At 44.6% G+C, this 288,358-nt stretch overlaps 1 protein-coding gene across 3 annotated transcripts; it reads right to left on the reverse strand.

Annotated features, from left to right (window-relative positions):
- Nucleotides 1-27,717: 27,717 nt before the first annotated feature.
- NCK2 (NCK adaptor protein 2) lies at nt 27,718-182,040 on the reverse strand. Of its 3 annotated transcripts, XM_045445547.1 has the most exons (6): nt 181,813-182,040; nt 101,542-101,727; nt 78,593-78,688; nt 70,088-70,329; nt 49,237-49,958; nt 27,718-29,207 (listed from the first exon to the last, which is right to left on the reverse strand). In XM_045445547.1, the coding sequence occupies exons 4-6, from the start codon at nt 70,311-70,313 to the stop codon at nt 29,013-29,015; spliced, it is 1,143 nt and encodes a 380-aa protein (XP_045301503.1). In that variant the 5' UTR covers nt 70,314-70,329; nt 78,593-78,688; nt 101,542-101,727; nt 181,813-182,040; the 3' UTR covers nt 27,718-29,012. The 3 variants fall into 3 exon arrangements, with proteins under 3 accessions (XP_045301503.1, XP_045301504.1, XP_045301502.1); XM_045445548.1 differs by lacking the exon at nt 78,593-78,688 and having other exon boundaries at nt 70,088-70,326; XM_045445546.1 differs by lacking the exon at nt 78,593-78,688 and having other exon boundaries at nt 181,813-182,035.
- Between the last annotated feature and the right edge of the window lie 106,318 nt (nt 182,041-288,358).

A 288,358-nucleotide genomic window follows, 5' to 3' on the forward strand; every position in this document is an offset into this window, starting at 1 on the left:
CCCCAGATTCTGGTAACACCACCTCTGCTTTATTCCCAGACAATGTGACTGTGTAGAAAATCTGATGCAATCTAAAAATCAGCTATGAGAATAAATGAGTTTACCAAGGTTGGCAGCTTACAATATCAAGATACAGAAATCGGTTATTTATCTATATACTAGTAGCGATCAGAAATGAAAGTAAAATCAGTATCACTCAGTATCACATAAAAATATTAAAAACTTAGGGATAAACCTGACAAAAGGTGCAAAAGACCCCGCACTGCAAACCTTTGTGGATAAAAATTAAAGAGACTTAAATTAATAGAAATATATACCTTATTCATAGGCTGGAAGACTCATTTCTCCCCAAGTTGATATATAGATTAAAAACACATAGGGAGAGGCACCTGGCTGGCTCAGTGGGAGGAACATGTGACTCTTGATCTCAAGGTCGTGGGTTCAAGCCACTCATTGGGGGTAGAGATTACTAAAATAATGATAATAATAAAACTTTAAAATTTTATTTATTTATTTATAAAAACATACAGGGAATAGTCACTAATATTGTAATAACATTGTATGTGGCAGATGGTAACCACATTTATGGTAGTGAGAATTGCATCATGTACAGAATTGTTGATTCACCATGTTGTGCACCTGAAACTCACATAACTTTGTATGTCACCTATACATCAATAAAAAACAAGAACAGTCCCAGTCAAAATCCAAGCAGACCATTTTTTTGTAGAAATTAACAAGCTGATTCTCAAATCTATACAGAAATGCAAAAGACCTATAATAGGTAAGATAACTTTGAACAAATAGGATTAACGCTATTTGATTTCTATAATTATTAGAAAGCCGTAGTAATCCAGACAGTATGCTACTGGCATAAACACTGACAAACAGAATAGAGTCTAGAAATAGACCCACATGTACACAGACAACTGAGTTTTGACAAAGATGCAAAGAGAATTCAGTGAGGAAGGGATAGTCACTTAAACCAATGGTACTGGAACTATTAGATATTCATACACCAAAAATATTTTTGATTCATAACTTGTATCATATATGAAAGTCAACCCAAAGAGGATCAGAATCTTAAATGTACAACCATGAAACTTCTGGAAGAAAGCACAAAAGAAAATCTTTGTGACTTTGGGTGAGGCCAAGACCAAATAATGACCCATAAAAGGAAAAGTTAACGTTTGTTCTTTGAATGACATTGTTAATAGAATGAAAAGACAAGCTTCTGGCTGGGTAAAGATAATTGTCAATCATTAACAGAATAAGGACTTTATCAGACTAAATAAAGCTCAATAATAAGACTAATAGCTCAATAATAAGAAAACAAACAGCTCAGTTTTAAAAATGCGCAAAAGTTTTGAACAGGTACTTTACCAAAGAAGACATTTCACATGACAAATGAGCACACAAAAACATGTTCAATATCATTAGTCATCAGAGAATGCATATTAAAACCACCATAAGGGATGCCTGGGTGGCTCAGTTGATTTGGTGTCTGACTCTTAATTTCAGCTCAGGTCATGATCCCAGGGTTGTGGGATCACGCCCACATTGGGCTCTGTGCTGGGCATGGAACCTGCTTGGGATTCTCTCCCTCTCCCTCTGCCCCTCTCCAGCTTGTGCACACATGCTCTCTCTCTCAAAATAAATAAATATTGAAAAAAACCCACTGTGAGCTAATACTACATACCTATCAGAATGTCTAAAATTTAAGAGACTGGCCTTATCAGCTGTGACAATGTGGAGCAACTGGAACGCCTGGCTCTGGTGCTGGGACCGCAGCATGGTACAACCATTTTGGAAAACAGTATGGTTGATTCTTAAAAAGGTAAACGTCTACTTATCGTAGGATCCAGCCTTGCCACACTGGGCACGTATCCATACAAAGGCTTATACACAAACATTGACGGCAGCTTTACTTGTAATAGTCAAAGACCAGAAGTAATTCAAATGCCCACCAACAGGTTAGAGGATAAGTCTTGGTACGTCCATACAATGGAACGCTCCTCTGAAATAAAGGAGAACAAACTGTGGACGCATGCAACAAGATGGATGAATCACTAAATAAGTATCGACTGAAAAAAGCCAAAGGAGAGCCCGTGGGGTGTGATGCCACAACCTGCAAGTTCATCTGCAGGGACAGACAGCAGTTGAGTGTTTACTTGGAGGAAGGGGTGGGAGGCAAAATGTACAAAGCGGCACCGTGGATCTGTTCATGACCTTGATTTGGTGATGGTTTCACAGGTGCATTCACATGTCAACACATTAAATTATACACTTACAAATACATGCAGTTTCTGGTATATCAATGATTCTTCCATAAAAGTTGTATAAAAACAACTAAGTCAGACCATGCTTGTCCTCTACCCCAAGCCCTGCATCTCACGTGAGCTGAAAGCCAAGATCCTTACCCTGGCCTCACGGACTCTGGCTTTCCCCATCCTTGTCTCGCTGGTCCAGACACACTGAGTACCTGTGCTTTACACAGCTGTTCAAAGATAGCAGGCATGTTTCCACTTTAGAGACATTTTTGTTCACTTTTCATCTGTTACCCAAATTTCTATGTGGCTAGGTCCCTCCTTTAAGCCTTGCTAAAATGTCACCTCGTCAATGACGCCCACCCTGACCACATTATTTAACTCTCGGCAATCCTGAGTGTTGTTCCCTTGCTCTGTATTTTTAATAGCACTTACCACCTTCTAATAAAATAGGTATTTTATTTACTTATTATATTTCTGATTTAGTGTGTCTCCATCCCTCGCTGGAACATAAGCTCCAGGAATGCAGAGGAGTTTTGCCGTTCCCACTTCACCCTGATATATTCGAAGACCTAAAATAGAGTGAACACATAGTGGGATCTTATAACTATTTGTTCAATGAATAAATGAATGAAAGAATAGATGAATGAATCAATCAATGACTAATGCATGGATAATACCTTCTAAGGACAAAAGTAGCCTACATAATTACAGTTATAATCTTGAGCTCAGAATACGTTGCTAACCTTTTGACTTTTATGTCCAGAAAGTGCTTCATGATTTTACATGGTTGTGTTCTGAGCAGTAGTATTTTCAATCAGTAATAATGGCCAAAAACATTCAAATGCTCATTTAATGTGGATGATTGCAAATATAACTTGCAATAACATCTCCCAAGTCAAATCTATAAATAAGGACCCCCCATTAATAGCTTTTCCCATAATACACTGAGTTAGCAAAACAGCAATTACGGATATCCCAAGAATGAATAAACTCATTTTTTGCATGTGTTACCCTTTGAGACAATGGAGTCAGCTTGAGAAATTGAGTGCAATAGGCCACCTAGTTGCTTCAGTCAAATTTGGTTTAGCGCTACCGACATTTCATTTTCACACAGACAAGGGCACTGTTCTGATGCCCAAAGCTTTTAGGTAAAAAGTCTTTAAAGTAATTTCGTGACACAAAAATGTGCATGTTGTTCTTTTCGATTTGATGTTTCAAGTTCAGAATGCCTACCAGCCTCTGCACAAGAATTGTTGACAGCAACAGTTGTCAGTTTGTTCGCTGTTAGAAATACAGTTTTCCAGACCCCAGCCAGCCCTACAAACCAGACACTTTGTGGGAGGGGTCCAGAATTCTACAAGCCAATTAGGGGATTCTGGTGGCTGGCCAAAGCAGAACCAGGACCACTGGTTGCATACAATAGTGAGGTTTGGAAACAAATTCACTATGGTGTCACTTTTACTGCCTGAATGGAAATTAGCGCCCTCAAATAAATCAGTGAAATATTCTTTATTCTTAACAGCTTTGTTCCTTCTTCCATTTTCTTTTTTTTTATTTAAAAAAAAATTTTTTTTTTTAACGTTTATTTTTGAGACAGAGAGACAGAGCATGAACGGGGGAGGAGCAGAGAGAGAGGGAGACACAGAATCGGAAGCAGGCTCCAGGCTCTGAGCCATCAGCCCAGAGCCCGTCGCGGGGCTCGAACTCACGGACTGCGAGATCGCGAAATCGTGACCTGAGCTGAAGTCGGACGCCCAACCGACTGAGCCACCCAGGCGCCCCCCTTCTTCCATTTTCTTTATCGTATTTTTTAAACTGGACAACTTTTTGTGGAGGCACATTAAATTTTAGATAATGAAAAACACTATTCATTTCCAGTAATCAGCAGAGACTCATCAAGAACAGAGTGAATAAATGCATTTTTATATGTTAACGTAATAGATTTACTATGCAGTAGCAAAAATTAAATACACACATGCGTGCACACACACAGCATTTTTATTGATATGGAGGAAAAGAAGTTAGCTGCAAAATAATACAATATGATTTCATTAATATAATGTTGAAAAACGGGTAAAACTGAACTCTAATGTTCAAGGATGCATACTCAGGTGGTAAAAACTAAAGAGAGTCCAGAGTGGTATTCAAGACAGAATAGCGGTTGCCTCTGGAGGGAAGGAGGGTATTTTGATGGGGATGAGAGTTACAGGCGGGGCTTCTGGTATAAAAGCAATGCCCTGTTGACCAGGATGGCAATTATGTGGGAATTTGCTTTATAAATACATTAGACTGTACATGGAAGGTTTCACGCAGTTTGTATGAGCATATTATATTTCACAATTCAAAACTGTGCCAAAAAGAAATAAAATGTAAGAGTTGATACTCTTGTACCTGCCTTGGCTTCAGGAATGAATGTTACCAATACAGGTGGAGGGCCTGTGGGTTTCTCCGTGATTCAGTCCTGTTTTCTCCCTTTGACCCAAGGGAATTGTTCTAAATTTGTTTTTAATCATTCTGATTCATCTTATCTATTTCTGTTATATACATGTGTATGTACATATATAACCTTAACTAATGTATATCATTGTGCTGCCTGTTTTTCAACTCCACATAAATAATCTTACACTGAATATATTCTACTGCAACGTTTTTACTCATATTACAAATTCGTGTGAATTCTTTTGACTATGGTCATTCATTATTATTTGTTTAGCTAGTGCATTGTCTGTGGATACTTGGTTGTGTATAGTTTTTGTTATTTATTATAAATGGTGTCACTATGAAACATTCTTGTGCAGATGTTATAAAATTCTATCTATATGTATGGAAGATGATACTTTATGGAATTATATAAATTATGGAATATGTATCTAGGTATGTATGATTACATATATGTAGAATACATACATGGAATTTCTTGGTGTGTGACTAACGGTGGAATTTCTCAGCCATACAGTATACGGTCACATTGAACTTGACTAGATATTGCTGATTGGTTCCCCAAGGAGGCTGTACCAGTTGACTGGCAGACTTGTAAGACCGGGACTGTCTTACAAGTATGAAACGGAATCAAACTTTGGTTCTAACATGCATTCCCCTGTTCCCTGGCCAGATGACCAACATTTCATATGGCCATTTATGTTTCCTCTTCTGTGTATTGCCTGTTCATACTTGCACCCTTTTTTTTTATATTGAGTGTTTCTTGTTTCCTTCTTTAAGTTCTTATCGTCAAGAATGTGTGGAGAAACACGATTTGTGTTTATTTATCTCTCTGGATTGTGTCTTCTGAGAAATGGAAGTCCTTGTTTTAAATGGAGTTGTACTCATTTACTATTTTCTTCAGGATTTACAATTTTTGAGTCTCATTTGTAATTTTTCTCCATCTCAAGTTCATAAAAATATTGTTTTATGAAAAGCTTTGCTTTTCATATTGATGTTTGCCCTGTCATTTGAAGGGGCTAAGGGTCCACAGCCGTGGGCTGGCTTGCAGTGCTACCAATGATCTCTTTCTCTAGAGACCATCACTTAGTATTTACTTCTGGACCAAATATCTAAATAATGTGGTTATATTGCTCTTTCTCAGTTTTCCAGTTGTAGACATTTTCTGTCAACTTCCTAGTACGATGGATGAAAATGTAGCTTTAAAAAAAAAAAAAAAAAGCCTTTTTGAGAGAGAGAGAGAGAGAGAGAGCAAGCAGAGGACGGGCAGAGGATCCAAAGCAGGATCTGTGCTGACAGCTGCAAGCCCGATGCAGGGCTCAAACTCACAAAGTACGAGATCATGACCTGGACTGAAGTCGGACACTCAGCTGACTGAGCCACCCGGGCACTCCTTGAAAATGTAGCTTTTTGACCTGACCTTGTATCTCTTGTCCGCCACATCCCAGATCTTTCGATGATGTTCTTTCCACCACGTTCTCCCCTTTTCTTAGGATGGGAATTCCTAATAGTGGATTGTTAGCTTTTGCATATCTTATAATTTTCTCTTATCTCTTCTCTCCATTTCTAGAATATTTTCTCAACATTATTGCCCAGCCCTTCTAATAAATCTATTTTTTAAAAATTTTTTTACATTTATTTTTGAGAGACAGAGCATGAGCAGGGGAGGGGCAGAGAGAGAGAGAGAGACAGAATCTGAAGCAGGCTCCAGGCTCCGAACTGTCAGCACAGAGCCCGACGCACAGCTCGAACCCAAAAACTGTGAGATCATGACCTGAGCTGAGGTCGGACGCTTAACCGACTGAGCCACCCAGGCGCCCCTCTAATAAATCTATCAACTAGGGCCATCTTGTTTGTCATCTCCAAGAGTTTGCTCTGTTCTGTCACTGCTCCTGTTTCCTTAGCATCCTGTTTTTGCCAGGATACATTGTATTCTAAGGGCAGGATTGTGTAGCATTTTGCAGTGCAGGAGGGAAAGCCTGAAGGGAACTGGCCTGGGGGAACCTAGAAATACAGGTGAGTAAACAGGTTGGATAAACATTGTCCAGTAAAGACATGCTGCCACCCAATTATGTCATTTGAAAAGTTCTAATAGACATATTTTTTTAAGTTTTTTTTTTTTTTTTAATGTTTATTTATTTCCGAGATGGAGAGAAACAGAGCATGAATGGGGGAAGGTCAGAGAGGGAGACACAGAATCTGAAACAGACTCCAGGCTCTAAGCAGTCAGCACAGAGCCCGACGCGGGGCTCGAACTTGCGACCACAAGATCATGACCTGAGCCGAAGCCGGACGCCTAACCGACTGAGCCACCCAGGCACCCCTCTAATAGATGTATTTTTAAAAGTGCAAAGAAAGAAGGTGGAGTTCATTTTGATAATGTATTTTACTTAACCAAATATATTATTGTTTCAACATACTGTAGATATAAAAACTTATTAATGAGATATTTCACATTATTTTTTGGCGTGTCTTCACAATTTGGTATGTATTTCACACTTAAGTATATCGTCATTCGATCTTGCCATGTTTCAAGTTCTCAATCACTGCATGTGGCTGGTGGCAACTGTTGGGGGAGGATCAAGTCCACAGGGAGCTGGACCATGCCAGTAGGCTCGTTTCAAAGCTGCCCTGACTCTCAAGAACTTCCTCTCCAGCCCGCCTCCTATCTTTCCGGAACTTGCCCCCAGTACTCTGGCCCCCATGGGTGGTGGGGCCTAGAACACTCCTCCATCCCCTATCCCTGTTTTAGCCCAGCCTCACTGCACCTGCCCTCCTCTGCATTGTTGCCTCTCTTGGACATCATTTGTGTTACTTCATTTGCTCCCAGTTTCAACTCTTTGAAAGCACTGGTGAACCCAGGGCTCACTCTCTGTTCTTCTTCTACCAAGGGCTATCATCGTTGAGCTCCGCTTAAGACCTCCACCTTTGCAATATCAGCCTTGATTCCCCAGGCAGTTGCCCAGCTGACTGACCCTTAATCTGGCTAGAAATGCTGCAGCCTAAAAGTGTCATGACAGGCTGGAGGGAACCCATCCTGAAACGGGGAGTACTGGATCCAACTGGCAACTAGCTTTGGGTGGGGTGTGAACTCCCAGATAGGTGGCTAGCTCTGGTCATGACTGGCTCAAGAACTGGAGAAGGCTTGGAGCTGCAGTGTCTAGGGCCTGGGCTCTGGCCTTTGCCCTGGTAGAGAGAAGGCAAGGCTAGGAAAAATGCAGTAGGGGCCACTAGGAGGCAGAAGAGATGCCCCCAGTGTTTGGGCACCAGAGGCGCGGAATGAAACCCAGGGTATGCAGGAAACTCGGCCTGCCCTGGACCCCTGAGGAATGGACTAAGCAGGTGTGCCTGGTGAGTCAGCCCTGGGCCCCTGCTGCCCTCCCGATGACTTACAGCTCATACAATAGCCCAATTGTGTCACTGCATTTAGCCATGGCTTGGGTTGCAACCCAGGGACTCAGCCCAGGGACCTCCAGGGACAGAGAGAAACAGCTATGAGAGAGGTCTTTGTGCAAATCTGTCCTGCAGGAAGGAGCCCAGGGGTCACAGAGAGCATGGCTGTGGCTGAGGAAGGACAATGCTGGACAAGAGGAGAAGGTCTCAGCAATTCATTTGGACTGATGGCCTGTGGGTGTCGGAAAGTGGCAAGAGGGAAGCTTATCAAATTGGGGTGGAATTGCTGTGCATTTTAAGTGGGTTTTCAGACAAAAGACTTTGAAAGTCTGAAGCCTAAGTGAGCTTAGCGAGAGCACAAGATTCTTCAATGATTTCTAACCAAGTGAATAATTAGAATACATTTGCCTTTTTTTTTTCTGTTGTCATCACATGCAAGGAACTATTTGAGACTGTTTACTGTTTGTAAACAAAAATGAAGGGTAGCTTGGCTCTCTTGGGGCTGACAGTTCAGTCTCCCCTGGAAAAAAAAGTTTAGCTCATTTTTTGCAGAAGGTGAACTTTCTGAAGGGTCATTCTAGACCATGTTTAGACATGAGACAGATGGAGGTATTAGCTTATTTCTGTGAAACAAGAAGTTAAAATGCTCAGAGATGTGGGCCCAAGACCAATGGAGCCACGTCCTTTGTCCAAGGCACCAAACAGTGGTGCCTTCTCAAGGGCACCTGCTTGCAAGGAGTGCTTTCTAGGTGTTAGCCTCTTGTCTTCTATTGAAAAATAGGCTGGGGAAGGATTTTTAAGCTCAACACTGTGTCCAAACACTAAAAGTCACATGTAGCCTCTGTTGTCCCAGTATGCACCAGCCCACAGACTTTATGTTGTGATAGTCCCAAGGATGTAAGTCTGGTTTCTGTAGCTCCAATGCATTCATTAATGCTGGGCCTCCAGTGTTGGATTCCCATCCAATTCTTTATGGAAACATTGGGTGAATCTTACCCGGACCCTGAGGGACTTCTTTGCTCCTGTGGGACCCCCTCACATTCTTCCATTGTGGCCTTTCTTATTGGTGTCCACTCGCCTTGGCCTCACTGCAACTATAGGGACACCTTTCCCTCAACTTGTGTGTTCTCCAGTGGGCCCAGTGGAAACCACTGTGAGAGTGAAGACCATTCTCAGGGAGACAGGATGTTCTCCTCTTCCTTGTCTTCCCCTTCCCCCACGCACACTCCATCATTCTGTCAGGAATCCCCATGCAAATTCAGTCCTACCTCACCTCCTGACACACATTCGCAGAAAAGTCTGGATCTAAATGGTAACATAAATATGGGACCTCCTCTAGTAACAAGAACTTACACCCTGAAGGAAACTCTATAAATTGTGACAAGATGCCAAACTCTGACTCTTTTTATCTTGCCGTTTTGGCCCGTGTCCCAATGGCTGAGAACAATATGGCAGGTGCCGCCTCCTAAGACGATATCATGGGCGCCATATCCTAAAATTAAGTGTGTGGAGTTTGTGGAGCCAGTTCTGCCAGCATCACCCATCAACACCTGTGAGTGGGTTTTGGTGGAAGAGGCTGAGGGTGAGGGATGTTTGGGGGAGTGTTGTGGCTTACCCCATGGGAGAGTAAGTGCTTCCCCCTTCACCTCAAGCAATGTGATTTGGAGTTGATGAGGACCACTTGGAAAGCTGGATTTGATGTCCCCTGGAGCTTGGGAAGAAGAGGGAGGTTTTTTTTTTTAAGTTTATTCATTTATTTATTTTGAGAGAGAGCAAATGCACAAGTGGGCAGAGAGTGAGAAGGCAGGCTCTATGCTGTCAGCACAGAGCTCAATGTGGGGCTCGATCTTATGAACCATGAGATCATGACCTGAGCCAAAATCAAGAGCCGGCCGCTTAGCCAATTGAGCCACCCAAGTGCCCAAGAAGAGGGAGTTTTGATTCCCCTGTTAAACCTAAAGGCTACAGCTGCTCTTTCCTGGGAGTGGAGGAGAGAGAATGGACTGCATTGGGAGCAATATGCACATGTGTGGAGGACAAAGCAGATAGGTTCTGGAGAAAGGTTAGTGACCCTGAAGAAAGGAACCAGCCTGGAGTCACCTTTAAAGAGGATCCCACCTCAGAGGACTGCCTGGGAGGTGAGGAAGCATGCACAGAGGAAGCTCAGAGACTTCAGGTAGAGTCAGAGAGAGCCGGCAGAGGACAGACACGGCCCATACACTTTGGTAGGGAGATCCCAAGAACTCGACAATGCACCCTGCAGGAATCAGAGCCAGTGGTTGTGCATCCATCCACACCGTGATCAGAATAGGACTTGTTGCCCTGACCACTCTTTTCTGTCCCACTCCAGCCCCTCAGTCAGGAGGAGGTGGGGAGGTGCAGTGAGGAACAGGGAAGAATCTACCATTCTGTCTTCTACCCCAAGCTGGGATAGCTTTCAATTGAACAACACTTCAGAATCCCATTGGAAGGGGATTTTCAATTACTGAAACAAGACCGCTTTTGTGACCTAAAGGACCAAAAATACTGTAAGGCCTGCTCCAGATTTCATGCACAGCCAGGAAAGAAGGAAAGAGTAAAGTTGAAGGAGTAATGGGAGAATGAATAGAGTAGTTTTCTGCTTGCCCCTAATGGATCCAGCTACAGATAGCACAGTTGAACACAGTGACTAAAAGTTAATATAGAGAGAGCAATTAAAAATAATATTTAGGCACAAGTCTACAATGCTCTTGCTGTTAGAGGTCTGTTCAAGTCATTGAGATCTCCACTCACTGGCTTACTGGCTCATATGCGTATTGAGGGCAGTGATACGGTTTAATGTTTAGAACATCACGTTTTACTAAAACTTTTATCTCTAAGCATCAGGGTCCAACGCAGCACAGTAGCCCATGCAGGATCTAGGACCATGTGCAAGAAGGACACGCTTCCGCTCTCCATCTCATGCTTGCTTCCGGCAGATTCCGTGCTCACCCCACAGTGGGGTCACCTACACTGCATGGCTTCCTTCCCTACCTTTCTCTGCCTGCATACCACATACCTCAATTTATGTGGTTGGTAAATGTGTATATAATGCAACTTCATCTTTATTTCATATATTTTTATTTTTTCCTTATCACACAGGTAAGCCATCTTTTATTGTGAGAAGCATTGGAACATGTAAGTAAACATATAGGAAGAAAGCTCCCATAATTCTGCCTCCTGTACTCCACCCTTAACTAGTAGATACTCACATGTCTTTTGTTAATTGGCTTATACCACAATTTCTAGATTTCTCAGTTTTAGGCATTATGGGATTTCTGCTAAGATGGATGAGAGTCCAGTTTGCTAACACCACATTCCACCCCCTCTTCCCATCCCTTCAGTACCTCACATCTTTTTTTTTTTTCTCTTATAGGTTGACTTCGTGACTTTAAGCCACTTACACTTTTAGCTATTGTCTATCAACTACTGACAGACCTTCCTGTGTTTTCCTTTATGCTCCCTTCCCCTTCTCCTCTATCAGCTTTGTTGTCTAGAATTGTACCTGTACATTGTCAAGGTGGACAACATCCCCCCATGTCAATAGCCACATCATTTCCATGCTTGTTCCTTTTCATGACCACAACATTCTCTCAAATCTGAAAATATTACTTTTGATCACTTTAGAGTACTTGTTGAATTATCTCTGTTTCTTCGGTTGTTAGTTCTCGTTTTGGACTTTAGTGTTTCTCCTCACATTTCCTTTAGTATTGATAATTATTGGTTTTTGCTCACCTGCCTGTCGAATGCCAGTTTTGTTCACCAGAGCCTACCCCTGGTGACAGGCAGGATATTTAGGTATACCATTAGTTAGCCTTAGTTATCAAAGATAATGTTAGTCGTCGCCATGTAACTTACCATTCCAGAGCTGGGATGCATCCACCAGCTATCCCCATGTACACTCATACGTAATTCCATACCACTTACATTCTGCACACTGTGCTTTGGGCACCAACAGATAACCTACACACAGTAGTGGGCACCTTTGGTGTGGACCCTCTAGAATCAGGAATATGTTGAGAATATTTTGGCCTGGGCTAATCTTGAGTGCAGCCAAGAAAGGCAATTGGGAACATCCAGGAAAGAACTTAGCTATGTAAAAGTAGGCACAGATCACCAGAGAACATGGGGCCTGGAAGGCTCATTGGGACCTATCTCAGAAAATAGCATATACTCTCTCAGCTGGAAGCCATAAGTCTGCATGTCTGGAATGAGTGCTTCATGAAATATTTATTGAACATGTAGTGTAGGACAGGCACTGTCTAGTCTGCTCAGATTGCTATTACAAAATACCATAGACTGGATGGCTTATAAACAACAAATTTTTTTTTTTCTCACAGTTACGGAGGCTGGGAAGTCCCATGATATAGGTGCCAACAGATTCAGTGTCTGGTGAGGGCTTTCTTCCTAGTTCACGCATGGCTGTTCTCTCATCACAACAAGAAGGTGGAAGGGCAAGGGAGCTTTCTGGGGTCTCTTTACAGGGGCACCAATCCCATTTGTGGGGACCCTACTTTCCAAATGCTCTACCTTTAATACCGTCACATTGGTGGCTAGGATTTCAACACGTGAGTTTGGGGGGACACAGACCTTTGGTCTATAGCAGATTGTGCGCATCTCTGGGGTCACAAAGACAAATAGGACACACTCCTCACACAAGAAGCCCGCTATCTCAGAAGAAAGCAAGAACAGACCCACCACAGCGTGGTAAGCGCTACAGCATGTGAGACCACACATGCGGGGTGCAGCTAGTCCAAACTGAGGAGGGGACAAGGCTTTGAGTGTGTGATTTCTGAACGGAGTCTTGAAGACATCCTAGGTAGGAGAGGGCGGCCACTGGGGATGGAACCATGAGCGGTCCAGGCAGAGGGAAGAGCAGGGGCAAAGGCTCGGAGGTGTAAGAGAGCACAGCAAGCCCAGGTCTGGAGATAGCATGTAAGGCTGGATGGAGGACTGGCTGCTGGGGAAAGGGGAGCAGAGCGCAAAGGGACGAGAATCTGAGAAGTGGAGCCAGGAGGCATGTGTTCCCAGTGCTCTGGTTATCCACCACTGTAAAACAAACCACCTGAAACAGTGGCTTCGAACAGTAACAGTCATTTACTTCACTCATGAATCTTCAGTTTGAGCAGAGCTCATCATGGAGGGCTCATCTCTGCTCTACATAGGACCGTCTAGTTGGCTCAACTAAGGCTGGAACGATCTGCATTCAAGATCACAGAACTCCTTTTACAGCTGCCAGCCAGCGAGCCAGCGCTGGTGGTCGACTGGGAGTCTGGCCAGTGCTGAGGGCCAGGAACCTTGGCTCCTTTCCATCAAGGCCTCTTCATGAACCTGGCCTTCCTCGTGGCACAGTGGCTGCATGCCCAGGGTGAGCATCTCAAGACAAAGAGCCAGGTGGAAGCTGTATTGGCTTGGGGGACCTTGCCTCCGAAATCATGTAGCATCATTTCTGCTCACTCTATTGGTTGAGGCAGGTATGAAAGGCACCCAGCTTCAAAGGGAGGAGACCTAGCCTCCATCTCTTGATGGTTAAGTGGCAAGCTTCCAAAAAAGTATGTGGGACTAGCTATTTTTAGAAGTGCAGTCTCCCACATGCAGCAGCTGTATGCAAGGCCAAGTGTCGGGGTTGATACTAGAGGCAGGGAGATCCATTAGGAGACGTTTCACAGGAGCAAAGAGCAGAGTGGGGAGATGAAAAGGTATTCCAGAGTCTCCTAGGATCCAGAAGTCAGGAAGGGAGCCTCAGTAATTAGGGAGCAGCATTGGCTATGATCTACCTTGCTAGCAGGCCGGACACTGAGCCCTTTGGTCGTTCAGTCTGTGTGCACTGGCTCTCAGTTCCTTAGCCTCCGTGCTAAGCCAGGCTGTGCAGCGCTGTCCGGACTGCAGCTCGGAGTTGGTGTGTGCTGTCCCCACATCAGTCAAGGCCGTGGTTTCTGTGGTCCCGAGAGAGAGCCTGGGGTGCCACTCACAAAGGCCTACTGTTGTCACCGATTCATAATAACACCAGGACCTTACTGCCCACAGAGACAAGTCTTCCCCAGACACCGCTGCTGAGACGGAGATTTTTGTCTAGGAGGCAATGAGAAGGTCTGACCTGCTTTCAAAACATGGGAAGTCCTGATAGTGGCCTGCCGAGGAGGTAGAGGACCTTGACCTCCAAATGCCTGGCTACCCATCAGTGGAGGAACAAGAACATTCAAGATAACGTTTAAGAATGTTCAAGAACATTCAAGACACTTCTGAGAAAGTGCCTCTTTTCAAGTCCACAGATCCTCAATGGTCAGAAACTGAAGGATGGAAAATAACACTGTCCAGCTAGTTTGTGAAGGATAAGAATGGCTTTTGGGATGTCTACGGTTTCCTTCTTCCCACCGACGGTCACCTATCTGTCTCTTATTCTTTGAGCAGCATGTGCCTTTCTACCAACCTCAGAATACACCTGTGCGCTCCCACTTGCAAGATGACACCTTCACCTCTCACTCCCACCAGCAATGAGTGGGAAGCCCTTTCCAGGCTCAGACACATGACCATGGCTGTGACCCCATTATCCTGGTGCTGAAACCCAAGTTGTCTGGCCCACGGAATCTCACCATGTCTGAGACCTTTGAAAGTGCAGGAGGATCACTGAGATAGGCTCACAAAAGGAAGTTCTATCTGGCACCAGCACTGAAGTTGGTAGGCAAGGCTGCCACACGCTTTTTCCTAATGCCAGCAAGACTGAGTCTTCAAAAACCCAAGAGCCCCTTGCCATGGCACACCCCATGTGAAAGATGGCCCATCCCAGTGATCTATTAGAAGAAGCCTATGGCTATAGACATTGTTGATCAAATGCTCTTCCCATGTTGCCCCTATAATTTTCCTGAGCCTCAGTGTCATTGTTTGTAAACGCAGTGGGCTTGATGAATCCATGTCAAGTACAAACCTTGGAAATACATTTTTTAAGAGCAAGAATTGGCCAAGGTCATCCAGATGAATCCAGTTTCCTGACTTTCTTCTCTTCAGTGATGTTTCCTCCTCTCCCTTTTGACCATTCACTCTAATTCACAAGTCCTATTTGGTGGCCACAATTGATTATCCTTCCAACTCGGTTACTTAAACTTTTTAAAAAAAAAAAATTTTTTTTTAATGTTTATTCATTTTTGAGACAGAGAGAGACAGAGCATGAATGGGGGAGGGGCAGAGAGAGAGGGAGACACAGAATCCGAAGCAGGCTCCAGGCTCTGAGCCATCAGCCCAGAGCCTGACGCGGGGCTCGAACTCACGCACCGCGAGATCGTGACCTGAGGTGAAGTCGGACGCTCAGCCGACTGAGCCACCCAGGCGCCCCTGGTTACTTAACCTTTTACTATCACCTAGACCTCTGAGTCCATGGATCCCTGGGGGTCTCTCTTCCTTCATCAGTTCCTCTTCACTCTCACAGTTTAGATCCTGTGGTTTATCTTATAACTAAAGTAGAAGGTATTTATTTAAAAAGTAAAAATATTAAGTTAAGATTGGGAACGCCAGAAATGACACATACACCTTTGAACATGTTATTGTGACTTACAACATATAGATGGGCATTCATTCACCAGGCTTTGGAGTCAGGCCTAAGCCTTTCCTTTGATAATTGGTCTGATGACCACTATAAATTTTGTTTGGTTTTCTTCAAAATGGAGTGAACACCGATTGATGCCTAAGAAGTCTCCAAGTGTGACCTGTGTTCTTACAACAGCATGTAAGCCTGGAATAAACAGGTGCTAAAACACCTAGGAGCTCCCAAATAAAACCACCTCTCATTACATAGATGAGAACGGTGGAGAGAATGGGTACTTAAGAGCAGCACCTGCCCATCTCTAGTGCTCACCATCTGGTGGGTGTCCAAACCCATAAAGTCAATAAAACCCTGTGCTCTTCGAAAGCTCCTCCCGGGCACCTGTTCTCTCCTCAACCCTCATCCCTTGGCCTACTCAGGAATCCCTGTCAGCTGATGGCCTTGCCTCTGTCTTTAGAGGGATCTTAGAACCAGACAAGGCCATGGGAGATTCAACCTGGGACTAGATGTCTATTTAAGAGCTGTGGCCAGGAACGCCTGGGTGGCTCAGTTGGTTAGGATTCCACCTTTGGCTCAGGTCATGATCTCACAGCTCACAAGTTCGGGATCCATGTCAGGCTTTGTGCTGACAGTTCAGAGCCTGGAGCCTGCCTTGGATTCTGTGTCTCCCTCTCTCTCTGCCCCTCCCTTGCTTGCACTCTCTCTCTCTCAAAAATAAATAAAACCTAAAAAAAAAAGAAAAGACTTGTGGCCATAGGGGTGCCTGGCTGATTCAGTTGGTGGAGTATGTGACTCAATCTCGGGGTTGTAAGTGCAAGCCCGGCGATGGGTACAGAGATTACTCAAAAATAAAAAATCTTAAAAAGAAAAAAAAAAAGTTGTGGACCTAGAAGAAGGATAGATGCTAAAAGATTCCCTGATAGAATGGGTCACTACAGAGATTCGGTGCATCTAATAGAGTGGAAGTGATTGCAGGCCTCCCTGAGTAGTGAAACAGTTAGCAGAGTGTTAGGCTGGGGACCATCTATGGGAAAGGGATGACACAAGGCAAAGCCCACACCTGCCTCCCCTGGGGGTCACAGTAGGAACCCTGTCACTGTCTGGGCTAGGACCTTTCTGCTCATAAAAAATCTCTGCAGCTGAGAAGGTAATCCCAGAAACCTCTTTGGAAATTTCTGCCAACATTGTTGGGGATGGCTATGATTGCTTTTGTAGATAAATATTTCTTTTTTTTTTAAGTTTTCTATTTATTTTGAGAGAGAGAGAGAGAGAGGGAGAGAGACTCTTAAGCAGGATCCACGGTCAGTGCAGAGCTTGATGTGGGGCTTGATCCCACAACCGTTGAGATCATGACCTGAGCCAAAATCAAGAGTTGGACGCTTAACTGACTGAGTGCCCCAACAGTAACATTTTTGAGATAAGAAAATCTATGTGTATTTGGGTGCTTATATAATTATAAAATTTAAGAGAATTTGGCCTGTTAATTTAAAACGTACAACTGAATTTAGACTTTTGAATGTAGGTCAGAATCTTAGTAAATGTACAAAGAGCAATGGAACGTTTAAGAGAGCTTAAGACTCACTGTATTTATAAGTTTAATTTATTAGATTTCCAAGGATTACTGAAGTACTTGGAAAGGTTTGTTTGGTAATTCAATCACTGAAGTACTTAAGAAAGGAAATTGAATTAATAGACATAAATGCAATTTAGAATGCTTAGAGGAAAAAAATGCTAAAAGGAGTTTAATTCCATGTTAATATGAACAGAGACATTAATCAAACTAATTAAAAGGGATTGCTTCATGCTGGGTTTATAAATAAAATAAAATTTGTAAACTGAATTAAGAAACTTAAGGAAGGACCAGGTGCTGTATTTTATTTTTTAAACTCAAATAACTTCCTTTGGGATAATCTTTCCTATAGATTCAAAAGCCATTTTTGGAGGACACAAAAAGCTCCCACTAATAGCCTCATACTTCTTGGGGAGACAGAAGCCATCGGATAGGCACCCCATCACTGTCTGATTACCAAATCCACAAGCCAACTGTATCCACCTTTCGTTCTTTCTTCCAAGTCGCAACAGAGAATCTTGTTCCTTCTGTCATTGACCAGCTCTCTTTTGCTCCCCCTGTCCCTCCCTCCTCTGGATGTCCCCTTTCCCACACGAGCAGCTTTGCACGAGCATGTAAACAAGTTAGCACAGGGCCCAACGTGCAAACATTGGTTGGACCAAGAGCTACATATATGCACGAGAGAGCGTGGGTGTCTAAGCGGTGCAGAGACAGAGCTGTTCTGAATCCAACTCTCCCGTGGGTTAGGTTGCGTGTCTCCATCCTAAGGGATTAAATCCATTCATTAAAGTCACAGGCAGAAGAGGAGTGGTGTTGTTGGGACAAGATTGCATTCTTTATTGCTTAACTTGGCTGATTTTAATGTTCCTTATTTTCTAAGAATCAATTTCCTTTTAAGACTAATCTCCAGTCTCACAATCACTTGCTTTTAGATTTCATTTTTTTTTTCTACCTTAGGGTAAACTGTACTCTTTGCAGGACACTTATAGATTAAGATACATAAAAATTAACCTTTCAAGATAGTATAATGCAAGTTGAATGTACTTGTTAATGTCAAGAGGTGTGTAGGCTTGAGGACATGCAGACAGTGAAGTTTAAGCCCTACGTGCAGTTACGAATGTGAAACTGATCTATAATGATGTGACATTTTCCTCTAAGTTTTATAAAAATGTCACAGTAATCATATCCATTAGGATGACCAATACCGATAAAGCAGAAAATAACAAGTGTTCACAAGGTTGTGGACAAATAGGAAGCTTGTACACCGTTGGTGGGAATATACAATGGGTGCAGCCATTGTGGTAAACATTATGATGCTTCTCCTAAAAATTAAAAATAGAATTACTGGTGCCTGGGTGGCTCAGTTGGTTGAGTGTCTGACTCTTGATTTCGGCTCAGGTCGTGATTGTAGGGTTGTGAAATGGAACCCTGTGCTGGGCGCGGAGCCTGCTTAAGATGATCTCTCTCCCTCTCTCACTGCCCGCCTCCCCCGCTTGCTCTCTAATAAAAAAGAAATAAAAAAAAAAGAATCACCATATGATCCAGCAGTTCTACTTCTGCGCATGTGTACAAAAGAATTAAAAGCAGGGACTCCAAGAGGTATGTGTATACCCATGTTCCTAGCAGTATTGTCCACAGTGGCCAAAACGTGGAAGCAACTCAAACATCCATTGTCTGCCAAACGGATAAAATATAGTATATACGTACAATGGAATATTATTCAACCTTAAAAAGGAAGGAAATTCTGATACACGCTACAACATGAATGAACTTCAAGGTTGTTGTGCTAAGTGATATAAGCTATTTGCAAAAAAGACAAAGACTGTACGACTCTACTTCTGTGAGCTACCCAGACTAGTCAAATTCATAGAGACAGGAAGTCGAACGACGGTTGCCAGGGGCTGGTGGCTGGGCGTGGGGAGTTGGTGTTTAATGGGGACAGAGTTTCAATTTCAGAGGATGAGAGAGCTCTGGAGCTAGACTGTGGTGATGGCTTGACAACAGCGTGAATGTGCTTAATGCCACTGAACTGTACACTTAAAAGTGATGAAGACAGTAAATTTTGTTAGGTGCATTTTACCACAAGTTTTTTAAAAAGTCACAGTAGCGCTGCTATAAACTCTGGGGTGCATGTGCCCCTATGTTTATAGCAGCACTATCAACAATCGCCAAAGTATGGAAAGAGCCCAAACGTCCATCAACTGATGAATGGATAAAGAAGATATGGTATGTGTGTGTGTGTGTGTGTATATATATATATATATATATACACACACACACACACACACATACCATATCTATATGGTATATCTATATCTATATCTATATATTTATTATTTATATTTATTATATATTATATATTATATATTATATAATTATATTATATATAATATATTATATTATAATTAATATTAATTAATATTATTATAATAATTTATTATTATATTATTAACAATTATATTATATATTATATTATATATATTATAATATATATTATAATATATATAATATATTATATATAATTATATTATATAATTATATAATTATTAATATATATTCTATATATTATATATATTATGTATAAATATAATATATATTTATATGTATTATATTTATTATTTATATTATATATATATTTATATATATACACACACATATATACATACACATATATACATATATATACATATATATATATATATATATATATATACACACATACACACATATACATACAATGGAATATTACTCAGCGATCCAAAAGAATGAAATCTTGCCATTTGCAACAATGTGGATGGAACTAGAGTGTATTATGTTAAGCAAAATAAGTCAGTCAGAGAAAGACAAATGCCATATGATTTCACTCGTGTGTGGAATTTAAGAAACAAAACAGGGGCACCTGGGTGGCTCAGTCAGTTGAGCGTCCGACTTCAGCTCAGGTCATGATCTCACAGCTCCTGAGTTCGAGCCCCGCGTCAGGCTCTGTGCTGACAGCTCAGAGCCTGGAGCCTGTTTCAGATTCGTCTCCCTGTCTCTCTGTCCCAACCCACTCGCATTCTGTCTCTGTCTCTCTCAAAAATAAATAAACATTAAAAAAAAAATTTTTTTTAAATAAAAAAAAAAGAAACAAAACAGATGAACAGGGGAAGAGAAGGGAAGGAAAAATCAGATAAAAACAGAGAGGGAGGTAAACCATAAGAGACTCTTAAATACAGAGAACAAAGAGGGTTGCTGGAGGGAAGATGGGTGGGGGGGGGTGGGCTAAAGGGATGATGGGCATTAAGGAGGGCACTTGATGGGACGAGCACTGGGTGTTATACGTAAGTGGTGAGTCACTGGGTTCTACTCCTGAAACCAATACTACAAAGCATGTTAACTAACTTGAATTTAAATAAATTTTGTACTCTAAAAAAAAAAAAAATAGTCACAATAGCTAACAGGCCACATTTGGCGTCCAGTATAAGGGATTTGCCAGAAATTCTGTGGTAGATTAGAGAAGAAATAATAGCTCTACTGAATGAGACCCTGACTCAAGTTCAGATACCATATGACCTTCATCAGAGACAGAGAGACACAAGAGCCTAATGGTCTGTACCTTCTTAGGCTTGTGTGTGTGAACCCAGGGTAAATCAAGTGTAGAATTTCTTTAGAGCTTATTTATTTATTTGCTTATTTATTTGAGAGAGAGAGAGTATGAGTGCATAAGTTGGAGAGAGGAGCAGAGGGAGGGAGAGGGAGAATCTTAAGGGGGCTTGATCCCAAGACCCTGGGATCATGACCTGAGCTGAAATCAAGAGTCAGACACTCAACCCACTGAGCTATTCAGGTGCACCTAGAACGTAGTCTTTATAGCTAACATTTGATAATGTCAGGGCTTCCTTTCTAGTGTTTTCAAGTGGTTTGTTTTCAACTTTTATTAAACTAGAGACAGGGATGTTATCTCATTTTATAGATTCTCTTTTTCTGTTGTTAATCAACCAACAAATATTTGTTAGGCACCTACCATGTACAGGGAGCAGAGTATTAAGTAAGAACTTTGAGAAAAAATTTTTAGGTTGAACCATATGAAATTGCCAATACTCGACCATTTTTGACCTGAAAAAAGAGGCAGTTTCGCATGGTTCAACCTAAACTCAGTTGTTGATAGCCTGAGGGGAGAGAAAGGATACAGAGAGACGCCAGAGAGGCTGGCCAGCAACGACAGGTACAACAACCAGCACCCCCACCTCCCCCCGCAGCCAGATAAATGCAGTAGGTCTTCTGGAGAAGAGGGAGCAGGATGAAGGAAATGGCGATGGGGCTGGGACAGTGGGGCTTGAAGGACGGAGAAAGTCACTCATTTACCAAAATGGGTGCTTGAAGGGTGAGCAGACGCAGGGAGAGGTGCATGCCCGGGGCCGTGTGTGGAGTCGCGAGGCATGATGAGGAGGGACTGAGGAACTGAGGCTCGAAGGGTGGTGGGAAGGTCAGCAGTCTAACTGGATTTCATCATCTCCGTTGGACAGGATGGAGCTCCTGAGCACTTAGGGGTTAAGAAGGAAGAAGAGGTTCAGGAACAATAAATGGTTGAGTGAAGGAATTATGGGAAGATAGTGTGGTCGAAAGTTGCGATGAGAAAATTGACCGAATTCTTGGTAGCTGAGAATAGCCAGTGGTGTATTAGGGACAGATGAGGACCTTAGGAAGGAAGAGGTGGTGTGGAATTGAGTGAGGTGGGGCTACATGAGAAAGGCAGGAGCAAGTGATACCGGTGAGGAGGGCATGTTGGTATCACGGATGAAGTGGAATTGGCTTAACTAAATGTCAAAAAATGGCAGAGTTTTGTCTAGAATTTTGAAAGAAAAAAAAAAAAAATGTGATGCGTGAACCACATCCAGGCAAGCAAGCGTTCTTTTCCAAGGGCAACAGAAAGGCATTTGGGGACACGAAAGGACTCAAATGACATTTTTCTTTTCTCTCAGGTTGATTCATCCAACACCATTAAACAAATACTTACTGAGTACCTACTATGTGCCAAGCACTGTTCTATTTCAGCTACACCACTTAGCCAGACATATACCCCTGCTCTTGTGGAACTGAATTCTAGCTCTGAGGGGTGTGTGTGTGTGTGTGTGTGTGTGTGTGTGTGTACAGATAATAAATAATAACCATAGCAAATAAGTGAATTATCCACTATGTTTGAAATTAATAAGTACTAATTGAAAAAAAAAGAGATCAGAATAAGGATGGTCAGGGTGGGCTTCATTGAGAAGCTTCTAGATGACCTAGATCACAAATTCTGTATTTTGCAATATCCATCATGCTGTTAATTGACCTCATTACATTTTCAATTTGGCAATTATGATTTTTAGTCATTTTTGATGAGGATGTTGGCTAAAGATAAAATTATTTTCTAATACCACCAGGAAACCAAGCAAAGTCCATAGCAGAACTCTTTCTGCTAAATATTTTTCTACAACCAGTACGACCAATTGAGCATTGATCTTTATTCACCCAATTTTGGTCCGTGCAATTTTAAATACAAGAGAATTTTTTAAATGCATATGTCCTGCAGATAATTCATATCCATTGTAGAAAATTTGGGAAACATTAAAAAGTGTAAAGAAAATATAACAGTTCCAATTGCTCGAAATGATTTCTAGATAATTTTGTAACCAACATCACCATCCCCACCAAAGAAATTTAAAAAGCAGCCCTAGCGATCTACCACTGAGAAGTCAAAGGCTACACCTGAAGCATGAGTGGACCTTTCTCCAAGAAGAGTTCCAAAAGCTTGTTAGCAAAGGTCATGTCCCATAGCCTCTAACACCAAATACGACCACTGTGATAAATTGTTGTGATTTAAATGCTATTTGGATATCTACATTCTGCTTAGGCAAATGTTTTAATTGGTTTCATTACTTCGAGGTCATTCCTTCCTTATTATTCTTCACTATTCACACACTGGAAGGGACCTGCTTATCTTTGTAGAAATGGATCCTGTTAGCATCTGAGTCCCATCTGTGTGTGAATGAGAGTTCAAGGTTGACATCATTTGAATACAGTGCCTCTGTGGTTCTACAAGCAGATGGGGTCTGGAAACTTGGGTTACTACTGGCTTCATTTAGATAACAACTTAGCATATTATTTTTCCCTTTTCATTAAGATCATTTAACAAGCTGTACAAAGGTTCTAAGCATTTTACATTATTATGCAAAGCAGTTCACCTTATCTACATGTATAATAATGTCTGACAACTATAATATCATCCTTAAATGGTTGTGCAGAAAGTGCGGCTCTGTGCCAGTGTTTCTGAGGCCATCAGGGCACAGAGGTCTCCAAACTTGGTGGGGCTTACACTGCTGGAGAGGGTCAGCGCCCAGGCTTACTCCCAGGGCGGATGCCAAAAGGGTTTAATGACCATGGAAATAGGACCACTGACTCTTTGGACTTGGGGTTTCCCCAGGCCATGACCTATTCTTGGAAGGCCACATGCCCTCACCCATCAGGAGGAGCTGGCGTACAAAACCCTGGCCCTCCGGTTCCTGACTCTGGCTGCAGAACCTGGTCCCCAAGCTGAGGAGTTGGCCAACTGCCTGCCCCCTGGGGAGGAGGCCATGCATTTTAAAAAACTGTCAAAATGAGCTTTAATACCAGCTGTCGGCCTCATCCATCTTCAGTAATAACTTACTGTCAAGTAACAGGATCCTCCAAAGTTGGAACGTAATGAGTCTTTCCGGTTAGCTCTACGGCTAGGAGCGGTGATAGGAGAAATGCACATGGAGGTGAAGGCAACTAAAGCTTATTCTTTAAAAAAAAAAAAAAGACCAATCTAGTCATTCAGAGTCTGACATTTCTCTCTTCATGATCCAAAGAAAGGGCATGCTATCGAAGGTGTGTGTTGTCAGTAACGTGGAGCACAGAGGGGTGGGCGTAGGTGACTTTCCAAAGGTTTCAAGCAGACTAGAACAGCATCTGAAATGTAGGCCCCAAACCACCTTCATCTGAATCTCCAGGGAGCATGGTGAAAATGCAGATGCCTCGGGGCGCCTGGGTGGCGCAGTTGGTTAAGCGTCCGACTTCAGCCAGGTCACGATCTCGCGGTCCTTGAGTTCGAGCCCCGCGTCGGGCTCTGGGCTGATGGCTCAGAGCCTGGAGCCTGTTTCCGATTCTGTGTCTCCCTCTCTCTCTGCCCCTCCCCCGTTCATGCTCTGTCTCTCTCTGTCCCAAAAATAAATAAACGTTGAAAAAAAAAAAAAAAAAGAAAATGCAGATGCCTGCCCCTTGCATCCTCTAAATGAAAATCTGAGTGGTTGAAAAACTGCATGGAACAGCATTGTTGAATGGTCGGAACTCTAAATCTTCCAGGGCTGTCTTTGGAACAGCAATGGCCAGTTTCCTCAAAGCAGGGGGAATACCATTTGTGGAAGAGGGCATTATGGACTGAATGCTTGCATCATCCCCAAATTCACAGGGGAACACCCAACCCCCAATAGGATGGCATTTGGAGGTGGGGCCTTTGGGTGGCAATTAGGTGATGAGGATGGTACCCTCACAAACGGAACTATCGTCCTTGTAAGAAGCCAGAGAGCTAGCTGGCTCTCTTTCTGCCATTTGAGGAGACAACACAGTGTGGAGGAGGTCTGCAACCAGGAAGAGGGCTCTCTGCAGAACCTGACCGCAATGGCACCCCACTCTACCTCCGGCCTCCAGAACTGTGAGAAATCAATCTCTGTCGTTTATGAGCCACTTGGTTTATGGTAGAAAGTTATAGTAGCCCGAGCTGATAGGGGCAGAGGTTTTCTGAACACTGGTTGGCCTATTCAATTTTGGCCCCATACTTAAGGACTCTTGTATTGCCAGCTCAGGCTAAGAAACATAAAGGCTTCTTCACATGAGACATGGAGGGTGTCCTCTACCGCCCTCCACTCCTGCCAAGGAGAAAACAAAGTTTTCCCCTAAGTTTTTTAGGGATGTGCATTTGTCAACTACTGAGGCAAGAATGTAAGGGGAGTCTGGTGCTCAGTATGGCCAAGTATGGCCTTGGGAGTTGGGCTTCTAATGAAGGATGGGTCACATGTTCAGGATGAGGAGTTTCTTGGAACAGCATGTCCTCGAATACCTGAAGAGTCTAAAAAGTGGGAGTGGGTTGGCACTGACACTGCCCAGTAGGGACCACACTGAGGGTCTCACGGAGCCAGAGCTCTGCAGTGGGGCCCTCTGAGGAAGCCCATGGCTGGTGGATACACCAGAGAGTTCCAACAAATGAGGAAAAATGTCAAGGAGATTATGTGACACCCAGCCGGTCTGGCACTGATTGGTGTTGTGTAGCACGTCCTACGAAGTTGGTCAAGGGTCGTACCCCAGCTAGTCCTCACACGGCCCTGTGAATCACAAAGATGGCGGGCAGTCCCATTCGCCAGTAAGCGAACACGTTCGGAGAAGCATACTCGCTTGAAGCCACAGGGTTAATAAAGATAACGCGGCTCTCCTCCCACACTCGGCTTTGGCGGCAGCTCCCGAGTCTGTAAGTGGGACACCTGCTTCATGGGAGAGCAGACAGCACGCCCGCAAGGTGTTAACACCTGAAATGATTGTATTCGTTACACGAATCACACACTAGCAAGTGAGTGTGGCTGAGTTCTCGTGAGAAACGGCCCAAACCAGCCCTGTGTTTACCCAACAGTTTTATTTTAAGAGAATACTTCCAAGCTTTTCTACCCTCTCTCACGGTTCTAAACTTTGGTCTTAAATTAATCGGGCATTCTAGTATGGGGTGGTAGAAAGGGTACCAAAGTAGTTAATAAAGCAGTTGACACATACGAACCAAAGACAAAATTGTACTGGCACCAAAAATACTGTTTGGAAATGTCAGTTTCAGTAGACCTAAAGATTCTAATTATAATTTAAGACTATAATTTGTGATGCACTTTGGGAGAAAACACAGCCAGTTTTAGCTCCCTAGAAACATGATTTAATGGCATCTGGCCTAAGTCACGTGCGAGGGCTTGGTAGTTCAGTACCGTAATTGAGCGGGGCTGTTGATGAAAAATGAAGGCACATTTAATGCAAACAAATGAGCAGAGTCACACAACTGTAAGATGACTGACCTTTATTGTCCTTTGCTGTCTGTGCAGAGGCAAAGGAACGGCAAAGCAGGGTGCGCTTGGGAAATCTCGGTCTTGCAGGAAGGTGATGGCAGAAGTCCCACCTGGACCGAGGATCGGTGGTCCACATTCCAAACCGCGTGGGGACTCTGCCCTGGCTGCCTTCCGCCACCGTCAACAGGCTCACACTGGGGCTATCAATCCACCCTCCACCGGGCCACCTGCCCAGCACAGGGATGCTGGAACCTTTGTAAATATGAACCCTCATCTACCCCAGGCAGCTGGAGGACTTCCCATGGTGGTTTGGGACAAGACTGACGACGACTGTCAGTTTTAACTATAAGCCTTAAAGCAGTTGCTGAAGCCAAAATGTGTATCTGTCTTGTGTCCTTTAATTGCTGGTTTCTTCCTTAATTGCTACGTGTAAATCCAACTCTTCCAGCTATCCAGACACTCATTATACACAGGGATTTTAAGCATCAAGTCAAAATGGAACACACAACAGCGAGACCTGAAAAGTCAGAAGGACTTGTTATTTCCAGGGATAAGCTACAGAATACACGTGCTTCGTCTAGACTAGCGATCCACACCACTCACCTGGATATATATTCTGATGTAACGGGGTACCCCAACTCCAGGTACCAGACCCCAAACTTCTAATTTATATCAAAGGCAACAAAGAGATACAAATCAACTCACAGAAAACAGGAATGGCAGATGAAGAGCAAACTCTCATGGGTGAGAGTATCTTATTTCTCTTGGAAGCCTTCCTTCCTGGGCTGGTGTTGGAAGGTTGTACCCCTGAAGCCTGATCTCTGGGTGTGCAACCCTGCCCTACCACGTACCAGCCACGTGACCTTGTGCACGTACCTCATGCCTCACTTTCTCCATCTCTGTAAGGGGGATGAGAACAGGGCCGTCTCATGGGATTGTAATGAGGAATAATAAGTGAGGATGCATAGGTGGAGCGTTGAACACGCACTCGTAATTAGCTCGCGAAGGCACAAATCCTGTTTTCCAGTGCCTGGCACATCGCGACCGTTCGAGATTCGTTTACCGATTGAGCAAATGAAAGTTAAGACCCGGGTGAAGAGAGAAAAGCTGCAGCTGAGAAGCGGGGCTGATGAACATTTAGGAAAACATTGTGTGACGGATAATTTCCAAAGAGTAAAGTTAAGACCAGGCTTGAGATTCTGCTTTCTCTTGGAGAGTTTCACTAATTCAAATTTATTATTTCAACATACAAGGATGTGGTGGTAGAAGAAGAAAACACACAAATAATAAATTTATTAGCCTCCTCTCTAAAAATGTTTCCCTGTAGGCACTGAGTGTTCAGTAAATGCTAGAGCGACTACTCCCCTGTATTGAGTCTGAGTTTTCCCAAAGATCAATACACACATAGTCTTCTCATAATACGTTTTTTATTACAATATCCAAAAAACTGAGTATGCAAGTTTAGGAGGTCTCGAGACCCCTTCTTCAGTTGTAGGAATGTGCCATCTCAAGACTGTATATTTCAACTATAAAGAAGTTCAAATGTAAAGAAAAAAATGCAATTTCTTCATAAACATTCTGTGTGTCTTTTACCTACCAATCACATATTCTCTTGTAAACCCTGAAAAATTCCCTGTAAAGCAAATAGTTCTTACACACACACACACACACATATATATATATACACACACACATCCATGGATGTGTGTGTGTATATATATATATGTGTGTGTGTGTGTGTATATATATATATATATATATATATATATATATATATATGGTGTGTGTGTGTGCGTGCGTGTGTGTGTGTGTGTAAGTGTATGGTAGCTCCCCTTCCCCAAAGATCAGCTGTTTTCCTTAATCATCTGTATTAGTGTCAACAAATGGCTACAGATACATATTACTTTGAGAATTAAATACATAATTGTGAAATTTAAACAAGCCGAAGGGCAAGAGGAAAAAGCACTATGCGGATGGCACATCTGGGGGGAAATGACCACAACCTCTGTCTTTCGGAGTCACCGGTCCGGCTTCTGCGGACGGACTTTCAAGGAAATTTCTTTTATTGCAAGCATAGCCCCGAAGGCACTGGAGTTTCCTCGCGACTGTCTCATCTGGTGGTTCTGGTGCTGCTACCCGCAAGCGCGTCCACTCTCCCTGGACAGTCTGGGAGCCATGCAGGGGCGAGGGGCACGGAGCCAGGGCTGCCAGGACCGGGGACCTCGCAGGTGCCGCCTGGCTGGAGAGGGAGCCCAGGGCCCACGGACCCCGCGTTCGGAGCGTACTGTAGTTCACATAATTAACGGCAGCTTTGGTGCATTCAAACCGTGCCCGATGTCTTTTTCATGAGGGGTTCTGTCAGCGTGAACAACCCGAAGGCTGTTTTCAGTTGCACAGGAATAAAGTGAAGGAACATTCCTCCTCGCCTCCCGACCCCTGAACCTGGCCGGGAGGAGGGCGGCTGGAGAGTGGGTGGCAGGGCGCGGCGCGGCAGAGGAGAGAGGCGAGTGGCAAACAAACCGACCTGCACGCGAAGATGAATGAGGCAAAGGAAGCCAAGAGACGATGATGAACCACCGGACGGAGCGGAGCCCGCTGCGGGAGGGCCCGTGAGCGCGGCTGCTTCTGGGGGCCGTCCGCTCGGCTCTGGGGAGGTGAGTGCGGCCCCGAGGGCCCAGAGGTGGCTGTGGCTGTGGCAGGGGCCGTCACTGCAGCGCTCTCACGAGGTAGAGCTTCTCCCCGTGCTCGCTGGTGAAGATGGGTGCCTTTTTGTAGTGTTCCACCAACTCGTCCATGGTGTGAAACCGCCGCTGCCCGATGCAGTAGACATTGTCCACAAGCTGCACCTTGAAATGTTTGTTCTTCCCTGATGCTTTCAGAGACACGGAGAAGTCACTGGGCTGGGGAGGAAATAGAACACGAGTCAGGGTGGGCCACGCGCAGGAGACGGGGGATCGCCACCACCCGCGAGCACAGGAGCCCGGTCTCCTGCGGTGTCTTCTACGACACCTGACACTGAGGATGACCCGGAGGCCATCCAGGGTTCACATGTCCGGACCCCGAGCAAAACTGCATTTTGCTTAGTACAGCTTCGGTGCCAAATAGATTTTAGCGTGAAAACCGGAGACTCAAGAGACTTGCATCTTTTCACATTTCCCAACCTATTTGGGATAAACTGGGAATCTGTAAAAAGTGGATTTGCATATAGGCAGCAGCTAGAGATTTCCTTTCTGCTGACTATCAGAAATTAAGCCATCAAAAATGTTCAAATTCTAAGCTATTTAAAAATAAATACTTTAAGAGCAGTTGAAAACTCTGGCTTGCATTTTAAACATGGTTGGTAATATCCTGGGGGGGGGGGGTGGGGGGGTGGCTGTACTATGGTTTAAGCACAAATTTTCCTGAGAAATGTTTAAATTTGTGATTATGTCAGTGCCTTGCTTACCTTTGAATACATTTTTAGAAAGATACCATTATTTTTATTAAAACTGGTCCCGCCTCTTCTGAGGCACTAAATAGCTGGCGAGGCTGAGGAGAGGAGTGGAAGGAGGCTGGCCTCCCACAACGGCCTCAGAATAAAACCCTACTGCCCACCACAGCCCATCGGGGCTGTGTCTCCTGGCCCCTGCCTACAGATCAAAATGAAGGAGATGAAAGTATGTCCCACCTCTAGTGCCATTTTCACATCTGTTCACGTTGTTCTTTGAGCCATCCTGTCCCCCCACCTTGGACAACTATTCCTGTAAGGCTCAGCTATAAGGTTTTCCACCTGGGGAAGCCTCCCCATTCTCAAACAAGAGAAGTTCTTTCTCCTCGTCTGGCCACATAGCATAAAGCAATAGCTTCCAGTGGCAGAAGCAGAGTGCATTCTAGTAACTTCTCTGTAATAAATAATTTACACGCATGTCTTATTCCTTCATTATGCATTAGGCCAGGTAGACCATGTCTTCTCCACCGCCATATTTCGCCATACAGATGGTGAGTGCCTACTACAGTTCTTTTTTTCTTTTTTTAAAGTTCATTTATTTATTTTGAGACAGAGAGACCATAAGCAGGTAAGTGGCAGAGAGGAGAGGAAGAATCCCAAGCAGCCTACACACCACCAGAGCAGAGCCCCAATGTGGGGCTCGAACCCATGAATTGCAAGATGACGACCTGAGCCAGGATCAAGACACTTAACCGAGTGAGCCACCCAGGCGCCCCAAGGCTACTACAGTTGGTGACTGAATTCCGAAAGCAGGATTCAGTGTTCCCCAATACCCAGCACCTTCTTGCTGCTGAGGACGCACCCAGCTTTGTGTCCTTCCCACAGGGACAAAATGAACAAGCATCTCAGCCATTGTCTCTTACACAGAGTTTACAAACATTTGATACAAAGTGTGCCAATCTTGCAAGACAAGTGGAAATCCCATGAAGTCAATGACAGCTCAGGGAAATGGATGTCTGGGGACATTCAACTCTGTAAAAGCACCTCGGGGCTCACCCACCAGTCACAGCTGCTATCATAAAAGAATCAAGAGACAATTGTATCCATAGTTTGTATTTATGTATCCCTCAGTCTCAAACAGACCAAGCAGAAACAAACCTTTGAGGGAAAAGCCCCATCTTATCTCCACGCTTCATCCCAGGGCTTGATGTCCCAGAGGAACATCAAGTGGTAACAGGGTGAACCTTCAGGAAGACACAGGAAGAGTTCTCTCCGATTCAGCCTCAGGCTTACATGTGATTTTCAGAATCATGGCCACTAAAGGGTCGGGGGTGGGGAGGAGGACACAGAACTTGAAGAGCATTTCCCACACCAGACCTCTTAGAAACAAATCATCACGAACCCTGATGTCACAGACGATCCGGTCAACCCACCCTATCAACGTAATATTCTAAACAGCAAACAGCACAAGACGGCGTTGGTTCTAAGCAATCACTTGACTGCATAATTCTCAAATCATGACTGTTTTCGCAGGACCGAACTAGATAGATGCAGCCTAGCGTCAGCGTCCTCAGAATCATCGCCCAAGCTGGTGGCTGTGTACTGTTCTAAAAAAAGAACGGAGTGAAGCAGGTGCGGCCTGACGGGTACTCCACGCGTGAGCGAGGCCTGCGGTGTTGGCATCATCGTGGCTGTCACAAGTTATTAGTCCTAGCGGATCAGGACACCACAACCGCGTGCGACAGTACATACAAGTTATGAACCACTCAACCCTCTCCTGAGGGCTTCACGTCTTCCTTAAGGCAAGGTTTAGTTTCAAGCTTCTAGTAAATTTCATTGAAATATATGTACTCTGGGACAGGAGTCTGTGTCTTTCGGCGAAGACAGAAGGCCACCTCACCTTTACAGTTTAGCACAAGCGGGGCCCTACGCTGGTTTTATAGATACTTCTCAATTCACAGAGCAGCATCGTCGTGGAGGCGGTACATGAGTCAGGGTCAGTACATGACAGACCCAATTTTCATTAAGCCAAATGACCAGATGACTTTCTGACCAGGGAGATTTGCTTCTAATTTAAGCTCCTTAATGTAACATCATGGCGCGTCACGTGTATGCGTGTGTTAACGCCAGTAAAACTGATGCAGCAGAGAAGGTAATTGTTAATTTCATGGGCTCTTGAGCAGAAACTAGGCTTAAAGTTCAGGACACAGAACGAACCAAGTTGATGTCAAGCAGGAATGCTGAACATTTGGGGCACTCTCAATGCATCCTGAGTGGAATTTCCAATCTACGAACTAAAACGCAGTTACATGTTCTCACAACCAGCACTAAATGAAGCCTGAAGAGGAGCTAGACCAGTGGCTCTCAAGGTGTGCTCCCGAGACCAGTAACGGTGGCAGTGTCACCTGGGAATCAGCCAGAAAAAGCAAATTCTCAGGCCTCGCCCCAGACCTGCTGCCTCAGAGACTCCAGGGTGGGGCCCAGCCATCTCTGTTTCATTGAGCCATCCAGGGGATGCTGAGACAGTTTGAGAACAGAAATGAGATCTGGGCCAACTACCAGCAGCGCTCTCAGATGTTCAGAGCCATGTGAAAAAGGTATGAACATGACTGATGGGCTAAGTAGCCCCTCGAAGGAGGGAGCTCCATGGCCAACCTCACCTCCAGGCTGTGGATGCCTTCCTGATCCTAAGGAGTCCGGCCTCGGGGCGCCTGGGTGGCTCAGTTGGCTGAACATCTGACTTCGGCTCAGGTCACTATCTCACCGTTTGTGAGTTCGAGTACCACAGCAGGCTCTGTGCTGACAGCTCAGAGCCTGGAGCCTGCTTTGGATTCTGTGTCTCCCTCTCTGTGCCCTTCCCCTGCTCATGCTCTGTCTTTCTCAAAAATAAATAAACATTAAAAAAAAAAAATTAAGGGGTCCGGCCCTGCTCCAGACTTTGCTGCGCAAAACTGCCTCGATGAAACACTGGGACACAGGTGGGGAGAATGCTCTAACATCTCTTTTCCTCAGTTTGGGCCAGTTCCCTGGGCCCGACAGAGATGGAGAGGCTCCAGAGTCAAAACAACTCTGCCTCCAGAGAAAGCTCATGAGGCAGGGGAGGACCCCTGGGAAGGCAGTGCCACCAGTCTTGTCCACATTTCCATGGTCCTTCCAGGCTGGTTTTCTGGAACGACTTGGCAGACTTGGGTGAAAAAAACCATGCCACACTCCCCTCGACCAGTAGTGCTGTGCTCTGGACCCTCACTTAAAGCTTGTCAAAGAACCTTAACAGGGTTTTGTGTGAATACCTACGCTGAGAAAAGAGGACCCAAACAGACTCCAGCCCCGCATTCTCTCTCCACACACGCTTTTGTTTTGGGGTGTTACTGATCGGAAGGCACAGGCCCCCATGAGGTAGTAAACAAGCTTTCCATGACGGGGCCCAAGAGCGGAAGCCTGTTGAGTGTCCCTCCTCGGGAGGCCAATGTGTCGCAGCGATTGTGAGGTGGAAAGTGTGCCAGACTTGGGAAGTCTTCGTGGTTGGTGGGGGTAGAAGCCAGCGCTACCGTTTTTGCATCATGGAGAAGTTGAGTGCAGGCATTCTTAAGAACGCCGCACTTCCACTGCGGGGAGGTGTTCTAGAGAAGTGCTCTAGAGAAGCGTGCACATGTGTACTAGGCTACAGGTTTAGGAACGTCCGAGCAGCATTACTCATAATGACGTCGAAGTACAAACACTCTTCATCTCCACCAACAGGAAAATGGACACATAGATGAGGTATATACTTCATCAAACAATGAAATCGATCTAGTAGGGAAAAATCTGTTATAAGATGGCCAACAGGACTGATGGAGAAATTTCCAGTCCCCCACCGAAGACTCCTAAGACTTCTGGGTTCTTCTTCCTGCGCTGCTTGCTTCACGTGCCAAATTACTACTAATGCAGAATGCAGAAGTAACAGGCTACAAATTGTTCCCTCTGCTTACGCTCGGGGCTCAGACCTCTGGAGAGTGATCTCCTCTGAGCCCGCTGGTGTAACATAAACCTCCTGCCTTCCGAGATCTCCGAGTGCCACTTGGTTCTTCCGCCAGGTGATCCAGACCAGGTCCCATAACGTATCAACGTGGACTAAATAAATCTCATACAGTATGGACCAAGAGAAGAAAATGAGAAAACAATAGCTGCAGTATGATACCATCCACAGGATTCAAAAGCAGGCAAAGCTAAAATGGACTGTTTAGGGATATACACATAGGTTTAACCAATGATGAAAATGATTATCATAAAATCAAAGGTAGCAGTTATCTCTAGTGGGAGGCGTGGTGCAATCAGGAAGCTACTATGGGGGTGGGCAGGAGCTTCTGGAGTACCAGTAGTGTCCTATTTCCTGACCTTGACCTGGGTTAAACACATACTTCTTAAACGACATTTTCTGGGTGCTATGTGTCATAATGAAAAATGTTTTGAAGACGATAAATCTGAAGCTAGACCTGGCCCGGCCATCCACTAGTCATGTGGCACTGGCATTTACTGCTTCAAATATTGCTTCCCCCTCTTGCCTACCTCTCCTCCTCACCATCCACTCTTCTGGGACACCAGTTACGTGTACGGTAAACCTTTCAGTTGGTCCTATAAATCTCAGTTCAGCCTTCTATAACAGAATACCATAAGCTGGGTGGTTTAAAGACAGAAATGGACTTCTCTTAGTTTTAGAGACAAGGAAGTCAAGATCAAGTAGCTGGCAGATTTGGTGTCTGGTAAGGGCCTGCTTCCTGCTTCATAGATAACCATTTTCTCATGGTGTCCTCAAACAGCAGAAGGGCCAAGAGAGTTCTCTAGGGTCTCTTTTCTCATGGCACTAATCCCATTCATGAGGGCTCCTCCCACGTATATCATCACATTGGGTACTGGGCTTCAGCATGTGAATTTTGCAGGAGATAAAGGGAGACACACACACACACATTCGGTCCATAGCAAAATCTCTTGTGCTTTTCTCTTTTTTTGTGTGTTTTAGAAACCTAAAATTTCTATTCCTTTGAGCTATCATCCCATTTACTAATCCCTTCTTTGGCTGTGTTTAATCTACTGTAAACCCACCAAGTTGTTAATTTCAATTACTGTATTTTTTGGTCTTATAATTCTCACTTTGCTCTTTTTGTTTATTACTTCTAATTCTCGACTCAAATTCATCTTACAGAATTTCCTGAAACTACGAATCCATTCACCTTAAAAACCACACTTACACATTCAAAATCTGGGTTTCTGTAGGTCTGTTTCTATTCTCTTTTTCTCCCCTCTTTGGTTTTGGTAATTCAGCCTTATCTTTTGGTACTTTAATTTGAATGCTGCATATTGATACGAGGTTTGCAAGGCTGATACTGTCTTCCAGAGATTTATTTGCTTTTGCTTCTCTACTCAGTGAAGGTAACACAGAACACCTTAATACAATGAGGAACAGAATTAATGACAGTGTGATTTATTTCAGGCTTGCTTTGGGTTTCTAGTACGTAGACTTTGGAGAGCCCATACTAAAGGCCTGGCTTTTTTTTTTTTTTTTTTTTTTTTTTTTTTTTTTTCTGGGGCCATGACTCCTTGGTGGCCCTGACCTCTAATTTTTGCCCCCAGCACCATAGGCTCCTGAAAGACTACTTCTTGGTTGCTTTTTGTTTGTTTCAAGGTTTTGCCCAGCTTTTCTAGCTGTTTTCAGCAGAAGTGTTAGTCTGTAAGAAATCGGTCCACTATGACACAGGCAGAAACTGGTCATGTGACATTGGGCAAGTCGTGATTTGTTCAGACTCCAGGTTTCTAGTACAGTTACACTAAGTGAGAAGGAGGACAGTTGGTTGTATTATAGGCTGTGGAACCAGGCTGCCTGGGTTCATATTCTGGCTCCTTTACCGACTAGCAACACAACCTTGGGCAAATTTCCCAATGGTTTGCTGCTTCAGTTTTCTCAACCGCAAAACAGATAGAATTCCTGAAACTGGGAAGAGACTGGAACAGTTTAATAAACTACAGTCATGTCAGGAGTACAACATCTTTGGGGAAATATTAAGCGAACACTGCCATTTAGGGGCTCTTCTTTAAGTTTGTTTTATGAAACTTTATAAACACAGCAATCAGCATCTTGCCAACTTTTAAAAGATTTCTTTCGATTAGAATCTCTAGAGAATACTTAACTTTCCAAACAAACTAGAAGGGGTCTATCTTCTGTTGCAGAAGCATCACATTAAAAAAAAATTAAAAAAAATTTTTTTCAATGTTTATTTTTGACAGAGAGAGAGAGAGAGAGAGAGAGAGAGAGAGAGAGAGAACGCGCATGAGCAGGGGAGGGGCAGAGAGAGAGGGAGACACAGAATCCGAAGCAGGCTCCAGGCTCTGAGCTGTCAGCACAGAGCCCGACGCAGGGCTCGATCTCATGAACCTCGCAATCGTGACCTGAGCCGAAGTCAGATGCTTAACCAACTGAGCCACCCAAGCACCACCCCCCCCGCAAAAAAAAATTTTTAATATTTATTTTTGAGAGAGAGATAGAGCGTGAGCTCTGAGGGGGAGGAGGAGGGAGAGAGGGAGAGACAGAATCCAAAGCAGGCTCCAGGCTCTGAGCTGTCAGCACAGAGCCCAACGTGGGGGTTGAGCTCACAAACCGTGAGATCATGACCTGAGCTGAAGTCAACACTTAACTGGCTGAGCCACCCAGGCAACCCAGAAGAATCACATTTTACTTCACTCGTGATCACGTGGTCATCCTTGTTTACATCTGTCTCTCTTACTACGCTCCAAGCACCTTGAACCAAAAGGCTCATTTCTAGTTCATTTTTACGGATGCTAGAGAAAAAACCAGATCCGACACGTAGGCACTCAATAGGTAGCCGCTGAACTACCTGCCACCAAGTATCTTTGAGGTCTCCTGATTTCCAGCAGAGGAAAAATAAACATTACCAACGTGACAGCTACTTGTTTGCTCCTTCTTTGAACAACAAATGGTAAAGCTATGTCTCTTGAATTTTGTCATTTTTGTACTGTCGCCTTTCTTATAGTCTTGTTTTCTACCTGGAGTACCATATTACTTGTCTATTGCTGTGTAACAAATCGCCCCCAAATTCAATGGCTTAAATACGGTGAACATTTATACTTGCAATTTCTGTGGCTCAGGAATTTGGAAGTGCCTTAAAACTTGAGCTGGAACCACTCAACTCCTATTGGGCTACAGTCAAGACATCATCTAAAGACTTAACTAGGGATTCAGGAGCTGCTTCCAAGAACCAGGTTTGCTCGCATGTACCAGTCAGGAACCCTTGAGTCTCTTCACAACCTGACAGCTGACTCCCTCAAGATCAAGAGATCTGAGAAAGAGAAAAGCCACACTGTCTTTTACAACCCAGTCTTGGAAATCACCTAACATCACTTCTACCACATTCTGCTCATTAGAAGTGAGTCATTAAGTGCAGTTCCTCCCGAAGGGCAGGCAATCAAGACTTTGTGGACATCTTTTTAAGCCATCACAGCTACCATGTTTGTTAAACTTTCTTTGGCTGCACTAAAATCTAACTAGATACAGTCTTATACTTTCTTTTCAATTCTGAAACATCTGCCCTCAATTCCCAACGTCCCCCCTACCCCCCTTTCAATTCCCATTTTTGAGATTCCTCCCATTATCCACATTTTCTTCCCTTTCCTTCTCCAAACACTATACTTACTTGGTTCCATTTCTCTTGGCTGAACGCCATGCTAACTTTTCAAATATTATAACATCAGACCATGTCTTCTTGTTCTCTCCTTCTGACTGTTCCTTGAAGGAATGATTTTTCTATTCTCAAAGCTTTTGAACCAGAGATTCTGAAGAATTATCATTTGGGATAAGCAATTCATTTTACCCCCCACTTTTTTTTTCAGGAAGTCATCTTCCAAGTGGAATATAAAGACAATTAATAGACTGGTAGAAAATCAACCTCTCTCTGGGCTTTTATTAATATGTTATCATTGTTTTTGTTTAGGTTTTAGGTCCCCTATTTGAATATAATCCCTCTAAGGACGAGAACTTGATTTAACTCCACATGTCCACACTGGGATCAGAGTAGACGTTCAATAACTGTACTGACTTTGGGGCCCCTGGATGGCTCAGTCGGTTGGGCGTCCAACTTTGGCTCAGGTCATGTTCTCCCAGTTCGTGGTTTGAGCCTCGCGTCAGGCTCTGTGCTGACAGCTGAGCTCAGAGCCTGGAGCCCACTTGGGATTCTGAGTCTCCTTTGCTCTCTGCCCCTCCCCTGCTCACACTCTGTCTCACTCTCTCTCTCAAGAATAAACATTAAAAAAATAAATAAATTGTACTGACTTACAAATTTCCAATTCTGACCATCTCTTCCATTATTCATTTCTTTAGGTAATTCTCACATCTCCCCTCTTTGCAATTTCTGCTCACAAGCGATCACTTTTAGAAAAGAAAACTAAAGAACACACCCTCTTTGATACTGTTTCTACAGGTTCATCAGCTTGATATCCACTGTTTGAAATACTTGCTGAAAAGCACTTTGCATTTTTATAAAACAGATGCCCTGGTCAAATATTCCTCTCCTTTCCTCAAGATTTAATCCTTATTTTCTCATTGATATAAATAAATAAATAAATAAATAAATAAATAAATAAATAAATAAATAAAGTCAAGAACAATCTGTAATATCCTTTATTTCTACCTCCATCCCTGATAGCTTAAGTACTAATATGATTTTCTTCTAAGCGTGTGGGTGGGAAGAAATAACGGGAGGGTAGGTAGGACCCTTGCTCCCAAGCACTCCTGATTCTTAAACTTCTACTTTTTTTTCACTTTGGGGAGTTGAAATTGTCCTTTGTGTGGTTCGCCAAGTCTCCCAGGTAGACTCTGGGCTGATTTCCAGTCATGCTGGCTTTTGATTATCAACCATTTATACGTATATTTAATACTCTCTCCACTTCCAAATAGAGGTCACCTTGTTGGTTTCTTGTCAATAGCTACATCATTCTTTCCTTTTGTTTGGCAAATGGATATTTCCCTTTTCTTACTTCTTTAAGGAAGGTACTCCTTGCCCAGAAAAGTAGTTCCTTTACCACAAAAATCTGAGAACCTATGGATTAGAGGCAAATTGTATTCCACTGATCAATACTCTCTCTGTTCTTATCTCAAAAAAGCTTCCTTTCAGTTTTATCATTCTGTTAAATCACCTGGCCTGGTTGTCCAATATAGCCTTTTTTTAATCAAAATTGACTCACTGTCTATACTTAGGCCACTAGCTGTCAATTGATACTACTCTCTTTGTTTCTGCATCAGATTATGTCGTCACTGGCATTTTCTGTTCTTCTTTAAATGTGTCTCTGAAATATTTACTCCACAGGCCTAAAGCCAATCCACCTGTGACAAGATCAAACATTATTGTTCTCATTACCTCCTGAAATAAACATTTCTACATAAATCATCAACCACAGAACCCAATCTTTAAATGACAGTGTTTACTCTCCATTTTTTTAAAAAAAATTTTAATGTTAATTTATTTTTGAGAGAGAGAGAGAGACAGAGCATGAGTAGGGGAGGGGCAGAGAGAGAGGGAGACACAGAATCCGAAGCAGGCTCCAGGCTCTGAGCTATCATCAGCACGAGCCTGATGCAGGGCTTGAACTCACGAACCACGAAATCATGACCTGAGCCGAAGTCTGATGCTTAACCGACTGAGCTACCCAGGTGCCCCATTTTCAAGTTAGTACCCGTATGTGTGTGTATATCCCTCGCTGCCTCCCCAAACATAGTTCCTAAAATTAAATGTAAATACCTCAGAGGTTAGACTTTTAGAATACTGTCCTGGTCACTCTTTGTCTTTCTGCCATGTCATGCCCAGTGTAAATGATCAATAATAAATGGCATCCAAAAATTCAATTCCGAATTTTGCCATAGAACACAATGCTGCTCAAAAGGGCTGGAACCAATTTTCTAGGCCGTAATTCAGTGGTTCCCAAACTTGAGCATCAGAATCACTGGGAGAGCTCATTCACACGGAGGGTGCAGGGCTCCATCCCACACACTCAGATTCAGCAGGTCTGCGGGAGGCCTGATATTCTGCATTTCTAGCAAGTTCTCTGGTGACACTGATGCAGCGAGCGACCACACTTTGAGAATTACTGCTACGAGGCTGAGGAAAATTTTACATGTGCCTTTTCCTGTTTGTCTGCGGAACTACTCAGGCTTGATTCTGTAGGATTTCCAGTGACTATAATCTGGTGGGAACTTTCAAAAAGGTGAAGAGAGTTAAGGAAGAAGGGAGTGAGCAGGCCAGTTTGCACACAATTCCACTCACGGACCTAACTGATAAAAATCAAGCAATTCCTAAGAACCGCTTTCTGTGTTAGAAGCTCTACGGGGGTGGCTCTATTTTGTTACTCAACCCCACATTGGCCATGCCACCAGAGGCCACGGTAAGGAGCTGTTTAGCGAGAGTGCCACAAGAAACATCCCCACACAAGCAACCAGTGCAGCTGAGATTAACAGGTTACGTGCTGATACAAATCAAAACCACAGTGAGCTGTCACTCACTTCACACCCATTAGGGTGGTTATGGTGAAAAACAAAACCTCCAAAAAACAGAAAGTAACGACTGCTGGTGTGGATGTGGAGAAACTCTGTGCACCGCTGGTGGGAATGTCTAGGTGCAGCCGCTGTGGAAGACAGATAGCAGCTCTTTCAAAAATTAACTACTGAATTGCCATTTGATCGAGCCATCCCTCTACTGGGTGTACACATCTACAAAAATGGAAGCCAGCGACTCGAAAAGATATTTGCACGCTCGTGTTCACAGCAGCATCATTAAAAATAGCCAAAAGGTGGAAGCTACCCATTACCCATCTACAGATGAATTGATAAACAATATGGGGTAGATGCATAAAATGCAATATCATTCAGCTTTAAAAAAGGAAGGAAATCCTGTCACAGGTGACAACATGGATGAACCGCTGAGGACATTGTGCTATGTGAAATAAGCCAGACACAAAAGGGCAGACAGACACTGTCTGATTCCATCCACATGAGGTACCTAGAGTAGTCGGATTCATGGAGACAGAAGGTAGACAGAAAGGAGAAAGTCACCAGGGGCTGGGGAAAGGGGGAAGTGGAAAGTTAGTATTTAATGGGTCCACAGTTCCAATCAGGGAGGTTGAAAAAGTTTGAATGGTGATGGTTGCGTAATAATGGGAACGTACGTAATGCCACTGCACTTAAAAATGGTTGAAAGGGTGAATTTTCTGTAATGTACATTTCGTCACATAAAAAAAACATTTCTTAAATAAAGTTTATATGCTAGTCTAAAAAGGTTTGTGAAGTTTTGGTGGGGACAGGAGGAATGTGATAGAGGAATCCGAGGCGTCAGGATGGGTGAGGACACGGGGGGGGGGGGGGGGGGTAGGTCACAAGAGGCCAGCGCATCGCCTCCTAGTGAGGAGGGCACAGCAGTGGTACAAAAGAACTCCACATTTTCTTCAGATCACCTGCAACACCTGGTGATCCTCGTTAAAGGTTTTTCCTGGTGGGGGGAGGCGGGTAGGGACACATGGCAGTTGGAGACGTGGCTCAGACACAACTCCTGAACCAAAAATGTTTGCTCTCCTTTGGCCTGGGGTCAGGCAACAATGATCCCTAAACTCGACTTTTTTCTATGAATCACTTTTTTCTCGACCTCCCCAGAATGCTACAAGGATCCTGATTGGCTCTGGCTGGGACACCCAATGGGCACTCTTAGAATATCTGAATACTGGCAGTATTAGTGAGATACCCGAGAAACCATCTGTGCCAGGCAAGCACTTTCCATGCACGCAGCTTAAGACCAAAACGTATACACCTCTCATGAAATTCCTTCCGTAAGTTGCAAAAGATCAGCTTTCAAAGGGCACGTGGTAAAGACCCCTGGCAGGCAGTACATGGGGCCCTCTGTTTAAGGGGAGAAGAGTTGTGAGCCCGCTGTCCAGGCACCTACCTACATATGAGAAAATCACGTTTATGTTTACCAAGTGTCGACCAGAGCCGGATTTAAACATTTCTCCATCTGTCCCGGTTCCTCAGCATCTCTCACTCCACAATCTTGAAAGTGGAGTGTGCGATCTTCCTTCGCCAGCCGAGAACCCACATCCACAGCAGGAAACAGCCCCATGGACCAGCCAGCGTGCACCTGCTGGGGCCTGCAGCCTCACCGGCCCCTCAGTATGCGTCTGCGCACGTGTGTTAAAAACAAAACAAAAATGCCCAGTTCAAAAAAAAAAAAAAAATCCTATCGACTTCTATGCTTCTCTTTCATTGCTAATTTCGTGGAGTGATTGTGAGATTACTGAGAGGTGAGCCTAACTTCTTGTAGAAACCAAGTGGAAATCTCAGTCTAAAAGACAACTTTAGCTATTTCTGTAGCCACAGCTAAAAAGAAATCGTTTCACAACAACAGAAAAAAAACACAGAAAAACAAAAAACAACCGACCCAGAGGCTTACACTGGTATAGCATGTATTTTCCACATAAGCCTTTCTGATATATTAAATGCTAAAAACTTCCTTGACCCAGTTTTCAAAATTTTCCATTATAGCATTAAATATTTTAAAACACTGGGGAAAAACATTTCTTACAGGTTCTGGTGATTTTCTATGAGAGCAATATAAATATTTAGATAAATGGTAGTTCATGATCTAAGAGATTTTTATGAAAATATTTCTGAACACCTTCACGGATAAATTATTTACTTTGACATATTTTTTGTGTTACTTTGAAAGGCTTGTTCTTCAGTTGCCAGTGGTTACTGGATGACCATTTCCCTCCCTACTATGTTTGCAGGCCTGAAGAAATGGTGTCTGGACCCCTCTCGTGGCAGCAAAAAGTAAGCCAGAGGCCACGGTTCTGATTCAAGCTCAACAGTGCATTTAGCACAACCCCAGGAGAACACAGGCACAGAGACACAACTCAGGAATCCTTAGCACTCTGTACTGGTTGGCTGCTGATTCCCATATTGAATTTATTATGCACATTCTGGATAATTAGTTCATCAGTTAATGCAAAGAATATTTCTCGGGAGTCCCACCAACGTAGTAGGATTCAACAGCCAACATGACACAACATGCATTCTCTGTGCTGACTTGGCCTTTGAAGGGGGCAACATTGTCATGTCCGGGGGCAATGACACCCTAGCATTAAGACTGCCCTGTGTCCCAGGAACATGTGGGAGCATGTGACCCAGGCCTGCAGGTCAGGAGAGGCTTCCCAAGAGCAAAGGTGGCCAGAATGAGACTCGAAAGACGTGTGGACATTACATTGATGGGGGTGCAGGGGAAGGGAGCTGTGTTCTAGAGTTTTCTAGATCTGTACGAAGGTCTGGAGGAAGAGACAGCCCAGTCCAAGAACCCAGGAACCCAGGTGTAAGAAGGAAAAGAGTGATGACACATTAGGACCCAGAGAGGAAGATACAGACAAGAGAGAAGCCACTCAGCAATTATCAGCAACACAAAGAGAAAAGTGGCCACCTGCAGCTTCCCAATGACCTGAGGGGGCCTGCTCAGCTGACCTGCACCTGCTTCATTTACATGTCACAAGTCAGGTGAGTCTGGGCCACAGACTACTCTCTGTTCTGCTTTCGACATTTATATCCCTCCAAAAACAAATCAATGGATTGAGTAACATTTACTTTCTTTTGTAACATAGCAGAAATGAAACTCCATTTAAAGCCCTTCACCATAAATAATGGCTTTGGGGCTGAAATTCTAAGATTCTCAGGTGCCTTCTATATTACCGAAAGGCTAGTAATTTTGTCCGTTGGTTACATGCAATTTTATCGGCACTCTGCGATGACACGGGAGCTCCCCGGCAGAGTGCTCACTTAACTCGACCAGCACACCCCCGCCTTCCAGGGAGAGAGAATGGGACGCCACGCCTTTAACCAAGGCCAAGGGCACAGTAGAGAAGCCTTGTCGGGTTCTGCAAAAAATTACAAGTGACACCTTGAGCAGATTTGTGACTGATTACCTTTTAAGAAATAGCTTCAAATAAGACTCTTATCTTTTTCACATATGCCAGTTAATAGCGTGGGTTTGCTTGTTTTAAGGTAAATATTGAAGTGCTAGCCAGGACTGCCAAGGCTCTGAGCCATCTAAGAGTCGGATGAATGAAACAGGTGAGGAGCAGTGAACTCTGAGAGAAGTGCCCATACTAAATGATGGTTCAGGTCCTTCTGGTTTGAAGAATCAGATATAGTTAAAGTGAGAAATATTCTAAAAATCTAGGCTTAAAGTGTCCATTAGGTACTGGGCAAAAAGCCTGACAATCAAAAAGCAGCTTGTAAGTTTTGCAATTGGAAAGATGCAGGTATGCACGGATCACAGTAAAACCTATACTCTTTCTTAACATCAACCCATTTATGAGAAACCATCTAGGAATCAGGGCGCCAGACTGTGGATTTAGAAAGCTCATGAGCAAGTAAGTCACTGCTGGAAGGAACTGACTCCATAGCTCCCCATCCCCCGAACTGCTACGAAAGCGCCTTCACTCTACTCTGAGGACTGAACTCTTTCCCATTCTCCATCAGGAACACAGAGCAAATGCAGCCACTTTGTTACCAAGTTCTCAACAGCTAAAAAAAATAAATAAACAGAAAAGCACTTGAGGAGGTGAATTCCACTCAACAGGAGTCAACAGTTCTACCTAAAAGAATCTTTCCGACAAGAGTGAAAATGTTCATCTTTAAGCATGTTTATAATTCTTGGAAATGTACTATTAAGCAGAAATGGAGTTTAAGCAATTGCTGTAAATACGTATAAAACCATTAAAATTGCCTACCAGTTTTCAAAGTGTGGTCTCTAGACCAGCAGCATCAACATCACCAAGGAATGTGCTAATAATGCAAATTCTCAGGCTCCAGACCTCCCAGGTCGGGAACTTTATGGGTGGGACCCAGCAGTCTGTTTTACCAGGCCCTCAAGGAGATGCTAGCACACGGTACAGTTTGAATATCACCGATCTAGAGAAACAAAGTGATGATATCATCCCAAAACAGAGTTCTGGTAAAAAAAAAAATTACGGTGTCTTTTTGTTTGTTTGTTTTTGGTGGGAGACAGAGAGCAAGCACAAACAAGGGGCAGAAAGAGAGTGAAAGAAAGAGAGGATCTTAAGCAGGCTCCATGCTTAGCAGAGTCCAATGCAGGGATGTATCTCATGAACCAGGAGATCTGGAACTGAGCAGAAATCAAGAGTCAGATGCTCAACTGACTGAGCCACCCAGGCATCCCGCTCTTAACGGATTTTTAAAAAACAGCAAGGACTGAAACACATGACTATCCATGTGGACAATATGTACGTCCAGTTATCTTCAGCAAGGTAGCTTTTCTCTATCAGAAGCAAATGTATTGTATGACCAAAAATCAGTCCCCAAATCCTACTGTGGAACATAATACATGTGAGGAAGAAAGGTGATCTTTCTGGGATTTTTAAAGTCTTACAGAGGAAAACGGCTCCGTAAACTACAGGCTGACACCATCCAGCTAGTCACCTTGGGTGACGGCATCCTCGCTATAAGCTGTCTCCTTCTGAATGAGAGCAAATGGAAAACTAACCTATTGACAACTAACAGTTCATCCAGAAACCTAACCGCTGGTTATTCTTAACTGTAAGTACCACTTTCCAACCGCATCCACAGAAGAAGGATGGACAAATACAGAAGAATGTATGATGAGCAGGTAGGAACTTTGAATTTTCTAGAGTTAATGAGCTAGGGATTAGCAGGTGCAGGAAGGATAATGGAATATGGAGACTAAGAAACGAGGCTGTTTCACCTTGAGCCGCTGGGGATAAATGACAGTTATAGATGAGAAAGGAAAGTGGGGAGGAAGGGGGAAAAGATGGTAGAGAACACAAAGAATGAGTATTAAGATTCAGGACAGGAAAGAGAGCCCGAACAGGATCATTTGGTTTGTTCATTCCTTCCTCGATAAAACATGGCTGACAGAAAACACCCAGGACTTCACGGACCCTGGATATCACAGGATGTGGCCATGTTTGTGTTTGTTTTTCCAAAATATGTACTTCTCCTTCCCCAAAAGCACACATGTCCTAGGGCTCAAACTTGGGTATATTTTGTATTTTTCAAAATGGAGAAACACTGAATAGTTTTAAATGCAAGATACCGTCAAGCAAGAGCCTAGCTTATTTATACTGGAATCACTCAGGAGATCTTAAAACATGATACATACCTTGAAGATGCACTCTAAAAAATGCTACTGTGCTTATTTAGAAGTCAGATGTCCTGTGGTAACCTCAGTCAGAGGAAAGTCCCCGGCCCAAAAACTGCCAGAGAGAAAAGGAAATGAAAAGAAGATGTCTCTGAGTCCAGCAGGTATGCCCAATGCATCAGAAACCTTTCTGACTCTGGCACGATACGATGTGATGTCAGGTTATGGCTGCTAGATTAAGGGCTCACACTGGTCTGGTGGTTGCTTTCAAAGCCAGGCTGTCATCTTAGAAATGCCAAAATTAATATGAAAAAAAGACAAAGAAGGAGAGGAAAGGACGTGAGAAACCCTGGCAAGAGGCAGAGGTAGTCAATGGACAGTGGAAGATTAATAAGGAATGGATCCGTCCATCTGTCCATCCAGAAAGTTCCTCAACAGCCTCTGGTGACCTGGATATGAGTGAGAAAAGCAGACCTAGGTCTGCTGTTAGGAGAAATGCAGCAACGTCCCTTGGAGCCCCTTGCAGCCTCCCTTTGGCACAAAGCAGGCATCCCAACGGCAGAAAACGCCACGTGTCATGGCACAAGCCACTGGGACAGGCATCCCTGGACACCGTCAGGTCATATGGCACTCTCGAGCTGGAGCCAGTGCTAGTGAGGGTGCAGGGCTGACGCAGGTCCCTTCCCCTCTCCATCCCCCTGACGTCATGCCATTACTATGTCATAGTTCGGTTTTCTAAGTTAAGATAGAATGCAGAAAATCTAAAAAGGCTCCCATAAAAATGGTTAAAATACAACATAAACAATGTTTCAGTTATTTAGAAAGTCAGCATATTCTCTAATAATCTGAGACAAACAAGACACTGGAGCTTATTCAAGTGCTGAGTTGGAACCCAAATAACATAAATACAGGCACACCTCAGAGATACTGCAGGTTCAGGTTCGGTTCCAGAACACCTCAGTAAAGTGAGTATCACAATAAAGCAAATCGAATGAATTCTCTGGCTTTCAGGTGCATAGAAATGTTATGTTCACACTACACTCTAGTCCATTAAGCGTGTAGTAGCATGACGTTAAAAAAAACTAACGTGCATGCTTTAATTAAAAAATACTTTATCGCTAAAAATTGCTAACCATCACCTGAGCTTTCGAGGAATCATAATCACTGAGTGCAGATTACCATAACAGATCCACAAAGTGAGCAAATGCTGGTAGAAAATGCTGCCAACTAAACTTGCCTGTCACAGGGTTGCCACAAAGCTTCAATTTATGAAAAACAAATTTATCTGTGAAACATGACAAAGAGAAGCACAAGGAAATGAAGTATGCCTGTATCCCTCCCTCCCTACTGAAAAGGAGTTGGTCTCTGAGTTCAGATAGTGACACCACCTGAGTGTGTTCTTCTCACAGAAAAGTAGTGGGTCCATCCCAAGGCCAGCAACCTAGAGGGCACTCTTCTCATCTACCCTGGCCCCAAGCCCTAGAACAGGAAGAACAATGAAGAGGGCTAACATCTCCACATTGGGGGTTGCTTTGGCCCCTCTATATTCTAGGAAGTATCTTCAAACTCAAAATTTCTTTTTTTTTTTTTTTTAATTTTTTTTAAGTAATCTCTACGCCCAACGCAGGCCTCGAATTCACAACCCCAAGATCAAGGGTCATGTGCTCCGCTGACTGAGCCAGCCAGGTGCCCCTTAAACTCAAAATTTCTAAATCAAGATTATATTTTCTGACTCTGGATTATACTTATCCCTTAAGTACTCTGGACCAATCACCTTATTCCATAATTGGTTTTCCAGTGCTTCCTCTAAGTTTTGCTCAAAAGAGGTAAAAGTGCGGCATACTTAGCTCTCCTAAGCCTCAAGCATGATCTAAAAGGAAGCTATGCACAGAGTTTACATCTCGTGAGAACAATTCAATCTGATGTCTTGCCAGAAATGATAAACTCTGGTGGGTGGATGAGAAAATCTCAGAGTTCAGTTTTCAGATGCAGTTAATATCCAGGCCCGGTGTGCCTGCCGCAGCACATCTAAGGCGACTGCCAACTTCGCGACCTGCTGACCCCATAAGGGGTCTGGTTTCCACCACCACGATGTTCCTCCTGCCTCGAAGAACAGATCACAGCTGTCTGTCTCTCAAAAGAGGAAAAACACTTCTGTGGCCTTGATTTCCTCCAAGATCACTCTACAGGAGTCTTGAGCATGCACTTACTCATTGTGCTACCAACCTTTCCAGAGGATCCAAAATTACATACAGATCACACACTTACTAGTCTTATAGTTTGCATTTAAAAAATTAAACTGAAACCTGCCAAGACCGATACAATGTAACCACAATGGATGCTGCCTACAGAAGTCTTGTTTTGGGGGCGTCTTATCATATCTTACCAAGGCATATCTTCAAACAGATCTACAACACAGGTTGAGTATTTCCACAATGTACACACGAAAGAAAAGGTTATCCTACGTGACACTGGCCCAGTTCTTCCAGACAGGCTCAGCCGCATACCTGAAACACAAACCCCAAATCTGTCTGCTGCTGGAAAGGGATCTGCTACAAGTCAAGTGGCCCCATACCTCTGATTCAGTGCACAAACACAAACTCATCTCTCTCAAGCACTGTCTTTTGCTTTTCAATTCTGTTCATAAGTGCTTTAAAAGCTTTTCAGAGATGAACTCCATGGTGCCGCCTGCAGCAGAGATGACCGTAGGACTGTATGGTTTAAAAAGAAAAACCAACCAACCAACAAAGGCTGTGTCAGAAATCAGGGGCCCCTCCTGCTGAGAACCGACATGCCCAGGACCCAGAAAGAAAACAAAGTCAACCACCAGGGCCTGGGAGGGGGGCAGGATGTCATTAACACAATGGGAAACCTGGAAAGAAAATGATGTCTTTGTCTGTAGAACAGAAAAGAGGTGATCTCAGTAGAGCCACCTTCGTGAGCTGAAAACCATTTTACTTACCATCCCATCCGTGAAACTACACCTGCAGGAGAATGACGGCAACAGCCCCCAGCTGAGTTACTTACACCCTCAACAGATTTAAGTCAATTACAGAGCAGCAACCTTACGCAGGAGTACAGGCACAGCGCATTCGGCTAGCTTGACCGGAGCCTCAAATATTTGGGGCTCTATGTTAACAAGAGCCCCAAACATTCTTTCGCTATTTTCAGCGAGCTCACGCAGCGTGGAAAGGGAATCGAGCAGACCAGCCGCGTTACGCAATATACATAACGCAGCCGCGCAGGCGCGCAGTTTTGTCCCGGCGCCTCCCTGCGCGGGGCAGACCTCGGCCACCCCGGGGCACTTACCGAAGACTCGCTGTCCCTAATGAGGAAGTCACCCTCGACGCCCCGCTCGTTGAGGGCACACTCGGCCTGGTGCCGCGTCACGTTCCCGTAGTACCACTCTCGGCCCGCGAAGCGCCCGCTGCACGCGGGGCCCGCGTAGCTTATCTGCGGCGCGTGCGAGGGGTGCAGGGCGGGCCCGTCGCTTAGGACCACCACGTAGTTTTTGGGGACCAGGCCGACCTGCCCCCGGGCGTTTTTGCACTTCCACCACTCGGGGTCGTTCTCGGGCTTCTCGATCACCTCCATGGTCTCCCCCTTCTCGAAGTTGAGCTCCTCCTCGGTGACCGAGCTGAAGGGGTACAGCGTCTGCACCACGTGCAGGACCCGGGCGCCCTGGCCATTGCTCATGGAGGCACCCTTCCGCAGGCTCAGGAAACTGGGGGACTCTGCGGCCGCTTCGTCCACCTCCTCCAGGACGTAGTTGGAGGGAAACCAGCCGATCTGCCCGTTGTAGCTGCCACGCCACCAACCGTCGCTGCACTTCTCCATGACAGTGACGCGCGACCCCTTTACCAGGGACAGCTCGTCCTCCCTCTCGGCCACGTAGGCGAACTTGACGAAGGCAGGGATGTTGAGGTCGTAGATGCGGTCGGCGCCGCCCCCGTTGGCTGGGTACTCGGCGTCTGTGCTGGGGGTCGGGGATGCGTCTCGCGCGCTGGTCTTCCTCTTGGTCTTGCCGAGGCCTGTGGAGACACAGCAAGGGCTCAGTGGGCACGGAGCACGGTGCCAGCCAGCACGCTCAGGGCATCACTGGTGCTCGGACACGCCTTCCCCGTCCCTACGACACATGGGGACAAAGCCACCGCAGGCACACCCCACAGCCACCACTGGAAAAGGTGCAGGACAGTGGCCTTGGGCAGTTGTGGGGGGGGGGGGCGCCTTTGTAAAAACTGGGAATTCCTACACCTGCTCTCTCATTCACTTCTAAGAGTACTAGCGGTGCAAAAGAGATCAAAACAGCAGAAAGCTAGTTTCCTTCCCAAAGGTGGTATTTTTAGATAATTCCTATGCTCCTCAGAGAGAAAAATAAGGCATAGACAAGATGTCTTTGGCCTTGTACTGGACGGGAAGTTGGACTAATGAACTAGGCAAGAAGCAGAGCTACCTGCCTGGCTCCCACCTGGCTCCCCGTGGCCAGCCTACGGCCTCTTCCACTCAGGGGACACTCAGGACCTGCCCTCCCCCCACCCCCTCAACCAGCCACAGAACCGCCTGGCAGCACCCTGATGGCAGAAACCAATACCCTCCTTTCTTTCTTCTTCCTGCAATTCTGTCCTTTCCAAACGAGAGACTCATTTCCCACATGTTGTGATGAGCCAATTAGAAACCCATCAGCTGATCTGTTAAGTGTAAGGCAGAATTTTTCAGGTTGATTCAAAACCCACTAGTGGATCAAAACAATCATTTAATGGGTTGTGACCAGCTTGTATGTGTGTGTTGAGTTGTTTGGTTTAAGGGAAGAAGAAAGAAAAATCTGCCTCAAGCACAGTAGTACGGCTTCAGTTACATAAGGGAGTAAGTGCTGAGTTGTAATGTGAACCTTCTTTCTTCCTGTGCATGGGGAAGACTGTGTGAAAAGCTCTAAGGGAACAATGTTGCAGCCTGGTTAACATGCACAAAGCTCTGGAGCCTTCTTGAGAAGTGAGCCTAGGGGAGGAGGGCACATCAGCACCCAAAGCCACCGTGTGCCACTAGACTGGTTGGTCAGGGCCACGTCCCCCAGCTTTTCCTAATGGATGGCTGCCTGCCCACCAGCCCTGCACAAGCCCCTAACTTAGTGTGGAGATTTTCATGGTATGGAAGCTGTGGCCACTTGCAGATTTTTCCCCCCAAAATGACACCAAAGCACTTTTATGGGTAGTTGGTACCTCTCTCTCATTTTGTGCCTTCAACTGGAGTGAAGACAGAATGATCCTTTGCTTCTATTCTTGAACAGGAGTTCAAGAGGAACACAACACTGGCTTGTGATCCTCCTCTGCTGTGGAGAGTTGTGCACTGCTTTCTATGGCCGACCCACCCCTGGGCTAAGACTCCACTGCCCTGGGACACGTGCCGGGCTCTGCACCACCAGCTGGGCCCTGAGCGGAAAGGCACTCGGACAGCACAGGTGGGGTGACACCTGTGAAGTGAAGTGGTCACTTACAGGCGATGTGAAGTGGTCACTTACAGGCATTTCAAGTGAATACACACATTGTTGAAACAAGTGGCTTTGGCAGTTTTTTGTTGTTGTTGTTTGTTTTTTATACCACAGCATTTTCAGTGTGTAGGAGACCCGAGAGTAAACCAGGATATCAGACTAAGTTAAAATTTTAGATTTCTACTTACAAGTTAACTTGCTTTACATGAACACATGAACCTCTAAATAATCAAATGAGTCCTTCCGTATGATTTCAAACCTAGGTTAGGTTAGCTATGCGTGAGAGCGCACTGGGGTGATTCACTAGCTTCAGAATCCAGAAAGCAGACAGTTCACGGAAGTACACTTCTGTCTCGAAGGCCGAGGCACCAGGGTATTCTAAGCCTCATCGCCTCATCAAAGAGTCAGCATGCTGGGGCAGCCATGACCAGGCAGAGGACAGTTTTTATTGGTAATGATCACTTCAAGAAATAACATTTACAAGTAACTTTCTAAGACACCTTTTCAAGTTTGTGAGTAACGACAACTACTTAAGAAAATACGTACAGAAGAGCAGGGTTTAGAATATTCATTGGCACACAAAGGTGTCAAAGTCAGCAGAAAAGACAACGCAAGACTTTGGACCTCGTAATACACTGTCAGAGACACTTCACAACCGACTTACGAATACGGCACTTTGCCAACTCTTTTCAAGCACAAAATAATCACTTTAGCCACCAAGTTTTTACCAGGCACCTTCCCAGACTTTGGGGAGACCAAGAAAAACAAGACAGGCATGCTTCCTGCCCGTATGGAGCTTAGATTTTTCTCTCAAGACCGGAACATCCCACACAGCAACCACACCATGGAAAACTAACCTGCTTTGCTCTACTGTGACCCAAATAGTCTTTGAGGCAACTCTGGAAAGGGGGGTGGGGTGGGCGGGGGATGGATGGCAGCACAGTGACTGACAGCACAGCCCAGAGGAAAATCCTGACTATGCCACTTACTAGCTGGAGCTCTTGGGCAAGTTACTTAATCTGTGTCTTTGTTCTGTTACCCATATAACATGGACAACAATGGCACTGTATCCTTGTACTCCGGCTGCCATAACAAAGTACCACAGACTGGGGGGGAGGGGGGGAGCGGGGGGGGGCAGTGCTTGAACAACAGAAATTCATATTCTCATAGTTGTGGGGCTAGAAGTGAAAAGATCAAGGTGTCCACAGGGTTGGTTCCTTCTGAGGCCTCCCTCCCTCCTTACCTTGCAGATGGCTGCCTTCTTACTATGGGCTTCCCTTTGTTGTATGCCGGTGTCCTAATTCCCTCTTCTTACAAGGACACCAGTCACACTGGATTAGGGCCCACCCTAAAGACCTCATTTTAATTCAACTGCCTCTCAAAAGACCCTGTACCAAATCCAGTCACACATGGATTTACTGGGGGTTAAGACTTCAACATATGAATTGAAGGACATAATTTAGCCCCTAACAGGTACCGAAATTCGGATTGTAATATAAAGCAAGGAAGTGCTCTATGAATAACAATTGGTACTCTCACTGAGTTGGGTCTTTGAATTTCTTTTTTCCCCAGAAAGGTGTTTTACCAGGAGAGGGCCAAAGTCCTCTCTGAACACAACCTTACCAGTGCCAGATGGCCACTAAAATAGAAAGCTTGCCTGTCAAGCTTTTGGCACCCGGGAAACATTATTCCACAGGAGCAATGTCACAGGTAGCTGCTGATGCAGTGAAATTCAAGAGACAGGTGTCTGGGAATAGGGAGGAACCTGACCCTACTGACATCTACCTTATTGGAACACTCACAACAGTCCTGTGACAAGGTGAGCATCCCCCCGTTTCTGCAGGTGGGGAAACTGAGGCGGAAAGGGATCGGGGAACTGACCCAACACATACAGCCAGTGGAGTGGCACTGACTCGCGCACCAGTAAAAGCCTGTTTAATCCATAATAGTCGAGAGGCACACTTCCATTAAGAGGCTGATGCATAGCAGGATTCCTGTGGCAAATGCATCATGATCTTCACGTGATTTCTATGGGAAATGCAGCAGGACTATGGGGGGGGGGGGGTTGTCAAAAATCCATCCTCGCTTTCAATACCAACCCTCCAAAGAAGTGATGGACCTTTCCTCTGATTCTAGGGAATGGAAATGGCCCGCGTCTCCAGGCTGAAGTGGGGCTGAGGTTTAGGGAATGAAGATTTGGGATAAGAAATGTATCATGAGTAGCCATGAGGCCATGTGACCACTGCCGTGTGATCTCAAAGGCGCAAAGGGAAATTTCTGAATGCAGAACAGGCACAGTGGTTCATGGACATCTCACAAAGGATGGCTCTGCTGCCGTGCCTGCCAGCCCCAAGCCCTGGGCCACCCCATGGTGTCCAGGCTCCATGCGATGTTTCTAATTCAAAGGCAAGTCTGCTACCTTTTAGGGAAGGAGACAGGGTGGGCATTCCTCAACTCCACTACTCTTCTTGTGGCTATTTTTTCCACATATCTTCTGCTTCATTTCTTTTTTTTTTTTTAATTTTTTTTTTAATGTTTATTTATTATTGAGAGACAGAGAAAGACAGAGCATGGGCATGGGAGGGGCAGAGAGAGGAGACACAGAATACGAAGCAGGCTCCAGGCTTTGCACTGTCAGCACAGAGCATGATGCGGGGCACAAACTCACAAACCGCGAGATCACGACCTGAGTCAAAGTCGGATGCTTAACCGACTGAGCCACCCCCTGGCCCCTCTTCTGCTTCATTTCTTCTTTCATTATAGTCATACCACCTACTTCTCTCTGTTGTAGCAAAAACACCTGGAACTCCAATGTGTGGTTTTGATTTTCCAACAAAGATAACGTGATCTTTTTTCCCCTCTTACAATTTTATTGATTTTCCCAACAGGACTGGCAGTCTCTGGCAATCCTTACCTACTGTAAGTAAACAGTAACTAACCAAATGTTAATCAGACTTCTCCTCACACTGTCTCTGTACCATATTTTGGAAGACCACACTTTCCCATGAGACATGCTCCCCTTGGCCTCTCATGAATTCCTGGGGTGGCCTGGGGATCGAGGAGCCCTGCTCCCAGCCCGGCCACACCCCACCACGCTGGACTTCTGAGGCATGGAGGAGCACTGGTTTGTTTCAGCAAGATTTGGCAGGACCTCTAATGATATGCCTTTCCTCCAGTTCTCCAGTTAATCATAAAATCCAACTGCACGGAATTTATTTGATGCTTGAGCGTTTTGGTTGGAGGTTTTGCCGCACTGTGCTCTGCGTGAATCGTATTACGGATGGGAGTTTCTAGAATGGGACCGTCAGAAAATCTCTGCAATTGCTGGCATGCCGTACCAGGCGACGTTAAGCAACATTTTTTTCACAAGCTAGTGACTTTCTCTACAGCTTGTTCAATAATGTATAAACTGCAACACCTTTGCGCTAAGAAAGAACAAAGAACGAATGGAAATCGTTGTTAAAAAAAAGACAAAAAGACAAAAAGACAAAAAGAAAAAGACGCTGTCTCACGTGGCATTGTGCTCAGGAGTGACCAGGGTTTTAACTTCTACGTTAAAGATCAGGCTCTCAGAACAACTGGAGTCCAGAGCGCCCCTAGTCCCCTAACTCACTCCGTGGCCCTCCGGCAGCTCCAATGCTCGCCTCGCTCCACCAGTGGCCCCGGGCAGGAGGGTGCCAGACAATGCACTCCACATACCAGGACGGGCGAAAGTCTTGGTGAGAGTGAACACTCACCCAGGACTACGGGCCAGTTAGTGGTCAGGCTGGACAGCACGGACCCCTGAGCGCAGGGCTGCCTGGGATGGATGGGTCTGCAGCCGAAGATATATGAACAAGCTCCTTGACCGAGCCACCTCTGTAGCACCAGCCACAATTTGTTCAATGGGCTTTATCTGCATCTCGTAAGAGTAATAAAGTACTATTTTAAGTGGCAAACAGGGGAGTTAGATTGCAAAGTAAACTATACTTTTCAGCTTTTATGAGGATTTTCTCGCCCCAAGCTCCGGATCTCTGATGCTGAGTTACATTTTCATTGACAATAATAAGCACATTTTAAGTTCCTTGAATAAAATTACTTACATTAAGGACAGAGTTCTAATAAAAGCTGGAATATGTCATACATTATTAATGTTGGTGATTTTAAAGTCAAAATCTTTTAAATACTCCTTTTGAGATAAAGGGATGTTATAACAGACGACTTCAAAATATGCTCTAACTGTCACCTGCCAGCTGGAGTTCTGGGGATTTAAGATAAAATGTCAAACAAATTTGATAGTTCAGAAATATATTCAAGCTGATCTATTTAGGCACTGTGCACCCAAGTTTTAGGAGATGTATGGCAAAGATTTTATTTTTGTTACTAATTAGAACTGTAACATAAACCAGATTTAACTAGAAAGCTTCCTTGGTCCTAAATAAATGGTCCTAAAACGCCATTTATAATAAGACTGGAGGTCATTAATTTGTGGGGATTTCCCCCATTAGGGTTAGGGCCTATTATTAGAATCAACTAAAACTGACAACTTTTATTATTAAATGCTAAGGAGATCTGACAAGGTTTGATTAAGGTATAAAATGTCTAAAGTAACTTCTCATATAAAGTTAGGATAGGTTTAATATTTGGCTTCTAATAGCTTTTTGCGTTATTATATGTGTAATTACCTTGTGTCTAGTTTTTTGGTACCTATGCTGGAAGATTAGCTTCCACTATTCAGAAAATATCCAGTGCCAAAATTTATGATCAAAATATTTGATATATAAAGGGGAAAAAACCCTCAAATTTACTAAATTTCCAATGTTTTGAAGGGTGACCAGGTGAAAGGCAATAAGGTGGTCCTCTGTTGTTTTAAACTGTTCAGTATCCTTTATCCTTCCTCTTATTGAACAAAACTCCTCTTCGTGTGGCTTCAGCAGGGCCACCCCTACCCCATCGGGCCATGGTTGGGGGGACCCATGACTCAGACCTGCTGCAGCTCAGACCCGGCTCCCCTCACCTGGAGTTGCCCACATTTGTCACAGTCTTCAAAGAATGGAGCGCTGAGCAGGGACGAGCCCCAGAAAGAGAGACAGAACTTGGATGATATGAGTTGAGGCCCTGGATCCAACCATACTTCCTAATGATGTGAACCAATGGATTCCCTTTTGAAATTTTCCTTTTTTTTTTTTTTTAACCTTGTCTACTTTTGAGTTGATTTTCTGTGTCTTCAATTAAAGAGTGTTGAAAAAATATAACTACCCATCCCCCACTCTCACTCCTCGTCACCCATCCCACTTCCTTCAATATGCCAAAGTGTTGATTCCCACTTAGCAAGGTGGCATACTTGGGTGACTAAGTCAAAAACAATACAGTCATAGTTTGGGAGCACCCAGGTTTGAGTATGGGGGTGAGGGTGGGATGGTGAGGATAGGGACTGACATTACCATGACGTCACAGTTAACTGCCAGGCTGGCGCCCCTGCTTTCTAAGCCCAGAGAATCTTGGGTTTAAAACGCTTACTGCAACAGCCATCATGAGAAATCTGTGACACTGTGTGGCCACAGACATCAGGCTTAACGGACCGGCACCATCGAACCGCATTCTAATGGGGGATAGCATATTTGACTTAGGATGGGCCCAAATGAATTCAGGCATGGGTTGTCAGAGAAGCCCCAAGGACAGCTCAAGAGAGGGGAGCAGCCTCTTCAGTGCAACTGATTTCAGACAAGGCCATTATCTAAGTCAAAATAGACTCTAGCATAAATGCCCTCACTCAGCTGTTTCACTCAGCATCTGTTCCTTTTGTCCCACAGAGGCTCAAGCTGCTGACCATGGTTGAGCTCAGAGGACAGGAAGTGCATGGGGCAGGGGAGACAGGCTTCACAGGGCTGTGAGGAGAACCTGAAGGAGGCCTTGGGGGCCACGCTATGGAGAAGAAGTGGGAGAGCGGGATGTGGAACGAGATCGGGGGCTAGGCCACACTGGAGCAGATACACGTACAGTTGAGGCCCAGAAGAACTGTGTTCAGCAAAGCAAACAACCCACCAACCTAATTCTCTTCTGAGTGTGCCACTGGGAGAAAAAAATTCTACCCAGCAGCGCGACTCGCCATTAGAAACTGGATACGCTGAACGAAGGGGAAATACTGCATTCCCAACCACTTCCAAGACAAAGGACTAAATGCATCCTTGGCAGCTTTTGTGTCTCTTTGGGCAACAACTTCATTTGCAAAAAATCCTGGCCTTACTGCCATTGTTGTTGGGTGCCACATTTCCATCCTCGCTCTGTAAGGTTTGACAACAAGCCGGGAGAATATATCCTTTTGACAGCCAGGCTGTGCTAGAAACAAAGGAGGCTGGAGTATAAAGTTGGCTCGGATACTTTCTTCCTCTAGTAGTCTGAATCTAGCTTTTAAAAATGACAACCAAAGTTTTTTTCCCAAAAGCTTAGTCAACCTGTATCTCCATGACCAGATCGTAGGCAATATGACCCACGGGAAACACCATGGGCTCGTGGGCAGGACTCAGGGGCGGTGAGTAACTAACTCCCTGTGGGTCTTCCCCCCCACAGCAGAGCGAGAGCTGATCCCAAAGACCCACTCAGCACTAAAATCCATAAACACTAAAATAACGTCCTATCATCCCCACACACACCCTTGTAGTACTCACCCACCTCGATTTCAGCGCCCGCCTTACTGCTTCATTTATCTCCCTGAGAAAGACTGTGTTTAGTCATTCTGTGGCCTCAGAGCCTGACATTCAGTAAGTGTTTGCTCAGGCAAACTTCACTTCCTATCTCACTGCCACTAATCCATATGTACTGATCAGTCCTTCCCAACTGATCTCTCCAATGATATGCACCTATATTGCCAGGAGTGTTTTTTTTTTTTTTTTTAAGTTTATTTTGGGGGAGGGAGGGAGGGAGGGAGAGAGAGAGAGAGAGAGAGAGAGAGAGAACGCATGGGCACGCACAAGCAGGGGAAGAGCAGAGAGAAGGAGAGACAGACTCCCAAGCCCGATGCAGGGCTCAAACTCACAAATGGTGAGATCATGACGTGAACTGAGATCAAGAGTCAGACACTTAACCGACGGAGCCACCCAGGCACCCGGCCAGGAGTGTTCACAGACTATCTGGAAGCAGACCGAGATTACAATCAGCAAACCTCCCCACCTCAGAGGGAGGAAGGATACCTGTAGATGGAAGGGGACTGCCATACCTGAGGCAAACCTGCACTGACCGGGGAGGGGTCGCCAGCTGAGGGAGGGACAGAGTTACTGTTCACCATCCCTATGCCCTGATGGTCCCTCTTCTGAGGGGCAGCCATCGCAGGAGCCAGCTCCAGAGAGGGGCCAGGGCAAAGGGCCTACCATCACACGGGTCCATGCGTCCAGGGCCCTGAACCGCAACTGCCATCCCCGGGCATAAGAAAGCCTGTTCGTGCACGAGCAGGCAGGCAAATAACATGATCGAATATGGACGCCTGCAAAAAAATCATTCAGAGTATAGGATTTTCTATCACATGTGAAAGTCAAACGGTTATCACACGTGCCAATGAAAAGAAGCTTTAAAGATTGTAATTATAATTTTTAATTAAAAATACATATTTAGTACCTCTCAACACATATTCCCGATCCATTAGCACAAGCAATTTTGAATATGCAAAGGGATGTACGAGACGTGGCAAGGCTCAGCTATGACATGCTGCCACGTTACTTAAAGTGTCAACCCACTGGCAGAAGCTCGGCACGCGTGCAACTTTTTAGGGCCGTACCTGCTAAGTGAAATATGATAAATACATGCAAATGTGCAAGGGTACGGCACATGGGCGGGGGAAAACACAGTTGGCAAGGAGCTGGCAAGGACAAGTGAACCGTACTTCGGACCACACTTCAAGCCAGGCTTCCACACCTACTAGCTTTGGACCTCGATGATTCTACGGCCTCTCCCTACCCCTCCGTTTCTTCATCTGTGATAGAAGGATATTGGTGGCCCCCGTGGGCTGTCAGGAGGGCCCAAGAGCTGAGGAGCACACTGAGCGTGGTGTCTAAGACATAATAAGAGACCAAGCAAAACCCGTCATTGTGTTTATTGCTATTATGACAGCATCTAATTGCTTCCCTTCCTGGTTGAGGACAGTGGCAGGAGCGAGTAGAGAAGGGCACAGGTGGTGCTTTCTCAACAGAGGTGTGCACGTGTCTGTTTTCTTCCTGAAGTGTGCCTGGATGGGGGGCAAGCCTCACCTCACTCCTGCTCTCCAGGAGCAGCTAAGTCACCAGGGACCCCACGATCAGTCACAGAGGAAATGCTCCATCAGTGCAAAATGGGCCTTCACATAGGGTGAAAAAGGAGCCCCGTCTTCCGAGTAAGGATGAGCAGAATTGCTCACCAGCTCACATGCCACTCTGGACAGGGCAGACACTGGTTACTAAGATGACAGGTCATACCTGCCTGTGCTCCAGGAATGTGGTCTTTGATGTACCTGGGCTCCTGGGCTCCAGGTCCTTGCTCATCTCTGGCTTCTGTGGACAGCGCCCCGCCTGCGCTTGGAGAGGCCTGGCTTTGCCGCAAACGAGTCCTGCAACCTTAGACAAGTCACTCAACTTGCCTGATTTTTGTAGAAAAAGCTCAGACCAGGTTATCTCAAACCTCATTCCAGTACTTGAGGGTTCTACAGACAGCCCAAAGTCTCAAATGAACTCTACTTTTTAAACTTAACTTTACATATTAGGAGGAAAAAAAAAACCCACGGAAGAAGAAAGGATTCAAATGGTCACCTTAGCATTTTTCTTAGCACCTTAGGTTAAACATTGTGGATTTAGCCAAGTTAAATTAGCAGCATGAGAACAATTATGGTTTTACCACTAATTCAGGCTCTATTTATAAACACCCACACGTCGATTTTCCAAGTCAGACAATCAACTGCATCGCTCCTTGAAAAACCAAAAATACAAAATCAGTGAAATCCGCTGCAAACGGCCGCCACAGAATGGCCTGCTCTGAGGAAGCACGTTGGCCCCAGGCTTAAAAATGTATGAAGAGGGGCACCTGGGTGGCTCAGTCAGTTAAGCATCTGACTTTAGCTCAGGTCATGATCTCATGGTTTGTGAGTTCAAGCCCCACGTAGGGTTCTGTGCTGACAGCTCAGAGCCCGGAGCCTGCTTCAGATTCTGTGTCGTGTCTCCTTCTTTCTCTGCCCCTCCCCTGCTTGTGCTCTGTCTTTCTCTGTCTCTCAAAAATAAATGTAAAAAAAAAAAAAAAAAAAAAAATGTATGAAGAGCTACCCTCCAGGCAGCTTCCCGGGCTGTGTGACACCACTGGGACAACAAGGGATGTTCGCAGACACTCTGAGTTCGCAGCAGGGTGGGGGAAGCACGAAGACCAGAGCTGTTCCTGGGGACAGACTTCGGGACAAGACTTGAGTAAATGCAGGCTGATGTGCAGGAAACACCCAGCCTGCCTGAAACTGACTGCAACCCATCAATTAGATCCCAGCATAGTGTGGGTCAATCAGGAGCCCCACAGGGGCCCACCTGCCCTCCAGTGGCATGCGCCCGGGCAGGGTCTCAGCAGGAGGCACCACAAGAAGGTGCAGCGATTTGAGGGGCTCAGCATCAAGCACTGTAGCATCTGTGAGTAAACAAATACCCCCTCTGCACCCCGTGCCTGCCCCCAGGGGACAGATCCAAAAATGTAATAGAGAGAAGGAACATTTGAGACATATGGATACGGTCTAAAAAAGAGAGGCTGCCATATGGGGAAATGCAGTTAGAAGCATGCTAAGAAGATTTTACTTTAATCCCTAGGCATTTTTAGTTCATGTTTCTCTGTTCTAAAACTTAAGGCTCCCACACGAATAACTCTTTAGTCAGGAAAGGGTGTTCTCTCTGTTCTTTAGAAAACTGAAGCAGAAAATGATGATTTTAATAAGAAGCCAACAGGATGCCGGTTTCTGGGAAGCAAACTGGGAAATGCTTTGCCTCAGTGGACAGAGCAGCGTGGCTCTCTCGCACCCACGTGTAACTGCATGCCTGCTTCTCCTGGTTTTCCCAGGGTACAGACCCCTCCTCATTTCCCATCGCCTCTCCTGGCTTTTCTCTTGCTAGCATTCTTTTTAACAATCTGTCTAGTCTCTAATTATCCTCCCACTAATCTGTTGTGAGTTGTTTTACATTTTTGGTTCTAAATACTTGGACGCTTCTGATCTATGAAAACAAATCCAAGTTTATTTTGGGTGGCTGGCACCACAATCGCCGTAAGTTTCCATATTATGTGGGCAATACGTTTGGCCGGTCAGTTCTATTGGGAATGAGCTCACAAGACAGAATCCTAAAGAATTCCAGATTTAGGAGGCGTTCACTTTATGTGATTCATGTTCGTAACAATGGTAGATTATACAACAGGGGCCAGAAAGGTAAACCTGACAGGTTAACTGGACTCCCTGAGTTTTTACTGTGCGGAGATAACTGGCTGGAGAAGTCGAATGCTCAAAATCAAAAGGAGTTAATAGGTGATGGGGATTAAGAAGAGAGAGAGTTTGTCATGATGAGCACATGTATGCAAGTGTTGAAATCACTATATTGTACACCTGAAAACTAAGCTAACACTCTATGTTAACTATATGGGATTTAAAAAAAAATCAAAAGGAGTTTTCCCTTAACATTTTCACGTGTTACATACAAACTTTTCACGGGGGATGGTTCGGCTTTGCACTTTTCTGAAACCAAGAACTGGTTCCTCAGAGAGTGACACAGCTTCAGAATCACATTTAAGTGGCTTCCAGGAAGATTAACAACAATTTTCTTATTCTCGAAGAACATCCAACCCAGGAACAAAAACTACTTCTAGGACAGAAGCACCATAAAGAGTCAGCTTCTCCTCTTACACAGTTGATAGAATATATAGAATTCAGTGAGCACCCCGACCACTGACGAGCCAAAGTTTGTTGCAAAACTCACTGGGTCAATCTTCTTTCCAGCATGTGCTGGGACCAGGCACCTTGGAGAAAGGGCTTGATCTTTTCTGGACCAACGGCAATGTGACAGCTAGTATTAATAACAGTGAAAAGTCATATATACGTGTATAAATACTGAAAAAAAAAACAGAGGTGATTATAGACACGGGGATGAGTTCTGGGTGGGGAGATCACAGGTGATTTGTATTTTCTCCTCTTTTCCAGACTTTTTAAAATAAGCATGCTGTGGTAAATGATAGTGTATATCTGAGGAATACCTGTTTGCAGAGACCTGTGTCGTACAAAGGAACGGTGAATGGCAGAGATGGCTGAAATATATGCGTGCAGTGGCGGCACATGCTTGCTGCTGGCCAAAGTGCTCCCGAAATAAAAATCAATTTACAGAAAAGGAGACATGTTCCCGTGACATTCTGCCTCTAAATCATTTTAATTAATGGCTCTTGCTCACCTCAACATGAAGGAACTGGGCAGAATTACTAAGAGACTCCCTTGGGGTCAGGGAGAAATTGATGCTCACTCAAGGAGCTGGTCCCCTAGCATTTCAGGGGCCAGTACAAGAGTGGGAGGAAATCAAAACAGCTGTGCGGGTGGGGGCCCACGAGGGGGTGGAGTTCACTGCGATCCACGACAGGCAGGCAGGTGTTGTGTGCGTCTTCCCCGACCCCTGCTGGATCTGAATCCCCAATTCTAGCAGCTGATCCACAATAACACAGGCTGAAGTCAGGGAGACGTGGTTTGAATTCCAACCACTGACTGCGTGTTCCCGGGCACATCACTTTAAGTTCCCGGTGTCCATGCTTTCACATGGGAAATGAGGGTATTAGCACGCCCCTCTTCCCCCCCTCTTTTCGTGAAGATAAAAACAGAAATGCGTGCAGGCAGCTAGCGCGGTACCTCACACAATGAGGCACTCAGAGAGAGACAGAAACTACTGTCTACTCCCTGGAACCATACGCACAAAATCTATTTCGGGGTCCTGGTTTCAATTTTTCTGCAGCATTAGCTTTTGGTTTGGCTGCGGAGTGTGGGGTGACACTTCTTTGCAGGCAGTGTCAGGAGCATGGGGAATGTTGGCTCAGGGAGCCTGCACACCCTTGGCGGTTACCACACAGCCTCCCGTGGGCTCTCTTGCCAGGGCAGGACTGCGGTGACAGCTCTCCAAAGGGGACCAGAGGCCTGGGGCCAGTCCTCAGGACAACATACACGCTGAAAGCCTGTCTGAGGTCCCTGACACGCTGCGGCAGCAATGTCAGGTCTAAACTGCAGATCCTAGGTAAAAATAAGTATTTGGAGGCCCAAAACTAAAATTCACTTAAAAATAGGAAGAACGTTATAACACACGTCTGAATCCTACTGAACGTTTCCATGAGTGTCCTGCCATTGCCTCAACTTCAAACAGGTCTCATCCTGATGGCCCTGTTTCTCTTCCTACTTCCCGAATTCTCTGCTGGAGACATTCATTCAGGCTCAGAACGCTGGAGTCATCTGTGACGAGTATTTCAGTCTTCCAGCTGTTCCACACCCAGTCAACACAGAGTCCTGGGGGTTTCCTGTGAAATCCCTCTCCGCTGCTGAGCTCAAGACTTCCAACATCACGTTTGGGTTGCTCTGAGGCCTCGATGCCAGCTACCTATGGACGGATAGGCCCTCTCCAGTCCCTTCCTGAGGATCAGGACCAGGATGCCCCCTGCACGCCGTGACGGTCATCTCTGTCCGCCATATGGAAACTCTCGGGGGTTCCCTTTTCAAATGGCACCAGGCCTGGTGTTCAGGGCCGGCAGTATGGGACACCATGATCCCTCAGGACACCCCCGCGCTCTCCCTCACCCCAGTCCAGCTAACTCCTTAATATCCTCCAACGCAACTTGGCTTCCAGCCTCCAAATCTTGACTTACGTTCTCCCTTCTTCAGCTGAAGCCCCACCTCCTCTCCCAAGTGTCCGCTCAGCCCGGGTACTCTTTGCTGAAGGACTTCATTCAATTCTCAACAACTGCAGGAGACAAGTAGTCACTTATCCCATTTTACAGATGATGGAGTCCAGGCTCCGCGAGTTCAACAGTTTGGCAAAGACTCGATCTGAACGTGGTGGGGAGTCTCTCTCCTAATCGCTCTGCACACTGCTTCCTGAAGGGTAGGGCAGAGCCCAGTTTCCAAGGGGACGGGCAGAGACAGTGCCACTGCTCAAATGAGGCCTGCTCATTTGTGCCAGTGTCATTTCCCAGGTATGACAAGCTTCCGAAAGTCGGGGACTCAACCTTATCCTCTCTTTATATCCCACCAGATGCAATGACGTCCGTCCAGGCTCCCACTTCTGATCCAGACATACTCTATTACACCATGCTGATCCCTACATAATGTTTGCATCCCTGTTTCAAAGCCCTTGGTTATTGTTCCCAAAGGTCACTCAGCAGGGAATGAAGTGGCTCAGAAGGGATTTCCCAGGGACAGAGCAAGGAAGGGACAGCCCAGACGCAGGCTCTGCTCCCACAAATAGGCTGTGCCATTCGTTACTCCCTGTTCGTTTTTAACCGACCACTTGCCCTGGATCAGGCCTGCTGAGAACATGTATAAGCAAAGGTCCACAGTCCTGTGGTGTCTAAACAAAAATTCTCTCACATGCCACACAATCACAGAGGCAGTGAGCTCAGAAGATCACTTCTGACCATCACTCTCCTGATCTCCATTTTCACAAAAAAGCATACATTGAACGGGCTCAAAACAGTCTGGGCTGATCCAGCAAGCAGCAGGGATTTTCCTCACTTGCAAGCTAGTGATAAGGAGAGAACTCTGGATAATTACAGAAGGTTCCGGATTAAGTACTGTGGGAAACCATTCCCATGAATAATCAGTAGGACACGTTTGCGTCTGGTGTTACTCTCATGTTTTTGGCCCAATGTCAGCAGGTGTTCAGCGATATGCCAAATTTAAGGCACTGTAGGTGCCCAGGCAAAGTGGGGGGACCCCAAGTTATATCTCCTCTGCTACAAGCCAACTTTAGAGCCTTGGGGTGGTCCCTCAACCACTCATGTCTGTCTGTTTGTTCTAACGTAAAGTTACAACAGTGCAAAAATATTGTTTTCCCTGAGCCATCTGAGAGCCACTTTCCTACCTACACGATGTTCTAACACTTAAACAAGGACATTTTCCTCTACAACCACAATATAACCACCAAATCAGGAAATTCACATCAATATATTATTACTGCCCAACTCCCTGACCCAGCTCAAGTTTTGCTAGTAATTTTTCATTTCTAAAATAAAGGACTTGGTATCAGCAAAATCTCCCCTAACATTCTAACTGCCTGTCTCTGCAACAGAATCTTATCAAATGCCCACCTGCTAAGTCCATATATTCAACTTGCTATAGTAAAAAAACCTCAAGTTTGAGGTGAAGTCCCATCTCTGTCCCACACTGGCACCAGTAGTGTGTTCCTGGGGAAGTCACTTAGCCACCCCAAAGTCAATCCCAGACTGGCTATGCCTCTAAGAGCCTTGTGAATTTCACCCATAGGAACCACCCCCTCCTCATCTGAAAGCATTAGCTCAAAAGGAAACAGGGGCTGTTGTATAGCCACTTAGCACTGGGAGTCTCTCTCTGCTCCCAAGGTCTAGCTTGGAATCAGAGGCGGGAGTCCTGGGGCTAATCACTGGCAGGTTGCTAAACGGCCTTAGGTATGGTCACATTGAGACAAATGCTATAAAGGAGCAACCCTGACAGGGGGTGGGTCACCTCTAGCTCCAGATACCTAGGGAGGTGGTCAGCAATGGACATGTGTGCCTTGGAACAAACCCTCCTGAGAAGGTTACTAATAGGTTATAAAGGGAACTGCATAGCTCTGCAGAACCCAAGTCAGCACGTAGACTTAAGGGAACAACTGAGAACAGCATTAACCTTTGGGGCTTTGCTGGATCCCAGCTGCTGTCACGAAGTGGTAACAAAAACCGTTCTTCAGTAGTCTGAAGGAAAATCTTTGAAAAATACCTCCCTGGAAGCAGCTTCCCCATCTCAAAAGATTTAGCACAGTGCTTTAAAACACCTAACCCGCGTAATTTAATAAGCTAGGCTGCAATGTCAAGGCCAGACTGTAGACCAGGAACGCTCCTCAACTGCTGAGCAAAGAGCTGCACAGTCTGAGCCCTTCAAAATATCAACTGGGCTCTGCCAGCAGAAAGGGTTCTTAACAATTGCCCCTTGTCATCTGTGGAAAAGTTCTCTGACTATTCATGATCATAAGTTAAATACAAGAGGAGATCCAGTATATAAATGTTTTGCTCATGTGCAAATAAGAGCTCATATTGTTTGATTTGATTATAAATTATGAAAGGAAAAGAAAGAATGTTAATCCTTTCCCAACAGAGATCTTTTTGTCAGAGGTACTGCTTTCTAGAAGTTCCTCCAACCAAGTCGTGCGTGTGATTAAATTGAATTCCCCACGGACCTCAACACAGCAAGTGAGTATAAGAAAGTAGAAGAGGACTCTTACAGAGTTACATTTCTCTGCAACCAGAGACGTGTACGCACATTTATAACCCTGGGACTTTGCTGGGGGAGTCCAGTGCTATTTTATTCCAAACCAGGCACCTGCCAGGAAAATCTTACTGTGGATTGAGGAATCAGGTAGACTTCTACAGCAGTAAAAATGACAAATGTGGATGACTCCAGGAGTAGCTACTGGAAGGTCAACACATGTTATTTTCACTCCTTCTAACAGGCAGTGCAGAGAAATTCTGCCGGCCGCATGATCAGCTAGAATCATACAGTAATTGTGAGAGCGCGCTGGAGACAAGAATTTAAACAGGGAGCCACGAACACTTGGCTCCAATTCTTTAGCTACAGGGGCCAGGGGGAGGCAGGACGGGCTGCGGGATGTTTTCTGACCTTCCTGGTTGACAACGATGCCGTGTCGAGCCCGGCTGCGGGGAACTGAGAAGTCACTCCATTGTGATCCTTCCCTTTGATGCTGCTCAAGTGGGCAATGGAAAACTCACACTGGAACACCAAGGTCTCTCTCCGGGCAGCAGGAGCAAGGCTTCGGGGGAATATGGTGAACACGAAACAGAAAGATACACAGAAACAAGGGGGGCATTTCTCCACAGATACGGATGTCAAAAACAGAATCTCACTTGTGTTTTTACAACGCGTGATATGCTTAGCCTAAACGTTTCCAGGCAGATGCATGCCTGCACTGTGACTGAGGCCTGGAGGCGGGGCGGTCATCTTCTAGGAGAGGAGCACACGTTACTCAGGCGGCTCTCGAGGGCACAACGGGAGCCAAGGGGAGAAAGTTAAAGAAAAGCAAACTTTGATTCTATTTAAGGAAGAGCTTTCGAGCAATCTGTGTTCTCCAAAAATGGAATTGGCTGACTGTCGAGGTAGAAGTGTTCTGGCAGAGCTGGGTGGCCATCTGGCAGGGGCGGGGCAGCGGCCCAGCACCCAGCACCCAGCACTGGGAGGGGCCGATTGCGCGAGGCTCCACTAACGCGGAGAGCCTGCGGTCCCCCCGGCACACAAGGCGGATCGCAGCTGGTGAAGGAGTAGACACTGAGTGAGACATCTGGCTGAGGGTTTCAACTTGGGCCTTTGGCTTTTCTCCTTCTGCCAAGTGAAGGAGAAAAAGAACGATGACAAGGTATGCAAGGGAACTTCTAGATGGTTCGGGGTGCTTGCTTTGTCCTATTTCTCTTCTGAGCAACTCGTTCAGTTTCTGCGTACATCATTCTTTACTACAATATCGAGACTGTATTTTTAAAAAATGGATAGGCAAGAAAACAAAACAAGGCAATGATGTTTAGCATCTCCCAAAAAAGGTACTTTGGTGAGGCAGAGGCTGAAATTGGAAAAATAAATAAATAAAATTAGGCCCTGGTATTTATCTACTCATGCTAATTGCATTTCTACCATAGTTCATTAAGAGTTATAAGTATAAGACCACAACGTTCCTTTCAAGCGACTTGCTTGGAGAAAAAAAAAAAAAATTAAAGGGGTATCAGGTTAGTGGAGAAAGAATGAAACTGCTTGTGCAAAAAGAAATTTCTGCATAAGGCTCTGAACCTAGGAGAGGTCGTGTGACTCATACTCAGGCCGGTGTCTCATTTCTCTTTCCAAATCATGGAAACAACCTAAGCCCTAACACAGAAACACTACCCAATAAACGAAGGCTTTAAATGGGTCTGAAGATGGGTGACTGGCCTGGGTGGCTCAGTCGGTTAAGTGTCCGACTTCGGCTCAGGTCATGATCTCATGATCTGTGAGTTTGAGCCACGCGTCAGGCTCTGTGCTGACAGCTCAGAGCCTGGAGCCTGCTTCAGAGTCTGTGTCTCCCTCTCTCTCTGCCCCAACCCCGCTCGTGCTCTGTCTCTGTCTCAAAAATAGATAAAAACATTAAAAAAAAAAAATTAAAAATAAATAAATAAATGGGTCTGAAGAGAGACTCAGGAGACTTTTCAAGATTGCATGAAACTCAAGATGAATATTTTGCCATGCCCACTACATTCAGTGTGTAATTTTCTTCCCAGTTCCCCCCCTGCTTCCCTCCGACCTTACCTGAAACAAACCCTCCTGTTAGAAATAAAAAGCAAATGCTCCAGTATATGCAACATGGCGAGAATACTGGCTTATTTCAGAGCAAACTCTTAAGTGATATCCAGTAGTCTCAGGTACGACCCACATTATACTCCTAGAAGGAGGCGACACTAGATTTAGTACGTGGGGGCTCAGCTCATGGTTCTTCAGCAAAGCCCTCAGAGTTACCACTGAAGGAGTAACTACTTCAAGTACATCAGATATGCACACAAGGGCAAAAGTGGACACCCTTAACTTCAGGTGATTCAAGGCGGCCTGTCCCACGTCGGGATACTGGGCACGTGGGAAGAAAACCAGGTTCCGAGCCAACCGGGCTGAGCTCCCCACGGTCCCCGCAGACGGCCTCGGACATCACCCGGGTGCTCACCCACGGCCACGTCAGTGAATGCTGCCAGGACTGTGGTTTCTATGAAACGTCATCAATAGAGCAGAGGGGGGAAAAAACCCCACCTGGTTCAGAGCACTTTCTGTTCCTTCCCACACTATGCATGAAGGCAGCACGGGCAGGATCATGGAAGAGAGAAGAGACCTGATGGGATGACACAGGCAGAGCTGCGGACATTTTGGAGGACGGAATTCCGTTTCAGGAACCTCTAGAATATTGATGCCAGGAGATGGAAACACGTGGGGGGGGGGGGGGTCCCCAACACCCAGACACGATTCTGGACTCCAAAGTCTCCAGGAAATGACAAACATGGTATTTCTCCATCTTGATCTCTTTATTTGCAGAGATTGAAAAAAAAAAGACAACTAGGGGCACCTGGGTGGCTCAGTCGAGCGTCCCACTTTGGCTCAGGTCATGATCCTGTGGTTCGCGAGTTCGATCGAGACCCACGTCCGGCTCTGTGCTGACAGCTCAGAGCCTGGAGCCTGCCTCCCTCTCTCTCTGCCCCTCCCCCTCTCGTGCTCTGTCTCTCTCAAAAATAAATAAAAACATTATTATTTAAAAAAAAACACAGCAAGAAAGAGGCCAACTTTAAAACAGACCCCCCCCTTTTTTTTTTTTAACAAAACACACGAACTAAAAAGATGGGACACGCTCCCCTCCAAAAGCACAAAGCTTCCTCGCCCCCCGCCCCCGCCCCCGCCATCACCGGAAGTAGTCAGCGATAATGTGGGACCTAACGCACAGACGCACTCACCTAGCGTGTCCTTCAGGTTCTTCACGAGGGAACCCTTCTTCAGGCTGTTCTTCCTCTCCACGTAGTTGGACGGCACGTAGCCCGTCCTGTTGGCCGCGTTCCTCACGCGCCACCACGTCTTGGAGTCGTCCAGCAGCCACAGACGCTCGTTTTTCTTGATGTCCAGCTCCTGGTCCTGTTGGGCAGTGTAGTCCCACTTTGCTATCACAATAACTTCCTCTGTCATCTTTCATGGAGTCCTTCTGCCAGCAAAACATTTGGAGATGCTCATTAGAGAACCAACCAAACACTTCGTCCTGCGCATCAACTTGAGAAATTATGCACTGACAGCTTTTATTACTACTTGGCAACCAGTTTCCTCCTGGGTCTTGGAATAACCTTAAAATGACCTTCTTTCAACAAGCTTTGGTATTTCGTTTAGAAACAGCAACCCTAATAAAACAAACCCTGATTTTGTACATTGGGAAATCTGCGTGCTCTGCCAGAAGCAAAAACAAACTTTCAAAAAATTCTAAATAACAATGCCATAATTAAATGCATTCACTTGATTAAGTAACAGCAGCTCCTTGTAGCTAATATGTTTACATCCACTTTCTCAAGATACGCTGAATTTTATGAACATATTTAATGAACACGCACACCCAAACTGTTCTTATAAATTAAAGCCGAAAGCAATGTGGCATCCTGGGCTGGCTCCTAAAACACAAAAAGGAAATTAGTAGGAACAATGGTGAAATCTGAATGAAGTCGAGTCAATAGTAACATACCAATGTTAATCTTAGTTTTGACAAACACACCCTGGTTGTGTGAGGTGCTACACTAGGGAAAATGGAGTAAAGGGTATATGGGAATGCTTTGTACTATCGTTGCAACTTTTCTACACAAATAAAACTATTCTTGAAACCCATACACGGGTGAGTGTTTCTAGCAGCTTCACTCATAATTGGCAAAATTTGGAAGTGATCAAGACGTCCTGAGGGAGGTGAATGGATAAACTGTGGTATATCCAGGTAATGGACTATTACTCAGTGATTAAAAGAAATGAGCTATCAAGCCATGAAAAGGCACGGAGGAACCTTAAATGAACGTTACTAAGTAAAGAAGCCATTCTATAAAGGCCCACCTACTCTCCGCACACCAGGGTGGTTCAGTCAGTTGAGCATCTGACTCTTATAATTTCGGCTGAGGTCACGATCTCATGGTTTGTGAGACTGAGCCCCGAGTAGGGCTCTGCACTGATGGTGCAGAGCCTGCTTGGGATTCTCTCTCTCCCTCTCTGGCCCTCCCCAACTCACTCTAAAAAATAAATAATAAATAAACTTAAAAAAAAAAAAAAAAAAAGAAAGAAAAGGCCATCTATTGTCTCGATCTCCCAACGACCCTCTCCTAGACCAAACTTCAGTCAGGCTCCTCTGAATCCTCTTTCCACACGAGGCCTCGTGCAAGATGTGCAAGATATTTGTACTTCCGTGTTTGTCTCAACACGTCCCAATTTTAACAAGAATCCTGCTAAGCTGGTTTAGCTAGGATCCTCCACGCTCACCCAGGTAATGCCCGACAGATGGACAGATTGCCTTGCCTGCCTTCAGGAAGAATCCTGTCAGGTCAGTTTAGTCAGAATCCCTCCTTTACCTCTGATGTTTCCTTCAGTAATTGTCCGCTCATCGACTGCCTACCTTACTCCTCAGCGATAAACTCCCACTTTTCCTTCTTATCTTTAGAATTGAGCCCAAATGGGTGAGGGAGGAGGGTGGGATGAATACGTGGAGCATTCGGTTTTTAAAGTAGTGACACTACTCTGTATGATACTTTAATAGTGGATACGTCACTATACATTTGTCAAGACCCATAAAATACGCAATGCCAAGAGTGAACCATATATGAAGTCATCCCCAAATAAAAAGCTTATTAAAACAAGAAATAATGGTATATTATACATCTAGTTACGTCAGTTCTGGAAGTAATATATAGCAAAGGCTATCACTAAAATGAATATAGTTAACTGCTTCAGCAGCTCCAGACTTTTTAGGCACAAGATGGCCCAGTATTTTTTCCAGGAGAACCATTCAATATTCAGTCCTTCACCTGACTAGGTTTCCTTAAAACTTGGAAGGAAGGAATAATGGAAAGACCCTTAACTAAAACCCTCTTCCTCTCTGACAGAGAGAACTTCTCATTACTTTAGAGGGATGACTTCAGGATTACAGAGGGAATCAACGCACTTGACTCCACAGAAGCATGAATACCATTTTAAATGACATGACACTTTTTACTAGATGTGAAAGAAACTTATAAATAAAACATGTTCTCCTGTTTCTTGAATTAACTTCCAAATTTAGAGACATCAAACCTTTCGGGAAGGAGGAAATATTTAATAAACCTTATGCATAATATATGCAACATCCAAGTGTACACAATGTTCATTTCCAAACTGTAGACCACTTGGTTATACACTTTTGGACAATCTCCCCTCCATACTATGTGTCTCTCTCTCCATCCTGACCTTTCTGTCAGGGTTAGAATTTTCAAAATCATAAAGGCAGTTTTTCTTTTTCTAATAATAATGAGAGCAGAAATAGGAATGTGGCTCAGAGACTATTCCATTTGAACACCAGCTTTGTTTCTTAATTACACAGTTTTCAAGAGAGTTTTTAACATGACGGCCCATCACGTAAGACCAATCAAAGCCATCTATTAATTTCCTGTGTGATTTCACTGTATGAAGAGTAGTTAAGTAAGGAGCTGGCTGGGCAGGGTATGATTCCATGCACACTGAACATCCTGTGGGAGCTCAAACAAACATGGTGCCTGGGCTCTACCACAGATCAATTATATCAGAATCTTGAGGAGTGAGGTCTGAGCATCAGGTTTTTACAGTTCATCTTTCTGACAGGCCTTAGGAGGGAAAAAAAACAACTAAGAGGGAACTGAGTCACAAAATGATCCCTCAGGATGCTTTCCTTGGGTCATTAGACCTGTGGGGTTGTAATGAGAACTCTAAGGGTGTGAAGAGTACCTGACACACGTCAACTTGTTTAATCTCCAGAACCCCCACCTTTCAGGGAGGTGTTATTCTTTAGGAGACTGAGGATCACAGGGATTAAGTGAGGTGCTGAATTACAGAATCAGGATTTGAGCCCAGGTCTGTCAACTCCCAAATCTGTGCTCATGCATCCACTTCTGGGGTGGGTGGCTGGGTGAGGGTCTAATGTGTAGTGTGTATTTTGACAGGCTTAATTCAACCCAGGAAATCTAGGATTCCAGGTCAGGTGACAATAAGAAGTTCCCTTGGCACCTAGGAAATGACTGGTTTGTTCCTTGGTCAGAGCAAGGAACCTATTCACTTGATTGGTTTCAAACCTATTCTAATTGATTCATGCCAGCTTGTATCAATATAAAAATTTCACAAGGCCAGTCAATCAACTGGAGTTGATTCACTCGAGTGAAGTCTGCCAATCAACAGGAGCTTTACCCTGGTGCTTCAGAGGGCTAGCCAATCACATCTCCTTCACCCCAGTGGACTCCACCAATCAACAACCACCTCACTCCAGGGTTTCTGAATGTCAGCCAATCAACAGCAGTCCCAGTGGAAAAAAGAGCACCCACCCAAAAAGGCAGTAAAGGCAGGGTCGATGGAAGGAGTTGATGCTGAACCAGTTACATGGCAGCAGCTGAGAGAAAGGACAGATAACTGGGAGGTGGGGAAAAGGAAAAGGAGACTGATTTCAGTCTTGGAAGATGGGTAGGATTTGGGGGGGGCAGTGGAGTCAGAGGGGGGCTCTCCAGGCCTGAAATGAGCAAACAAGAACTAGAGGGTAGGAATACATTACTAAGCAGAAGAATTAAGAATAAATGACTCCAAAAAGTCATTTACAATAAAAAGTAAACAATATATAATTCTGGATTTTTTTTTTTTTAAGTTTTTAATTCCAGTATAGCTAACACACAGGGTTATATTAGTTTCAGGTGTACAATATCACGATTCAACACTTCCATCACCCGGTGCTCATCACAAGTGCCCTCCTTCATCCCCATCACCTATTTCATCCATTCCCACCCACCTCCCCTCTGGCAACCATCTGTTTCTTCTCTACAGTTAAGAGTCTGTTTCTTAGTTTCTCTCTCTTTTCTGTTGCTTGTGTGTGAAATCATATGGTATTTGTCTTTCTCGGACTTAATTTCCCTTAGCATGATACTCTCTAGCGTCATCCATGTCATTGCAAATGGCAAGATTTCATTCGTTTTTTCTGGCTGAGAAATAGTCCACTGTATGTGTGTGTGTGTGTGTGTGTGTGTGTGTGTATATACACACACACATATGCATATATATGTATATATATATACATATACATATACATGTGTATATATATATATATATATACACCACCTCTTTATCTCTTCATCAATCGATGGGCACTTGGGCTGCTTCCACAGTTTGGCTATTGTAAGTAATGCTGCTATAAACATAGGAGTGCATGTATCCCTCTGAATTAGTATTTTTGTACTCTTTGGATAAATACCCAGCAGTGTGATTGCTGGATCATAGGGTAGTTCTAATTTTAACTTTTTGAGGAACCTCCATACTGCTTTCCACAGTGGCTACACCAGTTTGCATTCCCACCAATAGCACACAGTGTTCCTTTGGGTGTCTTCTGTTTTTTGTTTTTTGTTTTTTTTTTTTTTAAGCCATTTCAACGTGGACTTCAGTACCCTTCCCTCACCCTGCACATCACCCTGTATCCCAAGAGATGTTTGATCTCCTTTCTCTTTGCCAACACAGGTTGAAAAGGCCAGCTGGAGGCCCATTCTAGAGGAAACTGCATACTGGCCAGGAGTTCAGAATCCACCCCTTTTTATCAGGGGTCCAAGAGGAGCATGTTAGTTTCAGTTAAGGGTAAGTTGCTACAGCATGTAGGACATAGTAGAATAGGAAGAGACGCAGTTAAATCAAGATTATTCCATAATAAAACTGGATGTACACGCTGACTTAATTTTCTAATATGGAAAAGCCTGAACAGAAGGAAGTCTGAAAAAGTACACTCTGACTGCTGATTGTTCGGTCAGAGATAGTATTTAGATTTAGTCTATGAATCACAGAGGTGAGATCCAAAGACTAAAGCACGTTTATCACTCCAGCTTAGGCAGTTCAGAAAAATCTCATTTTTGCCTTTGTTAACTATAGCTAATTAAGTTATCATGCAGGTCCAGCCAACAGAAATGAGAGCCACATATTTGCTATTATACAGCCAGATCCTATCTTAAATGTCAGGTGGCCGCTCTAGAATAGAGCTTAGCAAGAATCTCCTGTCATACTGAATAAAAGAAACCCTCAGAGAATCTAACAAATGGGAAGCTGCTGTTTCAAGTTTTAGGTGGGAGAAGATTAAAAAAAAAAAAAAAGAAAAGAAAAAGCCTAGAATAGCTATAAAAACTTTCTTGGCTCAAAACTTTTCACTAATTCCTAAAATAACGCCGATCCTATTCCAGGACCCTATTTTCTTTTTAAAAATGATCCTGTTAACTGCATCTTGCTGGGTTACGGCTGGGTTATGTACTCCTCATAACAGCCCCTGTTCCTAAAACACCCCAAAATGACCATAGCTGTTTCCGAAGAGGTCTCTGGGACCAAGCTGAACCACTCAGTCATAATGGCAAATAGAAGACGCGAGTCAAGGGCCTAGGATTCTAAGCTTAGCTAAACCATTCGTAGGCCCACCTTAGACTAGCTTATTCTGTAAAATGGAAATAACAATATTTGCCTAGCCTCATAAGATGCTTTCGATGCTCAGGAGAAGCATGATAATGTAGCGTTTAAGAGAGTGAGGCTTGGTGTCGTATGGACATCGATTGGAGTCCTGCGATGCCATATTAGCCTAGCTGCCTCTCGTATAACATGGGATAATAACAGCACCTCACTTGGGAGCTCTTGAAGAAAGCCCTAAGCACACTGCCCAGCACAGGAAAGACTCATGGGGTGCCTGGGTGGCTCAGCCGGTTAAGTGTCCCACTTTGGCTCAGGTCACGATCTCACAGTCCGTGAGTTTGAGCCGCGTATCCAGCTCTGTGCTGTCAGCTTGGAGCCTGGAGCCTGCTTCGGATTCTGTGTCTCCCTCTCTCTCTCTCTCAAAAATAAATAAACATTAAAAAAAAAAAAAAAAAAAAAAAGACTCCAGAACAAGAGCTACAGGATAAAGAAGAGGTGAATTTATATACAACAGACTATCACTCAGCCATAAAAAAGGATGAGATCCTGCCATTTGTGACAACCTGGATGGACTTAGGGATTATTATGCTAAGTGAAATAAGTCAGACAGGGAAAGACAAATACCATATGATTTCACGTGTGTGTGGACTCTATAAAACAAAACAAGCAAACCAAAAAGCAGACTCATGAATATGGAGATCAAACTGGTGGTTGCCAGAGAGGAGGTCAGCGGGGGAATGGACAAAATAGATTAAGGGGATTAAGCAGTGCAAACTTTCAATGATAAAATAAACAAGTCATGGATAAGTACAGCATAGAAATATAGTCAATAATATTCTAAGACTGTTTTATGGTGACAGATGGTGACTACTCTTACTCGTGGTTGAGCACTGGGTAATTAATGTACAGAACTGTCGAATCAATACGTTGTATCCCTGAAACTAACATTGTATGTCAATTATACTTCAAAAAAAAAAAAAAAAAAAAAGAATGAGAATTACAGTCCTAATTAAATCCCTCTGTATACTGCAGCACACTGTACAAAGGTAAGGGGGGACTATGTTCTAGTGACCCTTTCCTTCATTCAGTCAGGATTTACTAAGCACTTACTATGCAGCAGACAGCCTTCCAAAGCACCAGGGTTCCTTGCTGAGCAAGACAGACCCCGGTGTCTGTTCTCTTGTGATTTAAGCCCTAGGCACATGGAGTTCCTTTTCAGAGACACCTCCCGTGGCCTCCCCATCTAAGGCAGTATCACTGTCCAGCCTCGCCTCTCCAGAGGTCACTGAGTGGACAACATTGCTTCTTCCGAATCGCACCACCTGAGGTTACCTGTTTTTGTATTTACTGTCTGGGAGACCTCATTGTGTGACAGTGGCTGCTTAGGCTTTAGCCGCCTGGTTTGATGGGAAGCTCAAGGATAAGGTAGACTGATGATTCAAGGTTACCAGACATGTGCTTCATTTACCCTTCTACCCACAAAGCAATTTAGCCCACTGCAGAAAACACCAGGGTCGCAGAGCTCTAAGAAACTGCCAATCCCACTTTGCAATATAAAACTGACATGGACGAATAGGATTTCTTGAACTTAAGTCAAAATATGCAGACAGCTAAATAGACTAAAAAGGTGTAACTTTTTACCCCCAGAATATTAACTTGGAGTTTCAGAAAAATACATACATGCACTTGTGGATATAGACATATCAAAATATATGTGTCTGTGAGCAAATAATTGGTTTAGAGAGTAATCTTGAAAGAAAAGAAGACTACAGGAAAAGAATTGTTGCCCTCCCTACCTTGATTTTTCAACATATAGTCTGAATTACTTGAATAAAATGATCTATTTCACTGTGGTTCTAAACGACTTTTTTTCCTTTGTAATATTTCATTCCTTCAATGCAGTCAAGAAATGAGTATGGAAACTCACTCAAATATAGGCTTTTGGCTGATGAGGGAAGAAGGATAATAGCCCCCACACCCCCCTCCCCCACCACCAAAGGTGTCTGCATCCAAATGCCTGCAAACCTGTGAATGTATTAGATTGCATGGCAGAGGGTAATTAAGGTTGCTCATCAGCTCATTTTGAGAGGGGGAGATTATCCTGGATTAGCCAGGTGGGTCCAACGCAATCTCGAAGGTCCTTGTATCAGCAGGAGAGGGAGGCAGAAGGGTCAGAAATGTGGTTCATTTGAAGACAGGAAGGTACGACTAGCCAAGGGATAAGGATACCTCTAGAAAGTAGGGGGAAAAACAAGGAACAGATTCTCCTCTAGAGCCCCCAGAAGGAATGCAGCCTTGTGGAAACCCTGATTTTAGCCTTGTGAGCCTGGGTTTTTGGACTTCTGACCTCCAGAACTGTTAAGAGGATAAAATTTGGGCTGTCTTAAGCCACCGAGTTTGTGGTGAGTTGCTTTAGCAGCCAACAGAAAAACCCATGCAGGGACGCTTGGGTGGCTCACTCAGTGAAAAGTCCAACTCCTGGTTTTGGCTCAGGTCATGATCTCACAGTGTGTGAGTTCAGGCCCCACGTTGACAGTTTGGAGACTGCTTGGGATTCTCTCTCTCCCTCTCTAAAAAGAAACAAACAAACAAACAAACAAACATCTTAAAAAAAAAAAAAAAGGAAAGCCCACATAGTGACCTTAGCAAGGTCAGTCCAAAAAGGCAATACCTTCTATGTATTCCCTCATTTATTACAATGTTTTCCTCCCTCGGTGTGTATCGGCAAATATTTTTAAACAGTACATTCATATTAAGGAGATCTTCCCAAAGAAGCAGTCCCAGAAACAAGTGAAAAATACCTTATAACTTCCTTACTAAAGTTTCAAATTGTGCTGTAAGTAAGACTTGCCAGATGCCCACTAATTTGACAGGAGTTGGCAGAAACCTGTGGTATCCTGTGGGGGAACAGAAAGACCAGTTGGTGGCTTTTTACAAGCAGGATCACTAATTACAGCTAATACACTTCAACTTTAAGTAGGACACAATATGGAATCCGGTGGCCGTTCCAACTCTCAGTAAGTTAATTAAGCCGTGACAAGAGTCAAGGTCTTACTACTTCCCTAAGGCACAAAAATACACTACATGTAAAAGAGAAAATAAACAATAGCGCTAGGCTCTCCACACTGTTTTTCCACAGAGGTGGAGGGGTGCCAGTACAGGATGCCAACGGAGTGGCTAAGGGGTGCACGGGTGTACCCGAGCAACGACATTCACCTTGTACACGCACGACACTGTTTCAGATGTGCTAGCTCATCAAATGTTTACGACAACCTTCGGAAACTGAAGTTATCTACAGATATAGGCAAGGAATGATAAACCTGAAGCATAATTAAATAGCTTGTCCAAATCCACAAAGCTATAAAGGGCCTGCATGGGGATTCCAAGTGCCTAGAACGGTCTCATCACAAAGCTCAGGCTTTATATCCATGATCCTCTACAACCCGGGAGTGTTCCCCGGTAGAATTTTGCAGCATGGCTGAAGAAAGAAATCCCTAGGGCAAGGCGGATATGAATAAACAAGACACGAATTTCAATTTCTTTTTGACGGACTGGTAAATGAGAATGAGATGAGAGAAAGAGACAGTAGCTCCCAGTCTTCCAGGTGTGATCTGGGAAGGCCTTGTTGGCTTTTTAATATCCTATTGGAGGAGGGGTACAGGAAGGCTAGACCAGCTGCAAGGGAAGTTTCCCGATTCCAAAACACAAAGTTGAAGAGTTCAGTTCCTCCCGTGGTGCAGGAGCAGGCCCATGGGTATATACTGTTGTCACCCCAAGCAGATGGCCACCTCCCTGCAGCTGCTCCTGCTAAGCGTGGCTGAACAGGACAGGGCACAGACTTCCAAGGCAGTAAGAGCCTGGTGGCTTTCACTCCCTGGCTTCTTTTGGAGAGGGTCTTTTTTAGGATTTGTTTCCTAATTGTATTGGATGACAGTCAAAGCCTGTAAAGTCTCTACATCTTTGTATGTGTGAAGGTTTCCTTTGTGATTGTTCCTCTCCAGTTGGGGAAGGCTGGGTTTAAAATCCAGTTTCAGCACCAACCCGGCAGGTGACCGTGGGGAAGTTGCCTAACTTCTCTGACCTCCATTGCTGTGTTTGAAGATGGGGTCGGAGCTTCTGTGAGGCTGAAATCAAATGATCCACAGGAAGTACCCACTACCTGGTCCATGCTGGATAATCGTTAGACATTCTGGTTCCCCCTGCATCATGAGATGCCAAATCACAAGACTCAGTAGACTCGAATGTAGCTTGTTTACAGGGATTCAAAAAACACGTTGCCCTAGATTATGACAGCGCCATTGAAAAAGAGTGGCATGAGGGAATTTAAAATAACCATAAGACCAGTGCTCTAAGGTAGTGTCATCAAATTGGGATGCCAGAGCACCATCAATCCTATGCTGGAAGTTTTACAAGGAGGTCCCAACAGATCTTGGGTGCACCCGGCTCCTGCTGTGGCTAATCTGAATGATATCTGCTTGTATTCAGCCAAGAGAGAATTGTCACATGTCCATGGCACTTAACCACAATACATTTTATAGGCAAGTAAGTGTAGCCAAGTTATTTCCAAAACATAAAGCATTTGTTGATGTTACTGAAGGGAACCAGTGAAAAGAGATTCCTAAACATCCAAGATGGAAGGTGGCTGGCTTTTTTTCCTCCTCCTCTGCTGCCTGCTGCTTCCTGGTGCTCCTGGCCCCTCCCCAACCCCTGGGGCTCTGCAAGCGAGCTCACTTTGCACTGATGGTTCCAGGGCTCTTGCTCCCTGGTGTCTATGTCTCCGCGGGCGGCTCTGCATCACACCGGCATTTCCACCTGCCCACTAGACCTAGCCTCATTGACCCAGAGCGGCATTTATCACCTTTTTAAAGACTGATTACAGTATTAGTAGAAGCTCAAGCGCACAATATGCCATACGATTTATTTTTTAAACTGTGGAAAAACACACATAACATAAAATTTAACCATTTCTACTAATTTTAAGTGTACAGGTCCAGTGGCATTAAGTACATTTACATCGTTTAGCCTCGATCTTCAGAGCTTTTTCATCTTCTCAGACTGCAACCAGGCTGCCATTATGCACTAATTTCCCATCCCCCTCCCCTGGCAACCACCACTCCACCTTCTAGCTCTATGATTGTGATGATTCTAGGGACCTCACGTAAGTGGGATCACACAGCGTCTGTCCTTTTGTGTCTGGCTTATTTCATTCAGTATAAAGTCCTCAAGGTTCCTCTACCTTATGGCAGGTGTCAGAATTTCCCTCCTTTGTAAGCCTAAAAAATATTTCACCATAGGTATTATACCACATTTTGTTTATCCATCCACCCATCCATCGATGGACACATGGCTTACTTCCACCTCTGGATTATTATGAGTAGCACTGCTATGAATGTGAACGTGCGACTATTTCTTTGAGACTCAGCTTTTAATTCTTTGGGGCATATATCCCAAAGTGGATGGGGTCATGTGATCATTCCATTTTTATTTTTTGAGGAACCTCCAAACTATCTTCTGTAATGACTGTACCATTTTACATTCCCACCAGCAGTGAACAAGAGTTCCAATTTCTCCACATCCTCACCAATGTTTGTTATTTTGTTGTTTTTTTTTGTTTTGTTTTGTTGCTGTTGTTTTTAATGTTTACTTATTTTTGAGAGAGACAGAGACAGAGTATGAGCCAGGGAGGGGCAGAGAGAGAGGAAGGCACAGAATCCGAAGCAGGCTCCAGGCTCTGGGCTGTCAGCACAGAGCCAGACACGGGGCTCAAACTCACCAACTTGCAAGATTGTGACCTGAGCCGAAGTCAGATGCTTAACCAACTGAGCTACCCAGGTGCCCCAATTTTGTTTTGTTTTTGATAGCAGCCATCATACTGGATGTGAGGCACAAATAATTTCTTAAGCGAACTTTCTTTTTACTGGATCCTGAACAGGATTTATTAGTGGGTGGCAATTCTCAAGAAAAAGAAAGTTTTATACTTTCTAATAAAGCTCAGATTTTCTGCTATACCCCATCCCCGTCTTTTTTTCTCTTTTTAAGTGAATACTGCTAATTTATCCTTACTCTCAGGATCAGATCATCTCCCAAACTGAGCCATATTAACAAAAATATCTTCAAATGTGAGTTTGCCCAAGTTTGTCACCAAGCAACTAATTTTACTATGTGAAATCCCTGACACAACCAGAATTCCAAACACTAGACTAATAAGTCAATATGAGTCTTTAGTGCCTAGGAAATTTGACAAAAGAAACAGAACTGGGAGTTCTGTTGCTGCAACAGAAACTGGGAAATGCTATTTTTTTTTTTTTTTTTTACTCTTTTTATACATAATTTACCACTCAGGCCCTGAGAGTATCCATTTTGCTAACCTTTGCTAACCTCTGTCAGTTTCTTCGTGAGCGTCTTAGACATTCAGCACACTGAGAAGAAGGTTATGAACGTTAATTTAGCCCAAGTACCACCATTTTGGAGACTCACTGTCAACGTCACAAGCCAGTTTCATTATACAGCATTAATTGTAAAACACATGGACTTGGAACCAACACGGTCTTCCATCGACCTGGGAGACATCACAGTAACGGGGTCAAGAGACAAAGGAGAGCAATGGAAAAGTACCCCCACCCCCAAAAGGTAAACTTGTAGCAGCAGAGCCAGAAAGTGGTTGCCAGTAGCTGGGGAGGTGGAAGAAACAGGGAGGATTAGGTTTAGGCAAAAAGGATATAAGCTTTTATAGCTCTAAGATGAATAAGGTCTGACATCTCCCGTAGAGCACAGTGCCTACAGTTGGTAACACTGTGTTGCATAAGTGAAATTGGCTAAGAGAGAACTTAAATGTTCTCACCAAAAAAAAGAACGAAATCTGTGAGGTGATGGATGTTTTAATTAACATCTAGGTGGGGAGAATCCTTTCACAACATATATGGAAAATGACAGCACCATGATGCACACTTTAAGTACCTTCCAATTTTATTAGCCAGTTATACCTCAATAAAGCTGAAATTAAAAAAAGAAGAAAAGAAAAATGCTCGTCTGTGAAAATGGACACTGATCTCTGGCAAAATTTGGCCCTCCTTTCCAATGCCACGAGAGTGTGAAGTGTTTTCACGATGCACACCCACTGCTCTCAAAGTAGACAAATAGCCATCGGTCACCATTTCTAAGAGTTTATTGGGCTTTGCTATTTTTTTCCCCACAAAAGTAATTGTAACTGTTATAACTTAAATATCTATTTCATAAATATATCATAACGTAAATGCCGGGAGCTTCCTTGGTTCTTACTAATGAATTCAGCTACACTAATCAATACCTGACCGTCTTCCTTACCACTTTATTATTCACAATCCTCTGCCTAATTCTAAAACCACACAAGAGTAAAACAAGAAGCACAGTGATTTTAAAAACAGTCCATATTATCAAGGTCTTACAGTGTCCAAATGTAATTGAGCTGCCCAAATCATTTTAGGTCTTCAGATATACATGGTTTATGCCTACATTCCTCAATATTCCAGGTTTTCAATTTTCCTGCTTACTGGCGAGAAAAAATTACAGAAAGCCCCTCTGTATCTAGCCCTGGGGATGGGGACCTTCACCCATCATGCTCAGCATGGAGCCTGGCCCAGGTCAGGGACCTAGTACATGAGGGGATACCTGGCTACTCTGGGTTTCCTCACTACACAGATACCCCTACAAATGCTTTTGTAAAGATAAATGCAGATATTTAACCCAAACATATCATTGTTTTACGGAAGTCTTTCCCGTCATTCAAGAAAACAGAAGGAGAAAATAAGAATTTCTATCATCTGTGCCTGATTTTTTGAAATAAAAAAAATTATTATTTTTTTTTTCCCAATAGTTTTAGCTCCCCCTCTTATTAACATCTTACATTAGAATGGTACACTTGGGCAATTAATAAACCAATACTGATGCGTTATTATCTAGAGTTCATATTTTATGCAGATGCCCTTGGGTTTTGCCTAAGTCCTTTTTTAAAATCCGCGATTCCACTGGGAAGACCACATCACAGTCAGTCCTCATGTCTCCTTAGGCTCCTCTTGGCTGTGACAATTTCTCAGACTTGGCTCGTCTTGATGACCTTTCCAGTTTTGAGGGATAGTTGCCAGGTCTTTGTAATTTGTAGAAGGTCCTCAGCTGGGATATGTCTGGTTTCTCCTCAGCAGAGTTGTGTTATGGCTTTGGGAGGAAGAGCACAGAGGGGAGATGCCATTTTCATCACATGGGTATCAAGGGTAGATGCTACCCACTGACTCATCACTGTCGATGTTGACGGCGACGGCCGGCTGAGGTGTGTCTGTCAGGGTTTCCCACTTCTGAGTCACTCTGCCTCTTCTCCATACAGAGCTTTCTGGAAGGACACCTCTAAGCACCGCCCACCCAAGGGTGGGGATCTGTGCTCCACCTTCCTGAGGAAGAGTGTCTCCACAAATTATTTGGTATTCCACACAGGAAATCTGTCTCTCTTCCCCGGTTTTAAAATTTATTCATTTATCTGTATCAGTGGAAACTTCTAGATATTTATTTTGTACCTTGGGCTACATTCCAATATTTCTTATGTTGTTGCTCCAACTGTTCTAACTTGGGCTGTCGGGCACTCTGATTTCAGTCGGCTCCTGTGTTCCTTTGACATTCCACCATCGTTGTGAGTTTACGTGTATGTATGAATGCGTGTGTTCTGAGCATTCAGAACACATCCTTACTTTCTAGCATCACAACATACGCCAGGCTCATCCTGTAGATCTCCTGCCCCAGTCTCAGAATCAACGTGGCTGATGTTATAGTAAAATCAGTCTCTACATCCCACCTCGTGTGCATTTTCCACATGAGCGTTCTCCTGTGCTGCCTCTAGCCCAGTTCCTGGGTCACAGTACCGTCGAAGAAAGCAAAGAAGCCATTCTGCGGGACTACTGCCGTCTGGCTTTGACTAGCCTTCCCTTCTGCTGAGCAGTGCTGTTAACGAATACCTCTCACTGGTTCCTAACATAGTTCTCACTTTGTCTGCCTTGCTGACTACCCCCACCCCCTCCACAGACGCAGTCACCTTCTCCCACCAGCCTCGGCTGTGTCCCATCCCCTCTCCTCGCCACACAGGCCTCCCTGATCCCACCTACAGCCAGCGGTGCCTACTTCATGCTACCGCAAGCATGATTATTTTTACTCCTGACCTAGGTGAGCCAAAAGTTGGTGACATATGCCAAGAGCCGCTCAAGAGATCTCAGGTGCCATAAATCAGGAGTCTGACATGGCCACCACAAGTACCAAGGAACCATCTAGAAGACTCTGGTAGCGCCTACTCCATACCTGCCCCAGGGCAGCCGAATATGGCCCCAGAGGCACTCACAACCCGCTGACCAGTCCCATTTTTATATTTCTGATCACCGGCCCGAGCAAGCCCTCAGTGCCACCTGGCAGCTTACTCTGTGTCCCAAGTGACTCCTCTGTCTGTGAGGGGTCTGTTTCAGATCCTCCTCCCTCCGCTCACATGCCCACCACCCCCTACCCCCAGTCTCGGTTGATGAATGACTTTGCTTGCCTCTTATTTTCCTCAGAGAAACAGAAGCAGTCAGAAGGCCACCCATGTACCTGTGCCTATGAACAGGCCACTGTCCCTTTTGTTCCTGGCACGACCATCTGGGTGCCCTTCTGAGCTGCCCTTCTCTGTGCACTGGATGCCACCCCTCTGCCCCTGGAGGAATCTGCTCTACTGTGTCATGAATACTCCTCTCATTTCTGGATTCCCTCACCGGCACGCTGACAGCTGACAGTGTCCATCAGCCCCTCTTGAGTGCGTCCCTCACTTGGCTTCAGGGCAATCACACAGCCCTGCTTCTCCCCTCCCTGATTCCCCCTTCTCAGTCTCCCCTCTGGCTCCTATGTTGTTTGTGACAGAGATGCGGGAGCAACCAGACTGTCTGGGAGCCCCTACTCCATCTGCCTGCGGCCTGGATGACTCCGCCCGTCCTCCTGCTTCTGAGTGCCATTGCGATGCGTGTCACTTCCAAAACTGTCGCCACCCCTGCTCTCACCCGAATCGCCAGACTACTCCGCCCAAGTGACCACTGGATGCGTCCACCTGGATGTCTAATGTGGCCCTCCCGCTGTACACGCCTTAAAACAACTCTTCATTCTCCCCACCAGAAACAAAAGAAAATGAATCAAGTCAACAACAACAAAACCCTCCTGTTGTCTCCCACCAGTGTTCCCTTCTGAGCAAATGACAAACCCTTCATCCAGTTGCTCGTCAAGCCAAAAACCTTGGAGCCATTCCAGCCTCGTCTCCGGCACCACCCACCCCATTTGACAGACCCTGTGGGCTCACCCCCAAACAACGTCTCGAATCCACTGACATTGACTCGCCCCCTCCACCGCCCTGCTCCAAGCCAGCAGCCCCCTCTTCTCCTGACTGTGTGACTTTCTCCTCATTGGTCTCTCTGGGTTCACCCTCCACCGCCTCCTGCCCCATCCCCAGCCTGTTTCCCTAACAGTGGCTTTGCAAGACAAGTATATGTACGAGGGCAGGGATCTGGGTCACGCCTTTGTGCAAATCTTACTACAGCTTCCTGTCACGTTACAACAGAATTCAAAGCCTTCAGGAAGGCCTCAAATAACTTGACCTTGGGCTCGTTTTCTCCATGCTCCTATCCTCCTGTCCCTCACGTTTCGCTGTTCCTCAGAACGACCAGGTGAACTCTTGCCTTGGGGCCTTTGCACTGTGCCCGCCGCCTGCAATGCTGTTCCCCCAATAGCTGCAGACTCTTTGTCCCCTTGCTTTGCTCAAACCTCTGTCCAAATGTCACCTTCCTTGCTCCAAGCCTTCTCTCCTTCGTATCCCATCCCCGATTAAATTCAACTCTCAGCCAAGTCCAGTCTGTCCACCTTTTTTTCTTTTTTTAAAGTTTATTTTTATTTATATGGAGAGAGAGAGATAGAGATCAAGTGAGAGAGGGGCAGAGAGAGAGGGAAACAGAATCCCAAGCCAGCTCCATGCTGTCCGCACAGAGCCTGATGCGGGGCTCGAACTCGCCAACTGCAAACCGTGAGATCATGACCTGAGCCGAAATCAGGAGTTGGAGGTTTAACCGACTGAGCCACCCAGGCGCCCCCAGTCTGCCCCACCTTATCTAAAACGGCTGCTGTATTCTCTCCATCCCCTCGCTCTGTTTTCTTGTTTCCATCCCACTTGCCAGAACTTCAGGCGTGTCTTTATTGATTGTCTATTTTCTCCCACAGAATGTAATTCCTTGAGGACAAGGACTTTGTGTCCTTGTAAACAGAGCACTTGAAGAGGGCCTGAGCCTATGCATGTACCCAGCAAGCATCTGAAGGCGTGAATTGATGGATGGCCCACGGATGCTCTTTTATCAGTGGCTGTTGACGGCCTCCAGCAGAAGAATCCACTCGTGGGTAGGAGACACTGAAAGGCTGTTGTGTCCTATCTGAAGGCCTGGTTTGCAGTTGCATTCAAACTTCAGGTGCTTCATCTAAAACGATCTCACTTTTTGAGACGGCCATTGTTCTTCTACATAATAAGGGCTCTTGACTCATGACGGAGGTCACAGAAGATTTCCAATGAAAAATTTAAATTTCATACTATTCAGCTACTTTGAGTAGAAGGATAAAAGTACATGGGATAGGCATACATATTCATGAAATGCCGATCAATAATGAGGAGTAAATCTTCCAGCTCTTTCTAGCAACTGATTCGTGCAGCAACAGAGAATGAAAAATTTGAGTCTCGGCAAGCCCACGAAGCGTCGGAGAACGCACAGCCCAAAACCAGATTACACACCTGGCCAAGGCAACTGAAGCACTGTTAATACAATTCCAGCATTGGAAACCTTTGTATGTCTCCTTCTCAACCCCCTATCTCAAAATAGGCAGTCGAACACTGAAAACACTGAAACGACACAAAATGGATGTGGCCCTCTCAGCAGAGCCAGAAGAATGCAAGATGCCCTTTTACGTGAAAGCATTAAAGTTTGTAACTAGTGGTTATCCATTGCTGGCACAATAAAAGAACGTCTGGATTCTCGATTGAGAAGGAATTCTCGACTTTCACAGATTGAAACATGATGAAATACACTTGTAAAGAAACCGCCGTAAGCACCACACATAATGACAAAGGACTGGTATTTAGAATACATAAAAAGTCCAAGAAAAAGATCAACAGCTTGACTGAAAGCAAAGGACACGGTCATTGCACAGATGGGCAGCGCACACGGGGAGCACATATACAAAAAGCTCCACTGCATTCATAATTTGTGATCGTAGTAAGTAAGATGCCATTTGACTCCAGATGGATTAAAAATGCACAAGGTTGAGGATACAGGTGTTCGGAAGGCTGTGGAGCAACAGGAACCCTCACATTCTGCTGGAGAAACCGAAATGGAATAACCACTTTGGAAGACAGTTTGGTATTTTCCTTTAAGCTGAACGTGGCACACCGTGCAAGGCGGTAATTCCACTCCGAGTCGTGGGTGGAAGAGAAAGGGGCTCATGTGTGTCGGGGCACCTGCCCAGCAGTGCTCACAGCAGCACTGCTTATGACATTAAAGAAGAGAAACAGAGCATCCAAACAAGGGGAGAAGGGAGAAAGGCGTGCACGGTCACACGGCTCGGTACCGTACAGCAGTGAAAGAGAAGCAAGCCGCCCCAAATCACTTTGATGACTCCCAGACACCATGATGAGTAGGGAAAAGAGGCAAAGGACCCTACACGGTTCCATCTTCAGAAAGCCCTGAAACCAGCCAACAGAACACCGTTGTTTAGGCTTACCTATGTATATAGTGAAATGAGCTTCAAAAAGTAAGGGAATGAGGGTGCCTGGTTGGCACAGTCAGGAGAGTGAGCAACTCAGTCTCAGGGTTGTGAGTTCAAGCCCCACATTCAGCATAGAAATTACAAAAAAAAAAAAAAAAAAGAAAAAGCAAGGGAATGGAAAGTTGAGTAAATAAATAAGTGGGAGAGAAAAGACAAACGTCACCAGAGGAATTCCAAATAAATCATGTAGCTCCTCCTTCTCAAGGATTGGGAGCTTAACCTGCTCACTTACGTGGGGGCTGCACTCAGACCTCCTCCCAAGGAGGACAGCCTGAGAAGGGCACAAGGAGGAACTCTAGAGTGGAGAACCCTAACAGGCAGCCTCTGCCGGCTGGTTAAGGCCAAGGGCACATTAATAAGGCAGATGGACAGCACATACCCTGGGTAGTATGTGATGAAAAATGCCACTTTACCCCTATGGTCATCCTCCAAAAAACCCACAACTCCAGCCTAACAATGAGAATAACTACCAGCTAAATCCCAACCGAGGAACACCTGACAAGTGTTGTCCAGGTCACCCAAACCAAGGAAGTCTCAGGGGTGGTCACAGCCTTAGGACACAGGACAACTAAATGTACTGTGCTCTCCTGGATAGGATCCTCCATACCTGGTGATTTTCCATACTCTGAAGTGTACTTTGATATTAATATAGCAATTCCTGCCTTTCATTTGATAAAGCTTAATGTTTACATGGTATAGATTTTTCCATCCTTTTATTGTCAACACATACGCATACACATATACATGTACATACATACATGCATATAAACTATCTCTAAAGTGTTCCAGGATATGACGGAAGAGAGAGAAGCTCCTGAGAACACAGGACATTTACTTGGCCGGTTTTGTGCTAAAATGGAGGGGTACTGTAGGGACGAGTTAGGAATGGCCCAAACCCAGGAGTCCTATAACTGTGCAAAGAGTTCAGAACCCTATACCAAGTAACCCATTTGAAATTGGGCTCTAATTTGAGAATAAGCAATTTCTGCTTTACTCAGTTCTATTTTTTGCAAGAAAAAAAAAAAGCCCAAATGGTCAGGTACTCTATACAGCAGCCTCTTTGAGTTTTCCATTACTGAGACCATCAAAATGACAAGCTTCCCCACAAACATCATCCATCCTGCAAGCAAAACATCTGAGGAGACAGCACTGGGCCTCATGCGGTCAGCCTCTAAGGGACATACATTTTCATGCCCAATTCTAGAGTCACAAAGGACCTAATGCAATCATCCAGTTCATCAGCCGATCCATTGGGATCTTGTGGTACGAGGAGCTCCAATCCCAGTCACTAGGACACTAAGACCTAAGGGACTTTGATCCTGAAGCTAGAGGGTGTGGGTCTGGAACCGAATGCATCCTACGGTCTTCAGTGTGTGACATCACTGAGAGCAAGAAGTGACTTTGGGTACATTACCTTTTATAAAGTTCTAACTGTTTCACACCTCTCCTGTGTTCTGTGTATCTGCAAACCCAGATATTGTCCCTCGTGGGCAAAAATAAGGGCTCTGTAAAAAGTCCCTAACAGAAAATAAATTATTTCCCTTTCATACAAAATAATGGAGGCTCTGCTGTGTGCTTTCTCCACTGACCCCGAGCCACATTCTGCTGGAACCACCATCCCTCATGCTGAAATCTCCAAAATTGAGAACATAAGATATGGAGAGAGAGGATTAGCACTCCTATTTCTGGGGTGTTCTAAAGCACCAAGGCACCCTGTGTGGCTTCCTGTTTCTTCATTATATTTTGTTAGATTTCTGTATATAAGACCAGTCTCCCTTGAGGGTTAGCTCACTGTAACCATAAAATTAGAATTGCCAAGAAACACTATAATCAGTCATGGAATGGATTTTTTTTTTTTTTTTTTTTTTTTTTTTTTTTTTAAGTTTCATGAATCACCTACGGTGTGAATACATGACAATTCTCAACTGGAGGCCTTCAAAGTAGAAGGTCCCTTGCAGGACGATCGAGGCAAACATCCAGCCTCCCAGGCCCCTTTAGCTCACTCCAGGTTGGTCTAGAGTCAAGCCTGAGCATCCTAGTGACTCTTCAAGAAAAATGCATGTTCCCAAGTGGCCCAGAGCACAGAGGAGGTGACCCTGGCACAAAAGCAACTGAGCCCCATCTAGGAAACAGGAACACTGCATTTTGATATGCACTTTGCCTCTCTTATCTTGCCTTTAACCTATGCTCTTAATCCCAAACTAGCCCTTCATCTCCCCAGTGTAAAAACAAAATCCAGGGTTCACGTTAGCAGTTTCCAAATTGGCTGATGAGAAGGACTTGAGAAGTTTTAAAATCAAGCAAAAAAACTCCAGGCTTCCCGGCATCGAATCCCCAGAGCTAGGGCCTGGACCCGGGGTCTGTGATTTCCAAAGTGGCTCCGTGAGGTCGAGGCAGGTTTGGGATGAAAACATCTGTACCAGTGATCCTCCCCTCCGTCAGCAAACCTGAATCTCTGGGGAGCTTCCCCCATGAGATGCCCCACCCCATCCACCCCTCCAGGTTGGTGGCTCCCTTGTGAAGCCAGCAGGCACTGACCCAGAGTTCCCTGAGGCCCGTGTGCAGATTCTGGAAGGAAAAGTGGTGAGGCAGAGGCCAAGGCACACCTGTCTCCACTCGTCCCCAAGCATCTATCACGTTACCAGCCCCTGGTCTATGCCTGGCCCACCCAGCCAACAAAAGCCAGCAGCATGGGCAGCTTGTAGCTGGGGGGAATCTGCTAGAGGTGAGGGGCACATGGGAGATGAGCGACTGTTTACTGCCAGTTGGAGCTGGAGGGGGGCCTGTGGTGTCTCACACACCTTGAATACTTCTTGTGCTGATGGTACCAAGGCGCATGCATATGTCCGAACTCATCCAATTGTACATATTAAATATGCGTGATTTTTTTTTATATGAAGTATATCTCAGTTAACTTGAAAACTAAATTGCTGTGTCAGTATGAGAATTCCTTTGACCTCCCACCAGCGTGTGCCGATCTAAAGGGGTGCGTGGGACGCTGCAAAGCTGTCTTCCGCAGGAAGCATGTCTGGTGGTCCTGAAACACTGTCGGGGGGTGGGGGGTGGTCTTAGGGACCTCTTGCTTCCACCTTCTCATGTCACTGATGTGCTTCAGTGTAGAGAACAAAAATGCAGCCTGAGTTTTAGATTTCTGCCTGTCGACTTTTACTGTAACATTGCAAAAGTTTTCTTTGGGAACAGTACTGGCTCTAGGAAGTTAAATAAAAACTTCATGACTAAATCAGACCATAGAACATCACCGTTTAAGGGGAGCGATTTGTGGCTGTGTTAATGAGCAAGATGGTAACAAAAGCAAGGTTTGAATGGAAACCTGGATGGCCCAGTGCTCACTGAGTGGGAGGTGGCTGTATCCACCTGCCAGGTCCAGGACTGCGGCGGCCCAACCCGCATCTTGCTGTGAAATGACACTTGTCTTCTCGGTCTCTCAGAGTTGAACTTGACCAGCAATAACAGTGACAAGTTGACGGGTTGGATTTGGCTTGACTGCCCTCTGGAAGTAAGGGAGATCCTAATTTTTGAATCCACTGTAGTGGTTCCCTGTCCGGAGCCCTTGGCTCTCTGCCCTTCCTGTGTGGAATACTATGCGGGCTATGGTGTGGGCAGGTGGTAGTCAGCAGCAGCCCAGGGCCACCGCGTGGACTCTAGGCCAGACCCGGACCCACTGGGGGACTCAGAATGTTTAGTGTACAGGTGGGATGTTTCCATAGAAGGCTGCATTCTGCTTGGGCCCTTCAAAGGCACTCATGGGAAAGGAGTGGGGAGTACAGCAGCTCTGAGACCCGCTTCTTCAGATTTGTTTAGAAGGTTTGGGGACTTACAGTTTATGATCCTACCCAGAGATTTTGTCGTAGATTTGGTAGTGCTTACAGAGACTATGAGAGACTTTTCATGCCAAGAGCAGAAGAGCTGGGTAGTCAGTTAAGCGTCCGACTCTTGATTTCAGCTCAGGTCATAATCTCATGGTTTGTGAGATCAGACCCCGCGTAGGGTTCTGCACTGACAGCATGGGGCCTGCTTGAGATTCTCTCTCTCCCCTTCTTTCTCTGCCCCTCCTCTCTTGTGCATGCACGCGCTCTCTCTCTCAAAATAAATAAACATTAAAGAAAAAACAAGGCTGAAAAGAGCTAGGGAGAACCACTGATCCCAGGAGCCTGAAACAAGAAGGTCTTTCCTATCCATTGCCTGGGTCTGGTGGTGGTCTCTTTTGTGGGAGAAGCTATGTACTGGCCATTTTCAAATGCCTGTCTTATAATCCCCAAACTCCATATTGAACACAGTTTTGTAAAACAATGATGATATTTTCTTGGAGGTTAGATTCCAAGCCTCTTTGACTCGTGCCTCGAACAGAGGATTCTGGAGAAAGTGTTGTGCATGCCGGTGTGTGATACAAAGACTGACATCTGTTCACTGGTGTTTTTCACAGCCATGTGTTAAGGTCTAAGCCTTGGTTTCTGGGATGGTGACATGGAGGGACCAGAGAAGTGCCGGGTCTATGATTTTGGAGTCCTAGGACAGTACCGTGTGGACAGTTCTATAACATAACCTGGACCGCCACACCTTCCACAGAGAAGGTGGAAGCAAGAGGTCCCTAGGACCACCCCCCACAGTGTTCCAGGACCACCAGACATGCTTCCTGTGGAAGACAGCTTTGCAGCATCCCATGCACCCCTTTAGATCGGCACACGCTGGTGGGAGGTCAAAGGAATTCTCATACTGACACAGCAATTTAGTTTTCAAGTTAACTGAGATATACTTCATATAAAAAAAAAGTCACGCATCTTTAATATATACAATTGGATGAGTTCGGACATATGCATACACCTTGGTACCATCACCACAAACAAGGTAATAAACACATCCACCACCTCCAACAGATCTCCCTGTTCAAGATCTACAGAGAGCCCCCAATTTCCGATGGCTCCACCTAGGAATTTTCGACTTGATGATGCCGTGAAAGCAATATGCATTCAGTAGAGACTGTACTTTGGATTTTGAATTTGGATCTTTTCCCGGGCTAGTGATACGTGGTACAATCTTCTCTCATGATGCAGGGCAGGGGCCACGGCCCCAGGCAGCCTTGCTATCACGAAGATCAATAACTGATATACTGACAACCATTCCGGTTTTTTTGTTTGTTTGTTTTCATTTTGTTTTTCACTTTCGGTACAGTATTCAAATGTATCATATGGGATATTCGACACTTTATTAGAAAACAGGCTTTGTGTTAGATGATTTTGCCCAGTTGGGGGCTAAAGTAAGTGTTCTAAGTGCTAGGCTAGGCTAAACGCTGATGTTCACAGGTGTATCAAATGCTTTTTTGACTTAACACCGTTTTCAACTTATGACAGGCTTGTTGGGATGCAACCCCGTCATCGGTGACAGATGCGTGGTAACTTGCTAAAAAAGCCTACATCCCCCTACCCTGCAACACGTGCACACGGCAGGAATGTGCTTTTTGTTTTTTTCGAGAAAGGTCAAGAAAAAACACTTCACCTAACTGGGGAACCACGACTGCAGCAATGCTCTCATTTCAAGCTCCGTGTGACCTGCCTCTTAGTATTGTTCTGTCACACCTACAGGCTCTTAAAAGAAGACAAAGAGTGCTACTAGGTCACCATGCAAACCAGCACGAAGGTCACCATCCAACACAGGGCCATATTTGGTTAAGTAATTATAACCCATGACCTTATGGCTCATTTCCTTCTTTTATACAACGGTGGTGGTGTGAAAAGAGAGGGGAACGGCCACATCACCTGGCTTTAAAGAGAATTTAGGAAAATTTATAGGAAAATTCCTTAGTAAACCAGAGTACGAGTCAGAGAACAGTGGAGAAAGGACAGGAATGCTATGAATTCAGCCTCTACAATCTGTCAGAGAGAAAAGAAAGGGTGTGGAAAGGGCAAGGACTTGCTTTCCTGTGTTTTTAATTGTTTTTTCCAGCTTTCTAAGAAGCCACCCTGTTAGGGCATGTTAGGTAAGACAGAGAAGAAAAATGCTTGTTTCAACTTTGATCATCACTGCAACCACTATAAAATGATGGTTTCATTGCCTACATTGAAAAATCATTAAACTGTGATTTTATGCAGCTTCACTCTGATGTACAAAGGTGCTGGAAGTATAATGGACTGCGGGACGACCCAGAACACAGAAAGTATACCAGGTCCTCTTGAGTCTACAAATGACTTCTCTTTCAAAGGTCTGTTCATAAGAGAGGAATCACGAGTACAAGGTGACTCTGAATGCCATCTGGGAACAGCACAAGTGGAAGTCTGAGGCCTGTGTCCTGACCTCAGCTTGGTCCCGAGCTGCTGAGCTGATGTGAGGACTTCAGCAGGTACAATGCCCTCCACGGGATTCAGCTTCCTGTCTCCCATCCCTCCGATCCTTCCCGAAGCTTTCCTTCATGCTCCCTTCTTTAAGTTTCCAAAAGAGACTTGCTTCCAAACCATACTTAGTTCCTGGAGACTTTTCTATGGAAAAAAATAAGTAAATGGATAAAATTCATGGTCTAGGAAGAATGAAAGGCTTTGGGTCAGGAAAATGTGGGTGTACAGCCTGCTCTTATGAGCTCTGGGCTTTGGCCACGCTGTTTAATCTGAGTGTCAAGTGGTCCCCGGTCCCAAGTTAGTGCTCAGACAACAGGGGATTACTGTGTCATTGCCAGGGTATGTCAGGGACATGGGGAAGAGACAGAACATGGACTTATAAACCAGGACCTTGGTCAAAATGCTATTGTGCAAGTTCGACTCTGTGAACACAGGCAATCCTCTTACCCTCTCCTGAGGGTTAGTGCCTCTGTTTATGAAATGGGGGTAATGAGATCTGTCTTTCAGATTAAGGACAGCAACAGAGGTGGCAAAAGCCCTGTGCCAGGTACCAGAAAAGCGTCTGGTAGGTTTTTTTTTTTTGTTTTTTTTTTTTTACAATTTATGCTCCATTTTAATTTCGATCCTTGGAAGAAGAAAAGAGCTCATTGGAATGTAAGTTTAAAGCATTTTTAAAAATCCATCTCAGTCCCTCCGTTTACTCTTCAAGAAGTTCAAAATAAAAGGATCGATGGGAAGACAAAAAGGACTGACATCTAAAATGTGTTTCTTTGGTACACAGAGAAATATCCACTTTCAGACCATAATTGGTTAGAATGTTGCAGCAAACCTAATATGCAATAATGTGAAATTTGCTAAGATGCACAAAGATATTACAGTCAAGTGAAATCCCTTTTCAGGTTCACTGGCTGCCCAGAACAGGGAGAGAGAGGCAGGGCCACCCTCTCCAGGGGTGGTGCCATCTGTATGGAATGCTGCCCTGCATTATAAGCATCACACTCCAAACATGGGGTACAAATGAGAGCACAGGTGCAGATGTTTGAGAGCCCCTGTACTTGGGCAAACCTGGACTGAAAAGTGTCCAGTAGGTTAAAGCAGGTTCCCATCAACTCCACCACCAGGTTAACTGTGGTAGAATCAATACTGCAGTATTTTTTAGCAATGTAAACTCAACATAATAAAGCTCACAGCTAATAACATACCTAGTAGTGGAAAAACTGATAGCTTTTCCCCAAAGATCAAGGAACGAGAGAAGTATGTCCACTCTTGCCACTTTTCAACATAGTACTAGAATTCCTCGCCAGAGCAATTGGACGAGAAAAAGAAACAAAAAGCACCCAAATCCGAAAGGAAGGAGAAAAACGGTCACTATTTGCAGATGACATGATAAACAAATTCAATGAAGTTGCAATATACAATATCAATATGCTGTACAAATATCAGTTCTGTTCCTCTACATTAACAATGGACTATCAGGAAGAGAAATTAAGAAAGCGATCTCATTTACAATTGCATCACGAAGTATAAAATACCTAAGCAATAAATATAACTGAGGAGGTACAATATCTATACACTGAAAACTGTAAGACACTGATGAAACAAAGTGAAGAAAACACAAACAGAAAGATATTCCATGCTCATGAATTGCAAGAATTAATATTGGTAAAATGTCCATATAACCCAAAGCCATTTTCAGACTCAGTGCAATCCCTATCAAAATTCCAATGGCATTTTTGTCAGAAATAGAACAATCTTAAAATTTTTATGGAACCACAAAAGATCCTGAATAGCCAAAGCAACCTTGAGGGAAACAAAAACAAAAACAAAAACAAAAACAAAAAACAAAAAAAGACCCACAAAGCTGGAGGCACGGATTTCTGATTTCAGGCTATATTACAAAGCTGTGGTAATCAAAAACAGTATGGTGTTGGCATAAAAAGAGACACATATAGATCAATGGAACAAAGAGCCCCAAAATAAACCCATACATGGATGATCAATTAATTTCCAACAAAGGAGCTAAGAATATACAGCAGGGAAAGAATATTCTCTTTAATAAATGGTGTTGGGAAAACTGGACAGCCACATGTAAAAGAATCAAACTAGACCACTATCTTACACCATAGACATAATTCACTCAAAGTAGATTGAAGGCTTGAATATACGACCTGAAACCATTAAACTCCCAGAAGAAAACATAGGCAGTAAGCTCCTTGACAGTGGTCTTGGCAATGTGTTTTTGGAAGCAAAAGTCAACAAAAGCAAAAATAAACAAGTGGGACTACATCAGTCTAAAAAGCTTCTGCATAGCAAAGGAAACCATAAACAGAGTGAAAAGTAACCTACGGAATGGGGAAAAATACAAATCACATTATCTGATGAAGGGCTAATATCCAAAATATATAAAGAACTCATACAACTCAGTAGCAAAAACACAAACAAAAAATAGGTAGAGGATCTGAACAGATATTTTTCCAAAGAGGATATCTAAATGCCCAACAGGTACATGAAAAGGCGCTCAACATCACTAATCACCAGGGAAATGTATCAAAACCACAATGAGATATCACCTCATCATACCTGTTAGCATGGCTATTAGCAAAAATACAAGAGACAACAGGTATTGACAAGTATGTAGAGAAAAGGAAGCACCTTCTCACTGTTGACAGGAAAGTAAGTTGGTGCAGCCACTGTGGAAAACACTATGGAGATTCCTCAAAAGATTACAAACAGAAGTACCATATGATCCAGCAATCCCACTTCTGGATATCTATCCAAAGGAAACGAAAACAGGATATCAAAGAGATGTGTGCACCCCCAAATTCACTGCTATTGTTATTCACAATAGCCAAGATACGGAAACAACCTACGTGTCTATCCAGCAATGAATGGATTAAGACGTGGTGTTTATGCATAACGGAATAACATTTAGCCGTGAAAAAAAAAAAAAAAAAGGAAATCCTGCCATTCTTGACAACACGGATGGACCCTGAGGCATTATGCTAAGTGAAATAAGCCAGCAGAGAAAGACAAATCTTGTGTAGTATCACTTACATGTGATATCTGGTGGGGGGGGAGGGGGGGGGAGAGGTCAAACTCCTAGAAACAGAGAGTAGAAAAGTGGTTGCCAGGGACTGAGGTTAGAGGAAACAGCCAGAGGTTGATAAAAGGGACACACTTCCAGCTAGAAGATAAATAAAGCTTAAGGATCTAATGTATAACAGAGTGACTACAGTTAATAACACTGCATTATTTAATCGAAATTTGCTAAGAGGGAACCTAAACGTTCTCACATACACACAGAAGAGAAATATGTGAGGTGATGGATGTGTTAATTAACTAGATGGTCAGGATTCTTTCACAGTGTATATGGTGTATCAAATCACCATGAAGTATGCTTTCAGTATCTTACAATTTTGTCAATCAGACCTCCAGAAAACGGAAAAAAAGAATAAAGGAAGTGATGTGGACAGGATCCCCGTTAACATCTGCTCTCCGACACTATCAGCAAATTGACGGTCTGAAATCTTCGTCTCCTTTCCTTCACTTGGCTCACGAGTCTTCTCACCTAAGCCAAGGTCTTTCCTGCCCCATAACACCATGATCCTTCTACCCCTTAAGCTTCTGTCCTGAAAATGGTTCTAAATCGTTTCTCAAAAGATGAGAGATTTTCAGCATAGTGTACCATGCCCTTCATGTCTTCCATCCCCAGTAAACCCCAGCCAGCCTCCAACGACCATGAACCCCAGTCGATTCTCAATCATACATGAGAAGAGTTAAGTACAGGCTACGCATTCTCTAACAGTTCTAATGTAAATGGGAAAGGGTCTGCCGCCAGGCTTCTCCCGTGGTCTCTACTTCGCAAAATAGGCAGGGTCAAGGTTAGGGAGTTCCCAAGATTCTGCTCTTCAACCTCAAAGTGGGGGAGGCTCCAGGGAAGACAATATGGGGCAGGGAAGTGCACAACTTGGTAAACAGGGGCTTGGGACTCCAGTTGGGCCCCTCTGAGATGCAGCATGGACATTCCACCATCTTCATTCATTCCACCCTCAGCCCGGCCCTAGGTGCAGGTCTGCGCTAGGACAGGACATACTTTGTGTCCCAATAACTGGGCAATTCATTCGAGGCTGACATCCCTTACCAGGCTAGCACAGCTAGCGTGACCACCTTACCAGGCTAGCACGGCTGTCACTTCTTTCCAAAATGTGCCCTTTTCCTGCTGGCAGTTGAAAGACCACTGACCAAAGAGCATGCTGGGTCCCCACCCATATTGCTTAAATGATCTGGAAATTCTAAGATCCATTACCCAGTGAATTCACCTAGCTTGTCCTTGCCAAGGGGACCCAGTATGCCTCGGTGCACACATGCCCTCATTCTTCAAAACTCACTCCAAACAGAGCATCCTCTGGCTTTTCCAGACTCCTCTCTGAGGGCCAGCCAGCTCGCCCTGCCATGTGCACCAGGGACTCACTGTAAGAACCTCAGCCACAGCTGTCAGGGTCCAGCCTCATCCCACAAGGGCATGAGAAAGGCTTTCTAGAGCTTATTTTATCTATTTTTGTAGCTGCTAAAACACAGTGCTAAAACGGTCAATGTAAGAAAAATGGTTTAGAATCTAGTTGGTGCTCACAATAAATATTTATTATACAAATGGATACATCTAATGATTTTCCCACTGGACATTATTCTAAACCACAAAAGTAATTCTTAATAAGTCAATCAGGGTTTTTTGGTCATGGATGTCATGAGCTTACAGAAATTAATTAGTTAAAATAATATGTGTATAGATATTTCTGTAAGTATCTTTTCATGGTTATGAATGGTTCTCTAACTGTACACAGGAATCAACCATTTGCCTAACAGTAATAGATACCTGCCGGGCACTCATGCGGAATATACTGCCAGGAGTGAGCACGTTACTTTCTCTGCCTTACCACTCTCCAAACGAGACACTTTCAGAATAACTGAAGTGATAACATGAAGTGTGTTAATGTCATTAAGTGTCACATTCTGATACTGATGAATTCCTGATGAATCCTGACGATCAGATTTGAGGATTTGCACTAATTTCTCGCTTATTACCATGAAATACGTGACTGCATTTATAAAAGACTAAGTCTTAAAAGGTTCCACTTCAATGACTATTATAAAAAATTGATTTGCAAAGGGTAAGAGCTTTTCTGTGTAATGGAAATCTCCTAGGATTGGACATGAAACATCCCAATGGTGTTTATCTTACATCAGGTCTCAAGGAGAAACCTGGGAGTGCCCCATCGACGCATGAGGCTATGTAAAGCTAGTAAGAGACCAGTCCAGGGGGCACAGGGTCAGGATAACTTTAAGCATAGTGGGAGAGAGGAAGGAGGGCATAGAATTCAGCTACACAATACGACCTTCAAGCTCTCAATTCCAAACCAAGCCCTAGACCTGGAAATCACAATGAACAACACTCTAAATAAATGGGACATGTCATTTCCTCCAAGTGAAATCATAAAGGATAATAATAAGCTGAAGACACCCAGACACTTAATCCTACTCTTATGAAATACTACCTATTATTTCTGTGCTGTTCAGGTTACTACACATCAAAAAGGAGCAGAAGTAAAATTAAGAAGCCTCCAAAAAAAAAAAAAAGTCGTTAAGGGGGAAAAAAACCCACTTACAAAAATTTTAGCAGCAGTTTTAGATGAAATGAAAGCTAATTCTCATCTATATCAAATTAATAAACTTACAGAAATCATACCAAGAGATTCTACAGCCCAAAGTTATAGATTCAAGAACAGTTTAAAACAATTTGTGAATAACACAAGCAAAATAAGGGTCTGAAGGAAAGCTAGTGAATTGGGTGCTCTCACCTCCAAACTGCACCTTCTTCATAAAGCCTGCCTACTGCCCAGCCAGAGACAGAACACCAGATTAACCACACTACCAAACCACTACCCTTACAATTTCAATCATATGTCCCAAATGATTTGTTAGGGCTGAAAAATATTTCTGTTATACAGACTACATGTTTCTGCCCAGGAACGGCTATTACAGGATCCCTGGATCTCAGAGCCCACATGCTGTATTACGGGTACAGTTTTAACACGTGCGAGCAGATTTCTCATACAAACAAGCAGAATTTTCCCCAGAATCCTTTATCCGTTTGCACATTTACACGTAGACTATTCTTCTAGGCGTCACAGTTGGAATGAACCTTTACCAGGCCAAAAGCATCCTGAAGGCAGTTCTTATTTATCTCATAGTCCCAGAGCAGCACAAGGAAGGCCTCGACTTGAACAGACTCAAGGCCACCTCGAGCTGGTGCCACAGGGCGTTTTATAAGTGGGGGGACACCCACCATTCTGCTTCCTGGTTACCCAAGTAATGCCATCATGTGCTGATGCAGGAAGAGTCAACTCATTTTTGAACCAGGGCCCTTGAAAACTTACAGTTTACGTAGCTCAATACGTGAGGGCCACACTTCTTGTCATTTTAGTAATGGAAAACCTACCATGCAAATCGAGCATTTGAGGCGAAAGCACCAACTTCTCCCAGCTGTTTTAAGCAGGGAATCGCAGGCTTACCTTTGGCACTCAGTTATAAGAGATGACTGGCAAAACGCAGCACTCCTCAAAAGGTGAATTTCTCAGCTGGTCACACCTCCTGAAGTTACAAAGCTGCAGGAATTCTCCAGATTCTTGAATCCAACCCAAATCTCAGCAGAGGATTATGATCTGGGGAATCACTTGTATAGAAGGAACATATGAATTCTGAAAGGAAACAGAAAAAAACACATTTATTGGGACCACGTGCTCGTTTGATTTTAAGTTAACTGCCTGAAAATTATTTGCCTGAAACCAGTAATTTTCTTTTTTAAATAGAATTTATTGTCAAGTTAGCTAACATACAGTGTATACAGTGTGCTCTTGGTTTCGGGAGTAGATTCCCATGAATCATTGCCTACATACAACACCCAGTGCTCATCCCAACAAGTGCCCTCTGCAACGCCCATCACCCATTTTCCCCTCTCCCCCACGCCCCCATCAACCCTCAGTTTGTTCTCTGTAGTTAAGGGTCTCTTATGGTTTGCCTCCCTCTGAAACTAATTTTTTGCCCCTTCCCTTCCGTTAAGTTCCTCAAATTCCACATATGAGTGAAAACATACGATCACTGTCCTCTGCCTGACTTATTTCACTTAGCATAATACCCTCCAGTTCCATCCACATTGTTGCAAATTGCAGGATTTCATTCTTTCTCATTGCTGAGTAGTATTCTATGGTATATATAAACCACATCTTCTTTATCCATTCATCAGTTGATGGACACTTGGGCTCTTTCCATACCCTGGCTATTGTTTTTTTTTTTTTTTTTTTAATTTTTTTTTTCAACGTTTATTTATTTTTGGAACAGAGAGAGACAGAGCATGAACGGGGGAGGGGCAGAGAGAGAGGGAGACACAGAATCGGAAACAGGCTCCAGGCTCTGAGCCATCAGCCCAGAGCCCGACGCGGGGCTCGAACTCACGGACCGCGAGATCGTGACCTGGCTGAAGTCGGACGCTTAACCGACTGCGCCACCCAGGCGCCCCGACCCTGGCTATTGTTGATAGCACTGCTATAAACATTGGGGTACAAGTGCCCCTATGCATCAGCACTCCCATATCCTTTGGATAAATTCCTAGTAGTGCTATCGCTCGGTCGTAAGGTAATTCTATTTTTAATTTTTTGAGGAACCTCTACACTATTTTCCAGAGTGGATGCACCAGTTTGTATTCCCACCAGCAGTGCATGAGGGTCCAATATTTTCAATACACCCCAGAAAAAAGTTGCTTTGTACCTACTGACCCCTGCCCAAACAAAAACGTCCTCCTCCTCAACCTTCAGATCCCTGTCTGGTACCTCTGAGGCAGTCAGGTACCTCTATGGAGGAAAGAGATGGGGACGGTGGGGACAGCTAGCCACAACCCAGGCACCTAAGTTCCCAAGATTCTTCAGCCCTCCTCCCCAAGACGGCTCCTCCCCACAGCCTTCCAAGCCTGCTGGAAACAAAAGAAAGGTTGCCCAGTGGAAAGGAAGCAAGTCTGAGAGCCTAATGAAGGGAGAAGGGTTGCAGAGAGCAGGGATGTTTAAATTTAGAGACTCACTCCTCTGTCTCGGAGGTCTCTTGCACTGGCCATTTACTGGGAGAGATCCCCTACTGGACCCCAGAGCCTTGTGCTACAAAACATCCCTGCAGGAAATCTGAGAATAATGTCCAGAAACCACAAGGAAGTGGGGACAAGAGCAGCCTGACGGAGATGACCTGTGGCCTCTCCCCCTTGCTCTGGGGGAGTCTGCTGCTGCCTTACGTTCTCCGCACTTGGGGGCTCTTTTCAGTCCTTGCCCAGCATTGCTGAGGGGACTCTGAAGCTCTGTGGACCTCCAAGAGAGTTCACTGACAGTTTTAATTACATTTCAGACCCAGAGGGGATCAGTCCTGACAGTTCTCTCAGAGAAGATCTATTTATTCATCCCTAGCATGATTATGACCCAAAACGTTAAATACCCCATGGAAAAAATCAAATTCTATTTTAGTCCAATAGAAAAAGATAATTCAAGTAGGGCTTTCATAAAAACGTTATATGGCACATTCATAAATTTTGATTAAAAAAATTAATTCCTCTTTATGCACTCTCTAGCATTATTTTAAAGGCTGCAGACCTTAAAAAATATATATGTATATATGTGTATATATGATTTAATGCAAGGAAAAGGTGATGCCGCAGCACAAAAGAAATACTAGGTTTGGGCAAGACGTGTACCAGGACAATGACACCCTTCTCTCTGCTACATGTTTACAATCAAATGACAGGATCTCCAGAAATAGAAGTTTTAGCATCCGGACTCAGGTCCTGAGCAAGTATTCTTTTTTTTTTTTTTTTTTTAACCTTTATTTATTTTTGAGAGAGACAGAGTGAGAGTGGGGGAGGAACAGAGAGAGGGAGACCTGGAATCTGAAGCAGGCTCCAGACTCTGAGCTGTCAGTACAGAGCCCGATGCGGGGATCAAATCCACGAATGGCTATCTGGGATTCAAGTGTGAAAAAGGAAGGCTGCAGTGTTTTCCCAGAGAAAAGCATTTCACAGACAAACGGTCAATGCACAAAGCATACGCCTTCAATGGAAATAAACAGAGGGATCAAGACCTGTCTCATCCTGGGTTTAAATGTACCCTGCCCACGTCCTATGTTTATTTAATGTGGGGCTACTGGCGTATTCAAAACCTCTGGTAAGGACAAACATTTCCAATCAGATCTTAAGTACAAAGATTTAAACCCATCAGGAAAGCATACACTCCTATGCAAAAACCACCTCAGACTGCAAACGCTACCCAGCACAAGGTCAGCTGGACTGCAGAAGGTTCTCGCCCAAGAATTCACTCAAGGACAGTCTACAGAGTGTGTTGCACACAGACGGGAATATACGAAACGCGTCTAGGTTTTCCTTTGAAAATATTTCTCCACTAGCATCACGTGCATCTCCCTTTAGAAACAGATGACGAAGAGGTAGAACCAGAAAGCAATGAACCCTGATACCAAACATATCTCCCCTCCACATTACTTTGGACTCCTAATAATGCAACATTTTCTCACCGCGAAATCCACAGGATTTTCTGAATTGTCTGTAACACTGACATTTTCTTTTTCTCAAATATGTTTTTGAAAAACCTGAGCCACAACTTGGGGCTTCTCCCCGGTCTTCTGGGGGCATCTGGCTACAGCACCTGTTTCAACTGGGAGGGCGTGCTCTGGGCTTGCGTGCCTCGGTACCTCGATCTGCAATTCTGGGAGCACTATGGGTCCTGGGGCCAGGGCCTGGCACAGGGATGCCACCCCCCTGCCCCGCCACCAGTGCCGACCTTAGTCTAATTTAGACTTCCAGTGCCTGCTACAGCACCAGACACCGGAGGTCCCGGGCGGTGTCCTTCATACCTTAGCCCCGCACAGAGGTCCAGTGGTGACGTCCATCACTAATGCGCTTTACTCCAGGGGAGTCATGAAGGATTAGCAAGGGGGTGTGCGCCCTGTTCTGCTGATGGCCCAAAGCTGTGTGTGGGGACGCTCAGCTCTACCTATTTTACACCTGGCCACTGTTCCCGGACCACCCAAATCTCCCGAAGGCTCATACTGAGTGCTCAGGGGATACCACCTCTCCTTCTCCCTGATTCACAGAAACAGGGTAACAGGCAGAGACGAGAAGAGCTTGTCCTGGTCCCAGTGAGACACTGCACTGGTGTTCCCCCTTCACAGCAACCCGATGAGAAAAATCTTATCATTCAGCTCAGGGACTAAGCCACGAGATGGCCCACAGCCAGAATCTAAACGTACGCTGGCCTGGTTTCAAATTTTTTTATTAACATTTACTTATTTTTAAGAGAGACAGAGCATGAGCGGCAGAGGGGCAGAGAGAGAGGGAGACACAGAATCCGAAGCAGGCTCCAGGCTCTGAGCTGTCTGCACAGAGCCCAACACAGGGCTTGAACCCTCGAACGGTGAGATCGTGACCTGAGCCAAAGTCAGACACTCAACTGACTGAGCCAGCCAGGCGCCCCAGCCTGATTTCAGAGCCCTTCCAATGCTCTTTCTCCTCAGAAAAGATCACCACTAACAGGTAGAGCCTGGAGACTCAAGCAGAGACTGACTGCCGCCGCCATCGGTCTGGAGTATCTGCTACACTGGGAGGCCAGCTTCAGCCTCTCCAATCAGGTAGGGACGGCATAATGCTGCGTCAAAGAAGCAAGCCCACCAAGGCACACAGCACCTTATTTTCAAAGGAACCGTTTCTCTTAGATGTTAATGCAGCAAAAAGAATTACTGAAAAACATCATCTGACTGGGTTGAGTAGTGCACACAACCAAAAGAGTCGCAGGTTACATCAGGTGAGCATCACAACCCAATCTTACACATACCAAATGCACCACGAGAAACCTCCAGACCCCTAATTTTAGGCCCTCTGGGCTCCCAAATGTCACAGCCTCATCTCGCCCTTTCTTACCCCCTCTTTGCCCTCTCCACGTGAGACCCCTCTTCAGAGCACACAGGCCCCACAGTGGCCCAAGCTGACATCCAGCTCAGAAGGAATATGCAGAGTCCCTGCCTGACCAGAAGGACATGGGGCCAGGCTATCTTGGTGACTTCTGGCAGAACTAACTATGTTTCATTCCTACCAATCTACTTGGTGGAAAACTTTATTCCGGTGGGAAAGTGCTAGTTTCAGACACTGAACAAAGCTATACAAAAGTCTCCTTGAGTGGCCTGGCTAAAATTCAACCCTGGTTTCTTCCCCCATGTGGACTCACACCATGCACAGTGGTCCCCAGTCAGGGCCCAGAGAGTAATGGAAGGCCATAAGCAAGGGTCCAAATTTCAAAAGGTCCCATGAAATTAGGATTCTTACTCAAGATAAAGCAGTCCTGAGCAGGACAAATTCCAAGTTTTTTTCTTTTTAATTTTTATGTGTGTGTGTGTGTGTGTGTGTTTATTTTTGAGAGAGACAGAGCGTGAATGTGGGAGGGGCAAAGGGAGAGACGGAGACACAGAATCCAAAGCAGGCTCTAGGCTCTGAGCCATCAGCACAGAGCCTGACACGGGGCTCAAACCCACGAACCACGAGTTCACAACCCAAGCCGAAGTTGGATGCTTAACCTACTGAGCCACCCAGGCGCCCTGACAAACTCCAAGATTTTCTGCATTGGGCTGGACTTCTATCTGTTCTAAATGACGATGCTGGTTATCAGTTGATTATATCTGTTGATTAGAAGTTCATTAATGAAAATGGAAAAAAAAAAAGAAGAAGTACTGATTTCTAACTCTCTGAACAGCCACAAAGTGCCATCACATATGGCTAAGGCAGGTGTTTGGAGAGGAGGGAAAATGGGTCAGATTTTAAGCTCTGAGGTTTCTACGTTCTAAAATAATGGAAATTTCTGCCTTGTAGGACTGAAACTGCGGGCAATGGGGTCAACCACACATAAGGATCACAAAAAGTGGCATGAGGCCACACATCAGAATGGGGTCCCAGGCCTGGTTCAGTGACCCAATGCCCTGTATGACTCTGTGCCTCTGTTTCCTCCTTCAGGACAAGGGTCCTTCAGCTCCAATTCCGTGGCTTTGACGTACAGGTGGATTTAAGAATTATCAAACTTGACGATGCGGTACCAAAAAAATTATTAAGGCTTATCTAAAATACCATGACAAAAAAGTCATAATGCAAATCTTAATATGAATTTAAGTTTTACAGTCCACTGCCTAAAAATTCTAACAGACAGGAATTTGATTAGCAATGCCACTTCCAATGGTTTGTAAAGATTTTTGTTTATACAGTTGATGGTACAAAACTCCATTCTCCAAAAGGTCTGATAAGGTGTGTTACTCCTGAGATCTTCCCCCTTGTCCAAATCAGTTTTCGGGATCAGCCTACAAAGCCTGCTATCCACCCCAACGCCATAGCTAGACAATCTAATGACACATACAGGCATACCTTGGAGTTACGGAGGGTTCAGTTCCAGACCACTGCAATAAAATGAATACTGCAAGAAGCAAGTCATGAATTTTTTTTTTTTTTTGGCTTTCCAGTGCATTTAAAGTTATATTTACACTATAACGCAGCCTATTAAGTGTGCAATAACATTAGGTCTAAGAAAACAATGTACGTGCGTAATTAAAAAATACTTCATTGCTAAAAAAAATGCCAGCCATCATCACTGATCACCATGATTAATCACAAATGTAATACTAATGCAATAGTTGGAAATACTGCAAGCCTTAACCAAAACGTGGCATGAAGACGTGAAGTGAGCAAATGCCGTTGGAAAAATGGTGCCAATAGGCTCGCTCAACCCAGGGTTGCCACAAACCTTCAATTCGTGAAAAACGCAATACGACCGAAGAGCAACAAAATGAGGCATGGCCGTCACATTATTAAAAGGCTCACTAGCACTCTTTATGACATGGGCCTATTGCTGTCCAGATAGTTACAATACCCATAAAAGGTACACTGACAAAACTAAACCTTAAACACTAACATGCACTACTGGATAAAACTTGGGCAAAACCCCCTTTTGTTTCAAAAGGCAGGATGGACGGACAGGGAAGGCAAGGCAACACAAGACAAGACACACAGACTCTAAAATCTTATCTGAGACAATTCTGGTGTGCCAGGTAATTCAAAGGCTTTTAACTATGAATATGTGTAAGAATTATTAATTATTTTGCTGAAGTTCAAGTCCTTTACTTTTGGGGGATAAAGAACTTAAAGAATGGGGGGAGGGGCGCCTGGGTGGCGCAGTCGGTTGGGCGTCCGACTTCAGCCAGGTCACGATCTCGCGGTCCGTGAGTTCGAGCCCCGCGTCGGGCTCTGGGCTGATGGCTCAGAGCCTGGAGCCTGTTTCCGATTCTGTGTCTCCTTCTCTCTCTGCCCCTCCCCCATTCATGCTCTGTCTCTCTCTGTCCCACAAATAAATAAACGTTGAAAAAAAAAAAAAATTAAAAAAAAAAAAAAAAAGAATGGGGGGAAATGGAAGAAAGGCCAAGGTCAACAAATGGGGTAGGGGTGAGCAAATTCTCTAATTTTTTTTTAATGTGTTATTTATTCTTGAATGAAAGAGCGAGCATGAGTGGGAGAGGGGCAGAGCGAGAGAGAGACACAGAATCAGAAGCAGGCTGCAGGCTCTGAGCTGTCAGCACAGAGCCGGACATGGGGCTCGAACTCACAATCCGTGAGACCGTGACCTGAGCCGAAGTCAGGCGCTCAACCAACTGAGCCACCCAGGAACCCCAAGCAAATCCTATTTCTCTCTCCCCTCCCTCCTTCTCTCTCTTTCTCTCTCTCTTTAATTTACACTTTTTAAAAACAGAATCTTAAAAAGCAAGCAAGAAGGCCAGACACAGGCTGTTGTTAACAGTGGTTATGACCAATAAGCTTATGGGGTGGAAACAGGGGTGAGGAGTATGATTTTACTCTTAACTTTTCTGTAACATTTTTGCAACTACGTCTTACTTTGGCGATTAGGACATTAATCTATTAGATAAAATCACACCCCCTTTCCCATTTCTCTTCATTGCATGGTTTTCCGGAAGGGAAGCCCAGCCAGGACATAGGGCACATGCTCTCTCCCCTTCCTCTCATCCATACCCCCTGCCCCCAGCACTAAGCAAGCCCTCACCATCAGCCCTCCTCTCCATTCCGGTTCTGCCATTTCAGAACTCCACTGCTAAGATGGCTGCTCACTGCCTTGGTCTCCAAAGCCGTCTCCCACCTTCACCTCATATTTGGGAACTTCCTGCAGATTCTCGGCTCCCTCCCCACCCTGTTCCAGTGCCCAGTAGAGGGCTGAAATCCTACCCTCTTTCAAGAGGCTGTTCAAGGCCCCTCCTCTCGAAAGAGTTCTGGATACCTCCAGAGTCAGTCAAGCACTCTTCCTTCTGGGTTTGAGTTGTGTCCCCCCAGATTCCTCTGTTGAAGTCCTAACCCCCAGTAGTACTTCAGAATGTGACAGTATTTGGAGATAGGATCTTTAACGAGGTCATTAAGTTAAATGGAGATTGACGCTAATCTGGTATGACTGGCGTCCTCATAAGAAGAAGAGACACTAGGAATGCTCGAGCACAGAGGGATGACCATGGGAGGAGGCAGCAAGATGGCAGCCATCTACAAACCAAGGAGAGAAACCAAACCTGCCAACACCATGCTCTTGGACTTCCAACCTCAGAACTGTGAGAAAATAAATTTCTGTTCTTTACGCCAGTCAATGCCTGTGGTCTTTTGTCATGGAAGCCCTGGCAAACTAATATACCATCTCCTTCACCAGTTCTCATCACATACCACAGCAACCTGAAAAACATACCCTAAATGAATGCAGGAATGAATGAATGGAAGGAACCAGTCAGTAAGAAATCCACCGGAAAACCCACAGCATCTCCCGGCTTCCTTCCTCCTGGGCACAAAAGGAACAGACTCTCCAGTTTTCACACACATACTCTTTCTTCCAAACCCAGTTTAAACACTGCCACCTCTGGGAACACGCTCCCAGTTCCCCTACATAGAAGGTCTTGCCTTCCCTCCTCAGTGCAAAGTCCTGCAACATTCACCATACTGTACCATAATCAGTGTACTTTGCATTTTAACGGAGATGTTTAACCATTTGCAGAAGTAACCAGGGTATGTCTCCCCAGGTACAGTAACACTCAACCTCAACCCCTATGGACCTATAGGCAATCACTCTGCCCCAATCCCGACTAGGTGACTTGAAAGCAAATCCCACACAAAAATTATCTTATCTATACACACTTCAGTGTGTATCACCAGTAGATAAGTGCAACTCCATTATTACCCCTAAAAGAACAATTAATTCCTTAATATAAACCTCACATTTAGTGTTCCAATTCTCCCAATTTGCTCATAAATGTCTTTTAAGTTTATTTATTTTGAGAGAGAGAGAGAGAGAGAGAGAGAGAGAGAGAGCACATGCACACACATGAGAAGGGGAAGAGCAGAGAAAGGGAAAGAGAGAATCCCAAGCAGGCTCTACACCATCAGCACAGAGTGCAATGTGGCACTCAAACTCAGGAACTGTGAGATTGTGACCTGAGCCAAAATCAAGAGCCGGATAAACCAACTAAGCCACCTCATAAATGTCTTTTTATAGCTGATTTATTTGAATCAGGATCCAAATAATGCCCATAAATTACAATGTTTTGTATGTCTTTCAAGTCACTTTAAATCTATTTTATTTTAATGATGATTTGTTAAAGAAGCTGGGTCATTTGTCCTGCAGAACATTTAGCATTCTGGACGTTGTAAATTTCATTTCTCTGATGCTGTTTTACATGTCCCTCCACCCCTGGCATTTCCAGCGAATGGGCAGTTAGCACAAAGGACTCATCAGATGGAAGAAGACTAACTTTTCTCAAGGGCAGAGACCCAGGACTGACCCTGTACTTGGTGCCAGGGTGCAACCCAATTAATCCATGATTCAGTAAATGACAAAACAAATTGGAGGCACTAATGTATCTTTGCAGTCCTCCGCTTCCGTCCTTTCCACTGGTCCCATTTCCTTCCTTCCTTCCTTCCCTCCTTTTTATTTTAGAGAGAGTGTGTGTGAGCAGGGAAGAGGGGCAGAGGGAGAGAGGGAGAGGGAAAAAGAGAGGGAGGGAGGAAGAGGGAGAGAGGGAGAGAGGGGGAGAGAGAATCCCAAGCAGGCTCCACACTCAGCACAGAGCCAGTCGAAGGGCTTGATCCCATGACGCTGGGATCATGACCTGAGCAGAAATCAAGAGTAGGACACTCAACCGACTGAACTACCCAGGCGCTCCTCCACTGGTTCCATTTTCCAGCGGGATCCTCCCTGGGATCACAGGCATGGTGCTTCCCTCCACTTCCAGGCCCTTCAAAAAGAAAAGGTCCCACTCTTACTTCTTCAACTGGGAATAGGTCTATAATACTAAGACTAAAAGTCATAAAATAGTCGAAGCACTGAATGCTGTTCTTCTGGTTTTTAATAAAATGCTTTAAAAAAGAATAACCATCTGGGGGGCAGATGGGTCCTGGGCAGTGGCTCCAGGTGGCATGGTTTCACTGACGGACACTCTTACACAACCCCAGAAAGGCAGCATTCATGCCCCCAAACTACCCTATTGAGAATGCTTCCCCTGTATTTCTCTAAAACAAGAGTCTTTTTTTTTTTCTACAAGGAACATTTCCATTGTTTTATATAAATCTAAGCCCAGAATTAATCAAATCAGAAATCTCAAATCCTTTATTTCCCCTGCCCTTCAAGTTCAACACCTCGGCGTTATTTTAGTGCCACACATTAATTTTAGAGAGAACACTAAATCTGCTAAGCCTGCAGCTGACACGCATGGGCATCACAGGATGGAAACATCTAGAGAGAGCTGTTCAGGGGAGGGCCTAGGTTCTCATTAACTCAGGATTAAACCACCGTATTCCTAAGTGAGTGAACTATAGGGCCTGATGCAGATTTTAGTACTCCAGGGATCCGAAGGGCTACTCAAACCCCATTTTTGTTCTAGATCACATCATTGGCCTTTTAAGAAACCAAAACGGGACTCTCAAGATGAGGGTGGGGGACATGATTTTTATAGCTATTAGATGAAGGTAGTGGCTCAAAAAAGACTGGGAAGAGTCCATGATCTTTGGCATCTGAGAAATCCCTGGAAGTTTAGAGAACAATTGAGCTCTGGAGGAAGATTTTGTGGGAAGGTTGTTTGTTTTAATTTGGTAAATTACTGGTAACGGAGAAGCCTCCCACAGAATGAATTTGCTTCTTCTTTTTTTTTTTTTTTTTTTGAGAGACACAGAGAGACCGAGCATGAGTGGGGGAGGGGCACAGGGAGAGGGAGACACAGAACCTGAAGCAGGCTCCAGGCTCTAAGCTGTCAGCACAGAGCCTGATGCGGGACTTGAACCCACGGACTGTGAGATCATGACCTGAGCCAAAGTGGGACACTTAACGAATGAGTCACCCACATGCCCCGAATTTGCTTCTAAGGAACTGTGTGGAAAAAAAAAAAATCTCACTGCATATTATCCTATTTCATTCATTTCTGATGGGTACTGAATACACTTGATTTGTTTCTCCCACTTTTAATTAGGGGTGATGCTCATATAGATAATATAGTATCCCCTAAACGTATCCCATAAAATTCCATAAAATACGGAATGAAAAGGAAGTTGAGTGAATTAAATTTTCCCATCAAAAAAAGGCTAACAGTTATAAAGTTTAACTTCCAGAACAAATTTATGATTATTCCAAGTGAACAGAAGTGTTAATAATATTGTGTTCCGAAAGTATGCTTAGCTACTTTTAAATATTCCTAAAATGGTCAGAGTGTGTTTAACCCCCATTTTCCCCAAATACCAGATGCTTTCACAATTCTGTGCCTTTATATCTACTATTTCTTTCCCTATATTGGGAATATCTTTACCCCTCCAGCTTCCCAAAGCCACTGTCCAGCCAAATCCAACTCATTGCTCCGACATGAACTCAAATGTTCTCCTTTTGGGGACATTCTACAGGAATGGAAGATGTTTCTGAAGAAATCACTCTTTTATAATCATAAACTCTCCTATTTCAAGGCTACCTAGACAGGAAGAGCCTCCAGGAAAGGACCTCCACACGCTGAGGTCCATATGGCTTGGCCACATGGCAGGCGCTCGATAAAATGATAATATCCGACATTTATCATCCAATAAACTTTCACTTCCTTAATTATATTTGTAAGATCTGTTGCAATTGTCCAATACCCTACAGCATTCAGTGCCATCTGGCCCAGAATCCTCTCCTCCCAAATTTCAATCCAAGAGACCCTGAATCCCTTATACAACTGTCCTTGAGCCAGCTTGTGAGTGTGAACATGGAGCCTTAAATACAGATAATGATGTAACCATGCCAAAACCAAAGGATGGTTCTACTTAACGAACCATATTTCTTAATTTTACTGCTATAAATTAATTTTTCTAGAGTATTTCACTTGTTAAATAAATTAGCAATGAATCAATGAGAGGGAATGAATCAAAGAGTACTTTGAAATTCTAGAGTTCAAATATATATATATATATATGACTTCCTATGGCAGCTGCCCAATTAATGTCATCCATAAAGCCATTCAAATACTGTGTGTGGGCTGAAATCCAATTAAGTCATTTCTGTCTGAATATCCCCAAAGAGCCTCCTGGTGAGCTCAAAGTAGAAATAATCACAAATGCCAGATTAGCTGTGTAAGCACTTCCAAAGCTGAAACCAGACGAGAGCGTGAAAATCTACAGGCCCAGCCTTTTAACTGGGCACAAAGGAAAAAACATTTCAATGACCACCTGGCAGAAAGTCAAACCCATTTCCTTGGTCTGCCAGGTCTTCTCAGATAATCCTCACCCAGTGTAAGCATCAAAAAAGAAAAAAGCTTTGATCCCTTCATTTACACACATTATGAAATGATAAACTTTCGCTCCACAATGCAATTTTGTGCACAAGAGGAAACAGGAAGAGATTTCAAACTTGCTCTGAATTCACCATTTTGTTCAACCAACCCTTTATGGACTAGGCCTTGAAATTAATAAACAAGGAAATTTACAACTGCCTCTATGCATGTAATTTGTCCCATAAAAACATGCAAAGCCAAAACCTTTGAGGGGCTGAGGGACAGAACAGACTCAGCTCATGAGTTCAATTTCTCCTTCACCTTACAACCCATCACTCAGATTCCCAAGTAGGCAAAATACAGAGTATCTTCAGGTTATGTACAATAGCCAACATCTTGAGTGTTTTTACCATGTAATCCAGAAACGGAAAGGGCACTAGCTTGCCTATTCATTCTCAACAGATCCTTCCTAACATCTACTGAATTAGTATGTCTACAATTTGGGAAAGCTCCTGGTGGTTACAATGCCAGCCGCAGGTAAGAACCACTACTAGAGAGGAAGAAGAGAAAGTAAAAAGGGCCAGATCAAGAAACCTTATTCTCTCAACTTTCAATATTCGAATACAAGGGCTGTCTGAAAGAAGATTAATCCAGGTAATGAAGTTGGCCATGCCTCTGCATAGGCTGTAAAGGACACAAGGACTTTGTTTAAACTGGATGCAAATCCCAGGTCTACGTCTCACTAGTTTTAGGACGTTGAGGCTTCTACTTAGCCTCAGAGACTAGGTTTGCTTGGAGGCAGTATCAGTCACCTCACTGGTAGAATCAAAGGCATGCTTAGTCAATGAAAACATGCAACATATCCACTATGTGCAAACACCGTACATAAATAAGGCACAGAACACCTGCTGTCCTTCTAAAGACCTCATTCTGGTGAGGGACCAAAGTCAAATATGAGATGACACAGCAGAGTTTATTTCTTCAGTTACAAGAAAATTCACCTATATAATATGTACATCAGCTAACTTTTTCTAGGTAACGTCTAAAACAGATGCGTGCTATCCAAAATTTCTGCTAATGTCTGCTTTACAATTAAAAAATTATGAGGGGTGCCTGGGTGGCTCAGTCGGTTGGGCGTCCGACTTCGGCTCAGGTTATATCTCACGGTTTGTGGTTTGAGCCCCGTGTCAGGCTCTGTGCTGACAGCTCAGAACCTGCAGCCTGCTTCTGATTCTGTGTCTCCCTCTCTCTGGCCCTACCCTGCTCACGCTCTGTCTCATCTCTCTCTCAAAAATAAATAAACATTGGGGCGCCTGGGTGGCGCAGTCGGTTAAGCGTCTGACTTCAGCCAGGTCACAATCTCGCGGTCTGTGAGTTCGAGCCCCGCATCAGGCTCTGGGCTGATGGCTCAGAGCCTGGAGCCTGTTTCCGATTCTGTGTCTCCCTCTCTCTCTGCCCCTCCCCCGTTCATGCTCTGTCTCTCTCTGTCCCCCCAAAAAAATAAATAAACGTTGAAAAAAATAAATAAATAAATAGCAATATGCCCTATAAAGTTACTTAATTTAAAAATAAATAAATAAATAAATAAACATTAAAAAAAATTGAAATAAAAAAATTATAAGGAGACAATCAAACTGAGTGTGTGTGTGTGTGTGTGTGTGTGTGTATAAACAAACATAACAGCTTTAGGTAAAAAAATACTTTATGATGGAACAAACAAGGAGGTCTAATCTCACTTTCGTGAGACGAATCTTCTGACAGAGGACCTACAAATGTCTCTCGGGACCTCTTCTCCAAGCAAAACCTTCCTCACTGGAAAGAGGACAAGGTTCCCTGAAACTCATCACCCCATTCTTGCTTCTAGGCAGACTTCAAGTTAAGTCACCCAACCCATACTGTGCTGGGTGCTGGACACACAATAGACAAGACAGACGTATGCTTTACTCCCACAAAGCAGACTCAACAGACGACTGACTGGAAGAGCCAAAATGGGACTTCTGGATGCTATAGATCACTGGCCATCACTTGTGTAAGAGACACGCACAATCAGTCAGGGACGACCAGAAAATGGACACACTGCTGCTGACTCACATGGTAACAGTGCCTGACCTCGCCATGCTTTTCAGGCAGCATCACACCTGCCTGGGGGGTGGGGCGGGGGGGGGGGGTTGGCCTCTCATCACACCTGGGCAGGTGTTTTCTGAGCGTTGTGTGCTCCTCACTAATCCTCCTGTTCCACTTCACCAGGCCGGTTTCAGTCCATCGTTCCAGCTCTGCAAGAATTCGAGATTCTTTTAAAAAAAAATTTTTTTTAATGTTTATTTATTTTTGAGACAGAGAGAGACAGAGCATGAACGGGGGAGGGGCAGAGAGAGAGGGAGACACAGAATCGGAAGCAGGCTCCAGGCTCCGAGCCATCAGCCCAGAGCCCGACTCGGGGCTCGAACTCACGGACCGCGAGATCGTGACCTGAGTCGAAGTCGGACGCTTAACCGACTGAGCCACCCAGGCACCCCAAGAATTCGAGATTCTGATTCGGTCCTGGATGATCCCTATCACTCCATCCGTTTATCATGGTCAAATCTGATACCCAGGTTTCCATCCATGCTGCGGTACAAATCACTGCCAAGGACAGCACACATCTGAGACCTTCACTCAGGGAAGGTCAAACTAGCAGTCTACACTCGGTGGCCAGAAGGCCATCACACCAGCTATCAATTCACATAATAGTTCGATACACAGGGAGATGGGCCTGTTTGGTGAACGAACTTTGGCTTCGGAATGAAAGCCCCATCCCTTACTGGCTCTGTCTTTTGGCATAATGGCCTACAACGTCTAAAGTTTAGGTTTCCTCATCTATAAAATAGCAGGAAGAGATGTGTTATATAGATGTGTTGTATACACTAAGTGGCATACGAAGTCCCAGGTGCATAGGGGCACTCAGAGAAAACACTACTTTGTTCCCCCTATTAGACACTGAAACGCCTCTGGTCATAGTGGGGGAGTGAGCCGAGGGCCACCCTGCCCCTAAACACCCAACCTTTGCATTGGGCCTGCCAGAGAAGACCAAGGACAGTCCCCCCAGAGTAGATGAGCAGCCAACTGGGAGATCAGAGGACGATGGGTGGAGGTTGCTGGAACTCCCTATCTTTCCTTTGGGCCATGAGCCACACCCCCTCACGCCCTTGAGCTATAAGCCAAGCATGCGACAAAGGTGTCTCACAGGCTCTGTCCCTCAGACTTTCTCCTTTTCTTTCTGTTGATGTTGTACACCCTTTTTTGTATGTGTGAACAGACTATGAAAATAAAACATACACAACCATCCCCCAACCATGTACGGAGCACATGAGGTGATATGGGGTTAGGGGAAGAAATGCACTGGTCAGTGGATAGGGTTGGGGGGACTTAGAGTACCAGGAGGGCAGATGACCACAGATGAAACCCCAAGGAGACAACAGCCCAGAAGGCTCCTAAAGAATGACCAGGGTCAGAAGGGAGGGCCCAAAGTGAGAAGGTATATTAACACTACAGACGTAAGTGGGTCCAACTTTATCGAGACACTGCTGAAATCCAGCCATGTGGCATCAAGAAGAGATGCCGACAGGCTCCCCGCTCCCAGCTTTCATCTCCATTCAGTAACCTGTTTATCGGTCTCTTTCCTGATCCTGCTTTCTTCTCCTTTTAGAAAATTAGAACATTCACCGGCTCCAACCTCCAGGCACTTCTCTCCTTCAAGGCCATGCAGAGAATATCAACAGGGATTCTGCCATCCACCTGTGAGTGTGCACACACCACATCTGAACCTGGAGCTTCGAATGCAACGCAGTCAAGTGCTCTGCTCACTTCTCTCCTTTTGGGCTTCAATTCCTCCTCCACGGTATCTGTTTCATATGCTTTATTTTAAGGATTATTCTTTTTGACAAAAAAAAACAGCAACAAAAACCCCCCGATGTACGGGAAAGTTGATGAGTCCTGCCTCTGCGACTGGTCATATCTGACACCAAGCACCACACCTACGCTCTCGGTCCATCTCTCTAACAACAAAAGACAGGGGCGCCTGGGTGGCTCAGACTTCAGCTCAGGTGGTGATCTCGCGGTCCGTGAGTTTGAGCCCCGCGTCGGGCTCTGTGCTGACAGCTCAGAGCCTGGAGCCTGGTTCAGATTCTGTGTCTCCCTCTCTCTGACCCTCCCCTGTTCATGCTCTGTCTCAAAAATAAATAAAGGTTTAAAAAAATTTTGTTTTAAAAAAAACAACAAAAGACAGAACGAACATTTTTTTGTTTTGGACCTCAGAACGTTGAGGCTCGCCTCACCTCACCTCTGCCAGTCACACATGTACATGCCACTCTCTCATTTACTCCCAGGTTATATCCTATCTTCCATCAGCTTGCAAATTCAGGAATTGTGTGCCTCGGAGTTTCACGCACTAAAGAGGGAAGGAAACAGATCAATGCAACAGCAGTCCCTTACTCAGCGTTTACTGGGTGCCACAGACTAACAGGCTAAACACCAATCCTACGGTATTACATTCAGTCCTGACAGCACGATGAGGTTTCATTGTTCCCATTCGAAGCAAGGAAGTTAGCAGACGTACAGAGGTGCACGGGTGCAGTGAGAATCTGGAGCCCTTGGCCTCGACCTTACGCATGCTGCCTCTCGTGCTGGAGACCACAGACAGCCAGACTGCACGGGGTACCTAGGCTGAACAACTGCACTGAACCGTCTTCCAGAGGAGCATGTGCTAAGGGAGAAATTGGTTACGATCTCTGTCAAACACTGGTGGGAAGAGAGGCTTAACTGTGTCCTATGAGCATGGCAGCTCTAAGTGATACAGATTTCCAAAAGACCAAAAGTTAAACATACCAAAGAAAAGGCTTCAGGGGATTCTAACCCACCTGCCCTCTCTTTTTCTTCCCCTTCTTTAACCAAAAAAAAAAAATGTCAGGGGCGCCTGGGTGTGGCTCAGTCGGTTGACCGTCCAACTTTGGCTCAGGTCATGATCTCACAGTTCACGAATTCAAGCCCCACATTTGGCTCTCCGCTGTCAGCACAGAGCCCACTTCAGATTCTCTGTCTGTCTCTCTCTGCAACTCCTCCTCTTCAACTCTCTCAAAAATAAATAAAACATTATTCAAAAAAAATGTTGTCATTAACTGTTTTCTATCAAATTTCTCACCAGGCATCCTTAACCTGCCTCCCACATCCAAGAACACAGATGGCAAGACTGCAGAGGGGTGGTCCAGGTAAGGACCCTCTAAATGACTTCTTGCAAGGGATCTATTGTATGCACTTTGGGACACAATAGAGGGAACCATCTGCTTTCTACCCCAGGCCAAAACAACTCTGTGATCCTTGGGCCTCTGCCTTCTCATTTATTTATATAGAAGTACAGCGATTTGCTTTTTATGGACTTGCATAGAAGGTTATCTTATTTAAAATAATAGGAAGTTTTCAAAGAACTCAGCAGTTCCACTTGGGCATGGCATATAACGGAAAGGACTTATAGAAACGTTAGAAATAGGAACACAGAAACAGGACCAAATGCTTCTGGGAATTTAGTATATGACAATGGGTGCTGGCTGCAGTCATTGGGGGAAAGACACGACTTCTCAATAAATAGTGATGGGATACTTTGGTAGCCATCTGGAACAAAGTTGGAGCCACACTTCACATCCTACAACAGGATGAATTCCAAATGCATCTAAGGTTTACCGTGAAAAAATAAAAGTATAGAAGGACATATGGAAGAAATTCTTTATAGCCTTGAAGGAAAAACTTTTTTAAATCTATGACTAAAAATCCAGAAACCACAAAAGATGTTTGAATTCATCTACATAAAAATAAAAATGGTTTTTTACACGGCAAAATATACCCCAGGCAAATCCAAAAGACAAATAAAAAGTTAAGAAAAAAAATATTTGCAATTCGTGACACTCTTCCTAATTCAAGGAGAGCTCCTTACAATTGATTAGAAGACCGGCAAATCAAGAAAAGGGGCAAAGGAAACTGGGAAAGAAAATATCTGGCTTTCAGATAGATGCTAGACTTCACTTGTAATAAAACACGTATATCAAAGCCATAGGAAGATACCACCGCTCACTTATCAGAATGTCAGAGATCAGAAAATGTGGTAACAGCACGGTATCATGTGAACTTCCCATTGTAATCACTGCCATGTGGTTATTTAAAATGTTAACATTTGAGAAAGCTGGATGAAGGGTATACAGAGAATTCTGCACTATTTTTGCAATTTTTGTAAGCCTAAATTTATTTCAAAATAAAAAAAAATTTAATTTTATCACAATAAAATGGCATATTGGTGAGGCTGTGGGGAAGCTCCTGTACTGGTGACAAAAATGCAAAATCACACAACTCAGTGAAAAGCAATTGGGTAAGATGTATCAAAACAGAAACAGCCTCGAGGTACCTGGTTGGCTCAGGGGGAAGAGCATACAACTCTTGATCTCAGAGTCATGAGTTTCAGCCCCATCCTGGGTGTAGAGATTTCTTAAAATAAATAAAATTAAAAAAAAAAAAATAGAAACAGCCTAAATGTCCATCAATAGGTAAACAGTAAAATATATTACATCTATATACAAAGTGCTAGTCACATAAAAAAGGAGGAATGCCTCTAAATTCTGAAGAGGAAAGAGTTCAGAAATAGATTGTTAACTAAGAAAAATACGGGTAAGAACACTTGAGATTATTTTCCCAAATGCATTTATCTACGAAGAAACTTAACTACCACTTGGCTGCCTGGTTAAGCTGCCTCAAGTGCATCCCACACTTTATCCTCATTATGTTGAGATTCATGACCCATTTGAACTTAATTATCAGTAACCTTGGTGAGCTCACTATAGGCTTCTCCATCTAAATAACCCATAAAAATAGGTTTTTAATCCTAGCTACAGGGATCTTTCAGGAACCTCACTATTTGTATCTGACAATACGAAAATAAAAGCATTTCACCCTTCATTTCTTCTCTCTAAATCAGTCCCCAAACTCTAAGCTTACTTTTTATTAAATTGAGATACAATTCACACACCATAAAAATTCGGCAATTAAAACGTATTCAGTGGTTTTACTTATTTTTAAAAGTAAGTAATAGAGAAACCTCTTTATGTTATAAGAAAAAGGGGGGGAGGGAACAATAAGGAAAGTAATGACTTGAGTAACCTATTACTTAGATATTTCCAGAACATTCTGGACGTACAAGAAACTATAAGCCTTGCCTCTGGTGAGGCCATCTGGTGACAGGAGGCAAGCTTTCCTCCACGTTAGATTTCAGCTGCCTTTTGTTTGCCTGTTTATATGCATTATTCTTTCAAATAAAAATTTCTTTCAACAAAATAATAACAGCAGATAGAAAACACATCTTACAGCAAGCTAACCTTAACGTCTACTCCTTTCAGAGAATCCTAAATCCTACAGCTACTTATGTTCAAAAACACATCTTCTGGAGATTGGAGATAATTTAATATTGGCTCTGAAATAGATGGATCACACCCGTAAATTAATGAGAACGTAGTTATAATTTTGTTCTCTTCGGAAATGAACTGAATCAGATTAATGCAGCCAGTCGTCCCACAGTCAGACCTTCCTGAGGATGATTAAACTCTTTAGAAATCTGCAGTTAGTGCCAGTAGCTTTAAAAAGTTATGAAACCATAAATTAATGACTCCACACCAAATTGCTCAAAGAGTTTTCAGGGCCAAATTTGCGAACTGGTTTTGTTTTCCAGAAGCATACTGTTTCCACAGAAAGGCAGAAGCCGATCGGCTTCCACAATCTAAGGTGCTTTGTCTCAACTGTGGTTACCACATGCTTGGCTTCTGCTCCCTCATTCCGACTATGGGGTAATCATAACGAATCCCATCTCGGTTGAGAGTTGCTAGAAACCCAATCAATGATTTTTTCCTTCATGTGATTACAGCCCTATCCCTCAGGCCTGACAGGAACCCCAACATGATGAGGGCCGTGCTATACTCTCCACCAACCCTGAAGTCCCCACGACGCCGCCCTGTGAGTGGGCACAGTATTTCAGGACTTCCGTCCACTTGCCCACACAGACTGGCAGCCTGCCACTTGGGCATGCCGACTTTTCTTACTTCGGAAGACACGGAAACCATCTTCTGCCCTTCCACTGGAACAACACGGAACAGGGCTGGTGGTCCCTTCCTGCCCCAGACCCGTGAGCGCAACATTCAGCACCCGGAAACAGCACAAACTCTTATTTTATTCCGCAGAGGGGAAAAAAAAAAAAAAAAAAGTCGACGCAGGCTTCAGAACCCTCTCATATTTAAGGGCCTCCCCCCAAAAAAACTAGTAGAAAGGCTAAAATAGAGGTATTTTCTAAGGTTCTGAATTTGGCAAAGGAAGAAAAGCTTATAAATCAATGTCAGCTTTTCTTCCGTGGGCGCAGGGAAAGAGGCAGAAAGAAAAGGGGTTGGTGGGATAAGGTGTGAGTCAAAGACCTAAAAAGGATAATAAATGTTTGTATCTTAGGGCCACAAAGCTAAAATCAAAAAGGAGTTTTGATGGCTCAATCTATTTCTGAAAGACCACCCTCCTACATCGTAACACATTTCCACACCCACTGGCAGCGTCGAAACCAACCACAAAGTGTTAAAGCTCACCAGTAAAAAGTCCATAAAATTTATCCCAGAAAACCAACTCCTAAGAGGGCTGACATACCTGTGAACTGTCATCGCTAACGTCTTAACTATTCTAGTGATATATATTTCCTTTCCTGGAATCGAATTTGTATTGCATTTAATTGTGTCAAGGAGAAATGCCGATTCATTTTTTTCCCAAATCACTTAATTTACTCGATGCAAAAGAGTGGGCAAGTACAAGGTGGAAAAAGGAGGAAAAGGAGCAGCGATATTAGGAACTTCTGGAATAACACTAAACTATTGGGTACTCTTGTTCACCACCAAAGGCAAAAAGGTAGCCAAAGCTCTGAAACCATCAAGGACCAGACTTGCCCACCTTAAACATCAGCCTCTTACGCTCTGTGCTCACATTCCCAGGGCCTCTCTGCAAACAACCAAGTGCAACTAAACGCAGTGCTGTTATCCCCCAGGTGGCTCCTACCTGTAAAAGGGAGGATGCCCCTTTCATCCGTATTGCATTAAAGTCACAATACAATTGAGAAAGAGGAACCCTTTTGCACTGCTGGTGGGAATGCAAACTGGTGCAGCCACTCTGGACAAACAGTATGGAGGTCCCTCAAAAAATTACAAATAGAACTACCCTACAACCCAGCAATTGCACTACTAGGTATTTCTCCAAGGGAAACAGGTGTGCTTATTTCAAAGGGGCACATAGACGCCAATGTTTACAGCAGTGCTATCAACGACAGACAAAGTATGGGAAGAGCCCAAATGTCCAGCGATTGATGAATGCATAAAGAAGATGTAGTTTATACATACAATGGAGTATTATTCGGCAGTCAAAAAGAATGAAATCTTGCCATGTGCAACAGTGTGGAGGGAACCGGAGCGTACTATGCTAAGCAAAATTAGGTCAATCAGAGAAAGACAAATATCGTATGATTTTACTCATGTGTGGAATTTAAGAAACAAAACAGATGAACGTAAGTCGAAGAGAAGCAAAAATAATATAAAAACTGAGAGGGAGGCAAACCACAAGAGACTCTTAAATACAGAGAACAAACTGAGGGTGGCTGGAGGGGTTGTGGGTAGGGGGATGGGCTAAATAGGTAATGGGCATTAAGGAGGACACTTGTTGGGATGAGCACTGGGGATTCTATGTAAATGATGAATCACTAAATTCTATTCCTCAAATCATTATTACACTATCTGTTAACTAACTTGGATTTAAATTTAAAAAATAAATAAATAAAAATCAATGTTGTAAAAAAAAAAAAAAAAATCTTAAAAAAAAAATCCAGGGTATTTTGCAGTTGCCCTGAAATGGAAGGGTGTGTGGTCAAATACCATCTTTGTATGTTTCTTAGGTATTTTTTTTTTCCTTCTTTCAGTGTTGTTCTTTTATTCATTCATACCCTTGGGTTTATTTCAAAAAAAAAAAAAAAGGTTACTGAATTATTCACTCCTTTCTCTAGCTGAAATGGAGTATTTCATAAGATAATAAAAAGAGAAAATGCAAAGGAAAGAGATAAGAAAAATGCACACCATCCTCAGAGTTAGCTTGGACACCACCAATGACAAAATAACTTCATAAGACAGCAAATAATGCCCACCTTCCCACTAGTCACCTACACTCATGTGCGCCTTTGAATGAGAATCTTTCATGAACGGATAATATGGCAAAGATCAACCCTGAACCCAAGTGCCCAGAACGCTGCCATCTCATCAAAATTTCAACTTTAGTCACTTTGGACCATCCAGTTGGTGTTCTAGGTACACACACCTAACAACTTGTGCTTTCCTGAGACCTGGGATAAGGCAGAATTTGTCTCCCCCCAAAATACTTGGTTACACATGATCTATACCAGAGTAAACTAAAATGGAGCTTTCAAGTACGGAGTTACTTTTCTTTATACAAGCCTGGGGAGGCACCCATCATTGATGTTCTCCTGTCTTTTCATTTGAAATGACTTGTGTTTTCCTAAAGTCCTAGATGTATCTATTGAAGAAGAAGAGAGAGAAAAGAGAGAGAGGGGGGTCAAGTGAGGTGACCCAAGTTCTCAAAAGCTTGCTTGAAACTGAGAGGGTTTCTCCCCGGGGACACGTTGCCGGGTCGGTGTGGGTAAATCTTTGTCGCAGAGCTGGGCCCATGCACTGTAGGGTGGTAACCTACAGCCTCCCTGGGGCTGTGACAATCAAAAAGGTCTCCAGACACTGCAGACATTGCCAAATGTCCCCCAGGGAACGAAATCACCCCGCTGAGACCCACTGAACTAGAATACATGAAAATGAAATAGACCGAGTTGTGTGCGTGTTTTAAAATAGCCAAAATAAGACAGGAATATTCATGTATTTTCTTAACTATTTTGGAATATGATTAAAATATTTAGATGGCAGTTTCTATAATTACCCTTTCCAAAATCACTGAATAAACAGGCATATTCAGTTAAATTCAATGTCATGATTAGCTAAGTCACAGTATGCCATGTAATTAGAAGACAACCTCTGAACTCAGGCTTGGGAAAAGTGGGTAACGTACGCTATTACTTATTTAAGAGAATGAGTAATATTGAAAATAAACATACAACTGTATGAATATATGTCTGTGCTTGCATTAAAAAGCAATAAAAGCGGGAAGGAGCAAAAAATCTTTTGAAAAATAGTGATGGGAAGGGCTAGAGAAAAAGAGGCTGAAAATACAGAATGAGACCTCTCTAAGCACAGTTGGTTTGGCTCTGGAACTATCGAAATGGTTTATATAACTGTAAACCAATATTAACTTTTTTAAGTCCTAAAAAATCAAAAGCAGAATGGAAACCAATTAACCAAGTCATATACTGACTTGATGGCATAAACATACAGGGAAATTATTCCAAAAGACTTTGAAACACAGTAATTTGACTGTATTTCCCTAGTGGGATAAACCTTAAGGACAAAGATATCTTCAGCTGTTTTCACTACTCATATTATTGGTAAAAAATGTTGGTAGGTATTCTAAACATTATGAGTTGTGTATAAATACAATAATCAAGCAAATAAGTTCTTATGCTAATTTTTTAGGGGCAAAAACTTTCAGCATAAGAGAAAAGCAATACAAAAATAAAACCAAAGAAGTAAAATACCTTCTAATTCTAATTTTGAATTAGAAATATCAGTATCTGGGGCAGTCGGTTAAGTGTCTGACTTCGGCTCAGGTCATGATCTCATGGTTTTTGGGTTCGAGCCCTGGGTCAGGCTCAGTGCTGACAGCTCAGAGCCTGGAGCCTGTTTCTCGGATTCTGTGTCTCCCTCGCTCTCTGCCCCTCCCTGCTCTCACTCTGTCTCTGTCTCTGTCTCTCAATAAATAAATAAATAAATAAATAAATAAATAAATAAATAAATAAATAAATAAAGTTAAAAAAATTTTTTTTAAATATATCAGCATGAATTTACACTGGATTATGTGAGAAAACAAACCAAAACCAACGAACAAATCCACCTTTATCCACTGAAAAGGTCCAGATACAACAACTGGCCTGGAAGCAATGGCCCCTAACTCCCAAACTGTGGTCCCCAAATTCCATTTCCTACTAAGGATACCACGATCTTTGAAGAAATATGGGCCCCAGTCTGGGGTGGGCACGGCCCTCACTTTCAGTGACTATGTGACTATGTGACAGACTCTGGGCATGAGCAGCAGAACATGGCAGTGACCTCCAACAGCTCAGCTTGGCTGCAACCAGACACTTAGAGGGGTGACAAGGATGTCAGCGGCAATGAATGAAAATACTCCAGAAATACCTTAAATCATGAGCTCATAATGTCTCTAAAGAGCAAGACACACAAAATACCTCACTGGTGGCTTATGGAGGATGCTGGGGAACCGGAACTATTTATTCTGCAAGATGCCAAATAGGGGGCAAGACTTTCCTAAGTAAACGTACCTCAGGATAACAGCTGCATATTCCTTTCATCTGGCGAGGAAACACAGAAGGAACGACACGACCAGGATGTTTTGCACTCCTGATGAATTATGGATGGAGGCAGTGATCACCAAGGCTGCCTGTTCTCATGCCCTCCTCCCAACGGGAGCACACACACTACCCATCAAGCACTCTTGCCAGAAAATCAAACCAGAATGGGCTCCAGCCCTGACCAGCTGCTTACAGGAAACACCAGGATGGGGGTAGGGAGGCATGTCAAGTAAGGATCTGGTTAGCAAGCTGCAGCTGTGACAAACCCAAAAAACTTAAGACTTGCTTTCTCCAAAAGATCAATCACAATGCAGGGGGAGGGGGAGGGGGAGGGTAAAGATGAGAGGGTGGAGATATCAAATAGACCGCTCAACAGCAATTAATTTTTTTCAATGTTTGAGAGTGAGGGAGAGAGAGTGGAGGAGGGGCAGAGAGGAAAGGAGAGAGACAGAAGGCTCTCTAGCAGGCTCCACACCATCAGCACAGAGCCCGACGCGGGCCGGAACTCAAATCGTGAGATCAAGAGTTGGACACTTAACCGACTGAGCCACCCAGGTGCCCTGACAGCAATACATTTTTGAGATAGTTAGGGAAATAGGAACACTGGCTGCAGGTTTGGTAAATCAAGGAATTACTGTTACTGGAGTATTGACTATAGTATTTACAGATGAAATGAATCGGTATCTCAGTTTTGTTTCCAAAATAAGCCACTGGAGTGTGCAGGAGTTTAGATGGAACAAGACTGGCCATTAACTGATAACGACGCACTGAAGTTCTGACAATGGGAAGTCATGAGGATGCGTTCTATGATTCTACCTTAAAAATCCACACTGAATATGGTTATCCCAGAAACTAAGAAATCACAGCTTACAATGAGAGACAGTCAAGAACATCAAAAAAATAGCGCAGCCTGAAGGGCCTTCAGAAACCACCAGGCTCCAAACCACCTTCTCCACAGGAAGGTCGCTAAAGTAATCCCAGAACATTGGCTAGGTGCCAGTGACACCACAAGGGAATGGCGTTCCTGAAATCTAATGGCTCTGTCCAGCCACCAAGGCAGGATGGGGCAGAGGAGGCGGGCAGGAGCGGGTCGAAGGTGAACCTCTACAGAGCTGACACACCCTTATAAGCCTTCTTTTTACTATCAACTACTAAGACATCAAGGCTCTTCCTTTTGTGAATATACTCCCCCCCCCCCAAAATGAAGTGTTTGGTAATTTGAACTCCACCCACCCCCAAGAAGAAGAATCCCTTCATTCAAAATTTGTAAATGTTGAGAACTTACTCAGCTGTTGAATGTACAGTAGACAGTAAAACATTTTAGTGTCTTGTGAAAAACACAAGTAGCAACAGCAGTGAGTCGTTTTTACACTGAGCACACTACGTACACTCTTTCCAGCTCACGGGCTGCAATGAGAATGCACAGCACTGGTTTGCCTGAGCTGTAAAATTATAAAAATTAATACACTTACCAAGCACTTAGAGAAGTCACTGTGATCAGTTGTGATAAAGGGAGTCCATCAGAATACTCTGTACACATACAATGAACTGCTGATGCACAAGTAAAGAACAAGGATATCCCAAGGACATTAGGCCAAGATAAAACTGCTGGAAAATCCCGGCTGGTGAGGACTGAGGGAGAAGGGAAGGTGCATTCACTAAATTGGTATTGGAAGCACCCATACAATGCCCTGCCCTGAAATTGGCCGAGACTATCCCTGCCGCTCACTGCTCTCTGGGGCCAGGAGAAGGACGTGAAAGCAAAAGAGGTTAAATGAGGAAAATGAAAAATGATCAATTTCCCATCAGTGTGGCTGTAATTTACATCACTTCCCCAGGCTTCTCCAGATGAAATCAACATTCTCTTACAAATTACTAGAATTTAAGTCCTAGGGGGGAAAGGATTAAAGATGTGCTCTAAGCCCTTCACTTAACAAATGAGAAAAGGAAGGTGCAGAATGGCAGAGCCCCAGGGCCACGCGGGTTTCAGGGTGGCTCAGGCGCCTTGCCAGTTATGTTACTTCAGGGTATTTCCAGAGCTCCGAAGTTTCCTGGCTGGAGGTGACAGCACCCAAGCTATGTCATCCAACCCTTGTCAAGTTCTAGCGATAAGAGAACCATCCTAGTGGTTCCTATCTGTGTGTTGACGTGAAAGGGAGGACAGTTTCATTCTGGCTGATTCCTTATGAACCTCTGTGGGTGACAGCTTTCCTCGCCGGCCACGTGGTGCATGGGCTGATCAGCCAGGGTCTTGCTCTGGCACAGGTCAGAGGTCAAAGCACCTCCCATGACTTGCCTGTGTGCACAGCTGGTGGCAAGAGGCCCATCTGGACAGCAGCCTTAAAGACAGAGGCGGAGCTCACCAAAGACCAGCTCTACCTAGTTACACTTACTCCAGGTGTGGCGAGAATGGAAGCCAAAGGCCAGAGGTTCCAGCAACCCATCGTGGCGCTGAGCCCCCTCTGCCTGAGAGTGAAGACAGGCTGGAGGGTGAAGGGCAGTGAGATACCCCATCAGGTGGTGAGACGCTTCGTGCAGCACCACCTGGCACATTTCCCAAGCCCCCCAGAAATGGCAGCTCCATCTACGGCTCCTCTCAGGGGTGTGGAGGAGCAAGAAGGGGTCAGGGGAAGGGGCTGCTGATCCCCCCAAGGATCCGCTCGCCAGCACGCCACCTGACACAGTGCCCAGGCATATAACCTTACCCGTCTTAAGAGCCTGGCCACCTGCCAGCCTATGGCACTGAGCAGCACAGAGACTGGTTACCACTCTGAGTCAGCAGTGCAAGACCTACTAAAAATAAGTGGTAGGCAGTTACACAAGCTGCAGGAAGTGAAGAAACGAGAGTCTGTAATTGTAATCCGATCAACAAATTCTAAGGACGCGAGCACTGTTTCTTAATGGTTTGCTTTTATGTCTGAATGTGCAGGTCTATTTATGGGTTTTGATGAAGAAGGAACTTACTGTATTTTTAGCTCACAAATCAACTTTTAATTCTTCCCATTCTACAAATGGGAAATAACATTTCACATAGCACAAGCAATAAAAATTAAGACGTTTTCAAGATAAGCCTCCTCTGTGCGTTTGCATTTAACACATGGCTATACTTACTATACATTAGGCTGATTCTATGCTCCTCCTCCAAGCAGGGGGTGAAGACAGAAGTCAACATCCATTTGTGGAAATGGAGTTAACTGTTGCCAGTAGCCAGTGTTGTCTGGTGGCCAGGACAGTGGTTCTCCTCGTGTGCCCTGACCAGCAGCAGCAGCAGCAGCAGCAGCAGCAGCAGCAGCAGCAGCACTTGGATGCTTCTTAGAAATGTGAATTGCTGGGGCCCACTCCAGACTCCCGAGGCAGAAATTGGGAGGTGGGAGCAGCTAATCTGGAACAATCTCAAGTTTCAAAACCACGAACCACGGGGCCAGATCCTCACAAGAGCTCATTACGGGCAATAAACACTATACAACGTGCTTCTCAGACACATTTTATTGCCCATATTAGGATGTTATCTACCAAGAGAATCATTTTCATCAAAAAGGCTCTGCGAAACGGTTCTTCAATTGGAAAGAACGCTCTTCTTTGGATCAAAAGAAACAGGTTAATTTTTTTCTCGTTGGAAAAAGTTCTAAAACATTTTATGTGCACCTGGGTCCAGTGCACATACAAATGCAACCTTGGCCTGGTCTTCACCCCCTCTGGAAGGTCCCAGTCTACCCACTGAGGAAGGGCAGTCTGAGCACAAGAGACTGGGGGCCTGGGGAAGGAAAGACTGGCAGAGACACGCACATTGATACATCCCGGCCGTCGTATACTCTACATTGGGGCTTGTCTGTATCTGCTTAGCATTCTGCTAAGATATTTTTTTTAATTTTTTTTTTTAATGTTTGTTTACTTTTGAGAGAGAGACAAAGTGGGAGAAGGGGAGGGGCAGAAAGAGGGAGACACAGAATCTGAAGCAGGCCCCAGGCTCTAAGCTGTCAGCACAGAGCCCGATGCGGGGCTCGAACCCACAAACCGTGAGATCATGACCTGAGCTGAAGTCAGACGCCTAACTGACTGAGCCACCCAGGTGCCCCCAATTAAAAAAAATTTTTTTCAATGTTTATGCATTCTGATAAGATTAATGCAACTAGAATACATTTTTACAAACTCAAGGCAATATATAAGAGATCCACTGCCCTGACTGCAGTCTTACTGTGTCAAAAATGCCCAGAATTAATACAGATGTCTTGAAGCACAGAGTACTGAACTACAATGGTTTATAATTGATTTAAAGCTATTAAAAAATGAACAGAAGGAATCAAGGGAAACTAGGAAAAAAGCATGCATTTTACAGATACAGAACCTTTAAATATTTGTTTTTGTTTATTTATTTTTGAGAGAGTATGAGCAGGGGAAGGGCAGAGAGGGAGGGAGACACAGATTCGGAAGCAGGCTCCAGGCTCTGAGCTGTCAGCATTAAGCCCACTGTGGGGCTCAAACCCACAAACCATGAGATCATGACCTGAGCCAAAGCCAGACACTTCACTGACTGAGCCACCCAGGCGCCCCACAGATACAGAACTTTTAAAGAAAAGAAACAAAAACTAGAAAACTCAGAGGAGGCACCTTGGGGATGGTTAGTAAGTTCTGCCCTGGGCAACAGAAGAGTTTTATGTAATGTATATAATTCTCTAATGCACCCTAGGTAATTCCCTACTATATCATACAACTACATACACATATATGAATACCACTTACAGTATTTGCTAAGAGATGAAGACAGACAATAGTAATTTCAGAATATCCATCCCCATTAATGAGAAGTTCATTTTGATAGACTATGAATCCAAGGATACAAACCAGAGGGAAAAAAAAAACCTAAGCATACGCAAAAGGCTGAACAGTCATAACATAAATGGGGCTGATAGAAAAGGTAGCAAACAGAAGAATTTCCCTCTTCTTTTAACCTACTTTTAGACAATGGCTTACTCCACTGGAGAGTATTTTATGGGTGCAGGAGTTTCCAGGCCACAAAAATCCTTTCAACCAATGACAGCAATAGTATCTCACTTTGATCTCCAATTCACATAGCTGGTTAGAAAGACTCACTGTATTCAGAACTGGTGTCCTTCCTCCCTCTTCCAAACCCCCCAAATTCAAATAAACAAAAGAGAAAAGAAAGTCAGTGCTTAAAAGTTCCCCCCACCACCATGTCTGCACCCTGGTGCAGCAGATACAATCTAGGGTGGGGTCCCAAGTAGAATTGGCCCCTGGGGGGCAGTAAATGAGAGGCAGGAGTCTACTCGGTCCCCCTGGTCCTGCAAATTGCTACCGAGTGACCTGTGAGCCAGGAGTCTGCACGCAGTCCTTGTCACAGAGGAGCCGGGCTCATGCCAGGGGATGAGTTCCTCTTACAGAATGGGCATGGGTCCAAAGTAAAGCAAAAAAACATCGATTTCCATCTCCCCATCCCACCCCTCACTCCTGTCAAGGCAAGCCTCCTTTCTCACATGAGGGAACCTGGCTGCAGGGATGCCCTCGGAGGGGTTGGGGTGGATGGTCTCCCCCGCAGTGAGGGGCCCGGTGAGGCTCACTGCATCAGTTCGCCTGGACTAACGTAAGAAAATTCCACAGAGTGGGTGGTTTAAACAACACAAACTGATTTTCTCCTAGTTCTGGAGGCTGAAAGTCCCGGATCAAGGTGTGGGCTGATTTGGTTCCTGCTGAGAGCTCTGTCCCTGGCTTGCAGACAGCCGCCTCCTCGCCATGTCCTCACGTGGCGGAAAGACACCCAGTTCCCTGGTGTTCTTCTCAGGAGGACTATCAGATCCCCGCCCCACCATGAACTTCTTTAACCTTGAGGACTTCCTTCGAGGCCCTATCCCCAAACACAGACATGCAAGGGGGCTAGGACCTCAACAATGAACACTGGGTAGGGGTGCACACTTCAGTCCAGATGGGGGAGCTGGCCCAGGCAGGGCCAGCAACTGGATCATAACTGGGGCTAGGGTTTCCACACGTTCCACGGCACTGAAGTGACCCTCCTTCAGTATGAAGAAAAGGACCCAAGAAAGAGGAAGAGGGCTGAGTAACGCAGGGCTGTGGACTATGGATCAGGAGGGCAGAAGGAACGGGCAGCCGCCAGACAGCAGGCACTAAGCAGATCACTCGTAAGAGATGTGGATGAGGAGCAGAGGTCAGGAAAGCTGCCCAGGGGTCACTCAGCTAAGAGGGGCCAGGCAGGGACGGGCACTGAGGCAGCCAGCCAGGAGGAGGGCAGCCCTCCTGGCCTCCATGACAAGTGGGGAGGGAAGAGACCCAGGAAGGGGCAATGCTGGAGCCTGGGGAGGGTGGGAGGGAGGAAGGGGCAGAGGCCAGGACTGGAGGAGGCAGAAAAATGAAAGGCAGTGGTGGAGACAGGAGCCGGAAGCGCCAGGCTGCAGCTCTCCCCAGAGCCATACTGTGGGCTGGCACGTGCCAGGTCCTTTACAAAAGGATTCAGTTCTTCTTCACAGTCCTGTGATGGTGACAATTCTTCCTTTTCCTGAACGCACATACAGGCCCCGAGCTGAAGGAACCCCACTAGTGGCTCGTGCCTCAGGGAGGAGCAGACACAAGACCCAGGAGGGGTTCAAGGCCAACCCCAAGGCTGGAGGCAAAGTCTCCAAACCCAGAGACCTTTCTAGACCGGCCTGAGCTGGCACGTGCTGCCTAGGGCCAGGAGAAATGAGTGAGTGCTTACGGCCAGACCTGGCTCACAGCAAGTGCTTCTCAGTTAATGATAACTGCTATTACACAGACTCAAAATAAGTGTTGTGTTTGGTATCAGAGCCATCTGTATACAGATCTCTTTCTTCCCTCTATCAGGTGTGGAGACGGTCTGCAATTTACCGTTCCATCCACAACACTAATCGCGGTGCCCTCCACAGAAGAGATGATCGATAAAAGGCTGGATGAGTGAATTAATTAACTGATAGAGAAATGTACCATGCAGGGGACATGAGAATAAGGCAAAGAAGGCAGAAGGTAAATGAGAAAATCGACAGATGGGCAAAGAGTGGACACACATAGACACACATAAATGAAAAGATGCAAAAAAAAAAAAAAAAAAAAAAGGCAAAAGATAATATGTATGGGGGAAAAATGGTCTGGGTTCAATGATTTGTGTCTCCCTGGAGTGTCTTTCAGGACCAGAAGTATTTCACTGCTACCAGCTATCATCATCTATTTTCTTCAGCACGCCAGATAAGAACAAATAAATACACGGACATCACAGTTACTAGGAATTAAGCACCCTCCGCCCAACCTCCTGCTAGCCCAGGGGTGACATTCTGCATGTGACTGAGTTCTTCCGGGCCTTTTCCTACAAAGCACAATAGCAAACATGCTGCACAGGGCAAGGCGACCCCAGACTCAGCGGGAAGGCTACGAATACCTAAGCCGACACTGAGGCTGGTTGCGCGAGCTAGCTCAGCGGCTCTACTCTATTCTGCCGGTTTCACACTTAACTTGCCCCTTATTTCTGGCAGGAAAACCCATCTGTGGGTCCATTCAGGCTTAGAGAAGAGGTAAACCAGGCAGCATTAAATTTCTGCTATTGGATGTCTTTTGATTGGTCACTTTTACTCCGTTTTAATTTTATCTTTGTGACTGATGGGAATTACACGCATATGTCCCTCCCATGATGACACCATGACAATTTTCTATGGCTAACAGACGTCACAGGAGAGGGAAGCTTCCAACTGGGCTCCTTGGTAGGGAGGGGAAGACTGTCCTCAGTTCTTTTCCCACCAGTACACAAACACCGTGGCCACCTTGGGCTCTCAACCACATTACCCAGAACCAAATGCCTGCTCCAGAAAACATTTTGAATTGTGAGGCTGCTCACCCCTGCATTCACAATTTCTTAACTTTAGCCACATATTAGTACTATAGGATGAAATACTATGCATTGCTTAAAAGCACTGAAATGGGGGGGGGCGCCTGGGTGGCTCAGTCGGTTGAGTGTCCGACTCCGGCTCAGGTCATGATCTCACAGTCCGTGAGTTCGAGCCCCGCGTCGGGCTCTGTGCTGACAGCTCAGAGCCTGGAGCCTGCTTCGGATTCTGTGTCTCCCTCTCTTTCTGCTCCTCCCCTGTTCATGCTCTGTCTCTGTCTCAAAAATAAATAAAAACATTAAAAAAAAAAAAAAAAAAAAAAAAAAAGCACTGAAATGGGAAATGTCAGAAACACTAGTGATCACGTACCTTGTCCACTCCCTGGGGCCTGGAGCGGTGGATGGACACCAGACCCAGATCAGGGAGACAGATGCTCCCTCCAGAAGCCAAATTTTCATACCCTTTGTTCATAGTTTTGAAGGTGCTATCATTTCCACTAGACTGAGCAAGAATCTTTTACGGAAAGCACTTACTACAATGGCCTGACCCATTCACATGCTCCATTGAAACGCTAGCAGTTAGTAGCATACACAAATGATAATAGTACATTCACGCTCACTTGTGTTGTGCAAACCTCTTCACATCGTATACTCCTCCGCCCTCCCCACTAGGACACGGGAAGGCCGGAAGGATGCGCCGTTCCTCTGGGCATCCCTAGCACAGTCTCTAGCACATGGTAGAAACGCACGTAGAAATAGTTCTTGAAGGCCGCATGCCCCTTCGCTTCCATAGAGGCCACACCAACACTTTCTGGCCTCAAAAGGAAATCCGAAACAATGTGCTATGTAAGCAAGTTCATCTCTCCTCGCCCCTTCCCCCGCCCCCAGCTCCACGTGCAGGAGGAAATGCTTCTCACTGGCTATACAAATTAACACGTGCCACACCGTGTGCACGGTTTGCAGCCAGCGAGTGAGGCCAGCTCGGAGCCAGTTCTGCATCAAGCTACTTTTACCCTAAACAGAAAGCATGCTGTATGTGAGCGACGGGGCAGGATCTCCGCATGAGGGCACCGTGCAGTCACTAGCTCTGCTTTTTGCCTAAAATTCTGTCAAAGGCAACTCAGATTGACCTGTAGAATGGTTACCATCTAAGCAACATGTGAATAGGAACAAATTAACACAGAGACTGTTAACCATGCCTCCATCCCAGGGATGACAGGCAAGTCGTGCCTCATGTGCTGGGTTACTTGTGCCACTAAAAACACACCTCACTAATTAAAAATGGAAAACCAACCAACTCAATGATCAGAAGGGCCGCTTTAGCTCATAAATATGCCAGTTAGCACACTGTGATTGATAAGGAAGTTCTGACATCAACTAGAGAAAAGATGTAAACTAAAAAAAGCCACGTTCTCCTAAGAGCAGAGTAACATTTTCAACAGAATCAATGACCACTCGTTCACATCTAAGACTGCCTTTACAAAAACTGTAACAGGTATGTCTTCAGTTCTGTTCATGCATGCGTGCTAGAAATTCGTGCTGGACAAGGACACGTATTTCTGTTCTCTGTTAAAGCCCAAACGCAGCTGATGTGGTAGAACATGTGGCCTCTAAGGAACGGAGTTCTCGCCATACCTCTGTCGTCCAGACAGTGACCAGATGAAGACTGTGCACCATTAAGGCTGTGAGTCATGGAACGTATATACATCAACTTTTACACGTTGCACTTTACTTTAGGAAAGTAAAACAAGACCAAACTGCTTTTGGCTAGCTGCGATATTTTTATTTACAGGAAAGAGACTTCTCTAAAGCAACTCTGCAAAGGATTCATGTGAATTGCTAAATGTCTCCTCCTCTAAAAGACACAAGGCTAGTCTTCCACAGCCACCACGTTCTCCCAGACGTGGCCCAGCATGATGATGGTGTCCTCGGACTTTACCTGTCACCCTGCAGCTGTACAAGTCCATTCCAGGGACAGGCTGGCACCTAACAGGTGAGCCAAGGTGGAACCAAGACAGAGGCAGAGAAGCTTGCATCCGTGTTCTTCTCCACCTCCCAATAGCATGTGTCCCAAGGGAGCATGATGGGTGAGCCCCTAACCTTACAGTATGACTTGTGGCCTTATAAGAAGACAGAGACCCAGGGCGCCTGGGTGGCTCGTCGGGTAAGCATCAGACTTCAGCTCAGGTCATGAATTCACAGTTCGTGGGTTTGAGCCCCGTGTCAGGCTCTGTGCTGACAGCTCAGAGCCTGGAGCCTGCTTTGGATTCTGTGTCTCCCTCTCTCTCTGCCTCTCCCCCACTTGCACTCTTTGTCTCTCTTTCAAAAATAAAGATTGAAAAAAAGAAGAAGAAGAAGAAGACAGAGACCCATGGGGGCCACCACGTGATGATGAGGGCAACGAGTGCAGCCACAAGCCAAGGAACCCCAGTGCCTGGGGCAACGGGAAGCCAGTAGGAGGCAAGGAAGGATTCTCCCCTCCAGGTGTCAAAGGGAGAGGGAACTGTCAACACCTGGACATCAGACTTCAGGCCTCCAGAACTGTGACACAATTAACTTCTGTTGCTTTAAGCCACGGAGTCTGTGGTACTTGGTGGCCGCAGCCCTAGGAAAGGCACGCAGTTAGTTTCTGGGGACACGGGAGCTACTTTCCAAGCCAGACGGCTGCCACCCTTCCAGCACACTCCAGATTGCCCTGTCCACAGCCCAGCGGTTTGGAAGGCGCATCAGAGAGCCAAACTTGGGAGAAAGAACCAGATGATCTTATCCTCAACTTTAGCCATTTAAGGGCTTTAAAATGGTTGCAAAGTCATACACAGAGCATGAAAAGTCTCTTTTAGAGCATGATCAAAGAAATTAAAACACCTCTGAGCAGACAATTGCTTGTGTATCTCTGAGGAAAGAAGCATAATGCAATAATCACCAGACCACGAAACACTGTTCTCCAGAACTTAAAGTGCTCTTAAGAAAGAACAAAAGAAATTACTTAATCATTTAAAATAAAATTAAATAAATAAATAAATAAATAATAAAATTAAATAAAATTAAATTAAAAAGCTTCCATAGAGGACAGTCAACAGAAAATCACTCCCCATGGGTACGGGTATGTGCTGAAATCCAAGTATCAACACTGCCATAACAAAAGTAACATTATCAGCTCCAACAACAGTTACTAACATACACGGTTTTACCCGTGTAACTGACCTAAAGCCCCCCACATATGGAATGGAACGCTTTACAAATTACCGAGCACTCTTCATAAAGGATTAGCAGTTAAGGCAAACAAATCTAACTACGTTCTATGCTGCCATTAGGAAATACAGCAGCAAAGGGCAGCCAACGGCAACATTAGGTGCAAGGCCACACTGTGCCCCTGCCCCTCCCCCACCCAGCTCCTTCCACCTGTGCAGAGGGGAGACTTTGGTGGGGAGCTGGATGCCCCAGGACGTGCAGACCCTACTTTACTGTCCACCTTCTGTCCTCATCCTCCATAGGTAGAAAAGTACCTCGTGCGTGACTGGCTTACTGAATTGTAACAAGGTGTCCCTGCAAGGCACACACCTAGGCTCCTCGTTTCAGAAGAATCTCTCGCGGTCCCCAGCCGGCTGCGCTGCTCCCTGACGAGGCCGTCGGCATTCCCGAGCACCTTCCTCATGAAGAAGCAGGGCTAACCAGACGTGAGCTCAAGTCTGTGGGGAAGGCTGTCCATCTCCCAGGTTTTAGGACGACGTGTTCAAAGCACACACATGCTAGAAGGCGGTCAGGGAAGCCTCTTTTCTTAGTGACAATCTACGAGGTTCCCCAAGGAAAGGAGGGATGCGGACCGGCCACGCTCAGGCTAGGTTACAAACGGCCCTTTTGGCACCTCTAAACACGACTCAGAACATTTTCATTGCCATTACTGTTCAGTTTTCAATCTACATATTTTAAAGAGGAGCCCACGGTGAGGCTTGCCAGACCCCTTTTGGCACTAATTCAGCAGCAGCTAAGACTCAGGCTCACTCTGTTTCCCCGGCTGCTTCAGCAGCAAGCAAGGCAGATCTTGCGAGGATTTTAAAACCACCTTTCATAGGATTTTAAGGCCGCCCGCTTTACTTTCCAACAAAGTACAAAGAAAGAAAAGTACTAGCTACTAGTGGAATTCAAGAGCAGGGTGATGGGAACACAGACATGATGTGTGGCCAGCATTCCCGAGGTAAGGACTTGTGTCGCACTTAAATTAACTTTCATAGTTAAGAAAGGAGTGCTGAGTATACATGGCGTTTCCCCTCAAGTTCTCCAAAGGCCTTCAGCCCAACCATCACCTGAGATGGAGAGGTGGAAGGCACGGGACTGGTGTTGAGGGAACATTGGCCGCAAGGGGCAGGCAGACGACTGGTTCCCTCTGGTCTGTGGGAGGTGGGAGGCCATCAGGGATGTGCCTGGTGTGTCTGCCCCCCCCCCCCCCCCCCCCGCCAGAAGGAGAGCCCATCACTAGTCCCCAGGCTTGTTCAGCCGGTCTGCTGATGACAAGACCAGGAAAGTCACCCTCCCAAACTATTCAAAACTAGTGATGGGAGGAGCGAGAAACCACCTAGCGAGACTTCCCACTCAGATAGAATCCTGATTCCCAGGCAGACGCTGGGTTTTACAACCTGCAATCTTGGTATTGGGGGCTTCCCATCGTGGTCACAGGTTAGCACGTGGCCACCCTTCCTCCCAGCTTTTCTCTAGCAAGAATGGAGTGAGGGAGCTGATGGACCCACAAGGAAATCAGGTCTTTGTCCACGAGCCGCTCCCTTGGCTTAAGGGACCCAGCGTCTTCAGGTCCCTCGGATACTGTCATGTTGATACCAAAGCAATCGGCGGCTCTATGTATTTGATCTCAACCCAAATGCATTACAGCAAGAAATAAGCTGGGACTAGTATATATGCACGTACACCAGTTCATTCGGCAAACACCCAGTGAGCCCGACTACACCGCCAGAGTCCTTCTACTTACGGACTCAGATGCCAGATGAAGACACAGACGTGGACACAGAGAGATGACGACTACCACTAGTCACAGACAACACTGACTGCAGGGTTATCACACGCCAAGTAACAGGCTCTTTTCAGGCACCACTCTTTACATACCTTACAACTCTCCTAGGAGATAAATATGACCATTGACCCCATTTCTCAGATAGGAAAACTGAGGCACGAAGAGCCTTACCAGACCAAAGTCACACCACGCCAGGTGGAAGGCCATGATCCACGCGAGGGGACCAGATCTGTACTGCCTCTCGGGATTAAGGGTGTGAGTGTTCAAAGGCAGATGTACAGGAGAGGCCCAGGAAGCCTCCTAAGATGGGCCACCAGTTCTAGTTCTAGGGTGATCCAGAAGCTTCAAAGGACCGATGCCATTTCAGTCCTGCCATGTGCAAGGAGATGAGCAGTGGTGGCGGTGGGGGAGGCAGGCCGAGTGCTGGGAACGGCATGTGCAAAGGCACCGTGTGTGAAAGGGCCTGGCCTCGTTGGAAGGGACCAGTGTGATCAGTTCATAAAATTTTTAAAGTACTAAGTGGTGGCAGATGAAGCAAAGATCCCATCTTTTAGGGCCCTTTAATAACCCTAAGGAGCCCAGGCTTTATCATGAAATGGGGACCCAGAGGCTTATAAGGAGAAAAGTGTAACAAGTAGATCTGTGTATTAGAAAATCAAGCCCAGTACCAATAAAGGGCGTTGATGAGAGGGAAAAGAGTCCAGAAGCAGGAGGACGAAAGGGCTATGGCCAAGTGGGAGACAAAGGCCTGATCCGGGCAATGCGAAGACAGAACGTCAGTTTTTCAAGGCTCGGCAACCACAAGCTACCTTCTGGTCTGTGACTGTTGGCTCAGTGTAATTACTAATAGTGCCCTTTTCTGCCCCCAAAGGTGTCCTGGTGAAAGACGGCCACCTTATTCCACACCCATTTGGACACTGTGTAGGGCATGAGGGAAAAGCAGGATTTGAGGATGAAAATAAGAATTTTAATCCAGATACCAAATAAAAACAAGGGCGCGTGTCTTTTACACACATTTACATACATAAAAACCACACTATGGAAATATGGTGATAGATATCCAAGCATTTATGACTGTCAATGCCCCCCATTTAACCTAAATGCTGGGAAGCAAAGCTTTTGCACTGAAAATTTCACTTTCAGAAGCTTTCAAATATTCTACGATATATATTATTCTTGATTAATCTCATAATCAGAAATTTTTTTTTAGTAAAAACGTATGCCTCGTTTCTAGTGCATCCAAAATATTTTTCATCAAAGCGATGCCATATCATGAGGAAAAAACAAAACTAAATAAAATGGGAGGAGGAAGAGCTTGCAAAGAGGGTCGAAGTGAATTAAATAATAGAGGAACAGCAAAGTCCGGAGAATTCAGTCAGTTGTAAAGCGTGTGGGCGTGTATACGGTATTATGTAAGCCAGCAGAAGGGAGTCTGATCACACATCCCCACGCAGGCGGTGGCATCCCCACGCTGCTTTTCGCACGTCGGTTCCTCTTTTTGTGCAGCTAAGAAAATGAATCCCATCCTACAGCCTGTATGAACCCCACAAAACAAATGTCCTGCTAGGGATGTACGTGTGCCCACAGGGAAGCGTGCATTTTAAACCATACACTAACCAAAGAGTCCGATTCAAAAGCCACATTGTTAGTGGAATAAAACCAGCATTCTTTATGCCTTCCCTCCACCTGTGCCAGGCTCAACCGGTGAGGAACAAGTTCTCCCTTCTCCCTACCCACCCATGGAGCCACGGTCCTCTACCATGTCTGGATCAGGGACTGTATTCTGTGCCCGGAAGCCACGTTTTGCTATAACGCTGCAAGCCTCTCACTTAGTAGGGGTACAAGGCGATGCTGCTGTACTCTGATAAAGGATGATAAGGGCAATCGACTTAAAGTATCCCCTTTAATTAAATTAATGCAAAAAGATTAAAAGCTCGGGGTGTCATCTTCTTTGTTCGTTTCAGGAGGGACTCGAATAAACCCATTTTACTAACCATTCCGAATCAAATTATTCTCAATAATTTCTCAATTTAATACTTCACGAAAACCAAATTTCTGAGTTTAAAAGAAGATATTCTTAGAGCAAATTCATGACACTCTTTTTAAAATAGCCACAGGCGATTTATGCACACAAGCAGCAGCTGCAAGGGCATTATTTCTTACAGTCCAAGGAGAAACGCACTGGGGCTCCGGCCGACGATGCCCTGCCAGCTGATACGGTCACAGCACCTGGCACTACTGTGTGGAGGCCTGCTCGGGAAAAGTCCAGAGGGAGGCTGCCCAGAACCAGTGGCTTCCCCTCTGCCCTCAGCTGCCCTTCTGGCCATCCCCATGCACACGTAATAAGGGCAGGCGTGTTCTCCGGAACACCCTCCTCCTCCCTCGCAGGAGATGGTCCACGGACCAGCTCAGAGTGGGCACCTGACCAACGTGGACCAGAGAAGGGCCAGCCTGAGAGGTACTGTACAGAACACTCTGCTAGGCCCACGGCCTCCGTGCTGTTGCTGGGGACTGCCCACCACATGTGCCGAGGGAGGGAAGCCAGTCTGCAGGGTGCAGACAGAGGCAGAGCAGAGAGCCAGGTGGCTTTCCCGGTCCCCCCACACACACAGGATTTCCCAGCCAAAATCCCACCCTTAGGACAACTTCGTCTCATGCTTCAGGGAGCTCAAGAGGGGTACCAGCTCCTCTGAGCACAATGGGGGGAGACCGAGAGAAGAGGCCCAGATGCGAACAAGGAATGGGAAGATCCAGGGAGCCGCATCAAGTCAGGGGCTGCAACAAGAAAGCTTCCTGTTGGCGGAAGAAGGGAAGCAGGGGCTGAATGGATAAGCGACAGCACTCTGCTGTTGCGTGAGCCTCGTTACCATCAGCAATGCCAAGCTGCGCTTCAGCAGGGCTGTGCAGGAGAGCTCGCGGTTGCTTCCTGCCTGCCAGCAGTGAACAGTGTGTTCCAGGGCTTCAAAGAGTGGTTTTGTCCCTCCACCGATGCCACTCTGCACCAGAGGGAACCGCAGTCCCCTCGCCGAGCCTTTGTATACAACACCACCGAGATGCGCAGTGCACACATGGACGGCTGGTGACTTCCCCAGGGTGCAGCTGCAGCCGCGTCATTTATATTCATTTCTATTAGCCAGAACGGTTGTGCCCAACTTTTGGTTTGGGTTTCCATACCTTCCTGTGAGTGCAGTCTGCACGATGCATGATGAACATATTGTCAGTAGTCCGTTTCTAGTGATCCACGTAGAGAAGATGATACGGCAGCCACCATTTGCCCCTGCGTGCCAGGGCACACCGGGTCACTTCATCCCGCCCACACTCTGGAGAATGCCTGTGCCAGATGTGACCTGGCATCCAAGCCACTGCTACCCGACCATGCTCTCCTCTGTACCGCTGGGGCTACGTTTCCCAGGCCCTGCCCGTTGGATTCTCGGTTACCTTCTGCCAAAGAGAGGCCCTGGTGCAACATTAAAAGGCAGGAGGAAGACTGAGGACCTGCCCCTCCCAGCGCCCCGCCCCGCCCCGCCACAGCAAGCAGGGGATCTAAAACAGCAGGGGCAATGCCGGTCCAGCAAGTTGCTGAGGCTCAGGCTGTGCTTAGTTCCTAGGGCAGAACAGCACAGGCTTCCTGCTGGGGGTGGGGGAGCGACGGGTGGGCGTGGGGGCGGGGGTGGGGGCGGCGTCTTGCTCCTGGGTTCTGGGGGATTCCCATGTCCTTGTTTTGCTCCTGCGGACCTAGATGTCGGCAGAAACTTTCTCAGTTTCTGCTCTGTGGGTAACAAACATGTCTTCCCCCTTTGGCCCCTTCAGCCCTTCACACACTTTTATATCCATTCCCTGGACTAGACCTCGTGCATCTGACATACCTAAGACGTTTCTATTTTGTGACCAGAGAGGCTCCAAGAAGGACAGAAAGAAGCTCACAGCCAGAGTAAAGCAGAGGCCATCTGAAAAATTATGGCTGGCAGTGATGACTCTCAGTTGAGTCAAATCAGAAAGAAACCAGAGGGCTGTGTCACTCCTCACCTGTCACCTGTGGTCTGCTGGCTAAAGGTCCCTGCAGCCTGGGCAGAGCTGACATCAATCACCCTGCTGGCACAAGTGAGCTCCAACCAGCTGGACGGGCTGGAACGCAGCTAGCTAGCCTGCATCAGCCGCTCGAGTGACCACGCCTAGAAGAAAATCCACAAGTTCCTTTTTCTGATCATGCTCAAAATGTCATAAAGGTCCCCTGCTGGGCCAGGGAGCAGCCCTCTCTGGGTGGGGAGGCGAGGCACAGGAAGCAGCCCTGACAGCTGGGTGACCCTGCACCAGCCAGATGGCCCACCTGTCATATGCCTGGTGACAGAGGGCCCTGAAACATTTGTAATGCTTGCAGAAGTAAGGGACAAAGGCAGGGTAACCGACTTTGTTACAGAAATTCCAGGAGGCATGGTGACTATAGCTGGAACAAAGGTGGGGGTCTCCCACTGCTGCCCAGGACACAAAAGGGAAGTGGGAGAGACTGGTGACAGGAGACAACAGAGCAGACCTCTGGGATTCCTGGGGGGAGGGGCAGTTCTGAGGGCCACACGTGGCCTTCCCACACCCACTTCTCCCCAGAGGTGGCCCACAGTAAGGGACATATATGGCGCTCTGCCAAAATAGGCCAAACCAAAATATGATAGGGGCATTTTCTTCAAATCATTCCCTAGGTAGAAGTCATTCACTCCCAAAGCAACTGAAGGTCCCAACAATTATGCCTTTGGCTAGATGTGGGGGTTTTTATAACCACAAAACCAAAAGGGAACTTTGACAACCAGCTATTCCAACACTAGCATTTACAGATGAGGAAATTATGAGCATGATTAGTGTTCAAAAAATTTTTTCACATTGAAAGAATACAGTTGAACTGATGCAGCTCCTGAAACTAACACACGGGGAGGCGGGCGCTCTTGGTTAATTGCACCAGGCAGGGAGGTCAAGGAGGAAAGAAACCCTAATTTTCAAAAGGGTATAATCAGCTGGATTAGTCTTCACTTAAAGGTAGCATGAGACAGTGCCTTTATCTATAGCAGAAAGTACTTAAGTTAAACCATAAGTTCACAAATAATGTTTAAAATCCAAAAGAGACAAGGAAGAACCTTCAAAGGTTCAATAATGGCAATTGAGGAAAACAAGCAAGTTCGAACAAACCAACGTGAAGTTAAATTTAAAAGTTACATTCTGGGGGCGCCTGGGTGGCGCAGTCGGTTAAGCGTCCGACTTCACCCAGGTCACGATCTCGCGGTCCGTGAGTTCGAGCCCCGCGTCAGGCTCTGGGCTGATGGCTCAGAGCCTGGAGCCTGTTTCCGATTCTGTGTCTCCCTCTCTCTCTGCCCCTCCCCCGTTCATGCTCTGTCTCTCTCTGTCCCAAAAATAAATAAACGTTGAAAAAAAAATTTAAAAAAAAAGTTACATTCTGGTTAAAACTAACACCAAGAAATGATATACATCTGGAATTCACTTTACGATCCCCGAGTAGGGAGCACAGGGGAGGGGGACAGTGATGTGCTCTGAGCTGCTGAAGCTAAGTGACGTGCACACTGGGGACTCTCGGTGTTTCAGAATTTTCTGCTGTGAATTTAAGATCCACATAAAACAAGCAAATTCTCATCAAATATGCACCCTCGTGTCACACACAGTGCAAATTACTTCACGTGGGCCTGGCATATCAATACCACTCCTTAATGCATGTCATTTATTATTATCTTTTACAAAATGAAGTTAAGCCAAAACCAGATCACAAGGTATTCAGATGACACATTACTTAATTGCTAAATAAACCAACCTGGTAATGATTTTTGAAAGCATTTTTTCAATTATATATCATGTACAACTTCTTAAGCCACATTTCATTGCACAAACACAGAACTCAAAAGAAATGCTGCTTTATAGATGACATATTATGTATTAATCAGTGCCCCACAGATGACTCCCACAGCAGCTAAATAAATATGAGTTAAAACTGAGTCTGCTTGTGACACAGATTTTCGTGATGCCCAGGCATCTGAGACCTGCATCCACCTCGCCCATGACGGACCAAAGCTCTGCAGGCGGGTCTGTAATTGTGTGGCCACTGTGGCCATGGCTGACCAGACAGGACACCTGTCCTGACAGACAAATGAACACAACTCCAGGGACTGAACACATCAGGGCACAAAAAGCATCCCTATACCCTTCACAGGTCGGCCACCAAATTCTTACATCAACTCTTCAATACATCAATTTTGTACCTGCTCAAACAGAAAATCCTGAGCATAGGCCAGACCGCCATCACACCAGGTAGAGCACGAACCTGCTTCAAAGGGGGCAGGGGTCCAGAGACTGAGCGGAGGACTCAGATTTCAGGTACCTAAAACATCCCTCGCTCATGTCAGATTGCTAGGTGCACATTTCATTTGGTGTCTCTGGCATTTTTCTTATGATCTAAATGGAGTCTCCATTATTTTTAAGCAAAATAAATCAGTCACACAAATGATGACTGAACTACTCAAAGGAGTACAGAAGAGCAGAGCAAAAGGCCACACTACTGTCACTCTCCAAGAAGCCACTGGGTGCAAGCTCCTGGGAAGCAGGGACTTGGGCCCACCTACAACTCTGCCTGACACACAGCAGATACTCAAATACTTGTTGAATAGGTGACTGACACTCGAGATCTTTCAAGGAAAAGATACCCACACACTAAGAAGCTACAGCATTTAAGTTAGGCATTGTTGTGCCAAAGACACGCCACTGCGGTCCGAATGTGTCCTGCCCCAAGATCTTATGGTGAAATCCTAACCCCCAAGGTGATGATGTTAGGAGGAGGGGCCTTGGGAGGAACTTAGGTCATGAGGGTGGAGCCCCCATGAGTGGGATTAGTATCCTCATAAAGCGAGCCTGCAAAGCATCCTCGCCCTTTCCACCCTGTGAGGATCCGACACGTCTGCAACCCAGAGGAGGGCCCTCACCAGACTGACTGTGCTGGCACCCTGACCTTGGACGTGCTGCCTCTGGTACTGTGAGCAGCAAACGTCTGCTGTTTACAAGCCACCCAGTCACCAGCCTAAGCAGACTCACAGATACTATGGCTGTGGTACTGGGGCTACTGTAGGAAAGATTTAAAGTATGAAGTGGCCCAGATGACAGTCAGTCACCCCAGGAGTCTTTCTACTGAACTTGAAGTTACCTGTTCAGCAGGTTCCACATACATTGTTGATGGCCACGAACAACACAGGAGAGAAGGGGGTGTTCCCGGGAAGAAGTGGCCTGAGCGAGACAGGATGCGACCCGCACGGTCACTTGATGGGGAGGACAGTCTGCCTAGAAGCCCACGGCTGGAAAGCCAAGGGACATGGGGGCTAACACTGCTGGAAGACACAAGAAACTGCTGTGAGTTTAAACGGAAGAGAAATGACAATGACAATCCTTGGCTTTATCTGGGACAACGGTGGAGGGAACGAGGCAGGACCACAAGACTGGGTACAGGGAGAGTGCAGGGCAGGACGCAGGCCCCAACACGACACTCAGCTGCACCCACGGTGTAAACGGAATGAGGAGAAGCAGCCACTTCCAAAAGGAAGCTCTCAGGAAGCAAAACTCTAGCATGAGGTTGGAACGCCTCAACCCCCTGAAATCAGAGGTGACACAGCTTTGCTGTTTTCTCTCCGTGTCCTCTACGATGATGACCCAGTGGTGACGGCAGTGAAACGCAAGTCCTTGCTCAGTGTAGCCGTGTCTCAAAACGTGAGGTTGGCCCCAAGCTCGGGTCAGGGTGGCAGGACCAGAGATCGAGTCACTTCTGGAGAATCTGAGACTGGACCACAGCGGGGAGAGGCCGGAGGGCACTCAGGATGACACCCACATCCACTGGGAAGGAAGAGAGCAAAGTGTCCCTTCTCCTAGGCCTTCCCCCCACTAAACTCAGGCAGATGCAGAGGATGTTTAGTGCTGTTTAATTCCGATGGGTTGGAAGGTTCTCTCTGGGGACCAAGTAAGCAAGCTGAGTGTTTGACCTGGGCCTTGAGAAAGTGAAAGTCAACACTCTAAATCCACGGTTCTCAAACTTGGGGCCAGAAAGGTCAAGAGTTCCCAAGAGGCTCAGAGAGGTGGTTGGAAGATCCCAATAAGAAATTGCTTAAACCAGTATTCTCAGTTCTCCGCCACCCCCTGAGATCTGCCTTGGGAAGGCCTAGACCCCCGAACCTGTCTGCCACAGGCAGCCTGGCAGGCAGGGGGCAGCTTCCAGGCTCCAGTTCCCAAAGCCTGCAAGCTGGAAAGCTCTGGTACACTTCTACAACACTTAATCTAGGGAGGGAGGCAGGGAGGGAATGGAAAATTAGGCCCTCCAACTGCCCTGGGAGGGAGGAAGTCAGCCTGAGAAAGCTTCTGGGAACAGCTGTAGGGAAAAATACAGATCTGAGTGACGGGTAGGCCTAACAAAGGACAGGAGGCTTTGACACCAGAGGATTTTTAATTCAGACAGAAAAAAACAAGTTAGAAACAGCGGCAAGTGGTGTCAAGCCAAGGTACCTGTCTTTGCTAAAAAGGGTTATGACGTCAAAGCAAGTCTCAATGGCTTCTGTTACTGACTGAATGTGTCTCCCCCAAATTTACCTGTTGAAACCCTCATCCCCAGGGTGATGGTATTTCAACAGAGGGGACTGCAGGTCATGAGGTCATCTATCCCACGCTGGGATAGATCCCCTGTAAGAAGAGGAACGGCCCAGAGCCCCTTATCTCTCCACCTCTCGAGGACACAATGAGAAGGTGGACATCTCCAGCCAGGGAAGCAGGCCCTTCCCAGACCCTGAGTCAGGTGGCACCTTGACATTGGCCTTCCAGCCTCCAGAGCTGTGTCTGCTGCGAGAACCACTCAGTCTATGGTATTTAGTTAGAGCCGCTTGAGCTAAGACAGCCTCGACTTAAAAAACACTGGCTTTAAACAAAATTACCCTCTCCTCATAAGAACCTAGTTTTCACTCGAGCCACAGGATGAGAAAGAATGGGAAACCGCTCTTGAAAGATTTGTCCAAAATATAACTTCGATGCATATTTCCCACTATAAAAGAATGAAAAAAATACGAGGGAGGGCAGAAATGACATTAACATCGGGACTGACAGCAATGAAAACTGAAATTACAGGGGCACCTGTGTGGCTTAGTTGGTTAAACATCCGACTCTTGATTTCCACTCAGGTCATGATCTCACAGTTCATGACTTCGAGCCTCACATCAGGCTCTGTGCTGACAGCATAGAGCCTGCTTGGGGTTCTCTCTCTCCCTCTCTCTCTGCCCCTCCCCCCCATATTTTTTTTTAAACCTTGAAATTATAAGCAATCTAAAAAACAATTTAGGGGCGCCTGGGTGGCGCAGTTGGTTAAGCGTCCGACTTCAGCCAGGTCACGATCTCGCGGTCCGTGAGTTCGAGCCCCGTGTCGGGCTCTGGGCTGATGGCTCAGAGCCTGGAGCCTGTTTCCGATTCTGTGTCTCCCTCTCTCTCTGCCCCTCCCCCGTTCATGCTCTGTCTCTCTGTCCCAAAAATAAAATAAACGTTGAAAAAAAAAAATTAAAAAAAAAAAAAATAAATAAATAAATAAATAAATAAATAAATAAAATTAAAAAAATAAAAAACAATTTAATGCAATATAGCTTACTTCCCCAAAATGACTTTCACAAATATCTGAAATACTTAAAAGGCTAAACATACTTTTTCAAAAATATTCTTCTTGACCTATTAAAATAAAGATGTCTGAATGGACAATAATAAAATACCTCGGACTACTAACTATCAACATCCACATCCTTGGCAAGATAGCCTTCTATGACTTACCACATGAATGACTCTGAATCATGACCTCATCCTTTGTAGACAACAACCCATGTTTCTGGAGCCCATCTACAGCCCTTTGGAAATGACATCCTGGGGACTTCTATTCCTAAAAAAATTATTTAAATGTGGTCACTTGTGATCACACACACATACACCTTTCAGTAAGTTCCAACCCTTCTTATTTGTAGAAAAACATGGTATTTTATCACTGATACCTCTTTATCATATACACCTCTCAGAAAGATAAAAGCCAGATACAAACATCAACCTTTAGAAAGATCTTTAACATCAGATACAGCTACTGTGCCTGCTTCTAACTTAAGTCACACTAATGAAAATTTTAATCATGTCCTTAAAGTTTAAAGACTTTGGAGTAAGCCATGTCCAAAATATTATAATTTTTTTTTTTAACATTTATTTGTTTTTGAGAGACAGAGAGAGATAGAGCATGAGCAGGGAAGGGGCAGAGAGAGAGGGAGACACAGAGTCCAGGCTCCGAGCTGGCTCCAGGCTCCGAGCTGTCAGCGCAAGAGCCCAACGCAGGGCTCGAACTCACAAACCGTGAGATCATGACCTGAGCCAAAGTTAGACACTTAACTGACTGAGCCACCCAGGGGCCCCCAAAATATTACATTTTTATTTTTTTTTATTTTTTATTTATTTTTTAATCTTTAACGTTTATTTATTTTTGAGATAGAGAGAGACAGCATGAACAGGGGAGGGGCAGAGAGAGAGGGAGACACAGAATCTGAAACAGGCTCCAGGCTCTGAGCTGTCAGCACAGAGCCCGACGCGGGGCTCGAACTCACGGACCGTGAGATCATGACCTGAGCCGAAGTTGGACGCTTAACCGACCAAGCCACCCAGGCGCCCCAAAATATTACATTTTTCTTTTTTTTTTTCTTTTTTTTTTTTTTTATTTAAAAAACATTTTTTTTTTCAACGTTTATTTATTTTTGGGACAGAGAGAGACAGAGCATGAACGGGGGAGGGGCAGAGAGAGAGGGAGACACAGAATCGGAAACAGGCTCCAGGCTCTGAGCCATCAGCCCAGAGCCTGACACGGGGCTCGAACCCACGGACCGCGAGATCGTGACCTGGCTGAAGTCGGACGCTTAACCGACTGCGCCACCCAGGCACCCCAAATATTACATTTTTAAAAACTCTGATTCTTGGGCCACGTGTGTGACTCAGTCAGTTAAGCATCCGACTCTTGATTTCTGTTCAGGCCAAGACCTCATGGTTGTGAGACTGAGCCCTGCGTTGGGCTCAGTGTTGGGCATGAAGCCTGCTTAGGGTTCTCTCTCTCCCTCTCTCTCTGCTCCTTCCCCACCCTCAAAAATAAATAAATAGACAAATAAGCATTTAAAAACCCTGATTTTTAGAAGCCCTTTAGCAGCCACGCCCCACTTACACAGCTCCCAGACACTCTCTGCCACCATCCCCTTATCCCTGCTAGAATACACCTTTTATTACTTGTTAGTGCTTTACATGGCATAAACAAATCCAACAATACTGATATAATGTCATGTGTCAAACACTGTTCTCAGTGTTTTTACACATTTTAATCCTCAGAACAGTCCATTTTCCGGCAAAATCAATTGAGGCACCAAGTCCCCAGCTCTCGTGACGAACCAAGATCTGCCCCTACCACTCTAGTTCCAGAACCCTGAATTTAAAATCCCAAGAGGAAGCAGAGTAGTAAACACTAAGAATACAGACACATCATGCAAGCAAGGGAGACCAAAGACTACATGAGGAATAAAAATCCTAGTTTTTCTCTGGTTTTCCTCCTGTATCAGTTGCCTGGACAGTCAGACTCCTCGGGGCGGGAGCTGGGATGTGCTGTGGTGGCTTCAGCCACACGTCCCATTTATTAGAAAATCTGCAGCCTGGATGCCTGTTTGCTAGAGCAGAGTTATTCTTCTGCAAATTTTATTAAATAGAGTCACCATTGGTATGCTACATTTAATCAGTTTGTATCTGTATGCTTCCCTAGAAATGTTACTGTATCTTTCCTACATTTGCTTCCTGAGAACCAAGAACCGGGGGAGTTAGCAGCACAGTCATGATTAGTCAAGAGAGGGTAGAGAAGAATGTAAAATAAGAATGCATCAGCTGTTTTAGAGGAGAGGAGTGTTCTTAAATAGGGCACAGCCAGCTGGGAAGGAAGAAGGGAGGGAAGGCATTCTCGGGCTATCCTGGTGTGGTATAATAAAAAATATATTTGGTCTTGCTCTGTGGTTCCTGGCACAGAGCTCCCAAAACTCCTGGAATTTCCTGAGTGATAGGGACATCTTTTGTTATTCAGAACCAGCCCCCTAAGACCACGCCCACGCTTATGCTAATGAAATGACTCCGGGTTGGCTCCTGGCTATTTTCAGGATGGGGGCTGGCCATAGAAAGACCAATCATGGGATTAAGAGGGTGGGAACTTTCAGCCCCAGCCCCCAACAACCAAGGGTGTGGGGCTAGAGGCTGAGTTATAAAAACTCTAGAACAAGGAGATTACAGGAGCACACTGATGTGCTAGGAGGGCGGCAGGCCTGGAGAAGCAACCAAGCCCTGTGCCTCCCCGTGCCCATACCTTCCCCTATGCACCTCTTCCTTCTGGCTGTTCCTGTGTCCTTTGTATTAAACCATTGATAGGAAATTCTGGGAGTCATTAGAGCAAATTATCAAACCTAATGAGGGGGTCACAGGAACCTCTAATATACAGCCAGCTGGTCAGAAGTATGGGAAGGCCAGGACCTGAGACCGGCATCTGAAGGGACAGTCTTGTAAGACCCAGCCCTTCACCTATAGGGTCTGCACAGAGTCCGAGGAGTGGTGTCAGAATTGAATTCAAGGATACCCGGCTGGTGTCAGAGAGAGAAGCAGAGAGCCGTGCTGTTCAGTGGCCTCTGGCCACTGTGGCTCCTGAACGCTCAAGATGCAGCGAGGGCATCTGTTCCTGCTTTAAGGGTAAAATGCACACTGGATGCCACACTCATACAAAAAAAAAAAAAAAAAAAGAAAAAAGAAAAAGAAAAAATACCCTATTAAGGATTTTTATATTAATTGTAAGTTGAAGTGATATTTGTGAACACATTACCAAAATTAATTTCATCTATTTCTTCCTTTTTTTAAAAAAAAATTAATGTTTATTTATTCTTGAGAGAGAGAGAGAATGAGTGGAAGAAGGCAGAGAGAGAGAGGGAGACACAGAATCCGAAGCAGGCTCCAGGCTCTGAGCTGTCGGCACAGAGCCCGACGCGGGGCTCGAACTCACGGACCGCGAGATCATGACCTGAGCCACCCAGAAGCTTTTTAAACAAGTTACACATTTAGCTGACATTGGTGGCTTGCATGATAGTTCTACTGGATAGTGCTGTCTTCTGAACACGTGGGGACTGAAAGCCACTTTTCATCTTAAATTTTCACATGCAAAGAAAGCAAGCACCTGAGGATGGGAGGGATGTGGGTAATCAATGGGAGAAGGAAGTAATATTCATCATGCACATCATTTGAGCCGGGAACCACCCGGTACCTGGTACAATTTCACCCTCAACCCCCTTGATGATGAGAATTCCCCCTCCTACCAGAGAAAAAGGCACCACGCCTCACTCACGCCAATGAAGTCACAGAGCAAGGACTCTGACTTCACCCCCATTCCTTCCTGCACAGCAGGGCTAGCAGACTTTTCTAGAAAAGGACCAGATAAATATTTTAGGCTTTGCAAGCCATACAGTCTCTGTTGCAATGACTCAACTCTGCCCGTGTATCAGGAACACAACCACAGACCATACGTAAATAAAAGGGGTCTGGCTGTGTTCTAATAAAACCATATTCACAAACACAGACAGGGAGCCGGATTTGGCCCGCAGGCCATTGTTTGCCAACCCCTGCTCTATGCTGTTGAAAACAACAGGTCCAAAATAGAGTCACTTGCACTGAGACCAGAGTCACCAAACTGAGACTCAACTGGTAACTGTACTCTCCCAGAAATGGAATATTAAACCAGTGACGAACTAATAAGCACTACTTACTTAGGTCACCTGGCTGACAGCCCCCTGCCATCTCCTAAAGGAAAGTGACTTTGTCATGACCAACCTGCTTTTTTTGTCTAGTATTCCCTCCTTGTTCCCATTCCCTCTCACCTACAAAAGCCTTTCATTTTGTACAGCTTCTCAGAACCCCTTTCTATCTGCTGGATGGGAGGCTGCCCAGTTCACCACCTGTTGAATAAAGTAAGGACGATCTCTGCACTTCATTCAGTTGAGTTTGGGGTTTTTTTTTTAATGCTGATTTTATTTATTTGCGGGGTGGGGGGTACAGAGAGAGACAGAGAGACAGAGAGAGAGAATCCCATGCAGGTTCCATGCTGTCAGTGCAGAGCCCAACACAGGGCTCGATCCCATGAACTGGGAGATCATGACCTGGGCCCCAGTCAAGACTCAGACACAACCAAATGAGCTACCAGGTGCCCCAAGTTTGAGTTTTTAACAGTTTAGTGGCAGTGGTAAAACGCAGAGAGGCCTCCAGCCCCTTCAGGAATGGGAAACATATGTGGACCCTTGGACTTGTCTAACTTTGTTGCCATTCCAAGGCCTGTGGATAAGATCCTCTCAGATCTGAGCTCTGCTTGTGTTGAGCTCCCGGTCTACTTGGCTTTCCAGGCTAGGATTCTTGGGTCAGTCTAAATGGACTGAAGTCTCTAACACAGCACCAGGCCGGTCCTCGTCCAGGGTTTGAGCTGGCAGAGGGTTCCTCCTGAAACCCGAATCCCCAGCGCCTGATTAGTCCCTTGTCCCATATGTTGCCGTCTACTGGTTTGGTCCATAGTTCCACATTGGGAGCTGCTGGTGCTGCTCACCTAAGGCCTTCTCTTGACCAGTCCACAGTCCATAGTACCATCTCTTTGGTTACTGCTGGCATCCACAGCTCCACGTCCTCAGTTACTGGTGGTTTCTGTTCACGTTCACGTAACGTAAAGGAATAATAGATCCATCGTTAACTGGGAATCTCAGGAGCCAAAGCTGCAAAACCGACGGGCACGGCAGGCCAGGCACTGAAAAGCTGCTGGGGTGCTCGCCACCTAACTTGAAGACTCTCGTGCTAGGATAAGCTGGTCACAACACGGGCCAGACACCAGGCCACCTGCCAACCTCAAGAAAATCCCCCTGTAATGAGGGACAAGGTAAGGCACCATACAATCCCCAGCTCGGTGGCACATCCCTCTTAGGTATTAATTTGCCTCTGAAGAACCCACGGCTTGGCTGAAGACAAAGAGATCCTCTAGATTCAGAGACTTGAGCATGCTAACTTCTGGTACACCTGCCTCTTTTATCCCTGAGAATTATGGCCCTGGAAGCTGTAGTTACCTACAAAAATGACAGACTCTCACTAAGACAAGCCAGAATTACAATGGCCATCATGGAGAACACTCCAACTAGACATCAGTCGTTTAAGAAACGCACTTGAAAGGGGCACCTGGGTGGCTCAGTCAGTTGGGCATCGGACTTTGGCTCAGGTCATGATCTCACGGTTTGTGAGTTCGAGCCCCACATCGGGCTTTGTGCTGACAGCTCAGAGCCTGGAGCCTGCTTCAGAGTCTGTGTCTCCTCCTCTCTCTGTCTCTCCCTCCCTTGCTCATGCTCTGTCTCTGTCTCTCAATAAATAAATGTTAAAAAAAAAAAAATTAAAAGAAAAAAAAAGAAATGCACTTGAAAGCAACGGTTCCCAGGTCAAACAGAATGGGATACCTATTTTAATTGGCATGCAGAAGCCTCCAAAAGGCTTCAAGATTCCAAAATCGCTTCATTGAAAGATTCTGTGCAAAAAGCTACTAAAAAATTGAGGACACAAGAAGTACCTAAAACAAAAAACTACGATGTGACTCCTACTGCTCCCCTCTAGTCTCCTTTACGTGAGCACTCAGAGTCTGCTAATCGTCTATCTGAACTGCCTTGCCACTCTGGAGAGACCACACAATGGTAAACAGAAGCCTGCCAAACTAGTGGTCTTCCAGACGCCCCCATATCTACCTTTGCACACTTCACATGGGCCCCTCCCAGGGCTGGCAGGACTCTGGGGGACTTCCTGGTGAACTACTAGTTATTCCCTTAAACAGCCAAAGGGAAACTAAAATTGAAATCAATGGAAATCCTGGCCAGATTCTGGTAAATACTAGAGCTATACTCCCTACTTAAAACTCTACTCCAGAGCCTCTAGATGGGATTGTGGGAAAACTGGCAGAAGTCAGCAAAGGGTGACATGTGTGTCTTCTGGGAAGTCTTGTTTTTCGTGTCCTGAGAACTGCCTAAGTCTTTCTTCTTTTTGGCTATCTCTGGGGTTGGCAGAGCGAATAGTATCCTTTTTACCTCCCCCCCCCCCTCGGGAATTCCTCTTACATCCAAGGGGGGTGGGGAGGGGCTGTTCAGTACTGCCAGGAATATTTACTGTTTTTCCCAGCTGAAACCTGACAAGCTATTTGAAAGGATTTTTTAAGTAGCTCTGTGGTCAGAAGTTGGCCAAACTGGAAGCTGATACTCAGAACCTGATAGGGACTGTTTTTAGGACCTCTCCCCTTAGCTAAATGTACCCAGAGGCAAAGAAAAACATTCCAAGGACAAAGTTCTAAATCTAGAACACAGGAATCTTTTGATTTCCATCTTAGTTGGAGATCTTCTCCCAGATATAAAGACACAAATTAAAGATAATATAGTCGGGTGGGAGAGTCAGCCCTTTTGAAATCATTGTAGATCACAAAGCAATTCTTTAGGAATTAAGAACAACGGTCCTTGTCTTACAAACTGAGTCTTTATGAGAACAGAAATGCAGCTCTGGAAGCAATTCAAAGCCTACCTATCCTTTCTACCCTCCCCAAACCTCACCACTCTCCTCAAAAGGCTTGCAGGTATCATAAAAGATTTAGGAAACAAAAATCCCAAAGGGAGGAACTCAATCTTTCCCTGTGCCTTTGAGATGTAAATATTCTATCTGGTCTCTAGGAACTGAGGTCATTCTTACAGTAGGGGGGAAAAAATGGGGCAGGACATTTGGAACCCAGGCAAATGAAAAATCTTAAAAGTCTTCACAGGGGCACCCGGGTGGTTCAGTCAGTTAGATGCTTGACTTCAGCTCAGGTCATGATCTCATGGTTTGTGAGTTCAGGCCTGCGTTGGGCTCTGTGCTGACAGCTCACAGCCTGGAGCCTGCTTCAAGATTCTGTGTCTCCCTCTCTCTCTGCCCCTCCCCCACTCATGCTCTGTCTCTCTTTCTCAAAAATAAACATGAAAAAAAAAGTCTTCTCCACAAATATTAGTAAGAAGTTTAAGCCATCAGAACAGGTAACCTTAAGTTATCCCATCTTCTAAATCCACAATTTGGATCCAAGTGTTCTATTGTAAACTAACGAGCTCTGCATTGGTGTACCAGTTAAAATTTTTTCATGGTTAAAACTTTAAAATAGCTGTAAGATGTGTTTGTGTCTGTATTTATGTTTATATATGTCTAATATGTGATATTAAGGTCTTTTAAGGTCTATTTAATTAGTTTAAAGCAAAATAAGCATTTACCAAATTGAGTACCTCTAGACTTTCAGAAACATAAAATCTAACCCAAATGTTTTTCAAGTTCGCCTGATCTAGGATAGTCTTTGGTTTAAAAAAGAGAGAGAGAAAGAGAGAAACAGAGAGAGAGAGAGAGAGAGAAGCAAGTTTTAGGTTTGTTGGTTTCATTAAAACAGGCATGCATTTAGAGTGATTTTATTCTGCTTGGGTTTTCTAGTCAAATAGATTAATGTTCTGTTACGTTTGTCAGCAACAAAAGTAACCTAGCATAATGCCTAATTTTCTTTAGTGTCTGCAAAATTTTCATGAGTAATCTAAATATGTTAAAAGCAAGTGATTTAGATAGATGTAAGTAGGATAAAAGTTTCTAGGTGAACTTTTCAGCGATGATTATGAGTATACTTACAGAGTTTCCCCAAATATTTTTGATAACTTGAAACTTTATAGTTTTCCTACATTAAGTTAAATGGTACATAATGAACATTTAGATCACTGAATATCTAGATCATTTTCAAATAAGATAAAATAATGAAACATTAATGAAACATTAATTATTGAACACAGGTTTATCTACTTTTACTTTGGGTTTCTTATTGTAAAGAAACGTAAGGTATGTGGGTCTATTAGTAATGTTTCATACAACACTGAGAAATTTACTGTGAGGCAGAATATTCTATAAATTATGAAGTGTATTTGTGAGTTCACCGATCCACAGAATGCTGGTGTAAGAGTCCACAATTACATACTTCTTAGTTCTCACTAGGAAATAAGGACCCTGAGCTTTAAGAATTTTCATCAATGTATGTGCTTGAAACTTCTTAGAAATAATAAGGGTGAAGGGAAACAAGTGTGTATTAAGAGTAGGCACGGAAAGCAAAATGACTGGGTCTTCCAGAATGAGAAAAAACATACAGGACAAGATCTGAATGCGTATGAAAAAAATTGTAGGCTTTTGGAAAAGGAATCCTGGGAAGAGAATTTTGCCAGTGGTCAAGTGGGCTAATACTGGAATGGAGTTATTTAAGGTTTTCTAAAGAGCTTTAACAGCAAAAGTACACTGGTACAAAACTAGAATTTGATTTTCTCTCTGCTAAAAGGACAGCTTTCTCTTGGACTTTGGGTATGCTTTAGATTAGAGATAGTGAAGGTTTATCTTTTATGTAATCTGCCTGGCCAGCAAAGCTTTTTTGTTGTAACCAAAATAATTTCCGGGCGCTTCCCATGGTCTTCATCAGGTCTTGGATTACTTAAGAAAATCCAATCTTCTCAATAGTAAAAGAGCTAAATTTTGTTCACAACTATGTAACCTTCTGAATTTGCCTTTATCATCATCCTCTATTGTCCTTTTGGTTAAACAGATAATTAAGTATTATCTCATGATGCTCTGTGATCCTATTTAGTCAAATGGGTTCAAATTGCTTGATGTTTTGACAACTTCCTAAAATCAAATTCTAAATGGGGGCTTCTCCCACCTTAAAGTAACTCTGAGATTTCCCAGAGGGTCCCTGAAAAAATTGCAAAGATTTGTCTCTCCCCTGGTAAAATATTAAACTAATTCGGTTTATTTGCTGTTAAGGTACATAGGAAGCATTATCAAATACAAGGGATGCCTAAACCTCCTTAGTTTATATTTACATGGCTGCAGGTTATTAACATAAATGTTCTACAAATTGTAAGAAATTCCTAGAAATGTGATGTGTCCCAATATAATGTCACCAGTCATAATTCCAGTTATCTTAAAATGTTACATATCGCACAAATAACCAAATTTCCTTGTCATTTCCATTATATTGAACCTAACAATGAGCATCTTTAAGTCTTTGGGCATCTGCAGACAGCCACTGTCTCACTCTGATGCTTTTGCAGAAGTGAGACTCATGAAAAGGACCCTACCAGGAACTCCTGATCACTGACGCCACCGCCAAATTACAAGGCGTGGAAACTCAGGTGCATATTTCACAGCTGAAGAAGGCCCCACCTGACATCAGGTCCTGCGCAAATGTTGGAGACCTCGAAATCAAACTGAGAAGAGAAGCGGCCAAGACCTCAGATGCAAGAGTGTTTCTTTCCATTCCTCCTTCCCTCTCTGACTATCCTTTTCTTAATTCTTACAGTACGAAGGTCTTTGTGATTCATTTGCACATATTTTGCTCTGCTCTGGCCTGAAAGATAATGCCATGGTTCATATACTCAAGCCATTGCAAACAGGGATAATCCAACCTTGACACGACTGTTGGATTTGCCATAATGCTGACAATCCTGTAGTTCTGCCCATCACACACGTCTCCCTGATTGCCAAATGCTTCAGTTTCTCTGGAACTGAGTCAGCCCCCTCTCTATTAAGTCAGGCTCCTTAACCCCTGGGGGTCTATTTCCCTGCCTCAGTTTAAGAACCCCAAACCCAGGGAACGTTGTGTCCAGGCTCTGTACAAAGAAAGGGACACAAAGCAAGGGTAACTGGAACAAAAGTGCCTGTACGGTCTAGAGTCGCTTAAATTTTACAGGCCTCCATGGCTGTCACCTTCCCAGCCTTGAGCCACAGACTCAAGCAGGCATCGCCAGAGGGCATTCATGACTCCAAAATAGCTTCCCTTGGTAGCTGCTCCCCTGGCTAAGAGTAAGTACAAATGAGGCTACTTCCAGACCTTCACCTTAACTCTCGAAGGTGTTACAGAAGCCGCTGTTAAAGCCAATAGCTGCCAACAAAAATTCCTGAGCTCTCTGGCCAAAGTTGTTCTTGATAATACGAGAGCCCTCGACTACTGTTTTGGCAGAGCAAGGAAGTGTCTGCACCGTGGTTAACGCCACTTGCCGCGCTGAATGGACACTTCTGGGGAAGCTGAGCTCAGCTACGGAAGATCACAGAACCAAGCGAGCTGGCCTAACAAAGGGACTCCTTCAATGGGACTTGACTTGTTTGGTTTGGATCTTGGGAGACCATGTCTCTGAACTACTCCAGACAATAGGAATGATTCTGCTTATAATAATCATAAGAATCTTCCTGGTGCGCTGTGTTCTCCCACAAGCTTTAAGTGCATGTTCATGTTCGCAGCTGCTAACCGCCAAGCAAGTGAGGTCACTGGGAATGGAACATCAGAAAAGTAATGAAGAGAGTGGCTGACGTAAAGAATGTGAACCTGAAGTCATGACCTGTGACTGAATACCAGAGTCAGAAAAAAAAAAAAAAAAAAAAAGTCATCACCTGTGAATACTGACAGAAATCAGCAACACTTGAGAACTTCTAAGAGGTGGCTAGGAGTAATGCTAATGCTTTAAATTTGGATCACATCTCTCAGGTTTAGTCTGGTCAAAAGAGGGGAATTGTTTTTTCTGTTTTTGTTTTTAATTTTAGTTAGCATACTGTGCAATACTGGTTTTAGGAAGAGAATTCAGTGATTCATCGCTTGCATACAACACCCAGTTCTCATCACAAGTGCCCTTAGTCCCAGTCACCCATCTAAGCCCATCCCCTACCCACCTCCCTCCACCAACCCTCAGTTTGTTCTCTTATTGTTTTCTTTTTCTTTTAACATTTATTTATTTTTGAGAAACAGAGACAGAGCGTGAGCAGGGGAGGGGCAGAGAGAGAGAGGGAGATACAGAATCCAAAGCAGGATCCAGGCTCTGAGCTGTCAACAAGGAGCCTAATGCAGGGCTCGAACCCACGAACCGTGAGATCATGACCTGAGCCAAAGTTGGCCACTTAACCAACTGAACCACCCAAGCACCCCTGTTCTCTATTATTAAGAGTCTCTTATGGCTTGTTTCCCTCTTTTCTTCTTTCTCCCGTTCCCATATGTTCATCTGTGTTCATTCTTAAATGTGACATATGAATGAGATCATAGGATATTTGTCTTTCTCTGACTTATTTCACTCAGCATAATGCACTCTAGCTCCATCCATGCCCTTGCAAATGGCAATATTTATTTTTAATGGCTGAGTAATATTCCATGGTGTACATATTCCACACCTTCTTTATCCATTCATCAGTCAATGGACATACGGGTTCTCTCCATAGTTTGGCTATTGTTGACGATGCTGCTATAAAAATCAGGGTTCATGTACACCTTTGAATCTGTATTTTCGTATCCTTTGGGTAAATACCTAGTGGTACAATTGTTGGATCATATATGGTAGTTCTATTTTTAACTTTTTGAGGAACCTCCAGACTGTTCTCCAGAATGGCTGCACCAGTTTGCATTCCCACCAGTGTAAGAGGGTTCCCCTTTCTCCACATCCTCACCAACACCTGTTGCCTCTTGTGTTGTTAATTTTAGCCATTCTGACAGGTGTGAGGTGGTATCATCGTGGTTTTCATTTGTATTTCCCTGATGATGACTGACGTTGAGCATCTTTTCATGTGTCTGTTAGCCATCTGGATGTCTTCTTTGGAAAAGTGTCTATTCATGTCTTCTGCCCATTTCTTCACTGGATTATCTGTTTTTTGGGTGTTGAGTTTGATAAGTTCTTTACAGAATTTTGGATACTCACCAAGAGGGGAAATGTTAAAAATTAAACATTTAAAAATTAAAAAACAAGTTTCTGCTCTCCCAAAAATGGAATCGCAAGCCAATCAATGAGGAATCACCTCATCAGCACTAATTAGGTAGTTTTCCTGATAGACCCCTGCCATCCCCCTAAAGGAAGGTGACCTTGTCTGGCCAATCTGCTTTTTTGTCTAGTATAATTTCTTTGTTCTTCTTCCCTTCTCCCTATAAAAGTCTTCCATTTTGTACAGCTCCTCAGAGGTCCTTTCTATCTGTGGGACAGGATGCTGCCTGGTTCACAAATCGTTGAATAAAGCAAATTAAGATCCTTAAAAAACTTACTCAGTTGAATTTTGTTTTTTAACAACACCATGAAGAGAAACAGCTACTCCTAAATGACTCAATCAACAGTGCATGCCCCAAATATAACCAAATTATAAAAATCCGTTTCACAAAATACTAATTAGGTTATGGTCATAACAGGTTGACCCAGGAACATCAAATTCTGTAAGCTACCTTACTGTTAGGCATCTAAGCTTTTATTAGACACCACAAGTAGGCCATCTAAGCACTGGCACTAGATGTATTAACAGCAAATTACATTTGGTACAACATATATGATGTGTGTGGCAAAAATTAAAAGTGTCTCTCAAGGGAATATATAGTGGAGGATAGGAGATGAAACACAAAAAGGGGTCCAGGCATCCAGGCCAAAGTCAACCCTATTTCTGCAGAGGGAAGGGGTAAACACCCCCATCCTAGCATTGACCTGTGTGTGCACCTGATCGGACTAAGTTCACACATACAGGTGTCGTGCACTTGAGCAAATACTCCCATGTCAGGGTTCTCTTTGAGATCAACCTCACCCCTTCTTGGATTCGCAGTTTTAACCAGCACTCTACAGGCAGCAGCAAAATGGAAGGTGGCGGCTCAGGTCAATTATTAAACTAATATATAAACTTAAAAATACAACTTATTTTTACACCAAGTTTGTCCCACTTTCTGGTCACTCCTCGTACCACACACAACACTGATACTTCCCAGCCGGGAGAGAGAGTCCACATTCCCTGCAACTCACGCTACTATCCCCGCTCTTACCTTGTTCACCTTTCCCCTCTTAATCCCCGCCGTCCCCCCACCCCTGCCGCCCGCTTCATTCTTTCATTGTCTTTAAAAATCTTTTTAAAGGGCTCATCATAAAGTGATTTCTATCATCTCTTGAGCCAATGAGGAGAAACATCATAAAACCCTAATAAAGAAGTAGGGCTGTAGTTTCAGGGAGTCCCTCTTGGCAGCGATAAAGTCTCACTGAGCAGGGCTAAGAACGGCTTGAACCTGTATACTGTATGAGTCACCTACTGCCAGGTATCAAATCACCACAAACTTAGCAGGTTAGAACTACATGCGTCTATTATCTCTGTTTCCACAGGTCTGGAGTTTGAGCACGGCTTACCTGGGCTCTTAATCTATTACTCAACAATACACAGCTAATATACGTAATCTGATTAATACACACACACACCATTCTGAACTGTACCTTTGGGAGGTTATCTGCCTATTCCAGGTGTGGCAAGTTTACTAAGAATATTCACAACTCTTCCTGAAAATGTCTTCGGAGGTAACAGAGTCCCTTTCCTTCTGTCCCATGTGGCCAGGGACCAAAGCAAGATAACCCACTTCTGTCACCCACTGTAGGCCCCAAATAAGGCTCCAAAGAACAATCTACCATTCACAAAAACTAAATGCGCCCTCAAAGGGAAAAGACATGCTACCGCTGAGGATGTTTCGTATGCGATCAGAGAATCCCATCAAAGAACAGCCCACCAGCTAGAAAGTAAAGTCCAAGAGTCGGCAGCAGGGCCCTGCCTAGGGAATGACCGTGCAGGAGTTCTAAAATCAGTGAGTACCGGCAGAGTCCTTGACCTTCAAGGACCGCTTTAAACGAGGTATGAACAAATTGCAGTCAATTCGTTTTTAAACAGCAGTGATGCTGTTTTACGAATATTCTGAGATAAGGTGGTCCAGACTACATTAACTCAAAATGTCTTTATGGAGGGGCCACTGACCTTCTTTCAAAAGCAGCATAGTTTGGGTGACATTGATACTTCCACACTACTGAAAATTCGTACATCCTTTTAGAAGGGCATTGTAGCAACATACGTCAAGAACCATAAGGATGTCCACCACATTTAACTCTGCAATCTCTCTCTGAGGAACGGAGGCTCTGGAAACAATTCAGTAGAAGAAAAACAATATGCTCAGAGATGCACACAGGGACCTTGTCTACTGGAGCAAACATTTAAATGACCAACTCAGTAGGCTGCTTCTCCAACTGATGGCACTTACAACTCTTTGGGACATCACTCAACAAGAAAACGGTACAAAGATTACGAACAAAGGGGGAAAATGGTCATATTGAGAAGAACATAAAATTGTACAAATGGTTACAAATACTTATAGGGACTAATTACAAATGTGAAGTTTCTCTTTTGGGATAAGATTGCAGGAGGCATCTTCCTCTTCAAATCCTATCTTTGTTGAGTTAGCCTTGTCTTTATCACTAAAAGAAACTCTACCAGGGGGAAAAAAAGGAAAGGGGAGGGGAGGGGGGGAGGGGAGGGGAGAGGAGAGGAGAGGAGAGGAGAGGAGAGGAGAGGAGAGGAAAGGAAAGGAAAGGAAAGGAAAGGAAAGGAAAGGAAAGGAAAGGAAAGGAAAGATCGGCAGTGCTATAAAAGAGAGGTCTCAGAAAACTAGGTCTCAAATATGGTATGTGAGCGTTCAGTTTACATCTTTTCAGACCTGGTGGAGTTGCAAACCCCACCTGGGAAGCCCAGAGCAAATGACTAGGCTCATTTTGCTTCCTGCGAGCCTTTCCCAATCGGAAGGAACTGGCCATTGAGTGAACCTGGAGGTAGTTCCGTGACTGCACTTTCAAGCAGGGCAGGACGCAGGTGCCTGCAGGGATGTAGAAGGAGGCGTGCCCGCTCAACTCCCAATCAAGTCCAGGCACCCAGACCATCAGGAACACGGGACACCTGCCCGCCCGCATCCTGAAGTTGCAAAGCTGGTGACTCCAGGGTCACCGCCCACGTGTGCCAACAGAACACACCCACATGAAAACAGAGAGGCGGTCAGGGCTAACCCTTGGATAAATCACTTAGCTTCTCCAATCGCTCCCTTCATCTGCTACACAGGGATAAGGGCAGCCGGTAAGGGGGCAGTGAAGATCAAACAGAACAACACGTATGAAATGTAAAGTGCTCAATAAATAGTAGCGACTGTCACAATAATACTTTACAAATGCTCCTCCACACCATCCATCATTTTCTGTGAATTTCCAGCAGCTAGTATTTATAATCCTATGTACAGAGGAGCATAGTACAAGCATTGCACCAGTTCTTCTTCCAAACTGTTTTTTTAAATGTTTTATTTACTTTTGAGAGACATAGTGTGAGTGGGGAAGGGGCAGAGAGGGGGGGGACAGAGGATCTGAAGCGGACTCTGAGGTGACAGCAATGAGCCCGATGTGGGGCTGGAACTCACAAACAGTGAGATCATGACCTGAGCCGAAGTCGGGAGCTAAATCAGCTGAGCCACGCAGGGGTGCCCCCAAACTATTTTTTATAGCATATTTCTGTGAAACATGGGGTCAAAACTCCAGAAACCGTTTTGCCACAACACCGCTGAGAACCAAAAAACTGAACTCCTCTATGCAAGAGAATTGTAAAAGTCATCAACATTTTCCTGATGCTGGTAGTTATTATAAACCCCGAGGTACCAAATCCATGACCCAACCCCACCAGTCTATTAAATGATCAAAAATCCCAGAACACTGTCTATATTCAGCTTTCTGTTAGCTAGTAAACTGAATGTATATTTTCCTACTTTGACAATTTAAATGATCAAATTTACAGAAACGATGATTAGGCTATGTAATTTAAATAAAATTTTTGGATTTTTTTTCTTTCTTTCTTTATTTTTTTTGGAGAACAGATCCTATTTTACCCACTTGGGAGATATGTTGTCATCATTGCATGACCAGAAAAGAGTTCTGCCAGGCAACAAAATTAAATCACCCTCCTGCAAGGCCTGTATAGATCATCTCTGGCCTGAGGGCTAGGGCCCAACAGCTGCATGACCAGACAGGACAGTACTGGGTCCCCAAAAGGTGTCGCCCTCCTGTGCACACACCCCCACCCACAAGTCAGGCTGGTGAGGCCTCAGACTCCTTCTCAGGATGCTTTCAAATGGTTTTCGTTTTATGCAATTGCACTGAAGCAGAGTTATTAAAATATTATTTAAAAAACACATGAGATACTGTAATATATGTGCTTCTTTATTAACTCACTAAACAAAAGGGTGCCGCAGCAGATCTAATAATGACCATAATTTCAAAGGAATGATAAGAAGCTCAAATTTCAACCACTATCTGCAACCACTGTGATGTGGTTATGAACATACTAGTCATTTCTGTGATGACTGTGAAATCTCAAGGGGGGTGTTATCCATGTTTGCAATAGAAAGGAATACTAAATTTCAGTTAGAAACTAGTGAAAAATGAAAATGTACGTTCCTTCCACTACATGTTCTTGGACCCCCTGAAGTCCATCCACTCACAGCCCTGGGTTCAGGGTTCCCACGTTGGAGAATCACTTGGAACCCCACATTATGTCATGAACCTGAGCCATCAGATTCAACAAATCCCTAGACTCCAGACTTGGGGCAGGAGGGACCTTTCAGAGCAGAATATTCTCTTGCTGCTGTGAGGAACAGGAAGGCCCACTGACGTGGGGAGGCAGCTCCAGGCCTGGACCCAGCTCTCCAGTCTGATGTTCTGCCTACTACATGCGACTCATTTCTTTGGGCAAGGCCTCCGCCACCTTGAGAGCTGGGAAAAAGCTTCAGACATCACTTTGTCCAACTCCACTCTTACATATGGAAACCGTGCTCTCAAAAATCTTTTTGTGTGTGATAAAGAAAACCCAAGACCAGCCAATTCCAAAAATACTGCCCTGAAACAAAGCGGGAATCCTCGCTTTCATATCAAGTGGATTCTTCTACACATGGCCACCAAACCTCACAAAAATGTAGTCAAAACAAAAATTCAGAGAAAGACAAGATTTGTTTAAAAAATTAGAAATCCGCAGGTCAAAACAGAATCGTAAATTATACTTTACCACGGAGGCATGGATTTAAAAGGAAATCATGTTCAAAGAAGCCATTGCAGATGCTTGTATCCAGTCAATTTTAATAAACAAACACACTGATAAAATCGTGTTCGTGTGAATGAATACAAGGGAGTCTCTCTAGTCCATGGAGCTGTGGGAAGACTGGAACAGTAAGTAGTCTCCCCACAGGGGCCTTCCACCCCCACCCTCAAATTCTACCATTATTTTGGGAGAGAGAAGGTATAAACAGGAAAGTGAAATGGGCTCCTGGCCTTATTTCTAACCCTTTCTGTACCCAAGAAAAAGGTCAACCGCTCTTCTCGCTCTGGTGAAAGATTCTCTAGAACCTTCAGCCACTGGAGGGAAAGGGGTCTTCCCAAGTCGCCCTGCCCCACCCCCAAGCCAGCTTCTGAGCCAACCCCCACCCGGCCCAGACCTCTGCTCATGCGCACACTGGAATGATGTCATAGCATCAGGGCAGGAGGTTTAAGGGTCACCAGTCCGTGCTTGGGGCAGCAGACTCTGGCCCTATACTTACAGAGTGGGCCAGTGAGACCACTGCAGGAGCTCCCTCTCCACTGAGCGCCTCCTCCATCAGGAGAAGCCACCTGAGGTCACTGCCTTCCCCCTGCAGTCGGAGATGGGCTAGGAAGTTAGACGGCCACTGCAAAGCACGAGTCACCGGGCATACTAGGAAGCCATGAGCATCTGCTCGTGGCTCCTACTTGTCAAAGCGTGGACAGCATCCACAGGCTACCTCCACCATCGCACGGTCCTTCACTTGCTCTCACCTGTGCACTCATGTGACAAAACCATTTTCGGACAGGCCTGGGCATTTGAGGACCTCCTTACTGCAGCCTAGACAGACCCTTCCCACTGGGTCCCCGGCTGTTAACTCCACTACTTCCCAGCTGCTGGAGCTCTGAGAGCATCATCCTAAGGCAAGAATGGCTTTGGGCTTATACAGTGAGCCACTCAGGACGTCCAGAAGGGGTTAAAACTGTGGGCGTGGCCAGGCCAGAGGCCCTCTGCAGGGGAGCCTGGGAGAGAGGGTGCCGATGGTAATACACAGCAGCTGATTCTCCTCCTTGAAAACCTGTCAGAACCACCTTGTTCAACAGGAAGACTTTCACACCAACGCTCCCCAGGAGACTCAGGCAGTAGGGCCAAAGCAGGCCCAGGAATCTACGTTCCTAATACATACCTTAGGACCACATTCTAAAAACAGAGCAGGCCCCTAGTTCCCTCCTCTGGACCGGCACCTAGGGTGGGGCTACAATGCCCCTGTGACCACTGAAAACCTTCCTCTTTCAGAGAGAATAAATCAATCTCCCATGCACAATTCCAAATAACTGAGATACAACCCCCTGGAGGAGGGAGAACATAACTCCTCCCCGTTTAAGTGACTTCCTCCCCAACTGCTGGACGGACAGAGGAAACACGAGTTAACTTTACAGTGGGGAGCCTGCAAATACCACCTCAGCCAGGGAGGTCATGAGTCACACTGACAGTACGCACCACTGAGATGATGAAAATGGCATCTGATGTCTGTGATCTCCCTTCCAAAAACCCCCAACTCCAGTCTAATCATGAGAAAAACATCAAACAAATCCCAACTGAGGAATGCTCCACAAAACTCATGACTGGTCTTCCTCAAAAGTGCACAGGTCATCAAAGTAAGGAGAGTCTGAGAAACTTTCATAGCCAAGAGGATCCTAAAGAGACTTGACAACTAAGTATCATGTGGTCTTCTTGGGGGGGGGGGGGGGGATCCAAAAAAGGGACATTACATAAAAGTTAAGAAAATCCAAATAAAGTGTGGACTTCAGTTAACAATAATGTACCAACACCAACTTTGGAATTTTTTCTGTAAATCTAAAACTATCCTAAAATTAGCGGTGCCAGGCTGGGTCAGTCGGAAGAGCATGTGACTCTTGATCTTGGGGTCATGAGTTCGAGCCCCACGCTGGGTGTAGAGATTACTTGACAAAATTTAAAAGAAATGTAAAAAAAAAAAAAAATTATTAAAACTATTCTAAAATTAAAGGTTCATATCAAATACATGTTCATGTAAAAATACAGGCACACCTGGGTGGCTCTCCGTCGGTTAAGTGTCTTCTTGGTTTCGGCTCAGATCATGATCTCGTGGCTTTTGAGTTCAAGCCCTGCACTGGGCTCCAGGCTGGCAGTGCGCAGCCTGCTTGGGATTCTCTCTCTCCCTCCCTCTCTGGACCTCTCCCACTCACACTGTCTCTCTCTCAAGGTAAATAAACTTATAAATAAATGTATGTACCATACGTACTATCTGGAAATACATACATGCGAACCATAACGTGGATGAATTACAAAGCGTACTTTGGAAAAGCAGGTGGGTGAAAACTGGAATGAACAAAAGGAGAGAAACCTACTCCATTAGCTTAACACAATAAAATAAGGTCATTATATAGTTGCAACTCATTACAATTTTTGTCCTGTTCTTCAGAGAACACATGATATATACTTGAATATGTAAAATAATAAAGACTACAAGTTTGTAAATAACAACAAAAAACTTTCTCTCCTGAATGAGACCCAGAACAAGCTTATTGAACATACATTAAATTCTTTCCCACTCAGGTCGCCGAGAACCAGGAATCGATGTATTCTTTAATCGATGCATTCAGGAATCTTTACAGTGACATCACGTAACTCATATTTCAAGTTATAGTCTCATTATTCTCAAATTAAGTTAATTGAAACGCCAAGCATTAATGACAAATAATTACAGCGTCTCATAAAAACTATTTTACACTAATCCACATCATCAAAAGTTAAATGCAAACTGGTGCGGTATGAAATGGAAGACAAATCACAAATTATGATTTTAATTGTGTTGAATGCCAGTATTCAGTTATTTCCTGATGCTAAACAGGGCTAAAGAAGTACCCAAATCAGCCCGCCTACAGACAACAGCTTCATCCCAACTTGATGCCAAATGGCACGATTTGGGTACTAGATAAAGCCGAAGTCAACAGCCTGAAACACTGCACTTAAAATAGACAAAAAGAACTTCGATGATCGAGAAAGACAGAGTTTAAGTTTCAAAGGAGACACACTTCAAACTAGACTACCAGTAGGATACAAAATAAACCTGCAAAATGTCTGGACAGGAGTGATTTACAATATTCATTACTAATCCGGGTGAAGCAGTAACCTGACTACATAAATCTTTTCCAGATTAAAATGTAATGCCATAATGCATTTATGCCATTATCAATTTAAAACAAAAGGAATAAGGAGGTATCGGTGTGCCGCCTAACACCAGCCTTCTCTTAAACACACCAAAAAGTAGCTTTACTAATTTTTTTTGTAATTTATTTTTTTAATGTTTTTTTTAATTTTTAAAAAATGTTTATTCTTGAGAGAGAGAGAGAGACAGAGCGTGAGCAGGGGAGGGGCAGAAAGAGAGGGGAACACAGATTCTGAAGAGGTTCCAGGCTCCGAACTGTCAGCACAGAGCCCGAGGCGGGGCTCGAACTCACAAACCGTGAGATCATGACCTGAGCTGAAGTCGGATGCCCAACCGACTGAGCCACCCAGGCACCCCTACTAATTTTTAAGATCTAAAAGTCTCAAGCAAATAAACAACAAAGATGTAAGGTTTACAATCTCTGAACGTTATGGACTCGTGGATCCAAAAAGTGAGTGCTCACCCCGAGTGAGCAGAGAGTATGAGCCTCAGCCAGGCCCCGGGAGAACAGTGGCAATCCTGGGAGGGGAGGTGGGATGCATGTCTGTTCAGTTGGCATTTGGTTGACTCTGGGGCTGTCTGTAAAATGAAGAGTTCCTAAAGATCTCGAAGAAAACTACCCTTCCCTGGAATATTTGAAACGGGTTCTACTTGGCCTTGGGGACTTCCGTGCATCTTCCCTTGTATTCTCTACAGGACCCCACAGAGATGTCACAGTCATTTTAAATACTAGTTAATCGGGAAGAGAGCTGAGTGGGAACCTGGAAAACCATCTCACATTGGGTTATACCCTCCCTGAGGGCGGGTTTTTGTATCCGGGGCACTTGGCATGGTGCCTGTCAGTTAGGTGGCACTGCAAAGCATTAAGTGTGTGATGGGGACAGCGGTCCAATTTGTGGGTCAGATCAGAATGAATAACGCAGCCTTTTCTACACCTGCACACACGTGCCTTTTCAGTCCTCAAACTAGATTCACAAAAAAGGAAGAGCAATAAAATTGAGACAGAAGTCTGCTCATGCCACCCTCCTTGGACAAAACTCCTCTGAAAAGGAGCGGTGTGGTTCAAATGTTTAAAGAGGGAATGGCAGGGCTGTGCAAGGTCTTTAAAAACAGGAGCCCCCTGTGCTGACAGCTCAGAGCCTGGAGCCTGTTTCAGATTCTGTGTCTCCCTCTCTCTGACCCTCCCCTGTTCATGCTCTGTCTCTCTCTGTCTCAAAAAAAAATAAAAATAAAAATAAAAATAAAATAAAAAAAACAGGAGCCCTAAGGCCTTGTTTCACAGAAGACAAAAATAGAGGTTGGGAGGTTAAGGGCTGGAGGCACAACGTGAGATAAATTAGCAGCAGAGGAAAAGGAGAGGACCCGTCCAGTCCTCGCTCAAAGCAAGATTTTTGAAGTTCAAACCGAGGCTAGCTGCTAATGAAGTTCCGAAAGATACTGTGATTCCAGCTCCTATTAAAATCATAAGTCAAGAAGTTACTGCATAAAGGCAAACATTTCACTTTCAGGGAGGAGACATACACACACAAAGCAGGAAGGAAGTCCAGAGTCTGCAGCTTCTGGATTAGAGCAGCTCACACACACGACCCAGACCCCATGCACTGCTGAGGGCATGGGCCTGGGGATCCCCTTGGCCACTCACAAGACCCCCGGGGCTAGCCACTGCCCAGTGACCTGCACTTTTCTCATTCACTCAGTGGCGTAGTGACCACACTTGCCTCCCTCCACCCCTGCTGTAAGAATCAAACGATAGGAGCCTGCAAAGAACAATTAGATAGGTTGCATTGTTTTAGAGCTCACACCTAGAAGGTTCAAGTCGGTCAGAAGGAGTTACTGTTAACCTTTCAGAGGTCCTCCCCAGTCCACGTGAGGATGGGAGCATTTAGAAAAAAGAAAGGACTGATTGTGCCTTTTAACAATCTTCACCAAGAAAAGTTCAAAGACTTACAAAGTGCTGATTTTGTGTTTATCCCCATAACTGAACAGGAAGAGAGAAGAAGCAACAAAGTAAAAAGGAAGAGCAGTATAGCCGGAAGTGATTTATACAAAATAGATCTAGATATAGCCAAGGAAACTTCTAATTGGCCACCCTCTTAATTTCTGGGCTTATTGGACTCTGTCAAGTCAGAGTCTTCGTCTGAAGAGAAAAAGAAGCAGAGACATCAACGTCATACTCCAGCCCAGCTAATAGGCACCTCCACCACTAACCTGGACAGAGACTAACAGCCAAATTATAATTTTCTCTTTCCGTTTCCCTGGATAAGGTCTCATTTGCGGTATTTTCGTTCGCTCTCCCCTGAAGAGTTTCTTTTTCGGAACTATACAAAGATGGAAATGAAACATTTGAAAGCTAACAGATGTGACCAGTCCAATGATTGTCAGGTTGAACCTAGAATTTTACGAACTTTAGCCATAACAACTACAAAAAAATTTTTTTTCCTATGGATAGCCACCGATTAAAAGGATTCTGAGCTAGGCAGACAGATTTGGAGTGGACCAAACTCTGAAAATTGACTAGTTATTAAAAACAATGGACAAGGGACTCCATGACTTCCTTGTAAGTGGACATTCTAAGGAGAGTATGTTTTTATCACGGTTCAGCTAGATTTCAAAAGGTTTCCTACAAATCGACGTTTTATACTTACGTGGTCCAAACATGGAGAAGAAGACAATTTGAAAAACCAACATATGCCACACTTCACCAACAGTATTAAAGATAAACCGTGGTTAAGTCAGTTATATTAAAGGAGGTTTCTCCTTTATATAACTGCAAGATGTATAAATACTGTCAAGCTCTCTAAATAGATATTTTTCATGTTTATAAAAATGGATGAAAAAAATTATCTCCATATGGGCAACTGTGTGAAAGAATATATGTGCCATTAATTTAAGGATTTGAGTAAAGGAGGGAAGTGTTCACTGACATGAAGGTTGCTGAAATACTGACATTCTGGGCCAGTAGATTTTCTGGGGTGGGAGCTGCCCTGTGTATTTCAAGATGCTTAGCAGTATCCCTGGCCTGTACCCACTAAGACACCAGGCACACTCCCCCGTCAAGATAATTGGAAAATGTCCCCAGACACTGCCAAATGTCCATATGGGCAACATCACCCCCAGCTGAGAACCACTCATCTATATATAGGACTGGAGGTCCAAGTCTCAATTAAGTTTTTAAAAATATTAACAATTAACATATTTGCCAAAGTGAAGTGCTCTTATTTCTTGATCCATACCTAACAGCCAGTTAAGACCCCAAAATGGATGGGGATTTGCACATATTAATACGCCATCATGTTAAAAACGTATTTTCTTCCTTCAACATGTAACCCTCACCGACCTGAGACAGGGACAAAAAGTGAACCTACCTCTCTTTTTTGGAAGGTGGAATGAGCCTTCCTGACCAGCGCTGAGGGAATGGCACAATCAAGTTTAAGCAGCAACATATTAAACACCTGAGCCTTAATCTAGGCCGCATCAAGTGGGCTTCCGTTCTACCCCAGGCATGCTTCAAAGTGAAAATTATGACGGCCAGCTGAGTGTCATCTCTGCTCCCCTTTTTCTGTTTAGAGGATAACGGCATGGTTTGCTTACAGTCGCCACTGGGTCTCACCTACTGAGCCATCTAAAACAGACCTACTAAGGAAACCATGGGAAGGCACGAGATGGCTTAATAAAGGGGTGGCAGGAGGAGCTCCTAACTATAAGCTAGGGAGGGCCAAGGAGGGCAGTAACCAAAGCACGTAAAGGAAAAACCATACGCATGCTGGTAATGGAGACAGATGGAAAACTGACTTTAAGATAAATGGTCAGGGTGGGGGTGTACACGAAATGAGTCGCATGCAAAGGTGAAACATGGAGGGGAGAAGCGAAAGGATGCAAAGAAAGATCTGCTTTTGTATCTGTCTTGCCAGATATTGTTCCTAAATAGGTTTCTTTAAAAAGAGGGGGGCTGATGAAAATTCACTATTCACCTACGTCAAATTTCCTGCAACTGTCTCTAAAATAACTCCTTGAATCCCTGGTTATTTCTTGGTCTCTTAAAAATTCTCCAGCAGCTTGCAGTTTTTATGTCAATGTCCCCGAGCTGGTTTCCATCACTCAGAGCAGTAAGAGGGCTGTTTATCACCCATTCAGACCTCTCCCCATCACCCCCACCCAACACAAACAAGACTTGCAAACAGGGAAACAAGCTTTTAGAATGATTGTCCTTAAAATGGACACAGCTGGCAGGAGAGAACAGGAACTGCTCTTCTCTTCTGCAGCCAGGCTCATAAGTGACATAATTAAAATACTTGTTGACTTGCAGACATCCTTAAATATTCAGCCAAAATTCATAAGATATTAAAACTGAGCCCCATCCTCTAAGGAAAATCAATGCAGACATTGATGGGCTTTGTCTGGTAAGACAGCCACTGGCACTTTCTAGGCATCTCGCTGCGACCTCAGCCTCTGGTAACATTTCTTACTAGCTGGCCACCCCCACTGCTGCTGGGAGAATTATTAAGCTTGTTTAAATAAATAAATCTTTGCTGCTACTCCTCCTGGAACATGCTACATACAGAGCTGGCCAGGGGGAGACAGCTGGACGGCAAATCTAAGACTGTGAATTCAAAGAAGCTGCCCAAGGTGTGGAGCATCTGAAACCACTGTGTTCCTGAGTCTTAGGACAGACATATGGATACTTCTCCCAACAGGGGCACCGGACTCTCGGTTCTATCTCAGTTCCACCTGCCCTGGGCAAAAGCTAGCCAATGCTCTGAGTGCCCCTAAGGGCCTTCCAAACACAGAAGGGTGTATTAAGGACGGTCTTACTTGGAATGACTACCAACGTCAAAGCTCCCATTGGAACCTTGTTAGAGAAGCCTTCCGAAAATCCAGACTGACACTTGACCTGGCCCCTCTCATGATCCAAGAAGTAGATTTTCAAAGCCATTTTGGGATTCTTTGAGACCTGCACAGATCTCACCAAAGCACAAAAGAAAAGGATTTGGTGTGTTGGGCTCCAAGGCTCCAAGTACCTACCGACCTACCTTCTCTAACATGAGCTCATTAAGAAAAAAACAGCAGCAACTGACAATGACCTCCCAAAAGATATCCCAACAAAACAAGCGCTCAGGAACTAAGTGGAAGAACAAGAAAACTCAGTCCTGCCTCGTCAGTCCCCACAGTGGTGGAAATTGGGTGGGGAGCCCCCCACACAGCCATTTACAAAGGAGCCAGCTGCAGAGACCTGCACAATAGTACCTGCACGCAGGCTTGTGGGCCACTCTCAAATTAAAATACTGCTACTATCATCAAACAGAGAAACCTCCTCACTCACCCCGTGTTATACTGCAAATCCCTCAACAGTGGTTCTCAACGTGCGGCTCCCATCCCATCACAGGCCACCTGAGAACTCAGCAAAAAAGCGCATCCTGCGTCAGACCCTCTGGGGTGAGCCCAGCGATCTGAGGTCTAAGGCAAGCCCTCCCAGGGATACTGATGCCCACCTCAGAGCTGGAGAGTTTGCCCATCTGAGGAGCAATGGCCCGTGGTATGCAGCAAGGAGGGGCTGAGAGGAGAAGCAAGGCCAAGGGTGCCCAGTAATGCTCCTCTGTGACCCTGCACAGCTAGCCTTTCATGACCCCTGGAGCAGCTGTATTCATTATGTCTTTCCCAAGTTCAGGGCTTCCTCCACTGCCTGGCTGATACAAGAAGTTCCAGTATGAACTAATACCCAAGCTCCACTCTTTATCGATGGTTTTCCATCAAGGTTTCTCAAATCTTATACCTAATAAAAGTTTATGGCTCTGTTTATGTATTTTCAGAGACATCTTAACAAAAAGATGGTGGCCTAGCTTCGTCGATAAGACCAGAGATTCAGAAGTCAGCCTGAGGTTGAGTTCCACATCCACTATTTGCTAGCAGTATCTACACCTAATTTTTGAAAGGATTCAATGAGTTATTACTTTGTATAAAGTGCTCAGACCAGTAATTACAACATGAGATTGTGTGTGCATGTGTTAACAGATAAGCTAACGATCACTAAAGAAAATACGATTTTAGCTTTTGTACTTATAAATCACTTAATGTACATCAGAAATATGTTGAACACTAACACCCAAAAGTTATTTTAAGTTGGCAACTTACCCTCGAGAATTCAAAACACATTTTAAAAATATCTGTAAACTGGACAAAGTATTTTGATTACATGTAGCCAAATCTGACTTTATCAAGCGTAGGAAATAGTACATTATTCCCTAGATCTACAAGGGTGAGACCTTTCCCGCTAAGGAATAATAATAATTGCCATTACTATTATTCTGAATTGTGCCCATGCTGTCTCCTCAGCTATCTCAACTTTGAGACATACAGAAGAGATGAAGCTGAAATCCTAAAGTGAGTATAGACCTGTCCTCTGCAATATGGCAGCCACTACTAACCTCAAGAGGCTTCTGGCCACTCCAAAGGGAAAGAAGGAATGTGGTGTGCCAGAAATACAGAATACGTGCCAGATTTCAAAGACTGCACACAAGCAAAACAAGGTAAGCTATCTCATTAATACGGTTTTATATTGATTACACATAGAAATAAAAATATTTTTGATTTATTGGGTAAGATAAAAAATATAAAAATTAATTTCATGGGGGGCACCTGGGTGGCTTAGTCGATTTAAGCGTCTGGCTTCGGCTCAGGTCATGATCTCGCGGTTCATGGGTTTGAGCAGCTGGGCTCTGTGCTGACAGGTCAAAGCCTGGAGCCTGCTTAGGATTCTGTGTCTCCCATTCTCTCTGCCCCTCCCCCGCCCTAGCTCTCTGTCTCTGTCTCTCAAAAATAAGTAAACATTAAAAAATAATTGGGGCGCCTGGGTGGCGCAGTCGGTTGGGCGTCCGACTTCAGCCAGGTCACGATCTCGCAGTCCGTGAGTTCGAGCCCCGCGTCGGGCTCTGGGCTGATGGCTCAGAGCCCGGAGCCTGTTTCCGATTCTGTGTCTCCCTCTCTCTCTGCCCCTCCCCCGTTCATGCTCTGTCTCTCTCTGTCCCAAAAATAGATAGACGTTGAAGAAAAAAAAAAAATTAAAAAAAAAAAATAATAATAATTAATTTCATGGGGCACCTTGGTGGCCCGGCTGGTTAAGCATCTGACTCCCTATGGGCTCAGGTCATGGTCTCGAGCCCCACGTGTGAGGCTCCCATCCCAGGGGGAGCCTGCTTGGGATTCTTTTTCTCCCTCTCCCACTGCCCCTCCCCCGCTCCCACAAATTCACAGCAACAGCAGGCCCAGAGGGAACAGCGCAGCCCTCCCACTTGGCTCTCTACAGCTTGGGCCAGGACGGGCTTTCATTACCATACAAACCCAATGCTTTCCCTATAGCTGATATTTTATCTTGTTCCTGATACCAAAAAAAACCTACATGTACTGAGGTGAAGCATCCATAAATGGATTAAGTCAGCACTGATTTCTCTCCTTAATCATTCTACCTAAAACCTGACCAGCATCTAAAAGCCCAGTGCCCAGGCTCCTTCCCTATTTGGAGGTTGCATGACCAATAATGAACTGCCATCCCCTCCTTAGGTCTGCTCTATAACCATCCCTGGCAGGTGTTCTCCAATAAGCAGATTCCAGATCTGGGTGAGGGAAGCAATAGGACTTTCTAAAACAATCAGCCTTGTTTTTGAACACAGCGTTACACACTGTTATGAACTGTATCCCCAATATTCATATGTTGGAGCTCCATCCAACCCCCAAAGTGGCAGTTTGGAGACAGCCTTTGAGGAGGGAATTATGATTCTTAGGGTGGGGCCCTAATCCCACAGGACTGATGAAGAGGAAAAGCCACCAGACTCTCTGCAAGCAGAAACGAGAGAGCACAAGGACACAATGAGAAGGTGGCCTTCTGCAAGCCAGGAAGAGAGATTCACCAAGAACTGAAACTACCAGCACTTTGATCTTGGACTTTCCAGCCTCCAGAACTGTGAGAAATAAATTTCGGTTTTACACCCAGTCTGTGTGCTTCTGTTACGGCATCCGGAGCAGACCGAGATACATGCTAAGAGTGAATAAGCACATTTCAACTTGCAGAGCCTTTCCAAGGTAATGCTGGCTCCCAGCAATGAAGCAAGGACAACAGCTCACTGTAACCGCTCCTGTCTGCCTCCCCTGAAACGGCTCGTCTTCAAAGAGCCAGCTCACATTAGAGAATCTGCTCCCACCACTATCTGCTCACATGTGCAACACGGCAAAGGCATCCACGCAAGGTCTACGATGCTTCACTTCATTAGTGGTACATGCTATTAGATCAACAGCCTCATAAAAACATCTATCCAGCACTCTTTTGGCGTTCCTTATCTACTGCCTGCTTAGCAGGGCCAAGGGCTCTGGAGGGCAGGACTTATACTCAAGTTCAAGCTCCATCATCCCTGGGGTTGCCCCTGAGCTCTAGTCTCCTCACAGAGAAATAAGGGCCAGAGCCCATTTTACCATGATATGTCAAATATTAAATAGGACGGCCTTTGTGGAAAGCAATCCGTAAACTATACATTAACATACGAGTTAGTATCTATTCTTACCTGACTATCACACTTTGGGGCTTCATTCAAGCACTGACCAGCAAAACTATCTCAAGAGGAAACTGTAATATTTAAACTCCGAATGTCCTTGAAGCTTCTCCTTTTAAAACCAATAAAAATACAAGCAGGAGAAAAAAGTAAGGTGGAACTGACTAATTAACGTACCAGGCCAGGAGGACAAACGCTTTGCCCAGAGTTTCCAATTCAAGTTGACACGGACAATCTACTGAAAAGTAATATACGCAGCCAAACCACCGGGTGGGTGTGCAACTGGGTTTGTTTTTTGTTCGTGTTTTTTTTTTGTTTGTTTGTTTTTGTTTTTAAGTTTAGCTTCAGGACTATAAATGATGCATTTGACCAAGAATTTACCAAATGGAGAGGCCACCAGACCAAATTCACCCAACTGTCCAGACATCCTGGGGACAAAGCCACCCCGTGGTCAGAGGTTCTGAGCAGAGGTACAAAGATTCTGGAGATCTTTTATTACTCACGTTTCAGTGGAAACAAGAGCCCTAACTGCCCAACAGGCTCAGCATTCAATATTCATGTGTTTAATATTTGTTGGGCATCCACATGTATAAGATATGAACACACGAAACCACAGGGCAGATGGTGATGTGTGGGTGTGTGTGTGTGTGTGTGTGCGCGTTGAGGGGTATAACTTGCTAACGTCGATTACACCTTCAGAAATATACGTACTTTGGGATCTGTTCAAAGTAAAATAAAGGAAAAGAAAGAACACTCTAATTTTTACGACTGTGTTACGAAAGCAGCCTAAAGACATAAGAAACTATTTTTACTTAAGCTGCATACTTTTGACAACCGGTTAAAAGGCCATCTTGACCTCTTTCAAAGTTGCCTGAACTCAGGCATCTAACAACATACATGATAACATTTGTAGCTTAGGCCCTGTAAAAACATGCCATGAAGGGTTTCCATCACTTATCTGAGGAAAGAGAAACAATTTGGAAGCGCCATTTGCTCTCCCTCTGGATGGGAAGACTAATTCCCTAAGCCTCTGGGGTGAGCCGTGGGGAGTTTCCAGTTCATTTGTGAAAAGAGTTTAGCTTACAAGTTTCCCCAAGCATTGTCCACTGCCCTCCCGTGCAGTTGAAGCAAGCAATTTTCAGCTCCTCAGCTAGCCAGCCTCATTTTTAATGATGGAGAATCATGTCCACGAGCACACTCTCCCCAGCGCACACTGTAAGTCAGTCTGGGCAGTTAGAAGCCTGTGTGTCCCAGAGAGCAACACAGCCTCATTTAGCCAGGGCAAATTAAGCTAATGCAAGTGATCAAGTAAAGGACTACAGGTTATTCCAGGCAATCAGGGAGTCTTTAGGGTATTTTAAAAGGTTATCTAGTTTGTGCTCATGCAAGGAAGATTTCCGGTGTATTTAATATGGATGATAGTGCCTTTCTCAAATACTGTGTACATAAGATCTGCTGTTGGTTGGAAAACCTCAATAATCCCCCAATGCAAATGACAGGGCAGGGTCACTGATTTCAGAGATGAAGAGAATTTAAGCATACAGCACGGAATAAAGCAAAACTCAAAGGCTGGAAACTGAGCCCAACTATTAGAAATGCACCTTAAATAAGCCCCGCCCATTTAAAAAAGGGCCAGTTTCCGGGCGTCTCGCTGGCTCCCCAGTGGAGCAAGAGACTCGATCTCGTGGTCTGAGTTCAAGCCCCACGTTGGGTGTAGAGATTACTTACAAATAATATCTTTAAAAATAAGTATAAATAAATAAATAAACAAATGTTTAAAAAGGGCCACTTTCTCCACAAGTGGGCAGAGGTGGGTGATGGAGTGCTCAGTTGTAAGGTGGTGATCTGACACCCAATTTCATACTAAACTCAATGATCAGTGGTGGCGTCTGTTTAGGTTAACAGCGGAGATGCTGGGAGCCCAGGTGAGGCCTCCAGGAGAGGAAGCCAGAGTCAGGCACCTCCCACAAGCTCCCCACTTGCTTAAAGTTCTCAATTTCAGCCTCAAGGAGCTGCCAGCCAGATGACCACAAACATCCGGCCTTTTTCTCCAATCAAAAGTGCATATCTAATCAACCTCAAGGGGAGAATTCATTAAGGTAGGATTTTCCCTTGTGGGTCACTGCTGCACAAGCACCATTAACACCCGTTTTTCAGGAAATCCCTGCTCCCAACACTTAAAAACCTACATCAACAGCTCCCTCTCCCACTTAAGCCCATTTCTTCTCCAAGCATCCACAGACTGCCGTTCTCTTTATACAAAAACCGCACATGCTTGAATCCTGTTATTAATTTACCCATCTATCGAGGAACGCCCGGTAAGAGAGTATTCAGAAGCAAAGTTTAGATCTGTTTTGATAAGTTAAAGTAGCCCTGCTTAATTTCATTTTCAGTCATTTCAAGATTTGAAAAGCACTGCTAACAATATCAAACGCAGTGGTATGAAACACACCCGAATTATTTTCATTCCTACCCAAATCCCTTCCCAGAAGCCGGGAGACGCTGGGGATGGGCCTGGACGGGCCTCTCCTGCCTGCAGGTCAGGGCCAGCCATACCCCCTGGCCTCGCTGGTTCAGTTTCTGTTTGGGTCAACAGAAGGAGGGGCCAGCGAGATTTTTAAGCTCCTAGGGCCCACCACTGGGGCCTGCTCATTCCCTTATGCAGACACAAACTTGGCAGATTCAGCCTTAAACCTGTTGGCAAAATAAACAAAACCAAATAAAGGGGAAACTGCCAACCGGAATTGTCTGAAGTGATACAGGCCCGCTCTACACGCGTTCCTGCTTTGTCCCTGAAGCTGTTAACAATGCTAAAGTCAGGTGCCTGATGTTCCTCGGCCAATAACCCCCAGCATCCCGCGCAGACCTTCCAAGGCGATCGTTATTGTCTCCAAATTAAAGCGTTTTGCAAATTAGATAACCTCCGCACGATGCCACGCTAACTGCACTCACAAGGGAGTTGCCTTCAATGCCTTAAAAATCGCACACCAAATTCTTCCAGAACCACTTGGTGGTTAAATCGCCCTGAATAAACCGAGAGGGCAGAGCGATGTGAGAAACTTTCTTTCAGGTGGCTGTAACAGAGTCATGTAAATCTGGGACAGGACGCAGAGCCTGGAACCCGTCACAAAGCGCCCCTCGCCCAGTCGAGGACCTCCTTTATGCGATGTGACAGCAGCTTTGTGCGGGATCGTAAATAGTTGCAATAAACACAGTTAAGTTCTCCGGGCCGAGCTCGGCCTCCCGCGTCCCTGCGCTGGGGCCGCGCGAAACGGGCTATTCTTCCCGGGGACTCACGCCCCGGCGACCCCGGCCACCGCACGGTCCCACGCCTGCTCCTGGCTCCGCGCCCGCCGCCCGCTCGCAGGCCAGGCGACCCCACGCGCCCGGGGTGGTCTCCGGTCCCGGGAACGCGCCGCCCAGGCCCCCGCGCCCTCGCCGGCACCCCCGCCCCCAGCACCGGCCCGGAGAAGGTGGGGGGTGCCCGGAAGGCGGGCGGGAAGGTGAGGAGCCGGGAGGTGCCGGGCAGTTGCGGCCGCGGGGGGCCAGGCCGCGGCGGGGCCGAGGGCACCGGCGGGGCGCCGAGGGCACCGGCCCCCCTCCCCGACCCCTCCCCGGGCGCGCGCCAACTCCGCCGCACGGCCCAAGTTCGCGGCTCCCGCCCGGAGCTCGCCGCTAGCGCTTACCTCGCCGTGGGCCGCCCGCCGAGGCCGGAGGGCAGCGGCGCGGGTCCCGGGGCGGCGGCCGCACAGCGCCCGCCCAGGCGCCGCTCTTTGTCTGCGCCGCTCCCTCCTCCCGCCGCTCGGCGGACGCTGCCGGCCCGGGCGGACCCCGCCGGCCCGGCCGCCGCGAGCCTCCCGCCGCCGAGCCCTCCCCGCCGCCTGCCGCCCGCTCGGCCGCGCGGCTCCGGCCTGACGATCCCCGCGGCGGCGGCGGCGGCGGCGGAGGCGGCGGCGACCCTCCCCCGGCGCGCTGCGCCCGCCTCCTCCGCGCGCTTCCTCCTCCTCCTCCTCCCGCCGCTCCTCCCCGGCCGCGCCGCGACACCGCCCAGGGGCCGGCCCGGGCCCGCGCGCGGGGCGGGGGCCAGACACCCACCTGGGGGCGCGCAGGCAGAGCCGGGGCTCGCGGCACGGCTGGGCTCGGGCACGGCCCGGACACCCGGCGCTCCGGCGCGGCGGGCACGGGGGGAGGGGGGGGGGCGGCGCGGGACCAGCGCGGACGCGGAGCAGAGGTCCCCGCTCCCCAAACTGCCCGCTCGGGGAGTGCAGTAGCGGGGGGGTTGGGGGGTGGCGAGCGGACTCGAGAGGAAATAAAGGCAGCAACTTCCAGCCTCGAGTGACTGCCGGGTGGCCTTTCCATCCTCTTTTTGTTTGATTTTCTTATCACGACGCTCTAGTTGTTTGGCGACCGTCCCCCTCCCGGAAGCATTCCCACGGCACTCTCGGCAAAGAAGGCCTGTTGTCCATCAGAAAAGTGACTTACATAAAAATGTCACTTCCTTTCTGTAATTGCTTCTGGGCATTTTTATTTATTTGCCTTGTATCTATTTACTTTCCCAAACAGACACTTTAGTACTCCATCATTCCCGTCGGAAGCACTTCTTAAGAGGAGGAGAGGAAACTCAGCCCTGCAGCCTGTGGTGCCTGAGGTCCGGCTCAAGCACACCCACCAGGGAAAATCCTGTAAGGAGCGGCCCCAAGGTGGGCGCCAGAAGGAGCTGTCCCTAGTAATGGGACTGGTCCGGTCACCTGGCCACACGTAGGGGCTTTCCTGGAAACAAATTTGGAAGATTAAAACCCAGGAGAAAGGGAAAGACAAGTTTTCCTTTAGCAGGGCATATGCATCCAGATGTCTGTTCTCCAATCGCCTTCCCAGATGGCTTCCCAAAAGGAAATCCTACTATTCAAATGATTCTGATTTCCTGGCGGAATAGCCTGGATCCATGTTAATGAGATTCTTTCTTAGGCTGCTGGCTTCTCATTATTATTAAAGCAATAATAATTTACCCAAGGTGACGAGGCTGTATCATCTGAATCATTCATCCCCTGCTTTGTTCCCCAACCAAGCAGGGTAGCTAGAGCCAGTATAACTTTGAGGTCACAGTACGGTGTTTGACTCTCTGCTTCTTCAAGTGTGGACCCTTGCACAGGTGTTTCTTAACCGATCTAAAATCTATCAAATGGAGAGATCACATTTACTTAGCTCCTATGTCTGCCTGTCCCTGGCACACGTCCTGGCCATAGGGAGCCCTCCGTAGATCACTAGCTGCAAGTAGCTATGATGTACAGAGCAGGGATCTGGATAGCCTCCTTCTTTTTGACCTTGGGAAAAAAACTACCTCAGTTCATCCTTTTGTCTTACTAATAAAGCAGAATTATGATAAATGGTCTGGCCCAATTTTAAATTCGTTTACCCAAAATACGTGTCATAACAGTGACCCAGTTTTTAACTTGTCTGCTTTGTAAACTGTCGCTGAATCGTGGTTCTTGAACTCCTCTTTCCCCTTCCTTCCTTTACAAAGGTGAAGTCCCCAAGACTATTCTATCTAGAACGCAGTGTCCCTGTCTTAATCCTTAGCCTGTGCAGTTTTCAGAAGCACATGGCATTTCTGCTATCACCTGAAATTCAGTCATGTTTTCATTTATCTAACATGACTACCTTTCTGACCTTCCACGTCTGTCCTTATAGAGCATGCTGTCCTTCCAGCCTCTAACAGTAACGTTCCCAGAGCAGACTTTGGCTCTTTGCTTTTGTTCTAATGTGTGCCTTTTTTTTTTTTTTAAGTTTATTTATTTCTTTATTTTGAGAGAGAGAGGGAGAGCTAGTGGGGGAGGGGCAGAGAGAGGGAGAGAGAGAGAGAGAGAGGGAGAGCTAGTGGGGGAGGGGCAGAGAGAGGGAGAGAGAGAGAGAGAGAGAGAGAGAATCCCAAGCAGGCTCCAAGATGCCAGCCCAGAGTCTGATGTGGGGCTCGAACTCACAAAACTGAGAGATCATGACCTGAGCCAAAACCAAGAGTTAGACGCTTCACCAACTGAGCCACCCAGGCACCCCCCTCCCCGTTTTTGTTTGTTTTTTAAAGAGAGTTGATCTTTGTTTTGTATGCTTCCAGGCTGGATGTTCTGTGATAAACTCCCAGATCCGTAGCCTGTCTGCAGTCTCTCTGGGTGGCTTATTGTCTCTTCAATATCACGGGTTCAGAATGAAATTTATCTCCTTCCCAAAGTAGCTCCTCCTCCCACGGTCTCAGGCTTGGCCAAGAGTCCAGCAGGCATCTCAGCTCCTGAGGAAGAAACCTCACTGCAATTCCATTTCTTCCTTCCTTCTCTCCAAGCTCTCCCCAAGGACAGTGAGGAGAGGGGCTAGATGACCTCGGGATCCCTCTCAGTCTAAATCCTCATGATTTTGAGTTCTGGTGATCTTGAAACAGCTCTTTGTATCTTCTCCCTTTCCCCTGGCACCATCCAAATTGTTACATTATTACTAATAACACCTCAGGTAACTTTTTAATTCATATAAAATCTGTAACTCACACATGATACATTATCCTCATTATGCACTTGAAAAAAACCGAAGCAGAAGGGGTGCCTGGGTGGCTCAGTCGGCTAAGCATCCGACTTCAGCTCAGGTCATGATCTCACGGTTCGTGGGTTCTAGCCCCGTATTGGGCTCTCTGCTGTCAGCACAGAGCCCGCTTCGGATCCTCTGTCTCCCTCTCTCTCTCTCTCTCTCTCTCTGCCCACCCTCCCCCCTCAAAAATAAATAAACATAAGAAAAAAAACGGAAGCAGTAAGTGAAGGAACTGGGGTCAGCACTAGATCCTGACTCCAAAATTCCTGTTCTTTCCAGTACGCCCATTGCCTTCCAACTAGCCCCCCATTACTCGTTTCCTTCCATCCCCCAAATTTATGCTGGCTATCAGCGTCAATGTAACCTTCCTAAAAACTGCTTCTATCTTGCCCAGCCCCTGCTCAAGAACTAACCATGGCTCCCATGGCCCACCAGAGTTCCTCAAAAGTTCTCTGACAGCAGAAGACTTGAGCGTTTGCTTCCAAGAAGGTGGAGGAACTGAGCCTTAAAAGGCATATTCATTTCTAGGGATCCTCTTAATAAATTACCTTAAACTGTGTGGCTTAAAACAGGGAGTTCATTCTCTCAGAGTTCTGGTGCCAGAGTCTGAAATCAAGGTGTCAACATGCTTTCTGAGAAAGCTCAAGGGGAGAATTCTTCCCTGCCTCTTCCAGCTTCTGGTGGCCCCAGGTATCTCCTGACTTGGGGAAACATCGCTCCAATCTCTGCCTCTGTCTTCACATGGCCAGATCTCCTGTGTCCTCTGGCTCCTTCTCTCTTATAAAAACACTTGCCATTGGGGACATGTGGATGGCTCAGTTGATTAAGCATCCAACTCTTTATTTCAGCTCAGGTCACGATCTCTCACTTCGTGAGATCGAGCCCTATGTCGGGCTCTGTGCTGACAGCGTGGAGCCTGCTTGGGATTCTTTCTCTTTGCCCCTTCCCCACTCACTTGCATGCTCTCTCTCTCTCTCTCTCAAAAAAAAAGAAATCTTTTTTAAATTTTATATATAAAAAAACTTGCCATTGGACTTAAAGCCCACCCTAATCCAGGATGGTCTCATTTTAAGGTGCTTGTGCTTACAGCAGCTACAAAGAGCCTTTTAAAATAAGATCACATTGGGGCGCCTGGGTGGCTCAGTCAGTTAAGCAGCCGACTTCAGCTCAGGTCACGGTCTCGCGGTCCGTGAGTTCGAGCCCCGCGTCGGGCTCTGGGCTGATGGCTCAGAGCCTGGAGCCTGTTTCCGATTCTGTGTCTCCCTCTCTCTCTGCCCCTTCCCCGTTCATGCTCTGTCTCTCTCTGTCTCAAAAATAAATAAATGTTAAAAAAAATTAAAAAAAAATAAAATAAGATCACATTCACAATTTCCATATGAACATATCTTTGGGGACCACCATTCAACCCACCGTAAGACCCAACATGGGGGAGACTATTCTTTCAACCTGATGTTTTGTCTGAAAATGTATGTTTACTCCATTAGTATGCCCTGTTTGTTTTCCTATTGAAATATCTTCAACAACGAAGTATTGAAAGTGTAAACTATATAAACCTCCCCCCTGCCACCAAATCACTCCAAGGTGAAACCCTACGACTTATCTTTAGAAGGCCTCTCCAACTTAGTCCTACCACAGCGATTTCATTGTTGACTCTGTCCCAACATAAGCTGTTTGCTTCAATCACTCTGCTCCCTGCTCTGTGTGCCCCACTAAGTCACACTAATTTCTGCCTTGACCGTGCAGACACAGGAAGGAATTCCTTGTCCCTCTCCCTTCCCTGAGAGTTGCATTCCACCTGCCCTCTGGCCCCCTCACTGGACTCATGGGAAACCCAAGGCAAGATTGAAGGTCTTGGGTCAGACTTCAGAGGCCCGCAGCCCCCCTACAAGCCCATGACTTGAGATCATTTAACCTCTCTGGATCTCAAATGGTAGTAACACTGCTCTAACTACTCTTAAGTCATAAGAATTAAGTGAGATCATGTGATGGTGTCTCAACTGTGTGTTTGGCACATGGTAAACACCCATCTCAGCTTTGCTAGGACCTTCTCTCATAATGTTCAATTTAGTTAAACATATCCCTTATATTTCTATTTGCAAGGCATTATGAGAGAGAATTCAGGAGAAATAAGGATAAGTTGAGTTTTTAAGCTCAGAAGAAGGATAAGACCAGGACAGAAACAACTATAATATAATATAATATAATATAATATAATATAATATAATATATCATCATATCATCTCATATCATATCCTATCATGAAAGACACCACATGAAATATGTTCCGGGAGTCAGAAGAGTCTTTAGATTTTACGAAAGGTTGTGGCATTGGGAATGGACCTTGAGAAACCTTGGCTCCCCTCCATCCAGCCCCCTTCCTAGTTTTAGGGAGACTCCTGTCTGAATTTGGTGGGACCAGAGTGGGCTTCTCCATCTCTCCACTGCCAGAAGCCCTGTAAGAATGAACGGTCTGGGATTGACCAGTAGAACCTTCAAACTCAGGACTTCAAACCTGGGAAGGGTGGCAGAGAGGAGAAAAAGGAGATTCAGTTTGTTTTTACTGGAAGGGTCCCAGAACTTCCTTACAGAGGTGTCAACCTGTTTGGTCCTCCCTCCTTCTTCCAGCAACTCCAGCTGCCCCTGCAAGCTACTTGATATTCTTCCCATAAATCCCTGTTCTGTTTAAGGTAGCCAGAGGTACCTCCCTGTCTTGCAACCCAAAACCCTGAATGATACAAACAAATTATAGGATTTTGAACGTTGGAGACTGGGAGGAAATTCCTAGTGGAGGGAACTTAGAACCTCGAGCACAGGGGGAATGTGGGCAAATTCCATGGGAACAGGCAATGCCCCCAGCAGAGGATGCCAACCAAGGATCCAGAGGAGATAAGACCGAGGAGATATGGTAGTTAAGTGCAGGCATCATACGAGCTTGGGGGCAGGATAACTTAATTTGGTGCACATACAAAGGAACACCTAGAGGTGGGAAGAGGGGTGACACGTTTGCATTACTCAGAGAGGTCATAACTCAAACTAGGGTGGAGTAAATGGATGGAAAGTGGTGTAGGAGAAATTCAGAGCAAAGGCTCATGAGGAATTGACAAGTGATTGGATGTGGGGGGGAGGGGGTGGCAGAGGAAAATGGGCATCAAATATAACCTGAGGGTTTGGATGTGGATGTCCGCAAAGATGATGCCAATATCAGTAATAGGAAAGCAAGGTAAACTGGTTTGTGAGGGATAAACATTTCCGGTTTTGTGCATTTACTTAAATTTAACAAACATTATTGCCGACTTACTACACTGAGTTTGTTCTATGGGAGGTGCAGAAATGAGTAAGTCATGGTTCCTGCCCTCCAGTGACTTTTGGCTGGGAGAAGAGCTATTAGTGCTCTGGATCCTGAATATTCCACTAGGGTAATGATCCGTACTGCTCCTTAACTGTGGCATCCATCCCAGTGTGAATCGGCCCAAGTCTGATTTTCCTCTGCAGCTCCAGCACCTTGGTCCTCTGGACCCAGTATGAGCAGACACTACATAGATCTGTAGTCATGGATGGAAATTCCACACCTCTGTGAGTTGGCCAAAGGGAACAGAGGACTCTGAGCATTAGTGTTGAGACCTGAAAAGCGGCCTTTATGAATTCACCATAAGAATTTCAAAACAAGAACTTGCAGATTTCAGTATTTCATATCTACACTAGCATAGGGGGACGGGACAGAAAGACGAGTCAAGATGGCGTGATAATTTCTTACCCAAATTCATAAGTACCTTCCCGTTACCTCCTCAGAGTCAAGAGGGGACAGGCTAGAAACCCATCAAATCCATCTCTCAGTGACCGGTGGGATGAAGTTTTTTCCAAAAAAAAAAAAAAAAAAAAAAAGTCACAAATATGAAAAAAAAAAAAAAAGAAGAAAAAAGAGAAGAAAAGAAAAAAAGCCATTTTCTATGTCTTCTCAATGCAATTCTCCTACTTCCAGCTTGAAACTATGATCTGGCCTTCAGGAAGCAGCAATGCATTACCTAATTATTTAAATAAAAGAAAAACAGGTGAAGTAATAGTATAAAGCTAAGTACAATTTAGGATAAAAAGAAAAGGAAAGACAAGTAAGTGTGCTGAAACACTATCCAATCTTTCCTATGCATTTTGTCCGGGGATGGTTACTGTGGTAATAGACATATACATTATAACTTACAAACTTGAAGAGTGCTTGCTCCAAAATATAAAAATGATCAAACTTTAAATTGTTTGTGATTATTAGCAGCAGGGAAGAATTAATTTTACATGGGAAAACTTTTAAGAGAGCTCCATAACTTTAGAAAAGCTAAGAGGATTTTACTCAAATTTCCATTTTGAAATCTGCCTTTAGGTGAATATCACATATGAAACATTTCTGTTAGATACAATAAACCCCCAATTAATCAGGATGCCTCGGGAGGGAGGTGTTCTGCTAAATTAAATTTTCATTTTGGGTAAGGATTAACCAGAACGCCCCTTTAGCTGGAGCATAATTTGAAATTAAATATATATATATATATATATATATATATATATATAGCAAACCGATATCTTACCTTAATACATGCAGTATAGTAAGTGAAAAGAGTCTTTCTTTGATGTTGGGGTGCCCATAAAGCCTGAGAGTCATCATTCTGAACATGCATCCTAATTTTACAGTGCCAAATGTATAGAAAATTGGGTAGATGCTGTACTGAGTCAGAGCCACGTGCCAAAATGACTTTTTAAAAAATTAATGAAATTCATGTGTTTTACTGCACTTTACTTTTTTCCCAAAAGAGGGGGATTTCCAGTTAACAAGGGTTCCAGTTACCTACAGGCTGGTTATTCAATTTTTTAAATGTTTATTTATTTATTTTGAGAGAGAGAGCACACAAGCACATGAAAGGTTGGGGGGGGCGGGGTACGGCGCAGAGAGAAAGGGAGAGAGAGAATCCCAAGTAGGCTCTGGGCTACCAGAACAGAGCCCGACTCCAGATTCAATCTCATGAAGTGTGAGATCATGATCTGAGCCAAAATCGAGTCAGACAGTTAACAACTGAGCCACCCAGGTGTCCCTATTTATTATCTGTCTGTTTTAAAAGGGAAGACTTCTGAAATATAAAGCAATTCTCAACTAGAGAATTGCAGAATAGAATGGTGCTTTTATTAATGAAGTTCTTTACTAAAACACAAATAAATTAATGAGAAAGTATATTTTAGAAATGCTGTGATGTGATACCTCTCTCACTTTGCTGTTTGTGCCGCACCACTCAGAACAGCTCTGTGGTCCATGCATTTGATGGAAAATTTTATGGAAATGGCCGTTTAAGAAATGATCCTGGGGGGTGCCTGGGTGTCTCAGTCGGTTGAGCATCCGACCTCGGCTCAGGTTATGATAACTTGGTTCGTGAATTTGAGCCCTGTGTCAGGCTCTATGCTAACAGCTCAGAGCCTGGAGCCTGCTTTCGATTCTGTGTCTCCCACTCTCTCTGCCCCTTCCCCCCTAAAAAAAATAAACAAACATTAAAAAGAAAGAAAGAAAGAAAGAAAGAAAGAAAGAAAGAAAGAAAGAAAGAAAGAAAGAAAGAAAGAAAGAAAGAAAGAAAGAAAGAAAGAAAGAAAGAAAGAAAGAAAGAAAGAAAGAAAAAGGAAGAAAAAGAAAGAAAGAGAAAGAAAGGATCCCACGTAGTTTCCTACCTGGTAGTCAAGGGCGCTCTCCCTTCCGAAAGCAGTCTCCATTCAGTATTCAGTAAACTCTGCTTGGAGTTCCCCTTACTCCCCACACTGCTGCTGGGGCATTTGGCCAAGAATGCCTTGATTTGTAATCATTTATGTCCTTATGATATTTAAGCCCGACAAACTGATGAAGGGCAAGAGAGAATTTCTTTGAATTCCCCAGAGTATCTTATACAGCATTGGCAGTTAATACTGGTTTTTTAGAGGAATGCTGTGGGGTAAAACTATTTAGAAATATATATTTTTTAATACAAGTATGTTGACCTATGTATATTGTAAGTAATTATTATTGCTGTGGGTATTCATTTATTGTGTTCTTACCACTTGCCAAACACACTGATTTTCACAACCCAGCAAGGGAGGTGTGATGATCCCCGTCTTATACATAAGGCTTAAAAAGCTCCAAAAGCTTATTTAAGGTCACAAAGATTACAGGGATGTGAAAGTTCTCTTGTGGTCGGTTGTACAAATATTGTCTCACAGGATGCCTGAAGAATACAACCAAGATTAACAAATTACACTTATTTTATTTTCCTATTAAATTGCTTTCATGAATTATCCCCCCCGCAACTTATTTATTTGGTAACTCAAGTTTGTACCTTTTAATTCCCTTCAAGCATTTCACACACATACCCCCACCCTCTGCCTCTGGCAACCACCAATCTGTTCTCTGTATCTTTGAGCTTGTTTTGTTTTGTTTTTAAGAGTCCACATATAAGTGATATCATACAATATTTGTCTTTCTCTGTCTGACTTATTTCACTTAGCATAATGCCCTCAAGATCCATCCATGTTGTTGCAAATGGCAAGATTTCACTTATTTATATGGCTGAATAATATTTGTATTATATATATAATAATATATGTTATATATACATATATAATAATATATATAAGTAAATATATATTATATATATTATATATATAATATATTATATATATATTATATATATTATATATATATTATATATATTTAATATATATATAATATATATATATCACCATTTCTTTATCCATTAATCCATCGATGTACACTTAGGTTATTTCCATATCTTGGCTTTTGTAAATAATGCCACAATGAACATGAGGGTTCACATATTTTTTGTGTTACTTTTTTTTTTGTTTTTGTTGGATAAATACCCAGAATTGGAATTCCTGAATCACATGGTATTTCAGTTTTTAATTTTTGGAGGACTCTTCATACTGTTTGCCGTAGTGGCTGCACCAATTTACATTCCCACCAACAATACACGAGGGTTCCCTTTTCTCCACATCCTCGCCAACACTTGCTATTTCTTGTCTTGCAAGTACCTGTTGACCATCTGTATGTCTTCTTTGGAAAAAGGTCTAGTCAGATCTTCTGCCCATTTTTTTTAAGCAGATTGTTCTTTGCCATTGAGTTGTAACAATTCTTTATATATTTTGGAGATTAACTCTTTATCAGATATATCATTTGCAAATATCTTCTCCCATTCAGTAGCTTGCCTTTTCATTTTGTTGACGGTTTCTTTTGCTGTGCAGAAGCTTTTGAGTTTGATGTGGATCCATTTGTTTATTTTTGCTGTTGTTACCTTTGCTTTCAGTGTCGAATCCAAAAACTTATGGTCAAGATAGGGGTCAAGGAGTTTACTGCCTATGTTTTCGTATAGGAATTTTATGGTTTCAGGTCTTCTGTTCAAGTCTTTAATCTAATTTGAGTTAATTTTTGTGTATAGTGTAAGGTACTGGTCCAGTATTATTTTTTTTTTGCATGTGGCTGTCCAGTTTTCCCAATGCCACTTATTGAAGAGACTGTCCATTCCCCATTGTATACTCTTGGCTCCTTTGTCATAAATAAATCAACCATATGTATGCGGGTTTATTTCTAGGCTCTCTATTCTGTTCTATTGATCTATATGTCTGTTTTTGTGCCAGTACCATACTGTTGTGATTAAAAATAGCTTTGTAATATAGTTTTGGATCAGGGAGCATGATGCCTCCAGCTTTGTCCTCATTCTCAGGATTGCTTTGACTATTAAGGGTCTTTTGTGGTTCCATATGAATTTTAGGGTTGTATTATTTCTGTGAAAAATGCCGCTGGAATTTTGATAGGAATCGCATTGAATCTTTAGATTGCTTAGGGTAGAATCAATATCTGAACAATATTAATTTTTCCAATCCATAAGCATGGATTGTTTTTCCATTTAGTTGTTGTCTTCCTCAATTTCTTTCATCACTGTCCTATAGTTTTCAGTGTACAGAAGTTTTACCTCCTTGGTTAAATTTATCCCTAGGAATTTTATTCTTTTTGATACAATTGTAGTGGGATTGCTTTCTTAATTTCTCTTTCTGATAGTTTGTTATTAGCGTATAGAAATGCAACAGATTTCTGCATATTGATTTTGTATCCTGCAACTTTACTGAATTTATTCATTAGTTCTAATAGTTTTTTGATGGAGTCTTTAAGGTTTTCTATATAAAACATCATGTAGGGGCAACTGGCTGGCTCAGTCAGTTAGCCTCCAATTCTTGATTTTAGCTCAAGTCATGATCTCATAGTTCATGAGTTGGAACCCTGTATTGGCCTCTGAACAGACAGTGTGGAGCCTGCTTGGGATCCTTTCTCTTCCTCTCTCTCTGTCTCTCCCCCACTCACAATGTGTTCTCTCTCACTCTCTCTCAAAAATAAATAAATAAACTTAAAAAAAAACCATCATGTCATCTGCAAATGGTGACAATTTTACTCTTTCCTTTCTAAGTTGGATGACTTTTATTTCTTTTTCTTGCCTAATTGTTATAGCTAGGACTTCCAATACTACATTGAATAGGAGTGGTGAAGAGTGGACATCCATGTGTTGTTCTTGAACTTAGAGGAGAAGCTTTCAGTGCTTTACCATTAAGTATGATGTTAGCTGGAGGCTTGTGATATATGGCCTTTATTATATTGAGGTATGTTCCCTCCATCCATACTTTGTTGAGGTTTATTTTTTAATGTTTATTTATTTATTTTGAGAGAGAGAGAGAGAGAATGAGCAGGGGAGGAGCAGAGAGAGAGGGAGAGAGAGAATCCCAAGCAGACTCCATGCTGTCAGTGCAGAGCCTGACGTGTGGCTTGAACTCACAAACTGTGAGATCTTGACTGAGCCCAAATCAAGAGTCAGATACATAACTGACTAAGTCACTCAGGCACCCCAAGGGTTTTTATCAAGAATGGATGTTGAATTTGTCAAATGCTTTTTCTGCATCTATTGTGATGATCATATGATTGTCACTGTTCATTTTGTTAATGTAATATACCACATTGATGAATTTGCACATGATAAATAATTCTTGCATTCCTGGAATACATCCCATTTGATCATGGTGTATGCTGTGCTCTTTATTTATATACTGTTGAATTCAGTTTGCCAATATTTTTTTTGAGGATTTTTTGCATCTATGTTCATCTGTAATATTGGCCTATAATTTCCTATTCTTGTGACACCCTTGCCTGGTTTTAGTATCAGGGTAATGCAAGCCTCATGAAATGAGTTTGGAAGAATTTCCTCCTCTTCTATTTTTTGAGGGGGTTTGAGAAGGATTGGTATAAATTCTTTGAATGGTTGGTAGAATTCACCAGTGAATCCATCTGGTTCTGGACTTTTGTTTACTGGGAAGTTTTTGATGACTGGTTAAATCCTTACTAGTAATTAGTCTGTTCAGATTTTCTATTTCATCATGACATGGTCTTGAAATTTCTCAGAATTTATTCATTTCTCGATGTTGTCCAATTTGTTGGCATTTAATTATTCGTAGTAGTCTCTTATGATCCTTTGCATTTCTGTGGTATCATTTGTCACTTGTACTCTTTCACCTCTGGTTTTATTTATTTGAGTTCATGTTGAATTCTTATCAGAGTTCCTGATTCTCCCCAACCTCACTCTGACTTTATTAAACACTTCTGATGTCTGCAGCAGACCAAGGCCATGAATTGGGGGTGGGGGGGTCGGGGGGTGGGGGTATACGATATCTTCACCTACATGGACTCAGGCTGGAGGGAAGCACAAGTTCACCAAGGTGGCCCTCAGAACCAAACTGGTTGGGGAATTAGTTTCCTACTGCCACCATAGCAAGTTGCTACAAGGTCATGGCTTTAAACAACACACATTTATTGCCCTATAGTTTTGTAAGTCAGAAATCGAGTGCAGGTCTCCCTAGGCTAAAATCAAGACATCAGCAGAGCTGTGTTACCTTCTGTAGGCTATAGGAGACGATTTGTTTCCTTAATTTTCCAACTTCTAGGGGCTGCCCACATTCTTTAGCTTGTGGTCCCCTCCCCATCTTTAAAGCCACCTCAAAACCCATCTCTCTATATATCAAGCCTTACCTAAAGCTGACGCTGAACTTTATAACTTTTTTCCAAGCTAGCCTTGAATACCATTTAAACCTGATTTCACTAATACATACACATGTCCAATGTGATCTGCTTTAGACCCTGAAATCTCTGAATTTTTGTTATTCATAGGGTGATTCTCAAGCTAGAATAGAAAGCAGGTTGCATTCCAATAAACCACCTTTCCTGCCCAGGTAGTACAACTGGGAGAGAAAAAATGTGATGTTATTGAAGAAATTGGTCTAAAACCTGAACTAATTTTGTAAACACCAAAGCAACCTAAAAGCAGATACTATGGTTTAATCCAAATGACTGTAGTACATACCGGCAGAATCCTACCACCTGTCCTCCCCAAGGTCCAGCTGCAGCTTCGTTGGACAGATCCCCTTCTTCCCTACGCACTTGTGTCTTCCTGTCTCAAGTGAGGGCAAGGCAAGGTGCTAGGGAGTTAACCTCCCCAAGCAACACAAACAATGGGGAGGTGCATCTGTAACTAGATATCTCAGCTTCCTCAACTCTTGGTGGTTCTACATGAAGGCTCCCAGAAGGCCTGAACACCCCCATTACTCACAGCAGTGACCCACTGGTTACTTTCCTTTCTTTCCCATCTCACATCCCTATTCCCTCCCTGTGCTTCCCACAACACCTACTTATTTAGTGTGCTACAACAGCCATAACAAAATACCACATGCTAGGTAGCTTGAACAACAGAAACTTATTTTCTGTTTCAGAAACTAGAAGTCTAATATCAGGGGTGGTTTCTCTTAAGGCTCCTTTCCTGGGCTTGCAGATAGCCAACTTCTCTGCCTGTCCTCACACGATCTTTTCTCTGTGCGATCATCCCTGCTGTCTCTTCCTCTTCTTACAAGGACACCAGCCCTGTTGGATTAGGGCCCTACCCTGATGACCTCATTTAACCCTAATTACTCCTTTAAAGGCCCTGTCTCCAAATACAGTCACACTGGGGGCTAAGACGTTGACATATGGATTTGGTGGGGATATAATTTAGTCAGCAACATCTACAAAATAAATTACTTGCACTCAAATCCTTATCTCAGGGTATGGGCACAAATTAAGAGAGCCATATGCCAATTTGCCTTAGACCCTAAAAAACAAGTTGTTACAAAGAATACACACACACACACACACACACACACACACACACACACACACACACACACCTGGTTTGACAAAACAGGCATTCCTACAGTCAGAGAATGCCACTGAACATCCCAAGCCAGATTCCATGTAGGCTTGAATTGCATAACCCAAGAATAAAAGTCATGTGTGTGAGGATTCTCCTTAAAAAGAATACACCTATGGGGGCACCTGGGTGGCTCAGTTGGTTAAGGGTCTGACTCTTGATGTCCATTCAGGTCATGATCTCACGGTTTGTGAGTTCCAGCCTCACATCAGGCTCTGCATTGACTCACAGAGCCTGCTTGGGATTCTCTCTCTCCCTCTCTCTCTGCCCCTCCCCTGCTCATGTGTGTTCTCTCTCTCAAAATAAATAAAATCATTAAAAGAAATTTTACGAATGCACCTATTGATTCATGGGATTTTGCTTTTTCTGCACCAATTCCTTTCTAACATCCTGTTTACTATTGTTCTGCACAAAGGCAGTTTGGGTGCACAACCAATCTTGATGATGGGAGGAAATTCAAGAGACTGATTTCTCAGGGGGGCTTCATCTCAGGAAGGCCTCATGGGCTGTATTTTCTGGGCACATATCTCAAGCAGTTCCATGGTAGACCCTTTTTCAGACTGTAGCTCATCTGAGAGTCACTGTGGTATGTCCCGACCCGTATAGTCTCCCAACTTGTGGTCCGAGCTAACCTCACGCCTGCACATCCTACCCATGCATAAACTACTGTTTTTCACATACACGCAGATGCTGTGCTGATGAATAAAACCCAAGGTCATTGTGCAGTGCTATTGAATTCATTGTAGCCTTCAGTCATGTGGTTTTCCAATCAAAGAATATTTAAACTCTACCACTAACATATGAAGATATTGAAAAAAAAATGTAAAAAGGGGCACTTGCACTCAAAATTTTGGAGTCATTGTTCTAATCTGTAACAAAGACAATTTCTAACTCAGCTGCCCCTCCACGGACAGGGTCTAAGAAGACAGTGTGTAATCTACTGCCTGTTTATGGCCCTTTGTCCCTTGAAGAGTTCCCTTAACCATAATTGTACATACCCTTTTCTCTTCTTCCTTTGTTTGTCTTGCTTCTTCTGCCAATATTTTAAATTCTATTCAGGTAGGCTTTCCTCCTCACCCTGATCAATACTTTATGTATTCTTGGTTCCCTTCTTTTATTCACCAGTTCATTGGAAAGCCTTCTTTTTTTTTTAATTTTTTTTTAATGTTTTATTTATTTTTGACAGAGAGAGAGAGACAGAGCATGAGCGGGGGAGGGTCAGAGAGAGAGGGAGACACAGAATCCGAAGCAGGCTCCAGGCTCTGAGCCATCAGCACAGAGCCTGATGCGGGGCTTGAACTCACAGACCGCGAGATCATGACCTGAGCCGAAGTCGGACACTCAACCGACTGAGCCACCCAGGCGCCCCTGGAAAGCCTTCTTAACTCCACCCACAGGTATTCTTATCAGGTGTGAAGAGCTTTACCCAAAGGCAGAGATGGAGTGTTTGGACCACAGAAGAACCACTTGAATCTACACTCCTTCTTAAAGGTTGACTGCACACAGTCAGGTATCCAGCCACACAGCTGGTATCCAGCCACATCCCCTTGGAATACACCATTTTCCTGCCCAAAGGCCTGGCTTCCAACTGGCAGCACCTGCAATGCTTTGCCCTCAGGCTCTCTCTGGCCAATAGCGTCTGTTCTACCCAAGTGCAGGGCAGGGCAGAAGTGCTAGGACAGTAACAACAACCAGAGTCCCTTCAGCCGATGACTGATGGGGATTCATTGACAAATACCCAGCTCCCTACCCCTCTGGAGGGATAACTGAGGTGCGTGTCCCACACTGGCTCCCAGAGTTCCCTGGGTGAGTAAGCCCCAGGTGTCCACAGTAGTGGCCTGGATCCTGACAAATCTCACATCTTTGTCCTTCCTTCTCTTGTCACACTCCCCTACTCCCTGATGCTGTTTCCTGGGCTCCCTTCCTAATAATCTTCTTGCACTGTGATCCTTGTCCTTTTCTTATTAGGAAACACAAATTAAAATGCCCTGGGAAATTCTCTGCCCTTATACATTTTAAATAACCTATTTCTAGATTGAAGGAAAGGATATTTTGACTGTCATCTAGTCCTGCTTGGATTTGTAATTTCATTACCTGGAGTTGACACTTACATAGCTATGACCTAGACAAGCCACTTAATGTCTTCGTGCTTCAGTTCCCTGATTGTAGAATAAGGGTTTGGACTCGAGCAGTGATTTTCTTTTTTAATTTAATTTATTTATTTTGATTTAAAAAAATTTTAATGTTTATTTTTTTTTTAATTTTTTTTTCAACGTTTATTTATTTTTGGGACAGAGAGAGACAGAGCATGAACAGGGGAGGGGCAGAGAGAGAGGGAGACACAGAATCGGAAACAAGGCTCCAGGCTCTGAGCGGTCAGCACAGAGCCCGATGCGGGGCTTGAACTCACGGACCGCGAGATCGTGACCTGGCTGAAGTCGGACGCTCAACCGACTGCGCCACCCAGGCGCCCCTAATGTTTATTTTTGAGACAGAGCTAGACAGAGTATGAGCGAGGGAGGGGCAGTGAGAGAGGGAGACACAGAATCTGAAGCAGGCTCCAGGCTCTGAGCTGTCAGCACAGAACCCAACTTGGGGCTCGAACTCACGAGCTGTGAATTCATGACCTGAGCCAAAGTCGGATGCTTGACCAACTGAGCCATCCAGGTGCCCCTTATTTATTTATTTTGAGAGAGCGCACAAGTAGGGTGATGGGCAGAGAGAGAATCCCAAGCAGGCTCTGCACTATCAGCACAAAGCTCAACGTGGGGCTCAGTCTCACGAAATATGAGATCATGACCCAAGCCCAAAATCAAGAGTCAGTTAACCAACTGAGTCACCCAGGTGCCCCTGGAGCAGTGATTTTTAAAGTGCGGGATTCCTCTGAAATACTTTAAAGATTCTCCAGATGAAAGCAAAATCTGAAAATGAAAAGGTACTCATAACATTATTTAAATTGAACCACAAAATTGCAAGAAAAGGGGAAGAATGCACTATATTGGGAGACAATTCTCCATGGGTCTCTCATGTTCCTGCTCATTTCACAAACAGAGGCACTGACAACTTTATCCCAGACTGTCTTTGTTGTATAACAAAGAGCCTTTGGAAATAAAGGCAGTGTCTCCCAATAGCCAGTGGCAGGTTTGTTTACGGTCCTGTATAATAAAGACAATGCTTCCGTCCGGTGCCAAGGTCCAGCAGATTCTATTGCTTGTTGTAGCCCATTATAAGAATTCAAGTTCCCTGAGCTTCAGGTTTCTCGGTGCCGATGAACACCCACTGCATGCATAGCATCTTCTGGGACATTTGGTGTTAACCCAAAGAGACTTGGGAGGCAAGGGCAACCACAACAGACAAAGCTCCTGCCACTTGCTTTCCAAGAGTATGAAAGCACTTTGTCTCTGATACAGGAATTTCATGTCTTCTGCCAGCCTTCATGAAACTCTGGCATGCTAACTTTTCAGCTTACAGATTGGGCAACATCTGAGAACCCCTTCTGTACTTAACTTTTGGAAAATGTTCCTGAATCTTGTGCTGTTGGTGTTACCAATGAAATGTAGGCTGATCAAAAGGTTTGTACAATACAATCATTACCATTGTCTGACAACATAGTCTAAAATAGAATACAAGAGTACAGACCCAAGATTCTGAAATAATTGGCTTAAAATCTGAGATTAGTAAATAAAATCTCTACGTTTTAAATAAGCAAGTGTATAGATGTTGGTGACTTCTCTATTTTGATTGTTTTTTCTAAGTTCTTATAGGCAAATAAAAGGTATATTTATATCACTTTATAAAACACTCACTGCAGACATATTAGGACAAGAAAATTGTAACCGCTTAGAACTCAAATAACACACCACAAATAACCTCATAAAAAATGTAGCAATGTCTGTATAATGAGTGATAGAAAAACTATTTGCATAAAAATTATTGCCAATATGTATGCAAGTAGTATATTTGCATAACAAGCCCTGACTGTCAACAAAAAGGCAACTTTGTTTTTCAAGTGTTGGATAATGTCCTACAAATTGACAACTTTATTAAAGGATTGTCTTCCCATTACAAACTTCTCAGTTATTTACAGTGATAAATGTGGTGAATTCCAGAATTTACTCTTCATCCTGAACTTCACTGGTTATATTGAAGAGAGGCATCAGTGCATGTAAATACTTCAAATGAGACAGAAAATTACTATTGTGTAATAGAAGCATTTTTAGCTGAAACTCTCAAATATAGCATGGCTGTGCTGTTTGCATGTCTTGCGGATATTTTTAAAGAACTAAATTTGGCAACACAAGGCCCCTATGTTACCATGCCTAAAATTACAGTTAAAATGTCAGCAGTGAAACTGCAAACTAATGTTTGTACTCAATATGCACAACGAAGTAAATTAGACTATTTAGAAACCTCAAATTACTATCTGACAAAGAACTGTGCTACTGTGTCTGATTTTTAAAATATTAATAGGGTTTTATATTGTTTGTGGTTATGTTTGAAAAGCATTTCCTGCTCAGTGATAATTAAAATTGCCTTACTATTTCTCTGTTCTCTTGCTATGTATCACATTTCTAAATTCGCTTAACTGATGTGTATCCTAGATTGCAAGAAAGGCATTTTTAAAACTTGTCCCATTTGGTTGGGGCGCCTGGGTGGCTCAGGGGGTTGAGCATCCACCTCTTGATTTTGGCTCACGTCATGATCTCATGGTCTTGAGATTGAGCCCTTCATCTGGCTCTGGGCTGAGGCAGGGAGTCTGTTTGGGATTCTCTCTCTCTCTCTCTCTCTGCCTCTCTTCCACAGGCTTGCACTTGAGTGCATACTCCTCTCTCTCTCTCTCTCTCAAAATAAATAAATAAATAGACTTAAAAAAAAGTTTGTATCATTTGGACCTATTTGTGGTCGTGAATTAGACTTCTTTTGGTTCCATACAATTAAAAGCAGGGGAGAGGGGCACAAGACAGCACCTGACATCCACATGTCCCAATTCCTAAATGTTGCATTCCTGTTATTCTCAATGATTTACTTTATACGTACCAATCGTGGCTTTGAATGTGTAAAGTACATTTATGCCAACAAAATACCATATTTTCTATTTTGCATATTAGAGTTTTACCCAAGATTTTATTTTTGTAAAAAGATTCTAAGGGCAAAAAATTTTGCAAATCACTAGACTAATTGGTTTTTCAGTTTCTTTAATTTCTTGAGACTTTATTCCTCTCACTGGAACTTAAAACAAACCTTTCTCTTTTTCAAGATTATTGAAACAGAAGAATGAAATGCTATCCAAATTAGACACACACCCCCACACCCCCACACACATATTCTTGTCTTAACGGTCCCAGCATTTCCTTCTCTGGTGCAATCCAATCGCATTCTTTAGTCATTGTCTGAATCAGATGTGCCAACTTTTCTGATTATTTGGTTTGTAAGTCCTCATTTGTCTTCCCTCAAGCTGGTTGCTTTTGGACTAATTCACTGCTTATCTATACTTTTGCAGAAAGAAGAATGGAATAATTTACATATAACAACAAAAATGGAAAGCAGGTCATTTTGGTATTTTGTCAACTCTGATAAAAAAGCTTTTAGTGAAGTCAATATTTAAACTTATTGGCTAAGACAACATTTTAGTCTTTTAGGCTGCCATATGAAGATGTCCGTATGATGAAAGATTCTGGAGAAATCCTTGTACCACACAATTGAAATACCCTTTATCTCAGATTATGACGTTGTGCCTCAGGCCGTGTATCAGTTCTCTTCCTGTGTAAAAAATTACCCCTAAATTTAGCACGTAAAGCAACATACATGTGTGATCTCATGTTTTCTGTGGATCTGAATTCCTGGTACAGTTTAGAAGCGTGCCTCTGTCAAGGTCTCTCATGAGAGAGGTTACAGTCATGCTACTGTCCAGGGTTGTGGTCTCATCTGAAGGCTTTGCTAGGGGATGAGGGTTTACTTCCTTACCAACCCATGTGGTTGTTGGCAAGATTCAGCTCCACACAGGCTGCTGGGCTGGGGACCTAAGTTCCTCATTGGCTGTTGGCTGGAGGTTTCCCTCCTTTTTTTTCCACCTGGGCATCTCCATAGGTCAGCTTACAACATGGCAGTTGCCTCCTCTCAGTGTGAGCAGGAGAAAGACCAAGAGGGTGTGCTCAAGACAGAAGCCGCAGCCTTTTGTAACCTAACCTCAAAAGTGACATCCTATAACTTTCTCCATATTCTGTTTTATTAGAAGCAAGTGACTGGGTCCAGCCCATACTCAGGGGGAGGTATTGCACAAGGGTGTTACACTAGGAGGTGTGCATAATTAGAGGTCCTCTCAGAGCCCGCTGACCACAGGGTGCTATGCAGAAATCTCAGGCTTCTCCCACAGTCTGAATGAGCCCAAATCACGAAGTAAGTAGGTCTATGTGGCTGATATCACTCTGTTCCTAAATTAAAAGGAAATGAAAGCTACCCTGCCCTTATGTGGCCAGCATTTTGTAGCCATCCAATTCAGGACATGGGGATGGTGGTGGCAGTGGTGGAGGGCACAATCACTCCTGTCACCACAGACACAGAGAGTCTCATAATGTGCCCACCAGAAAGGGAACTGATAAGCCAGACTTCTCCATGAGAACCACAGGACCCACCACAGAGGCCCAGCCTGCCTCTCTTAGTCTGTAGTCATACCTTGTCACTTACCTCTCAGATTGTTACCATGCCTCACTGCATATAAAGTGACTTTTTAAAAAAAAAAATTTTTTTTAATGTTTATTTATTTTTGAGACAGAGAGAGACAAAGCATGAACGGGGGAGGGGCAGAGAGAGAGGGAGACACAGAATCGGAAGCAGGCTCCGGGCTCTGAGCCGTCAGTCCAGAGCCCGATGCGGGGCTCGAACTCACGGACCGCGAGATCGTGACCTGAGCTGAAGTCGGACGCTTAACCGACTGAGCCACGCAGGCGCCCCTAAAGTGACTTTTTAAGGTCAAAAGAATTCTTTCCCCAAATCGGGGTTGCTGTACAGCAGGTATATGGCAGCTGAGCCCTCGCTGCCCTAACTAGCTGCTGTGGGTTTCTGGAACTTGCTAATTGGCGTGTGCCCAGACTTCACTACTGTGCTTGCTTCAGCTGCTACTCAAAGCAGCAGCTCACAGTGCCAAGGTCTCTACACGGCCCAGGTCCCTGCATCACTCACAGCAGCAGCTGCACAGAAATCCACCTGGGTAGGAGCTCGATTACCTGTCAGCTGCCACTGCTAATAAAAAAGAATCTGCATGTTGGATGAAATAGAGATCTGGCTATATGTGTGAAGAAATCTACACTTACACGGATAAACCTGTATGGAGAGCTAACTCTTACCGCGAAATGCAGCGTAGACGAGAGGAGATGATGATCTCAAAGAGAGGCCAAAGTGGAGGGTCACTCCTCTTGAGAAGGACCCGAGGAAGATGATCCGGAACAATGAGCAAGGAAAGCTCTAGTTTTCATCAGTTAATATCGTAACTCAAAATACATATGGTTCCAGACTCATTCCAAGTGCAGATGGTGTTTGGCTAAAAGCTATGTTGGGGTGCAATCTTGCCTAGCCTTGACGGAACCTAACTGCTGGAACATTCCGAGCTCTGCAGAAATGCTAGGGGTTGCAGTGGCAATAGCAATTTGATTCCCTGAGATTTCAGCTGCCCCACCTCTCCTCAGTACAGATTGCAGAGGGAGAGGAAGTTATGCCAAGAGCTATTTTAAGGCCCTGTACATTAACTAAAGAGGCATACCTATTTTTAGCCCAAACATATAGACTTTTATTACCTTAACCCTAGCACTGAAGATGAGGGTAAGTTGGTGGGTCTTTATCTTCCATCTTAAGCATTCTTTCAAAGTCTTTAGAAATCATTCTCAACCTTGAATGTGATGAATTTGGAAGTATGGTAATTACGTGTTTATAATGCAAACAAATGGCAGCACACCCTTGCTCAGAACCTCAATATGAATCATCGGACATATTGGAATTCTTCCCCAAGCACATCTTGAGATGGGCACTATTTTTGACTTATAAACTTTGTCAGTACATAGGAGACACCCAACCCTCCTGTTCCCGTGCTATAAGCTCAGGGGATTTGTCTTCCCCTTTGAATGAAGGCTGGCTTGACGCAACCTCAAGGAAAAAGCTTAGAGGTAAAACCAAAGAGAGAATTAAAGAGCAGATCCATGATAAAGGGAGTCAGGGCATCCAGAAAGCAGACACAGGGTTGGGACGGGTTGCTTCCTTTATGCCTAAAAATAATTCTTAGGTATCTCCACTTCCCATCATCAAATTACAAAATATTAATAATAGTACAGCTACAGAATTTTTTCGTTTAATACAACCAGATTCCTTTATAAGTAAATGCGATGTGCCAAAGTTCCAATTTTCAGAATTGGCAAAAGATAAGGAATTGTTTTTTAACTGACACCTCTGACTTAGATAATTTTTAGGGTAGCCTGTGTTTGCATCTGCTGTACTCTTTCCCACCAAATGTCTTCCCCTCAATGTTTCTAAAGATCTTTCTTTCCATGGAAACCTATCTTTATGTGGTTTTACGACAGAGATCAATGGGTGGTTTACAGTAGATGGATATTTGCTTTATAGAGTATTGAAGTAAAATGTATCTGTTCCATAGCATAAAAGTGGCATGGATAAGCACGTGCACTCAACTGTTCATCACGAGTTAAGGGCTCCTGCGATCCCTTTCCCCTGGAGGTGCCAAGACCCTCCATTTGGGGCCAATCGAATGAGCTCTACATCACTTCTAGATTCTCCCTAGAGTCCAAAGTTGTGCAAGAGTGTCCAATTAGCCCACAGTAGAGGACAGCATGGACAGCACAAACAGGTGGCCAGACCCAATGAGATCCTTTAAGCCTGAGGCAGGACTCCATGGCAACCCATGGCAATGTGGCTCGACCAAAGGAGATGGACATCTCTGGAGTAGCAGCCAGGATAGATGTCATCACCCAGCAAAGTTTCCTGTGCCTTCCCCTCTCCTGCCCCTGTGCCCTGACACTACATATATGGACCAACCTCTGGAAAAGCGTTCTGTGTGTATGTTTGTATGTCTGAGGGATCACTGAAGTCACTATGGTTAAGTTTCTGTCACTGGGGCTGAGGAGGTGGGGAAGGGGACTGTACTCTCCAAAGAGAAGGGTTATAGATGAATTAAGACCCCCTTGGGTTTCTGGATGCAGGTTTTTTTATGTTTTTTTTTTTCACCTGTAGGTCCTATAGACTTCTATATGAAGCTCAATTTATCAGTTTCCCAACCTTCTAAAATAATACAAAACTAATTCTAAAAGGACATTTTCAAGCTTGCTCAGAGAATGTTTATCATATAGTATGCAATGTACTTTATTTTTAATGTCTTTATTGAGGTATAATTGACATTTTATAAATTGCACCTTTTTAAACTGTAGATTTGATAAGTTTTGACACATTTATACACCAAAGAAACCATCAACACAGTCAAGAAAAGTGAACATATCCGTCATGAGCAATAGTTCTTAATTCTTCAACATCTACAATGGCTAGAAGCAGTGGGCTGAGTGATGGCCCCAGAGACTACACTTCCCTTACATGCAAAAAAACATCTTTGCAGATGTGATTGAATTAAGGATCTTGAGATGGAGAGATTACCCTGGATTATCCAGGTGGGCCTTAAATGCAATTACATGTACTCTTGCAAAGGGGAGGCAGAGGGTGATCGGGGCAGACAGAAGAGAAGGCCAAGTGACGGAGAGAGGATGCTGTGTGCTGACTTTAAAGAGGGAGGAAGGGACCAGGAGCCAAGCAATGCAGACAATGAGCTCCAGCTGCTGGAAAAGGGAAGGAAACCTTCTCTCTTAGAGCCACCAAGAAGGAACTCAGTGCTGCTCACAGAGTGGTTTCAGAATCTTGGTTCAGACTGCCGGCCTCCAGAACTGAAAGACAATACGTTTCTGTTGCTTCAAAACATTACATTCGTGGTAATTATTGCAGCATCCAAGGGAAACTAATGCAGGTATCTTTGGACTCAGATTGGATCTGAAGATAGGATGGACTGAAGACATGGGTTTAGGGTCACTTGAAATGTCTACCAGGTGGTCCCTCTCAGCTCCAACATGCTCTGATTATCCAAATAACCCACACCCTGGAATAACCGAAATAAACCCTGAATTTCCCAGAATCTACTACATACATCTGTTTTTAAAAATTAGATGTCTTGGGGCGCCTGGGTGGCGCAGTTGGTTAAGCGTCCGACTTCAGCCAGGTCACGATCTCGCGGTCCAGGAGTTCGAGCCCCGCGTCGGGCTCTGGGCTGATGGCTCAGAGCCTGGAGCCTGTTTCCGATTCTGTGTCTCCCTCTCTCTCTGCCCCTCCCCCGTTCATGCTCTGTCTCTCTCTGTCCCAAAAATAAATAAACGTTGAAAAAAAAATTAAAAAAAAAATTAGATGTCTTGTAAACCTTACATGAAATATTTTATTTTATTTTTATTTTATTTTATTTTATTTTATTTTATTTTGTTTTATTAATTTACACACAAGTTAGTTAGCATATACTGCAATAGTGATTTCAGGAGTAGATTCCAGTGATTCATCCCCTATGTATAACACCCAAGGCTCATCCCAAGTGTCCTCCTTAATGTCCCTTACCCATTTAGCCCATCCCCACACCCCCTCCAGCAACCCTCAGTTTGTTCTCTTTGTTTAAGAGTCTCTTATGTTTTCTCCCACTCCCTGTTTTTATATCATTTTTGCTTCCCTTCCCTTATGCTCATTTGTTTTGTATCTTAAATTCTACATACGAGCAAAGTCATATGATATTTGTCCTTCTCTGGCTGACTAATTTTGTTAGCGTAATACACTCTAGTTCCATCTACGTTGTTGCAAATGACAAGATTTCATTCTTTTTGATTGCCGAGTAACACTCCATTGTATATGTATATCACATCTTCTTTATCCATTCATCGGTCAATGGACATTTGAGCTCTTTCCATATTTTGGCTATAGCCCTGCTATAAACATTGGTGTGCGTGTGCCCCTTCCAAACAGCATACCTGTATCCCTCGGATAAATACCTAGTAGTGCAATGGCTGGGTCATAGGGTATTTCTATTTTTAATTTTTTGAGGTACATCCGTGCTGTTCTCTAGAGTGGCTGCACCAGTTTGCGTTCCCACCAGCAGTGCAAGAGGGTTCCTCTTTCTCTGCATCCTTGCCAACCTCTGTTGTTTCCTTAGTTCTTAATTTTAGCCACTCTGACAGGTGCGAGGTAGTATCTCATCATGGTTTTGATTTGTATTTCCCTGATGATGAGGGATGTTGAGCATTTTTTCATATGTCTATTAGCCATCTGGATGTATTCTTTGGAGAAGTGTCTATTCATGTCTTTTGCTCGTTTCTTCACTGGATTATTTGTTTTTTTTGGGTGTTGAGTTTGATAAGTTCTCTATAGATTTCAGATACTAACCCTTTATCTGATATGTCATTTGCAAATATCTTCTATTCTGTTGGTTGCCTTTTAGTTTTGCTGATTGTTTCCTTCGCTGTGCAGAGCTTTTTATTTTGATGAGGTCCCAATAGTTCATTTTTGCTTTTGTTTCCCTTGCCTCTGGGGATGTGTTGAGTAAGAAGTTGCTGCAGCCGAGGTCAAAGAGGTTTTTGCCTGCTTTCTCCTCGAAGATTTTGATGGCTTCCTATCTTACTTACATTTGGGCCTTTCATCCATTTTGAGTTTATTTTTGTGTATGAATTACACAAAAATTTTTTAAACTAAAGAAATCTCATATCATCCTATGGCCACAACCCAGACATAATTTTCTTTTTGTATTTACTTCCAGGCTTTTTTTTCAAATGCATATTTTACTTTCATAGTTGGTTGTGTTTTTTTTTTATTATTGCCCACCCAGTTTTTCAAAGCTTGTTTTACTTGATAGTATTTTTTACATATTGCATTATAATTTTTATAATGACTGCTTGCAATGAACAATGTGCCACTAAGTGAGTATGCCAGAATCCAGCTGTTGGGCTTTTTTCTGACTTTTTCAATTTTTTTTTCAAGATTTATTTATTTTTGAGAGAGAGAGAGACAGAGTGCCAGTGGGGGAGGGGTAGAGAGAGAGAGGGAGACACAGAATCTGAAGCAGGCTCCAGGCTCCGAGCTGTCAGCACAGAGCCTGACGGGAGGCTCGAACTCATGAGCCTTGAGATCATGACCTGAGCTGAAGTCGGGCACCCAAACAACTGAGTCACCCAAGGCACCCCTTTACTGACTTTTTCATATAAAGTCTTTAGTAATTGTCTTCTTGTATATATGTATACACACACACACACACACACACACACACACATATATATATATATGCATAGTTAGGAATATTTCCTTAAACTAGAATTTTATAAGTGGGATTATTGGAGCATAGGAAATGAAATTTTTTAACTCTTTATATGCATTCTTAAATTCCCTTAAAAAATACAATATAGTAATAGCGAGTATACAAATCTCACCACCCTCTGATCAGAATTGAGTACTATATATTTTTCAACTCAATTTAAAAAGCAAAAAGTGTGGCCCTTTGTTGTTTTCATTTACGGAATTTCAATTACAAGTGAGAATCACTGGTGAGGATCATATTTTGCTCATTGATTCTATTTCCTTGATCATAAATGATCTGCTGGTGTTCTTTTGCAGGTGGCTATCAAGGTTTTAATGTTCTTACTTGCTCATATGACCTCTTTATCTAATAAATATATTGAGCATTTTTCTACCAAATTGGTCCTAGTCTACAGATTTCTATTCAAATGCTAAATGTTTATTTAGACGGACCTTTCTTTGATGACTTGCCGTGCTACTTCTGTGCTTTAGGAAACTATTCCTCTTCAGGGTTTTGACACATGTTTTATCTCTTTTATAAACAAGGTTCTTCCGTGTTTAGCTGTTTAAATTTTCTGACATTGCACATAAAATCTAAAGTAAATGAAAACACAATTATTCTCTCTCAGACTATAATCCCAGTTCCCTCCCTCGCCCCATCTTGTTGGGCCTCCCCCAGCCACACTGCTCTTCACTTCCTCCACTTTCAGAAAAAACCAGAAACAGGTTTGTGGCAGGCCAAGGAAAGGGCCTATGGGGCATTATCCTTTCCTCCGGCCTTCTCTGTGCTCTCCAAAAAACCAGAGCTGCTCACCTCAGCCCAGTTACGCCAGAAACCGCTCAGCAGCTGAGATGTGCCAAGCTTCAAAACCCCCTCCTGATCTGGCATTATGAAAATGTCTGCTGTCTGCCCTCTGCTGTGGGCATCACCCTTGACCACCTTGAGCACTCAGGGCCAGGTGCCCCTTTCACTTGAAAGAAGGATATCATCGAAAAGTCTTCCTGTGGCCACTGAGGTGTCTCAGGACTTTCCTCTAGCTCAGCTTTTCGTGCCTGTCTCTCACTCCAGCTGCCTGGAACTTCATGCATCCCCAAGTGTGGACACCGCCACCCATCAATAAAATTCTCACAGCTGTTCTTTTCTCAAGAGCCTTAAAAAGAAAATACGTGGCCATTTCTTTGAGAGAGTGTAATTATTATCCTGCCCTATGGCAGCAAGATGAATTGGACATCATCTCCATCCAGAGGAGTGATTTTTATTAAAAAAATTTTTAATGTTATTTTTGAGAGAGAGAGAGAGAGAGAGAAAGATAGAGAGTGAGTGGGGGAGGGGCAGAGAGGGAAGGGGGACACAGAATCTGAAGCAGGCTCCAGGCTCCAAGCTTTCAGCACAGAGAGCCCAACGAGGGGCTTGAACTCGTGAGTCGTGAGATCATGACCTGAGCCAAAGTCGGATGCTTAACTGGCTAAGCCACCCAGGTGCCCCAAGTGATTTAAAAAAAAAAAAAAAGTTTATTTATTTATTTTGAGAGAGAATTCCAAGCAGACAAGGGGCTCAAACCCACGAACCATGAGATCATGACCTGAGTCGAGATTAAGAGTGGGATGCTTAGCCAACTGAGCCGCCTAGGCACCCCTCCAAGAGAGTGATTTGGGGGGTGTATCTAAAGCCATTTGTCTAGACTGGGAATGAGGGAAAATCCTAGTTGTCTTACTGTGGAGAAAGTCCACAGTTATGTTTTTCAAAATTTTGCTTAGCTAATCTCAGGAAATAGACTTCTACTTTTAAAGCTCTGATAATGCTCGGTGTCAGGCCATTGGCCACACTGGCCTATATATCAAGACTTCCTGAATTCCCAGTGACAGTGCGTCCCTCGCCCATGGAAAGATGCCCGGAGTCGGCAGGGATGAAGTTTTCCATGAGCTGTGGAAACCACTGCCCCAACAGACAGACATGAGCCCTGGCACCTCAGGAGAAACGCGACTTTCATTTTCTATTCATTTTTTTATCATTCATTATCACCTGTGCCCCAGAAATTTCAAGCCTTATCAACCATTCACTGTTCACTCTGCACAATTTTCATTGTGGAAGGAAATGAGACTGCTATTCTCTCACATTATAAAAATGACTTTAGCCTGTTTATATCATGTCTTTGTTTAGATTCCAGTATATTAAGGTTTGGTGTTGTTTTGTTTTGTTTTAATCAAGACACAGGTAGAGAATCTAACACCTACCCTAAAGGTGGTCCTACATTTATTTTATGAATGTTATTCTTTTCTTGGCAAGAGGGCTTTGGAATCTTAAGACGTCTTTTGAGCCTGTGTCGTTATCCATCGGGCTTAAAATAATGCTTTACTTTTGTTAATGCATGTGCAAGAAGAGGTAAATGTTCTCTCCTTGAAAGCCTAAATAATTTAATTTAGGTGACTCAATTGACAAACACTATAGCTCTTTGATTGATAAATATTAACAAATGGTTACAACAGCATAATGAAGAGACTATCCAAGGAAACAATGCTTTTAGTGGAATAAATGTTCTAACAACAGAGGGTCATCCCTAAACAGTGGGCACAGTGTGTCTTATTTAATAAATGATGTCTGGATAAGTGTTTGGCAGTTTAGGGGGGAAGATCTACTTAGTTCCTATAGTACAGATTGATAATTCCCCTGTGGAAATCCCCCTCTTCCTCTTTACTAATAGCACGCACCCCCCCACACACACACCGAGCTTTGTGGGGGCAACTCTATTGATGCCCAGCTGCATCCCGCAGCTCTCTGGCAGGTAGGTAAATCGTACAACCTCCGGGGCACTTTCTTTACACAGAAAACTGCACGCTCTGCATTCTTTCTCCCTTCCCTTAGATCAAAATTCAGCCTTGCTGATGGCAAATCAGCAGTGGCCACAGGAGAGCAAAACAGCCAGGGGATGACTGCAATTGCAGGGAAGGGAGCCTGGGTCCCCAGGTCCTTCCATGATCTCACGGAGCAGAGTTGACTATCGTGACCGGCCCCGGGCCCTTGACCACCATTGGTCATCATATAAGAGAGTACTTATCGAATTGAATGAATAATTGAGTACTTGAAGTGGAGGGTAAAGACAAAAGATATAAACTATTCAAAGAAGAGGAAATATGAATAGCTCGTGAACATGTGACACAATGCCCAACTGACTCTTAATAAGAAAAAGCAAATTAAAATAGCATTTTAAACCTCTCAGATTGGCAAATAATTAATACAAAGTGATAAAACACAAACAGTAAGCTTCAAGTAAATAAACAAGGAAAGAGGAACGCCTGGGTGGCTCTGTCGGTTGAGCGTCCGACTTCAGCTCAGGTCATGATCTCACGGTTTGTGAGTTCAAGCCCCGTGTTGGGCTCTGTGCTGACAGCTCAGAGCCTGCAGCCTGCTTGGGATTCTGTGTCTCCTTCTTTCTGCCCCTCCCCCACCTGTGTTCTGTCTCTATAAAAAAATAAATAAATAAATGTAAAAAAAATTTAAAAAAAATAAACAAGGAAAGGATGCAAATAAAAATCATACAGAACAAGAAATACATGTTGAAAACAATGAGACAACATTTTCATAATTAATTGTCAACGTTGTCAATATTATGGCAGAATGTGTACATTCCGATGATGTTGAGATGAAGAAATTGGGTGGAGCCATTATGGAGAATCACAAAACTGTTTTTTGCTAGCCTTTGTCAATCTACATATACATAAATATATACATATACAATATACGTAAAGATATTCATAGCAATATCATTAATCATAGTGAAAAATTAAAATCTGGATGCCAACAGAAGGGAGATGGTTATTATGTAACCACTCAGTGGAATGGTGCAATCATTTCAAATGATGTTTATGAACACTGAAACATGACAAGAGGATTGATATATTTTTTAAGTGGAAAAAGCAAGAGTCAAAACTGTATAGACATTAATTTTGCTGTTACATTTTCTATGCCTACGTTGTCAGGCTCTGTATCTTCAGCCCAGATCTGTCTCCTCAGCATAATCCTGAATTTCAGATGGCTATCTCTACCTGTCTGCTCCTTATCCTTCTCCAATAAATCTTCCATGCTGCTGCCAAATTAATTCATCCACTGTTTGTCCAACAAATATTTATTGAGTGCTAATCACTAGACAGGAATAGTTCCAGAAGCACGGGATACTCCACTGAACAAAACAAAGAACGCTGATCTCACAGGGATTATGTTCTAGTCAGGGGAGACAAACAATAAAAATGAGCCAATAAACTATACAGTATGTTAGAAGGTGGTTAGTGCTGGGGAAAAAGGAAAAAGGAAAATAGAGCATTGTAAGATGGTTGGCTGTGGGATGGGGACAGGTTGCAGGGTGACTTAGAGCTCTCAGAACAGGAACTCACTGAGAAGCGAGATTTGATAAAAGACTAAAAGGAAAGGATGGAGTGAGCTGAGTGGCCATTTGAGGCAAAAGCATTCCTAGTGGAGGAAACAGCTGGAGCCAAAGCTCGGAGGCGGGTTGTGTGCACCATGGTGAAGGCCCAGTGGCTACTCTGATGGACCGGATTGGGTGGGGGGTGTGGTGAGAGATGTGCCAGGTCATGCGGGCCACTGTGAAGATCACAGCTCTGGTCTGGATGAAACATGGCAGCACTTCAGGGTCTGAGCAGATAAGGGGCGTTCTTTGATGGGCGTTCTAGAAGAGTTCCCCTCCCGGGCTTGGAATGGAATGAAGGGGCAACGGGAAAAGCAAAGACACCAATTTAGGGGGCTCTTCCAGTTATCCAGGTGAAAGAATGAGAGGATGGAAAGAAGCCATAGGATTCCTAGTATCTGTTGAACGTAGAGCTATAGAATTTCCTGATGGGGATGTGAGTGGAAAAGAAAAGGAAGAATGAGTCCAAACCCTGCGCTTGATCCACTGGGAGGACATAGCTACACCATGGATGGTAGACAGTGAAGTTTGAGATGTCTGCTTGACCTCCAAGTGCTGGGGTCGAATAGGGAACGCAGGAGTCCGCAGCATGGAAGACGCATCCATACTGCATTTCAAATAAAACATAATCTGGATAGTTGCCCGTTGAGGAATTGAGTTGAGTTGCTGTAGAGTTGCATGATGTTATGTTATCCACTTCCTTCACTCTTCTTCCCTTATTTTAGAGCTAATGGTTTTCTTTCAGGTCTCAGAGGGCAGAGCGTCCCTTCACCCTGTGTCCTGAGCTACCTTTTTAGTTCAAAATCCGCCATTGTCCTCATGATTCCCTCTGCAGCAACTCCAGACCCATCCCCCTGTATTTCCTCTAACCAACCTCACACTTTGTGCCTCTGATTACGCTGCTCAGGCTGACCCTAACATTGAGTCCCACCTCCCTCTTCTTATTACATGTTAGTTGATTAAAATACTCAAGATTCAAGAAGGCAAACATCCCCCAACGATAGGAGCTATGCTATGGCAGTGATCTCCTGACAATTTGTCATGCACTTTTGAAGAATTCTGTAGACTTCTATTCTTTCAGTGACTTAAAAAATTTTAAAGTCCATTATGTTTCTTTTTTTCCAAATTAACTGCAGAAAAGTTGATTGTACAAACACGGCATGGAGGTTGGCATCGTAGTTTATGTGCAAGTGCTTGGGACGCCTTATAATAAAAACACTGCTGTGATCGCCATCCTACCCCGACTTCCGTGCTTGTGATTTAAAGTTTGAAGTGCATCTGAAATGAGCCAGTTCACAAAGTAATCCCAAACGGTAGCAGTACATTTTCTGCAAAGCAAAAACTATACCTGAGCAGGGACATTTGGTTCGTCGACATGAAGCTCAATCCAAGTCAAGCTTGAGAGGTCACTACTGAGTATGCTTCTGGTGAAAAAGAGAAGTTCTGGCTTCTTTCCTGGGGGGGATGGTGGCACATTTTGGAGGAGATATGACAAAGCCTGGAAGGGTCCAGCATGAGGGGGTTGTGGCGCAGATGCGGGAGAGCAGGGCATCCAGGCTTCCAGTTCTTGCCCTCTGTGAATCCTGACACGTGTCTTTGTGCTTTGGCATCTCTTTTTCCTTATTTATAACTAGGGAGAATAAGACTATGTCACAGGGCTTAGTGTGTGTGTCAGGACTTGGCAGTTTGGAACACCCTAGTGTTTCAGGTGCTATGTTCTCAGCAAATACGAATTTCTCTTGCTTTTGCTGCGATATTATAATATTCGAGGTGTTAGTGATCTAATAGATCTGCATGTTGAGGTGGCTTGTGCAGATTTTGTTGATATCCAAGATGTCTCAACCCTACTTAGGATCCCAAATCATCATGCTGATTATTTATGCAATAAGAGCTAACAGTCCTAGAGAGAGCCGGGGGGGTGGGGGTGGGGGGCCAGGCATTTCTGTGTCTTTACACAAGAGCCCTTCGAGGCAGGATCTGTGATCGCTATCTTCCTGTCCTGTGAAAAAAGAGAGTCACAGAGAGGGCGGGCAGATTCCCCTAAGGTCACAGACAGTGACCAGGACGGGCAGATTTTGCACCACGCTGCCTTTCCGAGAGTGCCTATCTACTGTGTGCAGGCTGTGAGCGGCCCTATCAAAGGGCTCCCGTATCCAAAATACACAAGTGGCTCCTGCTGAGTCAGTCCTGCTGACTAGGCTCACACAAAGATCTTAATTCACTGTGACTCCAGCATGGCTATTTTCACTCTTCCTGTGTGCTGATTCTGCTCACAATGACATTGGCGAATGCATGACACAGAATGAAACAAAGCATTCCTGGAAGCTAGATTTTCAGAAAGACTGTCATCGTCCCCCCCCCCACCCCCACCCACAGCTTCCTCTCATCTCCCCCCTCCCCTACCCAGGAAGCCCCCGACCCTGTGGGCGGTGATTCCAGAAAACACTTCCCTTCAAATGTCATCATTTACACTCTCTGCCAACCCTCTCCCCAACTCAGGTCTTGCCATTTTTGGCTCAATCGACATAGGCGAGTCAGCACCTTGAATTCTTCAACAGGGGAGTGTCAGGTGTCAAAGTCAGTTACTTTACGCTGGAAGGTGTTACATTCCAGTGCATTTCTGTAAGGACCACCATCAGATCTTTAAGGCTTTGAAATGCCAAGGCCCCATATTCCTCTATTTTACCACTGCTGACATCTGACTGCCTGAAAATTGCCTTTGAATCTTGTTCAAACATTTGACCTCTTCCATCTTATTGTTTCTGGTGTTCAAGAGTGTCAACAAATAGCGCGCGAATCCGACGGCTGTATTGTAAGTTCCCACGCATCGTCTCCTTTGCTACGACTCCACCTTAAGCTCCATGCATAGAAAGAACCAAAATCTTTGTGTTAAAATTGCAGTGTGCACAAGCATGGGAAAAGCCAGCAGGGGAGTGTCTGCTGATGAAATTGACATTCCTCAACGAGGGAAGGTATTATCTGTTCAACAAATGCCAGGCGCCTGAGGTATTTCACTGCCGGAAGTGATAGCTGGGGCGTGGAATGAGGAGGAGGGTAATTGGCTAAATTAAAATTTAGATCAGAGTTAACACTCTTACGTGTGTGAAACTCACAATGCAATCTAAATTGAGCTAAAACTCCTTGGGATCAAAGTACTATCTGGCCTGTATTTGAATTTCACCACCCACTTTCAAAATCCTTGTCATTTCTGTGCACTCCTTGTTCTGTCACCTGGATGACATGGGAAAATATCCTGGGAAAAATGTCCCTGGATGACAGGGAATCATCTGTCCAGGGGCTCTCACACTGCTGGAGGTAACATTGGAACCCTTCTCCGCCCCACCCTGAGCATCTGAATTAAGGCTGGTGTGTGGACCTACGAATGTAGAAGGTATGTCTTTCAAATTTCCACTGTGATGCTAATGCTGCTGGTCCACAGACCATACTTTAAGAGCCACTGGTCTATGTAACAAGAACTATGAATTTTTCTTAATTTCTGTAAATCCCATAGAGTTGGATTAAAGGTGTGAAAGGAGTTGGTTTTGGATTAAGACAAATCTGGACTAGACTTCCAGCTCTGCCAGTTATTGGCTGTGAACTTGGAGATATTGCTTAACATCCAAAGCTTCAGTTTCCTAACATGCAAGATAAGGATAAGTAAGAACTACTTGACAGTTATCGCATGGATACCAAGGCTGAATGGATCTCACGAATGTTAGCCCTTAGGATCTCTGCACCCCAGACCTCAGTCTCTACATAAACCTTGATGGCATACAATGAAATCTTCCATAACATTAACTTTCTCTGCATTAATCCATACCCCAGTAAATCCCTATCCCAGGAATCTTTGCTCTGGGGAATTTTGGCTTCTAGTTTACATTAATATTGCCTTTTTGCTATTGCTCCCACAACATGGGAGGCTATAATTCTACATCGACTTTGTTTTTTTCAAAGAAAATACCAATGCAAACCACAATGGTAAATGGCCTAGAATCACAGTACAGGCACACTGAGAATTTCATATCAAATATGTCACCTGTTAAAAGTTTGGTCTATAAGTTCTCGTATCTCACGGTGGCAAATGTGGCTGTGCCTCTCCAATGTGTTTCCAGCTGATTCTGGAATTTGCTAGTGTGGGAGCCTCCTGAACAGACCTGCGATTAAGCCTCCCCCAGATAATTCCCTCCCATGATAATTTCCAAGGGAAAACTGGGACCTGGCCAGTGATGAGTCAACTGCAGTGACTAAGAACAGAGGCTCAGAGATATGGCTAAATCCCTTCTCACTGGTCCTGTGAGTTTACTTGTTTCCCGGTCCCATTTGGTTAGACACAGGTCACTCAAAAGGGTTTTTTAAATGTTATTCAAATCTTCCCTAGGTTCACTCAAAGCTCAGATGACATGTTCATGGCAGCATTACTCATAATAGGCGAAATGTGGAAACAACCCGAGTACCCACTAATGGATGATGGAGAAACAAAGTGTGGTGTATGCACACAATGGATTATTATTACTCAGTCTCAAAAAGGAAGGCAATTCTGACACCTCCTACAATACAGGTGAACGTCGAGGACAAATGAAAGAAACCAGTCACAAAAAGATGAATACTGTATGATTTCACTTATATGAGGGACCTAGTCAAATTCAGAGACAGAAAGTAGGATGAGGATTGCCAAGGGCTGGGGGAGGGGGATGAGGAGTTAGTGTTTGATGGGCACAGAGTTTCCAGTGTGGGATGGCCAAAAGTTCTGGAGACGGAAGGTGGTCATGGCCACACAACAATGGGAATGTGTTTAATGCCACTGAACTGCACACTGAAAAATGGTTCAATGGAGGGATGCCTGGGTGGCTCAGTTGGTTAAGCATCCGACTCTTGGTTTCGGCTCCCATCATGATCTCACCCTTGTTGAGATCGAGCCCCACGTTGGGCTCTGTGCTGACAACGCAGAGCCTGCTTGGATTTCTCTCTCTCCCTGTCTCTATGCCTCTCTCTCTCTTTCTCTCAAAATAAATAAATAAACATTAAAAAATCATTAAACTGGTAAATCTTATGTTATGCATATTTTACCATAACAACAACAAGAAAACCTCCGTGAGTTTAGCTCAGCACTGGGACTGTCACTAGATCAGTTCTGAAAACAAAGGGAGGCTGGATCTACCAGCTTCCAAGTGACTTTCTAACATGAAGGTGAAGCCATTATAGGGTCTGGAGGCTGCCTAGACACCCCTCAAAATGTATACCACAAGCAAATAACTGAAGGAAATGACTTGAAGGGATACTGCTGTTATGAAACCAACAGGCTTTATAATATAGGTATGTCAAAGAAAAGCGCCAGAATTTTCTCCAGTGTCACTGAAACCGAGGTAGCTGTTGGGAGGCCATGGGAATTAAATCTTTCATTTTCCACCATGCAGCTCAAGCAACACTTTTCTTACATTCACCAGCAGATCCTATTCCATATAATTGAACCTATGGGGAGTCTTTGGACGTTCTAGAAGATGACTTTTACTGACAAATTCATTTTGCAAAAGCAGTGGAAGCAGGGTCTGCCTGCAACGTTTCCTTCTGCTCCTCTCGGCAAACTGAGCTCTTCACAGGCAGTGGGAACTCCAAACCCCTCCCATCTTTCTGAGCCCTGCTTTCCTCTTGGCATAGCCCTGTCTGCGCAGGCTTTTCTTTTCTCATACGTGCTAGGACTTCCACAGATCTACGCACAAATGAAAGCTCATGGAAATGCATCAAGCCCTTAAAGAATGGCAGAGGTATGACAATGCACAAGGATGCACAAGGCAGACATTCATGAGCGAGTACACATCGGGCACCATACACAGATTTTTCTCATTTATTCCCTACAACATCCCAGTGTTGTTCCCCTTATATTGTAACTGAGTAAATGAAGCCTCGGAAAAGTTAAAAAAATTTTTTTAAATAAAATCCTGCAGCTCGTAAGTGGCCAAGTAGAATATGAAACCAGATCCCTTACATTTCTTATTGCCACTAATGAAAAAGAAAAAACAAACAAAACAACAATAACGGCAACAAAAACCACTGATCTTCGGTTTCTCTTTATCATCTCCGATCAGCTTTGAAAACCCAGCTATTGAAAAGAATAGACTGGTCAGCACAGCGGATGCTACAGTATTTGTGTTTAAATGTAACCAGACAAGTAGGAAAGGTGGAAAGAATTTATGGTATGACTTAATAGTCATAGAGGAAAGGGCAAATATGGAATGACAAAGGGGAACCAAAGTATGGTCAGATTACCTGTAATGCTTGAGTGATACAAAAGTAAAATTGTGAAAAATGCTGAAATCTCAGAAGGAGAGTATAGGAAAGTAAGGCAAAGACCAAGAAACACTACTTGAATATAAGATTTTTTTTTCTATAAGAATACAGGATGATTGAGGTGCCTGGGTGTCTCAGCCATTTGGGCGTCTAACTCTTGATTTCAGCTCGGGACTTGATCCCAAGATCGTGGGATTGAGCCCCTGTTTAAGATACTCGCGCGTGTTCTCTCTCTCTCTCTCTCCCTCCCTCTCCCTCTGCCCCTCTCCCCTGCTCACACATGCTCTATCTCTCAAAAAAAAAAAAAAAAAAAGAATACAGAATAATAGCCACTTTTAAGATTATGTCAAAGATAGATATCTCTGCCCCACTTTCCTCTTGGAAATCTGCCCCAAATAAAAGAACAACAAACAGATACAAAGAAAGTAGGAAACACTAATAAATCCCACTTAAATTTATGATCAAGAGCTATAAAATGCATTGATGATAAACCAAGGGTGAGATAAGACAGAGGTATGATGCCTGGCATTGTGTCCTTAGGCAAAGTGAGCAGAACATAATTCTCCAAAGACATACATAGAAGGGGAACTGACAGTTTCTTGTTTGAACTATATTCGTCCCAGATAGAGGCAGTGACAGAGAAAGCACATACAAATGCCATCTTTGTGGGAAGCAGTCTGACAGTGACACTGGACCTCTCCCACAAGAATCTTCCAAAATGACTCATAAAATATAATTAAGAAGAGAGGGAGAGGGAGAGGGAGAGAGAGAGAGAGAGAGAGAGAGAGAGAGAGAGAGAGAGAGAGAGAGAGAGAAAAGCAATACATTAGTCTGCCATAACAGAATATCACAGACTGGCTGGCTTAAGGAAGAAAAAAAATTATTTCCTCACAGTTCTGGAGGCTGGAAGTCCAAGATCAAGGTATCATCAGGGTTGATTTCTGGTGAGACCTCCCTTCCTACCATGCAGATTGCCACATTGTTGCTGTGTTCTGGCTTGGCCTTTCCTCTCTGTGTTTGCACTCCTTGTGTCCTTTCTTCTTATATGGACACTAATCCCACTGGATTAGATTCCCACCCTGTTGATCTCATTTAACCTTACAGCTAATCCAATATAATCTGATACTATCTCCAGTACAGTCACATTGGGGGTTAGGGCTTCAACATATGAATTTGAAGGAATATAATTCAGTCCATAATAAAAAGATAAATTCAGAAAAGCTGACGCAAGAAGAAATAGAAAGTTAGAACAGTCTTATTAAAAAACTGAGTCAGTAGTTAAAAATGTCCCTGTGAAATAAACATCAATCCCATATGGTTTTTACAGGTAGGTTCTACCATGAATGGAATTCTGATCTTATGTGATCTTTTTCTGATAATTGAAAAACAAAACAGAACAAGCCATCCCAAACTCATTTTTGAGGTAAGCATAAAATTGATACTAAAATTTGACAAAGACAGTACAGGAAGGGAAAACTATAAGCCGAACTCATTTATTAAAATAGATGCTGTTATTTTACTACACTAACAAATTGAGAAGAAACTATGATTGTTTTAATGCATGAATACAAAAGCACACATTTAGTGTTTTCCTAGAAAAGTACAAAAATCAATTATCTGAGTCTATTCAGTTTAAGAGCACTTAAGGTCTATTGATTATTGAGATTAAAAAAAAAAAGATTCTGGCCTTCAGGGAGCTTACAGTCGTAATATTGCAAAGGAAATACAATGAATCAGAAAGCTACATGCAGATTACAAAACTAACATGCACTAAATATTGAAAAGATACACAAGCTATCATAAGACTCATTGTATCAACTATCTGTCTTATCAAATATGTATCATAACGTTTCACAATGGTTAGGCATTTTTATCACATTTTATATATGAGAAAACCAAGACTCCAAGAAGTTACCCCTACCAGACCTCAAAGAAAATAATAGCTGTCAGGGCCCCTTGGCATAGGTGTTCTGGGGCATCTACTCATTGGTGGTAGAGGGTCTGTGGACTTGTTACCCATAGTTCTCCAGGGCAGTAGAGGGTCTGTGGGCTCATGACCCACAATTCCCCAGGGCAGTGGAGGGTCTGTGTGCTTGTTATCCACAGTTCTTCTTATGTTGCCCGGTTTCCCAGTCACGTGACTATGCAGGCTAGTTCCCTCTTCTCAAAGTCACTGCCTCACCCATTTGTCTCCCGTGGTGACTCTTGCCTGGGTCTTCTAATTCTCCATCCAGTTTACTGAGGCACTCTCAAGGCCTTACTCTTCCTGGGCCTTCCTTTTTGTTTCTCAAGAATATTTTCTTGAACAAAAGCTGGTACTTGTAAATTACAAGCTCTGGCTTTGTTTTATCAAGAAAATGAAAAGGCAGCCTAAATGGGAGAAAATACTTTCAAATCATATATATGATAAGGGGCTAATATTCAAAATATGTAAAGAATGGATACAATTTAAGAACACAAACTCTGATTTAAAAATGGGCACTGGATCTGAATAGACATTTTCAAAAAAAAAAAAAAAAAGGACATACAGATGGCCGATAGACATACGAAAAGATGCTCAATGTCAGGAAAATGCAAATCAAAGCCACAGTGAGATATAACCTCCCAACTATCAGAGTGCTATTATCAAAAAGGTTGGGGATAACAAGTGTTGGAGAGGATGTGGAGAAAAAGGAACCTTTATGCACTGTCGGTGAGAATGTAAATTGGTGCAGCCACTATGGAAAACAGTATGGAAATTCCCCCAAAAAATTAAAAATAGAAATACCATATGACCCAGCAATTCCACTTCTAGGTATTTATCCAGAAAAACCAAAGCCACTAATTCAGAAAGATATATGCACCCCCATGCATATTCATTGCAGCATTATTCACATTAGTCAAGATATGGAAGCAACTTAAGTATCCACTGGTGAATGAATGGATAAAGAAGATGTGGTATAACATATATTAAGATAAGAAACATATCTATCACTCAGCCATAAAAAGAATAAAGTCTTTCCATTTGCAACAGCATGGATGGATATCGAGGATATTATGCTAACTGAGATAAGTCAGACAGAGAAAGAAAAGTACAGTATTACTTCACTTATATGGGAAATCTTAAAAACAAAACGAATAAACCAGTATAAAGCCAAACTCATAGATACAGAGCACAGCAGCGGGAGAGGTAGGTAAAATGCGTGAAGAGAATCAAGAAGCACAAACTTCCATCTGTGAAATAAGTAAGTCACAGAAAGTCACGTACAGCATGGTGACTATAGTCAATAATATTGTATTGCATATTTGCGAGTTGCTGAGAGAGTAAGTCTTAACAGTTCTCGTCAAAGAAAAAGATCTGCAACCTTGTATGGTGATAAATGGTAACTAGACTTACTGTCGTGATTATTTCACAATGCATTCAAATAACAAATGAATGTGTTGTACACCTGAAACTAATATAATCTTACATGTCAGCTACACTTCACTAAAAAAAATAACTTTGAGAAAGAAAAGGACAAAAATTAATATTTCAAAGCAGTATCTTTTTAAAAAAATTTTTTTAATGTTTTTATTTTTGAAACAGAGAGAGACAGAGCATGAGCAGGGGAGGGGCAGAGAGAGAGGGAGACAGAGAATCTGAAGCAGGCTCCAGGCTCTGAGCTATTAGCACAGAGCCTGTCGTGGGGCTCGAACTCACGGACAGTGAGATCATGACCCGAGCTGAAGTTGGACGCTTAACCGACTGAGCCACCCAGGCGCCCCTCAAAGCAGTATCTTAAGTACACAAATAGCAAGATATTTTTCTCCCCAGAACGAATCATGTTAAAGTTCACCTTCTGTATGCTTACACCATTCTAGGTGTAGAACAAACCAGACCCAGCCTCTCCGCCTGTTCTTCTAGACTTTATGTTCCAGTAGGAGACAGAGACCACAATGAGCTAATAAAATATTTAAGGACTATTAGGAAACGTGCCTCAAAGAAGACACATAGAATGAAGTAAGCATGTGAACTTGGGGAGATTTTCTGGATTTTTTCCCCTGGATTTCTCCGGAATGGACTCAAAGTTTATCTCAAGGACAAGGAGGATGAATGGGAGAGAAGAAGCAGACAGCCCGGGGAAAGCCCTAAGGCTGAGGGCCATGCCACAATTAGAGGTTTGTAAACTGCCATGCTTTCTTTTCTCTTTCTTTCTTTTATTTTTTTAAGGAAGTATGGTTGACACAATGTTATGTCAGTCTCAGTTGTACTGCATACAGATTCAGTTTCTCTGTATGTTATGCTGTGCTCGCCACAAGTGTAACTACCATCTGTCATTGTACAACACGATTACAGTACCATTGACTGTATTCCCCCTGCTGTACCTTTCATCCCTGTGATTTGTTCATTCCATAACTGGAAGTCCGTGCCTCCCGCTCCCCTTCGCTTATTTGCCCATCCCCCCACCGCACCCCCACTGTTAGCCTCACCGGCTTCATTTTCTGTATTTATGGGTCTGTTTCTGCTTTTTTTTTTTTTTTTTTTTTTTTTGCTGTTGTTTTGTTTTGAATCGCCTTTTTTTTTTTTGGTTAATTAACAAATTGTGACACTTTCCTGCCAACAAATACTTTCTGTAGCATGATTTTTTCAGGTGGCAGAATAGTGTTTCTATATAACTTATTGAACCGATTTCTTATTGTTGCAAATTTAAATTGTTTCCTTTCCCCCTCCTATTTTCAACACTGTTTCAGGGTCCCTCCCGTCTCTGAGTCCATCTGTATTTATTTCCTCAGGGTATATTTCTAGAAGAGAAACTGTTTTGTCAGAGGGAAGGCAAAAGTTAAGGTGTTTGATACATATTGTTAAAATATGCTCCAGAAAGTTTGTGCAATTTACACTCCCATCACCAGAGCAGGGAAGTCTATTTCCACTTGCCTAATGCTATTATTATCTGTAAGAATCTTGCCGGTTTCATGATGGACACATAGTAATTATTAATTTTATTTTACATTGCATGTTTTATTTCCAAGAAATGTTAACATATACTCACATGTTTAGTAGATCTCTAAATTACTTCTTTAACTAAACGAATACTTCTATTCTTCACCCATTCTTACAATAGGATGTTCTTGTCTTTTTCTTTTTTCTTTTTAATTTTTTAACGTTTATTTATTATTGAGAGACAGAGAGAGACAGAGCATGAGCAGGGGAGGAGCAGAGGGAGACACAGAATCTGAAGCAGGTTCCAGGCTTCGAGCTGTCAGCACAGAGCCTGACAGGGGGCAAGAACTCACAAACCTCGAGATCATGACCTGAGCCGAAGTCGGACGCCCAACCGACTGAGCCACCCAGGCACCCCCTCTTTTTCTTTTTCTTTTAATGTTTATTTTTGAGAGAGAGAGAGAGAGAGAGAGAGAGCACCAGCGGGGAGGGGCAGAGAAAGAGGGAGACACAGAATTGAAAGCAGGCTTCAGGCTCTGAGCTTTCAGCACAGAACACGACACGGGGCTTGAACTCACAAACCACCAGATCATGACCTGAGCCAAAGTTGGACGCTTAACCAACTGAGCCACCCAGGCGCTCCTGGTATTCTTTTCTTGATTAAGTTTTAAGAGCTCTCCTATATTAAGACATGCTATCATTTGCACCACATTATATTGGCCTTTATTTTTTTTCTGGTGCTTTTTATAACATACATAAGTACATTATGTATTTCCATATTGGTGCGTGAGTATCCACACACATTTTTGTACAACGGCGCTGCTACATCTGTAATATAAATTCCTACAAACAGAATTCACTGGGTCAAAGAGCAGGTGCATTTAAAATGTTGATAGCTGTTACTAGTCACCTATCCCGTTTAATGCTCTTGGCAACCCTCTGAAATGGCTGTTACTGTTGCGATTGCAAAGATCAGGAAAATAAGGCTCTGGAGGTAACGGGCTCAATGGCGCACAGCTAGTAAGTTGAAAACCTCAGAATGGAAGACACATTCTTTGACTCTTAGCCACTGTGCACACTATCTCTGGTATATTACACACACACACACACACACACACACACACACACACACACACAAAGACTTTATTTCCAAGTTCTCAGACTTCTCCTTTACCAGAAATTAGGATTGTAGAGACCAAATTAAACAGTTTATTTTAAACATCAAAAGAGAACATGACCTAAGTTAGGAAAGGAAGATCTAAATTTGGTGCCAAATGATGGTCTCAGCCCTGAAGCTCTTCCAGAAGCTTTTGCATCATGTTGCTTAGAATAGGCCTTGAGTTCTATTTATATAGGGGTGGCCCCTCTATGTAAGATCATAGAAAACACATTCCTGTGTCCTCAGTACTTTTGTTTCAATGTCTCTGAGTATTTTAGAACTGATGGAAAATCTTAAAAAAAAATTGCAGGCGTAGAAAAAATAGATTTTCTATTATATTCTGCACAGTAAAAAAGTTTAGACGAAAACAGTTGAACCTAAAAAATGATTTCAACTTGTGGGTAACACGAGAATATATACAATATCATTTATTACTCTTTTTTGACTGAGAAACAATGTGGCATTTCAAAATGGCATAACGTAATGAACTTTCCTGGCACAGTAAATAACTTTAGCTCCTGTCATTGAAGTCATTGATGGTTTCAGAAAAGGCTCGCAGAAGGACTGATAGAGGATATCAATGAACCTGACTCTTTGAAAGGCACTGTCTTCTAGTTCTTTACTGTGCTATAACTGTACATAAGAAAAGCTCCTTGTGCCAATAAAATCTCCCCTCTTAAAGAATGGAACTGCCTCTTTGGATGCAAAGGAACCTAATAAGGTACGATAGTTTTAAGAGGAGAAAGAACATGATATAGCCACAGTTAAGGATCATCGACCTGGTATCATGAACCACTCTGGACAATCAAAGGTGGCGGAAATGGAGTCGATGGGCAGCTCACAGGAAGGAAGCAATGATGTCAAGGAACATCCTATTTCACAGATTCTAAGGTACACAGCTTTTCATATATCAACACCTCTATCATTGGGATATGGGACACAGTCAACGGCATCTTACAATTGATGGCTTGCCAGTTTATTTATCACAGATGTTCTCTTCCTTGGTGGTATAGAGAATAGTGTTGTGTCTCCCCCCCGCTCCCCCAAGGGGGTCTTAGATTCAGTGAAGTAGGGATGCTTCTATACGAGTAAGCAAAGCGTGGAGAACATCTTGGAGGAGTGGGTGACATTCATTCACACCCACAGTTAGCAGTTAATTGCAATTATGGTATGAGAGGCTGCTAGCACACAAGACTTGAAAGCAAGGTTAAAGGGATATGATGTGTCTGGGGAAAGAAGGAAAGTGAAGAAAAGGTGATGAGGCTGCTTATTCACCCTTAACCTGAGTTAAGACTCTAGCCCAAGCCTGTGTGGGAAATTGCCACATTCATCTTCCAAGGGGCAAAGAAACAGTTTATTTTTAAAGTCCTTATTCTGGGTATTAGCATTAGAGCCTGAAATCCAAGTAAATTAGGGTTTTTGTAGAAAATATCGGACTGTTTTGAACACAGCATTTGTATCTATTGATTGCGATTTGTAACAATTAATTAATACTCAGATGTAATATCCAAACAAAGCACTTCTGTGCTACAATGTGATTATAGCATTGATTTTCCACAGAACATTTTCAAGCGAGGTAGAGTTACATACCTCAGAAGGTGGACGGAGAGGAGGCTGAGAATCTGAACTGGAATCGATTGTAGCCTTTTAAATTCGGAAGTGTGATAATAGGACACCAGCCTGCGACACCAGAGACCCCAGACCCAGTATTGCCTGGGCCTTGCTCCCTCACTGAGGGGAAAGTCAGATGATCTCAGTTTGGACTGTGAGGTCTTTCCCGAACACATAGGGTCGCTGTGTGACCGGGCCACCTGGCCGAACAACTGTCATTCAAGGCCCAAGAGGAGGAACGTCATGAGGGAGAAATAAATACCACGAGCGTGCCAAGGACTGAGACGTGAGCCCTGGTGGGGATGGAGGTGGGGAAAGCCTTCATGGAAAGGCCCAGTTGACACCCGTGATGAACACTGGGTGGGGATGTAGGTGATGAATCACCAAATTGTACTCCTGAAATCAATAGTGCACTGCGCGGGGCGTCTAGGTGGCTCAGTCATTGAGCGACTGACTTCACCTCGGGTCATGATCTCACAGTCTGTGAGTTCGAGCCCCGCCTCGGGCTCTGTGCTGACAGCTCAGAGCCTGGAGCCTGCTTCTGATTCCGTGTCGCCCTCTCTCTCTGACCCTCCCCCGTTCATGCTCTGTCTCTCTCTGTCTCAAAAACAAATAAACATTATTGCACTGCGTGTTAACTGACTAGAATTTAAATAAAAACTCAAAAAGAAGGGGAAAAAAAGGAATAGCCCATTTGGGATGGGAATAAAAGGTGGGATTTCACGATGTGATGAGAAGAGCCAGATGGGGTGTCTTCCATAGAGAAGGGGAGTCACTTGCTAAGGCAAAGTGGCAGGGAAAGTGATATTTGGCCCAGGGGCTCTCAGTCCTGGCTGTATGTTAAAATTGCCAGAACACTCTACCAAGCCATGTTGTGGACCCAGTTCTGCTCCTGTCCAGGCAGATGCTCCCCGTCTACCTCCACTCTTCCTGGTGCACGGCCATGCCGTTCTACCTCACCCGGGTCAATGGAATCAGAATCTCTGAGAGTAGATATTTTAAAAAACATTTTTGCAAGTAATTCTGATGCACAGAGTTGACGTCCTTCGAGTTTTGGCGTAGCGGGTAGAAGGGTTTTACTGAAGCTCATGGTATGAGTTAGGAAGATCAGGGAGAATGGGGAAATCGATCAGGATCTCTTCCAGAAGACACATGGTATTGGCAGGAAAGAGAATACAAGTCAGCCAGGCAAATAGGCCGAGGGCAGTGGTAAGGGGTTCAGCGAGACACAGGAGGGATCAACAGATCTCCTGGATCTGGGGAAAGAAGGAGCCCAGTGAGAGCCAGACCCTGGAGGAGGGACAAGTCAGCGAGGGGCTAGACTCTTGGGGTGGCCCTAAGCAGGCAGGGACTGGGGAAGAAAGCCACCACCTCTCTCTTCTCATCTTTCCATCTCTTCCCATTGTCCAGACCCAATCAGAAGCCACTAGGCCAGCCTCCCGAATCAAGGAGCTGGCGTGGGATGGTGGGGATGGAGAGGCCAATGGCAAATGGCATATAAACAGCACAGTGTTAAAGGCATTTCTAGAAGTTTTGCCTGAATTTGTTAGGTGAGCCACTGGAGAGTTTTGATCAGGACAGTCATGGTTAAGACCATGTCTTTACAACGTTTAAGCTGCCATGATATTGAGACTTAATGTGAGTGGGGAAAATACTGACACGTAGGTTGATTAAGGACAGAAGAAAGCAGATCTCCCGCATGCACACTGGCCTTGGCCTTGCACCACGGGTCAGAGGCTCCCCCTGTGGCTGGTGATCACCGCCAAGACCAGTGGGTGATTTGCCGGCCGCTGCCCTGCCCTTGGCCTGCCTGGACAGTTTCGCTTGCTGCAAGTATTCCATTCTGAAGAACAAAGGCCTGTCTGTTCAGAAACCAAGTTTATGGGATTGATTCATCCCATGTCAACATTAAAAAACTACGAAAATGTTGGCAAACACACAGGAGCATGTAGATTCTGAATTCCTGCGTGGGACCGAGGAACGGATAGTTCCTTGGTGGACGTGTGGGAGGGAGGGGAGCCCTTTCCCACTGCGGCCACCCCTGGGAAAATACAGTGGAGAGAAGAGGATCCCCACCTAGTCGCTTGGCTCTCTACTTTCTCACGAGGAAAGACCTCTCCAGCCTTTTCACCGTCAGCAGGTCTGAACTGGGAAGGAGATTGTCAGAACGGAGCACTTCAGCTGGGGTCCAATCAACGCATCTCCTTTTGCCTGCTGTGGGTCAGCAGTGAAGTTGGGTCTGTCTATACGTGGAGAGCTCACACGTGCCGGAGGGCGCAAACCCTCTGGCTCCTTGCTACTCCCGAGACAAGAAAGGCAAAGGAGAAATTGAAAGGATGATTGTTTTTAGGGGTGCCTGGGTGGCGCAGTCGGTTAAGCGTCCGACTTCAGCCAGGTCACGATCTCGCGGTCCGTGAGTTCGAGCCCCGTGTCAGGCTCTGGGCTGATGGCTCAGAGCCTGGAGCCTGTTTCCGATTCTGTGTCTCCCTCTCTCTCTGCCCCTCCCCTGTTCATGCTCTGTCTCTCTCTCTGTCCCAAAAATAAATAAACGTTGAAAAAAAAATTAAAAAAAAAAAAGAAAGGATGATTGTTTTTAGTTCAACATGTGCGAAAACTCTAACAAGGTCGCCCAACCAAGGGATGGGCTGTCTTGTGAAGCAGTGAGTCCCATCTTTATAAGTACTCATGCAGGTCCCTGGTGGCGCGGTGACGACTGATACATTGGAGGATATTCCTCTAAAGGACCAGAACAAAGGTTTGACTGGGTGACCCCTCTGCTATGGGCTGAATTGTGTCCCTCTCCACCCCCCAATTCATATGTTGAAGTCCTAATCCGTCTCAGAATGTGACGTATCTGGAGACAAGATCTTTTTTTTTTTTTTTTTTTTTTGAATGTTTTATTTTATTTTTGAGAGAGAGAGACAGAGTGCAAGCAGGGGAGGGGCAGAGAGAGAGGGAGACACAGAATCCCAAGCAGGTTCCAGGCTCCGAGCTGTCAGCACAGAGCCCGATGCGGGGCTTAAACTCACGAACCATGAGATCATGACCCGAGCCCAAGTCGGGCGCTCAACCGACTGAGCCACCCAGGTGCCCCAGGAGACAAGATCTTTAAAGAGATAATTAAGTTAAAATCAGGTCATCACGGTGGGCCCAAACCCAATATGACTGGTGTCCTTACAAGAATGGGAAATTTGGGCACAAACATGCACCTACAGAGAGAAAAAGCCCCGTGAAGTCACAGCGAGAAGGTGGCCATCTGCAAGCCAAGGAGAGAGGCCTCGGTCCAGCCTGACGGCACCTTGATCTTGGACTTGAACTTGCACTGGGATTACTAGCCTTCAGGACCGTGAGAAAATAAATTTCTGCTGTTTACGCCATCCAGCCTGTGGTGCTTGGTTTATGGCAGCCTTAGAAAACTAATACACCCTTAATCTTTCTGAGACTCTACTATTTGATTTGAAAATTTGAAGGAAAAAAAAGATTCCCTGGAATTCAGAATAACATGCAGGATAACAAGTCTTGACATCAAATCAAAGCTCTAAGCAGGCAGCCAGCCTGGTTCCAACACTCAGGGCTACTGCAGAGCAACTGGGGCCTATCCATCATCAGCTGGGCAGGTAGGAAGCGTCTGGGTAGGTGGACACTGGGTATCTGGGTGCTAGATCATAGGACGAAATGGCTCTTGTGTGGGATAGAGGATTGACCTTTCTCTGCGTTCCTATAACTATAAGCAAAGGGTGGAAGTTTCTGGAAAGAAGACTGTAGCGCAACATGAAGAGACTCGTCAGACTCTCAAGTTCCACGAAGGTGAAAGAGGTTTGGCTTTACAATCGCTTGTCGGGATGTTCTAGCACCATGAGTGAGATGAATTGGAACACTGACGGGGGGCTTCCAACCTTGACCTTGGCTGTGTTTTAGGATAATGAATTTCACAGTGGAAGTGGGGGAAATCTGTTATGACGCCCCTGGAATAATTCAGTACTGAGAGGCCACGTATATTCATGAGGCTCTCAAGGGGTGGGAAGGCAGAGCCGGATGTGGTGAAAGCAAGTGTCTGGAAAATTTACGTTTGTTCCTGTGGTTCCATCTCCACAGTTACCCTGTCTCTTCTCCATCAGACCGATCTGTTTGGACTGACTCCGCGGACTTCCTTGTCCTCTGGAGTCGGGTTGGGTTTCACCAACAGGAGACTGGAGGCGTGGGAGTAGGAGGAAAGGGATCAGAGTATTTATTCCCTGGTTCCTCTGCCCATCTCAGTAGAGAGTCACCGGCCCTCTTGAAGTAGCCTACTCTATACCATTCTCCCTCCCTCCATGTTCTGATAACCATTCCCTTCCCTTCTCCCTCCTGGCCTAGGAATGGTGGCAGTTCCCTTGCTGTGGCCCTGAATTCCTGCGCACTCCTTTACGGCTCCCGATTTGAGTGTGCCACCTACTTTCTTTCTTTTTCCCCTGACCACACAAACCGCAGAACTGGATTTGGTCAATGAGAAATACTCTATAAATCAGTGCACGTCCAAATGCCGTCAGGGTGGCAGAGAGCGTTTCGCGTGTGGCCAGTCAGGGCAGCTCTGTTTACCTCTTACGCGTCGCTCTAAAATTTTATTTGGATAAAGGATTTCACAACTAAGACTCAGTATGAAAACCTCTGGGAAAAAGAAAACAATGCCCTAATTTTAAGCAGGGATCACGAACGGAAGTTCTCATCCAATCCTTGCCGCAGACCTCAAGCGACCCAGGATCCGGTCTGTGTCTTGGGCTGTAACTTCTCAGTACGACATCAGATGGAGTCTTGGCATTTTTCCATTTAATTTGATAAATGTATACTACTAGCAAGGTGGAGTGACTTAGTGCCTAAAGAAATCCACTTTGCAGTCTAAATTATTCAGGTAACCTGTCTGTATTAATCAACCCAGTTGGATAATTGCCAAATCTCCACTTCTTTTTGTATTACTTAGGGCCAGGGTAAGATGACAAAGTGGGGCGGGGAGGGCACGGGAAACGGGTTCTATCTCTAGCTTCATAAAGGTGTTATGTCTACGGCTATGTCTAACCAGCCCATAAGAGTCTGGCAACAAATACTTGTTTTTAAGACGGCTCTAAAATGTGAGCCTCAAGACAAGCTGTGCATCCTTAGGAATAGACGCTTTGGTAAGAATTCACTCCAGACGTGAGGGACCGAGGTGTGGGGACCAAAAAAAGTCTTCCTCCTAATACGGGTGCTCTGTCAAGCGTAATGTTAGACAGCGCCCGTCAGCCAAGCACCTGCACTCAATGAAGAAGCCAGAACAGAAGTGAAAACTAATTGGAGAGGCAGATGTCAAGAGTCGTGAAATGAAATACCCTGACACCAATCGCTTCAGGACAATGTCAAGAATTTTGGAGTATTTGCAACTGTTCGGTTCAAAGTGAGATTTCAGATTTCTAGAAAATAGAGATGTTTCTGCCTCACAAGGTACAGGACTGGTGAAATGTGGAGGGAGGGATCACACTGTCCGACGGGAGCAGATGTAATTGCTTCCGTTGAGTTCTCCTGGCAATTTTGGGGATGGGAAGCCCAGAGTGACGCTTTAGAAAGAAGGCCTTCAGTTGCTGAAGATCTGCTCATGTCTGTTTAATATTTCTTTCTCAGCAAATGGCGCTTTGGAGAGAGCTTTGATGGGAGCCTCAGAAGAACTGGATGACAACCCCACTGGGCCCATTAACCAGGAGTAAGTTGTTAATAGCGCATTATGCTGGTAGGACCTATGAGAGGGGAAGGCGGTGGGCCTGGTGAGGAGTCTCTGATCTGCAGAGAGCTTAGCTTGTAAGCAAATTTGAGCATGGAGGCAGGGTGAGGCCTCTTCACAAAGGCTGATCCTCTTTGGATGGATTCCAGGCTGGGCCCGAGAGTGGAAGTATGGATGGGTCCACAGATGAGTGATCTTGGATGTGAGAACTAGCCTCACTGGGCTTCAGTCCCTCCTCTGGAGAAGAGGGCTCTGCTAGAAGATTTTGTCATTTCTTCCATTCCTAAAGCTGTACAATTTCATATCTACTCATCCATGAAACACCAATTCTCTCTGAACTAATTGTGCAGAAAAAATTAATAGAGTTCTTAACATACTAAGTAATCTTTCCTTTTCTTTCATTGAAAACAATAGAAAATTAAGGCATAGATGACTGGTTTTCATGTATAACTGCTCTCAGTTTAAAAACTTTTTTTGCTAACCAACTTAGTGTGTAGCTTTGAGTTGCTTTTTATGTAGAAAGTGGTTTTTGTTTTTTCCTGATGGATGATATTTTAGCCCAGATAAGCCAAAAGGATTACCTTCTATGCTTTAGCAATTCTGTGGATGATGCAAGAGTCCCAACTTTGTGTTGGGCTGATCTGATCAACAAATTTGAAGGTCAGAATTCACTCAGAATCCTCAAGTCTGGACGTCCTCTTCTAAGGTTAAAAAAAATGCCACCAGGTGGGACTATCAAAAAGATAAAGACATTTCACTTCCTTTCTTGCCAGAATCTTTCCAAGGCAAGTCTGACAGAATGTCAACCCGGGAGCTGATGTGCCAACCCATAATCTTACATTTTCTGTTTTCCTGGATCAAACGCCAAAAGGTGAAAGGGACCGTTTAACAATTGATATTCTATCAAGACTCTTGATATTAGAATTTCAGTAACTAAATTAGAGGCTCAGTCAGGAAATTCAGCAATTTCTTCTGAAACAACTGTTACAATACTCGGCCGATTCTTCAGTAGTGAAAGTCCATAATGCAAAGAATTTAAAATAAGAATAAAGCTTGTCCCCAAATCTGTAGCATCTGGTTTTAAAAATTTCCTCGAAATTTTAGATCTTCCCTGGCTCCATTTCTCCACCTGATCACATGAAGACAAATGTCTCTCAAGCAGGAGTGACATGTCATCAGCGAGATAGAGCAATTTATTTTTTTATTATTATTTTTTTAATTTTTTTTAACGTTTATTTATTTTTGAGACAGAGAGAGACAGAGCATGAATGGGGGAGGGTCAGAGAGAGGGAGACACAGAATCTGAAACAGGCTCCAGGCTCTGAGCTGTCAGCGCAGAGCCCGACGCGGGGCTCGAACTCACAGACCGCGAGATCATGACCTGAGCCACCCAGGCGCCCCCAGATAGAGCAATTTAAAGGACATCAGAAATTGTAAACCCGACACCTGGGCACATGCTGAGTGGTGTGGTATTAATGGCACAGACTGGATTGTGAGGGTCCCCAGGTCCAACAGGGTGACCTTGTTTCATTAGCTCCAGTGAATAGCTAAGGTCAAAGCTATGTCATGTCATTAAGAGATGTCATGCTTAAACTGTCTTTTAAAGGATGGTTTATTGTGACAACATGAAATAATTGTGAGAAACTCTTTTTGGCATGGAACATTTTTAGGGAGATGTGACTTGCATAAAAACAAGAGGGGGTTGAAACACACTGGATCCACAGAATGCCCTAGATCAGAATTTGGGAGGACAAATGAAATGCACTCCAGAAAGTCATGCGTTTATTTATAAGTTTCCCTGATAATAGATATTTGTTTTATTTTTTTTTATGTCCCCATTGAGGCAGTGTTTTGTTTTGTTCAACAAGAAGCAGTCCTAAAATTTATCAAGCCTCTAGGGACAAGTATGGCTTACCGCATGCAATTGTTTTTGTGGGACAAGCTGCATGTCTTTGCCAAGGTGGGTTGGTTTCCAAGGTGAACAGTCCTTAGGGCTGCTCACAGGCAGGGCCCCATCCCTCCAGATGCAGATCCTTGCTGCTTTCTGCCCAAAGGGAAGTAGTGAAGCAGTAGGTCATCCCTATGGGCTCCAGTCTAGGCAGCCAGCAACATAATTGAGCACTAAACACAAGCCTGTATCGTGAATTTCCACTGTTAGAGCAGGGGAGTGGACAGAATGTGGTTGCTCCCTGACCAAAGGCTGACATTTCTTCACATGTAGAGGCCAGGGTCATTCACCCTATGCTCTGACCACTACTTCCTGTCTTTCCACGTTTCTCTTCTAGTCCCTCAAAAATTCCAGAAACCCTCTGACTCCACCAGGACCTACACCACTGATTCTAACTCCCCTCCCCCACTGTCCTTGACCCCACAATGTCCTCACCTCCAATTTAGGGCTTTTGTACTGGCTGTTCCTTCTGCCCGGACCATTCTTTTCTTGGATATCCACACGCTCAACTTATTCCAGCTGCTGCTCAGCCATCACCTCGAAGCCTATCCTAACCCCCTTTAAGTATTTATAACTTACATCTGTCTCTCCATTCCTAAGCTCCTTTCTGACCCACTTTTAAAAAAATGTTCTCCTAATACTACCTTCTAACAAACCTCAAATGTATTTTTTGTTTGTTAAGTTTACAGCTGTTGTTTATCCTCCCTTCCCAGCCAAAAGGAATGTTGTATGAATGACAGGGAATTTATGTCTGCACTGACATATTCTAGACATCGAGGACAGTCCCAGACGCTCAGCCAATGCTCGTGGAACTAAATGCGTAATGGGATCCCGTACGGATGCACTAGGGCTGCAGCTCTTCTTTTAGAGTACAACTCTTGGATCTACACAAAATCTGATCTGGAAAACAAGTGTGAATTTATTCAGTTTTTAGTGAACACATTTTGACTATCCTATTTCAGAATGTCAGTCACATGACTTTTTAGAATTTAATTTATTTAAACTAAAATACTGAAACCCAAAAGGAGTTCACACATTTCTCCCCCCACCCCCATTCCCTACCTCTGGCAATTGCCAATCTGTTCTTGGTATCTATGAGCTCAGTTTGTTGTTGTTTTGTTTTGTTTTGTTTTTTAGATTCCACATATAATTGAGATCACATTATATTTGTCTTTCTCTGTCTGACTTATTTCACTTAGTATAATGCTCTCAAGTTCGATGCATGTTGTTGCTAATGGCAACATTTCTTTCTTTTTTATGGCTGAATAATATTCGTGTGTTTGTGTGTGTGTGTGTGTGTGTGTGTGTGTGTGTGTGCCACAATTTCTTTACCCATTCACCCATTAGTGGACACTTAGGTTTTTTCCATATCATGGCTATTCTAAATAATTCTGCAATGAACGTGGAGGTGCATATATCTTTTTGAGTTAGTGTTTTTGTTTCCTTGAAGTAAATACTCAGAAGTGGAATTGCTGGGTCATGTGATAGTTCTATTTTAAATTTTTTGAGAAACTTCCACACTGTTTTCCCCAGTGGCTGTACCATTTACCTTCCCACCATTAATGCACTATATCCTTACCAACACTGTTGTTTCTTGTGTTTTTTATTTCAGCCATTCTGTCAGGTGTGAGGTGATATCTCGTTGTGATTTTGATTTGCATTTCCCTGATAATGAGTGAGGCCGAGCATCTTGTCATGTGTCTGTTGGCCACCTGGATGTCTTGTTCAGAAAAACGTCTCTTCATGTCTTTTGCTCATTTTAAAATCAGATTGTTTGCGTTTTTGCTATTTAGTTGTATGAGTTCTTTATATATTTTGGATAGTAGCTGCTTATATATGATTTGCAAATATTTTCTCCTATTCAGTAGGTTGTCTTTTCATTCTGTTGATGATATTCTTTGCCATTCAGAAGCTTTTCAGTTTGATGTCCCACTTGTTAATTTTTACTTTTGTTGCTTTTGCTTTTGGTGTCAGATTTAATAAATCATTGTCAGGATCCATATCAAGGAGGCCACTACCCATGTTTTCTTCTAGGAGTTTTATGGTTTCAGGTCTTACACTCAACTCTTTCATAATTTTGAGTTGAATATTGTGTATAGTGTAAGAAAATGGTCCAGTGTCATTCTTTTGCCTGTGGCTGTCCAGTTTTCCCAATGCTGTTTATTGAGAAGACTGTCTTTTCCCCATTGTGTATATTTGCCTCCTTTGCCTCTGATTAATTTGACCATGTAAGTGTAGGTTTATTTCTAGGTTCTCTATTCCATTCCATTGACCTATGTGTCTGTTTTTGTGCCAGTACCAGATTGTTTTAATTACTATGGCTTTGTAATATAGTTTCCAATCCGGGAGAAAGATGCCTCCAGTTTTGTTCTTTTATCTCAAGATCCCTTTGGCTATTCAGTATCTTTTATGCTAGATAGAAATTTTAAGATTGCTTGTTCTATTTCTGTGAAAAATGTCATTGGAATTTTGATAGGAATTGCATTGAATCTCTAGATTGTTTCGGGTATGGATATTTTATTTTTTTTAATTTTTTTTTCAACGTTTTATTTATTTTTGGGACAGAGAGAGACAGAGCATGAACGGGGGAGGGGCAGAGAGAGAGGGAGACACAGAATCAGAAACAGGCTCCAGGCTCTGAGCCATCAGCCCAGAGCCTGACGCGGGGCTCGAACTCACGGACCGCGAGATCGTGACCTGGCTGAAGTCGGACGCTTAACCGACTGCGCCACCCAGGAGCCCCAAGGGTATGGATATTTTAACAATATTAATTCTTCCAATTCATGAGCATGAAATATCTTTCCATTATTTGTGTGTTCTTCAATTTCTTTCATTAATGTCTTATAGTGTTCAATATGCAGATCTTTCACTTCCTTGGTTAAAATTTCTAGCTATTTTATTTTTTATGAGGTAATTGTAAATGGGATTGTTTTCTTAATTTCTTTTTATGATAGCTCATTAATAATGTAGAGAAATACTATAAATTTTTGTGTATTGATTTTTTTTTGTTGTTGTTTTACATTACTGAATTCATTTCTTAGTTCCAACAGTTTTTGATGGAGTCTTTAGGGTTTTCTACACATAATATCATGTTATGTACATATGTCATCTGTATCTACAGTGACAGTTTCACCCCTTCTTTTCCAATTTGGATGCACTTAATTTCCTTTTCTTGCATAACTGCTCTGGCTAAGACTTCCAATACTGTGTCGAATAAAAGTGGTGAGAGTGGGCATCCTTGTCTTATTCCTGATCTTAAGACAGAAAGCTTTCACCTTTTCACTGTTGAGAATGATGTTAGCTTCCATAATAAGATGGAACATATAAGAAAGTGCCAAATAGAAGTCACAGACTGAATAATACAATAACCGAGCTGAAAAATACAATAGGAGACTAGATGAAGCAAAAGAAAAAATCAGCCAACCTGAAGACAAGGTGGTGGAACCCACCCAATCAGAACAACAACAACAACAACAACAACAACAACAACAAAAGAATACTTTAAAAAGTTGAAGTAGCTTAGGAGATTCATAGGAAAAAATCAAATGGACTAACATCACATTATAAGTGTCCCAGAAGGAGAAGAGAGAATGAGAGAGAAGACTTATATGAAGAGATAATGGTGGGGGCACCTGGGTGGCTCAGTTGGTTGGGTATCCATCTTCGGCTCAGGTCATGATCTCCAGTCCATGAGTTTGAGCCCCATATAGGGGCACTAATTAGCAACCTGTGCTGACAGGTTGGAGCCTGGAGCCTGCTTCATATTCTGTGTCTCTCTCTTTTTCTCTGTCTCTCCCCCACTCACACTCTGTCTCTCTCAAAAAGAAATAAACACTTAAAAAAAAAGAAAGAATGGCTGAAAACTTCCCTAATCTGGGGAAAGAAACAAGCCTCCAGATCTAGGAAGCCCAAAGAGGTCCTAAGAAGTGGAACCCAAGGAGACTCACATCAAGCCACATTATAATTAAAATTTCAAAAGTTAAAGACAAGGAGGTAAAAAAGTAGCAAGAAAAAAAACAACTTGTTATGTACCAGGGAAGCCTCATAAGACTATTATAAGACTTTTCAAAAGAAATTGTTCAAGCCAGGGAGTGGCATGATATATTGAAAGTCCTGAAAGGGAAAAACACTTTAAACTCGGCAAGATGATCATTCAGAAGTAAAGGAGAGGCACAGAGTTTTCCAGACAAGCAGAAGCTGGATGAGTTCATCACCACTAAGCCAGCTTTAGAAGAAATGTTAAAAGAATTTCTTTAAGCTGGAAAGAAAGGGCACTAATTAGCATCAAGAGCGCAAATACAGGGGCACCTGGGGGGCTCAGTCGGTTAAGTGTCCGACTTTGGCTCAGGTCATGATCTTGCGGTTCATGAGTTCAAGCCCCGCATGGGGCTCTGTGCTGACAGCTCAGAACCTGGAGCCTGTTTCAGATTCTGTGTCTCCCTCTCTCTCTCTGACCCTCCCCCATTCATGCTCTGTCTCTCTCTGTCTCAAAAATAAATAAATATCTCAAAAAATAAAAAAAAAGTCTAAAAAAATAAAATAAAAAAAAGAGCACAAATACAATAATAAATCTCACTGGAAAGATAAATGTATAGTAAACATAATGGATTGGTCACTTATAAAGCTAATAAGAGCGTTAAAAAACAGAAGTGGTAAAAAAAAAAACCTATGATTATATTAACTAGTCAATGAATACACAAAATTTTAAAAAATGTAAAATGTGACATCAAAAACATAAAACATGGCAGGGAGCAGCATAATGTTGAACTACACACAGTGGGAGTAAAGTTAGCTCGTTATCAGCTGAAGATAAACTGTTATAGGTATTAGTTCTTATATGTAAGTCTCATGGTGATGACAAAGCAAAGACCTGTAGTCAACACACAAAAGATAAAGTGAAAGGAGAATAACCATACCCCTAAAGAGAGTCACGAAACTCCAAAGGAAGAAAGTAAGAAAAGAAGAAAGAAACAGAGAGGAACTACAAAAACACCCAGAAAAAAAATTAATAAAATGTCACTAAAAGTATGTACCTATCAATAATTACTTTAAATGTAAATGGACTCAATTCTCTAACCAGAAGATAGAGTGGCTGAATGTAGAAAAAACAAGATCCATCTATATGCTGCCTACAAGAGACTCACTTTAAATGTAAGGAAATACACATACTTGAAAGCAACGAGATGAAAAAAGATATCGCATGCAAGTGGAAATCAAAAGAAAGCCAGAGTAGGGGCGCCTGGGAGGCTCGGTGGGTTAAGCGTCCGACTTCAGCTCAGGTCACGATCTCGCGGTTTGTGAGTTCAAGCCCCGCATCGGGCTCTGTGCTGACAGCTCAGAGCCTGGAGCCTGTTTCAGATTCTGTGTCTCCCTTTCTCTCTGCCCCTCCCCTGCTCATGCTCTGTCTTTCTCTGTCTCAAAAATAAATAAAACATTTTTTAAAAATTAAAAGGAAAAGAAAGCCAGAGAAGCTGACTCTAATACTTCTATTAGACAAAATGTACTTTAAACTCAAGACTAATAAGAGACAAATAAAGGTGTTAAAAAATGAGAAAGGGGTCAATTTAATAAGTTGCAAATATCTATGTACCCAACACAGAAGAACCTAAATATATAAAGCAAATATTAACAGACTTAAAGGAAGAAATAGACACCAATACAATAATAACAGATTTTAAGAACCCACTTCATCAATGGATAGCTCATTCAGGCAGAAAATCAATAGGGAAACATTGGCCTTAAATGAAACATTAAACAGATGGACTTAACAGATATATACAAAACATTCCATCTCAAAGCAGCAGACCACACATTATTTTCAAGTGCACATAGACTATTTTTCAGCATAGATCATATATTAGGCAATAAAACAAGTCGTAATAAATTTAAGAGGATTGAAATCCTATCAAGCATCTTTTCTAATCTCAATGGTATGAAACTAGAAATTAATTACTTGAAGAAAACTGGAAAATTCACAAATAGGTGGAGATTAAACAACATGCTACTGAATAACCAGTGGAACAATGCAAAAACTCAAAAGTGAAATTAAAAATACCTTGAGAGGCACCTGGGTTGCTCAGTTTGTTAAGCATCCAACTTTGATTCAGGTCATGATGTCACGGTTGGGTGAGTTCGAGCCCCGCGTCAGGCTCTCTGCTTGCAGCACAGGGCCTGCTTTGGATCCTCTGTACCCCCCTCTCTGTCCCTCCCCTGCTTGCTCTCTCTCTCCCTGTCTCAAATATAAATAAACATTTTAATAAGAAGTGCCTTGAGACAAATGAAAATGGAAATATAACATACCAAAATGTATGAGATGGGCAAGAAGCAGTTCTAAGAGGGAGGTTTATAGAAATGTAAATGGCCTCCCTCAAGAAACAAGAAACATCTCAAACAAACAGCCTAACTTTACACCTGAAGGAACTGGATAAAGAACCGATGAAGCCCAAATTTAGGAGAAGGAAGGAAATGACAAAGATTAGAGCAGAAATAAATGAAAGAGAGACTTATACAAAAGATCAGTGAATCCTATTCAAAAAAAAGATCAGTGAAACTAAGAGCTGATTCTTCAGAAAGATAAAATTGACCAACCTTTAGCTGGACTCACTAAGAAAAAAAAAAGGCTCAAATAAAATCAGAAATGAGAAGAGATGTTACAATTGATGCCACAGAAATATAAAGGATCATAAGAGATGACTATGAACAATTATACACCAACAAATTGGACAACCTAGAAGAAATGGATTCATCTCTAGAAACATCAAGCCTACCAACACTGAATCAGGAAGAAACAGAAAATCTGAACAGACTGATCACCAGTAAGGAGATTGAATCAGCCATCGAAAACCTCCTCGCAAACAAACGTCCAGGACCAGATGGCAACACTGGTGAATTCTATGAACCATTCAGAGAGGAGCTAATGCCAACTCTTAAACTCTTCCAAAAAACAGAAGAGGGAGGAACTCTTCCAAATGAATTTTGTAAGGCCACAATTATCCTGATACCAAAACCAGGCAAGGATACCATAAGGAGAGAAACTTATAAGCCAAAATCTCTGATGAACATAGACGCGAAAATCCTCAACAAAATATTAGCAAATTGAATTCAGTAATACATTAAAAGACTCATACACCACGATCAAAAGGGATTTATTCCAGGTATGCAAGGATAGCTCAACATCTGCAAATTAATCAGTGTGATATGTTACATTAACAAAATGAAGGGCGGGCGCCTGGGTGGCTCAGTCGGGTAAGCGTCCAACTGCAGCTCAGGTCATGATCTTGCGTTTCGTGTGTTTGAGCCCTGCGTCGGGCTCCGTGCTGACAGCTCGGAGCCTGGAGCCTGCTTCGGATTCTGTGTCTCCCTCTCTCTCTGCCCCTCCCCTGCTCATGCTCCGTCTCCCTCTCTCTGTCAAAAATAAATAAACATTAAAAAAATTTTTAGAAAGTTGCTTACTTGATATCTGTCCTTTCTGTTAGATAGTTTTGGGAGACATGAGGCAGATTACACATTAAGTCAATGATTTTACATGCATGTATACAGTCCCCTTGAATAGACCAATTTTCCCCGGCGGGTCTTATCCCGTTGCTTTCGTCTCGTATTGAGATGAAGGAAAGATATCCCTGAGGAAATCCACGCTCATTTTTTTCTTAAGCACAGACATGGGGATCACAACAGCAGCACCGCTGATGGGCCTCGTCATGGGGATTGTAGAGTAGCACCCGGGGCCTCTGCTCCAGGTACGTGTACGAAAAGTCGAGTCTGCGCCAACAATTCTTGGCCACAGAAGTCCTAGCTGATCTGGCATCTTCTAGACAGGCATGTGTGTTAGGCCTGTGGCTGAGAAATTTGGATCTGTTAAGAATGGATCTGATTTTGTTCTGAAGACACATGGTGAGAGACCAGTGCAGAAGGTACGCTCACAGAAAAACACTCAATGTGCTCATCTACTGCTCTGCGATGTCGCGATTTGGGCATGTCATTTGAAAAATGTTTTTAACGAGAACTGTCTCCTTTTTATTTGTCTACATCAGAGACATATGGAAGTAAAAGTCATCACTTCCGAGGTTCTAAGAATAGTCTTGAATAAGTAGTACTTGATACTGAGAATGATATTAAAACTTATTTCCTCAACAATGACCGATTTAGAAAATAACTACATTTGGTAGGGATAAAAGCTGTAGAATCTACTTACGAAGCCATATACAGAATTCATGAATTTTTGCATGCGTTCATGGATTCGTAATTACGTGCGGGGCACTACGTGGACCAGGGAGCACCCAGCGGAGAAGAGACTGGCTACTGCTCTTGTCCTCTTAGAGCAAAAGGGGGGAATATGCTGAATAGATTGACGTATAAATAAACACACGATTTCCAGCCGGGATCAAGAAAGTGAAGGTGTTTCAAGGGGATGTGAGCTGCCTGGCGTCGGAGTCAGAAGCTGGGGTTAGAGCTAAAAGCTGAATAGGAGGCAGAACACCCCCAACCCCCTATACACGCACTCCTACACACACACAACACATACAATATACGCCATACACGCAACATACACAACATAAACACACACAACTTAAACAGAACATATGCAACATACACCACATACACAACATACACACAGACAATACACACACAACATACACAACACACACAATATAAACATACACAACTTACACAGAACACCCACAACATACACAACACATACAACATACATACAACACGGACTATATACACACCTGTACAACGTACGCGACACTCACAACACAACACACAGCATACACAGCACACAAAACATACGCAACGCACAACATATACAACACACAATATACACAGATGCAACATGCACACAACATGCACAGCACACATAAAACACAGAAAACATGCACACACACACACACACACACACACACACACACACACCACACCCCAGGGCCCTTTGGGAGTGCTGGGCTCGTCTTGAGAGACTTGTCCCTCGTCTCCCTGGGCAGATGGGCTTCCAGAAAAATGTCAGGTAAGACTGGAGGGTGCCTTTGCAGGGGAGGCTGGGAGCCTCGTTTTCCATCTGGGGTGTTTACAGGAGCTGCTGTGGAAGCCAGCCGCTCAGAACAGCTCAACGAGTGTCCTCTGCAGTTGGGCCATGCCTGGGGAGATGATACGGGCAACCGCATCACACAAGTGCAAGTGGCACCAGCCGTGCGGTCTGGACGATCGGCTGTGGGGTGGGGGAGGCGGAGAGGGCCCACACACTTCCATGGCTCCACGTGAAGAAAAGTGGAGGTCGCAGGTGGGTAGGAGAGCAGGGGGCTGCCGGCTGAGTGGAGAGAGGGGGCACCCACCAGGCCACATTGGGGTGGGGGCGCCCTGGGAGGGGTCCCCGCTGGCAGAGAGCCCTGAAAATGCTGGAAACCACTCCTGGAGGAGGACTCACGCACCAGTGGCCTGCGACTCACCACTGCTCTTGTCTGGGCCTCGTCATTCTTCATCAACTTCACGGTCACTAAGAATGGGAGCCCCAGCACCTGTCAACACTGGCTTTCAAAACAAGCTGTTATGTCACTCTCTTAAACACATCCAGGGCAATTTAAACACACTCTGATTTGAAACCTGCTTTCATTCATTACAAAAGTACACAGACAAGTTTTAATTAATACGCTGAAATGTAAAGCTTTTCCCACACACCCTCGAGTTTCCATTCCAATTTCCTCACACACTTTCCTTATTGTTGTGTAGTGTATTTTACAGTGCAAATCTTTTATTGCTGTCTCAATCATGCTCCTCTGCCAAAAAAAAAAAAAAAAAAGAAAGAAAGAAAAAAAAAAGAAAAAAAGTATGTAAATCGAACTCATTTGATTTCATCAAAGTGTTAAAAAGATCCTTCTGGATTGTGTTGCTGTCACAAGGTTTGCTGGTAAGGAGTTTTTTGCAACAGTAAAAATGTATTATAAACTTTGTGCACTTTATATATTAAACAGAAACAGTAATTCTTTTTGGAAACAGTGATATTTTATTAGGCACGCATCTAAATGAGGTGTTTACACCCCAGGAAGTAGAGATTCCTCAAGATGTGAGTGATCAAAGGGACAGTGTAGGCCTGCTAAGGAGACTGGAATGGGGAAACGGATCTAGTTTTTAATCTTAATTAATGAATTAATTAATGGAGACAGCACGAACAGGGGAGGTCCAGAGGGAGAGAGGGACAGAGGATCTGAAGCTGGCTTTGTGCTGACAGCAGAGAGCCTGACCCAAGAGCTCCATCCCGCAAACCGTGAGATCATGATCTGAGCCAAAGCCCGATGCTTAACTGACTGAGCCACGCAGGTGCACCGAGAGAGAATCCCAAGCAGGCTCTGTGCTATCAGCACAGAGCCGGACGTGGGGCTTGATCCCACGAACTGTGAGATCATGACTTGAGCCAAAATCAAGAGCCAGAAGCTCAACCAACTGAGCCTCCTGAGCGCCCCTGAAATGCAGACTGATCTAGATGGGCAGCCGGCACAGGCACCTGAAGGGGGAGGCGAGACAGGAGGTGTGGGGAAAGGACTGGTGCCTGCAGCATCTCACCTGGTCCCACTGGGCTCCTGGGGGCCTCGTCAGGGGGTTACCTTTCGCTCCTTGCACGGTGGCAAGTCTGGAGATTTGAGACAGAGGTGGGGAGGCCCAGACAGGTCATCAGATGGAAGAGGACAGGTCAGAGAAGACTCCTACCCTGTATCATGATTAAATACCTGTGTGGCTTTTATACATCAAATTGTTTTTGTGCGTGGCCTTCGAACGCTTTACCAAATAGGCTGGAAATATTAACGCTGTTCCAGTCGTACCGTGATAGCCGTAGTCTCGTTCTGCTTTAATGGAGCCCAGCAAACATGTTCTATCAGGCAGTGTGAGTTTAATTTTTCTGTTTTTTCCGGAGTTAATTTAGTGGTAACATACCTGTTTACTAAATCTCTACCATCCCGTATCTGCCGCAGGCCTTGAGTTAAGGCTGATTGGGAAGAGATATGAATGAACACACAAATCCAAAGCCTGCTGTTACCACCGTTCCTGGGAGTTTTCTGGGGGGAAAAATCCAAACCATTTTTCCACAGACAAAAACAGGTTAACTACTGCGTGACTTCATTCAGATTCAGTGCAAGTTAGTCAATAAGGCAGTTAAAACATATTTTATCAGAATGTATCATAAAACATTGATTCCGGCTACACGATGGTATCTTTGAGTCGTCATGGATAAATGAAGGTTAGGGCTTTTTCAATAATAATAAAAAATACGCAACAGACCATATGAGTTCAAAATAAAAGAGAATAAAGAGCTTACAATAAAAGGTAATATTCTCCTACTCCACTTTTTCCAACAGAAGACATAAGACCTTTATAGATTTTAGGTACACTTATTTTTAGAATCCCTAACATATATAAAAATTATTAATAAAACAAATAAGTTATGGTGATGTAATGTACAGCTTGGTCAGGAGAGTTAACAATATCGTATTTTAAATTTGAAAGTTGCAAGAGAGTAGATCTTAAAAGTTCCCATCATAAGAAAAAAAATTTTGTGCCATGTATGATGATGGATTTAACGAGATTTATTCTGGTGATTATTTCTCAATATATAAACATTGAAGCATTAGGCTGTATACCTGAAGCTAATATAATGTTAAATGTCAATTATATCTCAATAAAAAAATTAAAATTGTATCCACATCTCTATTAAATGTAATTTTTCATTCTAAAAATTGAAATAATTTTGTCGTTCTACTTTTGAAATTGTTTATCTTCAAATGACTCAGCAATCATGGTACATGTTAGGGGATTTTTGCAAAGTGAAAGATCTACAACTTGTTTCCAAGCATATTAAAACGTTCATGCATGCTGAATTTAATAATTAATGAAGTTGCCATAATATGTTGTGTAGACATTTGCTGAATCATTTATAAATGTTAATTTGCTTGCTTTCTTCTTCATTTTTGTTTTGCTTCATTTGAAAGCTGAGCTCAGGGTCTGACAGCCTGGACTCAAATCTCGACTCCTTTTCCCACCGCGATCGTGATTGTGACCTTGGGCACTTTGAGGGTGCTCTGTCGCCGTGGAAGTTCCACTAGCAGTGACACATTCAGAAGGTGTTTTACCTTGTCAGTGAAGCTCCTAATGAGAAAGAATCATGTGGTTCTTGAGGCAAAAGTAACCACTCTTGTCCTGTAGAGGAGAAAACCGGTTCAAAGTAATGAAATGATGTGACCTGAATCATGTAACCCCAAATCTTTGGTAAGAGTGGACCCGGGGCTGGATGTTGTGTCTCCTAAAGGCCAGTTGTAATAACCCCAGGCCCATCCTTCCTCCCTCCACTGGCAAGAACAGTGTTTGTTTAGATGGTAAACAGATCACGGGGCGGGGGGGGGGGGGGGTTCTATGATGATATTGCCCTTCAAAATATAACCACAATGGGATCACTTTTTATGACCTTTCTGGTCACACCCTGCTGCAAGCCACCTTGCTTGTCTTGCAGGGGATTATGATAGCTTCCTCAGTGGTACTTTTGCTTTGACCTTTGTTCCCTAAGTTGTATTCTCAATGCAGGTGGTCCCTGTAAATGGAGCATTAGAGCGTTTCTCTGTCATGCTTGAAGTCCTGAAGTGACTTCTCTTCACTTAGAGTCCCTTCTGTGTCCTCCAAGCTTCTACTCATCAGTTCCAATGGACCTCATTGCCTACAACTCTCGCCCTTGCTCACCAGACCCCACCTGCACTAATGTCTTCACTTTCCTCTAGCACTCTCAGAGGAAGTATAGCAGCCTCCACAGTTGGCTTGACCCGTCCCCGAAGCTTGGTAGTGGGAGCCTTTGGTGGCCAACTGTGATGCCTACATCTCTCAGCCTGAGGACTTTCCCTGAATTCCAGAGCCCCAGCTATGGGAAGGGCTAGAGAATGAACACCCCACAACCCAGCAACCTTCAGCCACTGATCTGAATTGGTGGATAAATATCCCAACTCCCTGGAGGGCACATGTTCCAGAATGTCTCCAGATGGATAGGGCACCGGTTGCCCTCATGGTAACTTGCTTAAACCTAGTGTTCGGGGGGGCGCCTGGGTGGCTCAGTCGGTTGGGCAGCCGACTTTGGCTCAGGTCATGATCTTGCGGTCTGTGAGTTGGAGTCCCTCATCGGGTTCTGTGCTGACAGCTTGGAGCCTGGAGCCTGCTTTGAGTTCTGTGTCTCCATCTCTCTCTGCGCCTTTCCCGTTCGCTCTCTGTCTTTCAAAAATGAATAAGTGTTAAAAAAAATTTTTAAAAACCTAGTGTACGGTCGGTCTTAGCTCCAGCTGCTATAACAAAATTATCATAGATTGTGGGGCTTAAACGACAGACATTTATTTCTCGAGGTTCTGGAGGCTGGGGGTTCAAGTTCAAGATGCCGGTCAGTTTGGATCCTGGTGACAGCCCACTTCTTACCATGCCCTCACATGGAGGGGAGCGATATCACATCTCTCACATCTGTTTTTATAAGGCACTAATCCCATCACGAGGGCTCTACCCCCATGATGTAGTCACCTCCAAATCTGCCATCTCTAACTGCCATCACATTGGGGATTGGGAATTTGGGGGGACACAAACATCCAGTGCATAGACGACATCCATTGTTGGCTTCCTTCTCTCCCTGCCCCATTTCCCCGTCCTCTCCTGGGACTGCCTTGCAAATAAACTACCTGCACTGGACATCTTCTTCAAGAGTCTTCTCTGAGGAAACCCCAAAAGACAAGTTAGCAAGAATGACTTCCAAGGTTCCATTACTGAAACCAAAGCTTCTAGAAAAATGTTCAGTTGTAAAAAGCCACCTTTTAGTTGGATACGTTTTCATAGTGATAAAGCAAGCGCCTATGAACTAGTTGCATTTGCAGAATCGTTGGTGGAGAATCTTTTCTAAAGTTTTTTTTTTTTTAATGTTTATTTTGGAGAGGGAAAGAGAGCACACATGAGTGGGGGAGGGGCGGAGAGAGAGGGAGACAGAGAACCCGAAGGAGGCTCTGCGCTGCCAGCTCAACACCTGACTCGGGGCTCGAGCCCACCAACTGTGAGATCGGGACCTGAGCTGAAGTCAGACACTCAACAGACTGAGCCACCCACATACCCCTAAGGTGGAGAATCTTTTCAAAGGCAAGTGCTTAAGAGTTGGTTGAGTGATCTGTTCCAGGGGAAGGCTGCATAGCAGCCTAGCAGTGGCTCTGCTGAGAGCATTCAGAAGCCAGGTTGGTTTTCCCAATTTTTGAAGCAAGAGACTGCAGGATCCTGTCTTCAGAACTTCCCGGACCTGCCCTGTTTACCGTGATTGCAGCCATAGAATAGAATATGCTCCCTGTCCTCAGATTTCCTTCGTAGGAAACCAAAGACCGTCAAGACACAGATATTTTCCCACCAGCTGGATAGCTGGCAAGCTTTCTTTTGGTTCATAACAAACATCCTTCAATTATGGGAGGGTGGGGGGGATTATCCTGACTAGAGCCTTTAAGTACAATCCCTAAATGACAGAGTTCTTAATACAAAGAAAAGAAGGGGGGGGGGGGGAAGTCAGCATCTGTGCTCCAGACAAAGCATTTATTCACTCCGGTGGGGGCTAGAAGTCCGCAGCTGGCACAGGCAGGGGTTTTGTGGCCGGAGCCCAGGCCTGTGCTGGATGGCCAGAATCAGCTCACGTGATGTTAGCCCATACATTAGAGAGAGGAAACAAAACGACAGGATGGCAGGTGATCAGAGAGTTATCATGACCCCCAAATGCTCCCCAGGCACCCCCTCTGGTAGCACTCTGAGTTAACTGTCTCCTCGCAGCCTCTGAAAGAAAAAGTGGGCAGGAAAGAAACAGTTGGGGTTCTAGATTTATTGTTGTCGGTGATGAGGAATAGGACCTATTTACACTCCTCTCCCTGGCATTTAGATAATGATCAGTGGCATATTCAAAAGGAAGCTAAAGTTAAATGGAAATGTGTTTTTTAAACTGCCTCAGAGGAGGGAGGAGAAAATCCTAGGACTTACCAGGTTACTGCCACTTAGTCCCATTCTGGAATAAGTGCTTTAAAAACGTCTCTCGGGGCGCCTGGGTGGCGCAGTCGGTTGAGCGTCCGACTTCGGCCAGGTCACGATCTCGCGGTCCGTGAGTTCGAGCCCCGCGTCGGGCTCTGGGCTGATGGCTCAGAGCCTGGAGCCTGTTTCCGATTCTGTGTCTCCCTCTCTCTCTCTGACCCTCCCCCGTTCATGCTCTGTCTCTCTCTGTCCCAAAAATAAATAAACATTGAAAAAAAAATTAAAAAAAAAAAAACACGTCTCTCTTCAGGAAGAAGAATCGTTTGACTCCAAATGCTTCCTGGTTAACGCAGTGGTGGGTAATCTGAGAGACATCGCACTCTCCCCACAGGGGCTGACAGGGAAGGCAGGGGTGAGGTCAACACCTCAACGCCCAAGGACATCCTGCTCTAGAGACACAGCAATGGTGGCCCAGAGAGTTCAGGAACCTGGTCGGGGGACGTGTTGTTCCACAGTTATGCTGTAAAATACCATCTACCCCCCACCCCCCACCAACATTGCCCCTGCAAGGGAGACCACACTTTACATTGAAAATACAGTTTTGGAGATTGACCTGGGTGCTATTTTTTTTTTTTCCTTATGAGGATAAAATATTACTAGTAAATAGAGATAGACGATGCATGATAAAGATGAGTCAAATTTTGAGGACAGTGAGTGCTTAGCCCATTTAGACGCACAGGGGATAGAAGCTGTCATTCTGATCTCTGAATTCTTGGTCCCTAGGCCAGTGCCCACACAAAGTATTCACTTAGTAAAAGGGGAGTGGACAGTGGGTGACCGTTGGGTCAGACTCTGCCCGTTGGTCATCCAATGTGGGTTTCTCCCTCATTGCTATCAGAGTTCGGTGTCTGTTTAGTACAGCCCAGTGGAAACACTCCCTTCCTCAGTGTGGGGGCAGTAGGGGGTGGTGGGGGCACAAAGTTCTGATGAAATAGGAGACCACAGGGCAGGGCTTCAGGGAAAGCCATGGTTTTCCTGATAAAAATGGAGTGTGCCTTTTGTCTCTACTTTCCTTCTTGTTCCACTTGCTCTGTGGATGTGAAGCCGGGGGTTCAGCAGCTATCTTGTGACCATGAGAACACAACTGTGGAGCAAGAGACAGTCTTGAACAGCAGCCCTGGACTGCTGACATTTGGATTCTTTGTTTCATGAAAAAAAAAACCCACAAAAAACCCTCACTTGTTTAAGCTGCCCCTTGTGGGTTTCTTTTATGTTGCCCTAAAAGGGAGGGCAGTACAAAATAGCCCCCTGGGGGGGGGGCAGCATTCAACCAGCAGCTCAGACTCAGTGTGGCTCAAGTTAAATTCATCACCTTTATTATCATCCCCTCCCCGTCCCGCCCCCCGCCCCCTGCCCCGCCCCCAGGGCCTGTTTCCTGTGTCCGTCTGTGGGCAATCTCTATACAGACCAAGGTCATGCCATGGTTTCATGTGCTCCCCTACCTGTTTTGAATTCCCTTCTTCTCTACCATGTTGCCCCCTCTATCCCAGAATGAGCTTTCTACTCTGAATTCCCATGACACTTCAAGTCATATTGTCCACACTTAACTGGGTAATATTTCACATTATTACTTTTGTATCTGGACAGCTTGGTTTTAGGTATACATTCTACACTCGCCAGACAAAGACTATGTCTAGAACTTCTGTATCCCTGCTGTGAAGGTTTCACTCTGAGCCAGGCATGGAGTTGGCACGTTGTAATATTCTCTGGCTGACTCTGTAGTGTCTTTTCATCCAACAAGTTGCAGTGGATGTCATGGCTTGAGGCTTCTTCGCTAGCATCAATCAGTAAAATGATCAAAATTGAAACCAGCAACAGGCAGTGTTTGTGTCCAGCAGCACATCCCTGTTCCTAAAATTCTAGCCTCTCTTTGCCATCGTCACTGTGGTTGGAACCGTCCTTGGGAGCAGACGTGGCTCCTTGGGTCTCTTACTGGCTGGCATGTTGCAGACGCTCGAACTGTGCAAAACAACAGTGTTCCCAGGGAGGGGGTCCTTGTACCCCCACGTCGCCTGCAGGGAGAACTCCAGCCCTGTGCATCTACCATCATGGATGGCTGAGACAAGAGCAGCAAGAATTCAGTGCTGCTCTAGGGAAATGACTTCGATACAGGATGAGAGGAGAAAATTTACTGCAGGATAAAGAGCTGTAATTTACAAAGACAAACTCCTGGGAGCATCCGCAAGAGGGAAAACAACATGTGGAATGAGAATGAAAGGTGTATACAGGCACTTTTGAGGATGACATATTTGGAAAGGCCATCTTGCATGAGATCCCTCTCAGAGCCACCCGTCTCGAGAGCCACCACACCATATGGCACATGAGCGGTCTCGGCCCAGCCTGCCAAGGGTGATGTGACCAAGGGAGCATGAGCCGCCATAAACCCAGTTGACCATTTCTTTGGTTAGCCCAAACATATTGCCAGATCCTAAGTTTTAGGGCAAAGACACTGAATAACGTCTATTTTTAGAGTGAGAACAAGAAGCTGGTGTCGCCAGGATGGTTGTTACAACCCTTTTGGTCATAGGTCGGTAGATGGTGATCCCTGAATTGGATTTTGACTTTCCGTCTGAAGTTTAGGCAAGTTGTGGTGGCCGGATATTTGCCTTATAATCACCTAGGGTGTCTGAAGTGCCAATTTCTGGACACCCACCCACCCCTCTTTTATGGATCTCTAGAGGTGGGGCATTTATAAACAAACCCTTTGAGAGTGTCATAACATATATATGGTGAAGAAACACTTTTTCAAGTGTTGAATTCAAGCTTTGGAGTTCATTTAGGGACATAAAAGTTTACATCAGGAGACACTGATGGACAGAAGGAGGTCTGGGGATAGAAAAGTTGGCAGATGAGGGAAACTGAAAGAACAAAAAGCAAATTCCCACCATACTTCTTTTCAAACAGAGTATCTTTTCTAGTACACAAGACCTTTGAACATGCACTGTTTCCCCTGGCCATCAGCAGACTCACAGCTCCTGTGGATGTTCTGGAATGTTCTCACCATGGTGTACGCGGGCTGGTTGTGCAGAACATTTGCCCAACGATTGCTTCCTGATCTCCCCTCCCTTCTCACCACTGAGATGCACCCACAACTGAGCCAAGAAGCAGAAGGAAGTTGGAGCACTGGTTCTAAACAATGGCATAGGGGTTTCCTACTACACGCCCTCCCTGGCAGTCTGGGCTCCTAAGCTACCAACACATGTCAGAGGGAAACTCTGCATGCCCTCCTAAGTGCATTGTTAATTTTTTTTTAAAGTTGCAATGTGAATATGCTTATTGTAAGAAGAAAGAAAAAGAAGGAAAGAAAGAAAGAAAGAAAGAAAAAGAAAGAAAGAGAAAGAAAGAAGGAAGGAAGGAAGGAAGGAAGGAAGGAAAAGAAAGAGAAAGAAAGAGCAACACAAAATGTTAACAGCCACATACATCCCCTTTCTGAGGGGATGTTCTTTCTTCTGAGGTCCACAGAAGACATTCTTAGCACGATGCACGTATCCTTCTGGTCGTTTTCTAGGTCTGTGGCGTCTATGTATGCACAGCCAGCTTGCACATTTGTTCATGTGATGGGAGAGCTCTTGACGACATAAGAGGGTGCTTCCCCTCCATTCTTGCACACACGCTCACAGAGATAGTTACAGCAGCTTTCATTCTTAGCTGCCCTCTTGTCTAGCACACCAGGTCCTTTACCAAAGGACCGCAGCTCCAAGCCCAGCCTTTGCTCCGTGATGCTGGAACGGGGACTCAGCAATGACATTCTCCAGACTCCCTTCCACACGCACGCTCTTAACGTTTTTCAGAAATTTCTTCAGCAGCCCAAGGAGTCCACAGGTAGAAGTGGGGTAGGAGGGAGTACCAGGGGTCATCTAAAGGGATGGAAGTTTTGATATATAGGAGGTTTGAAATCAGACACAACCCGTCCCACGACATTGACCTAGATGTTCTAGTGATATGGGACATTCTGTGGGCAGAGCTGTGTGGCCAGGCTCTCTTTGCAGATGTTGGAGTACTCAGTGGTCTCATTACCCCCTCACTGGTTGTGGATGCCTGCCATTTTTGGTTCTACCGCAGCCTTGCGAGCCCATGGGACAGGGGACCATGGGGGGGGCACCTTGCCTGAGATGGACACCCCCAATTCATAATGAAATGCTGGCACTTGAGATAAACAGCGCTCTGGGTCCCTGAGGACCACTGATTTAGCAACTACTGCGTACCAAGTTTTCACCATAACCCACATTCAATTTCCTCGGGAAGGAAGACGGACTTTATCCTTTCTCCATTGCGCCTGTTTCTTTGGTGATTTCGAGACTAAACGCTGGCTTTAGGCAAAACTGCTAAGTAGTCGTGTCTTGGTTTCTACCTTGCTGTTCATCAAGCTTTCCTCCTTGCCTTTTGGGGGTAACGTTTTTGGAAGGCTCACTCTGAGCTAAGCTATGTGCTAAGCTAAGTCCTTTAGATAGCATGTTGAATTGCCTCCAGAACAACCCTATGGGAGAGGTAGTATCGTCCTGCATTCTATAATGGAACAGGATACTGACATGTTCATGCCTGTGCCCGAGATGATGGTGGGCCTCTGCCTTTAACCCCCTTACCTGGTGTTCCATCCTGCCTCCACTTCCCACAGTATCTCGTTCCCACCTAACTGTTGGGAAGTAGCACATATTTATTGAGCAACTACTGTGTACAAGCCTCTGTGCCGGATACAAAGATGAATATTACATAGCGTCTTCACATAAGGAGTTCAAAATCCTGGACCAGCCCCATTGATGTCATCTAGGAACCCTGTTAGAATTGCAGATGCTCAGCCCTACCCTGGATCTACTGAATCAGAAGCCAAGAGCGGGCAGGGTGGGGAGAATGACACTGCATTTTTACTAGCCCCCCACCCAGTGACCCCAATGCCTGCTGAAACCTGAGAGCCATTGCACGGGACTATTTGGTGGCCTCTCTGGGATGCTGGACTCCTAGATCGCTCATCAGGTCGATGAATCTTTACTGTATGCAAAGCACTTTACTTTTCCCATTTTATAACCATAAACTTGGAGATTTGAGAGACTTTTCAACATGATGGCAGAAGGCGGTGAGGCCCAATCAGGAGCCGACCCTGGGAGCCCTCATTCCAAGTAATTCTTTCTAATCATTAGGCACCTGTCACTCTCTTACAAGCTTTGGGGCCAACCTGAAATGAAAGAGTTAAGGACCTCAAATAAGTGAAAGCCACACTCACTCCAAACAGACCAGTAATGTCCCCCACCTGGGCACAGATCTCCTTAGTCTGGGAACGTGTCACCACTCAGTCCACCCAAGTTTGCCTTCTGACCTGGGTGTTCCTTCTGGTTCCTTCTGGTTCCTTCTGGGCTGGACGTTCAACTTGTGGCCACTGCTAGTTGGCCTGGACTGTTGGAACTATTTCCTGGGCATTTGGTTCTCCTCCTTATTCTGGGTCCCCAGTGCTCTGTCTCCTCCCACCTACTTCAGTAACATCTCCCAACCCAGGCTCCAGAAGACAGAACTCAACCCTCACACCCAACCTCTAAAAACACACACGTAGGGAAAATGTCCAGTAAATCGTTAAGTGAGAAAAGTGATATCCACAATGCAGGTACCTTATGATTCAAGCTCTAAAATTATATGCATACAATGAAAAAGACTGGAAGGGAGTATATACAACATAAAGTCTGGGATGACTGATTCATTTTTAAAAATCCGTTGCATGTATAGCACACATTTTAAAGTTGCACTGTTAAAAACTGTAACATACATGTAATGTAATGTAGTGTAATGTAATATAGATAATGTAAAATACATGTAACATAAAGTTCACCATCCTCACACCTTTTTTTGAGACAGGGAGAGAGAGAGGTAGAGAGAGGGAAAGACAGAGTCCTAAGCAGGCTCCATGCTGCCAGTGCAGAGCCTGATGTGGGGCTCAAACTCACAAGCCAGGAGATCATGACCTAAGCTGGGACTGAGTCCGACTCTTAACAGACTGAGCCACCCAGGTGACCTCCCCCCACCTCATCTTGACCGTCTTTAAATGTACAGTTTAGCAGTCTTAAGTACATCTACACTGTTATGGAACCAATCTCCAGAACTCTTTGCATCTGGCAAAACTGAAACTCGACCTGATAAACAATAACTTCTCATTTCCCCCTCTTCCCGGCCCCCGGCAACCATAGTATAAATCTGACTACTATATAGTACCATATATAACTGGAATTACACAGTATTTATCTTTTTATTTCATCGAGCATAATGGCCTTGAGGTTCACCCAGGCTGTAGGAGATGTCAAAATGTCCTTCCTTGTTAAGGCTGAATAATATTCCGTTGTGTGTATGTGTGTACTAGATTTTCTTTATCTTTTCATTTCTTTCTGGCCCCATGGATTACTGTCACTTAAAAAAAAATTTTTTAATGTTTATTTTTATTTTTGAGAGAGGAAGAGACAGAACGTGAGCAGGGCAGGGGCAGGGAGAGAGAGAGAGAGAGAGACAGAATCTGAGGCAGGCTCCAGGCTCTGAGCTGTCAGCACAGAGCCCGTCGTGGGGCTCAAACTCACGAACCATGAGATCGTGACCTGAGTTGAAGTCGGAGGCTCAACCGACTGAGCCACCCAGGCGCCCCCTGTTCCCCACTACTTGTGATTTTCTGTGTCTCTGGTAGCAGCCACCCTCGCTGGAGCAAAGTGGTACCACATCGCGGTCTTGATTTGCATTTCCCTAATGATTAATGGTACTGAGCACCTTTTCATGTATTTATTGGTCATATGTATATCTTCTCTGGAGAAATGTCCATTCAAGTCCTCTGCTCGACTGGGCTTTGGGGGGTTTGCTATTGTTAGAGTTATGAAAGTTCTTCATCTATTCTGGATAGATAGCTCCTTATCAGCTGTCAGCTTTTTATATGCGACCTGTATAATGTTAGGTAGCTTCCTTCTATTCCTAGTTTGTTCCACGTTTCTTTTATCATGAAAGGATGAAATTTTGTCAAACGCTTTTTCTGCATCAATTGAAACGAGTGTGGGTTTTCTCCTTCATTCTGTTAATACAGTGTATCACATTGATTGATTTGTACAATGTTGAGCTGTAGTTACATTCCAGGGATAAATCCCACCTGGTCATGGTATATACTGCTTTTAAAGGTGTATTTTTAAAGAAGGAAATTCTTGGGATGCCTGGGTGGCTCAGTCGGTTAAGTGACCGACTTTGGCCAGGTCATGATCTCACAGTTTGTGAGTTCGAGCCCTGCATCGGGCTCTGTGCTGACAGCTCAGAGCCTGGAGCCTGCTTTGGATTCTGCGTCTCCCCCTGTCTCTCTGCCCCTCCCCAGCTTGCGCTCTCTGTCTCTCTCTGTCTCTCAAAAAGTAAATAAATGTTAAAAAAAAATTTTTTTTTAATTTAAAGAAGGAAATTCTTTGTTGAAGACAGTCGTTACTAAGAAAACGGACTCTTGAAACCGTAAGAAAAAAAAAAATCAACTTCCCTTCTAACTAAAAGGTTGCAATGAACCGGACAGTGAAAACACATATTCCATCCCCAAAATATGGGATGCAGTGCCTCTGACCCCGACCTCTGGGGTTGTGGTTAACTCCTTTAGCTTTCTTGGTACAAGTCATCCTTCCTCACATTGACTCTTGGCCTTTCAACTTTCACCTGAGGTTAGGAAGACCTCAACCACATTTAACATACTTGCAAATCAATGGCTTAGATATTCGCGTTCAACTTGGAGATTGGTCCGCAACTAGATTCTATTTGTTCGCGTGATTTCAGATTTTGACCATATTGATGTAGAATAGAGTTTCACCTCTGGAGAGACTCTCAGGGACCACCTAGTCTCCTCGTTTTACAGATTAAAAAACCCCAAGATTCCTAAGGAGTTAGGTTCTTGCCCAAAGTCACGTGGGTAATTAAACACAAGAAAAGGGACCAGCAACCGGGTCTTCCAACTCCTGCCGGACCGCTCCTTCTGGCTGGACGCTCTCCATATGCAGCGTCAGTGTCGGCTCACGTCCTGCAGGAAAACAAGGGGCTGGCTGAGACAGTGACAGATTTACAGAGATTTGAGATTCTAGTCCAGCCAGTTCTACCAGCGGCTTCTCCCGCATTGGCTGGGTCTGGTGGTAGAGTACCACACAACGTCTACTCACCTCTGCCACAGCCCAGACCACAGCAATGACACACACGAGCAGAGCCTCGTTGATTGTTGTGTTCCGTCATCTCATGAGTGAAAACCTCCAAGTCCTTTGCCTGGGGATGGGGAGATTGGGGATGATGCCATCTGATGCCACCCTACACAACACCATTTTCCAGCTCTTGTTTTGAAAGGACAAAGGTATCCCAAGCAAGTAATTCCAGAGAACATGGACTTGGATCTTCTTTCCTTTCACAACCTAATAAATACACCAGTACTCCCCATTCCCTTCTATTTGCGTGACATCATAGAAAGATGTGAAATTAGAATGCTGCTTGAGTCCGTTGGGGCTGCTAAAAAACCAAGTGACAGACTAGGTGACTTACCAACAACAGAAATGTACTTCTCACATTTCTGAAGGCTCGAAGGACGAGATCAAGGTGCCATCAGTTTCAATGCATGGTGGATTCTGCTCCCTGGTTCGTAGAAGGCTGTCTTCTCACTGTGTCCTCACGTGGCCGACGGGGCGAGGGGGCTCTCAGGGCTCTCTTTCATAAGGGCATTAAGCCCATTCATGAAGACTCCACCCTTTGACCTGCCAGAGGACCCCACCTCTAAATACTGTCACACTGGGGATTAGGATGTCAATGTGTAAATTCCAGGGAGATGCAAACCTCCAGTTCCCTGCAAATAACAATTTTCATGTAATCCATTGAGTCATTCAATTGTTTCAGTCCTTAAAAGCATTAGTCATTCTTTCTGTGGCAATAATCTTCTGTAATTATATGATTTCTGCTTCCTAGCCGTCTTAATTATAATGTTAAGGTAAATTTCTTTTTCATGAGAAGGAAAAAGGACTTGACTCTCCATGTCATTATGATATGTTACTGGCACAAAATTTACATAAAGTAGATTTGAGAAGTTGCTTTGAAAAATATATTATTCTGGATCTCAGAGATTAATTTTATTTAAATGCATTCTATATGTGTTCCATTACTGAATTAAAACATGGCTTTCCACTTTTAAGTGCCCTTCAAGGAAAATGTGGCAGGAAATTTATGAAGACAATTATATTGGTTATTTTTGCGAGTTATACACATTTCCAAATATTTAATTATATGCTTATACCAAAAACCATATGTAATTGATCTTCTAAAGCATATACTAAAGTGTTCAGAAAATAAGTGGGACATTCTATAGAAGACACTATTTATCAAATACTTAGTTAAAATGCAATACAACTTGAGAAGAGAGGCTAAGTTTTTTAACTCAGAGAAACTAGAATCAGACTAACATGAGGTCCCTCCTCCCATAGAGATCTATGCTAAAGGTCAATGGAAAGTTTTACGTCAGAACTCCCATAGCCACAATGAGAGTAGAGGGACTCTCTTCTTTGATCACATAATCACAAAGACCTGCTCTAAATATTAAGATTTGCACAGAGGAGACATGTTAAAAATTCAGTTTGTGGTTCTGCTGATAACGTCACATGGCTGTCTCGTAAGCCCGTCACATTTGTGTACCGACGCCTTCCTCAAGGCTGGTCCCCTCACTTTTCAACCAACAGCCTAGGGTCAGCTCCCAGACTTTTCTGATATTAGTCACCAAGAATGGGTTTGGCGATTGTAGACTTCCCCTTTGGAAATCAAGAAGAATCGCTACAAATACACGGTACTGAAAAAAAGTAAACAGTCATAAACAAAATACCTTCGCACTCATCAAGTGAATTTCTATCATTGCAGGGGGATTCTTGCGATTTCGCTGTGAAGTCTTGTTTTTGATAACGTTTTATTTTTAGGTGATGAAAGTACCCTCTAAACCTTGACTGAAAAAAAAAAAAGTTCAGACATTTTACCACTGCTTTGGGTGGTGGCGGGGTTTGCAAACTCAAGACACCTTTGCCTGCTTTTGTTTGTTTGTTTGTTTTTGTTTTTTTTAATCCAACTCGTCTTCCTCCTGTGCTGATTATCTCATGGAGGTCAGGATCTGGTTTCACTGACCACAGAAACCACATCTGCTTCCGTGCGATTGGCTGCCTCAAGAGCATATTCAGTTTGAAACCTTATCCTTCTAGGCCTTAGGCCATTGCAACTTTCCGGCAGACAAAAGTCTCAGGTTCCAGCAGAGAACCTGTTCTCAATTACAGAAACCTATTTCCCGAGATACTCACACATACCCCTTACACACTTACCCACTCCCCAACCACCCGAACCACCCACAGTTCACACGCGATACAAACCATGTCACACACATACACGCACGCACTTACACGTACACTCTATATCCTATATAACACACACATAGACACACTACACACGCCTACACGCACACTGCATAACCTATGGAACACACACCCACATACACTCCCTGTCATATAGCCTATAGAACACACACATGCACACACGGTATAGAACTAAGACCCCTTTGTGCAACAGTCTTCCCACGTGCTACAAACATGACATTAATCTTTCAGTTACCCTTGGAATGTAATTTGGGATCTCCCCATCCTCCGCCTTTTAAATGAAAACGGCATTTCAAGGTAACTCACAGTCTCTATGAGTCATGAACCTGCGGTGCCTCATTTAACGGGCCGTGCGTCTTCCACAATGTTTAGTCCTAGGCTGTGCGTCTCCAAAATCTTGAAATCGGGCAGAAAAAAATGGGAAGAGAACATCGGTGTAGCAGGAGGCAGGAGATCCGAGGGGTGTATCCACGGTGACAGGAGGGGAACAGCCAGTTGGAGGTAGTCAAATGGCAAACCTTTGGGGACAGAGGAACAGGGACATGGGAGGAAGGGGCCTCTAAAGAATTTGTATTTCTGCCAAGGAGAGAGTCAAACTGAGATGGGGCTGACGGGAGCCCCCGTGCCTGATACGTTGGAAGAGGGGTAGGGGTGCTAGTGAGAGAGCGGGGCGAGGCAATCCAACCCAGATCCTATCCCTCAAGCAGGTAAGAGGCTCTTCTGGTGTGTTCTAAGGGAGAGCCAGACTCCCTGAGGGGAGCAGAGGATTCCTGTAGAATCCTTGGAGACCAAAGCACTCCTGGGAACTAGGGATCCCGCACAGCCCGCCCTAGCCAGGAGCACCTGCCTCTGCTTAGCTGGTACTCCAGTCCACAGAGGCACCCCAAGAGTCCTTGTGTGGCTCCCGGGCCACAGTGGTCCCAGCCGCCAGCCCCCAACCCTGGGGGACCTGCTCCCTGGTGTCACTTTATTTCTCATACAAAGGGGAACTTTTCAGTCGAGTGAATGCCACTTTTCAAGAGACGTCAGATATGTTTGGGCGACACTTCATAGGAGCTTTTTATCCCCCCTAAGTTGAATCCGCTGCCCCCTGCCCCCCGCCCTCCATGGATCTGTGGTGGAGAGGAAGACCAGAAGCGAATATTCTAGACCAGCACAGCCCCTTCCATTGCTCAGGGACACTTGTCTGTAATGCATGGGGCTCTCACTCTGGGTGCTGATCTGGCAGTTGCTGACAGCCCACTTCGTGAAACATCCACCTTGAGCCAGACGGCTGGGGAACAGGAAGCTGAGCTGAAGCAGGGAGGGGCAGGCCCCAGGCTGCACAGGAGAGGCCACCCAGGGGGAGTTACAGGGCTCACCTGGAAGAGGGAGGGAAGGTGAGGCAGATTCAGAGGATGATCTGGGGGGAAGGGCAGAGCCTGGGCATGAAGAACACTGGGTTCTCAACTTGTCTCTGTCCCCAGCTGCAGGGGCTCACGCAATGACCCCACTGGGGCCCTGAGGTTGCTTGGAGAAGTGAAAAGCTCAGATCAGACAGGCCTCAAAACCCCTTCCATCCTGGGCCTGTGAGGGCCACTGAGAGATCCCCTGAACCTCAGGTAACATTCCTGGGGCCCTTCTCTGGCCTTGGGCCCCACGACACGCCGCCTTTGACTGAAATCAAAAGTGAACAGGATGGTCGACTCTACAGACCACATATTCATAACAAACAACACTGGGAAAGAACTTTCCAGAACAAGAGGAGAAAAAAAAATTCCAGGTGCCAAAATGTACCAGATAAAACACCTCTCAAAAAGAATCAGGAGTTGGCTAAACCACCTGAGAAGCTGTTTACCCTAAACCACAGGGGAGAAGCAGACAGACAGCACAAGAAAATACAGGTTAGGTCTGCTGGGAATAGCCATTCTAGCTCTCTGCTCAAACGGAATCATTGTCGCGGCCGGAGGAGACACACTGTTTACAGAGAGGTGCCTGGCGACCTCATTTCCATCATGCTCCAGCCAGTGACTCACTGTTTGTTTACCGATGGCAAAGAGCAGACACTCAGTCTTCTGTCATAAACCTCGGCTGCATCCCACGGAGACAGCACAGTCAGCCACTTGCCATACACACGGAGCAGCCACAAATGCTTCCGGAATCTTCTGCCATCCAACCCTGGCCCAAATGTCTTTATTGAAAAGAAGGCCCCTTTTTCTAGCCTGTGGGGCCAGTACTTGCTGTGTAACGCTGAAAGAGTTTCTAAACCTCTCTGAGCCCCAGTTTCCATAACTGTAAAACAGGACTGATAATGGTATCCACCTCACAGAATCATTGTCATGGTTAAATGAGATAATGCAAAGTACTTTTGATGAGGCCCCAGGAAAGTCCTCAATACGTATTAGCTACCATACATAATTTAAAAAAAAATTTTTTTTCAACGTTTATTTATTTTTTTGGGGACAGAGAGAGACAGAGCATGAACGGGGGAGGGGCAGAGAGAGAGGGAGACACAGAATCGGAAACAGGCTCCAGGCTCTGAGCCATCAGCCCAGAGCCTGATGCGGGGCTCGAACTCACGGAACGCGAGATCGTGACCTGGCTGAAGTCGGACGCTCAACCGACTGCGCCACCCAGGCGCCCCCATACATAATTTTTAAAAATACGCTTTATTTCTTTTTTAAATTTTTTTTCCAACGTTTATTTATTTTTGGGACAGAGAGAGACAGAACATGAACGGGGGAGGGTCAGAGAGAGAGGGAGACACAGAATCTGAAACAGGCTCCAGGCTCTGAGCCATCAGCCCAGAGCCTGACGCGGGGCTCGAACTCACGGACCGCGAGATCGTGACCTGGCTGAAGTCGGACGCTTAACCGACTGCGCCACCCAGGCGCCCCAAAAATACGCTTTATTTCTTACAGCAGCTTCAGGGTCACAGCAAATTGAGCAGAGGGTACAGCTTTCCCATATGCTCCTGCCTCCACACGACCCCCACAATCAAAATCCCCCACCAGAATGGTATGTCTGTCACAATCCCTGATCTGCACTGACACCTTATTATCACCCAAAGTCCACAGTTTACATTAGGGCTCACTTTGGGGGCACTCCATGGGTTGTGATAAATGTGTGATGATAGCTATCCACCATTCTAGCCATGCTGGTCATTTCACTGCCCTAAAATTCCTGTGTGCACCTATTTTGTCCTCCCTCTCCCCGCTACTGGCAAGCACTCCAGGGTTTTGCCCTTTCTAGAACGTCACGTAGTTGAACTCAAACACTGTGTGGCCTTTTCAGATTGGCTTCTTTCACTTAGTAAAATGCATTTAAGATCCCTTCGTGTCTCTTCATTGCTTGATAGCTCGTTTCTGTTTTAGCACAGAGTAATATGCCATTGCCTGGATGTACCACAGTTTATTTCTCCAGCCATCATCATCATCATCATCATCATCATCATTATTATTCGTATTTGGCCCAGCTTTTAGAAAGGATAGCCCTGGAGGAACTCATAAACCAAGTGGTTATGTAAGACATACATACACATGAGATAACCACAGAATAAGATGGTAAGCTGTCCATCTGCCTTAACGTAACACACATATAATTAACTAGCTCGGACAGCGTGACGATTGGGCAGTGCAGAGAGAAAACGGGACAATGCTTGGGGCGCCTGGGTGGCTCAGTCGGTTAAGCGGCCGACTGCGGCTCAGGTCATGATCTCACGGTCCGTGAGTTCGAGCCCCACGTCGAGCTCTGTGCTGACAGCTCAGAGCCTGGAGCCTGTTTCAGATTCTGTGTTTCCCTCTCTCTCTCTGACCCTCTCCCGTTCATGCTCTGTCTCTCTCTGTCTCAAAAATAAATAACGTTAAAAAAAAATTAAAAAAAGAAAACGGGATGATGCTGGATGAAGGGCTAACGGCGCGTTCTGAGGACACGCAGAAGGGGGCAGAGGTGGTGCTGACTGGTGTGACCAAGAAAGCGTCTTCCCAGGGAACATTGGGATGATAAGGTAGACAGAAAGGAGGCAGACTGGGATGAGGTAGGCAATCAAGGCAGGCATATAAGCTTGGAGACTAGGAAGCCAGGAGTCAGAGGACGGCCCTTCACGGTAGATGGATAATCCAGGTGGCTTCACCCAAACACTCAGAAACTGCGACACTGAGCAAAGGGAGGGTCATGAACGCCAAGCTGCGACAAAGGGTCTGGAGGTCCATCGGGGAGCACATGTCTGGCCTCGCAGGGGTGCGAGGGTGGGGGGGGAGGAGGGAGGCATGAGGAGGAGCTGGGGTGCAACATGTCTTATTCCAGAATGCTAAAGATGGGGACGGGGCAGAAGGAGTTGAGGGACAATTTTCAAAAAAACGATTAATTGGATTTAGTTGTAGCCACTTTGAGATAGAATTGCTTGTGACACATTAGTCTAAAGTATTTCTTTTCTTTTCTTTTTTTAAGTTTTTTTGCTTTTAATTTATTTTGAGAGACAGAGAGCACACGCATGAGCTGGACAGGGGCAAAGAAAGAGGGAGACAGAAGCCCAAGTAAGGTCTGCGCTGTCAGAAGAGTCCAATGTGGGGCTTGGACTCACAAACCTCAAGATCATGACCTGAGCTGAAGTCGGACTCTTAACCGACTGAGCCATCCAGGCGTCCCCAGTCTAAAGTATTTCTCGATCAGAAATTGGTGCTCCAAAAGGAACAGGAACGAAGGTGAAAGGCAGGGAGGGTCCCCACTGCAGATAGATAGATAGATAGATAGATAGATAGATGATAGATAGATAGTTGATAGATCAACAGATAATGATAGAGACGATAGATCGATAGATAATAGATCAATAGATAGAAATACAGGGTAAATATATATACACACCTACATATACATATATACATAATACACACATGCACACACTCTAGATCCTTTCATAAAGGAAAGCAGGCTGATTGCAAAGTCTAACATGGGGAGGGTGATGTATATGCATGCTTGCAGTCTGAGCATTTAGCGCCAGGAGCTCTAGACAAGGGCAGGGCTGTACCCCCTGCTACCACAGCGCACCTGGCCGCACCTGCTGTCCCTCCCTATCCTGGTGGGTCCTTGACCTTCCCCCCTGATGGAGGTTAGCCCAGTGGAGGCAGACGGACGCCTCCTCCTTGGTTTTTCTTTGCCACTCATTAACAAAGCCTTTCTGTGTAATTTGCTTGATGTAGGCAGGTAGTTAAACGAAGATGCTGACTTTTTTATTTTGTAAATTTTGTTTTAAAGTTTTAAAAAGATTTTTTTATTAAGCTTATTTTGAGAAAGACAGAGATGGCGTGAGTGGGGGAGGGGCAGAGAGAGAGGGAGAGGGAGAATCTCCAGCAGGCTCCGTGCTGCCGGCGCAGGGCCCGACGTGGGGCTTGAACTTGCAAAAACCGTGAGATCATGACCTGAGCGGCAACCAAGAGTCATTGGACGCTTACTGACTAAGCCACCAAGCTGCCCCTGATTTTTTTACGTTTTAACTGCTGCCCATCCCCTCCCCAGGTCCCAGCCCCAGGTTTCCCACCTGCTCTGGCTCCTAGATGACTCCTCTGACAGCTCTACCTTCCATAGGCACGCAGAAAGATTTGTAACCAAGCGGCTAGGTACGGAAAACTAGCTTCACCTACGGACAATTCCAACTCACCACAAGTGCCTTGCGAGGGGCTTCCTTGTCACTAAAAGTCAAGAGGGAAGGAGACAGGTTGTAGCCATAGGTGTTTCTCTCTTCTCTAGCGGCTACTGCGGAGCCCCCCAGGGAGCCGGCTGCAGGCAGCCCACGGCGAAGGACTGGCTAGCGTGGTAGTAACATCAGAGGCTCTGGGGCCAGGCTGCTTCTGCCACTGCAGACTAAGACAGGCCACCTGGCTGCTCCCTATCTCCATTTTCTTGGCACGGAGTCAGGATAATAAAGATGGGGCTCTTCTGCGAGGCTACTGAGCTACGGTGCACGATACCATATGACAGATGAGCTGTTACTCTCCAGTGAGGGTCGGTCCAGAGGGGGCTGTGGCAGCAAAGGCTAGGAAGATCCCCCTCCCCGTTCCGACATTCCCTACACCTGCAGTGCTGGTTTCCCTCCTCCTCATCCCTACGTCCTCCCCCTCCAGCACCCCCCACCGCGGTCTTATTAGAAGTACTGCCACGTGACCTTCTCTTTCCCATCTTTCCCCTTCCCTTTTGGGTAAGAGGGTCCTTCAGTCCGCCAGGAGTCCCTCCCCCAGTTTAAGCTCCCAGGATGAAGCCCTCGGCCCAGTGGGAGACTGGTTTCCATTTGCACTAGAAGGAAATCTTATTGTAGGCCTTTTTCATCCCCCAAGACCCCTGGTTATCATCTACATGTGACTTTCTTTATAGGGTTGGGTTTTGTTTTGTTTTGTTTTGTTTTTGAGAGAGAGAGAGCACGAGCACAGAAGGGGCAGAGAGAAAGAGGATCTTAAGCAGGCTCCACGCTAATCGATGAGTCTGACACGGCGTTTGATCCCACAACCCTGGGATCATGACCTGAGCTGAAATCAAGACGCTCAACTGACGGAGCCACCCAGGTGCCCCTCTTTACAAGGTTTTAGGGCAAAGAGTTGCTGATAGCAACTTTAGAGCCCTTTGGATGTCAATCCATTAGAAAACCGTGGCTTGTGCATTTATTAGTACGTCGTGTCATCTGCCCTTCTCCATCAGAAACAAAAGCAAAATTGAAATCTTCAGAGGAATATATCTCAAAAGGCTCAATGTTTGATACTTCTTTTCTTTTTACTCAAAATTTTTTTAATGTTTATTTATTTTTGAGAGAGGGAGGCACAGAGCACGAGCGGGGGAGGGACAGAGAGAGGCACACAGAATCTGAAGCAGGCTCCAGGCTCCGAGCTGTCAGCACAGAGCCCGATGTGGGGCTCGAACCCACAAACCGTGAGATCGTGACCTGAGCCATAGTCATGCCCTTAACCGACTGAGCCACCCAGGCGCCCCACGTTTGATGCTTCTTTAAAGAGCAGCGATACCTAACTCTCAGTGATCTCTGATCATCCATCTAACTGTGTCTTCAGGCACCATGCACACCACTGATGACCCCTGGAACCTTGTCCTTTGCCTTTTCTCTTTCAGGCCAAAGATAACCCTCTCTGTGACATTGGCCTTCACGTGTGGTCCCTGTGGCCCCTCTCATTTTCAAGTAGCTTCCTGGGATCCCGGGTATAGCTACACCAGCAGGCTGGAACACCCACCAAAACTGGAAGCTACTTGCAGAACTCAGTCCAATCAGGCTTGAGACATGTGCTCTTTTCTCACCCCCTGGGATGTGCTTTCTAATGAGCTGCGCCTGGAAAAATCAAGAAGGAAGTTTCCCTTCGCATGTCCCTCCCTGGCCCTACACCCTCCTACACCCTCTCCCTCCACCACTCAAGAATCGTTCCTGTCTCTCCAGGCATCATACTCGCCACTCAAGTGGGGACTGTCATCCTTTGATTGTTAGAAGTTTGGAGGTTCAGGAGGTCTTCCAATTCAGCCTCCTCATTTTGCGAATGAGACTTCATGTCCCCAAGAATCTCAGGGGTGACAAGGGCATACAGCCAGCCAATGTGAGGCTGGGACCAGAGCCCAGGCCTCCTGACCCCTAGGGCCGCGGTGCTTTGCCAACACATGGCCCCACCCCCAGGACCCCACCGTTGACCTTGCTCGGCCCCAGGGGAATGAAGTTTTCCTCGCTTTGCCATCCTGGCTGGCAGGTGACCTTCCGCTTATCCTAAGCCTCAGCAATCACAGAGACCCCAACTTTGGATCCTTCACGCTTGCTCCTCAAGCACAGAATTCTCTTGAGCAATACTTGAACTCGACTGTGGACATGGAAATTGTTACAATTCTCCAGGCTTCTAACCTTTAGTTGGTGGCGGTAGATAGGAGCAACACACGATACTGAGCTCTGAATATGCGCCGGGCCCTGGGCTCTGCTCCCAATTCCTCATTTATTCTCAAAACTGTCCTACGAGGCCACCACCGGCTTATTATCCCTGTTTCCCAGATGAGGAAACTGAGCCATGGAGAGAGTAAGCAGAAGAGCTGGATTGCACCCTTCAATTACACAACTCATGACAATGAACCCATCAGACCTAAAAGGCGGGGCCGCAGGACCATCTGGGAATCTGTTAGAAATGGCCCCGCCCTGGGGCGCCTGGGTGGCGCAGTCGGTTAAGCGTCCGACTTCAGCCAGGTCACGATCTCGCGGTCCGTGAGTTCAAGCCCCGCGTCAGGCTCTGGGCTGATGGCTCAGAGCCTGGAGCCTGTTTCCGATTCTGTGTCTCCCTCTCTCTCTGCCCCTCCCCCGTTCATGCTCTGTCTCTCTCTGTCCCCAAAAAAATAAATAAACGTTGGAAAAAAAAAAAAAAAAAAGAAATGTCCCCGCCCTAGACCCGCTGATCAAGAAATCTTAGGGCGAGGGGGCTGGCACACTGTTTGTACAAGCCCCCATGGGATTCTGATAGGTTCATGCCAAGGCCAAGAATCACCGTACGAGACTACACAGCCGCCCCTCTGCGGTGCTGGATGCCCCCAGGATCATTGCCAGTGATCAAGGTCACAACTCTGTACTGCGTGCAGAGCACTTTCCCCTTCTGGGGATATATCTGGAGGTCTGAGACACTTTCCAACATGCAGAGGGTGAGGAGACCCACTGTGGGGCAGACCCCAGAAGACCTCGCTCCAGGTAATTTTTCTCATCATTAGGCACCAGTTCGTCTCTCGCTGGCCCGGAGCCAGTCCTGAAGATAAATAGCTAAGGGCCCAAAATAAATGAAAGCCACACTCTTGTCCAAACAGATCAATAGTGTTCTCTACTCTAACACGGGTCTTCTCAGCGGACTGAGAACGGATCCCTGCCAGCACTTACTTTAGCAACGCTGTAGATCCTTGCTGCCCATCTTCAACATCCCAGTTTTTATCCATCATCTGGGCACTAGAGATCAATGGTCTCACAGGTGTGGAGAGATGTGAGCGTTCACTGCCGCTCTTAATAGTCCGGCCGAAGATCAACAATTTATTGTGGCATTTGGCATGCCATTGATCTGTTTGCATAGCTGTTGTTGAAATAACAGTGTATGTGGCTGTGTCTCCATGGAGAACGAGTCTGACACCCTCACAAGAGAGGAAAAGAGCAGGCAACGTTCATTTCGAATAACAAATCAGGTGTGCTAAGAGCTCGCCTCGTTTACTCCACCGGGTTCTTAGAAGCGCACTCCTTAGAATTCCTTAAGAGTGTTTCTCTCCTCCCCGCCTCCCCGCCCCGCCTTCCTCATCCGTGTTACAGAAATATCTTCTCCTGGGCCACAGTGAGAAACTGATGTGAGAGAAAAGCCTTGGAAAATCGATTTTTGGAAAGCTTGTGTCTGAAGTATGCAAGGGGAAGCTGGTAAAGCACCCCCCTTCTTTTTCCAGTATGTTCTGCACATAGTAGGTGCATATTAAAAAGCATAATAACCCCTGCAAGTGTATCTTTTGATTGGCAAAGATGTCAGCTTGTTACTATTTGGGTTTTGTCTGTATTTTTATTTTTTTAATTTTTTTTAATTTTTTTTTAACGTTTATTTATTTTCGAGATAGGGAGAGACAGAGCATGAATGGGGGAGGGTCAGAGAGAGAGGGAGACACAGAATCTGAAACAGACTCCAGGCTCTGAGCTGTCAGCACAGAGCCCGACGCGGGGCTCGAACTCACGGACCGAGAGATCTTGACCTGAGCCGAAGTCGGCCGCTTAACCGACTGAGCCACCCAGGCCCCCCTGTCTGTATTTTTAAACAGCAGTCCTATTTATTCATATACTCCCTTATTTATTTATTCATTCATTCTTTATTCCTGTGAACCATGAATGTGCTAGAAAAAGGAAGTCCGAAGAGGAATGAGTTCTCCACCCCCCGATTCACCCTCAAAGGACTGACCGTCTCCAGAGAATGACCAATGACCCTGCAGAATGCCTCGCAGCTTCCAGAACCAGCCCCCCCCCCCCGCCCCGTCTCCCACCTGACGTGACAGCGCCTTGTGAGGGACACAGTCGAGACCGTGATAATGATTTTAAAGATAAGGAGAAACTGAAAGCTCTCTAATTAAAAGACACCTTCTCCAAATGAGATTCCGCCAGCAGCTTTTACAGGTTGTGACACCAAGAGTTTTGCTTTCTGAGCAAATATTCCCCCCTTCCCTGGTCTCTTGCTCAGACGTGGGCCCTGTCAAGGCACGGGGGTGACAAGCATGCTCCTTGGAGCCAGCGACTGAAAGTGCCAACCATTGGGGCATGCTTTCTGCTTCCCACATAGACCCTGTTGGGACTTGGAAGGGACACCACGGCTTTCACTAAAGAGGATGATGAAAATAAAGCCGAGAGTGAATGTTCCCTGTGACGCCCGAGCCAGGAGGGCAAGAAGCAGGGGGCCCCTCGCTCCGATTCCCTGGGGGTCAACTCGGGTGTGAGTGAGGGGTGTTGAAGCCATCCTGGCATGACATCTTCTGTCAGTGGCCATCTGGGCAACACACACGTGTCCCCAAGCCCTTGCAAGTTGGGTTTGGATGCTTACACGGCAAATAGACGATCTCAGCCTGAAGGTGCAGGGAGGCTGAGAAGGACCCATCTCCTTAGCTCGCCTGTCCTCTTAAGAGGCCCAAGGGCAGGAGTGAACACACGGCTTTTCTTCTCAGAGATGTCCGCACGCAAGCAACAGGTGGGCCTGTCTTCCCTCCTTCCAGTCCCCATCTCCCATATCTCGCTGTTTCACAGACGAGTTTCCTATGTGTGCACAACCTGTCGGGGCTCAGAAAACACCACTTCCCACGTCATCTTTGGGCCCCTCCGTAGGCCCTTCTGGTGGGTGCTTTTTATCTGCATTTTAGCAAGGAGGGAACCGAGGCCAGAAAGTCCCGAGTCTCACAGCTGGAAAGAGGGAGAGTCAGCTGCGGCTGCAGGTTCGCTTCTAATGAAACCAGAGTGAGGGCAGACAGAAACCGCAGGAACCCATGCCGATTAACCCGAGATGAGAACGGGCCACAGCAGAGATCCCTGTGTGTTCCAAATCGGGAAAAGCTGAACAAAAAGGAAACAGTTCTTAGGAAGGAAGCTGAAGCTTAGAGACATCTGGTTAGGTATTTTGTTTGTTTTTCCCTTAAAAAAAAAGTGAACACTTATGCCTTCTTTGTTGATATTATTTTGTTTGAATTAAACATCTGCTTGTGTGCCAGGCACTGTTTTGCACTCAGGTTTCCCGACGCCAAGTCTGGTGAATTTTTCATTAGGCACAGCTGCCGTACCCCACCGCCTGGCTCCTGACCCTCCCCTCCAATTCCGCCTGCGGTAACTCGGTCCAAACAGTAGAGGACACGGGGGTTTGCAGGAGCTGTTGAGCGCGGACAAGCGGAATCTGTGTTTCAGCACGGCGGGTCAGCGCCACTCCGAGAGCTCACCATGACCAGAGAATGTCACACAGCAGAGACGCGGGCCAGCAATGCTCCTCCTCTTTGCCTCGTGGGCTATCCGCCGACCCAGGCTTGGTGAAGCAGTGTCCCCGCAGCCGAACGTTGTCATTTGCGGTAAAGCAATCTCACACCAGAGCGCTCGGATCAGCACAAACAGGAAATGCCCCTTTTCTCAGGGGCTTGCAGAGATGTCAGTCTCCAAAGTCATTAATCTTCTCTCGGAGCAGCCAGGCACGTGGACAGGGAACCACGATAGAGCTCTCTCTTCGTGGAGTCGGGACCCTTGCGAAACTGCAATTTCGATGGTCGCCGAATAAATCACCACTGTGTCCTTTGGGGATACATACAAACAAGCGCATCGAGACAGAGAGAAAGTGCTCTTCTCAAGAAGCTCGCGAGTCCTAGGAGGGTGGTTTCCACAGGCACCCTTTTGGTTTCCTTCAGAGAATCAACAGCAGGTGTAAACAAGACCCCCATCTTCAAAAGATTTGTTCCCAGAACTAAAAATACCAACTTTGCCTAGAAAGAAACCCGAGCTTGGTTGGGCGGCAGCACCCGAGCGGAGGCTTCTCCTGTGATGCCTGGAGCTGTTCATTGTTCATTTGGGAGAATTCCTTCTAGCTCACAGACACCCTGGATCACCTTTTCTGAAAATCAAGTGAAATGTATACATGGGCTGTGTGTCCTGCTGTGACATCATGATGGCGGGTTGTGGGTGATCACCAGCCCCTCCGTTTGGAAGAAAGAGAACGTGGCACCTAAGAGAGGCAGGTTGTATAGACGCAAACTCTCTAGATATCAGGGAATGTCTAGATACTCTAGGGATAATCAGGGAAAGAGAAAAACTAGCAAAGAAGGAATCTAACAGTTTCTGTTCATTCTATTTGCCTTGACTTCAAGACGGTTTCATTTATTCTCTACTTTGCCTTGACAGTAAGAAAAATGTATTCTAGCTAAGTAAGACATAATCGTCGCCTTCCCTGGCTGTGCGTGGTTACTGAGCATTAGGAACTCTGTGTCGTAATTGGCTCTCCATGTTTGCCGGGAACAGCCAAAGTTGTAAAATCAAATTTCTAAAGCCCCACAAAAACTCCTGCAGAAATCCCCCGGTCAGAGGGCTGTAAACCCTTATCTCTTGCCTGCACTGGGTAGAGGAGAGGTGACTATATTTCCTTTTTTTTAAAAAAAAATTATGTTTATTTATTTTTGAGAGAAAGAGAGAGACAGAATGTGAGCAGGGGACGGGCAGAGAGAGACGGAGACAGAATCTGAAGCAGGCTCCAGGCTCTGAGCGCTCAGCACAGGGCCCGACACAGGGCCCGAACTCACAGACCATAAAATCATGACCTCAGCTGGAGTCGGACGCTTAACCCACTGAGCTACCCAGGCGCCCCCGAAATGACTATATTTTCAATGCGTCAGCCCTTTCTTCAATTGGCCACCCTGGGCTATAGGAACATGGCTGCACATAGCCCCCCTCCACCCCCTCCCCAAGAAGGGAAGGATCGTGACATGCTATCCAAACCCTCCTGGTGAAAGATGTGCAACCCCCGAGACTGAGGAACCCTGCCAACGGTATCATCGGCACGACCCCTGAGCAGGGGACCGAGGTGGGACGCATACCGTGGGCTGTGCCCACACGGCTCTTCACACCAGGATGAATGAATTACTTGCCAGGAGCACGAGTAACCATGGCCCCAGGACTGTGCCACTAGCGGTAAAGAAGGCACGCAATTGGGCTGATGGCGGGTCTGCCTCCCTCCACCTCTATCTTGCAAACCCCTATTCCTCCCACCGACTCTGCACCTGACGTGACCTTCACGTCCTCCACCCCCCCTGCTCTGGCCCAGCCTCCTTCCCTCAGAATTCCTGGAGCACTGGGCATCCTCACCGACTATCTGGCTCATACACTGCCTTATTTCCGCCTGGATATAATTTCTCCTTTAAAAATTTTTTAACCAGATGACGAACTCTTCAGTGCCAGGGCTTGGTACCATTTCCCTCCACTCGCACTGTACGGTCGAGCCATCAGGCGCTGCAAACATTGGAAATGTAACAGAATTTGCGGGCCACCCATTCAACTCGCATGTCAATCAGCATGTGAGGTGGGAGATACGGAGGACAGCCATGTCCAGTGAAAATGAGTCAGTCGAGCCGTGTGGTCAGGTGAGGCCACCTCCTTAACAGTCAGGAAAGGGCCCCCCTCCGCACTCCACCTCCGTGAGGCCCGGTGTGTGATTTCGTCACCACCCCCTGGGCCTCGCTGTCCCTATGTTTGAAGGGAGAAGATTGTTTCAGGCGATGTGTAAAGGTCCCTTCCAACACTAAAATTCTGCCAGTCTGCACTTGCAAATTTGCAGAATGGAAGCCTGGTCACTGCCCACCCTGCCACCCAGGGAGGGCACAGCACTGCTCTTCTCCCTGAGGTGGGACTCAAAAAGCCTTCCTCCTTGTCAATCCCACCCTATGGTTCTCAGTTTGGCCTTTTGAAACCACAAATTTAGTTGAATCCGCCTTTCCCGTGATGACTCTGCAGATGTTGGAACATGGGTGTCGCATGCCACCCTGCCTCCCGTCAGCCTGTTCCAGCCTGCCCATCTGTTCATCCTTTGACATGCTTTCCAGGCGGCCCAACGTGCCGGTCCTTAGCTGGGCAGGCCTCACTGGTGGAGCTGGCCACAGTCCCCCAGATGGGCTGTCCTCTGCAAGTGTGCCGAACAATGGGACTATTGTCCCCCTCGTAACGGACACTGTACTTTTATTAATACAGCTTGAAATCTCACTAGCTTTTTTTGGCAGCCGTGACCCATTTTTAGCTCCCCATAAACATATGGATATCTAAAACCCCCGTGCCCTTTTTAGGAAAAAAAAAAAAAAAAAAAGCCAAGTTGCCACCCCAGTTCTGTTAACAGGCATTATTTCATCGAGTTTAATTTTTGATCAAATCAAATTTACTGGCTTCTACTGATTATTTGATTTAAGAGGGTGGTTATTCCATAATAGGAAATTTTGCTAAGAATTGCTTTATACTCCTGAATATTGTGTGGCTTGAATAGTATTTTAACTTAATAGAAAAAGGACAATTTTTAGTAGTTCCTTACACCTAAAAACAATGTATTTTCTCCGTGGGTGAGTGAGGGTTCTGGTCTTTGGAACTCTGAATTAAAGATGAATCTGTATCCCATTTACCCATTTGTCATTCTGTAGCGTGTAGATTATTCCAAATATATCAGACTGTGGAGTTTGGGAAAACTAGGATAATCTGAACAAAGGAACTCTGAGTAATTGAGCGATGTTGATTGGAAAAGCACTCAGCTGCTTTCCGGGTTGCTTAATTGGAAACAAAATTAATTACAAGATTCACAGACGAAGTTTTGCAGTTACTGAATTCGTAGACATTTTTCAAACCCATCTGTACTTTTTAGTAAATTTCTTGTTCGGGGGTTTGTTGGGATTTAAGTAGAAACAAATCATCCTAGATCTTTGCTATTAACCTGAGGCTGGATTTACTTTTGAGAAGCATGCCAAAATCTTACCCTAGTTTGCTAGTTGACATCATCGTGACCACAGATGTGGTGGTGTCATGACCAGGAAAAGTCTCAAGTCCTAGAGGGTCCAACCTGGGCAATCTGGTGAAATATAAGGCCTCAATGCCAATGTAATATATGAGGTGGCATCAAATTACTCAACCATCCAATAACTGGTTTTCAATGTGTTGTTCTATTATCCCAGTCAGATGTATTTTTCTTTACAGAAAGTGAAATTAATCTGGAAAAACATCTTTGGAAATGTTTGTGAAATCATGTGGTCACCCAGACCACAGTAGAGCCACTCAGTGTTCTTCCCAGCACAAAAGGAGCCTTTTTGCTGACACCTGTCATTTTAAACTACCAGGACTGTATCTTGGATTAGGAAACATCACCCAGCTGTTGCTGGAATGCTCGCCTGTGTGTGTGTGTGTGTGTGTGTGTGTGTGTGTGATATTTTGCTTCTTGTTAGCACCTTTTTGAAAACAAAATATTTTTCTGCTTCTTGTTAGCACCTTTTTGAGAACAAAATATTTTCTTATAAATGGTTATATATATATATTGTATATATATACATACGTATGTATATATATATATATACACAATATATATATGGAATCTTCATTGCAGAAAATTAGAAAAGCAAATAAAAATATAAAAGAAGAAAAAGAATCTCCACATCCTTAAACATTCTGCTGTATTTCCTTATTACTTCGTTTTTCAAATCATAGATATGAATATGTAGGGTAATTTTTAAATACCAAAGATATCGTTTTGTATGTCTAAGTTTGTGAGCTTCTTTTTTCTTTTCAAATTATAAAGTAAGCAATTTCACATACCATTTACTGTTGTTTGAGTATCTGATGTTCAATGGCTGTGTAATTTCCATATATATGCATATATATATATATATATATATATATATATATACACACATCTTTCTCCTAACATAGCATATTTGGGCGGCTTCAAATCTTTTGCTGTAATAATCCTGTGAGGAATGTCTTTGTGTATCCATCTTTGACCATATATCTGATTATTCAGAATAAGTTACTAGAAGTAGGGTCATTAAGTTTAAAGGAATTAATGTCTTTTTATGGCTCTTGATACTTATGAACTGATGCTTTTAAGGGAGCTTTCATCAGTACAAACTCATTTCAAGAGGGAGCAAGAAGGCCTTCCCACATCGTCTCTGCAGCACTGAGTCTTATTTTTCATCTGCCAATTTTATAGGAAACAATCAATTCTGGTTTTAATTTGCGTATCTTTGACAACTACTGATGATAAATTTTTCTACGTGATATGCACATAGGATTCTTTCACGAACTGGCTTTTCTTGTCATTTGCATAGGTTCTGAATGCCATTAACCTTTACCCCCTTTGAAAAGATTTTAACGGTTGGCCTTTTAAAAAACCACTCTGGACTGTGTCTGTTTGCAGTATATTGCGCTTGTAAATGTACGTTAATTATGGGTCATGGAGGGTTCAGGTTAGCGACTCTTTCCAAAGCGCTCAACTTACTCTGCGTTCAAGCAACCATTATCTTTTCTCTTGTGCTCACACTTCCTTGGCTTGGATAATATTCAAGCAAATTTTACAACGTTAAGAATGGATTTGGGAACAAACACAACTTGCTTGTGGGGCACATCTGATTCAACTAGCAAAGCCAGATGTGTCTGGGTATACTAGAGGGGTCTTCAAGCCCGAAGATGACAGGGAAGTTGGGGGGTGAGGGCTGATGTGTCCAGCCAGCCTGGTGACTGAAGATGGGCCAACAGGGTCCCCTGGACTTGACATTCGAAGAGGAATTCTTCATTTCTTCGTTCCTCCCTTTAACTCTCTGGTTTACCCCTAAGTTTAAAGAAGGTGATTTAGTCACGCTCCCTTTTATTTTCCTATCAGCTCTCCAATGCTCTTCTCCAGAAAGACCTCTTGCAATTTTTGACAGCCATTAGCAAAGCCTAATAATGGCACGTAGCACACCCACAAAGGTCTGTTGCACGAATAAGTAAGCAAATGAATAAATGGATGAACCGCCAAATATGTTAATCACAAAAATCACAATTGTTACCCGAAGGCTGATAGTCAGGGGATAGCAAGGGGAAAAAGTATGCCTCTAGAAGATGAACTTATTTCTCAGAGACCCCGCAACGGTCTATGGAATGACAACTGATTATATTTCCCCCAGACAGGGGCCGTGAAGAAACGGCCCGGTCACCATGGCATTTTGGTGTTTGAAAGAGGCACCGGCTGTCCATATTCGGGATTGTAAGGTTACTAAGTCCACGTACTTTTGAAATGACGACAACTTGTGATCCAGATCATGAGTAGGATTGACAGGAGAAAAAAATAGTAAAAAAAAAAATAAGTGGGGTGAAGAGGATGAGGAAAAAAATCACTTGGAGGCACTGAAGGAAATCCTTTGTTGCGTTGTCAACCAGGGACATATTTATAATGTTTATTTATTTTTGAGAAAGAGAGAGGGGGGGGGAGGGGCAGAGGGAAAGGGAGACCCAGAAAATGAAGCAGGCTCCAGGCGCTGAGCTGTCAGCACAGAGCCCGATGCAGGGCTTGAACCCACAAACCAAGAGATCATGATCTGAGCCAAAGTCGAATGCTTTAACAACTGAGCTACCCAGGCACCCCATAAAACAAAAAGCAAAAGAGATACTTTCTGAGCATAACATGTTTTCAGTTACATAGCAACGCTCCCAGGCCACTTCCATGATTAGGCAGAACACTCACCTCCAAGCAGTAAGTGTGAGTGCTAGGGATGCAGTTTTTCAGGGCATGTTACCTTCCCAAATGGTTTGCTCCACGAAAAATCAACTTTTAGCAGATATCAGGGAATGTGTCACATGCACTCTGAAGAAAAACATTGACAGGGAATTTGCTACAAGTACTAACATCACAAAGCTCAAGTACAAATACTCTACAGAAAGTTTCCAGGCATAAAATCATGATGGCAGTTACTGTTTGCCTAGCAAAGCACGTTTTATTGGCCTCTGAAATCTTGGCTTCCCCTGCACCTGCCCCTTCGCTCTAGGTTCGAAATGGTAAAAAAATGATCGCAGTTTTAAATGGAGGCAATGAGGCATTAGACTAGTTCTTGCCAATGGCATGAGCAAAGTGAGGTATGTCCCTTCTAGGCCAACTGGTATGCCTCTCTCTAGCTCTTTCTCCCCATCAGCCACTGTCAAGGCCCCAAGCTACTTGAAAGCTTTGTGCTGAAGGTGGCAGGGTCTTCGTTAGCCTGAATCCCTGGATAATTACATGGACCCCAGCCCCACACCCCTGTTGAGTGGACTTATTATGATAAGGAAATAAACTTCCGTTGTTTATTAAGCTACAGGTATGGAGTGAAGGGCTGTGTCCACTCTGCTATATCTCCCTTTTTCTAGCTAACAGAGTGGGTATATCCCCGAACTATGAGTAAAGAGCAGTGGTGGGCAGGAGAATGAGTCCACTCGATTATCATGGGGGCTAGAGAGGCAGGGCTTGGCCAGGAGCCACTAGGAGGGCAGACCCACCACTCTGTAGCCAGAGATGAACCTTCTGGTAAACACCTCTTACCTCACTTCATCCATCAATGGTGGGTCCATTCTCAGTGAGCTAATTGAGATGACAGAGAAAGCAAATTCTTTCTTCAGTTTCGAGGGGCCCATGAGTTACCCCTCAGAAAACAATTTGGTTAAAATGATTATATAGGTCAGTCTGTGGGTTCAAGCCCCGCGTTGGGCTCTGTGCTGACAGCTCAGAGCCTGGAGCCTGTTTCAGATTCTGTGTCTCCCTCTTTCTCTGACCTTCCCCTATTCATGTTCTCTCTCTGTCTCAAAAATAAATAAACGTTAAAAATTTTTTTTAAATGATTATATAGGTAATACACTTCCCCCTTCTTTCTAAATCACACATCTTGTCATTTTGCCTCAAAGTAGCATTTTTATGAAAATCATCAAGAAAGTAAAACTAGCAGTATTCCTTAGGTTAACTGTGGCTAGAGATCATGCGCCATCCCGCAGTAAACAGGAATATGTTTCTTTTCTGAGCTTCATGAATCAAGATGAAGCATTACACACTTTTATGAGAGCCAAAATGGTACTGTCTTAGTTTGGGTTCTGCAGAAGCAGGCCATGAGAGAGACTTCAAAGGGATATTTTAGCATTCTCAGGAAAGCCCCCTTGTTGAGGAATGGAAGGGGAGAGGGAAGAAAGCCAAACAAAGCTCCAGTATTCTCCCCAAGACCCCGTGGAGGCGAATGTTGACTCGGTTCCACAGGGAGCTCTGGACAGTGAGGGTCACACCACAGAGTTGCCCTGATCAGAGGATAAGAAAGCTCTAGTGTTTATGTGCCCTCACACCGCCAGGCCTTTATGGAGAGTGGGCCCCTGAGGGCAGCCCTTCTGGCAGGGGCTAGGGAAGGCCTTTGGGGAGCCGGGATGGAGGGGATAAAGGTGGCTCACTCCCAGTATCTCCTACAGACAACATTTCAAGGTAAGGTAAAATCATGTCTCAGTGGCCTCCAGGACATTCTGAGGGCTGGCTTACAATGATACTTCTTTCGTCCATTCGTGATGGCTCTGCTTTCTCCCCATCTCCCCTACCTTTTACCACTTCCATTTACCCAGAGACCAAGTTGGGGAATAAAAAATATATATATAATTGCCTTCACCATCTCACCCGCCAGGATTGTCATCAAGGAATCAGAGGCCATACCGTCATTTGGCTCTACCCAAGGGAAGGAGGTCCAGCAGCTGTCTCTAAGCCAAAGCTGAAGTGGAGGGGGGCAGCTGAGATGCGGAGGGTGCCCATGGCTGGCCACCAGGAGCGATGGGATCTGCTGGGAGGCGATGGCCGCCATAGTTGGCTTGGCATTCACTGCCAGGACTCTACAGAGAACAACTTTATGGGTATATTTTCATACAGGCTGCACTGAGCCTCCTAGGCTGCAAACACAATACTGTTTTGCTTTGTTTTCTGCTCTTGCTTATGCTCCCTGGGCACGATTTTAAGGAATCTGTATTTTTACATGAAGAGAAAAAAGAAAAGACGAGCTATGGTCTCATCTGCGTATATTCTCATTTAAACCCTAGTGCCACCTTGTGAAAATTTATTGAGCTGTATATCAATGATTTGTGCAATTGTCTGTATTTGTTATACTTCAATGAAATGCTGAAAAATAAACATAGGGTCACATATTACCTTCAGAGCATCACCAACATTAAGAGAGAGAGAGACAGAGAGAGAGAGTGTGCATGAGTGGGGGAGGGGGAGAGAGAGAGAGGGAGACACAGAATCCGAAGCAGGCTCCAGGCTCTGAGCTATCAGCCCAGAGTCCCACACGGGGCTCAACCCATGAACCACAAGATCATGATCTGAGCTGAAGTTGGATGCTTAACTGACTGAGCCACACAGGTGCCCCTACCCTTTGTCAACTGTTGATGTTCAGATCCAGGCTCTTGGGCTTGCCCTGGTGGCCTGGGCACCACGTGAGTCTAAGAGATGGCTTGTCAGGCTCCTAGCAGCCACTACCTGGGTAAACCTGGCTGCGAGCTGACCTTAGGTCATAGAGAAGGGGGAAGAACCCAGACAGATGAAAGGAAAATACTGTCAGTTTTCCAAGGATATGACTCTCAGATATCACTAGAGTGGATCTGAAAACAAAGTAGCATTCACTCAATTATTTATGGTACATTTTTAGCTCGCTGGAGATATTTGGCAGTTTATAAGCAGAGCTAACCGAACCCTATTATTCTGCTTGTTTGCATGGCCTACATATTCTGAAACAGAATTCTGCGGGAAGGTTCTAGTGCTGAACAAGCAGATGGGAGAGATATCACTTAATCTCTCCGAGCCCTGGCCTCTATGTGTCATTCCCCCAAACTCCCCACGTTTGACCCAAAATGATGCTCAGGACATGAGATGCTAGATCTTTTCTCACCCCAAATAGCGTGTGACCTTGTGACCTGGAGCTATTCCTCTCTGTTCTAAAATGCTCTCTTGTCTGAAAGCCTTTTTGAAGAAGAAATTCTGAAGAAAAACAGAAACCAGGTCAGAAAAACGAAGATTGTTTTCTTCAGTTGGTCGAGTACCAACGACTCATCCAGTCCCAGCACATTTTCCGAGACCGTCTCCCCTTCTTTCCCAGGGACACGTGTGGGGATTTAAAATAAATGAAATCAGCGCCCCTTCCCTCCCGCTGACACGCTTGTTCCCCCTCCCAGTGAATGGCCTTCCCAGGACTGATCGCCGCTAACAGAGGTCCATCACCAATTCTGAATGCTTGATCATTTTGGTCTCCAAGGGGAATATTACTTTGTAATTGAGAGCTTTCGGAAGATGCACCTGCAGCCTCCTGGCTCTACGGGAACAGACATTTACTGAGGGCTCCCAGGAAGCTTGCAACTTAATCTGAAATGGTGATTAAAACACGCACCAGTCAGAGGCCCGATAGGATACAAGTGTCACATTCAAAACATCTCAATAAAAGTGATTTTTTTTTATGGTGATGGAAGTAGCATATTTAATTCTGAGAGACACAAATGTGTGAAAGAAATGAACGTGACTCACAGTCCCGATACTTAGAGGTAATGATTATGGACATCGTGTGTGTGTGTGTGCGTGTGTGTGTGCACGTGCACGCATGTGCGTGCTATGTTTATGTGGGTGTGTATACATGCACACACATACAAAATTCTATTCGATGTAATTTCATATTTGCCTTTTTCAGTGGGTATGAAGTTGTATTTTCTCATACCATCACACATTCCTGAAAAAAATTATACATTATTTAGGAGCGCGCTTGTGATGAGCACAGAGTGATGTATGGAAGTGTTGAATCACTATATTGTACACCTGAAACTAATATAACACGGTATCTTAACTATCCTGGGGTTAAAATAAAAGAATCATGCTTATTTGCCATTCACAGAAAGATAGGAAGAACATCTCTGCAGCCATGTCTCAGCCAAAGAAAATATTTGAATGCAGCTGAAGGCCTCTGTGCCCCTCTGCCAGCCAGCTCTTACTCATTTCCCCCCACAAGAGGCAGCCCTCGTGCAGATTCTGTTGATTCCTATCCTGTACCCTTCTTTATACCTTCCCCTCATATGTTTCTACTCTTAAGCAGGATACAATGCTTTCCATACTTTTAAACTGAAAAAACACGATGCCTGATTTTTCTGCACTGTTCTGCATTTTGCTTTTTGTCTTCCCATGTTATTTGGGGGACATAATACTCTCTTTGGAGATTCATCCACGTGGACTTGTGCCCACTGCTACGTGGACAGGAACCCCACTGCTACCTGGTGAGTTGCCACGTATCCACCGGCCTGCCAGCAGATGGGTTTGCTGTTTCCAGTGTTTGTTCTGTTACAAACATCGTTGCTATCACCGTTCCTGGCCAGACCAGAGTTTCTCTACGGAATATACCTGGAAGGAATTGTTGGGCTCTAGATATGGCCCATTGTGCATAGGATTCATATTGCTTCATGGTCTCATTGTCAGACTTTTGGATTTTTACCAGTCTGATGGGTGTAAACTATTACATTTTATATTATATTATATTATATTATATTATATTATATTATATATTAACTAATTTTATATTAGTATATCTATATTATTTATTTATATATTAATTTATATAATTATATAATTATGACATATTGTATAATTTATTTATATATTTATTTTATGTTATAAATATATATAATTATAAGCATATTATATTATATTTATATTCTTTATATATTAATTTATGTTATTATAATTATATATTATATTATTTATATTACTATATTATATTAAATATTAATATGTATTATATTAAAACTGTGGTTTTCTGTGGTTCAAGTTGTGCAGATTGTTGTGTTAATGCTCAAATCAGTTTTTTTTTTTAATTTTTTTTTTAACGTTTATTTATTTTTGAGACAGAGAGAGACAGAGCATGAATGGGGGAGGGTCAGAGAGAGGGAGACACAGAATCCGAAACAGGCTCCAGGCTCTGAGCTGTCAGCACAGAGCCCGACGCGGGGCTCGAACTCACGGACCGCGAGATCGTGACCTGAGCCAAAGTCGGCCGCTCAACCGACTGAGCCACTCAGGCGCCCCTCAAATCAGTTTTCTAGGTGTGCAGGATGGTTTCGTGTTGGTCTGGCTACATTTCATGGATGTGAGACACACAAAAAACTTCCATGCTGTTTGCTATCTTAGCTCCCCCGCTAAAACTGTGGTTTTAATGAACTTTGACCATTACCCAAAACCACAACTTTAATAGATGCATAATACTCTACCCTAAGAAGAGATCAAAACTTATTCACTTTTCCCTTATTACTGGATATGGAGTGTGTTCCCAATTTTTCGCTATATAAACAATGCTGCACTGAATATCATTGTACCTTGAATATCCTTTAACAGAGGGGCTGATATCTAGTCCTTAGGATAAATTTATGAAGACATATTTTACTCAAAGTGCTTACTCTACTTGCCAAATTCCTCTTCATGAGGACATACCCATTTACTCACTACTGAGCAACTTCTGAGTGTGCCTTTTGCTGGCACGTCCAAAAACACTGGTTTACTATTATTACTATTATTATTATTATTATTTTTAGTTTATTTACTTTTAAAAAAATTTTTTTTAATGTTTATTTATTTTTGAGACAGAGAGAGACAGAGCATGAGCAGGGGAGGGGCAGAGAGAGAGGGAGACACAGAATCTGAAACAGGCTCCAGGCTCTGAGCTGTCAGCACAGAGCCCGACATGGGGCTCGAACTCACGAACTGTGAGATCATGACCTGAGCCGAAGTCGGACACTTAACCAACTGAGCCACCCAGGCGCTCCTAGTTTATTTACTTTAAGAGAGACAGAGACAGTGCAAGTGGGGGAGGGGCTGAGAGAGAAGAGAGAGAATCCCAAACAGGCTCTGCGCTGCCAGTGCAGAGCCTGATGTGGGGCTTGAACCCACAAAGCTGTGAGATCATGACCTGAGCTGAAACCAAGAGTCAGACACTTAGCTGAATGAGTCACCTCGCTCGTTATGCTGTTATTTAATAAACAGTATTTATCAATATGTGAACAACTGTAACTTGTTTAAATTTGCATGTTACTTCCTTACTGATGAGTTCAGTCTTATTATTATGTTTATTATTTCTATTTTTTAATTTTGTAAACTATTAACAATTTCTCATTACCTAGTTTTCCATTGACTGTCTAAAGAATGAGGTACCTTGACCTTTGAAGATATTATAATTTAAAACAAATTTTCTATCAACACAATTGCAGGAAAAATTCCCTTAAGCAAATGAGCTATTTTGTAAAATGGTGTGTGTCCAGAGAGGAGTATTATCAATCAAGTCACATGGAGATAGGAAGATCTTCCATTAGGAAGATAATTATACGGACTCGGAACTTTCAGACTCCAGTTTTGATTTGAGTGTGAGCCAAGCCACTTGGTAATGTTTCTTAATGACTATAAGCCTGGCATTAATAGGTTCAATGTTAAAGATAAAATCTGTTAAAAGAATATTTTCTGCCAGTCCAGGGTCTGTATTTAGCTGAGAGAAATCTCACTGGACCAGATAGCTCCTTCCAGTGTACTCACACAGAGCCTCATGGCAAACTTCATAATTAAATGTGATTATGGATGAGAACATAATTCAGGGCTGAGACAATTTTCTGCTAGGACACAGCGCCATAAGAAACAAGTTCACTCTAGCTAAGAGAAAAGTCATAAAACAAGCTGGTAATGAAGCTCATTTGCAAGGGAAATGCAGCATTTGTGTGAGCTGAGCTGATTGCTTTCCTTAAATGGGAAAAAGATTGTCATCTTTTCAACCTGATAGGAAGGCTTTGATATCTCTTTCAGGGAGACTCTGCCCGTCTCCCCGGCCTTTCCTTCCCCTCCCCACACTGGGATGAGAAGACCCAAGATGTTGACACGGCACATAATTAAATGGCAATCAGTTCATAACTACGTAAGAATCGGGAGAAAATCATTAGTTTGAAGTGAAATGAAGTAAGAAGAGAAATCGGAGGGATGTGTAATGTAGAAATCAGAAGTCTAAAGATCCCCCCCCCAAAAAAGCAAGCCTAAAGACCAAGTATCTAAACTATATACATACAGTCTAACCTTGTTATTTACTGTACGGTAGACCCTTGAACAACGCAGGGGTTAGGGCCACTGACCCACACACAGTCAAAAATCCACATAGAGGGGGTGTAGGGGTGGCCCAGGCAGTTTAGCCTCCGAATCTCGGCTCACATCATGACCTCATGGCTTGTGGGTTTGAGCCCTGTGTCAGGCTCTGCATTGATGGCATGGATCCTGCCTGGGATTCTGTCTCTCCCTGTCCCTCAGCCCCTCCCCCGCTCATGCTCATGCACTCTCGATCTCTCCCTCTCTCTCTTGCTTACTCTCTGAAAACAAATAAAGAAACTTAAAAAAATCCATGTAGAAGTTTTGACTCCCCCCAAAATTAGCTACAAATAGCCTACTGGTGATCAGGAGCCTTACCAATAAGATTAGCAGTGGATTACCATGTATTTTGTATACGTATTATATACTGTATTCTTACCATAAAGTATGCCAGAGAGAAGAAAACATTAAGGAAATCATAAGAAGGAGAAAATACATTTGCAGTACCATATTGTATAAACACCTGTGCATAAGTGGACCCAGGTAGTTCAAACCAGTATTGTTCAAGGGCCAATTGTAGTTATATTCTATAAAGTCACCTCAAACACTGAATTTGAGAATCCTGAACGACTGGTCATAGGAGAAATATAGAATTAGATTTCTGCAAGCTTCTGATCAACAGATGAGTACATAAACTTGATTTTTGTGCATTTCTTATTAAAGGTGCCTTATTTAATACGTATTATTGATTCCTTGACATTGAACTCATGGCCAACAGCACTGTAACTCATGCCTGAAGCTCATCTAACACACCTATGTTCTTCATAAGGCACCTCACAGCCTTCCTGCGCTTAGAACACAGATGTCACTTCAGCACTACCCATGGAGCCATTTTAAACAGGAAGTCACCAACAAAAGCAGAAAGATATACAAAATTGGGCAGTAGTAAATAGACTGGGAAGAGAACCCTTTTTTACAACATGATGGCTAAAAGGAGAAGGCAGACTATTGCCTTGTTCCACCTCAGCTGGGAATGTGCACGTTGGTCAACTCAAATCCCCCGCACCCTGCACTTGTCCATGAAGGATCGTGAAAGCACCCGGAGGAGTGATTTGGTGACTGCAGATACATTTCAGCAAATGGGCAAATTCACAAATACAGAATCCATGAAGGATCAGCAAGGACTGATTTTATTTTACTTTATTTTATTTTATTTTATTTTATTTTATTTTATTTTATTCTATTTTATTTTTTTAAGTTTATTTATTTATTTTGAGAGAGAGAGAGCATGCACGTATACACACACACACACACACACACAGGCACGCAAGCTATTTGGGGAGGGGCAGAGAAAGGGACAGAGAGACAATCCCAGGCAGGCTCCGCAGCGCAGAGCCCAATGTGGGACTTGATTCACGAACTGTGAGATCATGTTCTGACCTGAAACCAAGAGTAGGAGGCTTAACCGACTGAGCCACCCAGGCGCCCCCAGGACTGATTGTATTTTATTTTATTTATTTTTATTTATTTATTTTTTTTTTTAATTTTTTTTTCAACGTTTATTTATTTTTGGGACAGAGAGAAACAGAGCATGAACGGGGGAGGGGCAGAGAGAGAGGGAGACACAGAATTGGAAACAGGCTCCAGGCTCTGAGCCATCAGCCCAGAGCCCGACGCAGGGCTTGAACTCACGGACCGCGAGATCGTGACCTGGCTGAAGTTGGATGCTTAACCGACTGCGCCACCCAGGCGCCCCATGGACTGATTGTATTTTAATGCACTGTTGCTTAACAGCAGCTATTTGTTGGTTTAGCCCCTATTCCTTTCCTTTCCTGGTAACATTGCTTAGTTTTTCTTGAGAAACTCCCCTTCCTCCATCATGAGCATTCTTGATGTTTCAGTTAATGATCCTGTTCTCGTATGGCCCATGGATAGACATGCCATCCAAGCCAAACCAATAAGAGCCTCCTCTCCGGGCATGTGAATCTTGAGTTGAGTGATACGTGGAAAATGGCTGAACTGGAATCATGTAGATGGTGGCACCTACAGGAGATGGTCCTTTGGTTCCTACACTGTGGAGCCCCACGCATCTGTTGAGCCTCTTCCCAGACCATGAGCTACCTCCCCTCCTTCTGTTAGATTGCTCTTCTGTTTCAGTTAGCCAGAGTGGGTTTCTGTCGGTTTTGGCCAAAGAGTCTTGATTGATACACATCCTGAAAGAGGGTGGGTGGGAAGGTGCCTGTCCCATTTTGCCTCCTTCTGCCCAACGGTAGAAATTCCTGTTCATGGACTGAAAGAAGCAGAGTCCTATTATTTGAATATTTTAGGGCCAGGCAATATGGCCTTCAAATGGAATTGTGGGTAATTTCCATACATTTTTAGTGCATATGTTTGGCATTTGTGGGTTTTTTTTTTAACTATAAAATACCGATCGATGGCAAGGACACATAAATATGCACATCAGTCTGGCCATCTTCAGCTTCATTTGTTGACAGTGAAACCTCAACAACCTCAGAGAGGCTAACCTCTGCTTTCTATCAACAATGCTAAGAGCATTGGACAGTAGCTGGAGGAGAAGAGAAGGTTCTGGAAAGCAAGGACTACTGCCCTTTTCTTTCAATAATGCCCTAACTTTGGTGAAGAAAGCAAGACCTCTATTATTACTTCTCATGTAAATGAATGGCAAAAATATATGTATATATCCCACATTTCTTTAGTTCAATAATTGGCTTCCTTATTGTTGTTGAAATGGGAAATTGGGTTTATATTATCACATGGAAGGGCATGCCCATCTATTTTCATTTGCAAAGTGATGACAAAGTTAACCCAACTGTTCTGAAGGCATATGTTCCTAAAATCCTAGTGAGTCTGTCTATTCATTCATTTAATAAACATCTAACAAGCACCTGCTGTGTTTTAGGCACCGAGTTAAACATTAGGGACGCTGGGATTCATTGTGTCCTTTATAAATATTGGCTGAGTGCTTTAGGAAACCCAAGCTTCTGCCTCTGGGATCACTCATCCTGGTGGAAGAGGTTTATGTATAAACAAATGACAAGAGAGGCGACTGGGGTGGCTCAGTCAGTTATGTGTTCAGCTCTTGATTTTGGCTCAGGCCATGATTTACTGTCATGAGACTGAGGCCCGCATTGGGCTCTGCACTGACAGCTTGGAGCCTGCTTGAGATTCTCTCTCCCTCTCTCTCTGCACACCACCCCACCCCCCGCCTCTATCTCTCAAAATAAATAAATAAGCTTTTAAAAAACTGACAGGAAAATGCACTCTGTGTTTATTTGGTGGACCTTGGCTACCGAGAATGTGTCTTAAACTAGCAACACCGTATCACCTGAGAGCTTATAAGCTCTTATTAGGAAAAGCAGTAGTTTAAAGCTGAGGCTAGAGGAACAAGTAGGAACAAGTTGGGTAAGCCATACTGGG

Source organism: Leopardus geoffroyi, chromosome A3 (genome assembly GCF_018350155.1).
Source record: "Leopardus geoffroyi isolate Oge1 chromosome A3, O.geoffroyi_Oge1_pat1.0, whole genome shotgun sequence".
Classification (NCBI taxonomy): Eukaryota; Metazoa; Chordata; class Mammalia; order Carnivora; family Felidae; genus Leopardus; species Leopardus geoffroyi.

Coding starts and splice junctions, on each gene's coding strand:
- NCK2 (XM_045445548.1), bottom strand. CDS start 70,313: ATGACAGAGGAAGTTATTGTGATAGCAAAGTGGGACTACACTGCCCAA. Junction 49,959..70,087: donor GAACCTGAAGGACACGCTAG/GTGAGTGCGTCT, acceptor GTGTCTCCACAG/GCCTCGGCAAGACCAAGAGG. Junction 29,208..49,236: donor TTAGGGACAGCGAGTCTTCG/GTAAGTGCCCCG, acceptor TTTCCTCCCCAG/CCCAGTGACTTCTCCGTGTC.